Source organism: Pan paniscus, chromosome 8, assembly GCF_029289425.2.
Source record: "Pan paniscus chromosome 8, NHGRI_mPanPan1-v2.0_pri, whole genome shotgun sequence".
NCBI lineage: Eukaryota > Metazoa > Chordata > Mammalia > Primates > Hominidae > Pan > Pan paniscus.
Window position 1 is genome coordinate 45788139 of NC_073257.2, and position 288358 is coordinate 46076496.

At 41.2% G+C, this 288358-nt stretch overlaps 1 protein-coding gene across 12 annotated transcripts; it reads right to left on the reverse strand.

Annotated features, from left to right (window-relative positions):
- Window positions 1-31647: 31647 nt before the first annotated feature.
- NRP1 (neuropilin 1) lies at window positions 31648-189620 on the reverse strand. Of its 12 annotated transcripts, none has more exons than XM_063607319.1 (18): window positions 188945-189620; window positions 188253-188785; window positions 184646-184820; window positions 124505-124686; window positions 117502-117729; window positions 110196-110351; window positions 107908-108074; window positions 80004-80159; window positions 75573-75717; window positions 67246-67577; window positions 61430-61574; window positions 57050-57154; window positions 51824-51883; window positions 46465-46602; window positions 40362-40633; window positions 39773-39869; window positions 36854-36904; window positions 31648-34516 (listed from the first exon to the last, which is right to left on the reverse strand). In XM_063607319.1, exons 2-18 carry the CDS (start codon window positions 188323-188325, stop codon window positions 34227-34229), a joined length of 2772 nt encoding a protein of 923 aa, XP_063463389.1. In that variant the 5' UTR covers window positions 188326-188785; window positions 188945-189620; the 3' UTR covers window positions 31648-34226. The 12 variants fall into 12 exon arrangements, with proteins under 12 accessions (XP_063463389.1, XP_063463390.1, XP_063463388.1 ...); XM_063607320.1 differs by having other exon boundaries at window positions 40362-40636; window positions 57071-57154; window positions 188935-189598; XM_063607318.1 differs by having other exon boundaries at window positions 188935-189598.
- Between the last annotated feature and the right edge of the window lie 98738 nt (window positions 189621-288358).

Sequence of the window (288358 nt, forward strand, 5' to 3'; positions counted from 1 at the left end):
TCCCCATGAATTTGCAATTTGGGCAGGGCTTGGTGGAGACTGCTTGCTTCTCTTCCACTTGGTGTCTCCCAGGATTGCTCAAAGGCAGGGGTGGAGGTATTGGACAACTCACCAGCCCCTCCCCTTCACCTCAAAGGCTGGTGTCTCTGTGTACGTCAACTGTGGCCGTAGCCAGGACACCCACACTTGGACTTTTCATGTGGCTGCTGGGCTGCCTCACACCTTGGTGGCTGGGTTCCAAGAGTGTCCCAACAGGCCTGGATGGAAGCTGTATCACCTTTTGTGACTTGGCCTGATAAGCCTCACAAGCTTACCCAGATTGAAAGGGAGAGAACATAGAGACCATGGCTTATTACAGGAGTGCAACGTCATATTATGAAACAATATGAAGTGGGAGTTACTGGTGTGGTCGACTACAGGGAATCTGCCACAATTCCTTTGGTGAGAACTAGTCATATGAGGCCACCCAGATGCAAGATGAGTTAGACCGTATAGCCGTAGCTGGGCAGCCACTTCAGAGTGGCAATGATGGCAGGAAAGCCTATTTTGGTTGTAGCGAGTGACCTCTGACTCATGCAATAAGGAGCTTTTTCACTTCATGAATGGGTCCATTGTAATGCTCACTGGTCAAATGGAGACATCTGCAAAGACACTTTGTAGGGTGCTGGCAGAGATACCAGCACCACGCTGTGAGCTCTTGAGTCTCTGTTTGAAGGGAAAGTGTGACCACATGGTTCCCAGACAGTGTTCTGATGTTCCGACACTCTCCACTTTTAACACATCCCAATGGAAGTGGACCAGGCCAGGCCGACCTTAGGCTCAGCTTGACAGCCGCAGAAATGTAGCAAGGCAGACAGACACTCTGTCATGGGCTCTGTCCTCACCAGCCATTTTCTTGTCCTCTGATCCTCTCATTTATAGAGCTTCTCTGACTTCCTGTGGCAGTAAAACATTTCAGTGATAAAAGTAACACTCTAGAACATTCATTCATCCATTTAGTTAACAAATTTAATGAGCACTTACTATGTGCCAGGCACAGTGCTGGGCACTAGAGAGACACTGCGAATTCGACCAGAAGGACAGTGTTACCATGCCGCAGGTGCTGTGCCTGGTTTCACCTGCAGTTCAGCGTGGGGTATGCTGTAATGCATAAAGACAAGGTGGCTAGGCAGCAGACAGTCTAGTGACTTCCACAGTATACTGGCGGTGCAGCAATTAACCTAATTAAACTGCCTAACTGGTAAACTCATGCTCCTTGTGTCAGATGGATAAATCATCAACGATGAAAGATGAAATGATGGAGATATTCTTCATACACTTATCTGGGGGCAATTAATTATAACAGTCTGGAATGGCATTTGTGCCTTGCAATACGGAGGCAGCTGAAGAAATTATGTATGTACTGCTGCAACTAATTTGCATTTAATTGTAATCGGCATTCATTTAGGGTCCTGGCAGCTGAGCTGCACACTGTGTCACCCAGACACTTCAGCAGATCACAAAGTTACCCTATGAGTGTTTCAGGGATGCCGACTGCATTTGTAACAAGTGGCATTTCGGCATACAAGAATCGTCTTTCTTCAAAAAAGAGACGAACCATGAAAGAAATGTCAAAATTGGGAATGGAGAAAATTGCTGGGTGCTTTTGGAAAATACTTCTCCCCACCTACCCTTGAAAAAAAATCCCAGACCCTCTTTTATCCTTCCTTTCAGCTGTAGCAGTAGAACGAAAGCATGTTTTTCTAAATTGGCAGGGAATGAGTGGTATTTGAACAAAGGACACATCAAATGTGGGACAACTTCATAGGAAGAGCTTAACAGAAAGAATAAAGAAAACAGAAGCCCAAACCCTTGATGGTTTTGATGCCTGTCAAGGGAGAAGACTTCATTGGCCATTTTGGCCATGATGAATCCTTGTTTTTCAGGAAGTTGGAAGCCACCCTATAGGACGTGCCTCATTTAAGTGTATAAGTTGGGGCCATAGAAATAAAAGACTAAAAAATTATTCATACACAGGGCTTCTGTGTTCAACTGTATGCTGTCCCTTTTGAAGGACTTATCTTGGATGGTTCTAGGCTTACCTTGACTTTCATTTCTCAAAGCATTGTTTGGAATTCCTCCATAGACATGAAGGCTTTTTTTTTTTTTTTTTTTTAAGTATTTTAGCTCTAAAATAATTTAGAACCACATCTGAGGAATAGGATAGATATGCAAGCTGAATCTAATATAGGTGTGTGATCGTTTGGATGTTTGTCCCCTCCAAACCTTGTGTTGGAATGAGATCTCCAGAGTTGGAGGTGGGGCCTGGTGGGAGGTGTCTTTGTTGTGGGGGCAGATCCCTCATGAATGGCCTGGTGCCTTCCCCGAACTAATGAGTGAGTCCTGGCTCTGTTAGTTCACTCGAGAGCTGGTTGTTTAAAAGATCCTGGCATCTCCTCCCCTCTCTCTTACTTCCTTTCTTCCCATGTGACATGCCTGCTCCCCCTTCACCTTCTGCCATGAGTAAAAGCTTCTTGAGGCCTCACCAGAAGCTGAGCAGATGCTGGTGCCATGCTTATACAGCCTGCAGAACCGTGAGCCAAATAAACCTCTTTTCCTTATAAACTGCCCAATCTCAGGTATTCTTTTATAGCAATGCGAAATGGACCAACACTGTGTATATGTTTCCCATATGTGTGTGTTCGTAATAATAAGAGACGTGCCACAATGAGATGAATTATATCATTAATGTCAATAAGTTTATGTGGATTTTAAGTTGGCTCGGAAGGCATTTATTGAAGAGTGCTACCCAACTTGTTGAAAAGATATTGCCATTGCCGGACGTTGCTTGTGACCTAACAATTCCCTTGTTTTATTTGGCCATGGAATCCTTTCTTTATATATTTTGATTAACACCCTTGTAAACACAATTCCTCAAAACATCATTTGGGAAATGCTGAACCACAGCAATCACAAAGAAAAGAATTAAAAGCAGGGACTTAAGCAGATATTGTACACCCATGTTTATAGCTACATTATACACAATAGTCAAAAGTTAGAAACAACTCAAATGTTCATTGATGAATGAATGAATAAATAGAAGATGGTATATACATGCAGTGGAATATTTTTCAGTCTTACAAAGGAATGAAATTCTGATACATGTTGCAACATGGGTGAACCTCAAAAACATGCTTATCTAAATATACCAGACACAAAAGGATAAATACCATGTGATTCCACTTATATGAGGTAACTACAGTAGTCAAATTCATAGAGACAGAAAGTAGAATGGTGATTTACAGGCACTGGGGCGAGGGAGGAATGGAAAATTGTTTAATGGGTAGAGTTTTCATATTGGATGAAAAAGTTATGGAACTGGCTTGTGAAGTGGTTGTACAACATTGTGAATGTACTTAATGCCATTAAATCGTGCACTTAAAAAATGTTTAAAGCGGCAAAGTTTGTGTGATATGTGTTTTTCCATAATTTAAAAAAAGAAAAGAAAAAGGAATAATTAGAGAATACGAATGAAGCTATGGAGATTAAAACTAGCATGGTGGCTCACTCCTGTAATCCCAGCACTTTGGGAGGCCAAGGCAGGCAGATCACTTGAGATCAAGAGTTTGAGACCAGCCTGGCCAACATGGTGAAACCCCGTCTTACTAAAAATGCAAAAAAATTAGCTGGGTGTGGTGGTGTGTACCTGTAATCCAAGCTACTTGGGAGGCTGAGGCAAGAGAATCCCTTGAACCCAGGAGATGGAGGTTGCAGTGAGCCAAGATTGCGTCACTCTACTCCAGCATGGGCGACAGAGTGAGACTCTGTCATAGACAAGCAAACAAACAAAAAACCCAAAACTAGAATATCTCCTCTTACAGCATTTTATTACAAAGGTTAGAAGAGGGAAATGGATTTTTTTAAAAAAACAGAAATGGAAAATAGAAAACGAAAAACTGGAAAATCAGAAGTTGAATGAGGAAATCCAAGATCTGATGGACAGGAATTCCAGAAACAGGAAATAAGAAAATAGAGTGCACAGAATTATTAAAAGATTAATACAAGAAAACTTCCCAGAGCTGATGGACATAAGTTTCTAGATTGAAATAGCCCATAATATGCTGAGAACATATCAAAGACTGAAAATACGCCTACATAGAGACATAGCATCATGGAACCTGTGGTCATGGAATGACCTAAAAGATTCCAGAAATCAGCCTTAAAAGAAGGATTAGGAAAAAGAATAGTACTGGATTTTCCAACAGCAACACCATGAGCCACAAGGCAATGGACCAAAGCCTTCCATATGCAAAGGGAAAATGATTTCCAACCTAAAATTATTATTATTATTATTTTTGAGATGGAGTTTCACTCTTGTTGCCCAGGTTGGAGAGCAATGGTGTGATCTCGGCTCACCACAACCTCCACCTCCTGGGTTCAAGCGATTCTTCTGCCTAGCCTCCCGAGTAGCTGGAATTACAGGCACGTGATACCACGCCTGGGACTGATTTTGTATTTTTAATAGAGACAGGGTTTCTCCATGTTGGTCAGTCTGGTCTCGAACTCGTGACCTCAGGTGATCTGCCCACCTGGGCCTCCCAAAGTGCTGGGATTATAGGCGTGAGCCACCGTGCCTGGCCCCAGCCTAAAATTCTATGCTTAGCTGAAAGATTGATAAGAAAATTCTGGTCATCCTGTTGCAGTTGGCACTAAATTCATGTAAGATTATTTGTTCTTTAAGGCTCTGTTCTGCAGGCCAGTCAATGTGAGGATGTTTGCTATCGAACACTTTTTCAAAGCATTTTTAGTTCATCTGTTCTTTCGTTCAGCCCTTAGAGAGGTCATGTAGTAGCAGAGAAGGAATTCAGAGAACTGGCTCAACTTCCTTTTGCCATCGTTTTATTTTTGAGCCTGTGTGTTCTAGATCCTGTGACTTCTTGTTTCTTGGTTTAATCTGTCATTTGGCAAGATCATATCCTCCAACAGCTGTAGAGATATGGAAAATATGAGTACCTACACATCAGCAAATGTCTTTAGTCTATAATTAAATTTGACAGTACATTAAGAAACATAGGATCCCAAAGCAGAGGAGCCCAAGAATGACAGCGATGCCTGTCTTGTTCTTTATTGGCCAGTTTGCCCCATGCGGGCATCCCAGGGCCTGTAGGCTTTGAGCAAGCGAGATCCTTGAACATCACTGAAGTCTGGGAGGGATGGGAGAAGCAGACCCTCCAAGGGATCTGGTCATGTGGGGCCAGGGCATGGGATCTATAGTTCTTCATGCTTCAGCTCCCACCACGGCAGGTGCCAGGAGAGAAGCTGAGTCCACTGGAGAGGAAGCAATGCCTAGGGTACTAGGCTGTGCGCTGAGCTCTCCGCTGAGAGCCTCGGGGGTGGAGAGTGGATGGGAGAGAGGGCACAACAAAAACTGGGGTGGTGCAATCAAGTTTATTACACTTCCCCCTCCCAACCAAACCCATCCTCTGAGAAGTAACTCTGTTCAACAGCTTAGCTTGGAAATATTAACATCTCTGATTGTTGGTCAGGAAGCATGATGCCATTTTTATCTTTTTCATCTAAACAAAGTCAAACAAAACCTCTCTCTCTTCAGGGCAAACAACCTTGACAGATGGGTTTCCTGGGCAACTCTAGGCACCTTGAGTATTTTCTTCAGTGCGGTTACCTCTGTACCTGACACTCAGTCAATGTTGCTTGAGTGGACAAGTGAATGACTGTCCAGCATCAATACATTCCTGTTGATTTGTTAGATGAGGAGACCATAAGGAAAAAAAAAAGTCACATCATGTGGATCAGTTGTTCTCAAACTTGAGCATGCACAAGCATTGCGTGGGGAAGATTGTGAAAACTGCAGGCCTTGGTCTCCAGTGTTAAAGTTTCCAATTCCGTCGATCTGGGGCGGAGAGGAGAATTTGCATTTTTAAAAACAAACATCTCAGGTGAGTCTGGTGCAGGTGGTGTGGAGACCACATTAAGAGAAGCAATGCTGAAAGTGCTGGTCATTTGTGGCATGTTGCCTTAGGGATGTGAATGGTAGAAAAAGACCATGTTTTATGTTTACTCCCAGCAAGGGCCACACCTACAGGACACAGCTGCAGATACCATATTTGCCTTCCTATCCACATGACATTGGAGAGAACTTGCTACTGAAAAAGGAACTTGACCATTATTGCAACAAATGACCTGTAAATACACAGTGTGAGCTATCCACACAGTGTGGGCTGAGATGTGCGGAAGTCCTATATCACTCCCAAATATCTCTCATCCTATGGCATTTCATCCCACAGGAATTTATTAGGTACTTACTTTGTGCCAGGCACTGTGTTCAGTTCTGGAGACAACAGGTGTTTCAGAAATAGAAGTCTTGAGCCAGGCAGCATGGTGCACACCTCTAGTTCCAGCTACTTGGGAAGCTAAGCCTGGAGGATCACTTGAGCCCAGGAGTTCGAGGCCAGCCTGGGCAACATAATGAGATCCTGTCTCTAAAAAATAAAAAATAAGAAAAAGATATAAAGGTTTTTGAAATCCTTTATCATATTTGTACTTTCTTTGGGCAAGAATGCAACCACGTTCCCTGTGAATCCAGTAGCAAGACCAGTGAGCATGAAGTCAGCAATGGTGAATGGATGAAGGGTAGTAGAAGGTGTGAACCAGAAAAAACTGCTTTTGTTAACCAACCTCAGTGAAACTGTGTGGAGAACCCATGTTTTCTAAGATCCCACACTCTGAGAAAGTTTGCTGTTTGGTTTGCTTTGATGGGAAAGGGCAGCCCGTTCTTGTGGAGGGGCCGAGCCTCATGGGTCACTTTGACATAGGGAAGCAGCCTCGGTTTCCAAACCAGACGATAAGAAGTTTGAACACAACATTCCACAGTTATCTTAACTTTGCTGTTTCCAAGGAAACAGGACCCTGAGTCCAAGTCTTAGACCTGCTGGTTATCAGACTATGATGTTCCCAATAGAATCTAAAAAGAAAAAAAAAGTTTGTGATGGGACGTGGCCAAGGCCACATAAATTTACAGCGTGCCTCCCAGGCCATCCCACAGCTGCAGAGGGATGGGCAACCTCTGTCCTTTTGAGCAATTATTGCTTTCCTACCTAATGGCGACTTCTTTCCCAGTGACTCCCTCAGCCCCACTTCACTCTTCTTCCTCCTGAATAATGATTGCTGCATACCTAGTTTCTAAACGCCTGTTCTTCATGGCAGCGTCCAATATAGAGCTTTCCATCTTCCCTAGCCCCTCTTAAAAATCATTCTGCACAAGCCCAAAACCCATAACAAGCCCCCCTGCAACCCCATCTTAATGAGATGCTCCACAATTCCCGTGGTGTTCCATCAACCTTGTCGTAGCTGGTTAACAAACCTATTTTTTTTTTTTTTGGCCACAAGTATGTTCTTAGTAATCCTTATTTGATGGACTTTATCAAAGGGTAGAGGTTGGCAAAGATGGGATTCTTCTCCTTCAAGAGGTACATGTTTTGCAACCAGATTTCTGAGAAGACTTAATAGTAACAAGCCCCGAGTTGCAGTGTTTGCCAGCCTTTGTGGTGTAACTACTCAACATTCTGGTCAATTTCAAGCTACCAGCATGATGCCATTTTGAACACAGAGTTGGGAAGAGATGCACTCAATCAGCTTTTGGGGGTCTTCACAAGTTGGCTTCAGCAAACCACTGTCCCCACCTTACCCATCTTTCTCAAACAAGAACTTTTTTTTCTCGTGGAGTTTTCCAGATTTGTTTCTCCACAGAGTAGCTTATGATCTTGTATCCCCCTGAACTTGAGCAAGGAATCTGGTGCTAAGCTGATGTATAAGCAGGTTCTGAGGAATGTCATGACAAATAGACATCACCAACACAGATCCTGCATGTAAAAATTGACGAATGGGAAACAGCCCAGAGATTCAGAGACTAGTAAACACCCATTCATATAGTTACCGTTGGTTGCTTCTTGGAAGGTAGCTTCACAGCTAGGACTGAAGCCTCATGGTTTCATCTTAGAGAAGAGATACACACCCTCTTAGGTATCAACATGAGCTCATCTTGCTTTGGCCCAGGCTTAATGAAAGCCTTGAGAAAGACCTGGCTTTTTTTTTTTTTAATCATACAAAGAAAATTATCTTTGTGGAATATCTGTGAAGTAATTATAGATAATGGTCCACGATCTGATGGCTACAAGTTCAGCCACCTGGCTGAGAAACGAATTCCCTATCTGCTACTCCAAGACCTCATTATGTGCTCACGCTGGCAAATTGGTAACGAAAAGACTTAAAAAGTTTCTGAGAGCAAAGCAGCTCCTTTCTTAGCCTGACTGGCCTACAGAGCAGGGCCCTTGGGAGCAGAGAACTAAATTCAATGCAAATTTCAAACAAGATTACCAGTGGCTTCTCATCCTCCTGGAAGTTTGAGAATGTATAGACTGTACAAAGCCAACAGACAAAGATGGAAACACTGTAACTGACGGGAGGAAAAAAGAAAATGGTTTAAGCTAGGCTAAGAAGGCTGGTATTATTTTTCTAAAGAGGCATAAGCTCCTTTGACAAGAATACAAAGGAAATGGATCTTACTTTCAGTTCAGCACTTTACTCAGCAAAGTCGTGTAGTATCTTTCTTGTGCTGGAGAAATCAGAATGAAACTCTGTGTCTACTGAGAGAGATGGGTATGGGAGGCAGTTACTTGCTTCTTTGCTGTCACATCCAGTCCTTGGCCATTCTCTGAAATCTGCATTTCCCAGATAGCCTTAGCAACAGGCATTGGTCTCTGTTTAAGGCCGTGGGGACACTGGCTTGAGATTGGAGGATGGGTATTGGGTAGATGGTGGGAGAATCATCCCCATCTCTCTTTGCTTCAGGTGGTGTTCCAGTGATCCTAGTTCCACTGGACCAGATCTAGCCAGGGAGCCTTGACTGCTGGGCTCTGGTAACAGCTTATGCTTTACCTTTGTTCTTTTAGCCCTGTGACTGCTAGCAGCTTCCTAGTGTAACTAAAATCTGAGATGCCCCCTTACGTCTTCTTTGGTTTATTCACTCTCTCAACACCTTTGTAACTGGCTTATTGCATTAAATTCCTCCTGTTGAACTACCTGGAAAGGGCTTTATTTTATTGACCATAGCCTGACAAATACAGAAAACAAATAAATAATTTAATTATAATATGATGCTGCTATAAATAGCGCCTGTACAAGGCCCTCTGGAGACACAGATGGTGGCTGTCTCTCTCTCTCTCACTTGCGGGGACAAAGAAGAATCTCATTGAATGGAAAATTTGAGCTGCAGCTCCAAGAATGAGTAGAAAATCCCAAGGGAATGGGGAGGGAGTATTCCAGGCATTTGCCAGAAGTATGGCAACGTGACAAAATACGAAGTTTTAGAGGAATGGCAAATACTCACCAACCATTGAATAATGGGTCAAACACAAAACAAGCAGACTACTCAGAGCTTAGATATTCAGATTTCAGTTTTTATGCCTGTCGGCATCACTAATGCCACAGAAGCCTCAAATTCCCCTGGACTTGGAGAATGGAAGGGATCACCTGAAAATCGCTGGAAAACTTAGGACTCTGTCCTCCTTCTCTACCAATGCAAAGGGCTATTTGCCTTACTAGCAATCTCTGGGGAAACTTTAAACAATGTATTTACATATGGTACTTATTTAAAATCTTTAAACTGCAAGACACTATTGTTGGAAATCAGATTGTCATCTTCTGAAAGATTCACTTTTTACTTGCCTCTCTTCTGCGAGTGAAGGGTCGGGAAGAGACTTCTGAAGTCACTGATGAACAAAATAAACCAGGGCTTGGAAAGGGCCCAGAGAACATCTGTTTAGTCTTTTTCTTTTGGTAGTGACAAAAATGGTGTCTAAGACTTAATCATCACCCCTTCCTAAAATACACACATATGGGAAGCAATGGTGGTCTTTCTGCTCTGGGGGCGGTTCACAGCTTTCAGTTTGGAGCTGAAGACTGCCACCACACACACCATTCTCATTAAAGCAGAATGACTTGCTTGCCTTCAAGGATGTTATTTCCATTTCTATGCTTTAGTGCATCTTTCTGTAGTAGCAGAGAATGGTGTATTTTCAAAGATGCTCCCTGTTCATGTATCACTTAATGCTCTCACAAGACCGTGATCAGCTGGCACAAATGGAAAGAGTTCAGTTACTTGCCCAGAAATCTCCAATAGACACTCATCAAGACCAGGGATCGCACCCAGGTCTCTATTTTTGGCAGGCACATTTTCTGCCACTCCATAGCCCTTTTTGGGATAGCCACTTTTGTTGCAAATTCATACCCTGTGAGAGCTCCAGGGCCAACACTCCATTAAAAACACAAGAGCTGCCAGGTTGGCCCTGTGACATTTCTCTCTCTCTCTCTCTCTCTCTCTGTCTCTCTCTCTCATCTACTTTTTGGAGACAATGTTTAAGGAGAGATGTTCAACCTAAGACAATGCCTCCAGGACTTTGCTTTCTCACCACCAACTACCTGACCCCAGAGAGAAATGCCCTTCTGACCCCTACTGGTTATGATGGGGCATACACCGAGTGCAGAGAATTCTTTCCAAGCTGATTTCAGAATATTCTCCAAAACACTCTCCAACAATGATTGGACAAGAAGGTTAAACTAGAGAACGTTGACTCAGTCCTGATTAAACAGGCTGAAAAGACAGAAACAAATAATCACCATGTATGTAGCAATAATGGAGCAACAAAGTAAATATGAAGGCAGAGGCTTGCTATCAATATTTAACTAGAGGATTAATATACAGAGAATGCACTTCCGAGAATACCAAGGTGACCAGGGAGGCAGAAATGACTCAATTATGATACACTGTCACAGTCAGGGAAGAAGAAAGGGTTGTCTGCATTGTTTAACTTAGTGTTATAAACGCACAACTGAGGCAATCACGGTGATTAACATGGAGATGATGATGAGTGATAATGCCAGACTCATTAGCATGAAGCATTTGTTGATAGAAACGGATAGGGAACAAGTTGTAAATTCTGGCCAAGAATTCCTCCCTAAGAGATTCCTGTACATCGCACATCGCAGTCTTGCATATCGAGACTGTTCTAAGGCTTTTTTTTTTTTTTTGGTCCTTTATTTGCTCAATGAGACCAAATGTCTCAAGAATCACTTCTTTACATCTTGGGGTAAAGTTTCTAACCATAATGTGCCCTGATATTCATTTGTACAAACAAATATGTTTCTTAGTCTATTGCTATTCAACCATTTCTTAGAATGGGGACATTATCAAAGTTTTGAATATGCAAATTTTTCCATGAGTAAGTAAATTTGGGGAATTCTGGATTAAAGTGTACTTTAGCATATCAAAATGGCTTTAGTGTGGTGAGATACACTGATATTCTTCAAGAGGGATGTAGTTGTACATGGCATTTCCCATAAACATTAGTCTATACCATTGTCTCTATAGAAATATCTTAAATAACCAAGATTCCTTAGGAGGCTCTTGAGGAACGGCTTTTCTTTCCTGATTCTTTTCTTCAATCAGTCCAGTCCATTGCTGGGTTTCCTCTACACCATCTTGCCCACACTTCCTTCATGTATGGAGTGAGATGGTCACCAGCTGGTTTTCTGAAAATCTTCATACGAGAGGAGGTGAAAATGCTCTGTAGTATCATCCAGAGACCCTACCCTCGAGTGTGCTAGGAAGGACCATATACTCCTGAGTCTTCTCTGACAGCAATGATCCCCACCAATGTCTTGTTCTCTTTCCTATTAGAACAGCATGCAGACACATTGGCACCAAATACATAAAAGTCATTGCTCCTCAACAGGAAATGACACATTTTCAGTCCCACTGGGATTGCATCATATTCCGATACTATTTCTTGAAGAGCTAATGCTATGTGAACCTCTAAGATTACGGGACCTTATATGTTCCCATCTCCATTTCCATGATTTAATATTGCAAGATTCCGGCATTTTCCTTCTTCTCCCCTCTGAAATCCTATTCTTCCCTCCACTCTGTGTCTCACTAACAACTCCTCCTGGAGCTGCACAGAAATAGAGACCATTAGTCTTTGAGACAAGGCTGAGTACAAAAAAGAGTTGAAACAAGTGGCAGTGAATTTCAGGAGTCAGGTTTCTCTGCAAGGAGCCAGGTTTCATTCCTGCCTTGGCCATTATGTGTTTATTTGGGTGAACTTGGTCAGGTGGTTACCACCTTTGTTTTTTCTCTGTCAAAAAGGGATCATGGCACCCAAGCAGCACATTAAAATGAGCAAAAGCCACAAAAATGTAAGGCCACAAAATGGTGAAAAATGACTGCCACAGACATTCATCATTTTTTAAAATTTTATTTCAAGGTTACTGCACTGATTCTTTCTCTGATAGTGAAAAACCTGGTACGGGTCAATTTTTTTATAATAAACTTCAGGGGATGGTACATATTCAAGTGGAAATGAATGGACGGCATGGCTGCGAGTCAGTTAGTCAAGCTGTATATATTCAGATTGAAATGGGCAACTGTCTAATTGCACTTACGGAGAGAGGGGGCACCAAGGCACCTTTACCTCTTTCTTGCGTCTTGGTAAGTGTTTGCTTGACCTTGGCTTAGGAAGGAGCCTGTCCTGCCGTAGGACAGTAAGAATTAGCTCAAAACGATTCTTCCAAGGAAGAGCCACAGAGAAGAGATCAATGAAGAATATTAAAGATCTGTAATCTTGCTTTGCCTTAAATAAGCCTATGGGTTTGGCTTAGGACAAGACTAAAAAAAAAAAAAAAAGAAGCTGATCCCACTACTGGGTATCTACCCAGAGGAAAAGAAGTCATTAATGCCCATCAATCAATGAGTGGATACAGAAAATGTGGTAGATAGATAGATATAGATATATAAACAGATATACCATAGAATACTACTCAGCCGTAAAGAGGAATGAAATGATGGCATTTGCAGCAACTGGATGGGATTGGAGACTATTATTCTAAGTGAGGGAACTCAGGAATGGAAAACCAAGCATAGTATGTTCTCACTCATAAGTGAGAGCTAAGCTATGAGGACGCAAAGGCATAAGAATGATACAATGGACTGGCCGGGCGCGGTGGCTCACGCCTGTAATCCCAGCACTTTGGGAGGCCGAGGCGCGTGGATCACGAGGTCAGGAGATGGAGACCATCCTGGCTAACACGGTGAAACCCCGTCTCTACTAAAAATACAAAAAATTAGCCAGACGCGGTGGCGGGCGCCTGTAGTCCCAGCTACTCGGAAGGCTGAGGCAGGAGAATGGTGTGAACCCGGGAGGCAGAGCTTGCAGTGAGCAGAGATTGCGCCACTGCACTCCAGCCTGGGCGAAAGAGTGAGACTCCGCCTCAAAAAAAAAAAAAAAAAAAAAAAAAAAAAAAAAAAAAAAAGAATGATACAATGGACTTTGGGGACTCGGGGGAGAGGGTGGGAGGGGAGTGAGGGGTAAAAGACTACACATTGGGTACAGTGTACACTGCTCAGGTGAGGGGTGCACCAAAATGAGAAATCACCACTAAAGAACTTACGCATGTAACCAAACACCTGTTCCCCCCAAAACCAATAGAAATTAAAGAAACAAACAAGCAAATAAATGAATACATAAAAATACTCATTTAGAAAAAAGGTGAATTGCTGGGTACCAAAAAATGGGAGGAGTTTTTAGTTTGGGGCCTGGAATGTCAGAAAAAGAGAGAGTAAGAGTCCCTGGTATAGCTGGTTAGGGGAGGCAGAGAGCATGAACCTGGAGACATACTGCCAATTCCTCAATCCTGCCTCCGCCACATGCTGGCTGGGCCATCTCCTTCATATTCCTTAACCTCCTTGTGCCGCCGTTTCATACTTTGCAAGTGGTGATAATGATGATTATATCTAGCCAGTGGGCTTGTTGTAAGGATGAAATAATACATGCATGTGAAGTGCTTAAAATAGTACCAGGCACATGGCAAGGTCTTAAATAGCAATTATATTATCAATACTAAATAAATATCCTGCCTGCTCTCGGACTCCAGGGGTTGGAGTGGGAAGGAGTGAAGGGTGGAAAATGCAAGAAAGAAGAGAAAATGTTCTAAGCACCTTAGCAGAGGAGTAGCTTGGAGTGTCTTGTGGTGCCGGGGCTTTCTTGAGAAGCCCATGGAGGTGTCCCCCATGTTGGAAATAGCTGCATAAGGTGAGGGGATGGATCATGCAGTTCTGCTTTCAGTTATTTGATAATGATGTGGCTTTTAATAACTCCTCTGTCAACTCCCTACTGCCCTATTCCACAACACACCCATTTTTACTTAAAGACTTTAAGTAAAACTCTGCTTTAAACAATGACCTGTGTGCATGGCTACTTAGGGGGATTAAACAAAAGGTGTTGTGTTCTTTATCCGGGCGGTGTTGCCTGTTTAGTTGTGATGGGGTAAGAAGAGATGAGGTACTGGATGTGAGGCTCCAGAGAGATGGAGAATTCAGAGGAAGCAACATCACAAAGAGAGGCATCCCAGAGAAACTCAGGAGAGACTTGGGCATGGAGGATGCAGAGAATTTCACTGTATGTGTGTTGGGGGCTCTTCGAACTTCTAATGAGAGCCTCAAGGAGGGGAGATTCTTCAAAAGTGGGGATTTGGCTGACACCGGTTCTAGCTTCTTCCTGGGAACTGCGTTCCTAGTTCTTAGCCCAGCTGTGAGGCTAGGTCTTCTCACTGGCGGCTGTCATACTTCATGGACATTCCTGCCTCTTAGTCAACTTGCTCCTTTAAAGTTGACTGCTGCTCCTGACTGTTCTCGGACCCCAGTCTCTTGGCCCATCTGCTACCAGCACTACACCTGTCTGTCAGTTCCACCCGGAAATGCCTCCGTGCTTGACCTGTTTCTCCACATCAACCTCCCCTGGAGCTCGAGACCCACATTCCCTACATTCTCACTGCCTGCCCTGCTCTCACAGCTCAGCAGGAGACAGATGCAAACAGTTACTTAAACCAGCATATCATTAATATCTTAATCAGTACAGTGTGGCAAAAGAACAGGGCCTCTTTTTTTTTTTTTTTTTTTTGAGGTGGAGTCTCCTCGCTCTGTCGCCCAGGCTGGAGAGCAGTGGTGTGATCTCAACTTACTGCAGCCTCCACCTCCTGGGTTCAAGAGATTCTCCTGCCTCAGCCTCCTGAGTAGCTGGGATTACAGGCACTCACTACCACGCTCAGTTAATTTTTGAATGTTTAGTAGAGATGGGGTTTCACCATGTTGGCCAGGCTGGTCTTGAGCTCCTGACCTCAAGTGATCCATCTGCCTTGGCCTCCCAAAGTGCTGGGATTACAGGCATGAGCCACTGCACCCAGCCTCAAGAACAGGGCCTTTTAAAGAGAGTAACAGGGGACCAAGTTTAAGTTGAGGGGTCAGTGAAGACCGCTAACAGGAAAGGATATTTAAATTGGACAATTAATAAGGGACAACTGGGTGAATGGGACACACGGGAGAGCTAACTAAGAAAGGAAAGCATAGGCAGTGCTTTTGACATTTTTAAGGCATTGAAATATCAGTGTATCTGGACCTCAGCAAGCACGGTGTAAAACGGCATGAGGTGAAATGAAACAGATAGGGAGCCCTGTTATTATTTATTAATGTAGGTATACTGTAGTATCTGTAAGTCCTCAGATCATGCAGAACTTATAGACCACAGGTTTCAGTTACCTATGGCTGTGTAACAAACTATCCCCAAACTTAGTGGATTAACACAAGAATGATGTATTATTTCTAGCAGTTGAATAGGTTGGCTGCACCCAAGGGCTAGTTCTGCTCCATGTAGGGTAGCTGACATCACTCATGTGGCTTCCTTTATCTGAGATCTCCCTTGGGGCTATAAGGTTCAAGCTGGTCTCTTCTCTTCTAGGGTCCCTGGCTGCATGACCTCTCACTGTCCATTCATCTTGCTGGAGCTTCTTTTTTTTTTTGAGGCAGAATCTCACTCTGTTGCCCAGGCTGGAGGGCAGTGGTGCGATCTCAGCTCACTGCAACCTCTGCCTCCCAGATTCAAGTGATTCTCTTGCCTCAGCCTCCTAAGTAACTGGGATTACAGGGGTGCGCCATCACACTTGACACATTTTTGTATTTTTAGTGGAGATAGGGTTTCACTATGTTGGCCAGGCTGCTCTTGAACTCCTGAGCTCAAGTGATCCACCTGCCTTGGCCTTCCAAAGTGCTAGGATTACAGGTGTGAACCACCACGCCTGGCCTTGCTGGAGCTTCTTTACAGCATGGTGACTGCTGTCCAGAGGACAGTGCCCATGTGTAAAATGCTTATTAAGCAGTCACTTAGTGTCAGTTGGCCAAGCCCAGAGTCAATGTTTAAAGAGAACACACAGGGCACAGAGACCAGGAGGTGTGGCTCACTGGGGACCACTAGACCAGGGTATGGTGACCAGGTTTTATTCTAAAAGCAATGGGAAATCTGAATATTTTAAAGCAGAGGGATGATGATTCAATTCACATTTTGAAAAGTAAAAAGTGAAATGAAAGAATATTTTATTGCTATCCCACATTCAGTATGCCTAAAATTGCCCTCGTTTACTTTTTCCCCAAATTAGCTTTTCTGTTTTAAAAATTTTTTTAGAGACGGAGTCTCACTATGTTGGCCAGGTTAACCTCGAACTCCTGGCCTCAAGTGATCCTCCCACCTCAGCCTCCTGAGTGGCTGGAATTACAGAAGTGAGCCACTGCACCCAGTTTGCTACTGCTTTTGTTGCTCTTTTTAGAATGGCTGATGCTGCTATACTTCTGGCCAACCAAACTGAGAAGTAAGCATCTTCTTGAAGTCTTCTTGCCTCCATTGTCTTTTAATGTCTTCATGTTTTACCTCCATGTGTACTCCCTGGAGCTCAGAATAACAGCCTCAAGTGATTGTAAGACAGACAAATTGGCTGTTGTGCGTTAGGAGGTGGACTTTACCTTGTGATTTCGTAACAAGAATACTTTGCACTTGCAGATCTCCCTGCATCTACTCTTTCATTTCTCATGGTCACCAATCAGAGTTTCCAAACTTTTTCCTAATAGACATCCTTGTCTTTTTCTCCTAACTCTACATGCACCCCTATCAGACTACTACCAATGTAATCTTTCTAATCAACCCAAGTAATTCCTCTGCCAACATCTCCACTGTATCTCCATTGGAATAGATGACAGTACTTTTTAGGCAAGAAGGAGGTGTTCATGATAGGCTAATTCAATTCTGCCTTTATTTGAGGGAGGTTTTAGGACCTGCAGAAGTTATATGACTGCTCCAATGTTGCACCTGTAGCAGAGTCAGAATTTGTACCTAGTTTTTTTTTTTTTTTGAGACAGGGTCTTGCTCTGTTGCCCAGGCTTGAGTGCAGTGGCACCATCATAGCTCACTGCAGCCGTGAACTCCTCCTGAGTAGCTGGGACCATAGACACACACCATCACACCTGGCTAATCTTTTTACATTTTTGTGAGACAAGGTCTCACTATGTTCCCCAGGCTGGTCTTGAACTCTTGGCCTCAAGAGATCCTTCTTCTTTGGCATCCTAAATCATTGAGACTACAGGTGTGAGCCACTGTGCATGACTGGAACCCAGCTCTTCTGACTTCAAGTCTAGACTTTTTTTTTTTTTTTTTGAGACGGAGTGTCACTCTATCTCCCAGGCTGGAGGGCAATGGCGCAGTCTTGGCTCACCGCAACCTCCGCCTCCTGGGTTCAAGAGATTCTCCTGCCTCAGCCTCCTGAGTAGCTGGGATTACAGGCATGTGCCACCACGACCAGCAAATTTTTGTATTTTTAGTAGAGACAGGGTTTCACTATGTTGGCCAGGCTGGTCTCGAACTCCTGACCTCAGGTGACCTGCCTGCCTTGGCTTCCCAAAGCACTGGGATTACAGGCATGACCTGCTGCACCCAGCCACATCTAGAATTTTTTAAGAAAGAAATTATTGTGTAACTTTCTGAGTGTTTTAGACATTTTGTCAATTTAGTTTTCACAACCAGTTTTTGGTTCCCATGGTATTGTCTTCATTTTTATCAATGCATTAACCAAAACTCAGCAAAATTAAGTAACTTGAAAAAAATTGCATGAAGAATGAACAATTAAATTGGTTATTTACACAAAGTGCTGCTAAGTTTCAAAGCCCATGTTATAGCTTCTTCTTCCTGTCACTCATCTTTCCCACACAAATCTACAAATCACTTGAGGGCCTAATCTAGATCTCACATCCCTTTTTATATCACGTAATACATTGTGCAGACAGGTACTTAATGAATATATTTAGGGAAATGGAAGAATAATAGAAGGAAAAAAAGAAAGAAGGAAAGAAGGAAGAAAGAAAGGAGAGAAGGGAGGATTTAGATAAATACCAAGGCCTCCGGAGGCCAAAGCCATTGTCCTTTCCGCTCTAACAAATGATATCTTGAATATTATTGATCAGAACAAATGCAAAGAATGGGCCCACAGTAAACTATCTTGATATATTTCTGGTTTCCATCCTCCTTTTGTATGAGGAAATACGAATATGAATATACTGATTAAGAATAGTGTGGGTTGGCTTGCAAGTTAGCATAAGTTATGAGAGTTAATGAAAAGTTTAATAAAGATGTTTATCTCCACTGCTCAAATAGAAGTGAATGGACTTAGAAATAAGGTTTGTACAATGCAGATCATTCAAGAGCCCCGTGACTAACTAGATGTGAGAAGTGGCTGAATTGACTGAAGTGTCACTATACAAATATTAACATTTTGCATTGTTTTACTTCATTTAGAGATCATTTAATTCAGAAGGGAAATGGAATAGCTTGTCTTTCATGATCTATAGCACTCTAGTTCATTTAAATAATAGATCATTGTGTTTGGAGCTTTTTTTCACTTACAGTTTCCGTTCAGCTTCCTGCCAAGATTGGGTTAGAGAGGCTTAATGGTAATGCGTGACATGTGCTTTGTGGAGTGTGTTCCCTGGAGCTCAGAGTAACAGCCTCAAGTGACTGTAACACAGCCTGAAAAATTGGCTGTTGTGCATTAGGAGGTGCACTTTACCTTGCAATTTCGTAACAAGAATACTTTGCATTTGCAGATGTCAATTTGTGGATCCGTGTTTTTAAAATGTTTGCTGCATCTTCCTGTACCCCAGGGACCGAGGAATGGCTCTGGAGACAAGCAGACAAGTTCCACATTGATGCATCACTGTGCTCGGGCTGTGCCACCACCAAGGAGGGCTTCTGCTGACTTCAAAGGGAACTCAGAGCATGATGGGAAAATTGGACCTAATAAGAATATTTCTTTTTGAAAACTCCTTTTCTAAGGTGCTTCACTGAAAAGTGCTTTGCCTGTTACATATTCCCTTAAGCCAAAATGCATGTAAATGCAGGAGCTTACAAGCAGGGGTTACAGAGTAGAATGACTTCCTGGGGTACCATCGTCAGGTGATGGTACAAATAATGCCACTATCAAGATGAACTTGAAAGCCCAAAATGCTGCCAGGGATTTGACAACGGTGCTGAGATCATGGAGTGAGGTTGACTGAGTGGTGCCTTCTTTCGACTTGCAAGAGAACCTAAAGGGTCAGCCAGCCAGAGGCTGTCAGGTATATACCAAGAGAGAGTAAGTGTGACATTTCTGGACCCTCAATAGAGAAAGATAGGCTTGAGCCTGACTTACTGATGCAAATATTTATTTTCTAGAGTGAGTTGCTTTGAGGGTAGTTTCTAAAACAGAGATGTTATTGAGGCTCTTAGCATTTGGGTGTTTTTTTTTTTGTTTTTCTTTTTCCTTTTTTTGAGATGGGGTTTTGTTCTGTTACTCAGGCTGGAGTGCAGTGGTGAGATCATAGCTTATTGCAGCCTGGAATTCCTGGGCTCAAGCCATCCTCCTGCCTCGACCTCCCAAGTAGCTGGGACTATGGGTGTGTGCCACCACACCCAGCTAATTTTCGTATTTTTTGTAGAGAATCAGTTTTGCCATGTTGCCCAGACTAGTCTTGCAATCCTAGGCTCAAGTGACTCTCTCGCCTCAGCTTCCCAAAGTGCTGGGATTACAGATGGGAGCCTCTGCAACTGGTTCTGGCTAATTAAAAAACTTTTTGCAGAGATAGGGTCTCACCATGTTGCCCTGGCTAGTCTCAAGCTCCTATCCTCAAGTGCTCCTCACATTTGGGTTTGTTTATGAGCAGTTGTTGCTTTCTTGTGACAGACACAGATCCATAGTGTTGGTCAGCCAAATATAACCATCTAGACCCCACTTCCTGGTGCCTTATACTCTCTAGAGTGTGCAATTTTCCAATCACTCACCCCTCATTCATTCCTCAACTCACCGAGCCTCTACTTTCGGCCAGGTCATTCCGACATTTGCCTCGCCGTGTAATCTGATTGTGGATTGACAACTTATTGGTTAAAACAAAACTCATCTTCCTAGTGGGACCTGTTTCAGGAGTGAGTAAACAGGCAATTTGTTTTTGGTTTTCATGTCTCCTTTCCCTTTGTGGAGTCTCCTTCTTTTCTTGATACTTTCTCCAGGTACCCAGGTTTCCTTAACTCCAGAGTTGATTTCTGGCTGGGATAACATATCACAGCCTGCTCCTGGGCTCCTCCCTTTCCGGTGTGTCTTCCTGGCATGATATTTCGTCCTCTAATAGCCACACTCTCTTTCAGTGGTAATGAGTGGGACAAGGATAATGAGATAAACCTGTTCCTGCCAATGATTTGCTCAGCAAATGCAGTTCCTTCTTTGTAATGCAAATGCCTTAACAGGATAGCTGACACATGGAAATGAAACGCAGGAAAGTGATTTTAGTTATTTTTAAAATAAAGTTGATTTATTTAGAAAGTAATAAATATAATTTTCAATTTTGTTTTAAAATTCTCTTATTTTTCCACTCCCAGGGCATGAGGAGTTTTAGGCAGATGGGGAGGCGTACATCAGTGGAGCTCACTCCTGTTCTTAGGTGCTGCCATGGGGACGTACGGAACCCAGAGACCTTCCTTCCATTTTCATTCTCAGTGAATTTCAGTCCCGTCGTTCTTTGCCTCCCAAACCATTCTTCTCTCCTCACTTGCTGTGAGATACTTAACATTAATTTTTCAGTGGATTTATGTTTTTACAAAGTTGACTTCAGCTGCTTGTCATCTAGCAAAAATGCTGGAGGCAAGGAATTACAAAGCTGGCTGCCCGCTTAAAATGAGGGGAAAAGGAAAAATATATAATAAAGCAGGCACACAATACTCTTCAATAAATTGCATTGGCACTTCTGTTTTTTTTTTTATCAGTCTGATACCAGTTTCTTTCTTATGTTACTGTTAATTTTTAAAAGTACAGAAAAAGACAGGTAAAAATCAACATTCATCAACATTCCTACTATTAAAGCAGTAATTTAAAGGTATAATTTATATTGATAAATGGATGAGTGGATGGATAGTTATTTACTCATTTATTTTTTGAGACAGAGTCTCGCTCTGTCACCCAGGCTGGAGTGCAGTGGCACAACCTTGTCTCACTGCAACCTCCGCCTCCTGGGTTCAAGCCATTCTCCTGCCTCAGCCTCTTGAGTAGCTGGGATTACAGGGGCTCGCCACCTCACCCAGCTAATTTTTTGCATTTTTATTAGAGACAGGGTTTCACTGTATTGGCCAGGCTGGTCTTGAACTCCTGACCTTGTGATCTGCCCGCCTCGGTCTCCCAAAGTGCTGGGATTACAGGCATGAGCTACCACGCCTGGCTGGATAGTTTCATTTACATAAATGGGATTTTATTATAGATATCTTTTTTTAATTTTTTTGAGACAGGATGTCACTCTGTCACCCAGGCTGCAATGCAGTGATGCGATCGCGGCTCCCTGCAGCCTGGAACTCCTGGGCTTAGGTGATTCTCCCACCTCAGCCTCCTGGGTAGTCAGGACTACAGGCACATGCCACCATGCCTAGCTATTTTCTTTTTTGTATGTTTTATAGAGTTGGGGGCTTTGCCATGTTGCCCAGGCTGGTCTCGAACTCCTGGGCTCAAGCAACCTGCCTGCCTCACCTCCCAAAGTGAAGGGATTACAGGCAAGCACCACCGTGCCTGGCTTATAGATGCAATTTTAATGAAAATTATCCAATTTAATTTTACTGAAAGTTCATAGCAAAACACTAAATTAAAATGAAAGAAATGTTGAACTGAAAAAATGTTTCTTTACTGTTAGTAATATTACTTACTAAAAGACCACTTCATGCTCAGGAAAGGAATTAGGATAAATTTTCAGACCTTAGAGTTATTAGAAAAACAAACAATTATTTCACTTTAAGATAATATAGACTGAATTCTTGCTCTTAAAGAAGAGGGCATTGGAAAGAGAATGCCAGCAATCTCACCTCCCTTGGCCTCATTCTTCTCACATCCTGACCAATACATGTTTATTTGACATACGCTAGTATTTTTACATTATTCAGATTTATAGCATTCACATTCTGTAGTGTAAATTTGATTCTCACATAGATAGCTTAGTAGTCATCCTTTTGCCCCTTTCTGCATCCTCAGCCTTCCTTGTTTTCAATTTATATCTGGATCGTCTGAATTTGACAATAGCTCTTTCAGTAGCATCTAAAGAATTCTGTACTCCTTGACATTTTAAAAAAAGAATGTCTGCCTATTACCTTTATTGTTGAATAACATCCTAGATTAGCAGAGTTTTCTTGGTATCATACTTTCTTTTCTTTGGAATTTTGTAGATTTTACTCCACTGTTTTGGATGGAGTCTTGTATGTTACTCTAGGCAAGACTGAGGATGGACTGATTTTTTTCCCCTTCTTTCTTAGTAATTTGTTTTTATTGCTTGGATGTCTGAAACATTCTTTGGTTCAATGTTCTTAGAGCTTAATAGCCTAACTGGCATATAGCTCAGAGCTGAATGCTCTATGTCACATTTTACTGAAACATAATATTCTTTTCAATCAGCAGGTTAACTATCACCTTTATTTCAAGACAATTTACTTGTGTCACAACTCTTAATATATTGTCTCTCCTCAGGTAAGTTCTTTAACTTAGGGACACAAAGTATCTTTATGTTAGATTGCTTTTTTTCCCTTCCCTTTGTAATAGTGTTAATCAAATTGCTGTAATATATTTTTATCTGAAATTATCATAATTATCTCAAAATCCCTCCTCTTAAGTCAGTAATTCTATTTTAAGCAGTATTTTGATTGTTATTTATTAAATCTATAATAATGCTATTTTTTATTTTTTTGAGACAGATTTTTACTCTTGTTGCCCAGGCTAGAGTGCAATGGCATGATCTCAGCTCACTGCAACCTCCGCCTCCTGGGTTCAAGCGATTCTCTTGCCTCAGCCTCCCAAGTAGCTGGGATTACAGGTGTGCACCACCATGCCAGGCTAATTTTTTTATTTTTTATTTTTTTTAAATTTTTGGTAGAGATGGGGTTTCACCATGTTGGCCAGGCTGGTCTTGAACTCCTGACCTCAGGTGATCTAACTGCCTCGGCTTCCCAAAGTGCTGGGATTACAGGCATGAGCCACTGCGCCCGACCTAATAATGCTATTTTGGTCCTCATATTTGTCTTGTTTGCGAGCCCTATTTTTGTCATATCCTGTTATTATCTGATTATAAGTTTTTGTTTATTATATTCATGTTCTATATGTAGCATCAAGCAATTATCAGTAAATTCCTGTTTCTTGATTTATGTTTTCTACTAGATTGTGCTATTTGTTTTCTTCATGATATTTTTGTGTTTGCTGTTATTTGTTTGCCTGGTGCCAAGATGCTTTTTTAATAATCTTATTTACTCTTAAATAACTCTGCCTGGACTTTCTCTTTGCTCTGATTGGGAGTGGGTAATTCTCGACTCTCATCCCACCATATCTGACTTATTGTGTGAGAACACAAGAAAGGAAGGAGACAAGATCATCGTGGTTGGTGCTCAGTCTTTGTTAGACTATCTGGGCTCAGTTTTCTCTTCTAAGATTTTGTTAAGTGTCCCAAATTTGATATCTAATCAGTTCTTAGATGTGATACTGGTTTAGCTACAAAGGACAAAACAATGATTTAAATGACAGAGAAGTTTATATTTCTCCTCTGTAACTGAACATAAAACAGCCCAGGTTGGCAGCACAGATGTGGTACCAGGCAGTTCTGTGGTGTCAGGAATCTCAAATGCCTCTACCTGGTTGTCTGTTAAACTTTCTATACATTACAATGACGCTCAGCTCCTACTGACATATCCACAGTTATTCAGTGCAGAAGGAAAAAGGGGAAGGAAAGGGCATGATCTCACTTTTTAGAGACAGGAATGGGAGTTCAAGCATCATTTCTCCCACATGATTTGTTAAAACATAATCACATGGCCACATAGCACCTAGGGGGTTGGGAAATGTTGTCTTTGTTCTAGGCAGCCATTTGTGCAGGTGAAAGTTTAGGATGTATATATATATATACACATCCTATATGTGTGTGTATATATATACATCCTATATGTGTGTGTGTATATATACATCCTATATGTGTGTGTATACACATATATGTGTGTATATATACACATATATGTGTATATATACACACATATATGTGTATATATACACACATATATGTGTATATATACACATATATGTGTGTATATATACACATATATGTGTATATATATATACATATAATTTTATTTGTTTGTTTGTTTGTAGAGACAAGGTCTCACTCTGTCGCCCAGGCTGGAGTGCAGTGGTGTGATCATAGCTCCTTGCAGCCTTGAACTCCTCGCCCAACCTTGAGCTCTCACCTTGGCTTCCTAAAGTGCTGGGATTTACAGGCATGAGCCACCGTGCCCGGCCATGGGATACAATTATTAAAGGAAGAAATCAGTGAACCAGACAGCTCTGCATCACCATGTTACCCTTCACCTAATGGTGGGGTGTAGCTCATTCTCAGGGTGAGGAAACCCCTGGGCTTCAGAGGGCTTCCCTAATTCAGAGAGAGCTTTATGGTGTCCGCCTCCCCCCAGGTCCCACCAGTTTTTCCCAGTGGTCTTCCAGCTCTCCTCAGTCAGGAAAGGAAAAGGATGAGGGCATCCTTTCAGTCAGAGTAACTCAAGATTTGGTGCTGACTGTCAGTGAGGACTCGGGATTTCTTTGATCCAGCTGTACGTGTCCCTCAGAGGGACAGAATCAGGTGGGAAGCCAGGCCGTGTGGCACTTCCCTGCCGGCTCAAGAGTTTTGTGTTTCTTGGATTTCAGGCTTGAAAGTACATTGAAATTGATTGTAGCCATTACCTGTTTCAATTGCTTTAGGTGATAATTTTTGCTGGGTTTTGCTATTTTAGTCTCATTTTCATAGTTAGTAGAGGAAAATTTTGTGATGCAGGGCTTTTTTTCCCCCAATTTCTGTTTTTCAATATTTTCTCTTTTACCATTTGTAACCTGTCTTTAAGCATTCTCTATCTCCCTGTCTGTTTAATTTTCCTATTATTATTATTATTGAGATGGAGTCTCGCTCTGTCTCAGCTCACTGCAAACTCAGCCTCCCAGGTTCAAGCAATTCTTCTGCCTCAGCCTCCCGAGTAGCTGGGAGCAGAGGTGCACACCACCACACCTGGCTATTTTTTTTTAAATAAAGACAGGGTCTCACCATGTTGCCTAGGCTGGTCTCTAACTCCTAGACTCAAGCAATCCGCCCACCCGGGCCTCCCAAAGTGCTGGGATTACAGGCGTAAGCCACTGCACTCAGATCTGTCTGCTTAATTTTCTTCCTTGCTTGTATAGGATATAGTTTTAGTTTACTATTTGAGCTACTAACTCAAAAGTTTCATAGTCTATCTTACTCGTTTTCTGCCTGTATTTTTTCGTTTCCATTCTGCTATTGTACTTATTTATTTTTTAAGCTTCATTACACTTTTATTATGTTTAAAGTATTGTTTTTATATATAAAATAAAATCTAGGGAATAGGGAAAGTAGTAGTGTATGCTTAATCTGTCTTTGAATGAGAGGCGGGCTCAGAGCTAGGTGTTTGGAGACCTTTCAGTAATCCTGAAATAATGCCACTCAGGAAGCTGTCTGCCTCCCTAACTGATCCTGCAGGTGGCCTGGTTGTGTTTCTAAAACCTATCCTTAATGCTGGCATCTCACAGAGCTAACCTTTTATGCCATGTTCAACACAATATCCAAAAGGTTGGTCTTCGCCCAGTTGCTGGGAGAGGAGCTGCGATGAAGCCATGAGTGATTTTGCACTCAATAAGTTTTGTGTGGTGAGGATGGGTAGAGATAAGAAAAGAAGAAATTTAGGCAGGAGGACTGCTTGTCTCTGTAGAAGAGATAAGTAGTGGAGGAGGTGTCATCCTGGTATAGAGTAATTCAAGAACAAGCAGGGTGTGAAAGAAATTTCTTTTAAGAAAACAAAACAAAACAAAACAAAAACCAAAAACATGGAGACTGTAATCCTCCAAGATCTTGCTGAAAAAGAAGGATCTCCAGGTAGGTTAAACCTGCACCCAACTTTAAAAGTCTCCTGATGTCTCATTTCTTTCTTTCTTTTTTTTTCCCCCTTAAGACAGCGTTTTGCTCTGTCACCAGGTTGGAGTGCTGTAGCGTAATCATGGCTCACGCAGCCTTGAACTCCTGGACTCAAGTGATCCTCCCACCTCAGTCTTCCAATTAGCTAAGACTACAGGTACACACTACCACACCTGGCTAACTTAAAAAAATTTTTTGTAGAGTGGCGTCTTGCTATATTACCTAGGCTGGTTTCAAACCATGGTTCCAGTATTCAACAAATACTGATTTAACATCTCTCATGTACCAGGTACTGTTTATTCCATGTGTTGTAGATAGTGCACTAAACTAAATGGATGACAATCAGTGCACTCATGGAATCTGTATTTTAATACTGTAGATAGATAATAAAATAAGTCAGTAAAGTATATATTGTACTAACAGGTGATAAATTCTAGGGAAAGAAATAAAATAGGTAGTGGAGATAGGAAGTCTTGTGGATGGGAATATTCACAAATATTGTGGATATTGGGTTCCACATATTGTTTGACTTCCTTCCTTAGGTTTTGGCCCAAATATAAACACAAATCCTTCCCCTCTCATTTGGAAAGCTGAGATGCATGGCGACTTTAAAATCACTGCATATTACTGAAGTTACTGAATACTAAATGACTAAATATGAAGGGAAACTCAAGTGGAAATACACGAGCACACATGAGAAATGTAAACATTGGTTCCCAGGACTCAGAGCCTGTCTCATTTCACATGGTGCCTCCTAAGAGCCTTTTTCTTTGAACCCAAAGGGCTTAAGTAATTCTAAAGGCTCTTAGTGCCGATTCCTCACTTCCTGTCTCCTGATCTGCTTCCACATGGAGGATGCCCCTCACAGTCCCACACTCAGGAGGCTCATCTTTGACATGAGCCATCTCATCTCATTTGACATCTTGTTTGACTGCTCCATCTAAATTATGGTTGGTTTCCAGTCGGAGGAGAACCTCACTTCCCTACATGACAAGCATAGCGAATTATCTCATCTACCCTTCTATGGCAGAAGTGTGGCTTTGCCCTTGAAAGTTGTGGCAGAGGCTGGGCACAGTGGGTCATACCTCCGATCCCAGCACTTTGGGAGGCCAAGGAGGGGGGATTGCTTAAGCCCTGGAGTTTGAGACCAAGCTGGGCAACATAGCAAGACCCTGTCTCATTAAAAAAAAAAAAAGAAAGCTGTGGCAGAGATGCCAACAGCTCACTGAATATACAAGTGCTCCGCCTCTTTTCTCAGAGCCCTTGAAATGTGGTAGGGTCTGTGTCAACTCCAGGCTAAAGCCTCTAAGACAGTAAGCATCTTTCTAGTTCTCTCTTGCACAGAGACTAGAAGTCACATGTTCTGGTTAGTATGGCAGCAAGAGGTAACCAGCCTGGATCCTTGAATCGCTTCATGGAACAGAGCTGCCCTGCAGAGCCACCAGACCCATAGTAGAAATTGTGTGAGCAACAAATACACCTTTATAGATTAATCCACTAATATTTGGGAGTTTATTTCTTACCTTATAGCCTAACCTAACTTGACTAATACCAGGCCTAATAGTAAAGTGAGATCGTAGTTTAACACACTGCAAAGCATTTCTGTAGCAACTGAAAGACCATGTCTTTACACTGAGAAAGCAGCATAGGGTAGCTATTAGGATTGTAAGCTTCGTGTTAGACAGACCTGGGTTTGAATCTTGCAAATGCACCTTACCAACTAGCTGTGTGACATTAGTTACTTTTCTTAGCCTCTCTGAACCTATTTTTATATGCCCAAATCACAAGGTAGCCTGAAGGATTAATTGAGGTATCTAGCAAATTCTGGTACAAAGCAAACCTTTAGGAAATTGTAGTGGTTATGATATTAAGGAGTTAAGAAATTTATGCAGAGTGGATTTGACAATGTGCTTCCTGAGTAGTTGGAACATAAATATCTACTGTAGTGACTCTGCGTGTTAGGGTACAAAGGAGAGATCACACTGTTGCCACTGCATGGACCTCTCCAGCCACCTAAACTTTCTAATGTGTTGGTAAAATTAAATAGAAGGGATAATTTGTTATTTGCATAACAGAAAGAGTATTTCTTCTTACAAGTGAAGAGAATTTGGGTGACTTAAATATAAATAAAATTAAAAGTTGACCCAACAGAAATCATGTTTAAGACTCTAAAAATGAGTTTCTTATAGTTGGAGGGCTTGAATTCCAGCAGAATTGCAAAAGATCAGAGCATAATAATTGAGTCTGCTTTGAATATATCACGTATCCAAAGTCAAGGAACAATTTAATCAACATTGAAAAATTTCAGAAGTTGGACAAAATTAGAGCAATGATAATCCTGATAGGTGATGGAATGGCTCCCTGGCAGGATGACATCAAGATCATGAGCACTGCCAACATCATCTATCTGAAAAAATGATAACGGGGCCTTAAGAAAAGGGTGTGGAATTGGCTTATGTCAGAAATGATGGGGCAGAGATGCCCAGATCACTGAAAGGAGCATTATGAGGAACAGAGACCTGCTCCTCATCCGGGTCAGTCATTGTCTTGTCCAAGCTGCACAAAGGCAAGACTCAGAAGCCCCTTCCAGGACAGTGAGTCCATTTCCAGTCCAACATTCTGCCAGAGCAAGCGACTTTCCAAATCCATTTACAGGGCAGTGATAAAATTAGATTATTGGCTATGAATATTATACACTTGTGAACGCCCGCATCATTACAGGACAATTCCATTTAGATGTGGAGATGAGACAATTTTTCTGCATAGAAAAACCCTCTCTTGGGAGCCACTATTGACCACAAAGCTCTATTATCTGATACTTTCTTTAATAAGAAAGATTAAATAGAGTTCCATCTAGTTTTACCATTCAGGAATTTAATATCTTTGGAAGGTATTAAGCTGTGTGTGCTATGTAAGGCAACGTGTTTTGAATAGAAGGAATTGGATATTCACATATTGGTGTGCATTCCCCTTTCTCCACTGACTGCACTGTGATAAGGAAAAGAGCACTTGCTATGCTTCTGCCACACTTTTAAAGTTTTTAACCCAGCAAATTACCACATCAGCAGGCTCTCTTCTCTATCAGAAAAGCCCACTTTTAGGCCCCCCACAAGTAATCAGGCAGAATGACCACAAAGCGCACTTCTGGGTTAAGTGAGATTTTAAATTTACCATTGTTATTCCAGGCTGCATTGTATTTAGACGCTTCTGAAAAGTGCTTTGTGTTCAGACACCACCATCTGAAGCAATGCAAACTTTTGCACACCTGGCTCAGGTGGCAGCAGACCACGTGGGGACTTCTTAAATCCGAATGTGATGACAGGTGGTCTGGGGATCTTATTAAAATGACTCAGCAGGTCTGGGGCACAGCCCCAGACTCTGCATTTCTAACAGGATTCCAGTGATGCTGCTGCTATTGCTGCCTCTTGGGACACATTTTGGGCAGCCGGGCCCCATGTGAACCTCTCCCAAGTTAATGCAGAACTATGGAATGGTGGGTGGAATGGAGGAGAGATGAGACCAGATACATCCTGGACTCATCACTCAACCTCTCTGAACTTTGGATTCCTCATTTATAAAGTGGAATGAATAATTACAAAACTTAACTTACTTACCTTTCACAGAGCTGCTGTGAAAACAGCTAGTGTTTCAACAAATAGCAGTGCAATGCTATCACCATAGAAATCCCTATACTCTTTCTCTCCTAAAATGATAGGATCAGCTCCTAGGACCTTTCTTGCATGCGTATGATAATGTGATGTTCTCCTCTGAATCATCTTTCAATGTTTCTTTGGAACATTGCGGGGAAAAAGTCAGTTCTCATCGTTGTCTTCCATGCTTCTTGCTGCTAAGTTCTACTCAACGTGATAGTCCCTTCATCTAGGTTTCTCAATCCCCAAGTTGGAATTCTGCTTAAGATCCCTTAGTGGATATAGATTAGGGAAAGAGAGCTAATTCTTGGCAAAACTGTTTTTTAATGCAACACAAACTGTTATAATTACCATTGGGAAGCAGGAACATTATGGAATGCCGATTTGATTTGCATAAAAATACAGTGCAGTTCAGCCCAAGTGGCAATTAATAAGTTATCAGGGAAGACAGGAGACACAACAATAAATCATTTTTATGTTTTAAGTTAAATGTTTCAGTCCTGAATCTGGGAAGTATTATACAGCGATTTAGCTTCTTAAACCTAGTACGAAAAGCCTAGCTTACTCTCTAACTAGGGAAAAGAGTGAACAGCATTCATGTTGAAGTTCTTCTCAAACAATGAAACAGAGATAGTATTAGTGCATGGCCCTTAGCATTTTTCCGAAAGTATGTGTGGATTCATTCTAATAGACCCCTTGGAAGTCATCATATTTTTCTGGAAACATCCGTGAATTTAGGTAAAATGTAACTTTAGTAAAGTGATTCTCTATCTCTGACTCTTTTCTGTGAGTAGAGAGACCTAAAAACCCATGCATTAGGGAAAATTTTCTATTCTTGGTTAATCTTGGAAAATGCAAAAAGGCATAAGTGTCCAGAGAAAAGCAGGAAGTGGAGGAAATATTGATTAATGGAGCCTGGCTGTCCAAAGCAGCCCACTCCTCAGGGAGTTCCTGTGCTTCCAGGAATACGTTTTCCTAGTCAGAGGACGGTAGTAGAGAAAGACTTATTGGTCTGTGAGTAATAGAAATTAAGCTAGGCCAGTTTTGTGGTAAAAAGGGCCCCTTTGACTTGACACTTCTGTTGTCTTTGTTATTGTTATTATTTTTCCTATTATTCTGGTCCTAGATGGAATAAAACTTTCCTAAGAATTACCAAACAGCCAGTTGTAATGTCATACCCAACTTTTCCCATTACCTAAATGCAGCATGGGTGCATGAATAAATACTGTCAGGTTCATTACTATTTTCTGCAAGAACAAAACTTACCAAGTTATGAGTGAATACGATAAAAGAAACTTTACCAAATGAAATATAGAACATTTGACACACAATTTAGGATCATTTCCATTCCTAACATCAAATTCTGTATTCCTTATCATGACAGGGTCCAATGTGAGTTGAGATTCTACTTTCAGAAAATGTCTTCTTAATCTTCTCTCCTTATCAGGATATTTTAAAAAAGAGAATTTTTAAAAATCTTGAAATTTATTGGATAGTGGCATGTCACCAACTTCTTTAACTAGAACAGTGCTAATATAATAAAAGCCATCAGGTGTGGGATATTTTATGAAAATGTTTAATTCAACTGTTTCTTTGGAATGTAGTAGTCATAGTTTGGAATTTAAGTTACAGTTCAGTTCTATGTGGTTTTTATGCTACTCAGTGTCTGAGAATACAAATGTCATTTAAAGTTAAGGCTTCGCTGTTCATTTTGAAACAACAATTTACAAGTGTCATATTGTCATAGAAAATAATAATTTCTGTAAAAAAAATCTGCACAAAATCTTATGATGGTACAAAACATGAAGCAATAATATACCAGTAAAATGAAAACATTTTACTACAGAAAGTTTTATAGATTTCCATAAAGAAAAAATATGTTATTTTACACCTTTAAAAATTACAAAACAATCTAAAACAATATAAACTGAACATTTTGTAACACTGCCTTTACAAATTAATAACTTTATAAACATATAATTTTTAAATATATTTATCAGTGCAAGATACTTTAAATTTTAAAGTTGCAGTATCATTTTTCCTTGGCTGAGGACAACTTTAAGTCTGTTGCCTTTAAAAACAACAAACGAGTGTTTCTTAGTGCCTTCCTTCTGGTAGGATTATATCAACTAAATGAATGTCTCTGGGGACAAAAAACTATTCTTCTTTCATGGTGATCAATACTTTCCTGGAAACAAAAGGCATTCTCAATCCAATTTAACTAAGATGAATGGACTGTCTCATCTATGATGCAAATGTGACTCCCAACAAATGTCTTTGAGTGAGACGTCTAGCAATGTGGGAAGGAAGATCTAAAAAATCTCATGTCCAACATGGCATGATAAAAATCCACCAAAACCAACCAAAGCTTCTTTGGGTTAATTCATAGGCTGCCTGGTAAGATATTTGCTTCCCTGTGCTGTTAGAGGCTTAGATGTTGCCAGCCCTAAGGCAGGCTTATTCTTTGTGAGCCGCTGGAAGTTTCTAGAAGCATTCATTTAAGTCTATTTTTTCAAGGTTGCTGTCATGAATTTTTAAAACATTTGTTTTGACTTTATGTGTTTTTCCCCCTCTTATCTTAAAATACTTGACCCCCAGGCATCAGGATTTATAGTTTCATTCTTAAATTAACTGTTCTTCCTTCCACTTCCCTTGTGTGACTCAGTAGCAAAATAAGAAAGTTCTCTTGGGTCATTTTTGCATATTTGGATAGAAAAATCTCATGCTTTTGGATTTGGAAGATTTTATCCAGTTCTTCCTTTGGGTCTCACTTGAAAGCCAATTTGTATTATTTCTTTCCTCAACTTATCACTATTTCTACTAAATGCCAACATTTCTATCAAAGGTCATTTTGAATAGAATAGATAAGGAAAAAAGATACTGTCACTTTAACCAGTTAACAAGAAAACCAAAGTTAGACTTTGGAGGGCAAAGTTAGGAATTTCCCTTATTTATTTATTTTTAAACATAAAGTCTAGTAAAATCGTTTGCCATTCCCAGCAGGTTAAAGCTGCAAGTTTCTTTCCTGGACAATGGCAAATCCTCCAATTCTAAGAGAGAAAAAAGACAGAGAGATAGGAGAGAGAAAGAGAAGAGAGTTTACATTTGAAAATACATTCCATATGAAAGAACAATAAGAGAGAATATTGCAGCTTTATACAAAAGGGTCAAGAAACACGAAATTGAACTACAGAAAAAGCAGAACAATTAAGCCACGTTGCCAAATCTTCAGAGCCCTTGCCTGCCCGGAGGGGCTGACGTCTCACACGAAAATAAACTTTCTTCTTAGTCAGTGGGCCACCAGGGTTTGATTAAAGAGTAGGGCTTTCACCAGCAAGAAACAGAGTGGGTCGTTAATGTAACACAATGAACCAGTACAAACAAAAAGGCACTTGAGAGGACATAGACTAGCCAGTGCCAAGGATTTGTGTTTTTGTTGTCACGGTTGTCAGCAGTATACCCAGTGGCCAGCCGTGTTCAGGGATGGCACCGTTTTCTGTATGGAGTTCACAAGCACGAGGTTTAGTACAACACCGGAAAAACAGCAAGAAAACTGGACAGTATTGCTTCGTAAACAGAGCTGACACACTATACCAGTACTGAGGCTACAGTACTTTAAAAAGAAAACAGCCTAATCCTTCTTTGCCTATGCACGACGCGGGCAATTATACACAAGTACAACTTCAGGAGTCCACTGAAATGCGGTGATTCTAGTATATTCTGGGCACTGGGTTTCAGGTAGCATGTCCATCCAAAGGGCCACACGGAATACGCTTGGTGCCAGCATCTTGGATTTCGCTCAGTTTCCAAAAAGAATCCATAAAGGGGAGAGGAGAGAGAGAGAGAGAGAGGGGCAGGAGGGGTCGAAATGAATGATTATGTCAATCATACTTGGTCTCAACACCAGCATCTGATTATTCAAATGAAACCAACAGGAAAAAAGCTGACTGCACATGAGTCCGATGGTGAACACAGCTCCTTGTCCATGTCTGTCGGCCATACTCACTGAAGCTCCTGAGAAAAGCCTGGCTCAGTGGTCATCAACACACTTCCCAGCCTGTAGAGTGAAAGATCAACAGCTCCCCAGCTCACTCCCGTCCTTCCACTTCCATCCTTTGTCTTTTCATCTCTGTCTGCCTTCATGCCTCCGAATAAGTACTCTGTGTATTCAGTTTGTCTTTTTTCAACTTCACACCATCCACAAGTTCAAAGTTATAGTTCTCCAGGGCAGACAAGTTTCTTTCTGACATCCCATTATGCCAGCAGGCACAGTACAGCACGACCCCACAGACAGCCCCCAGGAGGACCCCCAGGGCGCTCATGGCTATGATGGTGATGAGGATGGGGTCTAAGGTCTTCAACACATTGCCTGGCTTTCTGGAGATGTTCTTGTCACCTTCTCCTTCACCTTCGTATCCTGGCGTGCTCCCTATGGAAAAAAACAATATTGTCTCCGTGAGCACCGCCAACAGACCAGATGAAAGCAGACAGAAAAATAGAAAGGAACGAAACAGGAGCAAATCACACACCCCAGTTTTGCCTGTCATATCTGACTCATTGTTGGGAACAGAAGTGTGGGAGGTGGTAGAGGGGAGTGGGCGCTGGGGCTTCTGACAGACTGCTTAGCACGTGGAAACAACCCATTCTGGATCAACTGGGAGGTTCCATGCTCATCTAATTCAGATTTCATGCAGCCCCATCTGTCCTAGATTGTAATCTGTGTTTACAGTCCTTGGCTAGATAGGTGATCATTAAGTTTTGCAAAATGCTTAGTCACACATTAGTCTAGCAAGGGGATTTTACCATTCCCAGTGCATGTACCTAACCCCAAAACAGGCACGAGAAAAACCTTCATGGCTGCCCTTCTACGTGGTGCTGTTTCCAGGATCTGGCATGGTTTATGCATGTGTTTGTTCTCCCATATGGAAAATCGTCAAGTCAAACGAATTTTGCCCAAAGTCTACAGTAGTTTCAGTAAAGAAGGAGTGATTTTTTAGAACAAGAGAATGCTTGCTGCTGACATGTAAACAGAGTGTGGCTCAAATCGAGAAACCATGTCTGTCATGCCAAATAGAAGACATTTACTAATAATCAGCATCTTTGCAGCCCTGGTAGTTTAACTGGAGACAGTTGCACTGCTCTGCAGCTCAGTCACTGGAGACTTGTTTTCTTTAGAGTGGAACAGGAGAAATTGTTAACATGGGAGCTTTGAGCCTAATTACCTGGTACTAGAAACGGGATGAAAATGTTAACGCACAATATGCCTGGGGTTTACTTAATGGTGTTCTGATCAACAAAGATTCCAATCAAAGAAAACTAAAAATATGAGATGCAAATCCCTAACCAAGAGAAAACAAGCCTTGGGGCATATTAATACTCTCTCCCTTGATGAAATATTGTTTTGAAACAACCTCTAATAAAGTTTACATCTCTGTGTGGACTTGGTAATGTGTTCATATTACTAACAGCAAGGTGCAATATTTATTTGTCTCTATGAAGTCCACGGCTGGCCATAGAGTAGGAGCCCATTTCTAAGGGCAACAGATGCTGACATGCATTGATGATAAGGGTGCAGCACCATCCACACAGCAGCTGTGAGTGATGGTGGAGCAAGTGTCCAACAGCCCACAATGCTGGCTGGGAGATCTGGAAACTTCTGGGAATAGACTAATACCAGGCAAGGCCTAACTCTGATCAAAGGTCTTGCATTTGATCACAAAGCAGCGTTCAGCAAAAACACACATTTATAGTTCATCAGGCTAAAGTGTGAGGCTACCACCTAATTAGCTATGCTACTTAAGTTTCAGTCTCACTATCTGTAAAATGGGGACAAATACAACCCCTAGAGCTGCTGTGAGGATTAAATAAGATAAGGTATGTAGGACGGGTGCCGTGGCTCACGCCTGTAATCCCAGCACTTTAGGAGGCTGAGGCCAGGGAATTGCTTAAGCTAAGGAATTCAAGACCAGCCTGGGCAACATGGTGAAACTCCACCTTACAAAAGACAAAAATTAAGTTGGGTGTGGTGGTGTGGGCCTGTAGTCTGCTCAGAAGGTTGAGGCAGGAAAATCGCTTGAACCTGGCAGGTGGAGGCTGCAGTGAGCTGAGATCACGCCACTGCACTCCAAGCCTGGGTGACAGAGACAGACTCTGTCTCAAGAAAAAAAGAAAAGAAAAAGATCAGGTAAGTAAAGTGCTCAGAACATACTAACTCTTCAATAAATCCTTCTTATCATCATCATCATCATCATCATCACAAAACCAAGGTTCCAGTAGAGGAAGATGGGAAAAGATGAATCAAACACAATGGATTATCTCAGAAATTGGGTTCTGGTCTCTTAAAGATCCTAGCTGGATATCAACAAACAGAAGAATTTGGGTTGGTTTCAAATAACTGTGTATGGAAATAGTCTTCACTAATTTTCTGTCTTTGTAGTGATAAACTGAGTGTGTTTGAGCTGATTATCCTTTATGTTCCACCTCTAGACTGGGCAGGGAAGGGCCAGGGTGAGCACACTTCCCAGGCTCAACCAGGTGTACAAGCAGGACCCGTCACCGAGGCTCCCCAAGTCTTATGGGCAGCTCGGAAGTGGGTACTCTGTGAGCACAATCCGATCCACAGCACCAACCCAGGGCCATGGGCATAGATGTTTTTTATTTGAACTTTTTGACATACCAGTGTATTAGAGTTCCACAAAGTTTCTTCATAAACACAATGAAAGCCATAGTAAAATTTTTTTAAAATTGGTCAGCAAGACAAATTTACCTGTTTCATCAATTTTAATTTCTGGGTTCTTTTTATCCAGGTCTGCTGGTTCTGACAAGTCAAACAAAATTGAAAGAGATATTTGAACTGCCATCAAAATATAACGCACCAAACTACACAAACCTTTAGGTACATGCACACACACACACACACACACACACACACACATGTCTACTGGGCTCCTTTTGGATTTTTTAGTTCAATCAGAAATCACCAAACAGATCAATAAAGAGGCAATGTTAAATGACCGGGAAATTGGTAATGTGACATCACAACACTGCCTTTAAGGTGCCATATCTAAATCCAGGTAGCACCGCTGCTAGCAGAATCTGTTGTTTTAGGAGACAAGGGTGGGCTGGGTATGCTGGCTCGTGCCTATAATTCCGGCACTTTGAGAGGGCAAGGCAGGAGAACCACATTAGGCTAGGAGTTTAGGACCAGCCTGGGCAACATAGTGAGATCCCATCTCTACAAAAATAAAAAATTAGCTTTCCAGCTGCTTAGGAGGCTGAGGCGGAAGGAGAGCTTGTGCCCAGGAGACGGAGTTTACAGTGAGCCATGATGGTGCCACTGCACTCCACCCTGGGTGACGGAAGCAAGAGCCTGTCTCAAAAAAGCAAAAACAACAACAACAAATTGAAAAAAAAAAAAAAAGAAGAGAAGGGGGAAGAGACATGGTTTTGGCATCTGAAATGTGGAAAAAAATCTGGTGAATATAGGTTCTACTGAAGTAGATTCGTACATATGGTGACCATCCTATAGTTTGTAGATAACTGCTTCCTAAATTTAGTGTGCGTTAGTTTGGCTTCTCTAATAGTATGCCAACTCTTTGAGGCAAGAGACTGTGCCCTGTGTATTACAAAAATAGATAAATACATAAAATAGCTATTGAAGAAGTAGAGTTCCAGTATTCCTGTGGTACTAAGTACAGAGCAGGAATTTTTGAGTGCTTTGTCCACTGCTGTATTCCAGCATTTACAACACATCATAGGTGCTTTAATAGATATTTGTTCTATGTATGAATGAATGAAAGATTAATAAATAGTTGATAATCTCATAGCATCCACACCCAGATGTTCAAGGATGCATATTTGATGAATCATTGTACAATTGTCTTACACATATTTTTATTGGTAGCAGCATAAACAAATAAAGTGGTTTAAATGGAGCCGTAGCTGTGAATTTCCCACTACAATGTCTGGCAGCAACTACAGCTAAATGGACAAATCACAAGAAAAGAAAAAGTCCCATAGAATTGTCTCAACTATGTGCTTTCTTTTCTTTTCTCCCTTCCTTCCTTCCTTCCTTTTTCTTTTTTTTTGAAATGGGGTCTTGCTCTGTGGCCTAGGCTGGAGTGCAATGATACGACCTTGGCTCACTGCAACTTCCGCCTCCTGGGTTCAAGCAATTCTCCTGCCTCAGCCTTCTGAGTAGCTGGGATTACTACAGCTGTGTGCCACCACGCCCAGCTAATTTTTGTATTTTTTAGTAGAGATGGGGTTTTGCCATGTTGGCCAGGCTGGTCCTAAACTCCTGATCTCAAATGATCCTCCTGCCTCGGCCTCCCAAAGTGCTGGGATGACAGACGTGAGCCACTGCACCCGGCTCAGCCATGTACTTTCACTGGAGCATCCGCATGCTGCTTTGCATATGGTATGTGGTCAGTTAGAACTTGTTGAACCGAATTGAATTTCGTTAGAACTTGTTGAACTGAATTTAATTTCGTTTCTTTGTTTTAGTCTGTGGAGTTTGTTCTCACATCCCAAAACATCACCATCATCACTCTCACTTTGGAATGGAGAAGTGAAGAAATCACAGACACTGTGTTACTACATGAAATACACATTTTTACAGCAGTGTAGATATGGATGTGGGTAATTTGTAAAGGAGTTGCAACTAAACTATTAAGCCTTATCATTCTTGTGAAGATTTGCTAAGTAGTGCAGCACTAAGCAGATTCCCTTTAATAGTATGAAGAAGCAAGCTTTTATTCATTGCTCCTTTCTTTTTGCCCAATTTCTTCAATGGATCCTATCAAATTATTGCTGCTTTAGGGATTATATATATTCAATATATTATATAATAAAAGCTTTGTAAGTTGCTGAAATGACCAAAACCCCCATTACAGCCAACAGACCTCCTTTGTCTTAAATTTGCCCAATAGGCTTATCCCATTTTGTTATAATTAACATCCTATTATATAATGATGTATAACAAAAGTTTCAATGTAGCAAATGGAGCTGAAGACTAATTACTGTGCTATTACACTGCCATTAGTAATGCTATTTGTAATTATATATCAAGAACTAGGGAATATGAATTGGTTTTCTATGTCTTACATCCACCTAGTACAAGACCCATAAAGACCAATTCTGAAATACTAGGCCAAGTCTCTGAATCTCATTGAAGTCCTTTAAGTCATTTCAGATATTTTAAAAGTCAGAAACATCTACTTGTGATAAAGCAAAGAATTATGGCTTCTATGGTTCATTAACAATGTATTCTTAATTAAACTTATTCTGATCAAAGTTTTCAGAGGCCTGCTGTTTTGTTTATACACCCAGATATTTGAAATTATCCAGATGTCTGACTTTCCACTGTTCATCAAAATGTTTCGGTATGGCATCTATAGCTTGTAAGCTGGGTCTTCTTAGCTATCATCTTTGGATTCTGCATTATTTGTGGAGTTTTATAGGTATCAAGCAGCCATTATGAAGGACCTAGGGTAGGTGACGGGGCAGACACAGGTAAATTGGGCTGATTGTATGCCCTGTTGCACCAGAATACGCATTTCCTATGATGTGCTGAGAGGCCACACCGAAATTCTAGGTAGAAATGAGCAAAACAAAGACCATGATATTGGCAAGAGTCTTGCCCTGGGCAAGTACTCCATTGGTTTCTACAGCAGCTCATACTTACTTGCACAATCTTCTTGTGAAATGTGGTTATTAATACTAATGTCATCCACAGCAATCCCACCAAGGTTTCCTTTTCCAATTTCGCCCTCGAAAATCACCTAACAAAATAAGATCATTTTCACAGTATTGAAATGCTCATCTCACATGGCAGTGTTTACAAATGCTTGTTCAGCTCCAGCTACGGCACATAAATTAAATTCATCAGATTCAGCGTAACACAGACTTCACTCATCAATCCACATTAGCTGCCTGGTGATGGTATGCACCTTCTCCTTACACTCTCTTCTTATAATACAAACTTTAAAACGGGAGAAAGCAGCAAACAAAAGGAATGATACATTGTGAAAGCCCAGAAATAGATGACACGGAAGCCCTTTGTGTTCCTTCTCAGCAAATTGGTTCTATTCCTGCAATCTAGGAGACTGTGAAATCTGCTATTAAGGTGGTTATCATTGCAGCAATATCTCAGGGTTGGGAAACACTGGAAATAATTTCGGAATAATTCCCATGTCTCATTTGCACAGCCTCCAACATATCATCTCAGCATTCCTGCAGCCACTGCCCTCCCCAGCCTTGGGAAGAGGTCATACCTGATAAAGTTTCAGAGACTTGTGGAGCAAGACACGCCCTTCCTTCCAGTGGTCACCTTGGTGTCCAATGGCCATCCAGACCAGCTGATCGTACTCTTCTGGCTTCTGGTAGCGCAGTTTGACCCTGAGTGTGCCGACGTGGGACCCAGACATGTGATACCAGAAGGTCATGCAGTGGGCAGAGTTCTGGGAATAAACCACAGGGCTCACCAGGCGAGCCACTTTGCCCTTCTGATTTTCGTCAGCTTGGGAATAGATGAAGTTGCCATCTCCTGCTGTGACAAAGAACTGTGTTAGGGAGAGTGGCCAGGATTACCACACTTTTATCTCTCTTCTTTCAAGTCTCACTAATCAAAAGCTTCCTGCGCTGAGCACCAAGAACCCAAATACGTAGTGGAAAGGGATAAGTGTGCACACTTGGGGACCTCATGGGCACCTAAGGCCCTGCTCTCAGCTCTTGCAAAATGGACATTTGATTAGGGGAAGGCTGAGTGGCACTAATTAGGATACTACTTATAATGGAATGCATTTTCATATGGACACATGCTATGCCTCAAGCTGGCATTTGCACCATCACAAGCAAACTGAAAGCAAAGTCTGCATAGACTGGACTGAAAACTCCTGGCTCTTCTTAGAGAAACCTTATTTATTTATTTATTTATTTATTTATTTATTTATTTATTTATTTATTTATTATGTTAGACACTCCTGTTGCCCAGGTTGGGATGCAGTGGTGTGATCATAGCTCAATGCAGCCTCAAACTCCTTGGTTCAAGTGATCATCCTGCCTCAGCATTCTGAGTAGCTATGACTACGGGCCCATGCCACCATGCTCAGCTAGTTCTTAAAAAGATTAATTTTTTTTTTTAAGTAGAGATAGAATCTTGCTATGTTGCCCAGGCTAGTCTCAAACTCCTGGCCTCAAGCAATCCTCCCACCTTGGCCTCCCAAAATGCTGGGATTACAGGCATGATCCACCATGCTGGGCCCAAGAAACCCTGTTTTTATGCAACTTTAAGATCACACTGCAGCACCCATGTGAACACATGCATTAAATGAAATCATTGAGATGTATTTTTATTTATCATTTGAGCAGCAGGACTTCTGATTAATGAAATTTCTGTCACTATGACTGCTTGATAATCATAAACCTGTAGTTTTTCCTAATAATGTAGTAATCTTTTTTTTTACACTTTTCAAGTTCAGATTATTTTTCCCGTAGTTTGTTTTCATGGTTTTTGAATTCCTTAAACACACCTGAGAGCTTGAATCTCTACTGTGAGCCCTGCCTCTATTTGATGTGGGCTTCTGGCTCAAGGAGAGGCAAGGTTGCCTTGTTGAGGTTCATTAGAACGTGCCATTTTGGCAACTTAGACACTTGCTGAACTGCGAGGACTTTCTCTTGGCTTCGCTTTTAATGACCCCCACTGGGAACATTTCCTCCTGCCACCACCTGGTCTAAACACACAGCTCATGTTTCACTGTTGGCTCTGCAAATAGAAATCATCTTCTCTAACACCTCACCTGATTAAGTGTGAATCTGCTGCTCGGGCCTCAGTGGGCAGCAAGAGGTTGTGTTTGTTGCCCAAGAGACTTGTGTGTTTGCAAGGTGCTTTCTCACTGTGCACACGTGGGCACATACTCCTTTCTGCTTGCCTGTGTCAACAGTGTCCAGGTGGATGTGGACGTGTTCATGGGCAGCTTCCTTTCCTTACCTGGCTGCTTATGTGAGAGCCCACCCTTCTTCAAGCCAACGGGTGGAATCATAAAGGAAGGGTGTTCACAAATGGCAGCTCTAGCAGTAGGTTTGATACTGCAGGATGAATGTCCCTCTCGCTCTCTGACCTTGCAGGTGTCCTCTGTGACTGAGCTGATCCATTCACACTTAGGATTTGTTTTGCCCACTAATTTATCAAGATGTGATTACTTGTCTGTGGGAAGGTGCCATTTCACTGTGATGAATCCACCACGATGGGAAAAAAATACAGCCATCGTGCCTCTGTCCCCTCGATCTTACGGAAAAAAGACTGAAATTGGCAATGCTGCTGCCATGTCTTAATCCCACTTATTGAGCTCATTGCTCAAAGTTTATTGAGGCTAGTCAGAGAATGGGTGTTAGAAAGAAGGAGAGAAATGGACGTAGGTAGAGGGATGCTCTCCCATTGGACATCCTCACTCAACTGCACCATAATCACTTCCCATCCACAACTAGACAGTAAGTTCCTCAAGCACAGAGACCCCCTCCTTCATACCTGTATTTCCAGTGCCCAACACAGCATCTGCCATGTAACAGGGCTTCTCAAATGATGCCTGTTCAGTGCACTAGGAGAGATGCCAGATTTCAAGAATCCTCTGCCTGAGGAAGTTCTTATGGTCCCTGCCTTCTCACGCTGTGGTCTTTAAATATGCTCGTGTGGCCGGGCGCGGTGGTCCACGCCTGTAATCCCAGCACTTTGGGAAGCCGAGGTGGCTGAATCACCTGAGGTCAGGAGTCCGAGACCAGCCTGGCCAACATGACAAAAACATGTCTCTACCAAAAATACAAAAATTAGCCAGGCTTGGTGGCGTGCATCTGTAGTAGCTCCTACGTAGCTGTAGTCCTAAGTAGTTGGGACTACAGCTACTTAGGAGGCTGAGACAGGAGAATCGCTTGAACCTGGGAGGTGAAGGATGCAGTGAGCCAAGATCACACCACTGCACTCCAACCTAGGCAACAGAGACCCTGTCTTAAATAAATAAATATATAAATTAAAACTGCTCGTGGTGCTCCTCTGCTTAGAATTCTTCAGAGGCTGCTCACTGCCTGCAGCCTATCCACACTTCTTCACAAAGAGGGAGCGCTGGCAGCCCCTCCAATGGACCTTTTATCCACCCCCATCCTGTTTTCCTCCTGGTCACTGCATCACCAACTTAAGGTATAGTATAAAGAACCAGCAGTGTCCTGCCAAACACACACACACACACACACACACACACTCACAATAAACATCCGATCCACAAACTTCTGCTCTACTCAGTGAAAATGGAAGGAATCCAATTTCATCAATTTCCTTGTCAATCTCATTAGGCAAGGAGGTAGTTCCCAAAGTCATGCACACTCTGCTTCTATCTAACTGCTTCCCATACAAAAACCTGGGCAAAGCACACCAAACATGAGCCAGTAAAATAAGCCTAGCTCAGCCGGTGTCTGAGATAGGGCTGCTTTCCTTGACCCCTCTTCCGTCATCTTTTACATGGTCCATTGTCACTGGCCTCTGCCATTGGAAGCCCTCACTGAACTGCACTGTGGTCGCTTCCCAACCATGATCAGACTGCGAGTTCCTCAAGCGTAGGGACCTCTTCCTTTACACGTGTATTTCCAGTGCCCAAGTCAGCATCTGCCCTGTAACAGAGCTTCTCAAATACCACTTGTTCAGTGAACCAGGGAGAGATGCCAGACTTCAGGAATCCTCTGAAAGGAGGTACCTAGTTCCATTCTTAGAGGTCAAATGCAGAAAACCAAGCAAATGGGATGCTTTTCGATAAGCAGCAGGATATTTTACCTAGCTAGTGTTCATTTTCTTTTTAAACAACCCAATGTCTGGCTTGCAAAGTTTCACCAAATAATATTATAAAAAAAGCACCATCTACTCTCTAATGTCAGTCTATGCGCGGGAGCTTCGTGAAGGGCTCTTTTCATCTGGATCTTTTTCCTGTTAACAAGTAGTTCCTGCCTTTCAGATGTCGGGCTCACCCATCTCTCTACACAAATGATTGTGTTTCTAGAACTGCAGGGGCTCTTTCTAGTCGGAGCTGACCTGGCACAACTGCCAAGTAAATCTGGGTGGCTGAGAGAACAAAAGAGTCAAACCCTTTTGAAGGAATCGCACTTCTCAGCTGTTAATCTACGACAAGCTCTCCTTCTCTGATACTCTAACACATAAAGCACTGATATTTTCCCTTTCAAGGGTTTTATCACAGTTCTGGGTCAGGAACTCTGTCTTCATTTTCTCAATTAGCACTTTACTTCTGCAAGCCTTTTAGCTTTTGTCTCTGGCTAACATAGCTTTTAACCTCCTTTGAATGTCAGATCCTACTGAGCCATTTTGCTTCACTTTGCATCAATTTTTCCACCATTACTGCCTTCATTTTGGCTAATTGCATTTAGTTAATTTGATGCCATTTATATGTACAGTGCCATTTACAGTCAAAGTATTTTAAGTTTTCTAAAACTGCCTGTCTTAAGATTCAATTGAAAGTGTCTCAGATTTGAAGGAGTCCAATTTTATCCAATTTCCTTGTCATTCTCATTAGGCAAGGAGGTGGCCGTGGTGGAAGGAGGCCTATTCAACCTATTTAATGGTTATATTCACTGGGAGAAAAGTGAACCACAAAATGGGAAAGGCATGAAGTACCCTTGGCCCAGCCATCAGTCTACTGACTCACTCACCCAAAGAGCCAAGATGGGGAGAACTTAATGAGATTTCCTAGCATCAGCAAATGTCCCACTGGGGTACCTTTTGGGAAGCCACTACTTGAGCAAGCAGTGCTCTGTAAGTATTTCTGAGTGGGTGCAGAAGTTCATGGATTGGCCGTTTGTTGTGAGTGTGTATTTGTGTGTTTGTGTGTGTGTGTGTGTGTGTGCGCGCGTGTGTGTTGGGCCAGACATGGCTGGTTATTTATTTCTTTATTTTTAATTTTTATTTTGTTCTCTTTAGAGACAGGTTCTAATTCTGTCACCCAGGCTGGAGTGCAATGGTGTGATTATAGGTCACTGCAGCCTTGAACTCCTAGGCTCAAAGGATGCTAAAACAGACTCTGAGTAGCTGGGACTACAAGCGTGCGCCCTTATGCCTGGCTGATTTTAAAAAAATTTTTACTTTGTAGTGTCAGTATCTTGCTATGTTGCCCAGGCTGGTCTCTAACTCTCTAACTCAACTGATTCTCCTGTTCTGGCCTCCCAAAGTGCTGGGATTACAGGCGTGAGCCACCACGTCCAGCCTGCTGGTCCTTTATACTGTACTTCAAGTTGGGCAGTGAAATGACTAGGTGGGTAGCAGGAAGGGGGCAGATAATAGAGTTCACTGGAGAAGCTGCCAGCTTTTTCTGTCCCCCAACCCATTCTTCCCCCACCAATTAATCTTAGGAAGAAAGTAAGGCAGGAGGTGGTAGGAGGGTTGTGATCTAGGGCATGGTGAGGTTTCTACCTGCTCAAAGGAAATACACTACACTTTCAATCTTTCCCCAGTGAATAAGAATCCCACACCATCTTGCCACACCTCCCCTTCAAGGGTCGGGAGAGAGCAAGCATTGTGAATTGTTTCTTTAGTTGTAAAATAAACGAGGGGACATAATATATGCTTGGACTTGTTTGAAAATAATTCAGAGTCAGGGATGACAGACATAAATTAAGTTTCCTATGATCTGATAATTGTTGAAGCAGGGTCGTGCACATAGAGAATTCATTCTACTATTTCTTTTCCATTTGCGAATATGTTTGAAATTGCCCAAAATAAGAAGTTCAGAAAAAGTATAAGATGAGGCTAGTTGCGGTGCCTCACACCTATAATCCCAGCACTTTGGGAAGCTGAGGTGGGTGGATCACAAGGTCAGGAGTTCGAGACCAGCCTGGCCAACATGGTGAAATCCCGTCTCTACTAAAAATACAAAAAATTAGCTGGGTGTGGTGGTGTATGCCTGTAATCGCAGGTACTTGGGAGGCTGAGGCAGGAGAATCGTGTGAAGCCAGGAGGCGGAGGTTGCAGTGAGTGGAGCTAGTGCCATTGCATTCCAGCCCGGGCAACAGTGTGAGACTCCATTTCAAAAAAAAAAAAAAAAAAAAAAAGGATAAGATGAATGCTAATTCATACATCCTTGCCCAATTTGCTGTTTTCAAGGAGGCCAATCAGTGGCCAACTTCAAGGGGCATTACTATGATTTGCCCTATGCTTCTTGCTACTAGGGAAAGAGACATTGTTAATTCTAGAAAATAATAGCACGTGTGAATGCCTGTAGTAATTCCTACCCCACTAAATTCACAGACATTAGAAACCCTCCCAGTAACACAGCCTCGGAATCAAAGAGAATCTGCAAAGCCATGCAGCCGAAGTGAACTCTGTGATACCTGTGTGATCCTGAATGGGTCCCGTCTTGCTGGTCAACACACTCCACTTGAGCTGCACGTGATTGTCATGTTCCCAGTGGCAGAAGGTCTTGTGAGAGCCCCAGCCAAATTCACAGTTAAAACCATATGTTGGAAACTCTTCAGTGGGTGGGAAGTAAAAATAAGAGACAAGCAAAGAAAGGCAAATTTGATCATTTAGGGTCACAAAGGCCCTTCGTTCACTCATGGAAAGCACGATTTATACAACTTTATGTCTGTTTGAAAATTCCGGGAAAGCCAGGATTACCAAGAAACCAAAAGATGCATGGAGATGTCAAAATGTTTGCAAAACCACATTTAGTAATTTCTTTAAAAATCCAGCTTTAAAAGGATTATGGACTGCCTGTCAAATTGGGTTTACATAAAATTTCCAGGAAGGCTATTTTCTAAAGCACGTGTATTACATTTGCAGCACTCTCCCCATTTCCACAGTATTTAATATGAAAGTCATTCTGTTCTTGAGGATAAATCATATAAGTTGATACCCACCAATGAAAAGAATCTTAATTAGAGATTGACCCATGAAGCCTCAAAAGTGGAAAGTAACTTGGCGAAATGCCTCACCCAGGAGGTTTTCTCTATTTCCACCTCACCAGTTCATGCTTCAGGTCTTTAATGTCAGGGTTAGAATCTCTTAAGCATTTTAAGATTATTTTTTTTTCTTCCATGCTTTCTATAAGGTCGATTAATTTAAGTATAAATTTCTGCTTTTTTAATTTCTAAATTTACATATAAATTGTTCACCCGGCTTAAAACCTCAATGTAAGGTCATCTAAATCCAAAGCCCATTTCAATAGCCACCCGTTTTTACTTCTCTTTTCTTTTTTTTAATGTTCAAAAGGCTTCCTTAGGAATCTGAAAAGACAGCGTGAATGAATTCACGGGAATGACTTGCCTTGTGTGTGCCCTACAAGGTGCTGTTGGACTATGGTGTTTTTAAAACCCACAGCCTGACATTTTACGCAGCCTCTTTTTGAAAGGAGCTTAACTTTTAAGTATGGGAAAAATGAAATCATTGCTACTTATCCCAAGTATGACTGTTGTTTTGGTAAACATAAGCTAACAATAAAAATAATTCTAAAGATGAAATTCTCGGGCTTCTGCCCCCTCCTTTCGTCCTCCTATAAAGAACGAAGCCCGCAGACGCAGCTGTTTTCTCCAGTGACGAAGGGCCTTTAGGCTTGTCACTGACTTTAGGCAGTCCACGAGGTGGCAGCATTGAAACAAACGGGAAGGCGCCTGGGGCATCTGGACTGTTGAACTTAAAAATAAGCCTCAAAAGAATCCCTATGAACAATAAGGAAAGTCTGGTATTAGATGCTGTATTAGGGTCAGGCCAAGACCTTATCTCATTTTGAGCTTCTCTTTAACTTGCTTGTGTTTATTAACAAAGTATCTCGCCTTCTGCTCTGAGCCTTGTCTCCATGGCCCCTCCCCCAATGGCAGGAGGAATTTTAATGGGAAGATTTACTGAATAGATAAGAATGATTTACTTTGCATTTTTAGCTTATAAGGAACCCTTTTCTAGAGCTAATGTCAAATTTTGGAAGGAATCCACCATAAAAACTGTCCAAATGGAGCAGTTTGGATTCTCCCAATGATAATGTGACCTCCCAAAGGGTAGACAGAGCCAGTTTGGGAAAGTAAACTAGTAAGCTATGTGATGTGTAAAATGTGAGTACTTTCATTTAGTGCAAACAGGCTATATTTCACAGCTGTAGTGTCATCGGAGAGATATATTTCATGTCTAGTCTATCATAGCCATGAAATAGGACTTCTTAAGGCATGGGAAACCCTCTCCAAAATTTACCACTCTTTTCTGCAGCAAGATTGAATTATGTAGATGAAGTACAGTCAACTGAACGGTGACTGAATGATTGAGCAACCTTGGATGCCAACGCCCATGACCCTGAAATGTACTGTTGCATAATCTCATGTTAGAAAATGTTAATATTGGAACATGTTAATGTGTGTGTGGTTTTGATTTTTCTCCTTAAATGTACTTTATAAAACATGCACATTCAGGATAAAGAAAGCCACCCCAGCACACACAGTTCTGCCTATATTTACTTTGTTAATACATTACATTTATTGTTTATAGAACAGAAAATGACATCATCCATTCTTTTGGCTCTTCATATTCTGATGATACCATAAAATGTAGGAACTTGGATATTTTTGAAATGACCAGGACATGGAACCGCTTTGCCTGAAAAAATGTTTCAGGCACTTCTCGCTTCAGAGAATGACAGTCTGCCTTTACCTTCCAATGTCCTTCCCCATCCTGTACATTTAACCAGGTGAACCGCTCTAAGTTTTTGTATTTTACTGCTCTTTTATCTTCTTGTCTTGATCATGTAACTTGTGGCAATTTGGTTATTTAAAGGATATGTTTTTAGATCAGTGCCTTTTGTTGGGGAGGGTTATGGAGTGAGAGGTTCAATGTGGAAACTTCCAGCCTGGCTAGAAAGACAAACACACAAACCACCCATAAACATTTATAGAAAGGGAAAAGAAAGAGAGAAGGACAGAGGAAAGGAGAAAGGGAGAGAGAAAAGAAGAGAAAAAAGCAAATTAATGAATGAAACAAACATATAGGACTACTGACGTTTACGTTTTCAAAATATTACCCAAGCCCTGGTGGGGCACACAACTCTCATTAAATTCAGTGGGGGTAATCCAGCTAAATCCCTTCTTGACTCTTAAAAATAGCGGGAAACAATATTCTGAACTTAAAACAAATTTACAGCCTCTGAGAGCAAGTACCAGCTGTGCTTGCCCAACCCATCTTGCCTGAAGTTGGATCATTAGCACCATATGTATGCATAAGGATTTAATTTTTATATCTGGTATTCCAAACTTCTATAGAGCAGTTTAACTCACTTGTTCATAGACTAGTCTTTCAGTCTAAACAAGCAGAGGTGCTCAGGCCCATACAATCATAGGTGATGAATATACTCCGAACTGCTGCAGGAATGCTGGAGGAGCCTCAGAGGGTTAGAGCTCTCGCCAGAGAGAGCTAGATTAAAAATGTAAGGATCCCATCACTTGCTGGCAGAGCATTAACCAGCTTTTATTACATAAAAGTATATGAATATTATATGCCCATGGAGTTTATTATATTGATGAGAATCAGCAAGATGAAATAGTAAGACTCTGAGTTGAGTCTATAATAGCAAAATGGAATTATGATGAAGGTTTTGAGGTCTCATTGACTGCTGCTTGTGATGATGCTTGAAGAATCTGGAGCCTGCAGAACAGTGTGGATCAAAGTATCAGGTGACTCAGGCCACTGGGTCAACTCTTCAGAGTTAGACCTGACCCCTGGCTTGAAGCATGCTCAAGTCCCCATGCAATATTCTGGGCATTGACTTAGCCAGAAGGTGACTATCAACAGAAGTCCTTCCAGGAAGGTCAGACAGTCCATTACCCACAAACAGAGCACTTAGAGTCCAGATTCATGACTCAGACAATGGAGAAACAGGAAAGCAAGTCAATTTGAAAAGAACTCTGCACTGACTGTGAAATGCAAACTGGACCAGACCACCCCTGATCAGTAGACCCGCGTGGTTTGAACTGAACTTTTTCAGATGGTGATAGCAACGGGTCCTACTGTTTGCAATTTGCATACCTGCCCTCTGACCACAGTAGACTCTGTGACAGGACCGACTGGCCCCTCTGAGAAGCCATCCCTTGAGTGACCTTGAGATTGTGCACAAATCAAATGTGTTAACAAAACCGCTCCTGCTCTGACAATATTGACCTTCAACATTCAGGGAAGATTACCTAGATTTGGAATCTGATAGAACTTTCCATTTTCTACACAGCTGTTCACTTTTATTTTTTTTAACGATCCCTACCCCCTTTCATAGTCAAGGAGAAGAGAGATGAGATGAAACAAATTAGCTGGCGACTTCATAGTGGCTTTAATTACCTCTCTGGTAAGAGAAGAAACTGCAACAACAGCTAAAATGTTTGTTATATGATCAGAACTTCATTTATTCACCTCACCCCTCTTCCCTATCCCAGAAAGGACATAGAGAACCAACTGGTGGTCACTACCCTTCATCCACAGAAAATCTTCCTGAGGGCTGAGAACTTTCAGGAAAGGTACAAAGAAAAGGAAAGGCACGGCTTTTTTCATGAGATACCTTCAGCTATGGGAGGTACCTGCGCAGTCTTTGAAAGCCACATTTTACAACTTAAGATGTGTGTAGGACCACACCATTTTCTAAATTTAGGCAGTGACTCTTCTGTTTCATCTCTTGGTTTTGTAGAGGGTGTCTGGGCTATGTGGTAGCAGGAATTTTGTCAACCTGAACATGCTACAGGGCAGCTGGGGGTTAAGTTTGACCAAAGAGAAGTTTGTTTTGCAGTTTAATCAGGTCAACAGTGACAGCGTCCTTTAAGGAAGCATACTAATTAGGGCGGCCCTTTCTACTTTCTGCCTAGCTGGGTAGTGTCATACCATAGAGGAAACATTGATATACACCACACGCCCCATTAATAAATGACTGCAGAAGCCAAGACTGAGTGAGCTTCAATAGAGGAAATGGGAGAAAGCTGGAAAACTGACCTGTTCACCTTACTCTAATGATTAACTTTAAAGTATTTAAAACCTCTGATTGCTTATACTGACTGTTTCCCTTCATGTACGTCTGCCGGGAAGAATTTCACAGGATACTAACAAAACACAAAGGCCAGCGAGAGGAAGGCCACCGTTTAACCGTGACTGGCCCCTGATCGACAGCAAACCGAGGGCTTTAAAAGTCGTTACGCTTTTCTATTAATAAAAGGATGAGGAGGTGCTGTTCCCAAGGGTGTGCTTCTCTCTGTGCACAATTATAAACTCTGGTTTCCTGAACCCCGTTTTGTGGCACGCCCACTGGAAACGCTGTTGTAAAACTGCCAACTCCATGGCAGGCAAAACTGACAAACTTTGCCTGTCTGGGTTTTGCAGGATTGCGATGAAAATAAATAGTCGGGCTGTGCTGCCTGTGAGATTTCCTTCTCCTGTAGTTTGCAAACACAATCCATGTCCTAGATGTGCTGCGTTTAAACAAAGTATGTTACTCCGTTCCTTCAGTGGAGAGCTGGGATTGTCACCATTTGGCAATTACTGATGGAGAAGGAAATCTCACTCCCTGCTGCATATACATGTGGATGAAAGGAAAGCAATATTTATGGCTCATGCTTGGAGACCAGATGCTGTGTGGCATCTCTCCTTCTAGGACTTTCAGAGAAACTGAAAGCGAGGAGCGCAGCCGCAGAGAGAAGAGAGGTACATGGAATCTGTCACATTTCGTATTTTATTTGATACCTGATTGTATGGTGCTGTCTATGACCGTGGGCTTTTCTGTGGCCAGCACAGTGGTGCCACCTGAAAAACAAAAACAGGAACATGCAAAAATAAGAAAACAGTAGAGAATATGCAGGAGAAAAATGTATGCTTACAAATGTCTATCAGAGGCAAATATTTTCCATAGAAAAATCCTTTTAATTTCAATGATAGCAATTGTTTCCCTTCAATTTTGCTCACCACAATATCAAATTCAAATAAACCATTATTTTTTTTTTACCTAACGCATTTCTTTTAAAAATTTATAAATAAAATAATTGTCTAAATTAACAAATGGAAGTTGTATATATTTATGGCATACAACGTGATGTTTTGGTACACTTAGTGGAATGGCTAAATCAAGCTAATTCACATATGCATTACTTCATAAACCTATTTTAGGCTTTTTTTTTTTTTTGGTGAGAACACTTAAAATCTAATCTCTTAGCAATTTTCTTTTTTTTAAATTTTTAAATTTTTTTTTTTTTTTTGAGATGGAGTCTCACTCTGTTGCCCAGGCTGGAATGCAGTGGCACAATCTCGGCTCACTACAACCTCCGCCTCCCAGGTTCAAGCGATTCTCCTGCCTCAGCCTCCTGAGTAGCTGGGATTACAGGCGTGCACTACCATGCCCAGGTAATTTTTGTATTTTTAGTAGAGACAGGGTTTCACCATATTGGCCAGGCTGGTCTCAAACTCCTGACCCCAAGTGATCCATCCACCTCAGCCTCCCAAAGTGCTAGGATTACAGGTATGAGCCACTGTGCCCAGCCTGCAATTTTCAAGTAGACAACGTATCCTAACACCTTTCTTTACAAAGCATCCAGAAGGCACCCAGAAATTGGGACTTCACTCCACGGGCACTCACTGATTCCCAGACGACGCATGGCACACAATTGCAACAGTGAAAAGCAAAGGCCTCTGAAAAAGCAAAGCCACCTTCTCGGTGACTTGGGTATTAAACTTGACCTCAACCTCTAAGCTTCAAATCGTTTTCCAAGGTTTCAGGTGTGTGCCTTTAGGGAAGTTGCAAGGCTAGTCCCCACAATCTATTTTAAAAACTAGAAAACTGAGGGTTTAAAGTAAGATGCTATGGGTTCCTCCTCTGTTTGGCTACTGGAGCTGTTTACTTTTCTCAAGGACAAATACCCTGCCCTGTATGTGGTTTGGAGAAGCTACAGGAAGCAGCAGGAAAAGGGGAACAGGAGAAATATTTCATAGTCCCAAGGAATTGGAAGACTGAACAAATAACACCCTGAGTGCTGTGAGCTTCCAATTAGTGCAGACCTACTGCATCTCACTGGTCAGGGGACAGGCTGTAACCTTATCTATTAAGACTTAGCTTTACCCTCTCTTCCACCTCTTTACTCACCCATTTCCCACTGTTCATCATTATACTTCTGTTTTAAAGTAGTGTTCTTAAACTTGCCCAACCATAAGAATCACCAGAATGCTTGTTGAAATTGCAGTCTCCCATCCACCTGTCCTCTCCAGACCTAAATGAGAATTGGAATCTCTAGGCGTGAGGCTTTGAAATCTGTATTTTTTTGAGACAGAGTCTTGCTGTCACCCAGGCTGGAGTGCAGTGGCGCCATCATGGCTCACTGTGGCCTCAAACTTCTGGGCTCAAGGGATCCTTCCACTTCAGCCTCCTGAGTAGCCAGGACTACAGGTGTGCGCCACCATGCCTGGCTGTTTTATATTTATATTTATATATATATATATATATACTTTTTTTTTTTTGGCGGAGACAGGGATCTCACTGTCTGGCCCAGGCTGGTCTCAAACTTCTGACCTCAAGTGATCTTCTCGCTTTGGCCTCCCAAAGTGCTGGTGTTACAGGTGTGAGCCACCATGCCCAGCCAAAATCTGTATTTTTGAAAGCTTTTCAGATGAGTCTTTTAACCCACTGAGTTTGGGAAACAGTGGTTTGCTGTTATTACGTAGGTGGTTGAGAAAGCTGTTTTTCCTTATGTCTATCCACGATGCAGATTATGGTTGGAAGTAACCTGTTATCTCCAGATACAGTATTGAACCAATTCAGGGTAAGGGAATGGGGTGGGCCCATGCCTACCATGGAAAGTTCTGGAGGTGGTTACAGGGTGCCATAATTGTGCACTTCCCAATAATATCATTCAATAAAGATTTGTGACGATCTTTATTTGGGACAGGCCTATCTGGCAGCTCCCACAGATCAGAAATCATGTTACATATCCATAGCATGAATCAGAGGGCCATAAAATCATGCTGTTGGAATGGTCTTAAGATTTCTAGGCTAATCAACTGCAGCACCAAGTCATGGTACCTCAGTTCTCCCAGCAAATATGCTGGATGAGTGGTCACATGTGTGCATGGCCTCAGTAAGGCAGGCACTAGGAAGAAGGAATTATATGTATTATGGGTTAAGAAGGTGAATCTATAATGGCAGAATTGGAGGGAGGCCAGAATACATTAGCGTTCTGTTCCCAGTGGTCTTATAGGAGAAAGATTCAAGGTGAAAATTCGCTTTTTAAAACCGATATGCATTATCAGTTTTGCTATAGTTTGGGAGGCAAATTCCACGGTTGGGTACACACAGCTCCAACGTAAAATTTGGCTGCCTGGTGCCTTTGAGGCCAAGTGTATTATCTAATGACTTCAAAGGCATTTGCAAATGAGTAATTTCAGGGAAGCATTTTCACCTTGGCTAGCAGGTCTGGGAGAGCACATTCTACTCATTTCCATGCATTTGGTACAGTACACCTGGAATTTGGTGTGGTTTGTAAGTAACGAGCATTTCATTACAATATTTCTCCCCTCTAGATACAAGTAGGTCACCCCAGGAGAAGAAATTAAATCCACACCACCTGTGCTAAGGAACAGACAACCCCTAAAGACAGCATTGATCCCAATTTCCATGTTCTACCTATCAGGGTTAAAGCAATAACGCTCTTGGTTTGATTTCATCACACTAAACGTCCACGTTTGTAGTCCTGACAGCAAAGCCTGTGCCAGAATTAGCAAAAAGGATGCAAAATTGCTTGTGAGCATAGGAGATGTGTAGTTTCCATATAAAAAGGTGTCTGGGTTAGGTGAGGTTTTTGCCCCTTGCAAACAATGGCATGTGAGCACATCCATTTTCAGAAAAGAATAGCAAATGGTTTTGTAAAGTAAAATATGTTTTAAAAAGAAAAAGACTGCCTTCTTGCAATAATGAATATGAAGCAGGAGAATGTCTTCCAAAATGGCTTCTTGTTGATGGAGGTGTGGGGCAGGCCTTATCAACATCCTCAGCGGTTCTTAATATATGAGAGTATTTATAGAATTATTGAGACAAACGTGCTGATCTGGGAATAACTCTTTTTTTCACCATGCTAATATGTAAAAAGAAAAAATCAGAATGAACTTTCTTCTATCTACCAAAGAAATAATTTAAACACTGTAGGTAAAGCAAAACCTTATAGTTTTGAAAGGTTGTCAGTGTTTCCACTATAAATGACCCATTTTCTGTGGTTTGTAACTCGCTGCCATACACAATTTGCTCCAGGCTAACATACTCACCCTATTTCATTCAAAGGCTTCAGTTTCAATTGATTCAGTCATGAACTAATGCAAAAATGAGAAGGCTGGTTGTTCTGATATGAGGAGTAAATCTGAGGCTTTGTTTCTAATCAATATTAACTGACCACTTTAGGGTTTATGAAGAAAAGAACCCCTTCCACAAGAGGGCAATTGAAAGGGCACACTGGGATCCTGCAATCATTCCTTTTTTATGAGAAATTTCACTATGGATGTGTGACGTGGTCTGTAAAAAGCCTGAGGTTTGTGGCAGAGTGTTTACAGGCAACCCCGGGAAGCTTCCAGAGGACTTGGTTCATGGAATAGTACTCTGTTTTTTATATCAGTGGTTGAGTTTTCAACTTGAACTTGACATGTTACACAGAAAATGTCTCTGCATTAATTAATCTAAGTTTTGTGGCTTGTGGCTGCTTGTATACAAGATTTGCATTCAAAAGCTCATAGCAATGTGACATTTATTGGCCTTATGAATGTAAATGATTATCCTGGGAATTTGGAGAGAGACAGCTTTAGGAGGTGGGATTTAAATGTAAACTCAGTTCACAGTACTAAATTTCTGGGATAGATTTTCAATTTTTTTTTCTTTCTTTTACTCTTTATTCCATCTTAGAGTGCGGAGCCCTCTCACTCCTTCAGAGGAGAGCTTTTGAAATAATTGGAAATGTACTCTAGGACATTTCCTTCCAGATTTTGTACGAATGCATTAGCCAATAACATGGCTTTATTATGAAGTTACATGGTAACGCCTTCAGTTTTGCCCATGGAAATTAATTATGTGGGCTCTCCGAGTCCCTTCTGGGTAAAAATGCAGACCTGCATTCAAAAGCTCATGTTTAATCTCAAATGAGAGTCAGATGCTATTGAAACTGCATTTTGACCCAGGGAGCAGTAAAAGTCCCACGATACCTTTTGCAACCACAGGGTGAAAACCCTAGTGCCTTGGCCAATTTCCAAATGGTATAATCCCATTTCTCCACTTGCCTAATATTTCCTCTGCCATTCCAAGTGGAAGAGAAGGTCACTTCCTAGCTTTTAGGGTTTTAGGAGATTAGAGAGTAATACTCTCTAGATTAATTAGTGAGACATTTGGCACACAACATCTCTGATGTATTTGCTGGTCGGTGGTGATGTGAAATAGCAGCTAATTCTGCCTTTGTAAATGTTAATGTACAATGATTTACCAAATCCCAACTTAAAAGCCGCACTTCAAATATAAGCCTAACTTTATCCATTTGTTGGATAAAGGATCCACTCAAAAAAACTTGTCCTCATTAGAAAATGAAAATAAACATTCTGAGGTGTGTGGTTACGTAGGGGCGGTGCACGTGTTATAGGGGGAGGGGGGTCTGAAAATAAGGATCGGTTTAGTACATTTAGCCATGGAGAAATTCTTAATCAATTAAGATAATCCTAGCCTTTGGCTCTGGAAATGGCTCAAATTATTGTTACAAATGGTTGTGGCTATTAAGAACAACTCATCTATCCAGATGACATGAGGAAATGAAGATGCACGTGTTCTGGCAAGGCAGCTTCTACTCCTGGGCAGCTCTCTGCCACGCGGAGTTACAAGCACACACACAGGCGTTAGCTGGTCCCAACTACGACATGAACTGAAATGGTACAGCAATGGGATGAAGATGGTTTCTGCACCTGTGAGCTGGAAGTCATCACCTGTTCCACTGTGGCAGTTGGCCTGGTCGTCATCACATTCATCCACCAAGTTCCCATTGGGAGTGGTCGGTCCAGCTGTAGGGGCTGAAACAAGATCCAAGGATTATTATCTCACACCTTGGAAATGTATTCTCAAGCCTCTGGCTGTTGGATCTGCTAACGCTTACGCAGAAAACTTTAATCTGTGGTAAGAAGACCAGGGGCGTGGTTTGCCTCTCTTTCAGGAGCTAGATATACTTGGATTCTGCAGAATGTATAATAGCAGAGGCTGCTTTGTTTTGGTATTTGATTCATATCTGCTGAGTAGAGTTGGCTGCCTTAGCATTTTATACATTGTTATCTACATAAACATCCTTCTTCTGAAAAGCTCTTGAATTCTCACTGGTTATTTATTCAGGACCCTGGAGTTGAGAACTTTGAAGATAGAGATTTTGCTTGAAATGTTTTCCCTTTCATTTTCAAGGTGTTAGAGCACTCACTTGTCATAAATTCTTTTATATTCTTAGTATTGACTATATTTGCTAAGTTTATAATTCTTCCCCAAAGGGAGTCAACATTCACATTTAGTGCAATAGTGTTTTTAAAAAAAAAAACAAAAAAACACAAAAAACAGTGATTCCATTTCTCTTTAAGTAGCTTCTCAAACTGTGAGCCCTCTCTCCAGGGCAGGTGTGTGAGAGAAGTTATCTCAGATATCCCGGGGTCATTTTACATAAACTCTCATAGGACTGCATTCCACTGTTCACAGGTATTCCCATATCGTTGAATCTGCAGTTGAAAGGTATCCAATATTAATCAAAGACTGCTTCTGAAGTCCTTTAAATTTCGTTCAGATATTTTTTTTAGCCTGTTACTCATTTTTGCAATCTGTTTAATATTTTACAGTTTTTGGCATTACGTTTCACTTTACAAGACTTGAGATAATGGATAGTTCTCGTGATGGCTGAGAACCATACAAGATGTTGGTGGCTGGGGCCTGTTCTCTTCTCGCCAGTAGGAATGTGTCAGTAACTGCTGCTTTCTTAGTAAAAATTTGACACTGAATGGTGCTGAAACACCAAGCAGAGTTACGGCACATGGAGAAACAGAGCCAAGTTTCAACTTCTTCAACGGCCCAAAGATACACACCAGTAATAACTAAGAAGTCACCAAGTGCAAATAACATACATGCCATTCAGGCCTGCAATCCAGACTTTTTTGTAAAACACATACACCCGAATTCTGGCCTCTATTTATTGCTCTTGCTGAATCAGTAGTATCTCCTCTGGCAAGCCAGATAGTTGTCTTTCTTCCCTAAACTCTCCTTGCTCCAGATAATGTGCTACCTTTAAGTATTTAAAACTCTATTCATTTTGCTGATTTTTCTGCATTCATCAAGCTGTTTCTAAAGGGGAGTTCCGCATTGTAAATGGCCCGAGGTAGTCCCTAGATTCACTAGATTCAATGGAAAAAAAAGGAGGAAGCAAATGATATGTATGTTCCAGTTTTACTATTTGAAAATATATTATCTTCTATGGTTCTTTATTTCTTTTTTCTTTTTTTGAGATGGAGTTTCACTCTTGTCACCCAGGCTGGAGTACAATGGCGTGATCTCAGCTCACTGCAACCTCCGCCTCCCTGATTCAAGAGATTCTCCTGCCTTAGCCTCATGAGTAGCTGGGATTACAGGCACCCACCACCACACCCAGCTAATTTTTGTATTTTTAGTAGAGACAGGGTTTCACCATGTTGGCCAGGCTGGTCTCAAACTCCTGAGCTCAAGTGATCTGCCTTGGCCTCCCAAAGTGCTGGGATTACAGGCATGAGCCACCACACCCGGCCTGTGGTTGTTTATTTCTTAAATGTAAGTGCTAGCACAAAATAGGACAGACACTCCTGGGAGGCTGGAGTGGACTGCATCTTTCTCCTGCATTCCCTTAGGTGTCTCCCCTAGAACAAGGCACACAGTAGATACTTAATAAGGGCCTGTTAACTGATTGAAGGGAGAAGAAAAGCATTCCTTTTCACCAATCATATCAAAAAGCTTTGACATTACTTTCCCCAGATGTTTGTTTCACATACGGCCCAGGGCAATGTCCTCACTTTTGTGAGTGCTTGGAAACATCTGTAGGCAAATCCCTTCACCAATCATTTCTACCTCACTACAGAGATGACACTAGAGAGTGGAAACTCTAACTTCCCAATGAGTCCTCATTGCCTGCTGCCTAGACAAGGCCGATTTATCAAGACAGGGGAATTGCAATAGAGAAAGAGTTTAATTCGTGCAGAGACAACTGTATGGGAGATGGGGGTTCTATTATTACTTGGGGTTTAGGTTTTGAAGGGTAATTTGGTGAGCAGGGGTTGAAAAGTGGCAGGTGCTCATGGGTCAGGTCTGAGGTGAAATCACAGGGAGTCGAAGGTGTCCTCTTGTGCTGAGTCAATTTCTGGTGAGGGACACAAGACAGGATGAGCCAGTTTATTGATCTGGGTAGTGCCAGCTGATCCATCAAGTACAGGGTCTGCAAAATATCTGAAGCACTGATCTTAGGTTTTACAACAGTGACATTATTCCCAGAAGCAATTTGGGGAGGTTCAGAGTCTTGCAGCCTCCAGCTGCATGACCCCTAAACCATAATTTCATTTTTTTCCCCCTAAACCATAATTTCCAATTTTGTGGCTAATTTGTTAGTCTTGCAAAGGCAATCTAGTCCCCAGGCAGGAAGGGGGTTTGTTTTGGGAAAGAGCTGTCATTGTCTTTGTTTCAAAGTTAAACTATAAGTTCCTCCTAAAGTTAGTTTGGCCTATGCCCAGGAATGAACAAGGACAGCTTGGAGGTTAGAAGCAAGATGGAGTCAGTTAGGTCAGATCTCTTTCACTGTCATCATGTTCTCATTACAATTTTTGCAAGTGTGCTTTCAAAACTGCCACCAGGCTGTCTTTTCAACTCTCCATGCACTCCACCTCCTAAATCAGCATCGCCTTCCAGAATCCAGGCTACAGATTCGCATCCAGGGAGCAGACTCCTTTTCCAGATGACCACATTTCTCCATGAATTGAACGAATGCATCTGCAGTGAGTGGAGTCTGCCCATCTCTTCTTTTTCTTGGCATGCTTTGCCAAAGCCCTGGCACATGGACATTCTTGGTCTGTGTTGATAGTGCCTGGATAATTTAGGGGTCTGGGGCATGACTACAGATATGGAAACAACCACACGGTGAAGAGTAGGAGAAAATGACCTGCTTTTAAATAAACACATTGAAAAGTAGCTATGAATTATTCAGGGGTATGGTGATTGATAGCTCAAGATTCTGTCATTCATAAGAAAAGTTTTATGTATTTAATGTGCTCAGGAATGTAATTATATTTGGTAGCTCAAGACACAAATAATTTTAAAATTGCAGGAAGGTGACATTAAAAAGCATTCTTCAAAACAACTGTGAGCATATATGCTCGGTTGATTACCATCTGGATGCCTACAATAGTCATTCTTGAAGCTAGGCTGGAGCAAGACCTCTATGGGGATAGAAAAACTGGTGTAGGTTACTCAGTTATGCCCAAATCTAAGGCAGATGGGGATTCTAGTGCATAAATATATTAAACGGTACAATAACCAACTCAAAACATTCATTTCATTCATCATATGTTCAAAGAGAGTGCAGCCATGGGGTCAGTGCGTGGACTGAATTTGTACTTGATATGACCGTCATATAATAATCTAAGTGTAGGCAGTAATGTCAGTCTACTTTCAGACACGTTGTCTCATGTAAAGTTCTGTTTCTCTGCAGCAGCCTAAGATATTCATCCAGAATAATGTCTTGATGTCTTAGTCTGTCAAACGCTGCTTTCTGTTTCTATGTGCTGGTAATCAACACTGCGGACCGAAACTGGATCAGACACAGACCTCTAAATAATATTTAAAAGGCAAAAGTGGTTGCCAGGGGTTGAGGGAAGTTGTCTACTTTCTGGGTAAGGGGTTTTACTTTGGAGTGATGGAAATATTTTGGAACTAGAAAGAGGGTAGTTGGTACAACTGAAATGTAAATGTGCTAAATGTCACTGAGTTGTTCCCCTTCAAGAGGTGAAATTTATGTTCTATGAATTTCAACTCTATAAATTATCTTTTTTTTAAGTAAAGAGAGACAATCTCATATAATCCGAGGAGAGTCATGCAAACAACCCAAGACAAAAGTAGGACTGTGAAGGTGCTGCCTTGTGACCTGTGTCAGAGCTTTGAGTCTCACTGACGGGCAGGCACCGAGATAAGGGGCCTCCCAAGGGAAAAGGGTAGGCAATTTGCAAAGGCACCATCAGGGGCATAAATGCATGGAAGAAGAAATTTAAAAACGGATGAGAAGTAACTCTGGAGATCATAATTACCTTCCACTTCACAGCCCAGCAGCTCCATTCTGAGCCCCAGTCCGCCATGAGTGGCTCTCTCGGGGTAGATCCTGATGAATCGTGTGGAGAGAGCTGGAAAAGTCCGCAGCTCAGGTGTATCATAGTTGTTGTTGCCCTCAAAAGACTGTGAAGCATGAAAAACACAGGGCATTAAGGAAAAAAAAAAAACAGAGCTCCCTTTTAGCAACTGTTTCTTCCCTCCTTCAGGACTCTGAATAGGGCAGAGAAATTGGCTTCATTTTACCACTTTGTGGTACATCTCTTTCATAAACGAGAAAGGAAAAAAACAATTAAAGCTTCTCTAAGAAGTGACAGATGGCATTTATTTATTTATTCATTATTATTATTTTTTGAGATGGGGTCTCACTCTGTCGCCCAGGGTGGAGTGCAATGATGTGATTGCACCTCACTTCAGTCTTACCCTCCCTGGGCTCAGTGATCCTCCCACCTCAGCCTCCTGAGTAGCTTGGACTACAGGCACCCGCCACCATGCCTAGCTAACTTTTGTATTTTTTGCAGAGTTGGGGTTTCACCATGTTGCCCAGGCTGGTCTCGAACTTAGGGTCTCAAGTGATCTGCTTGTCTCGGCCTCCCAAAGTGCTGGGATTACAGGCATGCGCCACCACGCCAAGCTAATTTTTTGTGGAGACAGGGTCTCATGATGTTGCCCAGGCTGGTCTCAAGCACCTGGCTGCAAATGATCCTCCTGCCTTGGCCTCTCCAAGTGCTGGGATTACAGGTGTGAGCCATTGCACCTGGCATGAGTTGGCACCTCTTTTGAAGTGTATTCCTAGCTTGAAGTCCCTGTGACAGTTTTCAGGAGCTTGGCCACCCACTGCCAGTGCTGCTGCTGGCTTTGTTTCCTTTTCACATGCACGGGAAGATCAAAATCCTTGGTGGAATTCTGAGAAGATGGAGCAATGACTAGGCCAGTTTTCCTTTTCAAGAAATGGATGAGCCTCCTTATATCCTCTTCTCCAGCATCATTCTTAATCCCATTCCAAATGGGAGAAGGCGGAGGGGGAGGAGGAAAAGAAAATTGTCTCATCATAAGGAATGTCCTTTTAAATATCAAACATTGCATGATGTTTGATAGAGTAAGGCATTGTTCTAACTGCTTAAAATCTATTAACTCATTTAATCCTCAGAACAACTCATTTTGTCATCTTCCTATAATATTGAAAAACCGTAAAAGTTCCTCAATTGTTTATATAGAACCTAATCTATGATTCCTAACACACCTTTCCACTGAAAAAAATCTCTAAGGTGAAAAAGAAAACTGATAAAATGGTCCATTTTAGAGCAGCCTTTTTTTTTTTTTTTTTTTTTTTTGAGACAGAGCCTTGCTCTGTCACCCAGGCTGGAGTGCAGTGGCATGATCTTGACTCACTGCAACCTGTGCCTCTCGGGCTCAAGTGATTCTCCTGTCTCAGCCTCCTGAGTAGCTGGGATTGCAGGTGCACACCAATATGTCCGGCTAATTTTTGTATTTTTAGTAGAGATGGGGTTTCACCATGTTGGCCAGGCTGGTCTTGAACTCCTGACCTGAAGTGATCTGCCTGCCTTGGCCTCCCAAAGTGCTGGGATTATAGGTGTGAACCCCCATGCCTGGCCACGTATTTTTTAACTATTCAGAGATTTTAAAAACATGTTACATTTAATTTTACAAATGAAGGTAAATTCTCCATGAGGTAAATTCTGTATTATGGTCCTTTTACAGACAAGGAAACTGAGGCACAGAGTAGTCAAATCACTTGCCCATGGCCATACACACAGCAAGTGGCAGGGCCAGGACTCAAACCTAGCTGGCCTTAACTGGCGCCCTTAACCACACCACGATGCTGCCTCTGCCCTTACAAACCATCTAGTCCAGTCTCCTCATTTATTTATTTATTTTTTTAGAGATGGAGTCTTGCTCTGTCACCCAGGCTGGAGTGCAGTGGTGCGATCTCAGCTCACTGCAACCTCCACCTCCTAGGTTCAAGCGATTCTCTTGCCTCAGCCTCCAGACTAGCTGGGACTGCAGGTGCCCACCAACATGCCTGGCTGATTTTTGTATTTTCAGTAGAAACGGGGTTTCACCATGTTGGCCAGGCTGGTCTCAAACTCCTGACCTCAGGTGATATGCCCGCCTCGGCCTCCTGAAGTGCTGGGATTATAGGCGTGAGCCTTCGAGACAGCCCAGTCTCCTGATTTTAATAGGTGAAAACACCACGGTCCAAAAAACATCTATGCCCAAGGCCACACATTTAGTTTCATTAATTTGTCTTTAATATGATGCAAATTGGGCTAGTAGACCTGGTAGATCAGATGGAGTGGCTGGCCGGCCCCAGGCCATGCCAGTCAGGAGTGGGAGCCATGCCCAGTAGCTGTGTCAAGACATCATAAACCAGCCTAATATGTGCTTGTTCGGTGGTGGAAATGTCATAACAAAACAGTGGAAGCATGTCAGTGAAGACAGATTGGGTAGGTTGCAACAGAATCAGCAGGTTTCTGAGTTCTAGAAGTAAATTAATTGGCCTTTTCCAACTCAGAAAAGCCTCTAGGAGTTTAAAAATGCATTGCTAATACAGGCCTGCCTCTTCCAATTAAAATTTCTTTTTTTTTTTTATCAAGAGTAAATTCACTATCGGGGTTCTGCACTTTTATAGAACTGCAATTGCTGCCAGTAATTGAGACTCTGACACATATTATTGTTAGGCCCAATTAAGTTATTGTCAGTAAGATGCTAATTATAATGAAAATACCATTACTACATATGCAAGTTCTGTCTATGTTAACATACCTCCAAAGATCACAGGAGAAAAGCATTTATATCTATGGAATCCCGGGCTCATCTCTTCATTTTAACTTGAGCAAAGAATTAACACAATGTAAATACATTATAAAAGCTGTCAGTGCAGAGCTGGGAAGAATATTAGCAGTGAAAACCCATATGGAACTAGGCTAACTGATATAATAAACTTACTTATGAATTCTTTGTGTTCTGTTGCTAATTATATTTTAGAAGATGAGGACTTTGAGTGTTTGGACCTTCTCTCTGTTGCTAAAAAGTCTAGTTAATTCAAAGATTCTGATATAGCTTGCCCATTACCCACTATTTTTGGGTTAGAGAGTGAGGAAAGGGCATTGAAAATTTAAATCCATCCAAGTGCTGTGGATTTCACAAAACAGAGTGCTCATTTTACTTTTACATAAAAGGTACTTGGCATCTTAAGAGGTAGCCTTCACTTGTAAAATTAAATATAGCATGTTTTTAAAATCTTGATATAATTAAAAACCATGTGCCGCTCTAAAATGGAAGATTTTTACCCATTTCTTTTTTCGTCTTAGAGATTTTATTTCACTGGAAGGGTGTGTTAAGGAATCATAGATTAGGCTGTATATAAACAACGAAGAAGCTTTTACGGTTTTCAGTATCATAGGAAGATGATAATGATGGATAGAACCATATTTTAGAAATAAACCCTAACACGTTCATCCAATCTTGAATTGAGTATTTTGTGAAAGTTGAAAGATGTATATTGGCTTCTCATGGAATTCAGTGCTGGATTTACTACGGAAGAGTGATAGCTTTAGATCTGGTTGCAGACGCATGAATTATATAGAGACGGGGAAGCATGTGATGCATCCTATCAAAAGCATATGGTGACTTGTTTTCTTTCTCTCTCAGAGCCCTAGTGTTGAAGAACATGTCACACCAGCACACGCCGCCGTCGCCAGCAGCAGGAAGTTGTTGATTTGCAGCATATTCACACTTTCTGATGCAGTCAGAGCTCACTGCTTCTCAGAACAGATCCACTCAGAAGGAACTCCAGTTTCTGATGTTTATTTTACTTTTTCTTCCCCCCAAACAAGGCACAAAAGGGGAAAATGAACGGGACACAAGAAAAAAGGTAGCTGCACAGAGAGATAAATATAACACTGAAAATATTTTAGAAACCACAAGTTAAGGAAGGGAGAGATGGGAGAGAGATTCAGATATTTCTGATGGCACCCAGCCCTGTCAGTGGCCCGCTGCTCTAGTGGTAGCCAGTGGCCTGTCGGGGACACGGAGGTTTCCTTGGAGCCTTCACATCTGGAGGGAGTGGGAGCTGGCAGCACAGCCTGGCTTCTTTGCTGCCTGCAATGCCTCTGGCTTGAGTCACTATATTAAGCCATATTCCCACACTTGCTTAGAGTGGGAGTGAGGGTAATATTCCCTTCAATAAGCTAAAATCTGTTTTTCACAAGAGGAGTAGGTCCTGGCCAAAGCAGGGATGGAAAGGCTAAGACCAAAAGGCCAATTGTATTGGTGTGAGAAATATCATCGCTGAATATAATTCCCACACTGAACACAGAACTTAAACTGCTAATTGTCTGTAGGTTGGTCCGTATTTGAATCCTAAACCAGCTTCTGGGCCACCCAGCACACTCCAGGGTATCCTTTCCAAGTTGCTGTTGCATGTTCGCAAATAAATTTAGCCATCACTCTAAGTAAAACATAATGACTGAGGTTGATTTGTTGGTTGAAAAAAATTATACCACGGGTTTTGGTGGATGTTGGAATGGAATGTTTTTGTGTTGAGGTTTCCTTTTCTTTTCACTGGATTATCAAGAGCCTACTGCATCTTAAAAGGTTTCAATGCATAAAGAAATATACTTAAGCATTATTCACAATAGCTAAAGGTGACAGCAATTCAAGTGTCCATCAGTGGCTGAATGGATAAACAAAGTGTGGTATAAACACACAATGAATATTATCCAGCCTTACGAAGGATGGAAATTCTGACACAATGCTGTAACACCGATGGCCCTTGAAAACATTATCCTAAGTGACATAAGCCAATCACAAAAAGACAAATACAGTATGAGGTCCCTAAAATGGTTGAATTCACACAGACAGAAAGTGGAGGTGGTCACCAGAGGCTGGGGGCAAGGGGACTGGGAGTTGTTGCTTAATGGGTGTAGAGTTTCAGTTTTGCAAGATGAGAAAGTTCTAGAGATTGGTTGCACAATATACACTTACTTAACACTGTTGAACGGCACACTAAAAAGGTTAAGATGGGAAATTGTATATTATATGTATTTTATCACAATTAAATTTTTTTTTTTTTTTGAGACGGAATCTCACTCTGTTGCCCAGGCTAGAGAGCAGTGGTGCAGTCTCAGCTCACTGCAACCTCTGCCTCCCGGGTTTAAGCAATTCTCCTGCTTCAGCCTCCAGAATAGCTAGGACTACAGGCACACGCTGCCACACCCTGTTAATTTTTTGTATTTTGGTAGAGATGGGGTTTCACCGTGCTGTCCTGGCTGGTCTCGAACTCCTGAGCTCAGACAATCCGCCCGACTCGGCATCCCAAAGTGCTGGGATTACAGGCGTGAGCCACTGAGCCTGGCCCACAATAAAAATTTATAAAAGAAACAAAGCACTTAAACTAGAGGTAGGTTTGAGATGGGGGAAGGGCAGACCCAAATGGCCGAGTGGTATCTGCAAGGGGTTCTGAGCGCTGGCTGGATGGCTGCTGTCAGCCATGGGCTTCCCCGTCTCCTGTCTGCATGTTGAGCTGTCTGTCCATCCCTACAGCCAGGGAATGGGACCAGCAATGCAATTCTTTTGCATGTTATCTCAGACATCACTTTCCATGCCATATTCCTGTCTTCCTAGAATCAAGGGTCTTACTGATCCCATCACACACCTCCTCTAATGTCATGGCTGGAAGGAAATAAGAAGCCCTTCCTCGGGAGAATGCCAGAGGCCCTTGATTGAAGTCAAGGACATAACGGATGACCTCCTCCCAGTCCCCAGCCCTCACCTTCGCCTTGCGTTTGCTGTCGTCCATGATCATCTTCCAGTCCGAGCCGTTGTTGCTGTACCCGATCTTGAACTTCCTCATGAACACCTTGTTCTCTCGGTGCTTCCCACCCTGAATGATGATGCCCCTCACGATCTTCTCCTCCCCCAGGTCTATTTGGAGCCACTCATTGACGTAGGAATGAGGTGCGGGTGGCAGTGCCCAGCCAGAGCGACTGGTTACCAGGCGGATGTTTTCGGGCATCCAGTTTCTGTCCCCTTGGTTGGATGATGTGATCTGGGAGTCAGAAATAAGTCCAGACACCATACCCAACATTCCAGAGCAAGGATAATCTGGGAGGTGAAATGAAACAGATAATGTAAAATGATTTCCTGGGCGACTCCATGCTAAGAAATAAAATACAACATATGGAATAAAGACATGATTTTGTACCCAATCATACACAATTTTCAGTCTCTGGAGTATTTTACAGTAAATCTTTCCTCCCTCAAACCTTCCTCCTGCTCTGTCAGAATTCCCGTCTCTAAACTCACATCCCAGTAAGGCAAATCTTCAATAAGAACATACATTTCCCCCGCTTTGACATCTTCTAAGTTTAACATTCATATTTCAGTCTCTTTGGTATCCAGAATTCATCCCTGGATCAAGTACTGGCCCTGCTTAAGAGAAGTTCATAGTTTATGATGGATTGGAGATATGCATAGAAGTCAATCCGATAGCAGGAAAGTTGCTAAAACAAAGGTAAAGAGACAGTGATGCAGAGGTAAAGAGAACGAATGCATACTCAGCCTGCAGAGGTAATAGAGGACCTCCCAGGGGAGGTGGCATTTGAATTGAGTGTGGAAGAGTAGTGACCATGATCCCCCACAACTGTTCTCCCCACCCCTATTTCTAATTGCATTGGGGACGTTCCACATGAATGTCTCATTGTCATCTCAAATGTACCACAAGCAGACTAAGACAGTCCTTTCCCCTGGATACTGCATCCTTTCACTGAACCCTGTCTTTTAATTGGTGGCATCACCAATCATCCACTTCCTGCCTAGTCATCTCGTCATTTCCGTTTTGCTGCCAAATCCTGTTGTTTTTATTAAGCACAAGAAAGCAACAGAACTCTTGTTGCTACCTTCCTTTCTTCTGGATTTATCCTGATCCGAGCGCTCTGGCCAGGGTGCTACATCAGCTCTTGGTTGGCCTCCCAGACCCCACTTTGAATCTCCACTACACCACCTGCTATTTAAATTTTCAGAAAATGTTGTTTTAAGCATGTCATTCTCATCCTCAAAAATCTCCACTGCTAAGTGAAAGAAGCCCAACAAAAAAAGGACAAATATGATCTGATTCCATGGATATGAGTAGCCTATCACTAGATCAGTCAGATTCGTAGAGACAGAAAGCAAAATGCTGGTTGCCAGGGCTTGGGGTAAATGGAGATTGGGAGAGTTAGTGTTTCATGGGTGCAGAGTTTCAGTCTGAGACAATTATAAAATTCTGGAAATAGTGGTGATGCTTGCACAGCAATGTGACTGAACTTAATGCGACAGAATTGTACACTTAAAAATGTACAATGATACAATTAAAATGGTTAAAAGTGGTTGAAAATTGTTAAAGCGGTAAATTTTATGTTATGTATATTTTACCCCGACAATAGAAAAGAGATATCTTTTGAAAATGTACCATGGTTTTCCATTATTGATAGGAAGATATCAAAACTCGATCTGGCATTCAAGACCCTCATTTTGACTTCATCCCATTTGCCTAATTTGATTTTCTATTGCTGACAATACATCTCAGTTAAGCAATTCTCTTCTCATACAGTCTAGATGTCATCCTCATCGTTGCCTTTGCGCAAAACCCAGCTTAAGACTCATGAAGAGAACTTTTCAAGCTACTCCAGCTTTTATTCTGAGCTCTCCCATCTCAGAAATATGATGTAAGTAGCACAGAGCTCAGCATTCCACTGCTCTCTAAGGCTTTAAGATTGTTAGCCATGTACCTACAGCTAGATTATAAGATCTTCAAAGGCAATGAACAGCATCATAGACCTTTTTATGTCTTCTAAAGCAGCCCAAGGAGCTTTTGAGCACAAGGAGAGTATCAGTTGTTGATGAATTCAACGGTGGCTTAATGACAAAATGTCCAACACTTCAATTATTTTCCTTTAGAAACTGTACATCCTAATCAAGAACATGCGCAAGAACGATAACCTATTTTTCTTTGAAGCAACTCAATTCTGAGTAATATAATAAAAATTTAGCCTAAAAATATAACTACCCCTAAGTGAGAGGCAAACATCTAATGCAATTAAACTAAGTCCACATTATCAGCTGAACCTTAAGAATTCATTACTCAGATACTTTCCACATGAGTTCTATGGTCCAGATCATGTCGTTTCTTTACTCAGACATTCAGTGCCTTCTTGTCTAGAAATTACACACGTTATTTTCAATCAGGCATGCAGGCCTGCCATATCATGTCCTTGCAAGGCCTCTCCCCATTCACTCCTTTAACCAGTGCCAATTGACATGAAGAACTTCCTTACTTCTGGGAGTTTGGGAGCTTTCTTTCTATTCCCTCCACAGGGAATTCCCTGTCATGTTACCCTTTTCCATTATCTGAACTGCTTAAAATCCTGACCTGTTTTCAAATGCCACATCGTTTACTCAGTTTTTCTATTCTCTGCAACTGGATACAGTTTTCCATTTCTGGGCCTCTTCACACCACTTTATCTGCATTTCCCTTCTTTCTTTCTTTCTTTTTTTTTTTTTTTTTTGAGAAGGAGTCTCGCTCTGTCTCCCAGGCTGGAGTGCAGTGGGGCGATCTCGGCTCACTGCAAGCTCCACCTCCCGGGTTCACGCCATTCTCCTGCCTCAGCCTCCCGAGTAGCTAGGCCTCCAGGCGCCTGCCACCACGCCCGGCTTATTTTTTGTATTTTTAGTAGAGAGGGGTTTCACAGTGTTAGCCAGGATGGTCTCGATCTCCTGACCTTGTGATGCCTGCCTCGGCCTCCCAAAGTGCTGGGATTACAGGTGTGAGCCACGGCGCCTGGCCCCCCTACACCCCGGCCTTTTTAAAAATTTTTATTTATAGAGACAGGGTCTCACTCTGTCACCCAGGCTGGAGTGGAGTGGTGTGATCATGGCTCACTGCAGCTTTGAACTCTTGGCCTCAAGCAATCCTCCTGCCTCAGTCTCCTGAGTAGCTAGGACTACATGTGGATGCTACCATGATTGGCAATTTTTTTTTTTTTTTTTGGTCTCTCTATGTTGCCCAGGCTGCTCTCAAACTACTGGGGCCAAGAGATCTTACCACTTTGGCCTCCCAAAGTGCTGGGGTCACAGGCTTGAGCCACCATACCCAGCCCTCAAATGCTGATGAGCACATTTAGTTCTTTGGAATGCTGCTTTCTGCCTCCCCAGATTTTAACTTCTTTGAGGACACGAACTAAGTCATATTTTTCTGTTTTATATGACTCTTCATGCCCTGTTTTATACATAGTATTTGCTCAACAAATATTTGTTGAATGAATCAACTTAATACAATGAAAGGCAGCTGTCATTTTCTCAAGTGCCCTTTCCTGTAACTTAACCACAGTATTTGCTCCAGGCTGGGATCTGGAAACCAAGAATATACTCAGTCGGGATTAAAAAAAGATTTACAAAAACAATTTTACTAAGGGACTATGAAACTGTAGTGTTAAAAATAGAGTGCCATTTTTTGGACACGGTGTTCATACCTGCCTGATTCCAAACAAGCTTTTAGAAAGGCAACGTTTAGCTGGTAATGGGGACCAGATGTTACCATTTGGAGGAAAACATAATTAACTTGAATACTGTAAGGAGAGCAGAACCGTCACCAGATTAATGCCCTTTTTCTAATGCAGACTCGGCTGGGGCACAGTTTCTGTGTTCACAGACTTAGTGATGCCCTGTCCCCATTTAGCCAACATATCCATGGTGCAAAGTGAGACTGTTATTCCTTCCACATAGCTGCCTCATTAAAAAAAAAAAAATGAAAAGGCAACTTGATTTACCTTTGACTGAAAACTATGTGACTCACTTTTAACAATAATTTGCAGAAAAATTACATTAACAATTAATTCAAGGTTTGAATGAGATGCTAGCGTTTAACTCTGTCCCTTCGTAGCAGGCTGGTACAGGTCAGCCCGGTACAGGTCAAACCCTTTGGAAATAGTGTTGCCAGATTTAGCAAACAAACAACAAAACAAGAAACAAGATGCCCAGTGAAATTAGAATTCAGAGAAATAATGAATAATTTTTTAGTATACGTATGTCTCAAATATTGCATGGGACATACTTATTCTGAAAAATTATGTCTTGTTTGTCTGCATCAAATTTAACTGGACATTTTGTATTTCACTTGGCAGCCTTGTTTGGAAAGCTTAAGACCACTTCAGGGTGGAAGGGAGAAATGAGTTTTGTAATGGAGGATTGAGGTGGTTATTTTCAGTGATATTATTTTACAGTAAATCTCTGTACTCAGCTTTAATGGAAAAACTGAGGTATACTGGTAAATCAAATATCCAGTTAACCAATTTCCAACGAATGAGAAAGTAATAACTGCATTCGATGGGAGACCCTGAATGAGCATAATTTAATCTTTCCTTGATGACTCAGAAAGTACCTCTGGATATTATGGTGTCTGAGATCATCATTGTGAATTCTGATTGACTTAGCAGCACATGGATATGTGTTGAAGCGCTGGGTAACAGACTTCTGGTTAATAACAGAAGATAGCAGAGTTCAGAGTGTGTTAAGCAGCCATCGTCCAACGTGATTTCCATCTCTGCCAAAATGATGAAGCCTACTTTGTCAAAATAATGAAAATGCCCTTCATCAATCACCTATAAAGCAGAATGGTTTGTTCCAATCTTATTTTCTTTATATCTCTATATGGTGACAAACTCTGAATTTTCCAGGATTACTATATTTCTTTTTTCTTTTTTTTTTTTTTTTTGAGATGGAATCTTGCTCTGCTGCCCAGGCTGGAGTGCAGTGGCCAGTGGCACAATCTCGGCTCACTGCAAGCTCTGCCTCCTGGGTTCACGCCATTCTCCTGCCTCAGCCTTCCGAGTAGCTGGGACTGCAAGTGCATGCCACCACACCTGGCTAATTTTTTGTATTTTTAGTAGAGATGGGGTTTCACTGTGTTAGCCAGGATGGTCTCAATATCCTGACCTCGTGATCCGCCTGCCTCGGCCTCCCAAAGTGCTGGGATTACAGGAGTGAGCCACTGCGCCCAGTCCAGGATTACTATATTTCTAAAAAATAATTTCTGAATCAAAAAATTAGGGTAAAACTTGGGGCTTTAGTGGCTTTGGAAGCCAAGTGATGTGTTCAAGCAGTAACTTTTCATTAGGTAGGCTTAAACAAAATCCAGATTGAATTGTGACTACTGAACAGGGTGAAAATTTGAGGTCCAGCCGCTTGTTTCTCAGAAGGCGTGCATAAAACTGCACTTCCTTCATTCAAAAGTAACCACCAAGCATTTGTTATGTTCCAGGCGTACAGGACACAACAGAAAATGAGGCAAACAGGTCCCCTGCTCTCCTGGACCATCTAGTCCAGCAGGAATACTGTAGTCCTCCTTTCATTAATCTCTACTCAAGGGGACCTTTGATTTTCATTTCAAGAAAATGAAAATTATCTGCTTCTGATAATCAAGAAGAAAAACTTGAAATTACTGTCTTATTAGAGGCTCTGCTTGCTGGGGCATATGCTAGGTTCAATACATTGAGTGCCATGTACTATTTTAGTCTAACGGGTACCATTTAGTGAGCACTTAGTTTAAGCCAGGGGTGTTCCAAATTTTCTTTCATTTACTCCTCATTATAGTTGCATTAAGGTGATCCTCACAGACCAGAAAAAGGAGATCAGAGTGAGTCTCAATGTCTTATCCATGGTCCGTCATGCACACATTAAGTGGACAGTCCACAGTCAAGCCTGGATATGTCTGCCTGCCTTCTGTCCATGTGACTATCGTAACGTGTTAGCCTCTCCAAAAACCTGCTTGTGGCAATTATTTGGAGACTAGAGACATTTTACTAGAGAGAAAATATTTAAAAGTATAGTGGAGACCATGATTAAGAGGCTAGCGCTAGGAACTGAAAGGATGCACCTTATATGAAAAATAGCTACTTAATTATGTATGAAAATATTAGGATATGCTATTTTAGACATCTAAGTTTACATAACTAGATCATTTAACTGTTTTTAAAAATTGAACAAATTATTTACCTTCTTTGCTCACATTCCTAGCATCACCTCTCAGGGAAATCCTTGTGAAAATTAAAAAGGACAGTTTAGGTATAAAAAAAATTGTATTCAACTAAAAGGATGTGACATAAATCTCTAAGAGCCTGGAAATTCAGAATTTTGACTAACATGTTTGGAGTCTTTATGAAGTTTACCTCATTTTTTTAAATACAATGACATCAGATAAGGTTGAAGAAATGGGCCAGAAATTTCCACCCAAACCTCAAATGGCCTTGTTTCTACAAATTTATGAATAACAGCACAAATTTGTAATGCTCTGAAAATGACCTAGAACTTTCTGTCATCTAACTGCTGATCAAAAATAAAGCCAAGGTTATATCTAACTTTTCAATGTCCTTTCTTCTTTCAAACCCCTCTCCACCCAATTCCTGCCTCTAAGGCCTTGAACTTTCTAAATCTTAGGTCCTAAAATAATAAACAAGTCTGTCTGTGGGATGGAAATAAATAAATTTTTCATTAAAAAATCAGATGTTGGTTTTTACTTTCCAAGCTGAACTCTACTATAAACAAATGTAGTTTTTCCTGTTCATTAGCTCTTCTCAAAATTGCTTGTAATTTCATGGAATATTGCCAAAGTGATTTTTTTTCCTTCCAAAGTCAGTATCATTCTCCTCTAAAAATAGTTAAAGAGGATAAACAGAAAAATGGAATAAAAAATTAAATACCCTAAATACATATATAACATAATATTAAAGGTAGTTCAAAGACTTTTAGACATTGCTTGCTTTTAATTACTTTTTAGTGAGTGGGTCAACTGATTCTGTCTTTGAACTTCCAAGCTTACTATAAAGATCACATTGTACTGGTTTTTTGTTGGTGGTGGTTGTTTCAATGAAAGTTTGGCAATGTATTTACTAAAATGGAAAGGAATTCTAATATGACTGCTATATACTGCAGAATATAACATAGTCATGCAAGAAAATAAATGGACAGGCTGGGCGCGGTGGCTCACGCCTGTAATCCCAGCACTTTGGGGAGGCTGAGGCATGTGGATCACCTGAGGTCAGGAGTTCAAGACCAGCCTGGCCAACATGGTGAAAACCCATCTCTACTAAAAATACAAAAATTAGCCAGGTGTGGTGGTGCACTCCTGTAGTAGTACCAGCTACTCAGGAGGCTGAAGCAGGAGAATCGCTGGAACCTGGGAGGTGGAGGTTGCCATGAGCCGAGATCATGTCACTGCACTCCAACCTGGGTGACAGAGCAAGGCTCGGTCTCAAAAAAAAAAGAAAAAAAAGAAAAACAAATAAAAAGATAAAGCTGGCCAGGGGCAGTAGCTCACACCTGTAATCCCAGTACTTTGGGAGGCCGAGGTGGGAGGATAGCTTGAGCCCAGGAGTTTGAGACCAGCCCAAGCAACATAGGGGTTACAATTAGTTGTCTACACTGGTGCCCTCATGTTGTCCCACATGTATTCAAGAGGCTGAAGTAGGAGGATCACTTGAACCTGGAAGGTTGAGGGTGCAGTGAGCTATGATCATGCCACTGCACTGCAGCCGGAGTGACAGAGCAAGACCCTGTCTCAAAATAAAGAAACAAAGAAATAAATAAAACTGCTGGAGAATCTTTCATGCAACAGTTACTTATTGTAAATCTACTAAGTAGTAGTCAGCATCCAGGAAGCAGAGATGAACGGCATGATACTTGCCTTCATGGAGCTTACAGTCTAGTGGAAAAGGTACCAGTAAACAAGCACCTACCACATGCCAGGCTGTGCTACGTGCTTATATCCATTATCTATTAATAATGCATCATCACAACTAGGCTGTATGGCATAAATTATTATGACTATTTCCCAGGTGAGATAACTAAGGCTTTAAAAGGTAAGTATATTGACCAAAAAATCTGCTAGTGTGTAGTAAGGCAGGATTTGAACTCGGATTTGTCTAAATCCAAAGTAGATGCTTTTAATTGTCAAATAAAAATGATTGCATTTACAAACTTATTCACCCTGTATTTAAAGGTTTGCATAAATCAAAACAAGACAATCTTCGACTTAGAAGATTCAGTCTTCAATCTTCCACAGCTTACCTGTTATCTTGCAACCATATACTTCAAATCTCATAGATATGCCAGTTTCCCAAGTTGCAGGCTTGATTCGGACAAATCGAGTTATCAGTGGTTTGGGGAATACTGCAACCACAACATCTGTGGGGTTGGTGTTTCCCTGAAAGAGCTGTATGGGGGAAAGAAGTGCCTTTCTTTAGCAGAGGTTTTGGATTTAAATCCATAAATGTGTTTTCACAAATGGTTGTAAAAATTATTTACAATTTCAGTGTTGTCGATCAAGGATGAGATGGCGTTAATAACTCGCCATGTTAATTTTTTCAATTAGCAATCAGAACGATGTCTAATATAGAATACTGTCCTAATCATCGATTCAATTTTCTGAGAGGCTAGAGTCTTTAAAAGCACTATTATATGGATAATATTGATTAAAGAATGCATGCTATTATCTAAAAAGTGTGAAACTATTAACTTTACCAGAGGACCAAAATAATACTGTAGACGTGTCATGGGAACTCTCACTGTTTGACTTTCCCAAGAATCCCCAGAAGGGATGCTTTTTAAGTAAACTATAGGGCCTGGCTTTTTGAAATTCTAGGTCGTGTTTGCAGCTACAGTACTAGCTCAAATAGCGTTCTCCCCTTTGACTTCATTCCTTGATGGAAGATCTTGTCCCTCACACTAATGCGTGACTTTAATCCTTTTTTGATTATTGGTAAAATTATGTTTTAGCGGTCAAAGTCAAAACTGAGTTATAAACTATTTTTAACTAAAAATGAGTTTTTCCAGGGCTTGTGCTTCAAGATTTATTGATTGATTGATTGATTGATTGATTGATTGATTTAAGATGGAGTCTCGCTCTGTCAGCCAGGCTGGAGTGCAGTGGTGCGATCTCGGCTCACTGCGGCCTCCGCCTCCCGGGTTCAAGCAATTCTCCTGCCTCAGCCTCCTGAGTAGCTAGGATTACAGGTGCCCACAGCCACAGCCAGCTAATTTTTGTATTTTTGGTAGAGATGGGGTTTCACCATGTTGGTTGGCCAGGCTGGTGTTGAATTCCTTACTTCAAGTCATCCACCTGCCTCCGTCTCCCAAAGTGCTGGGATTCTGCTTTTAGTTTTAAATTGAGTCATTTTATTCTAAGAAAGATGAGGCATGTGACTGCAAATGTAATGCATGCCAGGCATGAATGGATGTTTCCCACAAGGACTTGTGGGGGCCACTCTGCCTGGGTGGGGGGCTGCAGCAGCGTTCTCCAGTAAGATCTCTGAGGACTAGAGAGTTTACCATTACAGAATACTCTGCCTCCCCTTTCCTGGATTTTAATTCTGCCTTGGGTTGGGAACAGCCCTTGGGACGGTGACGTTTCTCAGTCCCGTGCCTCGTGCATTCAGCACTATGCTTCTCAGCACAGCTGGGTCAGACACCTCCTTTTAGGCTGCATAACTGGAGCATCATGGGGCTCACTCGAGGCATGCTGCTTCCTCCCCATCTTTCCAGGTGAGGACATGAAGGAGGTCTATGGTTTCCCAAGTCCTGCTCTTCCACCTGGGAGAAAGGGCTTGTGAAAGTCGGGCTTGTGTTTTCACTTTATTGAATTTAAGTGGCCTGCACAACTAAAGATGGTCAAATGCTTTACAGAGTTGGTTGTAGCTGGGTGTGGTGGCTCATGCCAGTAATTCCAAAACTTTAGGAGGCCAAGGCAGGAGGATTGCTTGAGGCCAGGAGTTTGAGACCAGCCTGGGCAACATAGTGAGACTCCATCTCTCCATAAAAAAAAAAAAAAAAAAATTAGCCACGCATGGTGGTGGTGCATGTCTGTGGTCTCAGCTACTTGGGAGGTTTAGCTGGGAGGATGGCTTGAGCCCAGGAATTTAAGGCTGCAGTGAGTTATGATTGCACCACTGCACTCCAGCATGGGTGACAGAGCAAGACCCGGTCTCTATTTTTGTTTAAATAAGTCAGTTTTTAGCCTGATCTCTCTCTTGAGACTATCTGATATCCTAATTTATCCCAGCCTGTGATGGCCTTTTGATTTCTGCCCTAAATCAGCATCTCTCCCTGGAAATCAATCTGTGTGGGAGCATTTTTGTGTGACAAAGAGTAACGGGCAGCTACCAGGGAAGGAGGGCCGCCAATGATGGTGCTCTCCTTATGGGGGCAATGAGTGCTTGTCCGAGGGAGACCAGAAGTCTGGCAGGAGAGTTGTGTGCCCTGGTGCAGGCAGAGGGGAGGTGCATTTTCCTCCCACTGAGGGAGTTTTCTGTTTGCTGAAAATCATGTTTTATACACATTCTCTCCAACATGAAGAGGGTTGCTGGAGTTTTTGGTGGTCGAAAGCTGCACTCCTGGAGCAAAGTGGGAATGAAGGTAGAGGGGTTCAGCCCCTAAAGTACAGAGAAAGGTGGGGTGGGCAACAATCATGAGGCTCTAGGTGGATGTTCTAATTTCATTTAGATTTCATTAGATTCTGATTTCATTAGATTCAGCTAAAGTGCTCAGAACAGATGCCAAGCTCTCTGCCGACTCCTTCCTTATTCCTTCTGCCTCTCCCCCTGAAGCCCTTCTGTGTGCCGGGGGTTCCCAGGGCAACCTGGGTGCACTGTCAAACACCCCTGGAATCTGTGGGTGCTCTCCGACAGCCCCCCTCTTCTGGGCCATGCAAACAACCAGTGGACAACAGTTGAAGAAAACATGTTGGTGAAATAGCCCGTATGGTTTATTTTTCCTTAACAGAAAATGGTCATGTTGCTATTTTCTTTCATCCCTCTTATCTGCATGCATTCCAGTATAAAGATAATGAAATACCAGTTAAGTTTATCACTTAACATTATCTTAGACCTTTCACCTCATGGTTCCATTTTGTTCTTTTTTTTTTTTTCTTCAACCTTTAAGTTTCAGGGTACCTGTGCAGGATGTACAGGTTTGTTACACAGGTAACTGTGTGCCAAGGTGGTTTACTGCACAGATCATCCCATCACCTTGGTATTAAGCCCAGCATCCATTAGCTATTTTTCCTGATGCTCTCCGTCCTCCCACATACCCCGATACGGACAAGTCCCAGTGTGTGTTGTTCCCTGCAATGCATCCATGTGTTCTCATCATTCAGCTCCCAGTTATAAGTAAGAACATGTGTTGTTTGGTTTTCTGCTCCTGAAGTAGCGCTTATTTTAAAAAGAAATGGCCTGACAGTCTAAGGTCAGCTCTCCCGGCTCTCTCTGGGTTCTTTGGCTGGTAGGTGCCTCATTAGAGTTAGTGATTTTTTATTTCCTTGAACCTAAAGTATGTCTTCGGAAATTTATTCCCAAACAAGAATCAGTCATGAAACTTGGGGTCAAAATTTACTCACTTCATCTCCATGAGCGTTGACTAGGAAGGTTCTTGTACCCCAGACAAACTGGTTCCATGTCCTCCAGGACTAGACAATGGCCTTGAACTTGCCTGCCCATAGCATTTTCCTCCTACAGAACAGCTGTCTATCTGTAGCTGCTTCCATCTTGCCTGCCCTGTCCGAGAGTGGGGGTTTCACTGCTAATCAAAGGGAATTAATAGATTTTCTCACTTCACACCCAGGGGGCTTTTCTCAGTTCCAGATCCACAAGGAGAAAATCAAGTACGTGAATGCTCAAAAGAGAGACAAGGACAGGTTAATTGGCCTCTTCCCAAGCCCATCATTGCAAGCTACCTGGATCTTTGCTCCTATCCTCATCAATTTCCTGTGTTTTGCTCAGCCTCCAGGGCAAGCTTTTAATTTCTGGGAGATGGTGAGTATGAATTCTCCGAAATCTTTTGATTAGAAAATCAGAGCAAGTGTAACTTCAAATAAACAGGCAGGCTGAGAAAAACATCTCTGTTCCAAATGAGCTAGGGCAGAGCGCCGAGGGACACGGTATGGTCTGTGCTGCCTCCTTGGTTGAAAGCAGTATGGAGGTAATGTGTTATTTGTGTGATCTGAGGGAACACAATGAAATACCTTTGGTTCCACGCGTTCTTACAAGAAGCAGTCAAATGCACTTGTAAATTAGTTTGTGAGCCACAGTAGATAGATGAAAAGATGTTTTCTAAAACTAGCTGATTACAGACAGAAAGAATCTATGAAAGGATGAAGAAATCGAGGGGGGAAAAACAACAAAACCCCAAATTCCTAAGGTTCTAAGAGGACAGTGTTTATCCCACGCAGAATCTGTGTCCCCATGGGGGGCTTACAGCAATTCTTGAGTCTGACACTTAATTTGGCCTGTATTTACTTTTTTTGGAAACATTCACATAATTTCCTCCCGGCTTCTGGATCTGGGAACATGAGACCCCTTGGTTAGATTTAAACCTCTAATTGCACTTTTCATTTCAAATCAATTCAAAAATAAACCAGGCCAGACAGAAAGCTACCAAACAAACAAGTAAAAATTGATCATCCATTTAAAAGACCAAATTGGTTGCCACGGTGGCAGCCTAACTTACAACAGGTTTGTTTCCTTCTTTTATGGTGATCCAGTCTTCCCCGTTGGAGCTAACGTCGATCTTGTAAGTCTTGACATAATATTTCTTCTTGGTTTCTTTTGAAATGGCGCCCTGTGTCCCGACAGCCGTGACGAAGCGCAGAAGGCCCAAGTCTACCTGCAAGACAAGTACAAGCGTGGTCAGTGCACCATCCCTGCAGCACGGTAACCCAAAGCATCTTTTCCGGTGGGCTCCACGTTGTGGCTTTCATCCACCTGGGATCAACAGGGCCTAATTCCATCGGGTGTCCACAGTCCCTGACTCCTCTCTTCCATTCCTTCTAAAAAAAGGCAAAGGCATGATCAATGTAAACCAAAAATAAAATTCTAAGTCCCCTGACCATCTAAATGGACACCTTGTCCCAGCAAGGGCATTCCAAAGCTAACCTGAAAAACTAGTTCAGGCTATGATAGGACAGTGTGGGGGTCAGACAAGCCTCATTATTATACCCTCATCTCTGTTGGAATTAATGATAGAACAGCTCTTTAAGTCTGATAAGAAACATCTACAACATATTCTCTCTGAAGCCTGCTACCTGGTCTTTACCTGTACGTTATCTTAACCCAGACATTCCTAAGTCTTTAGACAGTAACTTAACTCTTTCAACCAATTGCCAATCAGAAAATCTTTGAATCCACCTATGACTTGGGAGCTCCTGTTTTCAGATGTCCCACCTTTCTGGACCAAACCAATGTACATCTTCTATGTATCTGATTGATGTCTCATGTCTCCCTAAAATATATAAAACCAAGCTGTACCCAGACCACCTTGGGTTTATGTCCTCAGGACCTCCTGAGGTTCTGTGTCACAAGCCACTGCTCACTCATATTTGTCTCAGAATAAATCTCTTCAAATATTTTATAGAGTTTGACTTTTTTTGTCAACAAAAGACAGCATGGCCTTAAGTTGGTTCCCATTGTTAGGAAGGCCAGGAAAAGACCTTTCTCACTGTTGCAACCAGGATTGCTTGATCCCTGGTGCAAAAGAGAAAACTGGATTCAATATCATACTTTCCAAACTGCACATTCATATATGTCATCTTGCAAAGAGAGAATCAAGACAAACAAGATAAACTCACACAATGGATAATGGAGAGGCCTGGACTTGAATTCCTGTCTAACATAATCCCATTTCCCCTCTGTCTTTGGCATCCTACCTCCTTCCGCATTAAATGCAGACTGAAACGATACTGACTTGAAAGCTCTAAGGGTGTTGTGGTTTGGGAGAGGGGCCATAGATTTATAACTTGGGATGGAGTAAAGAGGAAGAGGGTAAAGATTTCTGTTTCAGCTTTAGATTTCTTCCCTCCCCACATCTTCCTGTGGCCTCTCTCCTTGCAGCTCAGTTTGAGAGGCAGGTGGATTCCAAGTCATCAGGTGGGGGAGACTGATGTCTCTAGGAAACAACTGCTTGGGCTTGCAACCTTCTCCTGGTAAGTTTCCAGTGGAAAAACTCCTCAACACGACAGGCTTGCCTTCATCTCTCACTAGCCTGTCTCATATCCTGAGGGGTGGGGCTCTTGGAAGGCATCAGAGTAGTGATGACCAGAGGGTGACTGAAATCTCGAGGGTCTGTGATTTCATCCCAGCGCCCTGTGATGTGAGTGGGAAGGAATGGATTTAAGCAGCAAGCACTCGGTGTTCCAGTCCAGACTCTGCCATCATCTTTAGGCTTCTGGGCCCTCATTTGTAAAATGAAGGAGTGGGATTAGATAACTTGGAAGACTCTTTTCCACTCTGACCTCCTATAATTCCTTCTTTCATATGTGTTAGATGTTTCCAGTAGAGTAGGCTTTGTTTTCTTTAACTCTCCTTATTACCAGCATTAATAACTAAGAATAATCTTGAAAGAAAACTCATTACTAGTTTGTATATAATAGTGATATTTTCAATTTATTTTAATAAATTTGATTATTCCTATAAAATTATTTGCTCCATCAATTGTATGCCCAGCTTTATACACAAGCTTAAAAAAAAAGTCCACAAATATATGGCAAATATTTTTTTAAAGGACACAGAAAATAGTTACACATTACAACTACTAGCATTGACAAGCCCGGCATAGTGGCACATGCCTGTAATCCCAGCTACTCGGGAGGCTGAGGCAGTAGAATCTCCTGAACCCGGGAGGCAGACACTGCAGTGAGCTGAGATCTCGCCACCGCACTCCAGCCTGGGTGACAGAGAGAAACTCTGACTCGAAAAATAAAATAAAAATAAAATAAAACAAAACAAATAAAAAAACCCAACCCCCTCCCAACTTTTGAACTTTGCTTTCCAGTTGCCATATTACAACTCAATTTTCAGAATATAATATTTCAATTAATTCTCCAGTGCCCATGGGCCACGAACACTTAAAGAATTTCCATTTTATGCACAGCCTGCCTCATGGAGGCGTATTGTCTTTCATGAATTGCTTTTTTCCTGAAGGAGCTTGGAGTAGTTAAATCAACATGCTGTCTACATCCAGGAAAAACAGCACATAGAAGCCAATTTGAAGTTATAGAAAGCAGTAGTGGTAGATTTCATCTGGAAAGAATGGGGCTATCATTCAACGCAAAATAATCTTTATTTCATTTCCCTAGTTTTAAAGATATAAACTCTAGGCTCTGTGTGCTTTCACCAGATTTAAGAGAAAAAGGAACAAGAATTTAATAGAATTTAATATTTTAGAATAATAACAATAGATTTTATAATTTTAATTTAACGAATAAGTATTTTACCAACATATTCTTATCAAGTGCCTATACTTGTTTACCAAAATTTGCATTTGTTTTTCAAAAGTGAACCATGGTACTTTGATGAATGTTTTAAACTTCCTATCTCCCTCATGTACACATTTCAAAAAGGGGAGGTGATTGATGGTTGTCAGATTTAGCAAATAAAAGTACAAAACATCAGTTAAATTTGAATGTCAGGCAAAACCAAATTTTTTTTTAGTATAAGTGTGTTCCATACAACATTTGGGCTGTAGTTACACTAACAACTGATTCATTGCTTACATAAAATTCAAATTTAAATGGATTTTCTGCATCTATGTTATCTGACAACCCTAAATCTCACTGTATTCCAGACAAATAGGTGATTTTAAGTTGCTGCAGAAACTCTCTGATTTCACAATGCCGCAATCTAAAAGTTAATGGGGGACTCTAAAAATGGTTGCTCTGAACAATGTTAACTGTTTTCAAATGCTCTCAGATCACTTAGTGCTTTTCTGACTGTCCATTAAAGTCATGCCCAATGCCACAGCTACTTTCAAGCTGAAGGGTCCTTAAAATCTTGAAGTCCGAGGAAGCATGAAGCAGAGCTATTTAAATAAACTCTTCCTGTCAAACTTACAGATGGCTCTTTAGTTTGGAAATGATTAAATTCCCAAGAGTGTGTATTCAGCTTGGACTGATTTGAAATAACCCTAGAACTTCATTCCCTGGTTGTCCTTTTTCTATTTTTTAAATTTTGGTTTTTGGAGTAAGATTTAATTACTAAGTAGGAAAGAAGTTAACTGGTGATCAAACAGAAGATTCCTAGGTATTAGGAACAGCTGACATCAGAGGAAGGAGCAATTGACTGGAATTAACTAGTATCCAACACAGGAAGATACAAAGGCACCCAAAGCATATGCATGAATCACTCATTAAAAAAGAAAGATGTTTTTTTTTTTTTCTCAACAGCAATGAAATGCATTGGCAACCTCCTCTTGTAATTGCATAGTTTCCTGCTGTGCTTTAAAACTCTGCAGATTCTCTTATTTACCACACAGGGATACTTGAAATTTCATTTCATTTTTCTCCCTAAGATTATTGCCAGTGGGTTTAGTAAGGATGGATGACAACCTCACAAAGTGATTAGGATTGGGGCTTGAACCACTGCAATTAAAACCAGATAGTACCCAGAACTCTTAACGACATACAGCCTCTCCAGCACTGTGCAACCCTCACTGCTAAGACCAGGGAAGTTCTTTCCACGAGTCCTTTCTCTTAATGCCTTAGGGGAATTCTCTAACAAGGATCTGCCCTCCACTCTCAAGTGCCTGAGAGAGTTTGAGGGGAGACAGATAAAGTCCTGCTCAATAAGCATCACTGCTCACACTGCTGGTGTCTGTGTCAGGAGACCTAGAAAGACTTCATGCCTTGGTGTTCATATCTGAAGAGTTCTGGAAGACACCACCCCCAAAATTTGCCACTTTGGCATGAAGATTATTTTGAGTTGAAGGCAATCGAGAATCAACAGATGCAAGAAGAATTATATGCCCTCCCCTTCTCTGCCTAAAAGCAGGAGATACATTTCCTTTTGGGAAGGGGGCATAAATTTTCCCCCTCTACTCTACCACAATGAAGACAGCAACATTTATCAGTGGAGACTGAGATAAAATTTGCATAAACACATCTTACTAAAATAACTCCTATTTTCCATTAGTTTCCCATATATGTGTGTGTGTGTGTGTGTATGTATCTCCTAGTCACTTTCCTACAGCTTATCCACCCTAGAAGCCCAAACCCTCTTTCTTTTCTCAAGTCACTTATCCACAACTTATCACCCATTGTTAAAATGGTGTATAAGCATCTGAATCTATTTCTTTGGTTTTTCGTTTCTTTTCTGTAAGGCTTCTGTGCATGTAAAATTTAAAATATTAATGCCTTTTTTTCCTGTTAATCTGTCTTTTGTCAGTTTAATTTGCAGGCCCCAGTTGCAACACCTTAAAGAGTAGATGAAAAGTTTTCTCCTTCCCTTACAAGCCTTTCTCACTGGTGTAGATGTCTCTGCTAGTCATGACATTGGCTTCAATCTACCTTTTTAGCCTCCTGCTACATGTCTCTCTTTCCAACTGTATCACCCAGCCATATTATAATATTTGTTGCTTGTAACAGAATATAAGCCTTTTCTGGCTTCATGTCTTGACATACAAAGTTCCTTTGCCCTAAAACAACCTCTGTCTGTTTTTTGACTGGCAATGACTTTTTCCTCTTTTTGGCCTAGTAGGCTAAATCCCTTTATAGCTCATGTCCCCATCACTGAATTCATCATTCTGTTTTTGCTGTACCTCCTTCTAGATTGTTGTGTGGATTTCCTTTGAAAAGCATGTTTTTCCCTGCAGAAAAGTAATAAATGCCTACTGAAAATTCATAAAATGCAGTAAAGATGACAGAAGAAAATTAAGTCTCCCTAAGACCGTCATTAGGAAATAATTACCAATCATAGCCTTGCAGAGTTTCTTTTCCCATGCAAAGTACATGTGAATATTTGTATGCATGTTTTTACTTTGAAAAATAAGGTCATATTACCTCTATGCCTGATAACTGGCTTTATAATGGAGTTTTATAGATGTTCTAGTGCCACTACTATTTTTTCTACATCATAATTTTTAGTGGCTGTGAATATTTAGGTATTGGATCTTACTCAATTGGATTAACATTATCAGCGGGCATTTAATACTGCTTATCTGCTAAGTTCTATATTAAGTTGTTAGGATATAAAGAGCAGTAAGAGTGTGCAAAACGCAAACCCATGATTACCGTACAGACAGGTATCATGCAGCATCAAGGAAAAGGTAAACAATTTAACAGAGAACTGGAGGTGGGGGGAGCTGATTTCTATGCTCAAGATGGCTATGGGGGATAAACAGTAGGAGCTTGTGAGTGGACACAAAGGAAAAGACTGTTCCAGGGACGAGGAGAAGCAGGAATTGCAGAGATAAGCAGGAAAAAATAAATGAATGAAATCATGGACACTAAACAACCTATTATGTTTCCCTCACCACTATTGACATTATTTGTCAAAAAAAAATGTATTGCTCTCTAAAGAATATGAGCTCTGGTTGTTTTGAAGTTGAAATGATCAGTAGTCATAAAACCCACTCCAAATCAAACACTACCCATCGTCTTGGTGGCTTAGCTTTTTGAATCATGCTAAGTTCTCATCAACGTCACATGCTAATAGGCAAGACTGGTGACCCAAGACAAGCAGCTGGAAAGACAAAGACACAACCCAGAGTACTTCTACACAATGCCACCCCTCTATGTTTTGGAGGGTTCATCGTCCTAAACAATACTTCCTTTCTTTCCATAAAAATTCAGACACACAATAACCATAATTAAGTAACCTGCTTTCCCTCAACCCAATCAGCTCTGCTCTAATCACCATTTTCTTATTTTGAAAGAATATCATTATTTCACAGCTGCTTTATTTTTAATTAGAAGATGGATGTGATTTCACATCTGAGTTGGATATACTTCTGTTTAACATTAAGGGTGATGGTGAGGGGGTGTGATGATGGCGGTGGGCAGGGATGGAATGGAACATCAAATGCATTCACTGAAATTGTTGAACGTTTCCCTCTGTGTGTGTGACAAACATAAACATCTGGTATTTATCGATGGCATGTAGGCTATTTTACAGAACTTTATCAAACTCCTTTTGAGTTCTAGTGGCCGCTTTCTTTTTCTTTTCCTTTTTTTTTTTTTTTTTTTTTTTTGAGACAGAGTCTCAGTCTGTCCCCTGGCTAGAGTGCAATGGCGAGATCTCAGCTAACTGCAACCTCCACCTCCCAGGTTCAAGCAATTCTCCTGCCTCAGCCTTCAGAGTAGTTGGGATTGTAGGCCCCCGCTCTCACGCCCAGCTAATTTTTGTATTTTTTTTAGTAGAGATGGGGTTTCACCATGTTGGCCAGGCTGGTCTTGAACTCCTGACCTCAAGTGATCTGCCCGCCTTGGCCTCCCAAAATGCTGGGATTACAGGCATGAGCCACCGTGCCCAGCTGGTGACCACTTTCTAAGTTATAATACATAGCGCCGTTGGCACTATAATGATTAGAAATGTGACCCAACACAATACCCTGTTTCCAATATGGATATGAAATTCTAACACTGGTGGTGGAAAGTCTACCCACAACTTACTTTCACACTGTGCTCCACTCACAATGAGAAGATCTTGTTAGCAGATACAGAAGAGGAAACCCCAAGCCTTTCCTTCTGGGTGGGGAAAATTGTGTGAGTAGAGGAAAACAGTTTTCCTCACCACTTCTAGGGGTGAAGGGGCGATGTTCGCAGTTCCTGGTGGCGAACTCCCACCTCCCCACGGCACTGGGTTCTACCATGCTCCCAACTTACTCTTTGTTGTAAGATATCTACAGGAACCATCCACATGCACCATATGGCCATGGTATTGTCTTAATAATGACAGGAAACACATTCCCCAGACAAAGAGAAGCAAGGAGAAGCACACATTTTACCAGGAATCACTTGAGGACAAAGCAGCAAGTGTAGTAAATCATGTAGCAAATCTTTGCAAACTGCTGGTTAAACACCAGCACGCAGCCTTCCAGCCATGAAATGAATATCACTGCTTTCTATAATAATACATAACCAACCAATATTGGTAATGTCATAACGTGGAAAGCCTCATTTCTAAAATGAAAATCTGTCTTACTCAATAAAATACTGCCCATTGAGCTAGCATTGGCAAGGGAGCGTTTACCAGCTTTTAACACTCCCAAGGCAGGTCAATACAAGGGCCTGAAAAAATAGAGGACAAAGAGCTGAGGTCTGATTAAAAACAGGAAAATATTTTTTGAGGGGGAGACTGTCGGATTTTCTTTGGGGCATCTCTGATGACTCAAAGAGCTGTTTAATTCATCACTTGACACTACAAGCTAAAGAAAATATTTTTAAGCAATTGTCTCATTTCCTTAGATAAAACCCATGTTTTTTGACAGCCTGGGCCTGTGAACATCAGTGCTATTCTAGGCTCTGTGGGCTTAACTCACAGTACCTGACCATTGTGCTCATTAACTTAGGATCCTGGACTTCTTACCGTTATGAATCTGAATGCAGTCGCTTTAGAGTTAGTGACATAGCTCCCTATCTCTTTCTGTGTTGTGTCCCTATGGTGGTATTACCTAGAAAAAATGCTGATGGCTAAGGCTAAAATTACCATTAATAACCGGAAATTCATAGTGAAACCTCTACGTGTTAGGCATTTTATGAAGGATTAAATTTATATACAGTGTCTCTTTCAATTCTCACAACAATCATACAAGGGACATTTTATGGACAAAGAAACAGAGGAACAAAGTGATATGTACCTTTCTCAGAGTCACATAACTTACCAGTGTTTGACCCAGGACTTATACCCCAGATAAGACTGGTGGCCCGTGTATGAGCTGCTACACCTATGCTATTCCCCAATTCATATTTTATAACCATAATGATTAGAAAGATAGTTTATAATTTCTCAGTAATAATAATTAAATCCAATAGCTTTTCTTTTTGGAGATTCATTATTTTATATAATTGTAAGGAATATGAAATGATTTCTGATTGTGTTGACTATTAGTTTAAAGTTAGCACTGGCCACTGAAATGCAAAACTTTGCAAATAATTTATTCATGCTGTCGAAAAACAAAATGGTAGCAATGAAACATTTTGAGCAAAGGATAACAATTGAACACTTTAAAATTCAGGTAAAGAATAAAAATACCCAAGTAGAAGAACAGTGCAAGGCAGGAAAAATCTCACGAATTTTCTTTTAGTCTTAATTGCCTGAATTAATGCCTTTTTCCATAGTTAAATTAAAGGAGAGCATTTTCCTGGGTGGAAACAAATAAAACCTTTGCTCATAGTAAAACAGTCCCAAGTGAACGAACAGATGAATTTTCCTACCAGAAGACTTGATCCAGCCAGTTAGAATAACATGAGATAAGGCTGCAACAGCACAGGGGCAGTGGAAGGGCTGGCTTCCCTGACTGCCACTGCAGTCACAGCAAAAGAACAACAAGAAAATGAGTAAGAAAAATGAAGGCCCCACACAAGGGCTGACCTCCATCTTTTTTGGCAGATGAAAGGAGATAGTGGTTACATGGGCTCTGTCACGTCTGGATTTATAACACATTCTCCCACTCTCATGTGAATTTTTCTTTTTGCATGAATCAGGAGCAACTAATTAAAAAAGAAATATTTAATTCTGACATGTTCTTTGAACTGGAGTCCCATCTGGTTCTGTTTGAATAGTAAAATCTGCTGTAGTTGTTAAAACTGGCAAGTAGCATTGTCCAAAAGAAACAAAAGGGACTCGATGCAGCAGGTTAACACTCCAGCATTTCAGCTAGAGACTTTTCCAGAATCCAGCTACCCAAATCACTTCAATCTGGAAACCATAAAGATCAAATGTGAAGGTGAAGAATGCCATTTTCAGGTGGAGTCACTACCATTGCTCTACATTTTCTTAGTGTGATGGAAACAGCATCAGGCTCTGAAAGGCCTTTGTTTGAGAGCAATGCATGGAACTGTGGCAAGCCACCAGAAAACGCTCAGCTTATTTTATGAAACACATTTAAGACAATACGAGAAGACAGTCTTCATGCATTGGACGCAAAACCTGAGGGCTTTTTTCCTTTTCTGTATTATCTAGAGCAGATACAATTGTATTCACCAAAACCAGACAAATATTCCATTTACATTCCTCTCTTACTTGATAAACCCGTAAAAATCTGGACACCAGGACACACTACATTCTGATAACAAAGAGGGAGAAAATGAAATGGTGCTGGGGTTTCTATACACTCTGAAATACAAGTAATCAACATCTAATGCAATTTGAAACTCTTATGTAGAGTCAAAGAGAGTGGCTGATTACATCTCTATGCTTTAGAAAAGATTGTTTTACATTTTTAAGACATACGCCGACCTGTGAAATCTTTTCTCCTTTAAAATAAAGTATTTTCCTTCAATTGCATGTTAACTTGCTGATGAATACCTGGGAAACCTTTAACAGCTTGGTCAAAAAGATGACATTTTAATGTCCCCTCCTCCCCTTCCTACAAAGAGACTTAGGAGTTCTTTCCAGGCAGTAAAAGATTCAGGGACTTAATACTTTTAATTAACATTTTTTGAATGCTTATTTGTAAGTTACATTTAATTTAAAACCTGAGCCTAGTCCTTTGATTTGGAAAGAGGACACGCTGTCAGAACAGACCAAATGTAATCCCTAGGAATTTGGCTAAGATTTTAACTTAAAAACTGTCTGATAGAAATTGCCTAACCGAAATTTCTTAATGGAGAAAAAATAAGTATGCTACACTTTTAAAACAATGGTAATCAGTCTCAAATATGTATACATGGGATGAAAATCTTCCGGTCAAGAACCTCATAGGAGAATCAGCGCATGTGCTCTTGCTAGATGGGTTTACTTAATAAAGAGTTAGCGAGCACGTACTACATAGAGGGCATGGGTGGGTATTGTGCTCTTCTAATATAACTCTTGATTCCATCTGATTGTTTATGTGTAATATCCATGAAAGCTAGGAAAGTATTCGTCTAGTAGAAGACCGAGAGGGTAGGAATTGCATGGGTTAGGTAGGCAAGAGAAACGTTTGGGTGCAGTGCTGCTGATCTGGTTGACTGCAAGGGTACAGCTCTAGATACCCTGTAAGATTAAATAGAGTGTGTATACAGGTCACCCGTTCCTAATATTTGTCAGCCCTAAAACAAAGAGGGTAACAGTAATAGAAGAATGAGTTAACGGCTGGTTTGGATTTCAGCCACTTTAAGACATGGTAGCAGAATTGGTGATCTCTGCACATAATTCAGTAGGACTGTATTGTGTTGATAAAGTATTGCTGACGATTATTGTTTTTGTTACTATTAAAAACTTCTCTGGGGCAACCATTATGTGTCAGGTATTGTACTAAGTGCTAACTTCCTGTACCTCATCTTCCATTTTCTCAACTGTCCCGCAGACAGGTTTTATAGATAATGAAGCTGAGACATAGCGCAATTAAGACCTTTTTTTCTTCTTTTTTTCACACTCCTGGTCTTTCTGAGCAATTATTACCTCTGCTTGGAGCCTAGCAACTGATAAACTATGGAGCCCAGAGTGTCTGCTCACACAGCTGCATCCCAAAGCCCAATCATGGAGCTTCACACATCATAGCCACTCAAACTAAAAGTGTGAAATTACACGAAACTGAAGAATGCCAAGTATCCAGATAAAAGCATTTCGTTCATTAAATCCAACACACATTTACTGTATGCCAGGATCTGGAAGCACACAAGCCTATGTGGAGGTAATGATGTTATGAGACTGAAAGTAAAAAGTGTCAGCCTAGTGATAAGTGGGGCATTACGGGATTCAGAAGAAGGGAAAATTACTTGTGGAAGGGTCTAGAAAGGGCCTGATGGAAAACAGGTCATTTGAACCATTCAAAGTGGACCTCATAGGATAGGGGGTTGGACTTTGGCTGGGGAAGCAGAAGCGGCCAGCATTGATGAACTAACGGCAGAAGAAACACGCGCACGCGCACACACACACACACACACACACACACACACACACAAATCCCACCCAACTGCTTACATTTGAAAATATTTGCTATAATGAATATTTTCCTTCTTCTTCTTCTTTTTTTTTTTTTTTGAGATGGAGTTTGGCTCTGTTGCCCAGGCTGGAGTGCAGTGGTGGATCTCAGCTCACTGCAACCTCCACCTCTTGAGTTCAAGTGATTATAGTTGCTGGGACTACAGGGGTGTGTCACCATGCCCAGCTAATTTTTGTATTTTTAATGGAGATGGGGTTGTGTCCTGTTGGCCAGGCAGGTCTCCTGACCTCAAGTGATCTGCCCACCTTGGCCTCCCCGCTGGGATTACAAGCGTGAGCCACCATGCCCGGCCCGATGAATATTTTCCTTCTATCTGGTATCTCATGGCAAAATTCCTTTGGAGAGCAAAGATAAGTGTCCTCCCCCACTGCATACACACACACTCACACATACACAAATGCACACAAACACTTTTGCATGGGCCTTTATGTAGTCCAGGAGTCTAGGCTGTGAAGTGTTTGGCTAGTGACAGAAGGACAATGAAATCTTCTTTGTAGGTAAACTTGAAGTTCATGATCATGCACCACACTGCTGAGGTAATTCTGCTAAAATGTGTGGCTTCACTGCCTCTGGGAGTCCAAGCGTTCCTGGGAATGAGACAAAACCTCAATCTGCATGAGTCAGCGAGACTTCTCTCTTGAGTCTAGCAGCACACGCTGCAGCTCCTATCCTCTGTGGATGTCTACATTTAAAATAAAACCTGTCAATGAAATGACACAGAAACTGTGGATGCTTTCTTTAAAGATTCACGCTTCTGTTGAAATCACACTGTTCTCGCCTCAAACATTTAAGGAGAAGTTCATGAGTTCAGAGCATGATCTTCTAATGATGAGCAGTTGTGTTTCTAATATCCAGTCCAGTGTGGAGAGAACTTCATGGGTGGTGATTATTCATTCATAACACAAATAAGTGCTAGGTGCTTGGGTGAAAGGGAGTGAAGGTGATAAGATTCCTGCCCTCTAGACAGTGAGGGAAAGAGTCAAGTAAATAGTAAATCATAATACGGAGTGAACAGATTGCATTAAAATGAATCAATGCATTCTGGTACAACAGAGAGAAAACTGGGGTGATGCAGGCAGCATATGGTGGAAAAAAGCACAGACCCCAGAAGTAGCTTTGTAGCTTTGACCTGCAGGAGTGACCTGGATAATGTTAAGCAAGTTACTTAGTCCATTCAAGTCTTAGTTTCCTCTACTCTCAAACAGAAATGCGAATGCTTACCTCATTTAGTCATTCTGCATGGCTACTATGAAGATCACGATGATGCATATGTACACATATTAACCATGAGAATGTGACCTAATATTTTTTTACTTAGTCTTTTGGGTAATTGGAGTGGGTGCCTCTGTGTGTGTGTGTGTGTGTATGTGTGCGCATAGATTTGCCAGTAGTACCTAGATTATAATTCCTTTGAAGGAGAGAGAGAGTCTCCTTCACTTTAGGCCAGGCACGGTGGCTCATGCCTATAATCCCCGCACTTTGGGAGGCTGAAGCAGGTGGATCACTTGAGCTCAGGAGTTTAAGATCAGCCTGGGCAACCTGGTGAGACCCTGTCTCCACAAAATATAAGAAAATTAGCCAGGTGTAGTGGCATGCTCCTGTAGTCCAGCTACTTGGGAGGCTGAGGAGATGATCACTTGAGCCCAGGAGGTCGATGCTGCAGTGAGCTGCAATCGTGCCACTGCACTCCAGCCTGGGCAACAGAGGAAGACCCTGTCTCAAAAAAAAAAATGGGGGTCTTCTTCACTTCAGATTCACCTATTTTCACATATTCTTAACAGATGCTCAATAAATGTTTGTTGACTTTAAATTCGATGTTATGTAAGTCTGGCATTGCCGGCAAGATCTGAAACTCGTTTCCTCCAAACCGCCTGTCATTGAAGTCAATGTTAAGGTGTTTGAGCAACTGACTTATACCCTTAAGCTAGGAATGTGACTACTCTTATCTTAGCATTTCTAACTGCAAATATTATAATGAATCATAAACTTTCTAGTCCTTTGAAAAGTCCACCACTTAAAACTAGAGTCTGCTAACTGATGAATTTCACTGGCTAGGTCCACACTGTGTGAAGTATTCCTTTTTATTTATTTCTCAAATGACCTCTACCTAACTTAATAGTGGTTCTCTTCCTGGAGTTACCCCCAAAGGCATCAGGGATTAATGATGCCTGATTACCAAATTAATTACCAAATTAATATTTGGTAATATTTAGTAAATTTTTCACTATATCTATTATGCTCTCAAATACCTCACTCAAACCTCGTCTCAACCTTCTTATTTTAGAGCTAAGGTTATTTGCAAGCATGACGTCCACAGGATGTTTACATATCAGATGTTTACCTACCTGGTATCTCAGACTTCTCCCATACCCTTCCTGTACTTTTGAAAATACAACAACATCAGAATTTGACTGCATCACTAGAGTGACCGCATCAAAATGGTTTTACCAAATTAACATATGATCTTTTATAAGTTGTTGGAATTGGAGCTTTCTGTGGATAGGAAATGAATGTAGACTTCAGGCCTTTTGCAATCTGTGTGTTTCTTTGTCTCATGGTCTCTGAGAAGCAGCCTCACAAAAAAAAAGCCTCATGGAAGAAGTCTTGGAGGTGGCTGTGCAGTGAGGCAAGGATGTCTGACACCTTTCCAAGGTGAAGTTATTCACACACACACAGACACACACACACACCTCTCCAGGTTTTCAGCAGTTTAAAGAAATTTTCATGCCTAAAAGACTGGGAAAGTATTAAATAGCATGTACAGGTAAGGTGTATTTTTCTTTTAAAACCTGTTATTCTATGCTACCCATAAAGTTTTATCTGCACGATTGGGTGATTTCTAAGTGGCTCAAGATAAACACACACTTTTACTCAAACAGCATCTGTCTATTCCAGCACAAACAAATGCCTTGCTGATTATTGGTTTTGCAGTTAATCATGGCTTTAATTTTTCTACCTTCCCCTTTAAGCTTGGTTTCAAAAACAAACACAAGGATGAATTTCTGGAAACTAAAGACTTGCAGATGAGGGTGATGGTCTAAATCAGTCTCTTGGCCTATAAAGTTTGACAGCATCTTTTTACACCAATTTTCCATGTATTTCCCAGTGATCTAGGTGGGCCTCTCCTGGTAATGAGAGTTTCCTGTGCTGATGGAGAACTTGGAAGTGCAGGTGTCCAAAAAGCTCTCCTTGGCATTAAAAATCCTGCAAGGAGCTGATGGGATTACTGAGATTAAAGTCGGCTGCCAGCCTAAGGTTATAACGAATGCTACCCTGGAGACAAGAACGAAGAGAAAGAACAGGCTGCCTAGGTACAGCTGGTTGTCAGAAATTGTGGGTAAACAGTTAGTCTCTGAAGGAATGCCAGTCATTCCTGAGAACAGATGAAATGAAATTCTCAATTTAATATTTGGTCAACTGCATTTCCCTGTTGGAAGCTTATCATTCAGCCAGGAACTGTATATGCTGATTTGTTTTTGAAGCTCACATTAAGGGGATGGGGAAAGCCTTGCAAAAATGAATTTTCAAAGAATGACTCTCCAAGAAAATCTTGTGTAATTAGAATTCACAGCAGATGTTTGGAACTGAGCAAAGGCCAGCCTAGGGCAGGAGAAAGGCAGTCAAAATAGAAACGCCATGTGTGGAGGTAGAAAATGAAAATGAGGTAGGAAAAAGTGTTACCCAGTTATCTGTGGTTTCTGTGCTCCTCTTGGGAGAAAGGGGCAAGGCATAGCATTATTCTGTGCTCTGAAGACATGTGCTCCCTTTGCCATCCAAATGCAGTCAGTGGACGGAACTCAAATTCTTTTCATGTTCCAGAAAAAAAAATCTATCGATACTAATTTCATGCATTTCAGCCAGGGTCACACAATGAAAAAATGCATCTGTACAACAACTTTAAACCATAGGAGGACAAACACAGATGTCACACTAACTACATCGTGTTATTCCTCTCCTAGCACTGCCTGAAGTCCTTAACATAGTGGCAGCTGTGGCTCACATCTATTCACTGGAACCGTTCTTAAAACACGGTTGGATACCTCTATTTCAACCACACACTTGGAGGTGACAAGAGGTGAAATGCCTTTTTGGTGAACATGACTGTGCTGTTGTATGTGTGTGGTGGTGGTGGTGGTGGTGTGTGTGGGGTGCATCTTTGACAGAAAAAATAGGGCTAAGGCACATGTTTGGAAAGGCTAAAAAAAAAAAAGACATTCCCTTCATACAATCTTAGAGGTTTTCAGAGCAATGGAAATCCTCTCACGTTGCCATTATAGACTTAGATGCAAAGTTAAGGATTAAAACATATCACTTTGAATGATTTTAATACATTCCAGTATTGAAAAAGAAATGAATTGATTCTTAATCTGTTTGAATTATTTTTGATACAAAGATTTTAATTCAGATGAATTTTATATGAGAAACATAAATATTCAAAATCTAGACACTTTAAAGAAAGATAAGTAGATAAATAGATGTTTGTATTAAACCCTTCTGGAAGAACAGCGACATTCTTCCACTAAGGAAACTGGATTACTGTATTACAGAAGTTGACAGTCAGAGCTGAATTTCAGCATATAGAGGTTAAATCCAAAATCACCTCTTCCTGCCTCCTTTTACTCCCCCCAGAAGACACAGGGCTGTCCAGATGAAGGTCATGTAAGATGCTCAATAAATGAATTCATCTATTTACAAGTGGTTGATTTTAGAGGAAATATCATGTTAAATGAACAAAAGTATTGTCTGATTTTTCTTTATGTGGTAAACGATTGTTAAATAAATGAATTCTTGCCATTTTATATTGGAGCTTTCCAAATAAATAACAGCATCCTTATAAATATATACAATATTTAGAAACTACATTAAAACTAAAGAAGTAATATAAGGTATGTGCTATAAAATGTTGCTGATTGAGACTGGCAATGATTAGTTTTGATTTTTAAAGGTATGTTTAAATAACCAGGCTAGTAAAATTCTGCATGTTACACCCCATTTTTTAAGGTGGAAAACTTCAAAAAATTCTTTTCTCTTCTCCCCCTAAACTCTGTGTACCTCCAGAAATACCAAAAAATTTTTCTTCAGTATTTCACATTTCATATGATTTTCTAACTTCTTTTCATTATCATGAGTATTTCCCACTGGAAATGTGTATTTCATTTCCAGATCCTCAAACTTAAGGCTCTGTGAAATTTCTTGCACCTGTAGCCATTCGCCTTTGGGTCTACCTGGGTCTTGGTCTTTTATTCTGAGACGGGATCTACCTGCATCAGCTTTAGCCCTAGGTAAACACACCAAGGCTAGACAGATAAGACAAGTATAATGAGTTTCTTCATACAGCTGGATCCCTGCTGCTGCCTTTTCTTTTCTTCTTTCCGGGTTAGTATTATGGCCTACAAACTACTCAGAATGGAACATGGTATTTGTCTTCTTAAGGAAGGAAAAAAATAGCAGATTTTGGCAAGACTTTAAGGTGTGAACAGTCTGTAATGGTGGGTAAGCCCATGCCTTACAGATATTTCCTTCAAAGACTGGAGGGACATGAAAGATGAACCCTTTGGGCTTCATCTTATCTCCCCCTGTGGGCTGCACTTTCTTACAAGATAGCACAAAAGCACCAAGGAAAAAGGCCCCGCAAGTGAGGTTTCTATGTGAAATCCCCAGAGAAGCTTCCCGATGAAGCCAACCTGAACGATTATTTGATCTAAGAAAAAAAATCTTGTTAATTAAAAAAATTTGCTATGTGCTGCCTCACATAATTATCAATAGTGTTTAAGACAAATTCCAGCTATACTCCATATATTTATATTTTCATCTTAGGCAAGCTCAGGGCACCAGTTGATTGAGTAAATTTATTTTTAATAGAATCACAGAATTTTAAATGCTTGAAACAACCCAAGCACCTGTCTGGTCCGATCACCCATCCCCTGGAGAATTTCACTGATAGCCTTCTCAGGCTGGGTAAAAGAATAAAGGAGCTGATTTATTTATTTTTCTAGATCCAAAATATGTAGTTAGAAGTTTAAAGCATTGGAATTGTAGGAAGAAGAAAACTTTGGTAGAATTGAGACATCTCATTCTCCTGAAAGAAGGCAATTAGAATAATGCCATAAGTGCATTTTTCACCCCTTGGGGTAAACAGAGCTGGGAAAAAAGTGCCCAAGTCACATGCACAAGTGCATATGTCATCATCCTCAATCCTAACATGTGCAATTAGTCTCAAACACTTACTCTGTTCAATAGTTGGAAATATAAAAGCATAATGTATTTTATTACTATTGGGATTTATAGAGCATTTTTAAATTTAATCTACTTTCCTCTCTTTATTTGAATCCAGAATTGAATGAGATTAGATGGCTAAGGGAAGGAGGGAGGGAAGGAGAAGGAGAGTGGAGAAGGAGGGTACAGGTTTGTGTGTGTGTGTGTGTATGTGTGTGTGCATGCATGCTTGTGTCTGTCTATGTTTCAGATCAGCATCCAAAATTGCTATTCTGACGTGGATCAAAATTGCCATTTTGATGTGGTGCTTTTAAATGGTGCATAAAATGAGAACGATACAAGGGTACAAAATCCTCATCCACACCAGGGCTTTGGAATTTACAGGGTTCAGCTCTCTCTCACCTTCGGAGAAGGTGGCTGTGGATGTGCTAGAGGAGTTTTAAAGTGTGGGTTCTGCCAGTTCTGAAGAACACATATTTTTTTGCTCTGGTGCTTTCAAATTACGATATGAAAGTATTTAAAGCTTAGGAGTTGGTGTGTTACCTCACACGCGACATAAATGTAGCCATTGCTCCTAAATGTGAACATTAATGCACTCTGTAAAAGGTGCAATTATTACCGCTGGGACAGAAATCAACAAACTCCACCAAAGGAATTTCTTAAAACTGCTATCATAAAATCTGTGCATGTTATGGATTTCATTAACATTTTACTCCCTGAGGATTCCCAATTGTATAATAACAGAAGTTCTTTAAATTTTAAATACCACAGACAGGAACAGCCTTTCACCCAAAACAGATGTGAAACCATCAACTTTGCCTCCTTATTGGTCCACAGATATGAAACTGGTTGGTAATTGATAGCTTTTAATGTGTTGCTATTTAGGTTACAGAAGTGGAAACTTAATATTATCTTTCCCATGAAAAGATAAGTTATTAACCAATAGACAGCCTTTTCAACCACAATTCTTTACTCTTGATTATATTTGAATTAAAAAAAATAACCCAAGAACTCTCTGATTTTCATACCACATAAAAACAAAACTAGGTAGGCAAAGGTCAGTGACATACAACGTTCATGTGTCAAAGAGCTAATTTCAGTCTTATTTTGCCTAAATCTTGTCAATGATAATTTGCAATTTTATCCTGTGCTTCCTTTTCCTAATCCCATCCTTATTAGTGCATTTTGAGACCCAATTGTACAGGCTTCTAAAATAACATCTGTATTTATTTAGCTAAAAACAGTTCACTTTTAAAAGCTAAAAATAGGGAAGCCTAAGATAAATAAGCAGGAAGGTTTATGAAGCTATTTTCCTGCATAAGGCAAACAAACACATCTGTATTTTTGGAAAACAAAAGAACTACGGTTCTGTTCAAATAATATCTACAAGCAGTCAAGAAGTGATAAAAGCCAGCCAAACAACAATGAATTTTTTTCTTTCAAAAGGCTGATTATATGAAAAAAAGGACTTGATTAGAATTTTAGGATCTTTTACGCCAGCGGTTTTCAAGTGGGGGTGATTGTTCCCTAAGTAGGATATCTAGCAATGTCTGGAGACAGTATTTGGGTTTTATGACTTACGTGTGTATGTATGCTATGTGCTTCTAGTGAGCAGAGGCCTGGGACACTGTTCAACATCCTATCTTGCACAGGTCAATCCCTCCAAAAGAAAAAGATTATGCAAATCAAAATGTCAGTATTGCTCAGACCAAGAAACCCTGCTCTAGATGTACTCCAACCATGTAAGTTAAAGCTTCTGCAGTGATTGTTCAATTTCATAGGCGTCATTTGCCAGTCAGCAAATAAGTAGGGATAGGCTGGGGTTTAAACATGCTTGCTTGGTCTTCAGGACACCAGCCTCAACAGAGACTCAAATCCATTTTCATCTTGTTACAATGGAGTAGGAGCAGGGATGCTAAGATTCTAGTCCAGGTTCTGTCATTAACTTCCTCTGTGGTCTTTCAAATCACTTAACCTCTGAATTTATGCAAAATAAGGGATTTAGACAAAAGGATGCCTGTATCCCTTTTAGTCTTAAACTTAAAGTTGAGATATCCCTGAAAGAAAAATAATTCTTCTCTAGACCATGAGTGTTTGTTTCAAATAGACACTGGCATCAAACAGTAAGAAACCAAAACTGTAAGTAAGATGGAAAGTTGATGCTACACAGGTAATTTATTTGTAAGCGTAATTTTACCTGAACAGTGGTGGTTCTCGAAGAATTGTCTTTTTGGTGATGCTTCATCATCAAATTCTAAGAGGCTTTTTCAAATATCATACATTTTCTTTAAGGTGTGTTGACATGAAATTAGTATAATCATTGCACTGATTTTTTAAGCTGAATTAATTAGTCAACTTGACCAAAATGGTTAAAATCATATTGGTAATTTCTTTTTTTTTTTTTGGTAATTTCTACAAAACAAAACAATCAGTTAAAAATATCCAAATAATCATCTCTAATGTGTGCACCTGTTTTCCCCAAATCATACCCTCCTTAAAAAAAAAAAAAACACCTTAGAATTTAATCCATCTCTACCTACATATTCCCTTCAAATGACTTCCTGTGATGTGAAAAGCCATGGTCCCAGGACAACATTAGGAAAAGTTCCTCAGGACACTGTAGATTATGGAACAGACTTCCTGGGTGGAAACTCAGTCATAGGTAACAGACCTCTGCTTCATTAATGGGTAGTATGTAAAGCATTTATTTTATGGAGGAAATAGAAGTCAATGCAGAATCAGGGTAAGCACCAAAAGCTCACCTTGGGGAATTTTTTTTAAAGCAAATTGTCTTCCTTCCAGATGAATGTTTTGGTTGAAACAGCATATTAGTATTAGTTGCAATAAACACACACACACACACACACACACACACACACACACACAGAGCACACCTGGGGAATCCACATCCATTTGAACAGCTGTATTTTCCCTAGTTTTGCCAACACTGTATTTTACATGCATCATTCCACATTTGGGTAACCCAGTGAGCTATTTTTGTCAGTTCTCTACTTACAGATTTATAAAGTATCATTTTAATGTAATTTTGGCAATTTACTAATGATCTGAATGAGTTAATACACCCCCTAAAGTGTCTGGTTTATAGGCACAGAGTGTTTACAATCAGGATAACCTGGTCCTATCTATGCTCTGGATCAGTCAATTTAGCAGATGGAACCAATTCTGAATACAACACTATGGACAAAACCTGTGAGAAACCAGCAATTTGGTGAAAAAAATCAAAAATGATTTCACAGGCGATACCTGTTCCACGCTCAACCCATTAATACTGGAGAATAAAAAGATCTGTCCAGAAAGTTTAAGAGAAAAGAAAATTGTATATGAAACTTGTTAAAACAAATGACATTCTCAATGTGGGGAGATTCTAACTTTAAAGATAAAACAAGGGTTTCAAGTAACAAATTCTTCAAATTGAATATGTCAGCACTCACTCATCCCACCTGAAATGTGATAAATATATATCATACTACCATTTTTCAGAGGAAACATTTCCAAGGGCTCATAAGTTATTTCACTCCATTTGGTCTTAAAGGAAGTCCAGGCAGGCCCTTCACAGCTCCTGAAATCAGGTCTACGCCATTGTGTTATTTTTCATGTCCATTCTCAGCAAGTTGTAACAGGCAATTCAAGTTTTGAATCATGACAGAGCCATTTTGGAAGTTGCCAGAAGCAACAACTCACCACTCTGGATGGGATGTTGGTGAAGTGTATGGATGGGAAACCTTGGAGGACTCAAGGAAGGACCCTGGGGCCGAGGGTGGCAAACCTGACTGTGTCTGACAGCCTCGTCTGTGGCCCATTAGGCCTGATGCCAGGATTAGTTATGTCTCTCTGAATAGCTGGCATGAGAGTATCTCTCCAGCATACCTCAGTCGCAAGAGCATGCAGTGAAAAACATAATCAGAGTGGCCAGAGAGCTTTGCAAGCCTCACCTGCACCCTGGCTGGGTGTCACATCCAGAGGCAAGTGGCAATGCACGCGCTGGCCACGGTTTGACTTCTCCTTCTGTGCCTGCTGTCTTGCTTCCTGAGTCTGAGGAAGGATATCCACGTCCATTGTGTAAGACCGTGATTTCTCACAAGTTATATCTTTCTCCAGAGTCAGGACTTTGGTGAACCATTTAACCCCACTGGGCCTCAGTTTTCTCATGTGAAGATGGGGGTAAAAATCTCTGGTCAACTGACCTCACTTTGTAAGACTAAAATAGGACGTATATAAAAAGTGCTTTTGGCCAGGCATGGTGGCTCATGTCTGTAATCCCAGCACTTTGGGAGGCCGAGGCAAGCAGATCACTTGAGGCCATGAGTTCAAGACCAGCCTGGCCAACATGGGATGACACGCCATCTCTACTAAAAATACAAAAATTACCTGGGCATGGTGGCACACGCCTGTAATCCCAGCTACTCAGGAGGCTGAGGCAGGAGAATCGCTTGAACCCAGGAGGTGGAGGTTGCAGCGAGCCAAGATCGCGCCACTGCACTCCAGCCTGGGCAACAGAGTGAGACTCCATCTCAAAAAAAAAGTGCTTTTATAAGGGAAGAGCGCTATGGAAACATAAGATTTCGTTGTTAGAGTATGTGTCACAATTAATTTAAAAATCTTTCAAGCAACCCTAAAGGCCACTTAGATTGGACCAGTTTCTCATGTTGAACTTAGAAGAAGGGCATTTACTTTCTTTTGACACTATTGTCTCAAAGGACTAAACATGACTGTGTGTGTTTCAATTCCATTCAGCCCATCTCCCTACCACACTAAGGGCTTTCATTAATGGTATCTGCTTTCAAAGTTCCTTCAGAGAGAAAATGGGGAAGACGTTAATATTATTTGAGAAATACACATAAGGCAAAAGGAAAACATGAAAACAAGCTTCTTCAGCAGGTTGGCTCCAGTCCTTCTCTTCTGGAACTTTCCTTCTTCTCATACCTGAGAATTAATATCTGCACTAGAAAATGGAGTGGAGAAAGAAGAGGCTCTTGCCTCAAGGGTTTGCTGATGTGGTCTTATAGGTACAGACTTCCTTTAGGTTTCCTTCTGTGTGACTAATCCACAAGAGGACTGATTTACCAACCCAAACAGGATGTGGTTTAGAAGTCAACCATTCTCTGCTTCTCCAGAATAAGTGAAGGCATAAATACTCTAGTACCACAATTTTTTTCCACAAGAGAAAAAGTCCCCAAATTTGGAGAAGAGTAGTTTCAGCCCGAGTTGGTTTGTCAAGTAATTTAATTTCAAAAGTCACTAGAGGGTGTGGTAATCCTGGTGTTATTTTTGTTTCTTTGAACAACAAAGTTCATATCCCACCCAGGTATTATGTCTCTTGGTTGTTTTTTTTTTTTTTTTTTGTCTCCTGGCATTTTAATCAGAGAAAAGTCACAGTTATTTTGAGGAAAGCACTCCCAAGAGCTTTAATTAAAGCTGGAAGGATAAATCTGTTTACAGTGTGGTGAACACTATCATTAATAAAACATTGAAATAATTAACGAATTAAATTCTGCTTTGCGTGTCAATGGCTACGTTGAGGATCTTTGAGAATGTCTCCCTAGAAGATGCAGTACACTGTGTACTTAGTTTGCGGAAATGAAAAGGAAAAACTGAAACTGCATTTCTCTGAGATTCATAGATCACAGACTGAGAGAGCCTGAATGGAGTGAAGGCTACATTATTTTTATTTTATAGGAAAAGAAACTCAGTTTCAATGAGCTTAATGGCCTGGGTTCTAATGATGTGCTTGAAGAGGAAGATTTTGATCGCACCACTGATACACGGAGTCTGTATTTTGCATGCTAGAATGATTAACCAGAAACAAAGAAAGGAAAAAGGTAAAATTAATAATAAGATCAGCAGCTCTGGGACACAGAATAAAGAATGGAATAATCTGGAAAAAAAGGCAGGGCAGGCAAATTTCATAGTGTGATTAACTCTGCCATTGACAATGAGGAAATTTTAGCAGCTCAGGATATGAAGTGGCTTTTTGAGCAGGATATGGCTGTGTGCAAACCTTCACATTGGGACTTCCTTCACGCTCCTTCTCACTAACAGGCTCCTTGACTTGTTTTTAAGCTTTCTGGCAGACAACGGATCTCACAGGAAGCTCCAATGTGGACGTTCATATCGACAGTTAATGATGCATTGTTTTTTTTTTAATGCCACTCAGTAATTTCCTAGGGAAAACAATGGGAACCGAAGCTTGTTCCTGTCTTGATGGAAAGTCAGCTTCCAATATAGCCTTATTAATTTAACACATGCAAGTATTTGTGTACTTGTTGTTGCTACAGCAACTTGTTTTGTGAGGGCATATTTCATGCAAAATGTGAAAAAGCTGAAAAAGAAAACAAATGTCATCTGCATACTTATGTGCATATAAATAGAAATGTATGTGTGCTAAGGTTCTTGTGATTAGAGGTACATGCCTCTTGCCCTCAGTATAAATTATGCTGTACTTGTTGGTTAATTTACAAAACATCTGTCTAATGAAAACAACAAGCCAACCACTTCCAAGGAGTTTCAGAAAAGCTGGAAACACATGAAATTATTCATAATTAGGTGATCGGTGGATGATAACAGCACCCACCCTGTACACAGACACAAGAAGCATGTAAATGAGCCTGCTGAGCTCGGAAGGCGAAAAACGGTAATTTTACCTCAAGGTGAACCTGAAGCTAAGCTTTTGACTTTCACCTTTCAGAGGGATGGAGCAGCAAAGTCCCTGCATTGTAGGCTTAGAAATAGGAAGCACCCAACCCATCTCAATGTGATTCAGCAGGGAGGTGATGGACATTTCATAAAATACGCTTGAAAGTATATGAATGGGAATAAATGGTTAAAATCCTGCATACTGTAATATAAACAAGTGGGTGTTAGAGTCTGATAGACCTTGTTTCCAAGCCTGGTCACTAACTGTGACCTTGAGTGTTTACTCATTTATCTGAACTTCAGCAATCTCGTTTTTAAAATGGGGATGATTATACCTCCTTCCCAGGATTGCAGTGAGGATCAGATAAAAAATATTCAAGTACTTAGGACAGATCGGGCCACATTCTTTGGACTCGATAAAGGATTAGTGTCGTATGAGTAGGACAATTATCATTTAAGCTCTCCTCCCTCTAGCCAGGTGGGGCCACAGCTTCCTGTTGCCCCTCAGAAGTTAAGTGTGGCTCTGTGATATGCTTTGGCAGTGAAGGTGGGTGGAAGTGATCCAGCAGGGAGACCCAAGAACCATCATGATGAGCTGCAGTCTTCCTCCCTCTGTGATATGGTCAGGCTTTGTGTCCCCACCCAAATCTCATCTTGATTTGTAATCCCCAGCATTGAGGGAGGGGCCTGGTGGGAGGTGATTTGATCATGGGGGCGGTTTTCCCCGTGCTCTTCTCACGATAGTGGGTGAGTTCTTATGAGATCTGATGGTTTTATAAGATGGTTTGGAAGTTCCTCCTTCACTCGCCTCTTTCACCTGCCACCATGTAAGACGTGCCTGCTTCCCCTTCTGCCATGATCTTAACTTTCCTGCTTCCCCTCTGCCATGATTCTAAGTTTCCTCCCCAGTCATGCAGAACTGAGTCAATTAAACCTCTTTCCTTTATAAATTAACACAGTCTTGGGTAGTTCTTTATAGCGGTGTGAGAACAGACTAATACACTCTGCCTTGGGGCAGGCAACATTTCAGAGGACGCTGTCCCCCAAGTCTGGGTCCTGGCGTGAGAAGATACAGAGCAGACCCAGCTGGCCCAGCCATAGAACATGGCATAAGCAAGAAGAAAACCCTCTAGTTTTTGAGGTTTGAGTTACCTTGCTTCTCCTGATCATGTTTTCTCATTGGCAAAAAGAGATGGATGATTTGAGATTTTTTTTTCTTCTGGGGCAATCTCAGATTGTGTCTAACTCCAAAGAATGATGTAAATCTGTTCTGTTCACAAATGCTTTGTGAGAGGCCATGTAGTCTCAGTGTTTTTACTGACAAGAGAATTGCCTTGCACAGAAGAATTGCTACAGTTGCAGTTTCAGAGCTCCTGGAATACCACCATTTCTACCTTAGTGAGAGCTCCCCACATTACCAAGAATGGGACTACATTACTGATACGGGAGTGCTGGGAAGGCAAGAGCGCGGTCCCTTTAAATGGTACAGAAGGGGGAAGGGAAGTGCAGGGTAGAGAAAGGAGAGTCCCTGGCTAGGGCTCCACCCCCACGGACCAAAGTGAAGACAGGTACTCCTGCTTTCCCGCCTAAATGTTGCATTTTCCAAGACCACCATGGCCCACCACGCCCCCATCCTGGGCCTTTAATAACCCGAGACCCCAGCGGGCAGATATACAAGCGGCTGGATATCGTGAGGAACACATTGGGGGAAGAAGGCACAAGTGGCTGATCGTCGAGAGCCCACCGGTAGAAGAGCACACCAACAGGTACCGGCACAACGACGTGGAGTTTGACCGGAGCTGTTGGAGAAGAGTCCAGGAGAAAACCATCTCCCTTCCGGCTCCCCCATCAATAAAACCTTGCACTCATTCTCCAAGACCACGTGTGATCCGAATCTTCCCGTACACCAAGGCAAGAAACCCTGGGATACAGAAATCCCTCTGTCCTTGTGATAAGGAAGGGGGTCTAATTGAGCTGGTGAACACAAGCCGCCTATAGACGGCAAACCAAAAGAGCACCTGTAACACGCGCCCACTGGGGCTGCGGCTGTAAACATTCAGCCTTAGACACTGCCGTGGGGTGGAAGCCCCACTGCCTGCCCATCTGTATGCTCCCCTAGAAGTTTCAGCAGCGGGGCACTGAAGAAGCGAGCCACACCCCTATCGCAAGCCCTGTGAGAGACACAAGGAGACCTTTCCTGTTTCATTACCATGCAAACATGCTTAGTGCTGCAAAATGTAAGCTTCCCCCGAGAGGCACATCTGTCAATCATACTGAACTGCCTGTTGGTTTGGGGATGTGGGAAAACAAGTTACCAAGAACTATTTTGACACTGGCAAATTCATTTCATTTCTGACTTAATCTAGAGATGGATTCAGCAATCCCAAGGTAGACGTCTCATCTTTTCTCACTCTCTACATATTTCTCAGTGTTGGAGGTTAGCGTGAGTTCAGTCTCCTGTAATAGGCCATTTCACTTTAAGTGTATGTTAAACTAATATTGACCTTTCCAAAGTAAAACAAAATCTGCTATTTGTGCTCAAAAGACTGAAGCAGCAATAGATGTGGAAAGTAGAGGATTAATCATCTTGTGGTTTTTTTTTTTTTTTTCTTGCTTAGAAACTCTCTCTGGGAATTAGTCATTTTATATCTAGCAATAAACGTAAGACAGGATCTGACTATTCTCCTGAAAAGGAAGCCTGGATCCTTCAGCAAATAATCTTTTGTATAATTTGCCCACAGTTTAACCCACAGATCCAGCTATGGATGTTTCATTTAACAGTGAGTGAAAAACTCAGGACTGTCAGCATCAGGCCTTTGGGTGGGAATACCCAGATATCAAGGTTGGGCAAGTGGGCATTAGGAGTGGTGCCGGCGATGAGAGGGGATAGATTAGACGGCTGGAAAATGGGGTCAGCGGTGGGGATGTGGGGCAGACGAGGTGTCTGTGGGGATATGTGAGTGACAGCAGGAAGGGAATGCCAGAACAAAGCGAGGAAAGCAGAGGTAGCATCACTAATGAAGACACGAATATGTACATTTCATGCCTAAACATGGATATCTCGTCAATGGAGAGTGCCTTCAACCAAACCCCCTTCTTGGATGTGTGCTATATAGACCTACATGGAAAAACACACTCCAACCTTTCCTTCCCTTCTCCTACCCTGAACAAACAGAAAACTATTCTTGGAAACAATTATTTCATACACGTCTATAAACAGGATTCATATATTTCATCCAGGAAATAAAAACATGTCAAAATAGGAAGCCCATTAACAGACAGTGTGTAGTTGGGAAAAATCAGATCTTGGAGCTGTTATCAAAGTGAGACACCTGTAGTCACATTCTCGGAAGAGTAGTATATAAGTATCTGAGAAGATAAATGCGTTTTCAGGGATGTCATCTTGGGCCTGCTCTTCTCTGATCGTGTAGCGATAGGCTCATTTTGCAGTGATTTATACCTGATGGCCGTAACCTATCTTCTCTTGCAGTGATTTATACCTGATGGCTGTGAACCTATCTTCTCATTGGAGGCCATTTGGCACAGTGCCACTTTCTTTCAACAACCTCTCTAGATGGTCAAAAACTTATTCAATCCTAGATAGGCTTGATCTTATGCTGCATACCTGTATCCACTCTCGGTAGGAATCTTCTCCGGGAGTCCACCCATTCTCAGGGTAGTTCAGGCGGGAGCGCTCTGCAGACCAGTTGGTGCTATACTGGGAAGAAGCTGTGATCTGGTCAGAATGAACTTCTCCTGATTCCATGCCCAGAGCTTCCATACATTTGAAATCTGAAGGGAAAAACAGGGCCCACAGTCATCAAAATATAGGGGATTTAAGATGCATTTTTCTTTTTTAACTTGATACACCAAAGAGTTCTTTCATTCAAAATTCTTTAAAAAGATGGTAGTAAGGGACTTATTGGAATATAGCACTGATACTTGGATTTTCATGGCAATATTTAAAAATATTATGAAGATCATACAGTGATTAATAATTTTCCCAAGTGGACCTAGGTTGACAAAAAGACTATTTGAAATTTACCAGGAAATGATGAAAATTCTGATTTATTTTCACAGTTGAGTGTGTGTGTTTATAACTATCTATGACTCTACCTGTCATATGGGTACACACAAAAAGTTGCATTTAAAATAAAATTTTTGTATTAAATTATTTCTTTTAATATCAAAGAGAACTGAAAAAAGACTCTATGTCTAGTTACAATTCATACTCAATGGATGGTAGAACTTAACTCCCTGTCTTTCAGATTCTACTATTGGCACCCAGACCACCTCTTCCTGACTTCCATTGTTCTTATGCCCCACCTCTGGCCTGCATGACTATTAACATAATTAGTTTATCAAAACACAATTATGCATTGGGGGTAAACTGCACTGTCACACGGCCCCAAAGCACCACAGTTTTAGAGCATAAAATCATAATGCTCACAACAGTGAGCATAAGAATGATTGCTTTGTTTAAAGAAGCACATTAGGTGGACATGTCCCTGGAGGGAGGGGCCTTCAGCAGGGACATGGTGTTTCAAGGCCAGTGAAACATCAAAATCTATGTTCTCTTAGGCCTAACATCCTCAGTTTGATGATACTGGGAATATGAGCTTTCAGTTTTAGGAAAATGTTTATCCAAAGTACACAAGTGAAAAAAAGCTTTAGAGATTAAAGGGAAGATTCTCAACCATCCAGAAAATCTCAACTAACCAAAATTCCCCACTTTCTGAATTTTCTATCAATAACAGATAAGGTTTTAGGGCATACAAGGTTTTCTTGCAATGGCTTCATATTTTTAAGCTTAGGTTTGTTATTTGTAATATAACAATTATTTACAGGCACAAAAATACATAAATCAATTACATAAAATACAAATAAGATTTTGAAATTTCACTGGCCTCTTTATTTTCCAGTGAGATCTGGTGTAGAAGATATGAGCATATCTGTAGGATACCTCTCCAAACACCCCCTGTCCTCTCCCTATGCTACTTTACAGCCTGGCAGCTAGAGCTGATAATTGCACAAACAATTTTTTCTTTGTTCTTTTTTGTTGTTGCTCTTGAGACTGGGTCTCACTCTGTCAACCAGGCTGGAGTGCAGTGGCATGATTATAGCTCACTGCAGCCTTAAACTTTGAGGCTCAAGCAATCTTCCCATAGCTTCCCAAGTAACTGGGACTACAGGCACAATCCACCATGCCCAGCTAACTTTTCAATTTTTAGTAGAGTCAGGTTCGCATTATATTGCCAAGGCTGGGCTCCAACTCCTGGCCTCAAGCAATCCTCCTGCCTCGCCCTCCCAAAGCACTGGGATTACAGAGTGAGCCACCAGTCCTGGCCTTATTCTTTGTTCTTTCAGATTTTTTTTCTTGGGGCTTTAAAAGAGCTAGAGACCACAAAAACTTTGAGGAAGGGTTGAGTTAGCTGAGTTTTTTAATAGAATACAAAAAACATACTGGCTTCCCCCAGCATCTTCCACAACCAAACCACTGTGCATTACCCATACTTCGTGACTGCTCTGTCGGTGAACTACTTTAGATTTGTTCATATCATCTGGGATAGATGCCTGTCCTCTTAGGATGCTCAGCCTTGTATGCATTTGAGGGTGCCAGGTAGATGCTCTAGTCACATTTCATTGTTTCAAGGCACTATTTTGCCATTTCCTACTTTCTCCCATAATTTCAGAGGCTCCCAAGCAGGCTTCTCACCCACAATTTTATGAAGAAAGCACACCAAACAGTTCTTCCTATTGATACTCATAAAAAAACATTTAAAAGAGAAAAACAGACACCTGGCACCCCAGTTCACAAAACATTTCTTTAGTGCTTCATGTGGCCACAGGTGTGTGAGCAGGAATAACATTGAGTATTTACCACAGGGCTTTGCAAAATGAATAAACACTGACCTTCTGAGACACTGCTCTGCAAGACACTGTAGTTTGCTGAGAAACCTTCTTTTGCTATTGCGCTGTCGGTGTAAAAAACCATGGAGAGAATGCCCGATGAGGATCGGATTCGACCTGGTGTTTTCTGTCCACAGTAACGCCCAATGTGAGGGCCAACTGGAAAGGGAGGAATACAGACGATGTCAAAATGTCTTTTCTCCTGCAGCAGATGCAAGAATTACCATTTACAAAGATGGGCCCCAGTAGAACCCAGAAGTGTTTTTCCCAAAGCAAGGCTTCCCTAAGTTAATTGGTTTGCTGTGAACATATTGGATTGCGTTTGCGGAGAAGATTTTAAAGTGTACTCAGAAGGGCAGTAACAGGCATAACCGCATTCCCCAGTGAGCAGAATTGTTTTCAGGAACAGAATCAAAATGCTTGCTTCAGTTGCAAAGAATGAGATTTAGGCTATTGAAGTGGCACCTTGGTACCCATTGGCAGGGCAAATCTGTATACACAGCTCAGAGCCAAAAGATTCCTGCTAAGCTCTGGTCACTGAGGTTTCTGAGTTACCTGTCCTCACCTCTCTTGCCCTAGGGGGAGATTCTGGGGATGCTGATGTCCAGGGAACCCTCTGGTCTGATCAGTCCCAGGGGTCTGATCCACGATTGACCTGCAATTGGCTTCCTCACGCTATCTTTTAGCCCTGGATTCTTATTATGATAAACATCACAGGCTTGGACAAAGGACAATGGATTATGTCCTACTCAGGGCTTTATGTGAAGACAAATCATTGTAACCATGTAAAAAGTTGGAGACTACATATACCAATAATTTCTACATAATGGCAACTTATAATCTAAATGAAATAAAAATGCATCTATCTGACTTCTGTCCTAGTTTCTTCTCTCCTAAATCTGAGAGGTGACTTGTTTCCAGTGGCCAAGACATCACCAAAAGCAACCATTTGATTGTGCACACCAGGAAAAAAAGTGGACTTGAGGAGGCGAATGATTGGGAACACCCACTAATTTATGTTAAAGTCAAATTGTTTGATGGCTGGGTGCGGTGGCTCACTCTTGTAATCCCAGCAATTTGGGAAGCTGAGGTGGGTGGATCACTTGAGGTCAGGAGTTTGAGACCAGCCTGGCCAACATGGTGAAACCCCGTTTCTACTAAAACTACAAAGATTAGCCAGGCGTGGTGGGCAGTGCCTGTAATCCCAGCTACTGGGGAGGCTGAGGCAAGACCCAGGAGGTGGTGGTTGCAGTGAGCCAGGATCGCACCACTGCACTCCAGCCTGGATGACGGAGCGAGACTCTGTCTCAGAAAAACACACAAAAAAACAATTTGCTGTTTGACTTAAACTGGCCACACCTTTGTTGAAGTGCTTTAAGCAAAACCTGGCAATGAGTAAACTGGAAATTGCCTTGGGAAGAGTGCAGAACCCCCGTGGATGGCGAATCTTTCCATTTCCCTGTCCTGATCATCGACAAGCCACACATAAAAAAGTCCCTTTTTTTTCTCTAGGTTTTTTCATTGCACATATGGCAAAAACATACCAGATGGTTTGGGTTTAGAAGGACAATATGGTGTGGACTGTTTTCCCCTCCAAGAAATCCATGGTTCTGTGCGTTTCAACTAAGAATGATTGCTTTGTTTAAAGAAGCACATTAGGTAGACATGTCCCTGGAGGGAGGGGCCTTCAACAGGGACGTGGTGTTTCAAGGCCAGTGTGTGCAGTTTGGATGCAGGATGTGCCTGATGAAGGCCAGGAGAGACTTCAAGTGTGGTTGCCAAAGTGAACCCCACAAGAACTGGTCTCCCTGAAGCCCAAGTACCAGCTGTGTTCCTAGTAGGCAGCAAATCGGAGCCACTGTTTCGTGGATTGCACAGATCCTTGGCTGACAGGTTTTCAGCTCTTGGCCAATTCTCTTTAAAAAAGAAAAAAGAAAAAACCCCAAACACAAACAAAATAAAATAACTAAAGTAAACCAAAATGGTTCACCTATTTGAGTTAGCGCAACAATGGGTTGCTTTGAATAATACCTGATAATTTTTCGATGTGTTGAAAATAATGGAGTTGACTGAATTCAGAGTTTTCTCTCTATTGCAACCCCTCACTCTCCCTCCAGGCACCACACAGTTTGTGTGCATAGACTGCTTTATCATGAAGAAAATGAGGAGGATGACCCAGTGCGGAGGACTGATACAGATTATCTACAGGGCATCACGCTGTCACGGACAATAGCTTTGCATTATGGAAGCAAATTTTGTTATATTCGACTTCTCAGTTGGCAGAAGAAAGCATCTCAGAAGATGAAACTCTTGCTGTTTTTTGTCTCTCTTCAGCTTTATTCCTGGCTTCTGATTCTTCTACAGGTAGTGGTTCTTTGTTATTTAATAGATTTTCTTCATTCTGGATGTGGCCCTAGTAGTAATGCAACACTTTTTTTTTCTTATCTCTGGAGCACGAAGTTGTCCATAACATACACATGAAAATACCTTGCTAGAACCATACACTTAAGTCTTTGCTTTCCTAAAAAGGAATCTCATTTCTGATCTGCAATATTAAAAAAAAGGCTTAGAGTCCATTCAGACTTCCTCACTACTTTTTCCCTCATTTAAATTCCATTAGTGTGGCTTCATGATGTTTTTTCTTTAGTTTGTGGGCAAATGTTTACAGCCCTAATCCTTGGGGTCGTTCTCTGATCGCCACAGCCGCTGACCTCCCCCAAAATACAAGCTCTCAAGCAAAGCTGTGATTGCCCTGTGGAAGCTCAGGCGGCTGATTCTCCCTGCCACTATCACCCAATTCCTTTGGGGAGGGCGGAAGGGGAATCTCTTTGAAAGAGAAAACAGAAGAGAACTTGTCTGATGCAGACTTGCAATTTAGAGAGTCTCCATGACTCACTGGTTTATAATGTTTAAGACATGCTGGGTAAATCTGCCTTCTGTCCCTAGAACATTGCCCCCGGACAACAGCGTGCCACTCTCTTTAGGAGCCCTCAAGATACGAGAGTGAAAGGCTTTTTCGACTATAATACAAAGAAGTATTGAATTTTCCTGAACAACAGCGAGACCTTAGCCTAGCAAGCTAATGCAATATTGATCTGAGCGAGAGTGGATGAAGTACTCTTATCCGTCTCGTGTGTGTGCTCATTTGTGTATTTACATGAACACAGCTATTGGATTTCCTATTTCTGTTATTGTGGACCCAAGCGCCGAGGAGATGAATGAAAATGGTCACAAAAACAGAAGTATAATTCAAAAATAGAATTATTGCAGAATTTCAGCAAGCAACATGTGCCAAGCTTCAGGGAGAGGAGAGCTATAATGATCATATCGTATCAGATGTGAAAGGAATATAGTATTTGTGCTGTTTAAAGATATGCCTACAACGGGCAATGGTGATCCCACATCCTTTGCATTTTCCCATTAATCTCTCCAATAATTGTAACCTTATCTCAGAATCAGATGATTTGGCTTTTTGCCACTTTTTATGTGAAAAAATAAAAGTGCTGATCTACTATAAAGAGGTACTTAAAATTTTTTTTTTCTTTTTTAGAGATGGGTGTCTCACTCTGTTGCCCAGGCTGCAGTGCGGTGGCACAATCATAGCTCACTGTAACCTAGAACTCTTGGGCCCAAGTGATCCTCCCACTTCAGTCTCCTGAAGGGCTGGGACTCTAGGCTCATGCCACTACCACCAGCTAATTAAAAAAATTTTTTTTGTAGAGACAGGGTCTCATCTCTCGATGTTGCCCAAGATGGTCTTGAACTCCTGGCCTCAAGCAGTCCCTCCCACCTAGGCCTCCCAAAGTGATGAGATTACAAGTGTAAGCCACCACACCTGGCCTAAAGGTATCCTTTTAAAATGAAGTATTTTGAATAATAAACGAAAAAGGGATTCATTTCAAACGTACAAAACAGGCCATCTATATTTTTCTGAAATTAATGCACTTTTTGGTGTAGAATACCTGGAATACCAAAAATACATTTTGTAGATTTTCCCCAGAAAAAATCTGGCATTTTATATCTATCTCTTCTAAATTAATCTTTAGAAGATTAATTAAATGTAAAAGTAAATAAAAAACAAGCAGAACTCAATCTAGCTTTTATGAAATGTATTCCTGAAATGGTTGATAATTTTTGGAACGTAGGTAAAATTGCAGTTCCAGCCCCTTTTGCCAGCTGAGGCAGAGAGCTGACGTCATCAGCACCGATGTGACGTGAGCTAAGCGTTCACTTCAGGCCCCATCATCCAGCACCAACACTTCCAGCATGTACCTGGGCAATGATGCTGCACTTTTGGTCTTAGCCCATATGTAAACCTCCACCAATTTTATCAGAGTTGCTACTTGTGAATCCATACAGCTTCAAACACAGTGATAGATGGAGATGTGTGATTCACAACATGCATGCCTTGAATTTTGAGTTCTGGAGTAAACTGCTTTTCTTCAGAGTCAATTTGAATCAATGGGTAGCTTTCAATTACCTAGTCATTTAATTCAGTGTTTATGATAAAATGCAACATAAAATCACTTGATGGTTAAAAGCCTTCCACGCCTTCTGGTTGTTGTTTTTGGAAAGGATATCAAAGACTAAAAGCAATTTTGTTGGCAGAGGAACTGTGTATGTTGAACTACTATGACACAAATGTTTCTAGTGCCATTGACCAAAAAAAAAAAAAAAAAAAATCCAGGAAGATGCAGTTTTATTTTGCCTAAAAAAGAAAACTGTTATGCAGGTGCAGGCTGAATGAGGCCAGGTAAATATTAACAAATATACAAACGCATCTTCATATTCCAAAGCCAGTTTTCTCTGGGAACAAGTGAAAGGCACCATAGTTTAAAACATGCGTAAATTGCAAGGCTGATAACTCTTATTGTTAATTGTTCCTCGATTCAACTCAGTGATTTTCTAGAGCCAGAAAATTACTACTTTGAAAAACCCTTGACACTAATAACAATGTGCCTTCTTTCTGAAAGTCTTCTAAATAAGTTAGTTGATTGGACCTCTTCTTCAGATGTCAATTTAAATGAAAGTTCTAGAAAGGAAAGCTGCAAATTTGGGTTGTGAACAAATAAATCCATTGTAAAATGTTCCAACTATTGTTACAATATTATTATAATACTGTTTTCCTAATTATCAGATTGAATACTTGGAAATCAATCAGAACTCTGTTTGGGCAAATCTCATTATTTAATAAAGGAGTTTTGATAAGATTATCATAACCCTGTTTATATGGTAAAAGAGCAAAGAAGATATTAAACTAATGTTAACTCACCCATTTATTCCAATGGCAATATAAGGCTTCTCTAAACCTGGTTTTTTTCTAATGCTGTTTACTACTGAGGAACATAGCTAAATTGAATCACACTAATAATAATGTCATTTCAAAGACTAAGGCAATCTCCTTTACATTTTACTTATTCATTTTTTTAAAACAGATTCTTGCTCTGTTCCCAGGCTGGAGTGCAGTGGCCATGATCTCGGCTCACTGCAACCTCTGCCTCCCAGGTTCAAGTGATTCTCCTGTCTCAGCCTCCTGAGTAGCTGAATTACAGGCCTGCACCACCACGCCCAGCTAATTTTTGTATTTTTTGTAGAGACAGGGTTTCACTCTGTTGGCCAGTCTGGTCTCGAACTCATGACCTCAGGTGATCCACCTGCCTTGGCCTACCAAAGTGTTGGGATTACAGGTATGAGCCACAGCACCTGGTCTACATTTTACTTATTCTTCATGTACAATGTATTTAAATATTCTTTTGAGAATAGTATCTCACTCTGTTTTACAGATAGTTATACATCTCCTAACTCCATGATGATGAAGAACTTCCAAGCCATCCTCTCTGATCTGTGTAGTGTGTGTTCTCTAGAGAAATCTTAATATTAAACCAGACTAAACACAAGACAACCAATGCACCTGTAACAAATTATTGGATATTATCCCCCTCTGTTCAGAATTTCACTGTGTATTTTTGCCATTCACTAATTCACAAGAGTGGAATGGAAAACTTTCATTTAGATGTCCATATGGCTATTTCCTCCACCTCCTTCAAATCTTCGCTCAAATGTCATTTTCTTTAATAAGGTCTAACCTCAGCCAGGCACGAAGGCTCATGCCCGTAATCCCAGCACTTTGGGAGGCTGAGGCAGGAGGATCTCTTGAGGTCAGGAGTTTGAGACCAGCCTGGCCAACATGGTGAAAACCCGTCTCTACCAAAAATGCAAAAATTAGCTGAGTGTGGTGGTGTGCACCTGTAATCCCAGCTACTCGGGAGGCTGAGGCAGGAGAATTGCTTGAACCTGGGAGGCGGAGGTTGCAGTGAGCCGAGATTGCTCCACTGAACTCCAGCCTGGGTGACAAGAGCAAATCTCTGTCTCAAAAAAAAAAACAAAGTCTAACCTCACTACCCTATTTAAAATTTCAGCCTATACCTCCCCACTCCCAACTTCTCATCCCTTGACTCTGCTGTACTTTTTCTTGCTTTCATTTGGGGAGATTTGTTTATAGCACTTCTCACCTTCTAACATTTCATGCACATAATTCATTTATTTGTAACGTGCATTGTTTATTGTTTCCTTCTACCTGGCAGAAGAGAAACTCCAAAGGGCAGCATCTTTCATTGTTTTGCTTACCCTGTGGCTAGGATGGTGCCTGGTACATGACAGATGCTCAGGAAATATTTTTAGGTATATGAATGCATAGGTCAATGACTATAAATGATGTATTGAGGTGACTCAAATTCCCTAAGATGAAAAATCTGTAGAGAATGTACAGGGAACCTGTCTAAATTAGGAATGCCCAAACATTCTCGTTCCTTTTCCAAATTTTTGTTTTGTAGCATAACAGATGCATAGTTTAGCCTTAAAATTTTATTAAGTACTCAACCTCTCAGGTCCTTGGTCTCCGCATTTATAAAATGAGTGGTTTGATGTAATGGAATTACTAAGAGCCCATCCTCTTACAATCTGTGAATTAATGATGAGTAGCCAGGTCAGTGGATGAGCAAAATAGTTTAGAGAGAAAAACTATGTGTTTGTCTCAATTATATCACAAAAATAGCTAAAAGAACCTTTTGTAATCTTTCATGGCCTCAGCTTCTTATCTATAAAATGAAGGAATTGGACTAGATAATTACTAAGGTCTTCTTGAGCTCAAATATTTCATCACTGCTCTGAATATAGAGAGTTTTGCTTTGTTTTCCAGTGTCCTTTTGAGGTTTTTTTTAATGATTCATGTATCATGAGACTTGTAAAAGAATCCTGGTGCCCTTCCTCCAGAACCTTCCCTTTTTGGGGTGCTTCTTGTCATTCTTACCATCAGGGAATCCATCCCAGATTTCTAGCCGGTCGTAGCGACAGAACATCCCCCCTGGAGGATTTGAGTCAGGCTCCAGGTCAAAGCTTTCAAATTCCAGGATAATCTCTGACATCTTTGGCGCAAAGACAATATAAGTGCATTCAAGGCTGTTGGGATATTTTTCAGGGAATCCGGGGGACTTTATCACTCCACTAGGTGTTGTGTAGTTCTGGGAACATTCAGGACCTATGAGTAGAAGAGAAAAAGGAGTAAAGTGAAAATCCCACTTAAACAACTTCCCCAAGAAATAACCTGGGTAAAGACAGAACATCTTTCTAATAAAAGCCCGCCAGTATAACCACTGTTCTAATCATGTATTAGTCAGCCTTTTCATATTAGTAAAATGGGTATGGAAAGTCAAGTTCAGATTTATTGTGTTAACCTTAGCTTTCCATTTGTATGGAGCAATTTAAAGACTTCTGCTGTTGCAGGGAAAAATATGACAAATATAAAATCATGTGGGAACAATGAATGAGTAAGCTGCAGAAATCTCAACAGAGCCCTAGAGAAATAATTATGGCCCCTTCAAGCTTAAACCTTTAAATCTTGAGGCTGACAGCCCTTTATTGGTGAAATAGAACATTTATAAAGGCAAGGGAGAGAATTCAGTGGAGGCAGTTTGGGTTTCAGATTCCTACACCAGTGACTCAGTAACTCTGCCAGATGTGACCTATGCCTCTTTGACAAACGAAATGTGAAAGGTAATTCGTACATGTACCAAGGGTGAGTGACTCATTCTGAGTGGTGTTGACACAGGTGGGCCGGTAAAGTGTGGCTGTTAGTGAGGGCACGATAAACTGTGATTACAGGCCATGATGCCGGAAGTCACCTGATATCAATGCTGACATCCTAACCTTCCCCGAAGTATCAGACACAGTATAGTACGCCATTCTAAAATTGCATGTTAATAGATGTGTGTGTGTGTAATGCATATATTTATAATGTGTAATTTTAATGACTGTTCAGTACCACCAGGACTTTACAAATTATGGTGATTTGTCATTGAAATTGGTCAAGAGCATCCATGCATATAGTGCAGGTTGACCTTATGCCTGTATGAATGACTCCAATTTCAATTCATGGTAACGAGCATAGGGTGGTATTCGCTACACAATTCAAAAACTGCCCTTCTTGGCCGGGTGTGCACAATGGCTCATGCCTGTAATGCCAGCACTTTGGGAGGCTGAGGTGGGCGGATCACCTGAGGTCAGGAGTTCGAGACCAGCCTGGCCAACATAGGGAAACCCCAGTCTCTACTAAAAATAGAAAAATTAGCTGGGCATGGTCGTGGGCACCTGTAATCCCAGCTACCCAAGAGGCTGAGACAGGAGAATTGCTTGAACCCGGGAGGCAGAGGTTGCAGTGAGCCGAGATCACACCACTGCACTCCAGCCTGGGTGACAGAGCCAGCCAGACTCCGCCTCAAAAAACAAACAAACAAACAACAACCAAAAAAACCCAAAACTGCCTTCTCTACCAACATGAGCACATCAGCTCAGTCCCTGAATACCACCTGCTGCTATGATCTTCAAATAGCTACACTTAAGACACTTGTGAATCAGAGAAGTCTTTATCCTTTTGAATTTCAGGATCAAATCTGGGGGTGTTCAGTTCGACAACTCTTTTCCTGCATCATTTTCTCACAGTGGCTTGAAGGCAGACGTGATGGGGCCCCGGCAATGACATGCAAGGATTCAATTCTAAATAAGGTGCTTTGTTGAGATTGTTCTTAACTAAACATTCTCCCAAAGTGCCAGGCAACTAGAGGCGACTTATTAGACATCAATAGAGATTAAAGTTAACTAACTAGCAGGTCTCTAGTTTTAGTGATTCAGGTCAGGAGGCTGAATACCAACAGAGTGCATCTGGCAACCTGTTGAGAAAACAAATCAATCCTTTCCTCCTCATGCACATATCGGCTATCCATGGATCCATGGCATTGCAGATGCAGAAGAATTCTTAGATGGGCCCAGTAAACCTGGTTTGAAATACCTCTCAAACCTTCTTGGACGTGGCTCACCCTTCACCATGAGAGCTGAAAATGCTTATCTATTTGATTCTGGTTCAAAAGTTGGTAACGTGGCAATTTGCCAGGTCAGTTCCAGGTAGAGATTATGACATGTGCTGTATGGTTTATAATCTTAGTTTCTAAATTACTCTGGTGGCTTCTGAGATGACAGCGACTATGCTAATTTGAGTCATTTATCCACAAAGAAAAAATATATATATACATACATGATATTGGGGACCCTTTAGGATTTTATATCCACAGTGTAGAAACAGTTACCCTGGAGACCTCCAAACTCTTCCCTGGGGAAAAAACCGCTTTGGCTACATTCTTGTAAGCCATGGTTTATTAGTATCTGCCTGAAACAGCAAGGTTTCATGCCGATACTAATATTTTCTCCTTCTTAAAAAGATAACATGTTTCAGTTCAGATTAAGATTTATTGAGAAAAAAATGACAGGAATTAAGGTCATACTTTCAAAAGCAAGTGAATTTTGGTGCTTTCACTTTGCCCTTGTCATGCTATGGAAGTGATCCCAGGTTTTCTTGTGTATTTCGACAAAACATGGGGACATTCCATGGGGCGATGGACAAGAACTGGATGGAGCCCCAGGAGACCTGAATCCCAGTCCTGAGATTCACTCACCCACTGTGTAAACTTGGGTGGCCTCTCAACCTTTCTGGTTCTCAAATTCTGCGCATGACAAATGGGAGTTGGACTTTAGAATTTGAAAACTAAAATCTCTTCCAATTTAAAGATTCTGTAACTTCATATTTTGTCCACTATACACCAAAATTCGTTTTAATATTTTCCTTATTCACTGTTGTTTCAGTTTACCATAGTTGAAGAAGCACTTTCTCCCAAAAGGACAATGGCAGAAAAGGGGTTAAGAAAGTCCCTGGTGAATACACGTGATAGTGTTTGGATCTGTGTCCCCACCAAATCTCACGTCGAATTGTAATCCCCAGCGGTGGAGGTGGGGTCTGGTGGGAGGTGATTGAATCATGGGGGTGGATTTCTCATGAAGAGTTTAGCACCATCCCCTCCTGGCCTTGTCTTTGCAATAGTAAGTGAGTTCTCATGAGAACTGGTTGTTTAAAAACGTGTACCATCCTGGCTAACATGGTGAAACCCCGTCTCCACTAAAAATACAAAAAATTAGCCGGGCATAGTGGCGGGCGCCTGTAGTCCCAGCTACTTGGGAGGCTGAGGCAGGAGAATGGCGTGAACCCGGGAGGCAGAGATTGCAGTGAGCCAAGATCGTGCCACTGCACTCCAGCCTGAGCAACAGAGTGAGACTCTGTCTCAAAACAAAAAACAAAAAACAAAAAAACGTGTAGCACCTCCCCTCCCCTCTCTCTTGCTCCTGCTCTGGCCATTGTGACATGTGCTTCCCCTTTGCCTCCTGCCATGATTGTCAGTTTCCTGAGGCCTCCCCAGAAGCTGAGCAGGTGTGAACATCAGCTTCCTATACAGCCTGAAGAACTGTGAGCCAATTAAACCTCTTTTCTTTATAAATTACCCAGTCTCAGGTATTTCTTTACAGCAGTTTGAGAACACAGGAGATGAGAATACAACACAGGAGATGAGCAGGAGTGAGGCCAACAGCCCTGGGTGCCTAGGAGTAAGTGGCACTCACACAGGCATTTGGAGTTAGTGAACATGAGCTCTCCTCTTTACTTGTAAGAACAGGAGTAACTTGTATAGCTGTAAGGAATGCCACCATTTAGTTGCCAAGGACAATAAGGATGGAGAATAATAACAGTCAAGATACTCTTTTTGGAATTATTATTAAATGGACGAACTCTCAATCACATAACATATATCAAGTGACCAAGTCTGCTCTCAGTCAATGGCACCCACCCCCGTCCCCCGTCCCCCTTGCACTGAGACCCATAGGAAACAGCAGCAGCTTCTTCCAGCATCTGGGCCTGAAGACCAAGGGAAGCACGGGAACAGAGATCAGTGCGGAGGCTTGGGTTTCCTAGAGAAATCTCTTTAGGCGATTGGAAATAAATGTAGGGCTGGTGGCCCAAAGTTTCAGCATCTGGGAAGAGACATGTAGAAGGAAAAGAGGGGCTCTTAGGAGGAGAATTAGGGCGGTCCAACATTGCTCCAGGACGGCAGGAAGAAGCAGAGCTGCCCTTGTTGACTGTCAGGCAAAGATGACCCTGGAGCAATGCAACCCGGGGGCTCTGGAATGGCCTAAATGTCTCTTAGAACTGTGACCTCACACCGGAAACCTCAAGGCCATTCTGGTTGCATTAAACTATGATTAGTGTAATTCATGTGTTTTCAGGAAACTTGAAATTGCTGCATCCTGAAAGAAGTGCTGTATCTTCAAAAGAATAATGATCCATGAATTCTATAATATCATTAAACGGCTTTTGAGGAAAAAACATTCATGACCTGTGCTTTTGTGTGTGTGTGTGTGTGTGTGTATACATATATATATGTTTTCATAAATGAATTATATTAATGATTTTTATGCAGTTGATGCTAAGTTTTGAGCAGGACCTCAGTCTTGCCCAGTGGGGTGACAGAGACCCAGTGTGGACATTTTGAGGACAGTGGCTTCCTGCCTGTTTGAGAAGCTGTGAGCAGGATAGAGTCACATGGGAGGGCCACAACTGGGCCTATTTGGTTAATGGCAGTGACATGGAAAAGAAGCTGAGAGTCTTTGAGACCTTTGGATGAAAATTAAAAAGCAGTGGATGCCGTATTGGATGTGGGAAGTCAAGAAGCCAAAGAACAAAAGAAGACTTCAAGTCTGAAGAATGGGCTTGGAGAGCAGGACAGGAAGCTTTGCTACATCTGAGACTAACAGATACGTAGGGAGCTGAGTTCCTTTGGAAGGAACACAAAGAATTCTTCATGAGTTAGTGACAAATCTCTCTTTTCTCCTTCAACTGTCTTCAGATCTCTAAGAAAACTGAAAATAAAAGGCTATTCCTAGCCCCTTTTCTGACACCTTTGTCTTTGATAGTGCCACATACAGGTAAGCAAGCAGGTGTACATATGTGTGTGTACATATACAGACACGTATAATATGACTTCTATAACAAGTCAAACAGTTTTCATCACTAAAATATGTACATCCATCATCTGTTTATGCTGATGTCATATGTATACTATTATCTATACGAAAGGTGTTCTAAGTACTTATGTGCTTAGATGAATTTCTGAAAGTTCTCTCCATCTATTCCCTATTTATGTGGTGTCAGAGCCAAATATCTTTGAAATGTAAAGAAGTTGTCGCAACGTTTCCTGGATCCCCAACAACTCCCCTTTACATTTTTCTCAGTTATCATGAACCCAGAAGACCGAAGGCTTTTGAAATTGATGTAGTTAGTTTTTTTCTATCGAAACAAGCTTTTTCTTCTGTATTCCAAGACAATACATTCAAATCTTGATCCTCTTTCCCTGGATTGGTTTTCTATATATTAATGCCAACTTAAAAATGTAAATAATAGGAAGGCTGAATTTCACACACAAAAGGAATTTATAGGCAGTTGCTAAAAACAGTGGCAACCAGATAAAGTTACATGTTTGTTAATTTGTTTATTACTTTTAAATTATTTTTAAATTTATATTTAGAGACAGGGTCTTGCTCTGTCACCCAGACTGGAGTGCAGTGGCATGATCAAGGCTCAACTGCAGCCTCCAACTCCTGGGCTCAGGCAATCCTCCCACCTCAACCTCCCAAGTAGCTGGAACTGATCACATGCATGCACCACCATGGCTGGCTAATGCATTTTTAATGAAAGAAATCAAACTTCAAGGATAGATCAAACTTATTTTTGAAGAAGACAGATAAGAATAAATGCTTTTTAAAAAGCTAATGGAGTGTATACCTTATAACTGAGGTCCCCAACCCTGGGACTGCAGACTGGTACCAGTTTGTGGTCTGTTAGGAACTTAGCCACACAGCAGGAGGGGAGTGGCAGGTGAGCAAAGTGTTGTCTGTATTTACAGCCACTCCCCATCACTGGCACTACCACCTGAACTCCTTTTCCTGTCAGATCAGCAGCAGCACTAGATTCTCATAGGAGCGCAAACCCTATTGTGAACTGTGTGTGCAAAAAATCCAGGTTGCGCACTCCCTATACGAGAATCTAATGCCTGAGGATCTGTCACTGTCTCCTATCACCTGTATATGGGACCGTCTGGTTGCAGAAAAACAAGCTAAGGGCTCCCACTGATTCTACCTTATGGTGAGTTGTATAATTATTTCATTATATATTACAAAGTAATGATGATAGGAATAAAGTGCACAATAAATGTAATGCACTTGAATTATTCTGAAACCATCCCCCAAACCCTGTCAGTAGAAAAATTTTCTTCCATGAAGCTGGTCCCTGGTGCCAAAAAGGTTGGAGACTGCTGCCTTATAACACTGGCCAACACTTCAGATGGGTACAATTTTGACTGCTGAAATACATTTTTTTTTCAATTTTAGATACACTTCCTCCACACAATGGGTAATTTACCTTTATTTAAAGTACTTCCCAACATTTTTATAATGAGGATATATGTTTTACAAAAGGATAAAAGCATTACTCCTGTCTTCCTTTTCACTTTGTCTTTCGTGAAACCAAACAATGTTAAATAAATTTTTTTTTTTTTTTTTTTTTTGAGACAGAGTCTCGCTCTGTTGCCCAGGCCAGAGTGCAATGGCCTGCACTCAGCTCACTGCAACCTCCACCTCCCAGGTTCAAGTGATTCTCCCGCCTTAGCCTGGAGATTACTGGCATATGCCATCATGCCTGGCTAATTTTTGTATTTTTAGTGGAGACTGGGTTTCACCATGTTGGCCAGGCTGGTCTTGAACTCCTGAGCTCAACTGATCCACCTGCCTCGGCCTCCCAAAGTGCTGGGATTACAGGGGTGAGCCACCACACTCGGTCTAAATGATCTTAGTCATCCTTGTTCTACCGTAAGCTGTTCACTCACCTCTCTTGAAAATTTCATAACGTATGGAAAATCCTGCACCATGTGTTTCGTAGTCAGAGACAAATTTGATAAATAGAAATGGCCCTGAAGACACAACAGGAGGAGGGGCTATCTTTCCACAGAACTTTCCCCTAAAATGTCCATTTTCATTTTCTCCATCGAAGACTTCCACGTAGTCATACCTAATACACAAACATGGAAGAAAACATTAGGTTGGTGAGAAATGCCCTTTTAATTTCAATAATTTAGACACCAGCATCATCCAGCATAGTGTGCCAGGAAAAAAAAAAAGTTCTCCGCATTCATCACTGCATTAAATGGAGGGAAAAAAAAGTCTAGCAAAACGAAATAATTAAAATGGACTACATCATGTCTGTATACATCTGGCAACACACAACTATTAAGAATAATGGTGTCCATTATACTTGCAGACAATGTCAGTTAAAGTAACCAATTAAAAAGAAAAAGAAAAATCTCATGAACACAATCCTCTATTATTAAATTGTGTTCCTTTGTCTATGGTGGTGGGGTGTCAATACATAATGCTATGCATTCTTTTCAAACTGTGAAGTTCTTTTATGAATTCAAAATGTCTCCTTGGCTGGAGCTTTCTATGAACAATACTTTGATTTCTGTGAGCGACCCTCTAAACATATGGCCACAGAATAATAAACAGATTCTTTACTATTTAACTGCATTCCACCAAACTCCAGACTTCTTTGAAAATAGTCTCTCAGTAGCCACATCCAATAGTTAAAACACAGATTATCTTCCCCCAAATGACACTTGGATTCTAGAGCATAATTTCTCCCAAGAAAAAGTTTAGTTAAAAATGGAAAATAACTTTGTTTATACCCACTAGTCTGAATATTTAAAGGAATATCATTGTTTGAGTCTTTAAAGAAATCTCGTTGTTTGAGAAAGAAACGCTTGATACCACAAAAGTGATGAGATTTAAAATTCAGGCTTAATAATGACACTAAGGATACAAATCGTAAGGAAAGTGACAATAAAATATTACTAAAAAGTTAACACAAAGATAAGAGATAGTTGGATCTTATTTATCTTTAAAATGTACAAAGCCATCACCAATACACTAGTGTCCCCTAGGAAAATAAGAAAGCTTTTGTCTATTTGGTGTTATGTATTTCTTAGGAGCTTGCTCTTTCTTCTCTTTTTATTTACCAAGTCACCTAGGAGCAAGAGAATCTGATTCATCTTCCATTTTTCTTCTTGAAATGACATGAAAACATTACAAGGCATTCATTTCCAACCTTTGTTTTATTTCTGTGCTTAACTTGGTTCAAAAGTCCTGGGATATATTAATTTCAGGAATGGCTAAAATATGGCAGTAACATAAACTGTATCTGGCAATTTAAAAGAGATCAAAGTGGGGGAAATCTTCTTGATGCCCAATGTCATCTTTAACAATCTCTTCTCAAACTGCCCGGGACGCATGACTTATGTTTACATAAAGTCTCAGGAGACAACTGCAACGATGATATCACTAGTTAAAGTGGACAGCTTAAGGCTCTCTAAATTAAAAATGACATTACCTCATCAGTTAAAACTGTGTGCCAGCTTTGTGTATATCAAGAAGAAAATAAAGCTGACATTGATGGAACTAAGCATTAACATATGTGAATTATTGTATTAACTGCATTTCCTCTGCCACATATGATGCTTCCAGTAGTAGATACTTGGCCTGCTAACACCACCGTCCCTTTGCAAAACTGTGGAAATACACAGAGGTATTGTTCATTTCTCCATACTTTGGGAAATGCTTTGCATGTTAAAAGAAGACAAAAGTGAAGGAGGAGGAGGAGAAAGAGGAGGAGGAGGGGAGGGAAGGAGGAAAAGGAGGAGGAGCAGGAGGAGGAAGAAAGCATTATGTTTAAAATCCTAGCTAGCCTTTATAATCAATGGGACGTAGCTGGAAAGAACACCATCTCTGTATTCATTAAAGCCCCACAAGCTAGCATTTATGGAGTAATTCCTTTTATCTCTACTGCTTCATTGACAAGGCAGGTTTGCATGTTTCGCCCCACTCTTTCTTATAATTTAACTGTGATTTGAACTGTTGACTGTGTTTGGCCTGGTGACGGTGCATCCAGCTCTGCAATATAGGCTTTTTACTTGAATCCTGACATGGTCTGAATACTAAGTGGCCAAATTCTAGCTCATGTTGCCTTCCAAGCACAAATAAGAGAGGTGGGTGAGGCATTCTGAAAAACTAAGGCATTTCTGTTGAGGATACGTTCCTCTCAGGTAGCAGAGAACTCAGCTAATATAGTGCCGGTGGATTGCAGCAGGGAAAGAAGCTGGTATTTTAATTCACATATCCTCCAATAGTAAATACTAGGCGCTCCTCTTGGCAAAAGTAGAAGCTATTTTTAAAAGTATGTGTGGGGTGGTGAGTGGGGGGTAGGGGGGTGGGATTAGAATCCCTTCCCAGCAAGAAATAAGTCATTGCACAGTTAAGTGCCAATTTTAGGAAATTGAATTATTCAGGAATACTATAGTTACATTTGTAGACTGGAAGGCTGCTATCGTTTTAGCACTTCCCTTCAAAGTACTATCCAACAGGGCCCCAAATAGTATCGCAAATAGCAGCTCTTGTAAATATTCAGGAGGGTGTACTGCGCACAAGTTGCAGAGGGGAGTATTGCCAAAGAAGCTAAGGAAGCAGCTTGAGTCTCCCTCTGGAGTTGATACCAGCTCCACTCGCTAAGTTTCGCACTGGCAAGCGTGCTGCCAGGAATGCAGCTGGTGTGCCAGCATCCCTCCCTAGAGACTAAACGTGTCACCACTGCAACGCACCCAGCCTGCATTGGCCTGAGGCCCAGGATCCTGAGTTTGCAAATTTCGATCCCGAAGCCGGCTGCACATTGCTCTGTTACTGTTGCCAGTGTGGCAAACACGGCGTTGCTCGGGATGTCAAGATCCCCAGTCACGACAGCACAGCAGCCCAGCCCGGCAAAGGTGAGAATGAAGGCACCTGTTTGGCTCTCATTCACTCCCTGTGTTCCAGCCGCTGGATGAGAGCTGGGAATTACGTCCGAGGAATTTAATTCATAAAAGCTAGAGGAGGGGTCAGAGAGTTGACCCCTCTGTCTGTCTGGGTCCCTGCTCTGGAAAAAGAAAGCTCCAGTTCACAAGGAGGCTATGAATGGGTCCAAAGGGCACCACCGTTCTATGCAGGGTCTTTTTCTCTCTGCTCACATACAGACGGGGCTCGCATCTGGGGAAGGTCCCTCCCCAGACCTCACCCTCCCCACTTACCACCCTCGGAATGTAAACATGATGTGGATTTTTTAAATATTCAGAAGAGGACCAACCCCTCCCTCCTCATTTAGGCATCTTCCCATTATTTTTCTTAAATTTTCTACCTTACACCTTCCCCATTCTACAGTAACAGTGGTAAAGTGGGTAAACATTTATTGCCAAGGAACTCAAAGATAAATCTCTGCCTAAACCCTTTTGCAATTAAAAGGTACTTTGCCACAGTTTCAACGTTAGGGTGTAATCCACCAGGTGGTTGTCTTCATGAGTGTCCCTGGCTTTAGAATCCACGCTCCTCAAGCTAAAAGCCTATTGGCTCCATTATTTCCCCAGACTCCTCATCCTATCTGCGTAGATGCAGGTGGTGAAACATTTTGAGTCCTAACAGTAATCACAGGTTAGGTTTCCCAGAAGAGTGCTCAAAGAATAAAGATTTCTTTCTAAGAATTCTTAAAAGCATTACCTAGAGATTATTTTTTTTTCTTTGGGAAAGTTTGAATTATGGGTTTAGGAAAATGGCCAAGTAAGGGGAAAGTGATGGGAAGGTGAGAAATGTATTCAGTCACTGAACAGCGGTTTCTGAGGCTTTATAGGTATGTGGTGCTGAACAGATGAATAGTGACTCTGCCTAAGTCAGGTTTTCTCTGGTGAGTACAAGTGACCCCTGACTCTCTACAGTGGAGATGGTTAATGGAAAGGAAGCTAATCCTCCACAGGGTGTTGTCTGACACCGAGAGCTACTGCACCAACCCCCCAGGCTTCCGGACATTCTCACATTATTAGGGAGGGGGATTTGAGGTGGTGGTGTCTTTTTAATCTCCTTCCAAGAGGACCTACCCCACTGGCATAGTACATTAATAATGGAGAAATATGATGCCTGACATCATAAGCTGGAGTGAGAAATGATGTTGGCGAACACAATTTTCACCAGCAAAAATGTGTTTCTGTGGCTCTTTGGTTTATTTTGCACAAGGCATTAATAGCTATTCAAACTGAACAACCTGTAAACGATCGCTGTGCTGCCGTCCAAGAATTAACTTACGTATCCCCCAAAAGAGAACAGATTTTTCTTCCAGAGTATTAGAAACAGGATTTGGAAATAAAAATATACAATGGTGGAGCTAGGAGGAGGCAATTAGTCTGCATCTATGTTTCTGAGTGTTTTTACACTAGAGTCGTCCCCTAATGGTTCTGGCTTGCAATGTTCTAATCATGATGTATGAAAAGTCTTAAAAGAGTCATAGCCTCTTATTTAACAAAAGCATTTTTTAGAAATCTGTTCTAAGCGAACAACCCAAAATAATGTCAAATACCATGGAATATTATTCAACCACTAAAAAGTGTGTTCAGCTCATGCCTGTAATCCCAGCACTTCAGAAGTCTGAGGCGGGTGGATCACGAGGTCAGGAGATTGAGACCATCCTGGCTAACATGGTAAAACCCCATCTCTACTAAAAATACAAAAAATTAGCCAGGCATGGTGGCATGCGCTTGTAGTGCCAGCTACTCGGGAGGCTGAGGCAGGAGAATCACTTGAACCTGGGAGGTGGAGGCTGCAGTGAGCCGAGATGGCGCCACTGCACACTAGCCTGGGCAACAGAGCGAGACTTTGTCTCAAACAAACAAACAAACAAACAAAAACAACACCAACAACAACAAAAAAACCGTGTTCAGGCCAGGCGTGGAGGCTCACACCTGTAATTCCAGTGCTTTGGGAGGCTAAGGCAAAAGGATTGCCTGAGGCCAGGAGTTTGAGACGAGCCTGAGCAACAAAGCAAGAACCCCCAACACCTTCTCTACAATTGTTTTTTTTTTTAATTAGCAAGGTATGGTGGCTCATGGCTATAGTCCCACCTACTTGGGAGGCTGAGGTGGGAGGATCACTTGAGCCCAGGAGTCTGAGACTGCAGTGAGCTGTGATTGTGTTACTGCACTTCAGCCTGGTCAACAGGGCAAGACTCTGTCTCTAAAATTAAAAACAAAACAAAACAAAAAAAACTCAACAAAAGTTTCTTAAATAACATGAAAAATGCTTATGATATAATCAGTGAAAAATCAGAATATAAAACACTATATACAGTGTATTCTCAACTCTTATTCATATGCAGAAAAACTCTAGATGGAACTAACTAGGCCAAGCCATTAATTGGTTATCTCTGGGTAGTGACATTATGTTCCTTATTCATTTCTGTATTTTTCAAAATTTTTACAATGGACAAGTAGTCCTTTATAATCAGGTAAAAGTTATTTTGAAAAGCACTAACTACCTATATATAAATAAACAAATCAATACCTGTTTGCCTTATTTTCCATTTGTTGATAAAACAACAACAACAACAACACTATCTTGGAAGTGAATTAAAGACTGGCTTTGCTTTTTTTTTCTTCCCCCCCCACTGGATCAATGAGATGCTCTGTGTGATATTTATTTTTAGGACCAGAAAGTTAAAGTGAATTGGATTTGATCTATTTTCTGAAAGGCTGGCAAGAATTCTTGACATTGCACAGGAATTCCCATGTCAGCATGTTCTCACATGTATGATCTAATTTAGTCTTTACAATGATCCCAGGAAGGCAGGTAGCAAGTGATATCCTATAAAGAGCCCTGAGCTAGGGGAGCACAGCATAGGAGACCCAGGAATGAGATACTTTTTATGTTTTTAATATTGCCTACTTTGGGGCAAGCTTGATTCTGATATCTGCACTTGTTACTCCCTTTCATATTTTTTGTGGGGGGATGGGTGTGTCCTTACTTTAGGATTAGCCATTAACTATCGGTGATTCATTTTTCCACTGGTTATTGTTGCTAGACAATCATCTCATCAACTAATACCTCACTGATTTTTCTGTGTGCTTAGAGCATCTTGGTGTGGACAAAGATTTATTGAAAGGACTACAAGAAATAAGAGAAAATAAGCCCTGGATCAAAGACATATGTCCCATAATTCAAGACCAGCTTGGACCACAAAGCAAGAACCCCTAACCCCCTCTCTACAAAATTTTTTTAAAAACATTAGCAGGGTATGGTGGCTTGTGCTGTTGGGACACTGAGGTGGGAGGATCACTTAAGCCCAGGAGTTTGAGGCTGCAGTGAGCTATGATTGTGCCACTGCACTCCAGCCTGGGTAACAGATCAAGACCCTGTCTCTAAAATTAAAAAAAAAAAGAAAAAAAATTGCTCAATAAAAGTTTTTAAGTAACAGGAAAAATGCTTATGATATAATCAGTGAAAAATGCTTATGATATAATCAGTGCATGTGTGAGTGTATGTGACAGAGAGAGACAGACGCAGACAGCCGTCTTGGTGTCTGGTGAGTCCCACTGAATGGGCTTCCTGCCAGAGCTGTCCTGGTCCTCCTGCTCGGGGACCTCATGACTACTGGAAACAAAGCCCAGCCTGCAAGACTGAGATGAAACAAGGTTGGCTCCTGGAGGGGGCTGCATGGTAGCTCTAATTTTGTTTCCTTTCTCACACCAGCACTGTGGGCCTGATCACAGGCAGCCCCAAGGAAGGCCTGACCACCACCAGCGCTACCACCAGCGCTGCCACCAGCCTGAGTGGCAATGCCCAGCTTCCAAGGAGCTATGGGGCCTGAGACTCAGGGCGTTGCCAGAGAATCCCTAGACCTTTCTATAAGAAACAGAGAGGCTGGGCCACAACCTGGCTGCTGTCCTCCCAGCTCCTAGCATGTGGTCAAATGCCAAATTTCTATGAAAGTCATTCTAAATGTGTATAAAATACAAAATTGCATGCTATGGAATATTAAATAAAGAATAATAATAAAGAATATTGCTTTATTATATTGTCCTAGTTTCCTTTGAAGTTTGTTTTTAAGTTTATAAAGTATTCTTTCTTTTTTAAAAATAACATATTTTTCCTATATATATTTTCACACATATTTATTTATTCACTCATTCATTCATTCATTCATTTATGTATCTGTCTTCCAATTTGCTCTCTGTGTATTATAAGCAGGATTGTGGGACATATGTCTTTGATCCAGGGCTTATTTTTACTTTTTATGACACTTCCTAAAACTCAGTTTTTCTTACTTCTTGTAGTCCTTTCAATACACCCCACAAATCTAACTTCTAAACCATAGCATTACTACTTCTATACTTTGCGATGTGTTTATGCATATTTGCATCAAGTAATACGTTGCCGACACTGTCAGGGTGTAAGGTGACTTTTTTTTTCTGTTGGGGCAAGCACTTACGACTTATTAGTAATCCCATTCATTTGGGTAGGAGAGTGATTATTTGGTAGCCTTTCCATTTCCCCACCATTGAACTCCTTCGCCAATCTTATCACCCAAACTCAGATTCCATCTATTACTACATGGGAGGACTCAAGGTTTTTGCTGTCTCTATAGCTCCAAAATAAGCACAAGTTCCAAATTTCAGGGATTATCTCCTGGACTGCTTGGACACAAGCCATAGAGCTGGGAAGAACGTGGTGCTAAGGAGACCAGAGCAGCAATGTGACATCCATCAGTGGCTGCTGGATGTACTTAAGCTAAACCCTCTCTCCTGCAACCAACTTCACTGACTGTAAATGGGACACCAAGTCCTCACCTCTCTTGCAGAAAAAAAAATAAAAATGTTTTCAGAAACATTTGTCTTTTCTTATGTCGTTGTCTTCCTCAAAATCCCACATAGTGTTACCCTTGAGCTTGTCTAAAGGCTTCCCGGACATTCTCCTGCAAGAAATTCTAATCGCATATAGTCCACCTAACATCTTACTCTGATTCAGTTTAGGAAAGGTTTCCATATATATCATACTGAGATGACCAGTTCTCGAATAATCAAAGTACAGTAGAGCTCACAAAGCTAATCTCACACATTAAAAATGTAACCTTTAAGCTTTTGTAATGTCTCAGGGGTCATAATAAAGACTATCAATAATTTTATTGTCACTAAGAAAACTGATGATTAATTGATGAGATAGGTAATCAGGTCAGGTACGAGAGTTTATAGTCCCAGGAAACAAGGTATTATGAAAGTGAAGAAAAAACAAAATATCAAAGAAAAAATTTGTAAGAAACATTAAAAGAGATCCAAAATGGCTTTCACTGTAGTAATGCAAAGGAATAATAATTGATTGTGCATGGGAATATGAGAGCTGTCATGGGTGATGGTTAGTCAAGGCCGACTTGGAAGGAGAGAAACCAAGGCAATGTATGTCTAGCAGATAGTGTACTACTGGTTTCCTATTGCAAAGTAACAAATTATCACCAACTTAGGGACTTGAAACAACACACAGTTCTTAGCTCACAGGTCTACAGGTCAGAAGTCTGGGATGACCTTGCTGGATTCTCTGCTCAGGGCATCACGGGGCAGAAATCGAGGTGTTGGCTGGGCTGCAGTCTCATCCGAAGCTGGGGATCCTCCCAGAAGCTCACACCACTGGCAGAGTTCAGGTTCTTGCAGCTGCAGGGCTGAAGCCTCTGCCCTCTTTCTGGCTGCCAGCTGGGGGTGCTCCCAGATCCTCTCCATCTTCAGAGCCAGCAATTGATAATCTCCCTAGCATCACATTCTTCCCACATTTCCACAGGCTTCTGGAAAAGCTCAGTCCCTTCACCAGATGAAGTCATCTCACCCAGGATAATCTCCCTTTCTTGAGGTTGACTCATGATTTGGTACCTTAATTAAATCTGCCAAAGCCTTTTGCAGCAACTCCTAGATTCGTGTTTGATTGAATAACTGGGAGACAGTGTGTGGATATGAGGGGCTGCGGATCTTGGGGACCCTCTTGGAATTCTGCCTACCACTAAGACCACGCTCTGCTAGGACACGTGGAGATTGAAAGCTGTGATAGGTACTGAAGGGAGGAGGGATCATCTGCTCCATCTTCTGATACAGCAAAGGGCAGTCGGGTCCAGGGTAAAGCCAAGGGCAGGACTGGGAAGCAAGTGATGGCGGAGGCTATTTCAATGTCCTCTCATCATAGTGACTGTTGGTTTGGGAGCTCTGAGCCTATAGGCATTGTTCACAATGAATAGGAAAGCAGGATAATGGATTGAGCCACACTCTCCTGATTGAAGCAAAACCAGAAACTCCAAGATTGCCCAACACACGTCTAGAGACAGAAAAGTGATAACAGCTTAACTCAAAAATAAATGTATCTAAGAATTCAAGACATATGGTGTTAAATATTGATCAAAATATATAATGTTAATGGAAAAATATTTGGAATCTAAATTTCTTGTTTCTGAGGAGTTTCATTTCATAATTAAGATTTATTGTCCAGGAAGATTTTGTTTTTTAAAAAACCACCCTTCACATGGGAAAATATTTCTCTGATTTAGCTCAGATTACAAAACCCAAGGATTCATTTTAAACGGAAGGGAAGGAACGCCTCCCTTAAAACAACTGTGTTCCAGAAGTGATGGAATCTTCTAGTGTCAGACTTGCAAAGTTCAGTATTTGTAGAAAATTCACATGCCTTTAATTACAATAAACTCAATTCCCATGTAAAACTGTGCCATCTGGAAGATATTAACATCATTTATAACTTGTTCACCTCCCTATTTCATAGAAAATTTTTACTCCTTGCCAACTTTCCACTGTTCTTCAGGGAAAAAAAAATACAATTACTTTCATGGATTGTCTCTAGAAGAGTTTATATAGCAAGTCCAGCCATCAAGAAGTGATAAAGGAGGCATTTTGTACATATTTACTTCCTTCTTATTGCTTTAAGTCCTTATATCCTTACTTTGAAGGTTTTTTCCCTATAAAGAATATTCTCCAACAGGTGCTGTGGCTCACACCTGTAATCCCAGCACTTTGGGATGTCGAGGTGGGCAGACTGCTTGAGTTCAGGAGTTTGAGACCAGCCTGAGCAATGTGGTGAAAGCCCGTCTCTACCAAAAATACAAAAATTAGTTGGGCATGGTGGCACACGCCTGTAGTCCTAGCTACTTGGGGGGCTGAGGCAGGAGGATCACTTGAACCTGGGAGGTTGAACCGAGATGGCACCACTGAACTTCAGCCTGGGTGACAAAGTGAGACCTTGTCTCAAAAGAAAAAAAAAAAAAGACAAGAAAAGAAAAAGAAATAAAGAATATTCTCCTCTCTCTGCTCCACTCCCTGCAGCCTTCCAAATTTTTTTTTTTTTTTTTGAGACCAAGTCTCACTTTGTCGCCCAGGCTGGAGTGCAGTGGCACAATCTTGGCTTACTGCAACCTCTGCCTACAAGGTTCAAGCGATTCTCCTGCCTCAGCCTCCCAAGTAGCTGGGATTACAGGCATGCACCACCACACCCAGCTAATTTTTGTACTTTTAGTAGAGACAGGGCTTCACCACATTGGCCAGGCTGGTCTTGCACTCTTGGCTTCAAGCAATCCACCCATCTCGGCCTCCCAAAGTGCTGAGATTACAGGTGTGAGCCACCATTCTCGGCCTCCAAAGTAATTTTTTTAAGTGAACTGACTCTTTTTTTTTTTTTATCACAGTCATGCAGAGAGAAGGTTGAGGCCATAAGAAATGGATTCTGTTCTTTGTTCCCAGGCTCAGGAGCCACTCCTGCACCTTTGATCCAAAAGGCGGCTCCTCCATTAAGAAGGATCACCATCTTTGACACCTCACAAAGTGTCACAGGGGACAATGAGGAAAGGAGGTGACATCTACCTGACATCTGGCAGTGAAGTCAGCCAAAACTGGATGACTGTGATCTCAGTCAATCTGTCCTCACACTGCCACTGACTTGTGCCCTGGATAGGTCACTAACTGACTTCTGTGAGTCTCAGTGGCTCATATGTAAAATGGAAAAAATGATGATTACCTTGCAGAATCCCAGGGAGAAATAAATGAAATCATACATGTCATGACGCTTGTAGGTGTTCGATGGTCGCTTTCCAAGTGAGGTTGGGATATGAAGAGAAGGAGAGAGACAAATACATAGAGAACCAAATGGAGAAGAGCTTTGTTTTCCACAGTGTATACTACTGGGTCAAAACAGGCTATAGTGTAGGTAGTCCAGGAAATTTAGCTATTGTTATCTCCCAGGGGACTCTGTATCACTTAGAAGATAACCAACTCTCAGAATATGACCATAGCCTGATATTCTGAAAAATACTGTTTGGAATGACAGTCAGTTTTGCTCTAGCATTGCTCTCAAAGCTCAATCAATTAAAACCATTGTCAGTAATGGAGTTAAATAAAGCAATTTATATACACCATAGTATGTTTTTTTTTTTAAATCATGAAATCCGTTAAGTGTTTCCATTGATGTACCCAACCGATTTAATGAAGTGCAGTTGGATTAGTGCTATTAGCGTGCAGCACTGAATTTGCTCAAAAAGCCCCCTTAATTGGTATGGTGGAGGCACTAGGGTGCAATTTCCAGTTCTGGAAAGGCAGTGCGTCTGGCTTACTGCATCACAAAATCATGATCCTCAAATTTTCTTTTTAATTCTTTGGAAACAAGAAATGAAGCAATAATTCTGTTTTATATTATAGGACCTAATGTGCTAATTTAAAGATATTTTTAAAATCCTCCTGATTAATTAGTAATTATTCAGTGGGGATCTAGGTAGTTTGCTAATCAAAGCTACAGGAATTAAAGTTGGCAAATTCTTATTTTTTAAAGTTTTTTCACCCCCCAGTAACTACCATAGAACATTTTCAGCATCAACTAAGGGAGATTATTTATTCTGGAGCAGGGAAGTCCTTTACCTTAAAATGACCGTCATCTTTTCCTAAAAAAAGCAAAAAATAGTTGAAGAAAAATGGGTCTACTGACACCTGTTAAATGATTCTTCCTTTTAGTGGCACTAACATTAAAAGAAAGGTTGAGCTGAACTTTTTTTTTTTTTTTGAAGGCAGAGTCTTGCTCTGTCACCCAGGGTGGAGTGCAGTGGCACGATCTTGGCTCACTGCAACCTCTGTCTCTTGGGTTAAAGCAATTCTCCTGCCTCAGCCTCCTGAGTAGCTGGGACCACAGGTGGCCACCACCACACCCAGCTGAGTTTTGTATTTTTAGCAGAGACAGGGTTTCACTATGTTGGCCAGGCTGATCTTGAACTCCTGACCTCATGATCCACCTGTCTCAGCCTCCCAAAGTGCTGGGATTACAGGCGTGAGCCACTGCACCTGAACTTGAAGAAGATGGGCAGTGGGCACTAACCTAAGTAAAAATTGCACAATTTTGTTCAACAGACCCTTCCAGTTTCCTTGAAGTACAAACTGCTAAGATAACCGCAACCAAGAAATATGAATCTTTTAGAGATGTACCTAATAATATTTATGATGCTAGAATGAAATGTACATGAGAAAAACAGATCATGTATTAGAGAGTTTCCTTTTCTGTAATCTCTAGTGTTTATTGAAAGCAGCATACTGTTTGCTATAAATCATTTTTAGATTCTGATACATTCATGCTTAGAGTATTTGTCCGTTTTCCTTTTTTCATTTTTTGAAATTCTATTAAGTCAGAAGGTGGGTGTATCAGCTCCATACTACTGAACTTCTAGTAGTCTTACTATTCTGCCAAATATCCTCTATATGCCCAAAATCAATCTGTAATGCAGTGAATAATTTATATAATGAGAAATATATCTCTGGATGTACAATAATACTTCAGATATCAACTAGAGCTTTTTTGTATCTGACAACATGTGAAAATAAAAGATTCAGAGAATCATTGTTTATTGTCTAGCCAGTAGTTTACATGATTTTGTTTCTTTTCACTGATTTGCCTTACAGACTAATGAATTGGTGTACAGCAAACCTTTAACTATCTCTATATTAGGAACAAACTCATGGAGAGAAGAAAGGATTGTAATGATCTAGGTAACCTCATGATTTATATGGACCTTAAGGAGTAATTGTGTGTTTAGAAGAAAGGAAAGCAATGGCCATAAACGTTACCTAAGAGCAGGAGCACCATCTCAGCTAAGTTTAACCATATGACCACACAAAGGTGCAGCTTGCTGAAATGGGCTCTGTGGTTGAACACGTTTTAAACTAAACAAGGGGAACATACAACCCCCATCCTACCATCTAAAGTGCTCCTCAATCCCAAGATAACCTTATGGCAATCCTAACAGGAAAAAATGGAATAGGGTCAAGTTCACTAAAGTAAAACGTGGCATAAAGCAAACATGTCCAAATGTACTCTTCTCTTAACACAATAGAAGCTAGAGAAAGGTATAAAAAATTCCCCCTGATAATACTTAAGGCTCAGCTGTGACAACAAGACAGGTAGGCAAAGGGAGAGAGAATGTTGTTCTTTACCTTCTTTGACAGATTATTATTCCAGCAAAAAGGGGATTTGTTTTTACTAAAAACCAGAATATGTAAAATAACTTAGCTTTTTATTATATTTAAGCAGCTTAATGTCTTTGAATACATTTAATGTAGACAGCTGCAGTTGACTGCCCTTTATGCATAAAATTTATTAAGAGGATTGATAGTGTAGATAAAGTCACAGGAAGAGATAGGAACAAGCTTACTTTTCAGCATTTTAGTTCTTGAATTATTTGGGGGCATATAAGTGCTCATTTAAAAATGTACAATAAAACAGGCCTTTTGGAAATCCTTCCAGTTGAAACTTATTAAAAACATTACAGATTCCTGAAATTGTCATGTTTAAAAATACCCCATATTTCAGATATTTCATTAATTCTTTTTTTTTCCCTTTATGGCAAATTCCCTAGATCATATTATTGTTTTCATCACTTTCTAATCTATTGTGTTTACTCCCTTTTTCTTATTAGTCTTATAAAATGCTTCAAGAGAAATTTTTTTTGATAGTAATTAGGGAAATGCTGCAAATAATGTTCTTTTCATGAATATTCACAATTTATATCAGTAAATTAAAGGCTCTGAGAGTTATGAAACCCTGAATTAACTTGGTTAAACCCAACATACACCAATCTCATTGATCACATGACCCTTTTATGACATAATACCTGTGGAATCAGTGCCGTCACGAAGGGCTTGCTATGTGCTATTTTGAAAAGTCATTTACTTTGCACAAGCACAGATCAGAAGCAATAAAAAAATTCAGGGAGAGAATCAACTTTGTAGATGAAAACATACATTTGAGAAGACAGAGATAAATTTGGCAATCTAGCTCTTTCTCCTATTCTGCCTTCAACGTTAAGGATTTAATTTGACTCAGTGCTTTGAAAGACTGTTTTAGCAACTGTTTCTGGCTAAACAAGTACAGTGCTGATACCTAAGACTGTGCCTATGCTTGGTAAAAAGAGCTCAACCAAGGCTGACAAATGCACTTAGCTTGTTTTCCTCTAGTTTGTCTCCCTGAGAGCAGGAATCAAGAATGCCCTGGTTTTACTACTTAGAGTTAAGGTGACCGCCATGAATAGAACTAAGCAATATTTTACAGTGGGAAGATATAATAGACCAAGGTTGCATTTTATAGATGGAAAAACTGGAGCCCAGAACACTCAATGGAGTGGAACAATATTTCAGATCTAGTTATAATAGAAGAATTAGAACTTACCACAATATTCTGATGAAAGACAAATCATGACATCTCATTTTCTAGGTGATGATGAGAAATTTTTTTGTGATCATTAGGATCCACTTCTAATTTAAGATTCCTACCACAGGATTTCTCATCCTTGCTCAAAACCCTACAGGAAGGGGGCTGGGTGCAGTGTTGTAATCCCAGCACTTTGGGAGCTGAGGTGAGAGGATCACCTGAGGTCAGGAGTTTGAGACCAGACTGGCCAACATGGTGAAACCGCGTATCTACTAAAAATACAAAATTAGCCAGCCATGGTGGTGCATGCCTGAAATCCCAGCTACTCTACTCTGGAGGCTGAGGCAGGAGAACTGCTTGAACCTGGGAGGCTGAGGCTGCAGTGAGCCAAGATTGAGCCACTGCACTCCAGCCTGGGTGAGGGAGCGAGACTCCATCTCAAAAACAAAACAAAACAAAACAAAACAAAACAAACAACAACAACAAAGAAAACCTACAAGAAGGGGAAATCCCGAATCCAGACAGGAAGCTCATCCCATCTTTGACCCCCGGGTGAGTATTCCAAGTCTTCCTTACTTTGCCTCCAATCTGTTCCGTCAACTATTGTTTCTTCAGTATTTAATGTCATTCCCACCCATTGATCCTAAGACTGCATTTAATTCCTCTTCTGCATGACAGCCTTACAGTTATCTGCACCGTGATTTCGCTTCCCCATGATGAGTTTCTAATTTTATGGTATTATGAGAAGACAAAAATTTAAAGAACTCATTTATTAGACTGACACCTAAGAAACAGGCCCAAACACAGATAAGCAAAGAAACGGCTTCCCTAATTGCATAAAGGTTGTTGAGATGTTATTATTTTAGCAAGACAGGGATGGCAAGTATGCATGTAAGTATTTCACAGGCTCTGCAAAACGTGTGGGAAGCCTGTGTCACAGAGGGAAGGATGGAAGACTAGACTTCCCCTCTGTGTTCTTATCCCTTGAATGCCTTGCTTTTCACTCCATTCCTACATCCTCCTCCTACATCTGCCCTTCCTGCTAATCTGGGACCATGCAATCTAGAGGTAGAGTCTTGTGATGAGAATGAAGATAATCCCATCATTCTTTGGAGCAAGGATCCAGGAAATGGAGAGAGGTCCAGGGCAGAATGAAGGGCTGATCCAGGTCTCCCATAGATGGCCCCAAGCACCAGAGAGCCAAAGAAATGCCTGGATGACCATTTAACACAAGCATTTTCCACATCTATTTTGAGGGTTGGCTTTCTGATGCCACAGAACAAACTTAACTTATTCTGCTGACTTTTCTTTTACAAACTGGGCATGCCAGCCAAGAACTCCAAATTCTGGACAGAGAACATGACTATTTTTATAGCTGTTTAATTGCTATGCTGAATTTTCTCTCCCCCCTCCCACCCATGCAACTAGGCAATTTCATGCCAAATCTTATAGTCCATTTAACATTTTTGCGTGTGTGTAATATAATAAGATTATTGCTGCACTGTAAAAATGTCATTGATTCAGGGGACCTTTCTTAATGACTGAGATTGCAATAATCCCCCTTCCCAGACATAGGCAAAATACCCATTTTCACTAACTAAACACACACATAACTTTCATAAATTTTAAATTTAAAATAGGCTTTTGTAAATTTCAAAGTCAAATGGTCTTTATATCAATTACTTACTAAGGAATTCCTTCCTAATTATTCACCAACGAACATACACTCAAAAACACAGGTTAACAGCTCAAATACTACTGGAGCAGAAGTAACATTGAATTTGGCAGTCATTAAAAATAATAACTTCAACTTGATGTCTTTCTAAGTTTTCTTCTTTAAATACAATGTCTTCAAAAATACTTTCTCATTAATGTGTGACAGGCACATTAAACACAGGCTGTGCAAATATTTGAACAGTAATAATATTGATTTCTTCCATGGCAATTTTCCATACAAATGGTAGAAGACTACTAGCAAAAGCTCTGATTTCTACTCTCATGATGCTTTGCAATTAAACAGGAAAGGATTCTTAGCATGTACGACATACATAATTTTTGGTGGAAAAAGTAGTAATAGCTTATATTTACATAGCCCATTTTTCTGAAAAGCTGAAAGAGGTTTTATGCTTGTCATTATTTTAGAAGCTTGGAGAGAAAGAATGAACAGGTGGTGTCCTGTTACACATGAGAATATCTTTACTGCAGCTATATCCCCATCACTATTGAGACGGCTAGTTGACTTGATAAGACCATGGGTCTCACAGGCAATTCTTTAGCCTGACTAGTGAGTCTGCTGAATTAACTCCTGCATTCTTCACCCAGAGGCCCATAGAGGTGTCTGGAGTGGAAGGAATGGCATAGACAGAGTCAATGCCTCATCCTTGGGTCCGGACCTTGCTGCCTGTGACTAGGATATCAATCAATAGCATGGGTGCTGTGCAGAAGGTAAGAGAAATGGAAGCTGTGTCTGCTGAAGATCATTTGAGGACATTTCCATAGCGGCTTGTCTGCCATGGTCTCTCGAGCATGCTTAGCCCATTCACAACGTCAGAGCTGTCTCAAGATAGAGTGTGAGCCCGAGCTTTTCTGGGTTGCAAACAACACGGTGCCTTTCCTTCTAACCCTAACCCAAACTTGGTAAAGAATGGTATCTAAATTTGGTTAAAGTGAACTTTGATGACAGTCCTAAAAAATAAAATATATATCCTAGTAGATAAATGTCAGGGTAAAATGAAAATTAGAACGGTTGATTTGGAGGTCAAATGTATGTCCAGGTATTGGCCACATGGTTTTCATTTTTAAAGCTCAAACAGAAAGAGGCATGCCTTGGCTAATCCTGTGGGTATGTTTCTGCCCCAAGTCCCTACCAGTTACTATTCTTGGGATAGTGTTAGTTCTTTTTTCATTTCTTAGACATGGAGTCTCACTGTGTTGCCTTGGCTGGAGTGCAGTGGCTATTCATAGGCACAATCCCACTACTGATCACCATGGGAGTTTTGAGCTGCTTTGTTTCCAACCTGGGCTGGTTCACCCCTCGTTAGGCAAGCTGTTGGTCCCCTGTTCCAAGAAGGTCACCATTATCGATGCTGAACTTAATGTGGACATCTCATCAGCACAGTGCACTACAGCCCAGAACGCCTAGGCTCAAGTGATCCTCTCACCTCAGCCTCCTGAGTAGCTGGGACTACAGGCACACCACCTCACCTGGCATGTTAGTTCTTTTGAAGGACAAAGGCAAGAGCCTGATGTCGCTTATCTAAAGATAACTAGAGAATTTTTCTGGCATCCCTTTCTAGATGTTTCTTTTTTCTTATTGCTGCTGATTCAAATCTCACTCTTTCAAAGCCCACCCAAGGTTCATTTATTCTGTGAAGCTTTTCTTTTACTCAGTAACCTGTAAATGTTCCTCTCCTTGAATGTATAAAACCCTTAATTAGGGAGTAGGAGCCAAGGAATAAAAGTTTGCCAAATGTTGCACTACAACTGTTTTTAAGGGGGTCTTGTGTGCCTTATTTACTTCCCTGATAAAATATATACTTTTAGGTAGGAAATATCTTCCTACTTACCCTAAATTTTTCTGAGAATCAAAAACAGTATTGTTTCCCTGGGATTAAGTTCATGCTACTGAGAAAATGAACCTGCAAGAGAAACTAGAACAACCACCGCATAGCCCAGGTAGTCAAACTATTTTATATTCATACTTTTAACAACACTTAAACAGAATCTTCTAAATCGTTTAGGAACTAGCTCTGGAAGAGAACACCTTATACTTTCAGACATTTTATTCTACAAATCACATAAATCACTTCTGGGAAAACTCAAAGCATGGCGGGGTGTACTGCTTTTGTTCCAATTACATTAAACCTTATAAAAATAGCCATAATGACAACAACATCTCTTCAGAAGGGCATGCCAAATACTTAGGGGGCTTAGTCTCACCAAGACCTTCTGGGATTTCGTTACCTAACGCCTATTAGTGATAATAGGTATTACGTCTATAAATCCCTAGGTGCTTATATCAATCTTATCTGTTTTAGTTTCCACAGGTGGAGTGATAACTCTAATGAGGTCCACGTCATCATGACTCCTGTTTAGAGAAATAAAATGTTTAGATCTCAACTTTCCTGCCATTCCCTAGTGGTGTTATAAATAAGGGTGACATTGACGCATTTCAAATTGTTCCTCGAAGAGCGGCAATTCATTATCTTTTAAAGAAATTTGCTCCACATCAAGTCTCAATCCAACTGACATTAGCGTGTGTTAGATACACATACGAGTGGTAAGTTTTGCCTAATGAAGCTGTTAATTATTCTCCTGGCTATGTTCACTCCTTACTTTACCACTCTCCTCTATTTCCTTCAATTAGGCACCAAGCATCAAAAGGTTTGCTACGTTTTATCGTTATCACTAATCTGAGTGCACGACACACAATTCATTCTCTTTTCTTTAGTGCCTGAAAATAAAAATCCGCTACCTTTTGTACGGAAGGTCAGTATCTGCGGAGGCCAGCATTTTAGACAGACTACTTGTTCCTTCATTTGAATTTCAAATTCTTATCTATAAATGCTTTTCACCCCCACTTTAAATCCAGGGGCTGAGGAGCATTGTGCGCCCTGCTTTAATAATCTTGGTCTCTTGCATAGCTTGGATATGTAAATTACAGGTTTTGTTCCTTTATTTCTCCCTTTTAGTATCTAACTTCCATTGAAATGGAATATAAGTCCTGCAGCCACTTTGCAACCTGAGGATGTATAGAACGCCTATATGCGATACGTCTATATGTGCATATATTTGTGTATGCTTGAGCATAAATATAAAATATTACAATCTTATCTGTCTACAGAAGATTAATTTACAAAATAAAAAGTTTCCAAATCTGCGCTAGTTTAGTTTGTCCTTCAAAGGACAAAATGCTGTCCTTTGAAGCTCATTTTGTGTGTCTTTGTTACCAAGAGGTTTTTTTTTTTAATTCATAGGGGCCACCAAGGCACGAGGGGATGACGGACCCTGGTTAATCCAAACCACAGGACAGACAAAAGATTAATTCCAGTCGCCAGATGATTAACTCTGGTCATTGGGTCACAACCTTGCCTGTCAGTAACTTACTCCTAAACTCCTTCAGGAAAATAAGGAAACTTGAACACGCCACTTTTAAAGTCAAACTCAGTGCCATTATGAAAGACCCTGTATTCTGTGCAAGGTTTCTTGGAGGAATCTGATTTCCAGCTTTTGTTCAATTAGTTTCGTATCAGTCAATCCTTGTTTTAAAACATGTCATAAGTCTCTGTGGTTTGTGCACGCTTCAATTACCTCTGATTATTACATCAAGATTCACAAACGAGATACCAGAGTCACTCCTATTTACTGGGAAATGCTATTGAAGCAAACTGAAATTCAATTTCAGAAAAGATTGCAATAACCCGTCAAAACATCCAAGGAGAGAGGAATTTGGGCCTCAAGGTGCGTGGGGCCATTGTTAAATGCAAGACGGCATCTCACCTAATAATTTAAACATGGTCTCGTGGCCTGACATTTTTAATGCTTCCTTGATCTCTTTCTTCTAGCCCTGCGTGTTCTTTGCCACTGTAGGGGGCAGTGCATAGCGGGTTATGGATTAAATACCAAGTCTTATTCTGCCAATAGCACTTTTAGGAGGGGAAAAATCATTGGGTGCTTTTATAAATAGTCACGCCGTAGGTGTCCACAGAAAGCAACCTTTATTCAGGGCTTTTAAAAGCTGCCTGCTTTTTAGATACAAACCAATCCATAAAACTACCAAGTTCAAATTGTCAGCTATTATCTGGGCAGTAAGTTTCAGGCACTTCTGCAGGCCGATTTGACGGTTTTTGTCAGCGCAAATTAGGATCCTAGGTTTAACTAACGCAATCTGGCTCTAAAAATTAATTTAACTTGCCCAATCCCCACAATACACAGCCCGGAGTTCACATTTATTTTGTGACTCATTGCATTTGAATTAAACTAGAGGGCTAAGAATTTTATGCCTGAAGCAGCTCTGACTCTGAAGAACAGAAACAAACACATATTTCTCCCATCATTTGCTGCTTCAGGGCAAGAAAAAGAAAGCCACTGTAATTTGGAGACAAGACTTTTCCAGACAACTATGAACAACAGCAACCACAGACCAGTACTAAACAGAAATGTGTTGTGGAAACCTGGACTTCAGTAAGAAATTAGTAGGAGCATATCAAACAGATGCAAATATACAATTTTTGATAGATATGGTGTTGGCATGAATTCTAGATGTAAACTCAAAGGGATTGGAAACTTGTTTGTAAATGAACATTTAAAACACAGATTGCAAAGTGTTTTTTGGAAGCAGAGAATCAATTAAATGAAGGAAAATTTAGAAGAGTCATAGACCTGAAAATAAACTAGAAAATTGTCTGTTTCAATATATCCTTATTTTCAAATATGGAAGCTAAGGATCTAAGAGATTGGGTTGGCCAAGATCACAGTTAGGTTTTTTTGTCTGTTTTGTTTTGTTTTTCATTTTGTTTTTTGAGGCAGGGCCTCAATCTGTCACCCAGGCTGGAGTGCAGTGGTGCAATCTCGGCTCACTGTAGCCTCGACATCCTGGGCTCAGGTGATCCTCCCATCTTAGCCTTCAGAGTAGCTACGACTACAGGTGCATGCCACCACATGTGGCTAATATTTTGTAGAGACAGGGTTTTGCCATGTTGTCCATACTGGTTTTGAACTCTCTGGCTCAAGTGATCCACCCACCTCAGCCTCTCAAAGTGCTGGGATTACAGGCATGAGTCACGGTGCCCAGCCCACAGATTTAGTTGTGAAGTCAGAAAACCCATGTCTTCTGACTCCTATCTTACACTTTTCCATAAACTTCTCAAACAGATTTTCCCACTTGTATCGGTTAAGAATGCAAATCCTCTCTGCTAATTTACTTCTTTCCCAATTGTTCTTGGAAAGCAAAATTCTACAATATCAAACTCTTGATTGTAGGCCCTCTTATCTTTCCAGCATATTTTTTTACATAAACAAAGTGGTTTTTAAAATCTTCATTCAAAAAAATATATATGCATTTTGAAGTGTTCTGATGGTCTTGGTTCATGTTTAATTCCAAATACAAGTAGAGAGGAAAGTAAGTTGTCTATGTATAGACCACATGCTGACCTTGACACTGAAGCCCAGCAGATGAAAGAAGGCATCTGAGAATTTTGGTGGCAATCTTAACGTAGGGCTTGAAAGGCCCTGAAGAGTTCATTTGTCCAACCTAATCCAGTTCCAGCAGATAAGCAGATTTGTATCTGTCCTGTTTGTAAAGCCTGCCAACGACGGTGGCTCATGCCTGTAATCCCAGCACTTTGGGAGGCCGAGGTGGGTGGGTTACCTGAGGTCAGAAGTTCGAGACCAGCCTGGCCAACATGGTGAAACCCTGTCTCTACTAAAAATACAAAAATTAGCTGGGTGTGGTGGCACACACCTGTAATCTCACCTACTCAGGGCTGAGCCTGGAGAATTGCCTGAACTCGGGAGGCAGAGGTTGCAGTGAGCCGAGATCGTGCCATTGCACTCTGGCCTGGGCAACAGAGTGAGACTCCATCTCAAAAAAAAAAAAGTCCGCCAATGAAAGTAATTCCACAGCTTCCCTATGAACTCATTTCTGTAGTCCATAACCCCTACCTTCAAGAAAATTTTAGAAGACAGGCTTCCGATTTGTCTAGGTTCAGTTTGAGATCATGAATACTAAAATAATAAAATCTACTTTTATCTGGAATACTTAAATTCCTTATTTTTTCAGATGAGGTAAGAAACATTTATAAAATATTAACTTGAACACAATGGTCCAGACAGGAGCTTTTTTCCCAGGCTTTTCCTTCCCTGGAATATTTTTGGCCTCACAAACTTTAACTTCTTTAGTACATATCTTGGCAGCCAGTGCAGAGGAAAACAGAAACAGGGGCCTCCTTAGAATTTTACAACCTGTTTGGACTGTTGCATCTTTATAATGGGGATGGCAGCTCTCTTTTCATGAATTCAATCACATACAATTAATTTCATTGTGCCAGAAACAAGGAAAACTGTCACGGACCGGAATTACAGAGGAGAATTTGGAGGGCATCTTCTCTGACCCCTAAATGCTACCGATAAGGAAACAGAGCCCCCCGTAAGTTATGTGGGCTGCTAAAGGTCACACGACCAACCGTCCACAGCAAAGTCAGCACTGGGTTCTGGATTCTCTGCTTTTTCTATTAAAACACACTCACTCAGCATTCAGCAAAGAGGGGAGAGAAAACAGAAAACATGTTCGTTATTTTTGAAGGAAGAATGCCTGCCATCTGCTAAAAACGTGCTCGCATGCACGCACACACACACGTGCTCAAAACCCAATAAAATTCTTTAAAACATAGCTGATTTGCATAAGAAAGATGTGGCACTATTACCACACGATGGATTTGATCAATTTCTGAATATCCATGTGAATGAATGGATTTCACTCATCCATACTCAACGTGAATTCTTTTGTCTGTCACAGTCATAGCACGGATAATGTGCTTTCTTCAGAATTAACCTCAGGACAACCCAAAGAGGTCGCAAATACCAACTAAAATACACTCTTGATTTTACATTACTATTGAACAATGCTGGTGTGTGAGCAAATGGATCTAAGTAGAATCTGTGGGCTTTGCAACCTCGAGTCAAAATCAGTGTGATTCCTTCCAAATAACATGCTGATCGCTTAGTAATTTTCAAGTGCATGTGCAGTTTTATGTCATGGTGGGGGTCCTACATATCTCAAACGCTTCAGTGAGTGTGGGATTTGGGGATGAGTTCTTAGAATGTGAGAATATAGCCAGAGTGTGACCTGGCATTTAGCTTCCTGCAAATGTGCATCACTGTTCTTCATGGAGTTGATGTCTTTGCAGAGTAATGCTTTATCAGAATCTATGTCCTGGCCAGGCACAGTGGCTCACGCCTGTAATCCCAGCACTTTGGGAGGCCGAAGAGGGTGGATCTCCTGAGGTCGGGAGTTCGAGACCAGCCTGACCAACATGGAGAAACCTCATCTCTACTAAAAATACAAAATTAGCCGGTCATTGGTGGCACACGCCTGTAATCCCAGCCACTCAGGAGGCTGAGGCAGGAGAATCACTCGAACCCGGGAGGCAGAGATTGTGGTGAGTTGACATCCGCCACTGCAGTTCAGCCTGGACAACAAGAGTGAAACTCCGTCTCAAAAAAAAAAAAAAAAAAAATCTATGTCCTAATAACTGTGCTAAGAGAGCCAAGGGGACCAGAAGAGTAAGTATCTCAAAGTTAATGAGGAAGATAAGAAGGAAAATGCCATTTTTGTGAAACCCTGAAGGGTTCACCAGGCGTTAAGGGAACCTGGGACAGAACTTCACCTCTCTGGGCCTTCGTTTCCTCATCTGCAACCTAAGGGGATTACCCTAGAAGATCTCTAAGGCCCTTTCGATTAACAACAAACACATCATGATTCAAAAACAGTTATGCTGTGTTTGGGTTTCATCATAGCCCAGGGTCTCTGACTTGTCCTGATGCCACCTATATACTACATCAACTTTGGGCAATGGGTCTCAAGCAAAGCATTCTTCAAGTGCCCCACAGTTATCAAAGAATTTAAAAATCTTAGATTTTCATTTTTGTGATTATCTTCTAAAAATGGCAGTTATACCCATTGTGGAGCACCTAGACAGGTACCATATAAGGAGTACTGCCATGTCTTTTTGTAGCAACACATATGTTTGTGTTGATGATTGAATGACTGCCAAGTGCGGTGATAGGAAAGCATGAATCCCTATATAGCCAAGGTTTTCCAGTTGTTCAAAAATAAAACAGTGGTGGGAGAGGTGAGCCATCACTTGGGAACACAGGAGTAACATGGATCTGAACTCGAAAGACCCCGCATCCTGGCCTTTGGCAGCATGTTCAAGTCTGTGGACAATTGATAAGCAACAGTTCATTCGTGGTCAGTCTAGACATAAATAGGCAGTGAAGAACTTTCCATTAGAAGATTTTCTTCCCAGACCAGGTGCAGTGGCTCACGCCTGTAATCTCAGCATTTTGGGAGGCTGAGGTGGGAGGACTGCTTGAGTACAGGAGTTCCAGACCAGCCTGGGCAAAAGAGCCAGATCCTGTCTCTACAAAACAATTTTTAAGTTAGTCAGGCATGGTGGTGCACACCTGTAGTCCCAGCTACTTGGGAGGCTGAGGTGTGAGGATCACTTGAGCCCAGGAGGTTGAGGCTGCAGTGAGCCATGATCATGTCACTGCACTCAGTGTGGGCAATAAAGTGAAACCCAGTCTCAAAAAAACTAAAGATTTTTCTCCCTATATTATATTTTGGGGGTACACCATTAGATCATTTGGCCTGTTAGTAGATAAAACAAATTAAAAGATAAAAAGCAAATACATAAAAATAAACAGCAAAGGCAATAATGATGGCTAAAAGGGCTGCCTATTATGCTAAAACTCAAGGAAATTAAGTTAATAACAAGCAAAGCCTAAAGTGCAAGTACGTTCTACTAGTATATTATCCGATAACAGGAATTTTGCTTCTACAAAATGCCATCAGTCATCACACCAAATTAATGTTGTCATCTGAGTGTTTGGGTTTTGTAGTTATGTTGGGATTAGTGTGTAAAGTTGCTTGGACTCATTTGTTGTATGGGAATACTAAGGGTGAAAAAATGTGTGAGTGAATTTTTTGTATGTATATAATAAGTAAGATTAGAATAAAAGAGTGATCTTCAACACCAAAGATCCTTGGAAATGTTTCCCTTTAAAAGAGGGTCATACATTCCTTAAGTTGGAGAAATACTGTGTTTTCTTTCAGCTCCATCCTCGGGCCTTTCAGTGAGGACAGGAACCCACGGCCAGACAGGAAGGCCTGTTTGAAGCCAGTTTGCCTCCCTAGTAAGTTTGTTCTGGAGCCTTCTGGTCTCCTTTTCTTTTAGTTACTTTAAGTGGTTTTAGGAAAAAGTACTCTTTTCATCTTAATCCTGCTCCTTACACCCAAGCCAGCCCAGAGCCATCCGGAATCCTCAGAACAGACCTATTCTTTGAAGAGAAGAAGGACAAGATGTTTTTGGACCCTTGCAGGAGGTCTGGATACAGACAGGGCACTGGGGAGGGTTGATCCCCAGCAGTAACTGCTCAGCTGGAGGCATGAGGGGTCCCTTCTGACCTCCAAGCTTCAGAGGGGATGGGAAAAGGTAATTTGGCAGCTTTGTGTTCCAAGGCTTCACCCCTAGATTGGTTTAGGCAAGAGTCAGTGAGTCCCTGGGAAGGCACTGGGCCAGCAGAGCCCAGACATCAAGGCTAGCATTTCAGTCTTAATAATCCAATTTAGGCTGGGCGTGGTTGCTCATGCCTGTAATCCCAGCAATTTGGGAGGCTGAGGCAGATGGATCATCTGAGGCCAGGAGTTCAAGACCAGTATGGCCAACATGGCAAAACCCCGCCTCTACTAAAAATACAAAAATTAGCCGAGCATGGTGGTGCATGCCTGTAGTCCCAGCTACTTGAGAGGCTTAAGCAGGAGAATCACTTGAACCCAGGAGGCGGAGTTTGCAGTCAGCCAAGATCGTGCCAAAAGAAAAAAAAAAGAATAAAAAACCAATTTAAACAAAGAAAAACCTTTCATTGAGCTCTTTAAATATCCTAAGAATTGATTATAAATCACAAATTGGAAGCCAACACAAGCTGTAATGCAAAGCAAGCACTGAACATCTCTCTACCTGATGCCACTTAAGTTACGGTAAATTTAGTCAAGGCTGTGGGTTGGGGTTGTGTGCCTTATTGCAGGAAGCAGCACACTTCTGAGGGATAAATATTGCATTTGGAACCTATGAGTTGGTAGTTTTTCTCCAAGGATGTTCTTAAAAGCCATTTGCAATGAATTTGTCAGTTTCTTTAGATTTGGATGGAATATAACGATTCTGGAACATTACTGGGGCCTCTGAAAATTGTATTTCCTACCTTATATCTTACGTGGCTAAAGTACATGGCTGGGAGCGGTGGCTCACGCCTCTCATCCCAGCAATTTGGGAGGCCAAGGTGGGTGGATCACCTGAAGTCAGGAGCCCAAGACCAGCCTGGCCAACATGGTGAAACCCTGTCTCTACTAAAAATACAAAAATTAGCTGGGTTTGGTGGCATGTGCCTGTAGTCCCAGTCTACTTGGAAGGCTGAGGCAGGAGAATTGCTTGAACCCAGGAGGCAGAGGTTGCAGTGAGCTGAGACTGTGCCACTGCACTCCAGTCTGGGAGACAGAGCGAGACTTTGTCTCAAAAAAAAAAAAAAAAAAAAAAAAAGTACATCTTGTTCCAAGAAACCTACTTTTCCTTCAAACACTTTGAGGTTTAAAGGCAGGATTTACTACCCTCTGTCCTGACGGCAGAGGGAGAAGGAGGAGAGGAAGGAACAGAGGCTGTAACCCCTTGATGATTTTCTGGGATCCTACAGTTAGATGGGGGTATGGTCTCCTGCCCTATGAAAACCAGATTCTAGGATGCTATTCTAAGAAAAAAAAAATCCCCTGGAATCATATTATCTTCTGAAAACTAGTGCCACATTTTCCTGTTGATACTATACTCATCAACTTCAGTTCACAGTCAAAATTCAGTTATCCTGTTAATCTTGCTCATTTTGGCAGGCACGAAAATACACATGTTTGTATGGAGCCAAGCAAGTTTTTGAGATCTTGGGATCCTCTGGAAATATTTTTTCAGTTGTTGAAAAGGAACTTGCAAGAAAGCATATATTTTCAACACTCGTCCCAGGAACAGTGTGTGAAAGTGACATTAAACTTATTTCTACACTGGGTGACTAGTGACTCCCTGCTGGGTAATCAGGTAGATCTCTGTCATCTCTGCTTCACTGGGGTTTACTGCCAGGGCGGAGAGAGTCTCATCTCATGGATCGGAAGAATGGGCTGTACACACAGACAGCTCCCACCCTCCTGTTCTGGCGCTGGGCTATTCTTCACGGCCACTTTTTACACTGAGAAACACCTCATGAATTTTCAGCCTGGAAGACGATGGGCCCATTTAATGTTCTAACCATATAGAGTGCCTGAATTCCCAAGATCTCCAACTGCTTTTCACTTACTACCCTGGAAAGAACCCCAGTAGCATCCGTTATGAAGACAAGAACTCCGCAAATCTCCTCCTTGCTGGCTGGGGAGCAGGAGGTCTCATAATTCTGTATCTGGCCAGGCATCGTCCTTGGCTGCATGTTGGTTTTGGCATCAGAGGCAGCTGCCTCTAAGCCCTTGTTCTGCCATTTCAAGTTATGTATTCTTAGGCAGATCTTTTCATCTTTTTATACTTAGTTTCCTCCTTTGTAAGATGAGAAAGATAATATCTTGCACTGTACTTGTGGCGATTAAAGATTATATTTACACGCATACCACCAGGCACACCATAGACACCACACGAATTCTAGCTGTCATATTCCAGGCCTAGGCTAGAATGTTGTCAGAATAAAAGTTTCATATTCTTCCCACTAATCAAAATACTCTCACCACCACCACTACTGCTATTACTACTTCTACCTACTATGCATTGAGCACTTATTTGTGCTGGGAACTTCACTAGGTACTTTGCTGCATAAGCTTGGTTTGTTTTATACTTTAAGGACCCCACAAGGTAGGCACTATTTTTAGCCCCACTTGGTCACTGAGATAAATGAGGCATGATGAGGTTACATTGCTCAAGGTCACAGAGGAAGTGTCTAACCCTGGCTCTGTCTGACCCAAAGTTACTGATCTGAAAACGATGCTACACCTTTTCTAGAAAATGAGCCAAACCTGCACCCCACCCTACAAAGCAGTCCCTGCCCCCCTGACCCCGCCTCAATCCTTAGAACTACCTATCTTCTTTGTATTCATAGCTCTTCCAAGCAGGAGTCCATCAGCACTGCAGGCTGAGCACAACATACCAGCTTTTGGGTCAGACACCAGCTGCTGAAACAGGCCCTTCAATCTGTTGTACTCCCCAGAATTGCCTCTGATCCTTGACTGACAACCATCCCAGGATTTCAGATCAAGATGTCTGAGGCAGGCCCACTACTAGGTATTTTTTGAAAAAATTTGTTACAGGCGACAGGGCGTGGTGGCTCACATCTGTAATGCCAGCACTTTGAGAGGCTGAGGTGGGAGGATTGCTTGCGGCCAGGAGGTCAAGACCAGCCTGGGCAACATAGTGAGACCCCAGTCTCTACAAACAAATAAAATTTAAAAATCGGCTGGTTTTAGTGGCACGCACTTGTGGTCCCAGCTACTGAAGAGTCTGAAGCAGGAGGCTCCCTTGAGCCCAGGAGTTTGAGGCTGCAGTGAGCTATGATTGCATCACTGCTCTCCAGCCTGAATGACGGAGAGAGACCCCGTCTCTAAAAAAAATAAACCAATTGCTACAGGTAATTGATTCTGATGACGATGCTTGCTTGAGAATCCTGGAGAGATCCTCGCTGCCTTGATAGAAGCTGGGGACTTTAGGGGGACCCTGAACTCCATCTGAACTCTTGGTTATTGACTGCTCTCTACTTCTCTAAAGAGACGGCTGTAAAAAAGTGACTTAGAAAGACACTCGAAAAAGTTCACACTCTGAACTGCCTGCTAACTCCCATTTCCTACCAAATCAAGATGAACACTTTGCTTGACTTTCACAATGTGTAGCATCTTCACAGTCCCCTGTATTCCTGTACAACCTGCTCCTTCTCTTTTCTTTGCTATCACGGGGACACCCTGTGTACATTTAGGCCTAGAGTTTTCTTCTAACCTTGGTGTCAAAGTGTTTCCAATCACCAAATAATGTCCTTTGTTCACACGAGCTTTCAAGGGGACAAGAAAGTTCCTTCTCTCCTATTTTCATTGGTCTTCTAACAGCAATAAAATTTCTACACACTTCAAGAGTGTCCACCTGGAAGGAGAAACATAGTGAAGGATGCAAATGTCCATCAACAAAGTGCATCTGTGTCAGAAAGAACTCAGGTACAAATCTGTCACTGCATCAGGTGGGAGCTCTAAGGCTCCACTTTGGACAGCGGCCAGGAGAGGATTTCCAAAGAGTTCGAGTTCCTCCCGCCCGGCCTGGACAGAATCAGGCAGGATTATCTGGCAGGAGGATGCTGCAGTGGTTCCTGAGTGTGTGCACATCTCAACCCCCAATGCTGGTGGGAAAGGAAAATAAATCTTGGGGCGCCCAAATCACTAAGCTAAAGGGAAAGGTGAAGCTGGGAACTGCTCAGGGCAAACCTGCCTCCCATTGTATTCAAAGTCACCCCTCTGCTCACAGAGATAAATGCTTATTTGATTGCCTCCTTTGGAGAGGCTAGTCAGAAACTCAAAAGAATGCAACCATTTGTCTCTTATCTACCTTTGACCTGGAAGCCCCTCCCCTGCTTTGAGTTGTCCCGCCTTTACTTCGAGTTGTCCTGCCCTTTCCAGACTGAACCAATGTTCATCTTACATATGTTGATTGATGTCTCATGTCTCCCTAAAATGTATTAAAGCAAGCTGTGCCCTGACCACCTTGGGCACGTGTCATCAGGACCTGTGTCATGGGCATGCATCCTCAACATTGGCGAAATAAACTTTCTAAATTAACTGAGACCTGTCTCAGATTTTGGGGGTTCATACCGGCTGCACCCCTTTCCATGGGGTTGCTGCCCCATTCTCTCCTCCATGGGAGCCGAACAAAGTCCAAATCAGGACGTTGCCACACAAAACAACACAAATGTTGTATTATTCAAATAGGAGAGAGGCTCGGTGCTGTCCTCATTTGGGTTATGCCTGCAGTCCAGAGGAGCAGGGTTTGGTGCATGGGGAGAACTGAATGTCGAGGGCTTGACAGCCTGTTCGCTTGGCTCCTCTGTCCTGAGATTACATTCAGGATTTTCTCTTTGGCCTGAAGTTAGGGAGGTAGGTGGAACAAGGGTGACCTTTGGAGTGGAATTTTCATAAAATAAATAAACTGGATGACAGCGTATAAAAGTTACAAACCTCTTTAGAATGCCATATGTGAGCAACTTGTAAACAGTCCATAAATATCACCTGCAGGGTGGAAGTCAAGGAGGCTGATGCAGAATTCTGTAGGAACACATTTTCTGCAACACGGAACCATCTGGTAACGACAATTTATTCTCTGGTTGGCATAGGAGTACAATGATAAAACATGTTACTACTGACTTCTGTCTGGAAACAGACGATCACGGTTCACTGTGTTGTGTGGACATGGGGCCAGTGCGCGTGACTCTCAGCCACTCATATGCCCTGTGGTGGTGTCAGGAGAGGAATTAAAAAATTAAAGGGGTGTTTTTTGGGCATCCCTACTCCACAAGCAGGATTTCAACAGCAAACAACACCAAGAAAAAAAAGTTTTTGGAGAAAAATTGTTCCTTTCATAATAATGCCACTTTTTGAGCGATTCGTTTTTTAAAAAGTTCACAAACATCTGTGTCATTCTTGGGGAATAAGTGTAGAAAGAACATATGGATAGCAACTTTACCCTTTATAAACATTGATTATTTTCAATATCCCAATAATTAGTTCTAGAATAATGAATTCTGCAAAGGATAACAAGGTCTTTCCTAGGTTCTATTTCACATAGAGAATTTATAAAAAGAAAGAAAAAGAGAGCAAGAGACAGAGAGAGAGAGAAAGGAGTTTTGATTTTCCTCCAAATAGACTACTTAGTACAAAGTCTCTGTATAATAAAAAAAAATTTCCAATTTCTCCAAAGTGAAGAATAATGTAACAACGGAAACACAACTGAAGGAGATGGGCTAATGGCTTTATTATAACAAACACACATACAAACTAGACGCATTTTAATGTCATTATCCCCTACCCCACCCAACACCAACCTTCTAACTGTGCTTTTAATCAAGAATTCCTTCTTATGTTGTTACTTCCTGCCCTTCTGGGTTCCTATGATATGCAGTTTCCATCCTGGTCTCATCCTGTTTGGCCCCTTTGCGTAAAAGCTAAGGATGGCTGGCCCACAGCCTACCAGGACTTTCAAAGCCCCAGAAGTCTGTAAACAGGAAAGATTTCCTCTGAGGTTGTGGGCTCCTCCTTGATCAAAAGATGGCTATTGGATAAGAACTTCCCCTAAATTGCCAGCCACTCTTATTTTCCAGATGAGATCCTCTGTTGGAGGGCACATTACTAGGTATCTATGGCAGAGGTGACAGGCAATTTGCCAGGACTCCATGAAGTTGCAGGAGAAGTAAGTTGCAGCTGCTCTGCTGTTAATGAGGAGGTAGGGCTTGGAGAAACACAAAGATTCCTCTGAGCAATGGCCCTGGCAGGGGTCCCCTCCTGGTTAGCAGCCAGGGAGGGTGAGCGAAGCAAACATCAGTTCAGAATATGAAAGAGGGACAGAAGGACTGCATGAAGAGCCCCAGCAACCTTGAGGGTCTCAGAGGTTGGAAATAAGAATAATGACTTCCACCAAAAAAGATTAGTTTTATCCCCATGGTTGGTAAGTGGCCTGTTTTTGAGAAATGGGAGGATAGTCAATGACTTCCTAGTTGGAGACATCATTCCATGTAAAAGGACTGCTTAGGTCTGTTTTTAGGGTCAACTTTAGAGTCACAGCTCATAATTTCAAAGTTGGGTACATCTTTGTCCAAGGCAGCGAATCTTTCCCCCGTGATTTCATTATGAGCTAACCAGTTCAGGCAAAAAGCTGTCCCTCAAGAGTCACTCAAGAATTTTGCATTTATTTCTAGTTAATCACACCTGTCTCTGAACCTTGCCATGGAAGAGTGAAGTGAGGGAGAGAACAAAGCTTTTCCTCTACCTTCTTTCTAAACTGGGTGAGTAGATCAAAGTGTACCAAAACAAACAAACAAACGTTTTCAAAAGACCTTCTTTCCTGAATGCATCTTATCTTGGAACACATCCTTCTTTGTTAATTACCTGACAAGAAGAAAGGATGCTTTGAATTCTTATCGTAGATTTCTCTGCACCACTCAGAGGGCACTTAATAAATTATCTTCTTCCATTTACTATCTCATTATTTGGATAAACTTCATCTTTTGAAATAGATTATAAACTTTTCAATCCCAGGGGATTATAGCGTAGTTCTTCGCCCCTTCCTTCCATACTTTTTAGGTACGAGCATCGGTAAACAGTTTCGTATTTAAACTCTACTTTATTTCATTTCTAATTGACAAATGACCTGGGCCTTACTTCATTGTAATAAGGAAACAAAATGATGAAGCCAGAACTTGCAGATGGCTGTTCTGTCTGTTTCAGTGTCTCGAAGTCAGAGGTTGGTGGTTAATGATAAGAAAGTAAATGTTAAATGTGCTTTTGCACATTTAGCAAACAGACTGAGAACCAACTTAGAAAACATTTTATTTACACTTTAGTTATAGCATTCACCTTCTTAAGATATAACATATCTGTTTGCAAGTCCTGACTCCCCACTTGACCGTGACCCTTCAAGGACAATAAACAAGTCATTGTCCATCTTTCTATACCCGTGTAGTACTCACTATGATACTGGCATATGATATACACTGATATAAGCTCGAGTGTTTTCTCTGATTAACATCAAATAATATTGTCATGACAATGAGAAATAAGAAATGTAGGTTCTGATTTTTTCCCAAATCTTGAGAATCTGTTTTTCCTTCAAGCTATAAATTGGGGATTCAACCAAATCACATGAAGCAGCAAGTATTTCCTGTGTGGCACTTAGCTGTTCTGGGAAATAACTCAATGTCATTTGGTTAACACACACACCCAGGCCAAATAGTTGAAAATAACGGAAAGACATCATGGTAATTAGGTTAGGAGTTGACCCAAGACATGTTCTCATTAAAATTCTTTCTATTTCTGGTCTCCATTCCGTCTTCTTTCACTGATTGACTTTTCTTTCTTTGAATGAAATTCCCTCCCCCAGATGGACTATTTCACCACAGCAAAAAATTGAGAAAGCTAAGAAGACAATGGGGAAGAAAACCAATACTACCAAAAGGAAACCTCGGAGAGTTTTGCTTTCTGTGAGTTCTCTGTCAGTCAACCCTGTCCTGTTCTATAAGACCCTTCTCATAGACCCCTCTTTCAAGGGTTTTCAAAAAGGAAAGCCTATTTATTTACTTATTACCAATTATGACCTCACTGGTCTTCCCACTCTTTAGCACTAGGGCACCAGAACCCCAGTGTATGATGATGGTCCCCTAGCAGCCATTCCAATGACATTATTCAACTCAAACAGAGCTTTGCAATAAGCTGTGTCTTTCCTTATGTTCTCTGGGGGATGAAATGAGAATGACCCCATCTAAACAAAAGGCCACATGGTTGGCATTCAACAGTCGACTCCTCCCCATTTATTTGTGGATCCAATTCAGTCTAGGTCTGAGGCTTTACAGAAATGCATGGCACTCCTCACAGATGGCATCTGGCCACCCCTTGAAAGCTTCTGGTGGAAGGGGAGCTCGCTGCTTTTCGAGGCAGTCTGTCACACGAGTAGAAATAGCGTAGAAACCCATATGTCTTGAGTCTAAGCAATGACATTCAAAAAGCAGAAGCATCCATGCAACCAGATTGACTTAAAGTAATGTAAACAGTCCAATCGATTCTTTGAAATTGAAGAATGACTTGCTGTAGAGCATTGTGCTCCATGATGGTGTGTTCTGCCAGGCTAGGCATGAGCACTTTGTGGTAGTACAATAAACTACTCCACAGCACATGGGGAGGAGAATGTGAATCAATGATTTAGTGTGATCTCATTGGTAACTCAGTGCTGAAGATCTGCTATCATATATTTAGGTGAATAACTATTCCAATGTGCTGGATGGCACTTTACAAACATATATAATCTACAAAAATGATTTAAAAAATTTTTGTGCACCTTTCAAGTCAAAATAGCTCAAGATATAATGTGGACATCCTAGGAAAATAATTGATGCATGTTGGAAACCTTTTCATGGTATATTAGGGCTATAATTTCTACCCATTGGTCCCTGTTCTGCCCTTAAGGATGACACAGTATAAGTTATAAACCCCTGAAGGTCTAGCTGCAAAATGGGTGCATGCACTCCCAAACACCAAATTGTGATTATGCATTACCTGGAAAAGTAAGAAGTAGGGAAAGCAATATGGCTGAAGACAAGTGTGTTCAGTGAGGGGATCGTTGTCTCGGGAATCCTGGGAACCAAGTTCTCACTGTGGACCCACTCACTGGGCAAGTCACTTCCTGCCTAAACTCCACTTTCTCTACCCATCAACTAGAGAGGTCAGATTCTCCGTTAGCTGCCAAACAGTACATGGGTAAAATTCTATAGGTTTAAAAAATCATATACCATGACTAAAAGTCTATGATAACGGGAACACAATTTTGGGATCTCTTTGTAAAAAAAAAAAAAAAATCTGTTCTTTTTTTCTTTTTTCTTTGAGATAGAGTCTCACTGTGTTGCCCAGGCTGGAGTGCAATGGCATGATCTCAGCTCACTGCAACTTCCGCCTCCTGGGTTCAAGAGATTCTTCTGCCTCAGCCTCCCGAGTAGCTGGGACTACAGGCACATGCCACCACGCCCGGCTAATTTTTGTATTTTTAGTAGAGATGGGGTTTCACCATGTTGGCCAGGCTGGTCTCGAACTCCTGACCTCGTGATCTGCCTGCCTCAGCCTCCCAAAGTGCTGGGATTACAGGCGTGCCACCGTGCCAGGCCAGTAAAAAATATTTCTAACCAAAATTTTCACTCCAGCTGTCATACATGTAGGGAAGTGATTGTTTATATTAATTTGCAAAGGCTAAATCCATTTTCCCCCCAACTCTTTGTGACTTGCTTGGGCTAGCCTGCAAAAACACTTCTGTTCATGGCAGAGAGCTGTCTGCATCCAGCTGACATTGTTTCTCTAGCTTAAATAAAAGAGGCAGGACAATGAGTGTTAAACCACTGCCGGACTCTGATGCAGTGTTTACGAAGGCAGCTGCTTTTGCATTCTGCGGGTCAGAAGGGTGTGTGTGTGTGTATGTGTGTGTGTGTGTGTGCACGCTCCTGCATCTATGTAAGATCTGAGAATCACTGAAAGCAGCTTCCTTCATCTTCTATTTTGACATAAAGATTCTGAATTCAAAGCACCTTCAGAAGCAACAAGAGATTAAGACAGGCCAGGCAACGACTTAATATGGTAAAACATATCTTATCCCTGTGGTCAGTTTACAATTTCCTTGACAGATAACTGCGAATTAAGACATATTATTTCAGAAATTATGGTTGGTTTATTTCCTTTGTTATTTACACTTTTGTTAAAGGTAGTCAATGATGTCTTTTAGCTGCTCAATAAAGGGTCACCTAAGGAAAAGCAACTGTATGCCTAACATCTGGGAAAAATATTCCCAATTGGGTAGGTTTCATGAGAACAAAGTTATTTCTCAGATGACTCTTTCCTTGCAGCTTCAAGCTTTGTTTTCCTAGGAATTGTGTAGAAATGCTGGAATTAATGAGTGATAGAGACTTTGATTGAATCAATATTGTGTGAAATTAACTTGCAAACATGGTTGTGATTACTTTTGTGGGAGTTGGACTGAATTTCTCAAGAAAGTACACAAAGAAAAGACTCAGGGCAGAGCTACAGCTGCCTGACAGAGGCAAACAGAAGCCTAACTTTATGGACTTTTCCATACTCTGCATATGTTGAAATGACAGGCTGATTCATAGCTTCCTTGCTTAGTTTCCAAATCGCTTTGCAACAAAAGCAGATTTACTCCCTTCCCAAGACTATAACTAGGATTCATGATCCCACAGGCTCAAATCTTCATAAAGGGAATTTTGCAAAGCATGCCTCCCAATTCTTGACAGTCACAATTCAAATATTTTCACAAAACAACAGGACTCTCAATTAAAACAGAGGTCAGCAAACTATGGTCTGTAGATCAAACCTGTCTGACTGCTTGTTTTTGTAAATAAAGTTTTATTGGAACACAACCATGCTCATTCATTTGCCTATTGTCTATGGCTACTTTCACAGTATGACGGACGAGCTGAACAGTTGAGATTGAGGCTGTCTTGCATGCAAAGCCTAAAATATTTCCTATCTGGCCGTTTTCAGAAAGTGTGCCAATTCCTGATTTAAAATATCAATCTGTGCCATAAAAAAAGAATCAATTTCTTTGAAAATATAGATATAGTTTTAAAGCAAACCTCCCCAACCTCCCCTACCTCCATGAATTATCTTCTAAAGCAAATTGGAGTATATATCAAGAGTCTTAATACTGTTTTTATTCTTTAGTTCAGCAACCACACTTCTAGAAATCTCTTCTAAAGAAATCCCTAAGCATACATCAAGATTTATGCATACAGATGTTCATTCCATCATAATTTATAATTATTTATAATCTTGAAAAATTGAAAATGTCCTAAATATTCTAGGCCATTTAGATAAAAATTATTTTAGAAAGATGTGATTTACCAAATGCTTGTTTTTAAAAATATTTAAAGAATTACCATTTGACCCAGTAATCTCATTACTGGGTATATACCCAAAGGAATATAAATCATTCTACCATAAAGACACATGCACACATATGTTCTTTATAGCACTATTAGCGATAGCAAATACATGGAATCAATCTACAAGCCCATCAATGGCAGACTGAATAAAGAAAATGTGGTGCATGTACACCACGGAATACTACGCAGCCCTAAAAAAGAATGAGATCATGTCCTTTTCAGGAACATGGACGCAGCTGGAGGCCATCATCCTAAATGAACTAGTGCATGAACAGAAAATAAAATAGTGCATGTTCTCATTTATAAGTGGGAGCTAAACATTGAATACATATGGGCGCAAAGAACAACAGATAGCAGGGTCTACTTGAGGATGGAGGGTGGGAGGAGGGAAAGGATCAAAAAACTACCTATTGTGTACTGTGCTTATTACCCGAGTGACAAAATAATCTGTACACTAAACCCTTGTGACATGCAATTTACCAATATAACAAACCTGTACACGTACAGGTTTATATATATGAAACAAAAGTTTTATATATACACATATATATGTATATAATATATATATTTAAGAGCCTAATATAATGCTTTACATGTAATTTCAAGAGAAAATGGTAGGATAAAAGCTGTCTATAGAGAATAATCTCATTATTCTTTTTTTTTCAGATGGAGTCTCACTCTGTCGCCCACGCTGGAGTTTAGTGGCGTGATCTCGGCTCACTGCAGCCTCTGCCTCCCGGGTTCAAGTGAGTCTCCTGCCTCAGCCTCTGGAGTAGCTGGGATTATGGGCATGCATCACTATGTCCGGCTAATTTTTTTGTACTTTTAGTAGAGATGGGGTGTCACTATGTTGGCCTGGCTGGTCTTGAACTCCTGACCTCAAATGATCTCCCTGACTTGGCCTCCCAAAGTGCTGGGATTACAGGTGTGAGCCACCACGCCTCGCCTCAATTTTTTTAAAAAATGCATATTTCTAAATGCAAAGAAAATAAGCAGAAAGAATATATGCCAAAAATATATATTTTAAAATTCATTTCAGATAATTTTGTGCTCAAGAAAAATAAATATACATGCCTTTTTGTTTAATTTATGAAAATGTTAGTCCCAAATAAAGTTCTTCTTAATTTATAGAAATGTTAGCCCCAAATAAAGTTAGTACCCATTTAAAAATGAGTATTAACCCATTTCCAAAACAGTCCACTTTTTAATGTAATAAAAATTAAATATTTTCTAAAATATTATTTTTATGAATCACATTATCTTTTCATAGATGGAGCAGAGATGGCAGTTTTGGGGCACTTGTGCTGCCACTTTTTCCTCTTGCCCACACTGAACACTGCAACCTATTAAGCCATTTCTTTCTAAGAAGTTTCTCAAATGTACTACAGATGGCCACTACTAATCAGTCAGAAGTATTAAGTGATATCAAACATATTTGCCCTCTGTGAGAGGGCTACATAAGTTTTCCAAGTTAATTCCGCCCTTCCTCTTAAGACTACATGGTGAAATACATTTTTATCACCGTAGATCTTGATCATCTTGCTTCGAATGTCTTAGAATGTTCTGCGTGTATTTCTTTCAAATCCAAAGAAATGCGCGGTGTCTCTTCATATGCATTCAATGCTGAATGTCTGTGTTAGGATGTACTGCCCCAAGGGCTGGGTGAAGCTGCTGCCTCAAGCGTCCTGGTGAGCCTAGTTACTGTATCGCCCATGTCCACAATTTCCTGTATTTCTTTCTAGCACCTGACACTGTGAACAATGCTTCCGTTTTTGAAATGCTCACATCAGCGGCTTTCTGTAGCAAGACACTGCTGTAACTGGTACCTCTCTCATAACGCCTTCCCATGTCCTTGGAACACCCTCTAACCTTAATCCATCCCATCAAGGGGGCTTTTTCTCGAGACATTTATTTCTTTTCTTTTTCTCCTTGCCCTTCTACGAAAAGTCAATTTCTACAGCTTTAGCCAACAAGTGATTCCCACATTTCTATGTCCAGCTTTGCCCAGTTTCCCGTTTCTCAAGTTCTTTTTTGCACATCTCTACCTGCAATGTTTAAAAGCCTCTCAAAATGTTCGAAATGGGACCTACTCTCTTGCTGTATTTGCCTTTTTTTTTTTTTTTTTGAGACGGAGTCTCGCTCTGTCGCCCAGGCTGGAGTGCAGTGGCGCGATCTCCGCTCACTGCAACCTCCGCCTCCCGGGTTCACGCCATTCTCCTGCCTCAGCCTCCTGAGTATCTGGGACTACAGGCGCCCGCCACCACGCCCGGCTAATTTTTTTTTGTATTTTTAGTAGAGACGGGGTTTCACCGTGTTAACCAGGATGGTCTTGATCTCCTGACCTCGTGATCTGTCCGCCTCGGCCTCCGAAAGTGCTGGGATTACAGGCGTGAGCCACTGCGCCCGGCCTTTTTTTTTTTTTTTTTTTTCGAGACAGAGTCTTGCTCTGTCGCCCAGGCTAGTGTGCAATGGCACCATCTCGGCTCACTGCAACCTCCGCCTCCCAGGTTCAAGCGATTCTCCTGCCTCAGCCTCCCGAGTAGCTGGGATTACAGGTGTGCACCACCACGCCTAGCTAATTTTTGCATTTTTAGTAGAGACGGGGTTTTACCATGATGGCCAGGCTGATTTTGAACTCCTGACCTCAAGTGATTCACTCGACTTGGCCTCCCAAAGTGCTAGGATTACAGGAGTGAGCCACCGCGCCCAGCTGCTTTATTTACTCTTAGTGTTACTAGTACCACTGTTCTTTCGGACCCAAAGATGGAAACATTTGTATCGTCATTAACATCCTGGCCTCCATCTCCTCTCAAATTCTATCACTGGTGGAGTCCTTTCCATGTTTCCTTCAGGATGTACCTTTCTTTCTAATTTTACTGCCGCCAGTCACCTTCAGAGAGTGGCTGGGGTTCTTTCGTGGGAAGAAATAAGCGTGAAATGGAAAGACAAAGCATTCTACTAATGTATGTAGTTTTTAACATTTATTGGATAATTATTATTTTTAGACCCCGGCTTGGGATGTGGGGAAGAAAAGACGACCTACAGTTTCTATTTATTGTTTCTGTTCAATTTGTGCCACTTGAAGAGTCAGTAAAATGACGCCAAGACCATAAACCAATTCCAAAAAGTCAGAGCTGACTTGGTTCAGTCCCCTTTGAAGAGATAAGGCCTGTCATTCCGGAGTATGAGGCACAGCAGGCTGGTGAGTGTAAAGGGGTTGATTGGGACCTAGAATTATAGGCAAAGAAGACAAACATCTAAGTTAGAGCTAGCAGAGGGTGTCTAACATGGAGAATACGCATATGCTAGTCAAGTGTCCAGGGTTGGGGGATTGAGTGACCTTGGGAAACAACAGTATTCCAGCTGATGGCTGAATCTCAGAGGGTCTAGGACCCCAGCAGAGGGTTACAAGTAGAGAGCACCAGCAACCAGGAACAAACCTGATCCTCAGCCAACAATTGCCTCTGCCAGATGTTTTTTATATGCGTCTTGTTTAGAGCATGATCTAGGTCCCAGGTGGGCCTGCCTTGGAGGCTGCAGATGAAGATAATGAGGTTCTGCAAGCTGGAAAGGCATGGAGGCCACTCGGAGAATAGCCCCTGAGTAGCAGGTCTCTTCTACTTGTCAGTGTCTTTCTAGAGAATAAATATCACAAGGGCAGAGAATGATGCCTGTTTTGTTCACTGATCTATCACTGTCTCTATCACTATTGCTATCAGCTGTCACAGTGATCGGCACATACTGGTTGGTCAATAAATATTTATTGAATGAATGAATGAATGTGGTAGTAAGCAACAAATGAAGTTTTCAGAAGAAGAATTCTGGTGTCCCAAGAAACAATGCTTGGGAAAGTGCCTGAATCTCCCTCAATTTCTGAGTTTGTAAGTTCTGAATTTATTACCACGTATATATATTTTTAAGCACATGTTGTGATGAATGTTTAACCATGACCTCATGTTCAACATCAATCTCAGGACTTGTATAATATTCCACATATAAACCAAACCCTAAAACAACATTGATAAGAAACAGGAACAGTTTAAGTCGCAAGGCCAGTCTCAGGAAAGGTGTAATGACAAAAATAATGTGAGTTGACAGTTCAAATCCTTTTTTTTTCATACCAGTGTTTAGAAATACTAGACATTTTCCAATGAATGCTGGGATTAGCTGAATAACTTTAGAAGTTAGTCCTCTGTTGAGCACTTGCTTTAACAAAAATATGGCTCAGGAGGACCAAATGGAGGAGAAAAGTGCAATTAATATATTCACTCATTTTAGGTCCTGTTTAGATTTGCATCTTGAAGGAATTGCATTTATTATTTTAATTATTTTTTAAATCAAGTTTCCTGTCTGTAATAGAATCATTAATAGGGCTCTTTAGTCTTTATTGGTGACAAACACATCTATGTTTAAATTGCTCAGAATTTTCTAGTCAGATGTGCTAAGGACACATTCAGAAAGAAAACAAGTTTAAAACACATCTGTGTCCTTGTTTAGCCTTTGAAAAGCTACTTTATCATTATACATTTTGGGCATTTCCTTTAAAAATGGGTCTGGTACAAGTAAACCATTTCCCAAGGATGTGTGAATTAACCAGTGGTTACAAAGAGCTTCGAAATGATGGACTATCAGTGCTAAGTCAAATTATGAAATTGCACCTTTGCAAAAATGCTATTGTAGGAATAAATGAATCTGAACGTGGTATTTACAGTGTGATTTGCTTCTAAAATAGAATATTTCTAATGGGCCTCTGCAGGCAACAACAAAGTGCCATCTTATCTCCTGTTGATAGACCACAATTTCAGAAAATTATTTTTACAATGGCATCTGAATAAGCTCCTTAATTCGAGACTGTTTTCCAAATAGATACATAGCTTATTACTTTGCTTACGCTGCCTTTGAGACACAAAGAGTGAGGTGGGATTCATTAACAAAATCGCTGTTGTCATTCCTTTGTGTTTTTTTTTTCAAAGTAATTTCTCTTCTTTACAAGCTAATGTTAATGAGCTATGTTGAATAAAAAGATCAGGTAAAAGCTACTTTTGTGTTAGTGATCAAATCCGAGTTTGGGTTAATACTCAGGTTATCAATTGTACTTAATGCACACCTCAAACTTGGTTTGCGGCTCCTGTAGTTTGAAGACCAAACCAATCACTCATGTATGGAATTTCTACTGACTGTGAATGTTATATTCAACAACAGCAGAACAATACGTGTGTATTTCAGAAGACCACATTCTCAGTTCTTCTAAATAACTGATTAGATAAAATGCATCTGTTCATGGGTAAGACTAAGGTCTAGGTGAAAAAGTAGGCAATTCCTTAGAATAAATTTTGCCAAAACAAGGTCTAAAACGTCTGATACCACTTAGGGGTTGAAAACTGACATAAAACATGTGTCTCAGTGAAATATGAGTAGGAAGGAAGAGAAGGCTGTGTTGCAAAAGTCAAGGAGGGTCTGGGCTGGGCTGGAACAGCAGCTTGGATCTAGGGAAGAAGAAAGCAAAAAGTAGGGAGGGTCTTGCAAAGACCAAAGAAAGCCCCAGGGATCAGGACCAGCCTCAGCTGTCAGAAAAGACATCTCTGATTATTACACATTGTAGGCCTGTATCAAAATATCTCATGTACCCCAGTAATGTATACATCTGCTACATACCCAAAAATTAAAAGTTAAAAAAAAAGACATCTTTGTAATATGCTCTATGGCAGGAAGATTTTTTCTGGAGAATTAGAATCCTGTTACTTTAGAGACAAAAGTGCTTAAAGAGAAGAGCTTCATTCCTCTCATTTCACAGATGAAGAGACAAAGGCCCAGAAAGTCTCAATACTTGAGCTCACAGCTAATTAGAGCTCAAGTGATTCCTAGAACTCAGGATCACAATGAGTACCTGCGGGCATCACACATGAAGACCGCACCGTTAACTGAGCAAATTTCTTGAGAGAGCTACGGACATGGTCCACACAGGACGGGCACCAAGGAGACAAAGCTGAGGGCACAATCAAGAGAAGCTTCTGCCTCTGCCCCAGACAGTCTTTTGTCTTTCATCCCATGGAAATGGAAATGCAAACGTTTATTAGCTTATTACGTAAGTTCCTTCCTTCCTTCCTTCCCTCCCTCCTTTCTCTCTTTCCCTCCCTCCCTCCTTTCGTTTTCCTTCCTTCCTTCTTTCTCTCTCTTTCTCTCTCTCTTTCTTTCTTTCTATTCCTCCCTCCCTCCCTCCCTCCTCTCTCTCTCTCTATTTTCAGAGGTAGACTGTTGCACTGTGGCCCAGGCTAGAGTGCAGTGGTGTGATCATGGCTCACTGCAGCCTTGAACTCCTGGGGTTACCGTGATCCTTCCTCCACAGCCTCCCGAGTAACTAAGACTACGGGCGCATGGCACCATGCTTGGCTAATTTTTTAAAAGTTTTTATAGAGACGGTATTGCCCAGGCTGTTCTCAAACTCCTGGCCTCACGCCATCCTCCCATCTTGGTCTCCCAAAGTATTGGGATTACAGGCATGAGCCACTGTGTCCAGCGTCATGTAAATCATTCTTTTCTATGGTTGCAGACAAACTAGAGAGGTGAGAAGGAGGGAGTGCTTTCTGTTTGTTTCTAAAATAGACAGATAACAGAAACATTTGGAAATATTGCGGAAAACTAAGTGTAAGAGAGTAACATTGAAGAGCTAGTAAGAAAGATAAAACCAGCTGTGGAGGCTGGGTTTGCCTGTTGTAGGTGTCATCATACATCTACTACTTTGCCTCTTCCTCTTGGGCTGGCATGAACACATTGTGCCACACGCCTTAAGAAACACTTAGGAAACACTGGTATGGAGGGAGAGGGGAGAGCCCAGGCAGCAGTGGAATCCTCTCATTGCCCCCTCCAGAAACAAGCAGGCCTGGGCTAGTTCCTCCAAGTAGCATCTTTGTCTAGGACAGGAGGCTTGGTATTTTTCTGGTGGTATGGACTGACATATTTACACCATTCTTCAAGGAATGCATCCCATGTTAACTTCTCTAACGAAGAAATTCACTTTCTGCCTCTTCCCTGGCAAGCCTGCTGTGAAGTTAACATGTGCATTTACTGGGGTTGCCAGCTGGAACGGAAGCAGGCTCTAAATTATTTGTGTTTAATTTATGTAAAGGTGGTTTGGACCTAAGCCCAGATGTGAATATACAATAGACCAAGTTTACAGAATTGTGACACAAAGTCCCAAGAGTTGTGGGGATGTCAGAAAACACTCAGCAACCAGGACGTATGCCTACAACATTAATACATTTTATGTGTTCAACTCCAAAACAGATTATGGAGACGACTGTAAGACAGAAAGAAAAACTTTCAGCCAAGCACTATCTCTGCAGATTTTTTGAGATGTAGCTAGAGCTACTCAAATGTAAAAATTCAAGCTTTTAGAAATAGAGGTTTTTAGGGGGAATATGTAAGTCTGACTCACCACCCAGGAAAATGAAGGGTTTACCATGTAAATGAGAAGAATAAGTGAGCATTTTACAGTATGATTAAGTTAAGCCTTTGTCCAGAGAGCTGACTTGGTCTTCCTGTGCTAGAGGAACACACTGGAGAAGTCTAATTGGATGTCCATTGGCTAACTGGAGAAGACTCATTGGTTGTCCATTGGCCAATTGGAGAAGACTCACTGGATGTCCATTGGCCAATTCAATTTGGCAAATACAGCACCTACTATATGCAAAACACTAAACTCGGCTCTGAGCAGTAGAAAAACAATACTAGTCTCTGTAACTACTGTATGATCTTGGGAGAATAGTGGAATAATATTAATGATTACAACACAATACAGAATAGCATAAGGAACATGAATGAAGTATAAAAACGGTTCTGAGAAGTGTCAGAGGACGGAGAAAGAAAGACCGCATTTACTTGGTGGCTGGTTATCAAAAATGGCTTCATGAAGGAAGCATCATTTCAGGTAGAACTAGGATGATAAGTAACATTTTGACATGGAGTCTCAGGTGTGTAAAGGGCATTTACCCCCACCACACCTGTGAAGGAAACATCCTATGCACAGGCATGGGGCTGGGAAAAGGAGGAGTGAGCTTCAAGAACTAGAAAGTGACCATTTTTGGCTAGAATAGATAAGGGAGCCACAGGGGATAAGGCCAGAGAGAAGGCCTTATCTGGCCTTATCTCCTTATTTGGCCTCCTGTGGCTCCCCTACTTATTCTAGTTAAAAATGGTTACTTCCTTAGGGAAAGCCAAGAAGCACAGACCAAGGCAGGGAGGAAATGGGGAACTCTAAATGCTTGTGAGCAGAGGGCAAGAAGGAGGAAAACCTCTTCTGGAGGCTGATGCAATCGCTCCAGGGATAGGTTAAACAGTGTTTGCATTTGGCAAATAGCTGCAGAAATGTAACAGAAGAGATAGGAGAGACATCGTAGATAGATAATTGAGAGGCCTTTAAACTGACTAGATTTGGGGGACAAATAGGAATCAGGAGACATTCCAGAGTTTCAAATTTGGGTAAGTAGGAAATGAAGGAATCAGTAAAACCGAGACAAGGCAGAAGAGAAGTCATTTGCATAGGAAGATGCAAAGTTTGTTTTTGTTTTTAATTTTAGGAAATGGTCAGTTCTCCAGGTGGTCAACATCCTCCAGAAAGAATCTGTAAGTTTGAGGCCAACGCTCACGTCAGATCCAGGAAGCTAGGTATTATCTGAGCCTAGTGGCTAAGATCAAAAAGGTTATTCAGAGAGGAAAAATTCAGGGCAAAGGCAAAACCTTGGCCAATGCCTACATTTCAGTGTTGGAGGAGAAATAGAGGCAAAAAAGAGAAGAGGTCAGAGAAGTGGGGAGAAAACCAAGATGGCACAGCACCATGAGATGCAGGAGAGAAGAAGGCCCCAACACTGGGGAGTTGCCAATTATGTATAAGGTTGCACAAAAGTTGGAGAAATTAGGGCCAAGAAATTGCCAATGTTTTGAAGCATTAGAAGAGCCATTGGAGTATTTGATTTGAGCAAACATTTTCAGTCCACTGGAGGGAATGTTATGCTGAAGTTATGCTGTCATGCTGAAGACAGCTAAGTAAGAAAGTGGAATTCTGAACTGCAGTCACCGCTTTCAATACCTTGACAGTAATAAGAAAGAGAGAGAGAGAAAGAGTGAGACAGAGTGTGAGAGACAGAGATATATGAAATGTTTGCTTGCAAGGTAACAAGGTCCAAGAAGGATTTTGCTACTCACAAAGAGGTAGATCCTACAGAATCCATTTGACCCATAGAGGCCCATAACAGTCCCACAAAAAAGAAAGCCAATCCCTTCTATTGGGTCTCCCAGCCACATCTGTAGCCATTTGAAATGAAGAAGCGTTGAGAGTGCTTTTGAAGAGTTGCAGATATAATGTGTATCACATAAGGCCATTCATGAGGGTGAGGTGGGGATAAGGAGCTAGAATAGTAACCTCTTCTCCGCCATGATCCCAAGCTCTTTCCTGCAAACATGCTCTTTGGTGTTGCCACTAAGAACCAACTCCCCTCCCTACTACTGGAAAATCTGTCACAACCAGAAATGAGGGAAGGAGATGGCAAGGTCAAAGGACAGGGGATACTAGAAATAGAGGGGAAATGATGTGAATGGACCATCAGTTTAAAAACATTTATTTCCCAGCTGCCTTTCGCTATGGATTTATGCTACAAAATCCATATCATTTTCTCTTTCTTGGAAAGGAACATAATGACACTATTTTGTTGAATGGATTGTCAAGGACTGGCAACCCTGTGTAATAACCACAAAGCTATTGGCTTCAATACTGCTATTTATGTATGGGTTGGCTTATGGTCTGAATGCACTAAACATATTTACAATTCCTCAAGCACACATGACAGAATAATTTTTTTAAGTCATTGATGCTATTATCATCAAGTTCGTGACACTGAAATAGCATCTTCTATGAGGTTTTCCAGAAACTCCATCCATCTAGATCTTCAGAAGGCTGCCATTATAACAAACTTAACTGGTCAACTTACTAGAACACTCAGAAATTCTTATTGGCTGAATGCACACTAAGCATAGATACTATCTCTGTTGTGTGTATGTGCAGTGCCTTTGTGCTTTTGAAATATTTATAAGTGTCTCCTCCTAAGGATGCAGACGTTACTGTTTACAGTCTGAACTTATTTAAGGAACAAAACCTGCGGATGCACTTCCTGTTATAGTAATACCTAGGTCTTATTATTTATAAATATGTATGTGTCTCTTGTATTCATAAGACACTTCCATCTACATTAGCTCATCAACACTGTGTTGCTGAGATAGGTAGAGGAAGGAAAGCACTTTTGTTTCGGAATTAAAGCTGTGTCTAGGTGGCATTACTCAGGCAGACTCTGATGTAGGCAACCTGGTCACTGTCACATCTTCCTGGGCTGTACTGGTTAACACTGTCAAATCCACGATGTTAATGGTGCCATAATGAGCCATTCACATATCGGGACCCAGCCCATATGACCCATCTCCTGTCTCACAGACAAGAATGAATGGCAGAGTTGCAATTATAACGCACATCCCTAATTCACCAGAACTCTTTTTCACAGGGAGCTGCTAACAGGATCCCCTGACAATCCAAAATCCCCAGCTTGCGTGAATGAACTAACACACACATCAGTTTGCTAGAACAGCTGAAGAGGGAAATGGTGATGTCTGGAAGGACTCAACCTATGTATTCTAATAGTTACTCAGTAGTGTCCCCAGACACGAGCAAAGAAATTGGCATGGGGAGAAACGGGAAGAAGAATGCAAAGCTGTTTCCTAAGGAAAAAAGAAACGACAATTCCAATCAGTAGTAAACACACAAACAAACAAAATCCCTCACTGTTTCCTTAGCTTAGTGCCAGTCGTCACTGAAAAATAAAATTATGGGCTACCCTTTGTATTAGGTTGGCGCAAAAGTTATCGTGGTTTTGGTGGCCAAAACCACAATAACTTTTGCGCCAACCTAATAGCATTGAGGAAGGTGCTAGCACAGCTTTGGTAATATAAGGAACTCTAATAGAGCCAGGGCTGAAATATGTTCCAAACATCAGCGTCAGGCTTGGCAGCCTGTTCCCAGTGTAACTGATCATGGAAGAGGGTGACAGGTGAAGCCAACTGGATGGACTTCCGGGGTCGAGTGGGGACTTAGAGAACTTTTCTTTTCTTTCTTTTTTTTTTTTTTTTTTTTTGAGACGGAGTCTCGCTCTGTCGCCCAGGCTGGAGTGCAGTGGCATGATATCAGCTCACTGCAAGCTCTGCTTCCCGGGTTCACACCATTCTCCTGCCCCAGCCTGCCCAGTAGCTGGGACTACAGGCGCCCGCCACCATGCCAGGCTAATTTTTTTGTATTTTTAGTAGAGACGGGGGTTTCACTGTGTTAGTCAGGATGGTCTTTATCTCCTGACCTCGTGATCCGCGCGCCTCAGCCTCCCAAAGTGCTAGGATTACAGGTGTGAGTCACCACGCCCAGAGGACTTAGACACCTTTTCTACAAGAGGTTTGTAAAATGCACCAATCAGTGCTCTGTAAAAATGCACCAATCAGCGCTCTGTAGCTAGCTAGAGGTTTGTAAAATGGACCAATGAACAGGACATGGGTGGGGACAAACAAGGGAATAAAAACTGGCCCCCTAATCTCTGCTCAGGTCCCCTTCCAGGCTGTGGAAGCTTTGTTCTTTCCCTCCTCACAATAAATGTTGCTGCTGCTCACTCTTTGCAGCAGTGCCATCTTTTTTTTTTCTTTCTTTCTTTTTTTTTTGAGACAGTGTCTCCTTCTGTTGCCCAGGCTGGAGTGCATTGGCACGATCTCTGCTTATTGCAAGCTCTGCCTCCCGGGTTCATGCCACTCTCCTGGCTCAGCCTCCCAAGTAGCTGGGACTACAGGTGCCAGCCACCATGCCTGGCTAATTTTTTGTATTTTTAGTGGAGACGGGGTTTCACCATGTTAGCCAGGATGGTCTCGATCTCCTGACCTCGTGATTCACCTGCCTCCGCCTCCCAAAGTGCTGGGATTACAGGCCTGAGCCACCGCGCCCGGCCTGGGTCGGTGCCATCTTTAAGAGCTGTAACTCTCACTGCGAAAGTCCGCAGTTCCGTTCTTGGTCAGCTAGACCGCGAACCCACCGGAAGGAATAAATTCCGGACACAAGGGGGCGCGCGGGGCATGCGTAAAAGCCTGCTCTGGGGCCGGGCGTGGTGGCTCACGCCTGTAATCCCAGCACTTTGGGAGGCCGAGATGGGCGGATCACCTGAGGTCAGAAGTTTGAGACCAGCCTGACCAACATGGGGAAACCCCATCTCTACTAAAATACAAAAAATTAGCTGGGCGTGGTGGCGTGTGCCTGTAGTCCCAGCTACTCGGGAGGCTGAGGCAGGAAAATCGCCGGAACCCAGGAGGCTGAGGTTGCAGTGAGCCGACGTTGCGCCACTGCACTCCAGCCTGGCGATGGAGCAATACTCTGTCTTTAAAAAAAAAAAAAAAAGCCTGCACCGGGACCCAGTCTCTCTCCAGACAATCCGTAGCCCTTAACTGTGCTGCTGGGAACCAGAGGCCCCAAAATTCAAAATCAGGTGCCTCTGATTAAGCTAGAGGGAGTGAGGAGGAGCGGATGTGGCCAGATTCTCTGAATGTGGACATGCAGCCACCCACTCCAACACCCAGGGAGTGGCTGTCTTAAGTGCTTTCTGAAAGGTTGTCATCCAGACAAACCACCCACTTCAGCAGTTATTGAAATTGCCCCTTTCACTCTCTCTTTGCTGAATTTTTGCTGATCTCTTCTCCATATGACCTACTGTGGGTCACAGACGCTTCTCAAGGACACATTGCGGTTTTTCACCTCAACTCTTCATATACCTCATTTTGAGTTCAATACAAGTGTCAGCTGTTTAAACTAGTGTTTACATGTGCAAAGCATTCTGTGGGACAGCGAAAGGTAGAAATGTAAGTAAGACATGGTTTTTGTCTTGCTGGAGTCTGCCACCCAAACGGGAGATGAACACCTGTACAGTTAGAATGAGGACTCTACGGAGATGGGTGCTGGAAGGCAAAATAGAGTGCTGCAGTCAGACTGTCACATTAACTGGAATTTGTCAATTTGACTGGCTGCCATCTTTCCAAAAGAGTTGATCTAGAAATTTACATTTTATTTATTTATTTTTGAGACAGAGTCTCGCTGTGATGTCCCGGCTAGAGTGCAATGGCCTGATCTTGGCTCACTGCGATTTCCGCTTCCCGGGTTCAAGCGATTCTCCTGCCTCAGCCTTCTGAGTAGCTGGGATTACAGGTGCGTGCCACCACATCTGGCTAATTTTTGCATTTTTAGTAGAGACCGGGTTTCACCGTATTGGCCAGGCTGGTCTCGAACTCCTGACCTCACTGATCTGCTTGCCTTGGCCTCGCAAAATGCTGGGATTATAGGTGAGCCACCGCGCCTGGCTAGAAATTTACATTTTATTTTATTTTTACCATCTTTTCTGTGACCAAATGTGTTAACAAACAAATGCCGACTTTTTCACTTTATTGGAGAATAAAAAGGACAGACAACTATGAACTGAGATTTTTTTTAAAAGATAAAACAGTGATCTTAGTTAGCCAGGGGTTACCACATCTAAAACAGCCTAATCTCTTATCAGACCAAGTCAGCCTTAGCTCCTCCAGGTTTGTAGAGACTTGTGTCTGTTTTTTAATCTTTAAGTCAAGAGTGTGTTCCTTTTTTCTTTAAATGTAAGAATGTATGCCTTTAAATATTTTGAAGTGATCTATGTAAGATTATGATTTTGACCCCGTCTTAATTCTTTCCATGCCACTTCCTGGGTTGCTTGTATCTTGCATAGTAGCTGCCCTGCTGGTAGCGTCCAACAGTTAAGAGAGTCAGACAAGGACTTGGAATCGTGACTATATTGACTGGCCTTTGCTATCTTCGGCTATTCTGGAGAAATATGAGAACTTGAATTGAGAGACGGTTAGCATCCTCTTTCAGCCCGGAACTGGAAGCTCTCTCCGTGACATGGCAGTCTATCATAGAAGCAGCAGGCCATCACCTCCAACCTGGCTGGCTGCTTGTACAAAGTATCCACCCAGATAAAACGAAATACACTGGAGCATCTGTTTCTTCTCAGAAAACTCTTCCATTTCTCCTAGGAACCCAGTGCCTGAGCAAACAGTCTCCCTTTAACCCTTACAGAGCCACCGTGGCAAATGCAAGGATCGAAACTGTATGAATGAGGGCGCTGTGGGAGAAGAACACTTCCCTGCTATTTACCTGAGATTAAGTAGATGACCAGCGCTTGGAAGGGAATGTGGCCTTCTTACCTCTGGGCCTGAGAACAAGCACTGGACACAGTGGTATCTAATATGCCCTTTTACCAATTGAACAGATCAAACCCATGTGTGGCCTGGTTGTCAGGCTTTAAATAAACATTGTATTTATATGCACTTTGTGCTTTTAAACTCTATCAACAAAAAGCACTAGAATTTAGATATTTACTCCCCAGGATTTCCATTCCTAAGTTAAGGCAAGTTTTTATTTATTTATTTGTTTTTTTTTAAATTGAAGGATAGAGTCTTGCTCTATTGCCGAAGCTGGAGTGCAGTGGCAAGATTATAGTTCACTGTCACCTCAAACTCCAAACTCCTGGCCTAAGCGATCCTCCTGCCTTGGCCCCCAAAAGCACTGGGATTACAGGTGTGCGCCACCACAGTTCACTAATTTTTTATTTTTTGTAGAGAGAGGGTCTTGCTATGTTGCTCTGGCTAGCCTTGAACTCCTGGCCTCAAGCAATCCTCTCACCTCCGTCTCCCAAAGTGCTGGGATTACAGACCTGAGCCACTACTCTGGCCAAGTTTCAATTGAGTGGAAAACCACCAATTGGTTGAAAGTTTCTATGCACAGTTTTCACAAGTGCTTATTTAATCTGAACTTAAAGTTCAAAAATTAAGTCCTTCCTCAGAATTAGTTGGTTTATACTTAAACTTTCTTGAGAACTTGTTAATAAAAGAGTTGCTTGAAGAAAAAATAAGCTGGTAAAGTTTCATGAGAATTTCCTCATTCAAAAGGCACATCCATGTGTGACTTTGATCACAAAGACAGAAAGATTTGTGACGCAGCAACTGTTTATTTCGGTTCTGTTCATATGACTTTTCCCAGGTTCAGGGATCTCAGCTGTCAAATGAGGATGAGAGAAAAGTGAGTGCTCATCCCCACAGTGGGCACATATTGAAGACTCAACAGCAAGAGCCCGGCATAGGTTGGACCCATATGGTGGCTCACGCCTGTAATCTCATTACTTTGGGAAGCTGAGACAGAGAATGGCTTACCTCAGGAGTTCGAGACCAGCCTGGGCAACATAGTGAGAAGCCCCCCTATCCTTCTATGTTTTAAATAAATAAATAAATATGTTTTTCAAAAAGAAACCAGTCATAATTATTCCTTCCCAAACACTCTATGATTATTTAAGTTAAAGAAGAAAAAAACAACATGTTGACCAAAGAAGATCTAGCAATAAAGACCTGGGCTTGATGAGGAGGAAGACCATGTTATAAGGCAAAAGTTCTCCATGAACTTGAACTCTATAAAGGAATTGAGTAGACGGAAGCCAAAATATTGTTTGTTTGTTTTTTCTTCCTCTGCTCTTCTGCAGAACTTAGTAGAGCTCTGAATGAATGTGCTTCACCTCCTAAGCTATCTGTGAATTGTTTTAACCATAAGTCACTACTAACTGCCCTAGATACCAGATACAGGCCAATCAGCCAGAGAAGAGCAGGAGAACCCTCCTCTCAAGGTGCAACGAACTGCCAAGCCACTGACTCTTACGATCAGGATGGATGACAAACACCCAGGCAAGAGGCATTTGGAACCTGATCCAAACGAATTTTTGTTTCTTGTTGTTCTTTAGGCTTAATGATCAGTCTAGATGAATACTACCACTGCAATTAGTTACGTTTATTTTTTAGCTTCCTTTACACACACATATGTGTTTGTGTGTGCGCTTCTGCGGAGCCATGTCAGCAGGCATGCAAGTATCAAGTTTTATGCTGGAAAGAAAGGAGCTGAGAATATGCATGCCGGCTGAAGGCATATGTCTCACTTGGATCAGTTAAGTGCCTGCTCCCTAAAGTGAAATCTCGTTGGAAATGCCATGCACATGTTGATTCAGTCTGATAAGATTTCAACCAACCTTCTCCTTTAGCTCGCAAAAGTTGCTTCCTTTAAATTACAGAAATGCCTAACACAAAACAACCTCGTAATACTCAAAATTCATTATGATCAAATGTGATTGCTTATACTAAGGAATAAAAAAGAAAATTAATTTTATTAAACACACGAGGCTCTGTTCAAATTAAATTTGGTGCTAATGGGGAAAAAAATCAAAAGGAAGAAAGCAGATAATTATCTGCCTGAGTAATAACCAAGGATGCTGCAAGTGGTAGTAACAACTTTGGCCAGCAGTTCTTCTGAGGAGGGTTCATTCTTCCACCAATAGTTTTTTAATTGAATTGAGCTTAGCGGTGGTGCCTCTCACATTGAGAAGTCACCAGAGATCAAAACCAGAAATAAAAAGATGAAGAAAAATACGGCAAAGGAGAATGTTTCTGAATTTGCTTGCACATAAAATCTGCATAATAAAGCAGGCTCCAGATTGAAAACTTTGAAACAAAGACAAGATATTTCCATCAGTAGCCACTGAAAAAAATTAGAAAATGCATCAGTAGGATTCTGCTTTTTGATTAGAAATAGTACCTATTTTTTCTATATCCACTCCAAAGACTTTCACTGTCTATGTTCAAGGATAGTACCCACAGGCTTCTTTTTTTTGAGACGGAGTTTTGCTCCTGTTGCCCAGGCTGGAGTGCAATGGTGCGGATCTTGGCTCACTGCAACCTCCGCTTCCCAGGTTCAAGCCATTCTCTTGCCTCAGCCTCCCGAGTAGCTGGGACTACAGGCGTGCACCACCTTGCCTGGCTAATTTTTGTATTTTTAGTAGAGATGGGGTTTCACCATGTTGGCCAGGCTGGTTTCAGTTGAACTCCTGACTTCAAGTGATGCCTGCCTCTGGCTCCCAATGTTTGGGAGTGAGCCACCGTGCCTGGCCTGTACATACAGACTTCTAAGACTCTAGTTGAGTTTTACCTGATTTTGAAATGTATAAAAATGAAGTCACAGAAGTTAGGACAGCAGTTGCCCTTGAGGGCAAAGGTTGGTGACTAAAACAGACATCAGAGGGCTTCTAGGAAGCTGGAAATGTTGGCCTCTAGATTGGTTTTGTGGATGTATCCACCTTGCAAAATTTTATCAAATCTTATACTTGGGTTGTGTATTTTTCTAAATATATATTATACTTTACTAAAGGTATATATTCTTCTCTATTTCATATGGAAAATAGAGATGTATTTTGGCTTAAAAAACTCAGTTTCCCATAAAACAAGGATTTTGTTTTAGTCTAAGTGATGCTCTAAAATACAAGACTAGAGTGAGGTACTTCCCTTGGATACAAAAAGCCAAAAACTCAGTGATTAAGATAAATAGTATTTTAATGTAACATTTTTTAAAAATCCAAATTAATCCTAAACAATCCATGCTAGTAATAATAAAGAAAGATTAAAACAGAAAATATTACTCATATTACTCAGGAAAACAGAAAATGGAACTTACACTCCAAAAAATGCCAATAAGTGTAAATGTGCAGGAATAAATGTAAATGTGCGGGAATAATCAGATTTGAGAAACCAAGGGCAGATTATTTTTCATTCCATAAGTTTATATTCTCTGAAAATAAAGGACATTAGCACTGTTTCAAAGTTTTTAATAATTTAGGTAATTTAAAAAGTAGCATTAAAGAAACAATATGTGAATTATCCCAACAAAATTCTGAAACGAATATCATCTCTATTTGCTTATAATTTCACTATGATTAAACTTCTTACGAAGTTACAAGTATGCGATCTTCCTTTGAATGCACTGAGTTAGGAAAAACATGCCTATTGTTGGTTACACATAGGAGAGATTACAAATCTAAATCATAGATGAAAAAAGCAACTGTGCCATGATATGACACAGCACTGTCAAATCAGACTGAAGTCGGTAAGTAAGATTTTCTTCTTGTCAGTAGGAAAAGCACTACTGGGTTTGAGTCCCCCAATGCTACCACCTTTTTAGACTTTTGTTAGAGCTTTGCATTCATTTCCTTAATGTTTTTAACCCAATGTCTGTGAAATTTTTATTGCTCCCTGGATGGTGACATCTGATCTGAATGTAACCACACACCTCTTTGCTCAGCAGTATTTGTCACAAACCATTATAAATTATCATGCTGATTGTGTGCATTGCTGGGAAACTGGAGAAGTTTCATAAATTCTAACTACCGTATCAATGACATTCTTGTTTATTATACAGATATAAACTTTTATGAGATTCAAGATGTCTGCCTTACCACTGCAGAAAACTTTAGTGGAGTAAGATCTAACTAGTTCAATGTACATACTGAAAACCATTTTCAATGTGCAATGAACATGTGTTTCCGAAAACTCTCCACTGGTCACTTCTTTATTTCTTTTCTATTTTTAATTATGTTTTGACACTTCACAAGTGTGCAGGATTTTGCTGGCAAAAAAGAAATCAACATTCCTTCCTCTTCCTCAACACCTTCTTCGGTCAGAGCATTCTCTAGAATCCTCTCAATCTAATAATAAAATCATGCATATATCTAGCTGGAAATCCTAGTTCTGTGTTAGCCCTGCAGACAGATGCTCCACTGGTCTGTTGATCGACTGATTTACACCACATCTTGTTCAATAAAAGAATTAAGGGGTTATAGTATTATGGTTCTGATGCTTATTTGTAATGGAACCTCATTCAGTGCTGGCATAGACACAGAATGTTGCATGTTAAAACTATGGAGGCACAACTTACACATTTAATTTTCCTAACGAAATATCCACCTTTGACAGCCACGCCACTGCAAAAACTTAACCATTTTGCAAAGTATGGTCCAGAATTAACTCATGAACTGGGTCAGTCTTGGTGCTATTCACATGAGAAGTTGTGACTGTATACTGTATTGTTAAGATTATGAAATGATGTTTTTTACCTAATTATACATAAAACAATAAAAATCTAAATAAAAAAATTTTTTTTCTACCAGGACTATGTAGCTGGTCTAATGACTTAACCATCCCTATACTCTACAAAAGAAAACTGTTTACTTGGGTTTCAAAGATGTTTCACAATAAGCAAATGTGCTAAGGCATCGATTTCTTAAGCTTTCTCAGGGTGAAAGTTGACAATACAAATACTAACCATTTCAAGAGAAAATGCAGGGTGTATCATGTGCAAATCATCTCATTACTGGGTCAATAGATTTAGTTTGACGTATGTTTAGTTTCATATTTCCAAATGTTCTAAAAATCACCAACTTGTTAAAGATATCATAATAATGATAACATTTTGAGGGTCACTTTTACCTTTTAAAAGGGCTTTCCTATCTACTACTATCTACTATCTATTTCCTATCTGCTTCCTATCTACTACTAGTGATAAGAAAGTGATAGGATAGTGATAGGATCAAGTGATCCTACTAGTAACCCTATGACGTCAGCATGGCAAATGTTTTTTACTGCCAACAGACATATAATGAAGCTGGAACAAGGAAAAATATTAAATGTCTTAAATAAGATGAATAGTTTGTTCTTAACAAGAGTGATAACTAAAAGCTCACAAGCTTTCAGAATGTGGTTTTAACTGTGCCTAGTTTTGTGCCACCTCTAATCCACTTTTGTAAATAGCCTGATATAAAGTACAAAAAAACCCTAATAACAAAACTATGTTTGTAGGAATCTAATCTAAACTTTGAAGTCTATGAATTTGTTCTTCAAATAATTTCTGGTGTTCCCAGCTTTTTTTTTTCCCCTAGGGCATTCCAATCCCCTGTAAAATTTAAATCTGTGGATTCTTCTGAAAGCCTTCACAAAAGGAGGTAAGTATTTTGCCACATTTGTAAACTCTCAAATGCACCCTTCAACACTGAGCACTAGTCATTCATATGAATCAGCTTAGAAAGATAGTGAAAGGAATGCCTTATGCTGGTCTTCCTATGTCTTTCTGGAGTTTCTCATTGATAAAAAGATCACAATGCAACACTTCAAAACACAGCAGGAAGATATTTTCCATGGATCTAATCTCCATTGACTTCATCAGGCTAAATATAACAGCCTTTCAACTTTGGCCAGGAGATGGCACCTTCACAGAGAGCAAAGCCTCAGTTGGGACAATTAAGAAATCACCTTACTCTGTAGCATTAAAAAAACAAACAAAGTCACCATTATTAAGATTGTTATGTAACATCTTCTTGGCCATGTCAGTTTCTCAAATACTTTGCTGATATCACTAAAACTGTCATTTTCTGTGAATTACAATCATCTTTTAATGTACTTTTTAAAAAGAAAACTAACCAAAAAGGTGCTCCTTTAATCCCATTATACCCCACCTGACACCATGATATGACAAATCATTATTTAAGGTTTACTGTGAGCTAGACACCATTGTAAGCTAGGCACTATTGTAATACTGTGAGATGCTGTTGTAATAATTAGTCTACGCTGATTATTTGGAAACTGATCATCAGCCTATGGATTTATGCTAATTCTCTAGGCACCAAAATGTTGAATGAACCAGATGACCTTATTTCCCCGACCATGAAAAGCTAGTTTACTACACCAACTCAACAGGTTGTTGAGCGCTTTCTACAGGTAGGAAGATTTTTATATTACTCTGTTCTTTCCCAGAAGAAATATATGTGCAAATAGAATTGTAAGCCCTTTACATATATTAAGTGATTCAACTGGCTTCCCTTCTTAAATTTCTACTCCAGTTGTGTGCTGGATCTGGCGCCCACCAGCTCATAAGAACCAACTGTGCACATTTCTTTGCTAGTCTGGGCACAGTGACATCACATGGGTAGTTTGAAATTGGCTATGATGAGAGTATTTACACCACAGAAATTGGCATGTGCTACATACAAATCAGGACTTGACTCGTCTTCTCCAAAGAGCCAGCTGTTAAACATTTACCACCACACCACTGCCAATAACTAGTGATTATTCTGAATTCTTTAAGTATTATATTACAAGTATTGATGGTCATGATTTCCAGATTAGAAATTAGTAAACGTCAGTTTATTGAATTCTAACAGCACTTTATTTTTTGGAATAATGTTATTACTTGAGTATGTTTTACCAGAGTTTCTCCTATAGCAGTTTAAACATGGTCAAAAAGCAAATACTAATAACTACTACTACTACTAATGAAGTAAATCAAATATAAAAGAAAACAAGTCTCCAGATTGTCTAGGTGATTGACACTGTAAAAACCACCATAAAGAATATTAGCAAAAATAAATAAATCAATACAATGAACTCTTTGTTTCCAAGCAGTCACTGGAACACTATTAATGGTAACTTCCATACACAATTAAAAAGTCAATATAATGCCCTGAGGCACTTCTGAATCACAAAGCAAAGATAAATTGGAATTGGTGTAATTTTGTTGCACTGTAGTATACACTGATTATTTGGAAACTGATCATCAGCCTGTGGATTTATGCTAATTCTCTAGATACCAAAATGTTGAATGAACCAAATGACCTCATCTCTCTGACCATGAAAAGCTAGTTTACTAAACCAACTCAACAGGTTGTCGAGCACTTCCTACAGGTAGGAAGATTTTGATATTACTCTGTTCTTTCCCAAAAGAAATGTGTGTTCAAATAGACTGTCTTTAACAATGAATATACTTGCAAAATAATATTTAGGTCCAGCGGTAGCAGTAGTCTATAGATATCATATACGGTTACACCAAACTGACCCACTTTAAAACTTGTGAAAACCTCTCAGTCCCTGAGAAACACTTTAGAATTGAGATTTAAATCGATTATTTTTCTTTGATAAAACTATTTATATATGTACAAACTTAAAAGATGGATATTCAGGTTCAAGTCTCTGGAGACTACACCACTTTCAGTGGGTCAGAATGGGATAACGTGGACAAGACAGAGACAGGGGGTCTGTTGGGTGTTAAGAGAGACGAGCAAACATGTATCTGAGTGGACTGCTACGTGCAAGGTAAAAACATACTTTCGATACTGTGGAAAGCAATATTCACATACCAGTTCTTTCACATAAAGTGAGGAAATATAATTTCGACTGTCTCTATAGTGAGAATGTCTTCATAATAACGAAATTGGGCATAAGTTGATGTTTAGAAACTTAACAATAGAAAGAGATAGCAAGACTAAGCAGGTGGATGAAACACTGATGTGTATTTGAGTTCCCATTGTATTCATCACGTCTTAACAATTATTTTCTAGCATTTTCCATAAAAGTATTTTAATCAGTAATCCACCATTTACAAAACCCCTCATCTGGCTTATCCTGTAGGCCTTATTTTATTCAATTTGCTTTTTCCATGTCAAACTTAGTAAGATGAATGCAGTTCTTAAATCATAAGATGTGCCACAGTTCAATATATCTCAAATAGTGAGATCTCCAATCACACTATCTGTGGATGCGATGTATATTAGTGATCCACTGTATTTCGTAAAAATACAAGTGAGATTTTTGAGTTTCTAGTTCTTCCCCTCTCCAGGAAAAAAAAAAAAAGAAAGAAAAAAGAAACATACATACTGTATACATTTCTTAACAAGAGTTCCCAAACCAAAAGTGCTAACAGGAAGGAGTATAAGAGATTACACATTTAACTATAATCTTCCTGGTTTGGGGAACTCAGAAATCACTTAACGTACTTCAATTTCCATACCATTGACATATAATCTGGCTGAGATTGGAATCTCTCCTGGATCCATTTATAATCTACATTGTACACACTGACTTCCCCCCCGTAGACAGGCGTGACCACTAGATGGTGCTGTGGTGCCCTGTTCAAAAACATTCCCACTTACTTGCAGTCTCTGTCCTCCAAATCGAAGTGAGGGTTGAAGTTGATCATAATTCTCTGGTATGGGTCCGGAGCCTGAATCAGCCATTCGCATTTTTCACTTGGGTGATAAGAATGAGGATAACCAGGAGATGTAAGGTACCCGGGGCTTTCAATTTTTATAGTATCGCCACATTTATCTGCAATGAAAGTAAGATTTTAGCAGATCTTTCCTGACAACCTGTTAGGTAATGTAGCTTTATATGTAAATTACTGGTTATTAAACATTCCTTAACTTTTTAAGGGGAACTCTAAAAGGTCCCCGTAAGTCCTTCGTGTGGCTCTGAGTGCAACACTCCAGGAAAAAACACTCTTTGATCTCAGGAAGGTTGACTCAGGCAGAAAGCCAACTGAGATCTGAGAGGACTCTTCCCCCCAGCCCCGAAGTTTCTTCCTAAGGAAAAGTCTTCTAGCATTAAAAACATTAAATCCCCTCAATTGATGTTAACATGGTCCCCTGGGAGCTTCTGCTAGACTTAATTATCCCCCAAGAAGTGTAATCACATTAAGTAGCAAGTTCTAAGTGGAAAGTGACTGAAAGATGCTGTTCGACCCCTTGTGTTGTTTTTTGATGATAAGCCTGGTCTATGTCATTGATCAGTGGGGATTGTCTTTGATTGGCTTAAAGCCAAACCTTTTGTTGTTGTTGTTTTATCTGCCCATAAATCTAAGTGATTTTGAGTTATCTCTGCTCTTGAGATCCAAATCAACAGAGAACAAAGTATATTTGGTGAAGCAGAAATAATTCTGCTTTACTTCTCCAAGTAAAGTTGTTCAAGCTTGGAGATCAGATCAAAGCAACGGGGCAGAAGGAAAAGTAAATAGCCACATGGCATTAATTCTAATTACCTAAATGTTGGGTGAAAAATAACCCACCACACAGGTCTGGGTATCACATATGGTAACCCACATTCTCACATTCTGGGAAAGGTGAGCTAAGTAGTTTTGAGCCTTCATTTCAAAAATGCTCAAGTGAAGCCAAATAAACCAAGTAAACCAGTCTCTGGGCTGCCTATATTGTTCAGCATAGATTCTCATTGTCACATTTTATGATGGATTTCATACTGGAGCACCTCAGCCTGAAATGCTGCCACATTTATTGATGCTTAATTTTGAGCAATAAAAATTCGGTGCATAAACTATATAAGAGAAACGGTATGAAAACAGTGAAATATATAAGCCTATCAATCACAAATTTTCAGTAATGGTAGAAGTAGATTTTAACACTGCATCTAATAGATTCCCTGTGGAAAGAGAATGGCATTCTTTGCTCTCAGCATGAATTTATAAATCTACAGAATTTTATTACAGGAAAACCAGGTCAAATGGAAATGAAAGATGAAGTGCACATCAAAAATGCATAAAGCTACATGCATTACAGAAATCATTTCCCATAAATTAAAAAAAGAAGACAATATAAGTTATATTGTTTTTCTCAATCGCTAGGTGCTTCTGACTTTGTTCCTTAGACTGGGGGTAGTCTTATGCTGGTTTCCTTTGCACTGGCTTGTAAAAGTGTAAGCTTTGCCAGGAAGAAATGATGTTGCAACTGGAGTTCAAAATCTCAGCTAACGATCATGTTGGACTCTGTTATGTGATTCTGCTGAGACTCTTGCATTATTTTGAATGTGCAGAAAACTTGGAAAGTGACCTCGTCTCATTAAGTTTCCTCTAGCTCTGGACAAACATCATGGTAGTGTCTGGCATCTGTTACAGGAGTGAAATAAAACAGCACTGGTTCTAGTCACTCGACAGAGTCACTTCAGAAGACATTTAGGTGGCCTTGGTACCACACCAGAGCTCTTTAATCTGTGACTTCTGAGAAAGTGACAGTGTAATAAGATAATGTGGACTGCTAGACTCCCTGGCTCTGTTCAATCTCTCTAGCAGTTGATTAAGAAAGAGCAGTTTCTAATGACTCTGGACCATTAGTCCTAAATAAGGTTAATGAATTAATTTAGCAGACACTGGTTACTCAGAGGAGGTGGACATGGCTTTGAGAGGTCTGCTGAGTTACAGAGGCATTTTCTGGCTCTGGTCACTTCAAGCATAGCGACATGGCTTTTGCTGGTAAAGCTCACCAACTAAAGCCAGATTTTCAGCATTCCCCAGATTTCTGCTAAGAAAACTAAGAAGTGTGTGTGTGTGTGTGTGTGTGTGTGTACTGCATATATATTTGTGTAGTTCACAACCTAAAGTCTGATAGCTCTTTGCATTGAGCTTCAAATCTATCTTGTGAACACCCCCACTATGGATTTAGTCTCAAGAGTTGTGGAGGACAGGGTTACTATAATTTCTAGTCCAACCATTTGAGCTCTTTCAGTTGGACGAGAATGCTATTTCATTCCCTGCCAGAGTATAGAAAGATGCTACCAGCTCAGGTTCATTAATAAATTGAATTCTACATTCATAATTTTTTGTGTCTTGCTTTCCTGCCAGATTATAGAAAAACGCCATCAACTTGGGCTCATTAATAAGTTGAACTCCATGTTCATAATTTTTTTTTGCATGTGTTTTCTTTAAGCATCTCTTAAGAATACTGCTTGGTAGCTGCTGAGGGAAATCCATTGCTAAAATCACAAAACCTTGAAAAAGCATATTAGAGAGATTAACTTCCATCATAAAGATGTGATTTAAATTCCTGTTGGTATGAGGCCCTCCACTTGCGGTCTCTTATTAAAACAATATACCACAGTAAGTAGTGGATGTTCTTTTCTTCTAATTACTGTGATTGAAATCTAAGCCAGACAAAAGTAAATATTTGATCATTAGTTAATAACAATTGCTGACGACTTACTGTAAAGATAATTGCATACCCTTGCCTGCACTTACTTTACAGTGTGAACTCAAACATGCCTACAACCAGATCCCATTTTAAAACACATTATTTAGGTTACATGGTACTGTTTAGACCCCAGTATAGTTTTTCATTTACTTAACAGTGAGTGGTTTTAAAAGCTAAGTGGAAGCTGCAACTAGCTTAGGGATTTTCAGATATCCTGGTGCCTTACACTGTATATGTCAGATTCCTGTATTGATACTATGTAACTTTCAGTCATACTCCAGACAGATTACGGAAGGTGTACAAAGGCGGGGGAGGGAGTTTCATCAACCCACAAACCGATATCTCTGGCCGTCACCCACCAGAGGGAACGGCTTAGGGGCGCAGCAAAGGAACCAGGAAGTAAGATCTCCTGGTAAAGTGTTCATTAACTTTCAACAGCCATCAGATTTTTGAAAGGGAATCTCTTCTAATTGCCTTTGGGAGGAAACATTATTAAGATAATTGGCAAGCTGATCTGGGAAGGTAGGCAGCTCTGTCTTGTAACAGAGGTAAGGAAAAGCCCCACAGCCCAACGATCAACGTCAGGAGGGAGCCCAAAGACCTGAAATCCTCCTGCTCTAAACCGCCTGATCTCATTTCTTCTTCTCTCCTCCCAGATAAAAGTTTCCTTCGCCCGGGAGTCAGTTGTTCCCGGCTGATCCCGGGAAGCCCCGCCTGAGCCCCGGTCTGGGGCGGGCAGCTGGGAGCCGGGGCGCCGCTGTCACCCGCGCCTCTGCCTGTCACTTACCGTTGCGAAAAGCGCCGGCCGGGGCGAGGACGAGGGCGAGCACGGCGCAGAGGAGCGGCAGCCCACTCTCCATTCTCCCTTCTCCGGGTCCGCAGGCAGACGCGGGAGAACGAGGACGTGGGGGGAAATGCAGCAAAGAGGGGAATCTAAGCGATCCGAAGAGCCCCAACTCCGCCTAGAGCTGTACAATCCTCAGCCCGTCTTGGAGAAAAGAAAGCAGCGAGGCAATGCCTGGATCCGAGAGGAACGCTTCTCTTTTTGTGTCTCAAGTCGCCTGCATCCTGTCATTTAGCTCCGGCTTCCTCTCCCTTTTCCCACACTTGTTCCTCTTCCAGGAGCCACTGCCCGGGCCATGTCTCAAAAAAAAAAAAAAAAAAAGGCCGGGGCGGGGGGGCTGTGGGTGGGAGGGGGAGGAGGGAGGTAGGGCAACACACACCAAAGCCAATTTCCAGGAAGAAAAAAAAAAAAAAATCCGGCTTGTTTCTGGACCCGTTGGAGCCGCGGAGCTGGCGCCCAGGGAGAGGTCCGGGTGTCTGCGGGAAGGAGAGGAACGAGCAATGAAAAGATGAGCGGGAGACAGAGGAGTTTCACCAACTGCACCCCCGCCTCCCCTCCTGCGGCCTCCCCCCACTCCGGAGCCCTTCCCTCGCTTCCTCCCGCCCCTCTCCCCGCTTGGGCTCGCCTGTAATTGCCTGACAGGAGACTGGGAGGAACAACTTTCCCTCCGAGTGCTCTCCCCGTCCGTCTGTCTGTCTTTTCCAGAGACCCTGCAGGGATCTCCGCGGGAAGGAAGGCGCTGGGAGTCTGCGCCCCGGGAGCGTGGGTGCGGGCGTCGGAGGAAGGGGCGCGGAGGTCAGTGCCAGCCGCGGGGTCTGGCCAGCCCACCACGCGTGCTCGCTCTGCACCCCTAGAGGGAGAGCTGGGCAGCTCCTGTAGGCGCAGATCCCGCCGCCGCGCAGTGCGGAGCGCCCGGGAGGTGGCGGCTGCTTCTCGCAACTTCAAATCCCGGGGCCCGCGCCCTCGGCGGCGAGGAACGCAGGGTCACCCCCTGCCACTCCTCATCGCGCCATCCTGAGACCTGTGGCGGGGAGCAGCGGGGCACCCCTGGACGCCCCTGCCCAGAGCTGGAGGGCGAGGAGGGGAAAGCCGGGCTGGAGTGGGAGCCGCACCGCGAAGCCGGGCGAGGGGCAGCAGTGTCGCTGTGGTGTGAAGCGAAACAGACCACCTGGGCGGGCGAGGCCGGGCTGCAGCCCCACGCGGCCTCCCTGGCCCGCATCGGGGCGCGCGGCTGGGTGCCGATCGCTCCCGGGTGCCCTCTGCGCGCTGCGGAGGCTTCATTGTTTCCCGAGATTTGGTGCCCGTTCCTCTGGGGCAGAGGGAACACCGGATGGTGGGAGGTGCTGTGCCTTCCAAGCAGGGGGGCAATCGCCGCCCGACCCCGCCCAACCTTGTCTGGGAGCCCAGGTGCTAGGGAGGGGTGTGGAAATCAGGGGTCGGGCGGCCCCCGTTTCTCTGTGCATCCCGAGGGAGGGAAAGAGTGGCGGGGGAGGGGTGCTCTTCGCTGCGCCCTCTCAGTGTCCGCTCCCGGCCACAGGCAACGTGCACGCCGGCCCTGGAGCTCCTGCCACCCCCACTTCCCACAGCGGCTCGTGCCCCCAGCCCGCTGGATGCCCCCCAGGCCCATCCCCGAGGGTTTTCCGAGAAGTGCTGCAGGAAGCGTTTGTAGATGTGAAAAGCAAGGACATTTCTGGGAACAAACAGGTTGCGGTCGCCGATCAGGCCCCGGAGAAGGGTCAGTGCCCACGGGGCACCTCCCAGGGAGTTTGTGGGTAAGGTGAAAAGGTCACACGCCTCCTGGGGATTGGCGTCTACACACACAGCCAAAGTACAGCCTGATTCCTACCTGGCACAAATAGCTGGCCAAAGGGAGGTAGGAATGCTGGCAAGGAGACTCTGGTCAAAGGTTTTGGCGGAAGAAAAAGGGGCGGGCAGGGAGAAAGCCCAAGGCGCGCGGGCCCCAGGCCAGGACTGCGCGCTCGCGACTCGGGCTGGGAGCAGTGACGTGCGACCCTCGGGGTGCAGGCCGTTCCCGGGCCAGTGGGAGGTGCACCCACGGAGCCCGCACTCGCCACTCTCTTGCCCCGGGTCAAGCCTGTCTTCTCCTCCCCACGCGCCTCGGGATTCCCGGTCGCCAAGTTGGAGACTCGGCCCCCCCGAGCGCCTCTTTCCTCTGCCAGTTTCCTCCTTCTTCTCAGCTGTCGGACCCCTGGGAGGCGCGGGGTGGGAAGTGGGCACCGAAGGGCTGGGAGTTAAATGCCTAAGTTGAGCGGAAGGAGCACTGTCGGAGCCATGGGCAGCCCTCGCCCGGGCAGGCGGGCAGGCGGGAGGCGAGGCGGGGGCGCCGACCGCGCCCAGCGCAGACCCCGGGGGAGTGAGAGCCGCAGAGGCAGCCCGGGCTCTCGGCTACTACCCGCGCGCGTCGCCGCCTCCCCAGGTGCAGCCCCGCCAGTCGCAGCCCCCGGCTGCGCCGGGCGAGCGGCATCATCAGATTTAGGGTGACCCGGAGCGACCTCGGTCCAGGCTCGGAGGGAGAGGCGCCTCTCAGGACCTGGCAGGTTGACAGGGAAGGGGAACCGGGAGGGAGCGGCGGCCGGGGCGGCCTGGAGTCTCCGAGGCCCGCCTGCGTCCTGGGGGGACCCGACCTCCGCGGTCGCTCCGGGGCGCCCGTTTGGATAGCTCTGAGCCTCGGCGGGGTGAGCGAGGGGGCACACGCGGGAGACTTGAGCCGTGTTGTTTTTAGAAAACTGCCGCCAATCTCTCTTCCCCTTTCCCTGCTGAGTGTGCATTTCCCAGCCTAGACCCGCCAGGCCAGCAAATAAAGCCACCGGATCGTGCACTCCGGAGCGACTGCCCCCACCCCGACCTTGTCTCCACCGCTCCCTCCTGCCTTTCCCGAAGGGAATGGCTCCTCCGGCGCCTCAACGCACAGAAAACGCCTGCCTCCAGCTGAGCGCTTTTGCCAGCTTTCTCCAACCAGTGAATAAGGGATGCACTATGGACTCAGAAGGAAATGTCATATTTAAGTTCTGCCTCTGATTTCCCTGCTCTTAGCTGATCTGAGGTTTTTCTAGACTCCTTAGTTTCCACTCACAGTGCTGGGTAATGGAGCCCTACCGCACTGATTGAGAATTGCCGGCCAGTGGGTTGGTACAGAGCAAATTGTCCTTGCTAACAACCTTTTTCCTTTGCTGTTGGATTCCACTAAGTGGTGAGAGGGGTCAGTTTTAGATTTTTGCAATTCCCCAGCGTGGAGACAGGCCGGCTCTATACGAGAATAAGTGATAGACAGAGGAAGAATTTGGCAGTGTTCCCGGGTTGATTTTATTTTGGTCTCTTGAACACATTATTCTTCCTGATAGAACAAATCCCTGGACTTGGTAGGACCCAGTTCCAGGGAAGGGAAGAGTCCTCTACCGCACCCCCAGAACGCCCTGCAGAGGCTGTGAGTGGGCAAAGCCCAGTTTCCTGGACTCCCACTTAGGAGGTGCTGCAGAAATAAGGCCTTCAGCTGGGGCTCCCTGAGTCGGATTGGAACCGTGGCCCATCAGTAAGAGTAGACTGGATGGTAACTGCTCGATTCCTTTCATCAAGCTCTCATCCCTTTGTCAGAAATAGATGAAATCGATTGCTCCCAGAAGGCCATTTGAGCCACTAACTCCCTCAAAGTACTTCAGATTCATGCAATATGGAGATTCGGGTTGGTAGTTCAAAACTGCATCACATCTAGTCAAGTTTTTTGAAAACATCAAACCCATAAATTTCAGAAAAGCAATACAACACCATATTTTTAGTAGGAGCTAACCTAGTTTTGAAATGTATGAATAGATGAAGTGAAACTGGAAAAACATTAAAAGTTGGAATTTTAATTAACTAGTGTTTAAAATAAGCCTATTAGTGGTTATTCTGTCAAGTGACTGTGTCATGCAAGAGGTGTCATCTGGGCCTCATTTTTGGCCATCTCCTTGATTTGTACTGACAGAGAAGGAAGGAAATAAACAAATGAATCTTCACTTTCTGATTCTACCTTTTTAGCCTTTTAAAAGTTACCTTGAAAAATCCTCAAATATTGGAGAAACGACTACCAACTAAAACATTAACACAAAGTTACAATGTGAAGTTTTTGTGATACAGTATATTTACTAACCAACAAGATGAAGAAAGATAATGCTAAATTTTGAATCACACTAGATTCAAAACATTTGCTAGAGTAGAGGTTACAGCCATATTTGAAAACTGTATTATTTTTCTGAGATAATAATATTAAATGATTTTGCCTTCATTGGATTACTTTTAAATTGGGAAAATTAAAATAATTATAACCAACAGAAACACTCTTCAAATCAATAGAGACATCATTAGAGAGAACGTATTCAAAATTTGAAAGGACTGTTTTAAATAGGGCAATCTTTAAAATATAATTTGAACAACCAAAATAGAAAACTGGCTGCCTCTTAATATTTAATCATAGTTTTATGTAAATAGCTAAAATTTTAAATCAATAAAAAATAATTTTAAAAATATCAAACAATGGCCACAACAGTTAAGAATTGTTGAATTTATTCTCAAAGGATGTAATTTCATTTTGCATTTTTATTAGATGACTCTGGCAGTTGCCTGTAGAATGGGTTATGGGTGGAGCAAGGGAAGAAATGAAGAGACCAGTTTTGAAGTAACCGTAGTAGAATCTAAAGGAGAATTTCAACAAGGATCTGGCGGTGGAGATTGGAAAAGGATGCTTTCCAGATGTATTGAGAAAGTCTAACTGGACAGATGGTGGTGGATAAGCCAATGAAGGAGAGGGTGTTACCAAAGATTCAGGCCCTCATCACTGATGGGTGCAATTGCCTTCATGTAAGCAAAGGGACACTAGCAAAAGGCTAATTTGGAAGGAAGATCATGAATTTGATTGGGGTTAGGTACAGTTTCTGGTGTCTTTGAGGCAATCAAATGAGTTAGGAATTCAGAGGAGATGTTTGGATTGGAGATTTTAAGTTTGTGAGTCACTGACATGTAGATGATGGCAATCAAAGTGGAAGGAATGGATAAAATTGCTGAGGAAATTTCAGGAGACCCAGGATAGGAAGTTAAGGACCCTTTAAAGCCTGGGTTGTCACAATGAGCTAACAAAATACCTTGAGAATGAGCAGCTGGGTGGTAGGCGGAAAACCGGGAGAGCCTATTGTCATAAAAGTCAAGGAGAGGGGGAATTTCTAAAAGGAAGCTCTGGACAAGAGTGGAACACCATCAAGAGTTCCACTCGGATGAGGACTGGAATGCAATTGGGCTTAGTGGTATCATGGTTACTGAGAATTGACTCTTCCAAGAGTCATTCAGTGGAGCGATGGAGGAACAGGACTAGAGGTCAGATTGCAATGGGCTGAAGAGTCAATAGAAGGTAAAGAAAGAGAGAGAACACGTAAAGATAAAATTCTCTCTGGAAGTTTCTACTAAAGGGGAGGAGACAGACAATAGCTCTGGAAGGAGGAGATGTGGAGGGAGGTTGACTTTTTATTTTATTTTATGTTTGCTTTTAAGATAGGGTACTTGTGAACATTTTTGAATGCCAATGGATAGAATCCAGTATTGGGGGATATGTGGAGATTAAACTACTGAAAAGATAATCCGGGTGTTAATTGCCTGGGAAGGCAGGAAGGGATAAAATCTACAGCCCAGATGGACAGATTTACCGTAAGTTGGAAGAGGGACAGCTCCTCTGTTATAGCAGTGGGGAAAGAGGAGCTGATAGGTGTGATTACAAGAAGGTTTGTCGTTTCAGTGGGTGGGTGTGGGGGGCAATTTCTCTCTACTCTGGTTTTCTCTGTGAAGTAAGTCGTACCTTTGAGTGAGAATGACAGTGGAGGAGAGGAGCCGAAAGTGCCTGGAGAGCAGAAAAAAATTGACGGGGACGACTATGCTGACCAGAGAAGCTGTTGTTATCATTGTTATTGTTTTGATAATTTCATAAGTTAAAAATTTGAGCTGGGAGCACATTTTCTATGGAAGGCATTCTCCTAGAAAAATTGGCTAGTTTTTCATGAAACTCAAAAAAATCTGCTTAACTCACAAGGAAGTAGTAATATAATATGAATGGTATTCTTTCAGCTTCAGTGACTCAAAGTAGGTGTTCTATAAATGTTCTTTTTTAAAAAGAAAATTTTCCAACCATTATTTACAGCACATTAAGGAATGTGTCTATTGATGGGTAGGAAAAGTTTCCCCCCAGCCAAATAATTCTTTGTAATAATGTCTTCACTTCCTCCCTGCCCTTTGTGCTTTATCCTCCTAGAGATAGCCAAAGAAGAATTTAAAGTTATCATTTGTATCCTGTACCAGACCTCCACAGACTGGCTTATTTGGATAATTCAAGTGAAATACAACCAAGATGTTTCTTTAGTTTTGCGAAGTCTAGACTCAACATCAATGTTGCACACATTTTTCAGATATACATGTGATGTTTTTTGAATTGTTATACAATTTCCTGCCTTGATATTTCAGTCAAATGTATTGGGTAGGTTATCAGAGGGCGTTGTTTTCAAAAAAAGCCTTTTTCCTTCAATTTATTTTGTTAAAGCATCAGACTGCCAAAGAATCTTAACTTCTATGTAAGGGGTGATACATTAATACCTTTTTGGTTGATTTTCAGCTACAGAATGCACTGCCTTGATGGACTTGCTTTAATCCACACTAAAGCTTATATGACATGAGGAAGTCATGCAGAACAGAACAGGCCTTTCTGGAACTTTTATATTTTAAGAAGTCTTCAGCCTGTTAGTACAACAGGTTACCTTTTGGCAGGCACATTTTCCTCCTGCTCGAATGCTATAAACACCCCAGCAGGGACGATAAATAGCAATGTAGACAGCAAGGGAAAATATTTGCTAAAAGATACTCCTGCACTTTCTCTTTTTGATGTTTCCCTTGTAAGTTTTAGTTGCAGAAACTGGAAAAAATAGAAATGTAAAAGTTGAAACAGCAAAATTATAAAGTGACAGGTGATACAACAAAACATATCAGTTTGTACTCAAAATGTAAAGCAATAAAGCAAGCACACATTGAGACTCTCTAATTAGTATAATTTGCATTCACAAAGTTCAAAGTGAAACTTGGGTATTACCATTCTCTTGCTTCTCTCCCTAACAAGCCACAGGTAGCGGAAATGAGGCACATTGAGAGTTCAAATTTGGCAAAACTCTGCAGCAATTCTGTGACGGAATAAAACATGGGAAATGGATGTTTTGAAATTGAGACTGTATCTTAAAGAAAGTGAAAGTAAAACTTTATAATAAAATAAGGCTAAATCATACACAATTAGTGTATCCTTTTGAAAATTAGTTTGTGTTTTATAAGGTCAAATGGCTTCTTTAAATTCATACTGTGCTATTGTGTCTAGCCTGGCATGTTTCTTTACTGTAGTTCTTTTTCTGAATTTTTAAACCCCTTTGTGATTTCACAGAGTTAGTAATTATGTTGGGATGTTGGGGCGTGGACTGGATGTAGCTAAACATACTCAGATTTGACTCACATTCAAATGTACTCAAACATTCAAATTTAAAGTTGTCTGCCAAAGCAAACTTCTGTCTCATTGATTTTTAAAATTCTCTGGACCTTGGTTTGAGAATGTGTGCTTTGGGTTTCAAAACAGTTATCTGTCTTAGATAGATCAACTCTGACATCTACAAATTTGACACTAGTTCTGATTATGTCAAGTGCATATCTTTTATTATGTAGATAAAAGACAACAACTTGCATGTCACATAAAAGAGGAAGTATCTCTTCAGGTCCCGGGTACATGAGTGAGTGGTGATCCTGGTTTTTCAGTTGCATATCAAGAAACACAACCTGGATGAGCTTAATGAAAAAAGAGATTAGTGGTCATAACAGGGAAACTTTGGAGTGAACTTGGCTTCAGGCATAGCTGGAACCAACGGTTCAGTGGATGCCAATCAGCAGGGTGTCTTCTGTGTTTTCATCTGAGCTGGCTTCTTTCTCAAGCAAGAACTCCCCAGGCAGTGTCAAAGATAGTAATGACAGCTCCGTAGTTAAGGGGCCCTTCAAGGTCATGATCATTGAGAAAGTGTTCAGGCAGAGGGTGCTTTCTCCCTCAGAGTATGTAATTATCATTAATAAAATTCTGATTCACTCCAGTTGGATGATGTGCCCATCCCTGGGCCAGTTAGTTGTCAAGGGAGACGGGTTACTCTTAAGCCCACCCTGGCTGTGGGCATGAGAACACATGGTAGACAGAATGCAGACAGGCCATCTCCAAGAGGAAAAGGGAGTCTCTGGATTCTGTGATACAAATAAAGGGAAAAGGACGCCAGGCAGTCAGCGGAAACAGGTGCCCACCACTCGGCAGCCCATTCTCTTGGTTATAGTTAGTTGTTTTCAAGTGATAGTACAGTTGACTCTTGAACAATATGGGGGCTAGGGGTCCCGACCCCTCCCCTGCACAGTTGAAAATTCACATATAATTTTTGACTCCCCTAAAACTTAGCTAGTAATAGCCCACTGTTGGTCAGAAGCCTTCCCAATAACATAGTCAACTAACACATATCATGTACATGTATTATATGCTGTGTTCTTACAATGAAGTAAGCTAGAGAAAAGAAAACGTTATTAAGAAAATCAGAAGGAGAAGAAAGTACGTCTACTATTCGTGAAGTGGAAGTGGATTATTGTAAAGGTCTTCATCCTCATCATCTGCATAAGGAGTAGATTGAGGAAGGAGGAGGAAGAGGAGGGGTTGGTCTTGCTGTCTCAGGAGTGGCAGAGGCAGAAGAAAATCTGTAAAGAAGTGAACTTGCAGAGTTCTAACCTGTGTTGTTCAAGGGTCAGCTGTACATGTTCTTAGTTTTTGTTTTGGTTGGTGTTAGTGTCGTGTTTGTTTTATTTTGCTTTGCTTTCAGTTTTTTATTTGAATATCCAGCTGTGGCAGACAGCATGAATCTATAGATTTTACTTCAAAATCTGAGGCCAGTACTTTATGCAGGGTCAGCTGTCAGTAAAATTATAAAGCAGGAAGAGCTTTTGTTTGTTTTTTGAGACAGAGTCTCAGTCTGTCGCCCAAGCTGGAGTGGAGTGGTGCAATCTCAAGTCACTGCAACCTCCACCTCCCGAGTTCAAGTGATTCTCATGCCTCAGCCTCCCGAGTAGCTGGGATTACAGGTTCCCACCACCATGCCCAGCTAATTTTTGTATTTTTAGTAGAGATGGGGGTCTCACCATGTTGGCCAGGCTGGTTTCGAACTCCTGACCTCAAGTGACCCGCCTGCCTCAGCCTCCCAGAGTGCTAGGATTACAGGCGTGAACCGCTGTATCCGGCCAAGAGGAGTTCATTTTTAACTCCATCTCCTTTTGGGTGTATGTCCCTAATTTAATTCGCTCTTCCCTGTCCTCTCACAAGGATTTCCAAAGAAATAGAGCAGTGGCAGAACACAATACTTAACTCATAGAATGGTGAGATTGCAGGCACCACTGTTAGCCAAGTGAGGAAGGTTTTTGGAGGCAAGGAACCTTCCAAAATATCTTCATAAGGATGCAAGGAACCTATGCATACTTGGAGTTGGAGTGTACTGCTGTGTTCAGACATTTAAAGCTGCCTTTGTAAAGGAAATGAGATTATATTTACTCTGGGGAGATTGCCATGAAGACAGTGCTTGAGAAGCACTTTTAAAATATGAAGTTTTCCTCAACAAATGCAACATTTTTAAGGGGCTACGACTGGTGGACTACAGGTGTGAAAAGTGTGCAGTATAACAGCAATAGCATCATAAATGGAAAAGCTTGGAACAGACTGTTCTTCTGCAGAGCATATCTTGTGTGGTGTGTTTTTTTCGAGGTATGTTAAGAGTCTTGGAACAAAAGAATTACTTGACTATATTGAGAGGTATCTGGAACAGGCCCACACACGTCTGTGGTGCCAGTTGATTCTTTTACAAAATGTTACCTTTAAAAAAAATTTTTAAATACACACTTAAATGGGGATGGGAGCACTGTCAGGGAGAGTCTCACCTATGAAAGCAAAAAGCACAGCTTAATTTCAGAGCACTGCACTGGGAGTCCAGTCTCCGCTCTCCACAACTCTCAGAGCAATTCTGAACACAGCACTTTGTCATATTTTCCACTAATTTGTTCCCAAGGTCTCTCTCTGGAGAGCGGCTACAAACTCAACCCCTGCCCTGAAGGGGCTGTGGAGGAAGTGGGCAAGGCTGTCTACAGTGTGACTTTCTTGGGATACTTCTTCATCCTGGGGGAAGGCCTAATGTCTAAGTGACCACCTGTGAGCAGGTGTTTCTCTCACAGGGATCCGTTTCTACGAGCAGACACCCTTGTGGCTCTTGTTTGATCTGTGTTCGGTTTATTCCTACCAAGATAGCTACTCTCTAGGAAAGCCTGGATCGGTTTCCTCTCTAGGAGACCCCAGAAGGAGGTTGGGTTCAGGTATGTCAGGCAGGGGAGACACAAAGGAGGCAACTCAACAAAGCACATGAAAGAGCAGAGGATGTGTATTACTCACAGGTCCCAGAGAGGAGGGGAGCAGGACTCATAGGGCCAGCTGAAAGTGGGGAACTGTCTGAGACACACACATGCAACCAGGGAGTGGGGAGCAAGAGAGAGAGTTGTAGGGGGGACCTGTGAGCCAAAGCCCTTACTAGGGTCTAGGGCATTGCCCAAGTAGGATTCCCATGGGAAGTGCTAATCGGTGGGTGAGCTCCGTGGACACTGCGACTGAGAGGGGGTCACTGCAGCATATCTGTGTGTTCTATGTTGGTGGGGGAGTTGTTGGGGGAGTCAGTGGGGCCAGTCAAGTAGGTTGTATCCAGCTCTCCCTTAGGGAGGTGGTCACCAGCAAGTGATTGTCAACCACCTTGAGTTACTGGGAGGAAGCAGAGAGCAGAAGACTATGTCAAAGATGACTAAGCCCTGCTCCCCATATGAGAAAGTCAAGCCTAGATTCAGGACCGATGCCAGAGCAACATAAAACTATAGAACTCACTACATGCTTCATGCAGCTCGGTTTGCAGTGTTTCCATCTGTAAGAGACAAGCATTGAATTAAGTGATCTATCAGGACCTTATCAGTTGCCAAATTGAATCATTCTACTGTTTTTTTCAGCAGCTTTGATAAAACATTAGTGCAGGCTTGTCATTACCCAATACTACCGGAGGCCTTGAAAGTGTGGAGTGCTGTACTAGGATGGCACATGACGTGACTTATGCTGACATTGACTCCTTTGCACAGCCGATATTTGAAATGCTCTTGGTATATTTTCTTTCTGAATTGTTTGTGTTCCTAACATGGGCCATGAATCTCTGAAGTGGACATGGATACCATGTCCTATGTCTATCTGTACATATTGTCAGCTTGCAATAAGAAATATGATAATAAAATGAAGTTCTATCAGAGGAGTGGCAGGGGATGACCAAATCACAAAGAAAACAAAGCAAGGAAACAGCACAATGCAAACACAGACACCCCTCACCAAAACTCTTCTCTGCCTGATTGCTCTAAAACACAAGGCAAGTCAATATTCCTGTTCAGCTGAGAACAAGAGTGTTTACTTCATGGAAGATCTTTGAGAGTTAGCTAAATTAAAAATTTAAGGAAAAAGGCTTATCAAGAAAATATGAGTCAAAATGTGGCTGTTCCTTTTTATGTTTCTCCGATTTCGTGCTATTTTGCTACTGGAAATTTTCTGCCTCTCTGGATACTCTTGCAAATGGGAACCGATACGCCTAGCCTGGGTTCCTGCTCCATCATTCCCCCAGTTCTAGGAGCAGGAGTGGAGCACCACTGGTGCTAGGTCAAGTGGAAGACAAATGATGCCACATTTTTGCTGTGGATTTTCTTTTATGTCGTCTCTAGCTTCTGGACCAGCGGTATATTATTTTTCAGAGTCTTTTTCAGATCAATTCTGAGCTTAATTGCTGACTTGCTTGTGAGGTTGGAAGCTCTACCTACAGTGTACCATGCTTTTGATAGAGAAGGTTTCTGGGCAGTTTTTGGTTTTTCATAGAGGTATTGGATAGGCTCATACTGATTAAGCTGTGGCTCCAGCAAACATGCTCAATATTATGAAGTCCAGGAGGTAGGTTTTGTTGCTAACATAAAAATATTCTTCAGCTCCACGCTGGCCCAAGGCAGGAGGGGGAAGTTGGAGAGGAACTTCTTCATCCATCAAACAAAGCGTACATTTATTGCCGTTTTGACAACCACATCCCTTAGTAAAAGATGTACTTGAAAAACAATATGAAAAATATAAAGTTTCATAAAGGCTCCCAAACATTCTTCCTTTCCCCCTGAGGCTATAATGACTATCCTGGTTTTAAAATCCCTTTTCTTATTCCTTCTGAGTTTTCCCATTTCGTGCTCCCTGGGAGCATCTCTGTAAAATAAGCCTGTGGAAAATGGGTAATGAGGAAATCGTTGCCTTAATTGAAGGTCGCATCTACAAAGGTCCAGGTAGGTGCACTTTGGCTGATGGAAAAATCCCCCAGAGTGACATCCTGCTGCCCTGAAATAGAGGCTCGGTTGTCATTTGTTAGAACAACGGTGGCGCCTGGTTGGCATCTCGAGTGTTGTCTTTGTTAATCTCACAACCAGGTGATTTCCATTACTGACGACACCCCACATGGGAAGGGGGCAAGGAAGGGCCCCCAAGGACTCCCATAATTAAGCACAAACACTTTTACAGTATTAAGTCAAAGCCGAATGCCTCCCAAATTCTCTTGGTGTTGAGTTCGTGTGCCCTACACAATGGTGACCTTTAATATGTCCCTTTCAGATCCAGCTAGATTAGTCCTGTGCTGTGGCCTTGATATTTTTTGTTTTGTTTTCTAGTGCTTTTCCTTTAAAAGAAGAACTATGAGAGTGATTTTTTTTTATCTGTTTGCTTACTTTTCTTTTCTTTTTTTGGCTTATTGTCAACATGTTGTGTTGACACACTTTTTAGCCTAAAACAGAGAGAGGACCTTCTAAATACAAAAGATAGGATGCTTTCAATAACTCGATTCCCTAAAGCACTGGAGAATTCTGCGATCTGTTAGACTTCAATGTAAGCATTTTATAGAGGTTCCCATGACAGGATTATTAGTCGGCAGTTTCACTTAAAGGTCTTTTTTATTTTTTTGGCCAGTAGACTTTCTCCTTCTATAGCTGCAACTGTATTAAATATACATCCCCAATAATTTAGCTCCTCTTCTTTCTCTGGTGGAATATTTTCAGTTATGTAATTTCAGCTCCTGCTGCTTATTTGGGGTGATTATTATTATATGTGGTCCCTAGCCTAGGAATGAATTCTGCTGTAGATACCAGTTTTTAAATTAGTTAGAATTCTGCCTGGTTCCCCACAGGAAAAATGTCATAAAAGATGGGCCACAAGACAGTCCACCAAGCCATTTTAAACTCCCACATAGCTGAACTTTCATCATTGGCAGCTCTGAGTTGTGAGGTCTCTTGTGACACTGGCCCTGGTTATTTTTAAGAGGGGCAAGAAAGGTAAATCAAGAGGGTAGTGATAGAAGCAGGCTAGAAAAAGCCAGGCTTTGGCAGCTGGGCTGCTCTCACGGGATTACGAGGGGCCATATTCTAAGTAGCAGGAATTGAAAGTGGTGAATGGATTCAGGTCCTGACCATGCATGAGGCTCCTGGCAGGAGGTGCCGTAAGAACTGAGCACATCAATTTGAAGGAGAGGCTCACAGAGAGTTGGGTGTCCTTCATGGGACAAGGATGGCGTTGAGGGGTAAAGGTGGACAGCGATTGCTTCTTATTTGTACACAGCTTATTTGGGAGTTGGAGCTCGTCTTATTAATGAAGGTAAAATTATGACTCGAAAACCAACCATATTTCACTACTAGAGTATCATTATTTGAGGCTTTCAAAGTCTCCATGTGCTTGCACCTTATTGATCTTGTCACCAGTTCTCCTAAATTCCAATCTGGATGCATAAGAAATATCAAATTGCCAAGGTGGGCGGATCACAAGGTCAGGAGATTGAGACCATCCTGGCTGATATGGTGAAACCCCATGTCTACTGAAAATACAAAAAATTAGCCAGGCGTGGTGGTGCACACATGTAGTCCCAGCTACTTGGGAGGCTGAGGCAGGGGAATTGCTTGAACCTGGGAGGCGGAGATTACAGTAAGCCGAGATCGCACCACTGCACTCCAGCCTGGCAATAGAGCAAGACTCCGTCTCGAAAAAAAGAAAGAAATATCAAAGTGGTTTTGGTATAAAGAGCTAGCCTTCCCGTTGGCCTCAAGGATACGTTAGAGATAATGGCAAGCTGTCTAAATATTTCCAGACTGCAACATTCAAAGATAAGGCAAGAGGACCTATCTTAAAGATTTTACAAAATAATTGCAACAAGTGCATGCATCTGTTGTTTCTCAAATCATGTTTTAATGTTTTAGCTATTAGGTGAAAATGGCTATGTACAATGTGCTATTTTTAAATTGTCAAGAGTAGATTTGGAAGGTTATTATCAATATCCTATACTTTTCCTTTCGTGACTCAATAATAATTTTTGCACTTTCATTTAGCCTTAAAAAATAGAACAATAATGCGTCCAAGTATAAGGTCAATTGCAAAGTGACCCCTGTAGTTTTTGCTTCAAAACTATTATATTGTGCTATTTATAATATCAAATTGCCACTGTCTAGAGGCAAAATGATCATTTCAAAATCTTTGTAACAATCTAGAGAAATATTTACAAATATTAGCCACAATTCTAGTGTAATTTTTCTGATGTGTTTCTATTGCTGACAATTGTTTTGTAAAATCTTGATGGTTGGTCCTCTTGTCTTTGAATGTCGTAAGTCTGGAACTATTTAGACTGCTTGCTGTTATTGCTGATATATCCTTGAGACCGTCAGAAAACCTAGCTCTTTTTCCCAACACCAATTTGATATTTCTTATATATGCAGGTTGGAATTTAGAAGAGCTGGGTGACATGATCAATAAGTGATTTTGAGAATTGCTCAGAACTTCATTTTATCTTTTTTTTTTTCTCAAACAACCTTTAAAATCAGAAACTCTGGCATAGCACTCTCCAACTGTGCCACAGAAGGACATAAGGATGTTGGTGCTTTTTCCTGTCTATTTTTGTCCCCTACCAAATCACAGCCCTGGAAGGGAGCTTTAGAAGTCACAAATCTGTTCTGTTGCCTTCATGCTCAGTATCACAGAAGAGGGATAATCAACCCTGTTCTAAAAGGCTAGCCAGTGGAAAGGATTTCAAAATCAGCCAACAAGTATTTTTGCTTACTGTCTACATGGAACAGTATGGAAAAAAGAATATGGAAAACTATTAGACATTATTCATACCCCCAAGAATCTTGCACTTCATTTGGAAAGAATAGATACCTATACGTACACAAAAACCACCATCAAAGCTTCTGAATTTGGAACAGGTCTTGAAGATCTAACTTTCTGACTGTTGTAAATATGCACTCTTGACATCCTGCCATTTGATCCTATCAGTTCATCACTGGGAAATTTTAATTGCAAATAAATTCTATCCACTTCTAAATTCTAAAGGCTTTAATGCATGACAGGTCTATAGAAGTTAAATGACCGTAGAAATTGTCAGCCTGGATAGAAATTTTGGCTTTACCAATCATTAATAGTGTGGCCTCAGGCAAGTTACTTAATGTTTTTGCCTTTCAATTTCATATTCATAAAGTGGGGGAAAATACTAGTATCTTCCTCATAGGGTTGGGAGAGTTAGGTGTTGAATTTTCAGAATAGCCCCTGAGAGAGGGTAAGTCCACATCACGTTAAATGGTATTTGTACAACCGTCATACAAATATTTGACTCAACTTTTAATGTTCTGTTTTCCCTGCTCCATCTACCCACTTTTTTTTTAAAAGGTAAAACCTCTTCATCTGTGTGATTAATGATAGAACTATTCCACTACGGTCACAGAATATGATTTATAACTGACTCGGTCCTCCTTGTTGGTTTTTAATGCCACCCTTACTACAAATATGGTATGAATAGTAAAAAAAGTGGGCCAATTATTATGTTCTAAATAGTATACTACTAACACTGCATCCCAAGCTTGCAAAAATGTTTCAGGAAAATTTTTCAGGTTTCAGGAGGCCACCTGAGTTAGACAGTGGAGGCCTTAAGTCTATTTTACTGATTGTGTTTTTCAGAAGCTTGAGTTTGTTCTGGACTTTAGCTTCCAATTGTGTGAAATGCTTGAATTGACCCAAGACTATGTTACCGTCATTCTGTCCTGTGTGTTGTTCTTTCTCAAATCCATGGATATTGGTGAAGTCCTAGTGTTTCATATTAATTTCTTTGGCAGATATTCAGTTTAATTCTTTGCTGGGAGAGTGTGCATGGGTGTGCATGTGTGTGCATGCATGCACATGTGTACACGTGTGTACAGTATCATGCTTTTGTTCCGCTCTGTTTTAGAGATTCCCATCTCTTTAGCTATGCACTTACTGCAGCATATTGGATCAAAGGATTTTGGAGTTTGAGAACCTGAAAAGTTAACTTACTGATGAAAAAACTGGGGCCCAGAGACGTTTCCAGAGGTCATATGGTCATTTAGGAGTCCAGCTTGGGTCTAATGGCCTCTGGCCTGATAAACGCCAAACAAAAACTATGGAAGGTGGAGAAAGGCAAAGTAGACTTTAGTAAGAAAAGGATTTGGGGTGAGCATTCAAGGATGTCTAGAAATGACATAGCAAGTTTTCTACTAGGTTGGTCCAAAAGTAATTGCGGTTTTCGCCAATTACTTTTAATGCCGAAAACCACAATTACTTGCACCAGCCTAATATTTGCTTATATTTGTAGAGGGAATTATATGAAGTATCAACAAACTATAAGAGGCATAAATGTGTAAAATATGTTTGATGACAGTGAGTAGACAAGAGAAAGAAGATTCACGTAAGAGAGTAATAGACTATTACACTTTATCCTGTAAGCAATGGGGTGTAATCTAGGGCTTTTTGAGGAGGAAAATAGCATGTTTGGTAGAGTTTCAGGAAAATATATCTTTTGTCATTAAATGAGATTTATTGTCTTATAAAATGAGTAGATACAAGAAGACTAAACGGGGCTACTGAAATCATCTAAAATGAGAAAGACTAGTATTCTCTTTAGGATTTTTTCTTTTTTTCTATTTGGGGCCATTACATAATAAGACAGGAAGAAAAAAAGAGTCAGAAAAGCATCTCACCTTGTTTTTTAAATTGCTATAAAAAGATTTGTTAAACTCCTAAGTATGTTTTGGGTTTCTTTCTGCTTGAAGTACAGCTGATGTTTTCTGGATTTCTCTGTTGTCTTCCCAGACGCTCTTTTTCCTTGTTCTTTTTCCCTCTGTATGACTGGCATCACTCCTTTCCTTTTTTAATACACTGTGTTATACACTGTGATCTCCACAATTCCACCCTTAGCCCACTTTCTTTCACCCTCCATATTTTCCTGGTTGAATGTGGCCACATCCTGGGCTTAAGTGCTTACTGGTACCCTGAGTTTCCTTGAATCCATCATGATCACTCTACTGAACTTCAGATCTATACTTTCATCTGGATGGGCCACAGTCCATTCAAATCTAAAGGGTCCCAATTAATCTCACCTGAAGCCTCCATCTCTTTCCCCTAAGGTTCCTTCTTCTTGGACACTTTATCTTGGTTATGATTTCCATCAAAACTATACCAAGGCTGAGAACACGGAGGCCCACGTAGATTTCCCCCTCCTCACCTCCCACCTCCAACCCACATTATTGTACCAGTGTCTAAATAATCCAATGTACTGGACCACCTTTTGTGGCTTCTGCTTGTGTAGAGGATAAAATTCACACTCATGGTGGGATAAATATATTCCTTAATAACCTGGTCTGATATTCCTCCTGGAGTCTTACTGTGCCAGCCTACCCTGGCCACACTCTTGCTTTAGGAACTCTCACATTTATCCTTCTAAGTTGCTTACACACCAACCTCCTCATTTTTCAAAGCCCAGCTGAAATATCTTCTCTTCTGTGAAGACTTCCTAGATCCCCTGGCCAGGATTTGTCCCCTATCCTCTCTCTGCTCCCCAGCATTTTGTTAATTCTCCTTCTCAGTTGGCATTTTGGTTATTGATGTAGCTTCTGCTTCCTTTATGGGACTGTAGAATACTCTAGAAGAAGAGCTTTATCTTATTCATCTTTGTATCCTAGGGCCTAGCAAGTGGCCATATAAAATTTGTTCAGCTGAATAAAGAAATAATTTAAAAAAAAGAAATAATGAAAAGGTTCACATGGGGGTGTGTTTTCTTTCTGATGTTATCATCCTAATTATTAGAAGACATGGAGGGTCTGGGAGGAGAACTGATTTCTAATGAACATCCATTTGGTGCCATATCCTACTCAATGTGGTTTCTAAATTCTCTCATTTGATCTTTGCAGGGACTTTATAAGATTAGTATTATTATCCCCACTTGTATATGAGTAAAATTAAGTTCAGATAGTTTGAGGCACAGGCAGAGTCTAATTTATAAATTCCAGGTCTTGGAAGTCAATGAAAACTAGAATGAGGACTCAAATTTACTTGATGTTACCCTAAAGCCATAGACATATTTAATGACACCGAAGTACATGAAGTGGTTTGACTTCTATGGAAAAAAGCTGTATAAATATGATAATGCCATTTTATCATTCAAAAACCCTTCAAGAGCATTGTTTTTGCAAACCAACTAACTACATTCCAACTTTTCAGCCTGGCACTTAAGAGCCTTGATATTCGTTTCTGTTCTTCAATCCCATTGCTTCTACCTTGATGCTCTGTCCAGTTGGACTGAACTCTCTGGATATCTGCAGATTTCTACCTTTCTACCTTTGCTCACTCTCTTTCTCCCACCTGGAATGCACTTTGTCAGGGATATACTTGCAATATTAATTAGCTTACTTAGCCTTATCATAATCAAATACATGGTTCTCTTAAGCTTTTGGAAAAATTAAATTCTAAGTGGACCACCATTGCAAACTCCATGGCTCTCTGGTGGTTCAGGAATCTCAGGCTAGAAAAAATTCTCTTAAGGCAAAAAATATTCATATTGGTAAATTTTTTAAAAAAAATTTCAGTATAGTACCTTTCATTAATTCCTTGGAAACAATGCTAAAACTTAAGAACAGAGAAAGTTTGTTGTTGTTTTGCTTTTTTTTAAATAAAAGAATCTAGCCTAAGACACCATTCTAAACAAATGTGTCAGACTCATCAACCTGCTAATCAAAACTTTCACTCAACTAATTCTTTCACTTACCTCCTGCCCACTGCAGTTATCTACAGCCCTGGCTTTGGCAAAATATCAGGATTGCCCTATTCATCTGCCTATTGGATTTGGTCCAGAATTAGTCACAACTTTGTTTAATTCTCCAGTCTTCAGTCAATCTCTGGTCCAGCATGTATAGGACAGTAATTACACAGTCACACAATGCAGCATAATGTATACTTCTCAGCACATTCAACTCTGTGTTTTTTAGGGTAGGGGGTGGGAGAGAGTATCTCTAAAGATGACTAAAGCACAGCTGTTGGGTGGATCCTCCCTACAAATGTAAACCGAAGGATTGGGGCTGACCTCAGAGCGACTCCCGAGCCGTCACTCTCTGGGATAATTTCCTCCATCCCTCCCGATCCTCCCAGAAGCGAGTCTACTTTTGTTCACATATTTTTATAGAAGGTTAAGTCTTTCATGGGTTGTGTATAAAAGTTGAAACTGGGTTTTGATTCCCTGAGATGAGCAATGGTAAACATGTGTGGCATTCGGAGAAATAGCACCTTAGAATTACACCTGTTGTTTGTGCGGTGTGGCTCTCTTCCTATGGAAATGTGTGAACTCTCCTAGGAGAAAGAAGAGAAATATTTAAAAAATCAAATGCCTCAGGGCACAGAGGGTTGTTGTGCTCACAATCTCTTATCTGCAATCTTAAAATTCAAATAGAACTGAAAAATTCAAATAGAACTGACATCTGCATTTATTTATTTATTGGCCACTCATTTGGAGACCAAACCTGACCAGATCTAAACTTCCTTGGCAAGATGACTTGACCTTACTTATTGCAAGCCTGTGAATAGTCTTTCCTTATCCCAGTTAGTGTGAAAATCCATGGTGTTGCTACAGAAATATTCATGTCTTTGATTAGAGGATGCTGCCTTGAATCTCACAGGGGTTATGTAACATAGGGCATGCATATCCTATTTTTTTGTGACATTGGAAAATTTCTGAATGGTGAAAGTGCCTGGTCAAAGGGATTTTGAATAACTGATTATGACCTATAATGCAAGAGAAACAAAAATCCAGCAAAATCAAAATCAGAATCTTGGTTTTCAACATCCCTCTGTCTTTATACCCTATCATATGCCTCCAATCATATACTCTAGTATGCCACAGCAGCAATTCTTGTACGTTATCAAGATCTCAAATCTAAAGATCTTGATTGTCCACACTTTCTTCCCTCCTTATTCTCCACCCATCATTACAATCGCTTCTTTCATTTTCTTACCCCTCTTATTCTTCATTGCACACTCCTGGCATATCTCCATCCCTGTTTCCACCAATGATCTGTCTATCCTGTGCTGTCACCGAAGCAGCTGAACATTGTTAGGGGGAAGAATCACATAATTGTGCTGACTGGTCTCATTTAAATTCATAACCACAACTGAACTGGACACTGTTGTTGTGCAGCCCTACTTTATTTCCCGGGTTGTTGCATGCTTATGTGACAATGTCACACCTTCTTATGACCTTTTCAAACGTCTCTATTGACTGTTCTATCTTGCCCCGCTTTTTCAACTCATACGTCATTGAAAAAATGTAAGCAGAAAGTGAAAATGAATTAACTACTCTTTCTTTCACCAAATCAACCAACTTAATTGCATCTGTACCCATATAGTATTCCTTCTCTCCTATTTTGATAGACAAAATATCCCTGGTCCTAGCTAAGCCAGCCCCTCCACTTTTGGCACCTCCTCTGCCTTTCTCAAGAACTTCAGTCCTACATTTATTCTTTCTCTCTCTCTCTTTCCTTCCCACATCATCAGTTTATTCACTGACTCCTTTTTATCTGCACCCAATAAGCAGTAGTGGCCAGGTGCAGTGAGTCATACCTGTAATTTCAGCACTTTGGAAGGCTGAGGCAGGAGGATTCCCGGAGGCCTGGAGTTTGCGACCAGCCTGGGCAACATAGTGAGACCTCATCTTTAAAAACAAAATAAAACAACGTTAGCTGGGCATAGTGGTGCATACCTGTAGTCTCAGCTACACAGAAGGCTGAGGAGAAAGGATTTCTTGAGCCCAGGAGTTCAAGGCTGCCGTGAGCTGTGATGGTTCCACTGCACTCCAGCCTGGGTGACAGAGTGAGACCCTGTCTCTAAAACAAACAAACATGCTGTAGTATTCTCTGTATCCCCTCCAGCTCTTGTGCTCTTCTCTGGTTTTTATCACGATACAACTTAGGACATAAGTTAGCATCACTCCCTCCACTTTCTCTCCTTACCCAGTTCCATCAGGTGATCACTGCCATCTTTTCACTGATGTTAGTCTTGTTAAGGTCCCCAGAGACCTGCAGGTGGCCATTGGCAGTGGTCACTTCTCTGGCCTCATCCAAGCCTTTCATTGGTCCCACATTTGACCTCTGTCTTTTAGAACCATTTTCTTCTCTTGGCTTCTGTGACAACACAATCTCCTGATTTTTTTTTTCCTGACCTTCTTCTCACATCATTTGCTGCCTGTCCAACCTCTATTAGTTGGGGTATCCCAAAGCTCAGTGCTATACCCCTTTCTACTCCTTATTTCACTAGGTGATCTTATTCATTTCCATGGCTTTTTAAGTAAGGTTCCAAAAGTACACCCCCAGCCTTGGGCTTGAGCTCGGGATTCATATATCTAATTGCCAGTGTGGATTCATCTATCTAATTGCCAGTGTAACTCTCCACTTGAAAGACTAGTAGGCACTTCAAACTTAGCACACCAAACACAGAACTCTTGACACTCACCACCTAAACTGTTCCCCCTCTAGTACCCTCCATCTTGGTGAGCACAGCCATCAAGTCACTCAAGGCAGAATCTAACTCCCTCCTTCCCTTAGCTGCCACATATAATCCAGCAACAGATCTCACCATTGCCACGTGTAAAATACACCCTGAGTTTATTCCTTTCTCTCTGTTTTCCTAGTTTAAGCCACCAGTATCTCCCACCTGAACTGTTATGGTACCTTCATGCACGTCTTCTTCTGTACTCTCTTGATTTTTTATAATTGACTCTACATAACAACAAATACTGTATTTAATCTTGCACATGTATTTCTATGTCCCATTTAACTTAGGATAATTTTGGACTCTTTATGTTGGCTCACAGGGCTCTCATGATCCAAACCCCATCTCCCCATCTCCCTTTTCTGCCCTCCTTGGCATCCTCTCTCCCACTACCTCCCAGCCATGCTGCCTTCTTCCTCTTCTTTATACCAGCCAAGCGCATTGCCACTTCAGGGCTTTGGAACTTCCTCTTACCTCCCCCCTCAGAGATCTCTACAAGACTCATTCCCCTTTGGCACTCAAGTTTCAAATTAAGTCACCCCTGCAGTCACTCTCTGTCACATCCCTCTGTGTGACAGCAATTAGAGTTCTTGTTGGCACTTCTCCCTCAGTGCTCACTCAGTTAGTCAACAAGTTTTGTTTTTTCTCCATTCCTCTCTTTTCCTACTGCCAACACCCTAATAGAAGCCACCTTCCTCACTTGTCTGGACTGTAGTAGTAGTAGCCCCTCAGCCATCTCCCCACATTTGTACTTATTCCTTTCTAACCTGACACTTGGTAACACAGCTGCCTTACTTAGATGACTGCTGTGACTTCTCATTGCTCTTAAGGTGAATTTTTATTTTTATTTTTATTTTCTGAGACGGAGTCTCACTCTGTCGCCAGGCTGGAGTGCAGTGGTGTGACCTTGGCTCACTGCAGCCTCCTGCTCCTGGGATCAAGTGATTCTTCTGCTTCAGCCTCCCGAGTAGCTGGCTCTACAGGCGTGTGCCACCAAGCCCAGCTAATTTTTGTATTTTTAGTAGAGACAGGTTTCACCATGGTAGCCAGGATGGTCTCGATTTCTTGACCTCGTGATCCACCCGCCTTGGCCTCCCAAAGTGCTGGGATTACAGGCGTGGGCCACTGCACCTGGCCGAGGGTTAATTTTTGAATCCTTAACAGGAGTCTAATTCTCTGAATGGGCTGGCTCTGACTTTTCTCTTTAGCTGCACCAGAATATATAAGCATTCGTTCGGTTCCTTAAATGATTCACAGCCCATTTCAACTAAGCACGTGCTTTTTCCTTGACTGGTAATACCACTTTACCTGCTCCCTTTTGTCTTCTTAACTCATGCCCATCCTTCAAGTCTCAGCTAAGGAATCATTTTCTCAAGAAAACCCATCCTGACCACCTCAAAACATCTGGATTTTCCCCTTCTGCCACATAACATCATAGCATCCTGTACTGCTCATTCACAGTACATATCAGGATGGTATTTAATTCATTCATCTTTAATGCCATCTTCCTCGCTAGAATGTTTCATCAGCTATAATGTCATGGTAAATGGCGCTGGGGCCAGATTGCCCAGGTTCTAAACCCTAATTCCTTTTTCTTACATAGCTGTATGACCTTATTTAGGCTTTCTTGATGTAAAATTAAGGTAATTATGGTACCCACCATGTAGATTTGTTTTGAGGTTTAAATGAGTTAATAAACATAAAGCATCTAATATAGTGCCTGGCAGATAATAAACACTCAATAAATCATCATGATTGTCATTACTCTTATGAGCTCTGGGATTGCATCTGTCTCATTCATCATGGCACATCCAATAAGTATTTGTTGAATACATAAATAATATTTTTCATGAGCCAATTAAAGTTAGAAGTAATATTATTAAATGCCTAGATGTACGCTAGGCTAGGGGATATCAAAATTAATAAAACATCATTTTCACAATCAAGGAGTTTTTAACTCAGTGAATAAGAGTGAGATACATAAATGGGGTCTCCTCAAATGGTGTAGTTACACATCTTTGTGCCCTGGGCATTTTCCTAGGAGCCTGATACGGTTTGGCTGTGTCCCCACCCAAATCTCATCTTGAATTGTAGCTCCCATAATTTCCACGTGTTGTGGGAGGGACCTGGTGGGATATAATTGAATCATCGGGGCAGTTTCCTCCATACTGTTCTCATGGTAGAGAATAAGTCTCACGAGATCTGATGGTTTTATAAGGGGAAACCCCTTTCACTTGGTTCTCATTCTGTCTTCCCTGTCGTCATGTAAGATGTGAGGGTTTTTTTTTTTTTTTTTTTTTGACAGAGTCTCACTCTGTCACCCAGGCTGAAGTGCAGTGGCACAATCTTGGCTCACTGCTTCCCAGTTCAAGTGATTCTCGTGCCTCAGCCTCCCGAGTAGCTGGGATTGTAGGTGCGCACCATCACATCTGGCTAATTTTTTTTTTGTATTTTTAGTAGAGCCAGGGTTTCACCATGTTGCCCAGGCTGGTCTTGAACTCCTGAGCTCAGGCAATCCGCCTGCCTCAGGCTCCCAAAGTGCTGGGATTACAGGCATGAGCCACCATGCCCAGCAATGTGACTTTTTCTTCCTTGCCTTCTGCCATGATTGTGAGGCCTCCCAAGCCACATGGAACTGTGAGTCCATTAAACCTCTTTTTCTTTATAAATTACCCAGACTTTGGTATGTCTCTATGAGCAGCGAGAAAATGGACTAATACAGAGCCTACCCCATAGCTTGTGCACAATGTGTACACACCAAACCTTGTCCTGCATAGCTGTCTCCTAGAGGAAAGAAGGGGCACTCTAGAGAGAACAGAAAACAGCCTGAGGAAGTGGCAATGAATTTTGCCTTGAAGGGCCGGTAGGATTTCAGCAGGTACAATTCAGGAAATGGAGAGGTAGGAGGCATTCCAGGAAGGACACAAGTAAAGGCAAGAAGCCAGGAAAATGAATGGAGAGCATGAACCGTCTGATGGTGGAGGAGTGGTTCTCAAAGCATGGTCATGGGCCCAGCAGCATCAGCATCTGGCCTGATGATTGTTAGAGATGAAAATCTTTGGACCCCTGACCAGATTTACTGAATCATAAAATCCTAGTAATCTGTGTCTTAACAATCCTCTGGTTGATTCTGTTGCTCACCGAAGTTTGAGAACCACTGGGCTAGGGCACTGTGTTCTCACTTGGGACCCACGAACCTCCAGAGAGTTGCAGAGGGATTCATGTGGTGACAATGACAGAGCAAGTCAAGAGTCAACCCCCCCACCACCGCCCCTCACCCAATAGGCAAGGGCAATCGTGTGTGGGGTCAGAGTCAGTGATGTTGTGACTTGGTGGAATATCACTGGTTTCAACCTTCATAGAATTTTGGTGGCTTTTTGTTGTTGTTTTGTTATTGCTGTTGTTGTGGTTTGGTTTGGTTTTTTGAGACAGGGTTTCACTCTGTCACTCAGGTTGGAGTGCAGTGGCTTGATCGTGGCTCACTGCAGCCATGGGCCTCTGGGCTCAAGCAATCCTCCCACCTCAGCTTTCTCTATAGCTGGGACTACAGGTGAGAGCCACCATGCCTGGCTAACTTTCTTCCTTATTCTATAGAGGTGGGATCTCACCATGTTAGCCAGGCTGGTCTCAGACTCCTGGAGTTTTTAATTGATTTTTTTTTTCAGCTACATATTGGGACTGAAAAGGTGGAATTTTTAAAAACACAATGTAAGGAAAACTAGTGTTAGAATATAAGCTGTTGAGAAGCAAATGACGGTAATATTTCTGCAAATTTAGCTCAAGATAATTTTCACAAGTCAGATCCACAAGTCAGATGGCAAAATTCTTATAAAGCTTATCAAGATGTCTCAAATGCTTAAAAAATAAACAGAAAAAAGAGAAAAATATAGTAATAATCGTATCTAGTTTGGCTTTCGTCTAATAAAAATGTGTTATTTGGAAAGTGCTTGTAAATAGCCTAAAAATTTCTTTCATATCATCTTAGGACTTAACAATTATAAAAATGAGCCAATTGATTTTTACATTACAAAATGCAGACATTCTAAATATCAGCTACTACAGTAGTCATATCTTGATGATGTAACATGTAATTAAATTTTAATCTACATTTTTAATATACAATAGTATATTAAATCACATACAGTGTCATTTAAAAATTTATAACTCAACCATCCTTTTTTCTTACATAATTAAAGTAAATCAAACAGTATGTGTCATATAATAAATGGGAAAAAGCTATGATTTTTAACACACGGAACAGATATTATAGAAATTTTTATTAAATGAATTTTGTAATATGGTCTTAAATAATGCACTGATCTAAAGAAATTTAAAACCCTTTTCAACTTAAAATTACTTTGTTTCATACCATGGAAAATTTTAAAGGAAATTGTTGGCGAATTATTATGAAAAGGGTTCATGAGTCACAGAGAGAGGAAAATGCTGGACTAGTGCACTGGGTACCTGGATCTGGGTAATGGGGGAGTGTATCAGTCTGTTTTCACGCTGCTGATAAAGACATACCTGCGACTGGGTAATTTATAAGGAAAAAGAGGTTTAATGGACTCACAGTTCCACATGGCTGGGGAGGCCTCACAATCGTGGCAGAAGGTGAAAGGCATGTCTTGTATGGTGGCAGACAAGAGAAGAGAGCTTGTGCAGGGGAACTCCCCTTTATAAAACCATCAGATCTCTTGAGACTTATTCACTATCACGAGAACAGCATGGGAAAGACCTGCCCCCATGATTCAATTATCTTCTACCAGGTCCCTCCCACAGCATGTGGGAATTATGGAGCTACAGTTCAAGATGAGATTTGGGTGGGGACACAGCCAAACCATATCAGGAGGTAGAGGTCAAGGAGAGGTACTGCAGAAAGGTGAGGAAGAAACCAGTCCAAGAGATCTCCAGGTTGTTGGAAGTTTTGAAACCCTAGGCATAGGTAAGGCTTACTTTTGAAAGAGGGATCATTTCCTCTGAGCTAAAGGGGAACGGGTACAACTTTGAAATGTTTTTTAAAATACTGTACGTGCCAGAAGTCAGAATGCTCATGAAGTTCTCAAAGTCCCTATCTAGAAAATTCTGGAACAATTGCTCTATTCAATGAAAGTTGCCTGTGTTCTGGATGACATCACCTCAAGTCTCCTCTGGTACGTTGTTCCACCAGTTATTGCACCTCTCCTATATCTTCCATCTTTCCTTTTCCATTCACCTTTCATTAGCAAATGGATGAACACACATTTTAAACCCGTATTAAAATGGGTTTGCTCAGGCAACCGTAACAAAATATCATAGGCTGGGTGGCTGAAATAACATACATTTATTTTCTCTCCATTCTGAGGACTAGAAGGCTAAGATTAAGGGTTTGTGTCTAGCAAGGCCTCACTTGCTGTCTTGTGGACTGAAGCCTTCTTGCTGAGTCCTCACATGGCCTCACATGTGAGGGTCCAGATGAGAGAGATAGCCAATGTCCTTTCCTCTTGTTATAAGGATATGTTAGGGCCCCACCCTTAAGACCTCATTTAATCTTCTTTTTTTTTTTTTGAGTCGGAGTCTCTCTCTCGCCCAGGCTGGAGTGCAGTGGCACAATCTCGGCTCACTGCAACCTCCACCTTCCAGGTTCAAGCAATTCTCCTGCCTCAACCTCCTTAGTAGCTGGGATTGTGGGTGTGCATCACCATACCTGGCTAATTTTTGTGTTTTTAGTAGAGATGGTGTTTCATCATATTGGCCAGGCTGGTCTGGACCTCCTGACCGTAGGTGATCTGCTTGCCTTGGCCTCCCAAAGTGCTGGGATAACAGGTGTGAGCCACTGGGCCCGGCATCATTTAACCTTAATTATCTCCCTAAAGGCCCTGTCTCCAAATAAAGTCACATCATGGGTTAGAGCATCAACATGTGAATTTGAGGGGTACACAATTCAATCCATAACAAACTCTTTAATCTGTGTATGTTTCCACTTTTTGTTTTTTTCCATATTCACCCCATGGCCACATATTAATGCATGTGTCTTAGTCAGCTTGTGTTGATACAATAAATTCCATAGGCTGGGTAGCTTAAACAACAAATACTTTTTTTTCACAGTTCTAGAGGCTGGAACTGTGAGATCAGGGTGGCAGCATGGTTGGGGTTCTTGTTGAAGACCCTCTTCCTGGTTTGCAGACTGCCATCTTCTCATTGTATACTTTACCTGGTAGAGGGAGAAGAGAGAGAAAAGCAAGCTCTTTCTTATCTCTTCTTATAAGGTCACTAATCCCATCATGAAGCCTCCACCCTGTGACCTAATTACCTCCCAAATGCCCCATCTCCAAGTACCATCATATAGATAAGTACATATAGATGAGACTGACATTATTATTGAGAGTAAATTACATATTAAATACACCCAGCTTTTAGCCATTAAATAATGTTGTGTTTGTTTGATCATTTGTAGATGAATCCCATTCTGTTTTCCACCTTTATTACTTTTCTTGTGTCATCACAAGACTGGAAGGGCAGACAGTCCAAATCTTCATATCGACCCCATGGAGACTTGCTCAATGTATGAATAGAAAGGGGACCATCAGTTAGACTGTCAGTCTCCAAGCTTCCTCTCTATCTTGTGGACTCAGATGTCAAATAATATAACTTTCATATTAGGCAAATGCAAATATACTAGGTTGTATTTATCTGTATGTATTTTGATGACTGACACACTTTGGTATCGGTCAGCACACAGAAAGGAAAATGTACAAGATTGTACTCCTGGAAAGAAACAACTTTTAGGGTTTTCAAAGATTCCCATACAAAAAACTTTAAAGACAAAATGCAACACTTAATTGAAAATTCAGATTTGTGAAAAAGAAACAAAGATATAGATATATTCGTATTATATTTTTATTATATATTCTAGATGATATATTAATATTTGATATGGTTTGGATCTGTGTCCCTACCAAATCTCATGTTGAATTGTAATCCCCAATTTTGGAGGTGGGTCCTGGTGGGGGGTGATTGGATCATGGGGCTGGTTAATTATGAATGGGTCAGCACCATCCCCTCAGTGCTCTTCTCATGATAATGAGTGAGTTTTCATGTGACCTGGTTGTTTAAATGTGTGTAGCATCTCCCTTTTCTCTAGGCTTCCTGCTCCAGCCACGTAAGACATGCCTGCTTCCCCTTCACCATCCGCCATGATTGTAAGCTTCCTGAGGCCTCCCCAAAAGCAGAAGCCGCTATGCTTCTTGCACACTCTGCAGAACCATGAGCTAATTAAACCTCTTTTCTTTATGAATTACCCCATCTCAGGTATTTCTTTACAGTGGTGTGAGAATGGACTAATACAATATTATAAACAGTATCTGTTTGAATGTTTTCATATTCTTTTTCATATCAAATATTGAGTATACTATTTTAAAATATTTTCACTTTTCACAAAAGCTAAATTAGCCTGATTACATTTAGGCAGGGCTTTTTGATTTTTACTTATATGTGTCTTTCTTGTTTGAATTATTTTAATAAGAAGATACATGGCTTTCAGAAAGAAAGAGAGAAGAGAGAAGAAAGAAGAGAAGAAAAGAAAACTGGCAGTGCCGGTGTATCTGCATATTTTCTATTTTGTCTTGACAACGTATGCAGATTATAGAACTTCTTAAAAGGTCATCTGATAAAGTGAAATAAGTGACTTCGAAAAAATAATCCTAAGGGAAAATTGTTTTGAACAATTAAATTGTAATAAAAATAATTTAAACCACTTTGCAATTAGTCTTCTTATGAACATCTACAACTCCAAAATGATTTTGACAAAAATGAATCTTGGCAACCAATTAATGCTCAGTCTCATCTAATTTATTTGATTTTCTTGAGAGCAGAGAAAGCTGAAGAAGATTTCTAGAAATGATAACAATTTAAGACATTCACACACAATCGTATTTTTTGAAAAGCGTCTTATGTGAATTTTTATTACAAATAAAAATATTACACCTTTTGTTGTCATCTGAATACACTGCAATAACTTTGAAGTTGTCTGAATTGTTATATTCAAAGCAAATCTGCATGGTGAAGCTTATTATTTTCATTTATTAAAAAAGAATATAACAAACTATTTTCAGTAATTGTTACTAACTTTATTTAGATATCACCATCTGCATTTTAGGATTATCTGTACAATAACAATCGCATAGTTACATTAAATGCAAGAACCCCTCTTTTGCTTATCATTTTTAAGAGTAAAGCAATAGAGATGAAGTTGCAACAGTATTGGCTATTAGTGATATTTGCCAAGCCAAGTTTCTCTCTCTCTCTTTCTCTGTCTCTCTGTATGTAGTGACTGTAAAGCTAACCATCAGATTTCAAGTGTAGATTATGGAGTGTCTTATTATGTGGAAATAGGCTTCTGTGAGCTCATACAAGTATGTGTGATGGTTAGGTTCACTATGAAATACCTTACAGATAAAATCTCTTTTATAATCTTTACTATACATTCATTTATGATTCATCAAAGACAACACAAATAATTTAAAACTAAGTGTATGCCCTTGTTATTTGTTTCATGGAACTCATTTGACAAAGATGACTAGATCGATTAAGAAAGGATAGACACACAGAACTTAATTGCTAAGATCAAAGTATAATTTTAGCAAATCAACAATTGCCACTTATTTCTTCAATGGTACCTATGATCAAGAGGTTAATAATAGAGGTTTATGGATAGGACTGTTTCCCTGTAGAAGGCAGAATACCAAATACCCCAAACTGCACTGCCCGTGTCTTTCAAGTGCCTATGATTACAAACTAAAATAAAAACATATACAATGCAAAGAAACGAAAAGCCCTATGGCTACATTTGGACAATACAGAAAACAATGGAAAGATTTGTATCTCCCTTTTTCCTCCCCTGTCTCCTCACCTCAGTTTTTTTTTCTTTTTAGTAGAGAGAGGAAAGAAAAGAAAAAGTGGCAGAATCCAAAAAGAGGGAAGGAGCAAGAAGAGGAAAGAGAAATAAGAGGAATTGGGCAAGGTGAAAATAGACAAAAGGGTTATTTTAGTTGGCATTTCACTTGTTCTTCCAATAAAAGGCATATCCCATGTTATTTTGCTCATTGCCTTTGTCTGTCTGCTCTCTCTGCTCACTCTTTTGGGCCCATCAGGCCACCACTCATGTCTGCCTGCTGGGGGCTTGTGTAGAATAGAGCCCTGGCAGAGAAGGGCTTGACAATCTTTTACATAAAGCCTGAGTAAAGATCCTTCAGATATGTGTGATCTTCAGGAAGCCATTAGTTTCTTTGAGCCTCTGTTTTCTCTTTTCTAAAATAAGAAAACTGCTGATGTTACAAAGTGCTTTGGAGGAACAACAAAAACAACAGCACACATATCCACACGTGCACACATACATACCCGGAACTCACCTCCTGCTCCTTCCTTTAAGCCTATGCACGCATGGCTTTATCTAATCTATAAAATGATAATAATAACCTTGAAAACCAAAATTATATATGTTTTTTATTGTGCAAGTGTAAACAGGCAGTCTGTAGAAAAAATACATTTAAACAATATACCACTCTCAAAATAAACACTAATGGTTTTGGTATATTCTTAGAGTTTTTCTTCAATGAATATACATACATATATTTTTATCCCAAAACACAGTTGTATATGTCATTCTGCAACTTGCTTTTTAAATGTGACAGTGCAATTCAGACATCTTTTTATATCAATACATATAGATTAATCTTGCTATTTTTAATAGTTGCATACTTATATGCCTATAATTTATTTTAACTCATCCTCTTTGTGGACATTTACATAATTTTCCTTTTTTTGGCTAATTCAAGTAATACTCAGTGAATGTCTTTGCATATAGATTGTGTTAATGTTTCCGTAGGATAAGTTCTTAAAGTAGAATGTTTGTGTGAAAGGTATGCTCCATTTGAAATTTTGATGGATAACACCATATTGCCCTCCTAAAAAGATTACATCTTATTTGCAATATTTTTCATTTCAGTTTTCCAAGCTAGAAACTTCTGGGTCATCACCAAGCCTCTCCCTTTCATTTTCTAGCTTCCTTCCAAATTGTCACCATATCCTGTGATCATACTGCAGAAAGGATCTCCTCATTTCATCCCCGCATCTTCAACCTTCCAGCCAGTTTCTCTTTGCTCATGTCTTATAGAAGAAACTTCCAAAAGTTATCCACAATCCATTGTCCTTGTCATCCTGGGCACTTGAGAGAGGACATGGTTTTCTAAGGCTCCCTGGTATCTACCTGGCCATGCCAATGGAAAGATAAATAAAATGGCACATGCCCCTTGCAGGCTTGGCCCCTAGGAACCTGCCATTCACATTCTTCCTGCCATTTCATCTTCTACTGGCTGAATGTTGCCAGTTACAAGGCCCTGTGGGAGGTGGAACTGCACATGGCAGAGCCTGGGTCTCTGAGTGAACATACCAGAGGACAGCTACCCCACAGTCCTGAGTGACTGCCCAGAGCAATGCCTCTTGTGTTGAGCTATGACATGGTTGGGTCTATTTGTTACAACAGTTAGACTTCAGTAGCAGAAGCAGAGAGGCCCCATCATTTTTTACTCACAGTATGAGAGCAGCCTTCTTGTTGGCCTCTCTAACTCCTGCTCCTTCCCCTTTCAGAAGATCTGCTGCCAGAATAATCCCACTTTGAACCACAGTGACCTGTAACTCCTTCCTTTAAAGTCTTCAGGAACTCATTCCCTATAGATTCAGATCCAGACTCTTTGGCCTGGAATGGGAGATCCTTTATAACATGTCCACAGCCTTCCATGGGGTATTGGGGGCAGAGTCCTCATCTATCTTGTCCTCTGTGCTAGACAATCCAACATACAGTAGTGAAACCATCCCCCTTCCTTCTCCACTGATTAAAACTATAAAGTGTATAAGCTGTAGAGTTAATCAGGGGAGAAGGAAGGGGGAGAAATAAAAATAAGCCAAGCTTGAAGCACACTCTGCATTAGTCATGAGGTCAGCCTGCTTCCTCATAGTGGTTTGCTGCCTGTTGCCTCAGAATCATGTAGACCCTGTTACAAGATACAAGTTCCCCTTTACTGATCTACAGATAACTTGAACATTACAAAGAATTTTTTTCCCTTTGAGATATTCTCTCAGGTCCTGCATACCAATAAAACTACTAGTGACTCAGCTGGTCTGAAGAACCCCACAGGAGGTGATTCACCAAAGAATACAGTTTCCACATCCTGATGATTTCATCCCCCTTACCCTGAAAAATGAACAACCCCAATTTTCCAGCCCCTCACCCTCCATGTCTCCCTTAAAAACTCCAGCCCAGAATTCCTAGGGGAGATGGTTTTGAAGGGGCTCCTCCCATCTCCTCACTCTGCTGCCTTGTGATCATTGAACTCTTTCTCTGCTGCAAGTCCTGCTGTCTCATTGTATTGGTCTCTTACTGCACAGTGGGCATATGAACTTGCTGCTTCTGTAACAGTAGCATTCAATAAATACTTGCAGAATAAATCAATTCATGTTGTTTGCTTTAGAGACAAATATAATGCAACATCAAGGAGGCAGTTTTATAAAAACAATTTGCTTTGTAGGGTTATTAATTTACACTTAGCAATTGCTAAAAATATTGATTTCATGGCTCACCCCTTGAGATAGGGTAAAACAGCATGTTTTTGATATTGCTGATTTAGGTCCATAACATTCTAAGCCTAAAAGGGCCTTAGAGCTCATCTAGTACAATTTTCTCATTTTGCAGATAAAAACACTGCATTCCAGACAGCTGAAGAGACTCCAGGCTATGAAACCAGTGGGACACAGTCCCAAGCAGGCCAGCACCCAGTTCATAGGTCTGTCTGCCTTCTGTGACACCAGGCTGTCCCTAAGGCTAATGGCCCTAGACAACTTGATCTCTGCAGTCTAATGTCTGCTTATATTCAACTGGCTTTGTGGCTCCATTTAAGGTTTTATTTTTTGGTGCCTCGTTTGTCAATTTGGTTTCCCAGTCTTGGTCTGACTGGGAAAAAGCAGAGCCAGTGTACCATGCAGGGGACGGGATGTTAGATCTGGCCTCTTGCTCTGCATTCCTCTGTCACCCATAGAATTTATTGAGCTTCCTCATGTACAGGTCCTTCTTCATTCATCAGGGCCAGAGGCTGCTGGTGAGCAGGGAGGCATTTTTTCTAACATGGTGGGAGGAATGGCAGTTTTATAACTATAATTATACCCTCCAGAAAATAACTGTTACTTAAAAGGTGTATCGTTCTTTGTACATGGATCTGAAGGCTCAGCGATGGGTACATTTAAAAATCAATAAAGTAGTCAGCCAAACATTCAGCTCATGCATCACAAGCTCACAGGGATTCAGATTTACCAGAAAGATGGGGTAGGCACTGTAGTGGTTTGGGCCATGGGCACCTACTGTGTAAAGGAACAGAAACATTGTAAGACATTTCAAATTGCCCTGCACTTGTTCAGGTTAGGTTCATCTTGTCAGATACCTTTCCTATTCTCTCTGGTACTTCTCCATCACTTAGGATGAATGGTGAACAGTTTTCCGGCAAAGTGCTTGTTGCACTTTGGTGTTAACCAGATATTGACAGCCACACACTTTGAAGTGACTTCTCCTACAGGAGTCACTGATGGACAGCAGAGTGTAGTGCAAATATCAGGACTGAGGTTGGGAGGTTTAAATTACAGGTTTCAAATGATTTTGGGAGGAAAACTTCCATTTTCAAACAGGGTGAATTATGAGAAACAACCTGAAATGCCACCTTTATGCCTCTTCTTATAACCTAAAAATACAGAATGGTCCTGAGAAAGTTTGCTTTGGCTAAGTAGCATATCTGTCTGTAAACTATGAAATTGCTCATTCATTCATCCATACAGTCATTCAGTTGATACATATTTATTAAGAGTATCCTCAACACCATTGAATATATACTCAATGAGTTGTTCTATGTGGTGGAATTAACAATAATGACAAACCAAGCCCCTTTACTCATGGAGTTTACATTTCAATGGAATAAGAATAATAATATAACAATAAGAAAACATAATAAGCCATGAGAGCTGCATTGGTTATATTTTAGTTTGTTGAAAAAAACCCCTCAAACTAAGTATCTTAAAGCAACAGTTGTTCATGATTTCCCACTATTTTGTGGGCAAGAGGGTGGGTCATTTGCTGCCCTCACCTGGACTCACACTTGTGGCTCCTTTGAACTGGAAGGTCAGCTGGTGGCTGGGCTTGGCTGGGCTTGGCTGGGCTTGGCTGGGCGCACTGGGTGGCCAGGCCCTTCTGACCACATGATGTTTTGTCTCTGGGTGGTCTTAGGGTTCCATGGGAACAAGTACCAAAGAGCAAGTGCTTATTGAGTTTCTGTGTGTGTCATGTTTGCTAATGCCCCACAGGCCAGAGAAAGTCACAAAGCTAGGGGCATGGATATGAGAATGCATGATTCATTACCGACCAGTAGAGAAACAATCTAACACATTGGTAATAAGAGGCAGGAAGAAAACTAAAGAATGAGGGAATCAACGGAGAGTGATGGGGCAGTTATTTTAGATAAGAAGATCAAGATGACTCTCTTTGAGGAGAGAACATTGAAACAGAGACCTGTGAAGTAGGGTAGGGGGTCAAGTGGAGGTACCAAGAGAGTGTTCCAGCCAGAGGGTTAGCATGTGCAAATGCCCTGAGTGGGAACAACAGGGAGCCAGTGTGGCTGGAGGGCAGTAAGCCAAGGGACAATGTTATCATAGTGGTGGAACCTTGTAGGCTCTTGCAGACCACGGTAAGGACTTCACAAGGTGTTCTAAGATGGAAGGAAACCTGCACATGCTCGTTGTAGAAAAGGGAAGAATTTGATTTATGTTTTAAAAGGATCACTCTGGCTTCTGTGTAGAGAATAAACCTTATAAGAGCAAAAGTGGAAGCAGGAAAAGAAGTTAGGAGAAAAGAGAGAGTGAGGTGGCTTGGAATGCAATTATAACAGCGCAGATGGTGAGAAAGAGACAAACTCAGCATATGTTTTGAAATCAGGGCTCACGGTACTTAAAATGGATTGAATGTGGGTTATGAGAGAAAGGCATGAAGGATGCCTTCTAGGTTATTGTCTGACCACCTTGGTGAGTGGTGTTTCTATTATGAGAGAGATCGCATTGGCTGGGTCAGGGTGGAATGCAACATAGAAGATAGCGGACATATTTAGAAAATGAAATCAATGACATTGCCTCACAAAATTCTAAAGCTGAAAATCCAGCAACTGACATAATCCCATCATTTTATAGACAAAGAAATTGGGATCTGGGAAAATGAAGGAATTTCTTTTTTTAAAAAACACTTTCTGTAATCCCAGCACTTTGGGAGGCTGAGGTGGGCAGATCATGAGGTCAGGAGATCGAGACCATCCTGGCTAATACGGTGAAACCGCGTCTCTACTAAAATTACAAAAAATTAGCCAGGCGCAGTGATGGGCGCCTGTAGTCTCAGCCACTCGGGAGGCTGAGGCAGGAGAATGGCATGAACCTGGGAGGCGGAGCTTGCAGTGAGCTGAGATAGCACTATTGCACTCCAGTCTGGGCAACAGAGCGAGACTCCATCTCAAAAAAAAAAAAAAAAAAAAAAGACTTTTATTAGGCCATTTTTGCATTGCTTTAAAGGAATACTGGGACTGGATAATTTATAAGAAAACAGGCTTAATTGACTCATGGTTCTGCAGACTGTACAGGAAGCATGGTGCCAGCATCTGCTTCTGGGGAGGCCTCAAGAAACTTTTATTCATGGCAGAAGGCGAAGTGGTAGCAGGCAGTTCACATGGTGAAAGCAGGGGCGAGAGAGGCGGGGTGGGGGGAGGTACTGCACTTTATTAGTTTCATCCAACAGGTGAAATTAGTTTGCTGATAAATGTCAAATGCTTTAAGATTTAGGAGAAAGTTATTTAGATACTCTGACTCTAATTTTTTTGCGGAGGGAGGATCACATTTGATAAACACTCAAGAGAATAAGATAGAGGGATGAGGCACCGGCAGAAGGGTTTTGTATTAGTCCGTTCTCACCCTGTTTTGAATAAATACCTGAGACTGGGTAGTTTATAAAGAAAAGAGTTTAATTTACTCACAGTTCCACATAGCTGGAGAGCCTCAGGGAACTTACAATTACGGTGAAGGCACCCCTTCACAGGGCGGGAATAGAGAGAAAATGAGTGCCAGCAGGAGAAATGCCAGATGCTTATAAAACCATCAGATCTTGTGAGACTTGCTCATTATCACGAAAACAGCATGGGGGAAACTGCCCTCATGATTCAGTTACCTCCACCTGGTCCCACCCATGACATTTGGGAATTATGGGAGCTACAATTCAAGACGACATTTGGGAATTATGGGAACTACAATTCAAGATGAGATTTGGGTGGGAACACAGTCAAGCCATTTTAGGTTTGGTGGAGTTGCTTCTTTGAAAATACAGTTGCAGGGACCTGTCTTAGTCCTTTTGTGTTGTTATAAAGGAATACCTAAGGCTGCATAATTTATAAAGAATAGAGGTTTATTTTGCTAACCGTTCTACAAGCTGTGTAAGAAGCATGGAGCCAGCATGTGCATCTGGTAAGGGTTTCAGGCTGCTTCCACTCATGGCGGAAGGGGAAGGGGAACCAGCATGTGAACTGGTTGTTAAAAAGAGCAGGGCACCTCCCTCCCCTCTCTTGTTTCTTCTGTTGCCCATATGATCTGCACATGCTGGCACCCCTTAGCCTTGGCCATGAATAGATCTACCCCAGGGTCCAAACACCTCCCAGCAGGCCCTACCTCCAACACTGGGGATCATATTTCAACTTGAGACTTGGCTAAGTCATACAAACCATATCCAAATCATAGAAGGACCATAGCTAGTTTGGATAGATTTTACCATCAAGAGATCTACCCAGACAAATGAAAGATCTGTGAGCATTTGTTGAATGAATCTTCAACAAAGTTTAGGCATTTTGAATATTTAGGTTTCCTTGTTGAAGCTTGAAAATATTCATGCCTTTTGCATTTGACAAAAATTAAGTTACATTCTCTGAAGTCTGTTGAAGTAAATTTTTGTAGTCCTGTCATTCATTTCCCACTTTATTGAGTACACCGCTGGTATTTTTGGTTGTTGTTTTTAAGCTTTCTTTATTTTCCAATCCAAATTGATGTGTATCAGGCTGGTATTTTTAATGTTAATGGGTACTCAAAATTTAGTGTTCAGAGAGGTAGAGAAGGCAAAAGAAATAGGCTGAAAATTATCTTAAATCAAAGAGCCAGGCTAAAAGGAGGCTATGTTAAGGGGGCAGGAGGTATGGTTACTACGAATTTAAATAGGATTCCCCTTGTATGAAATTAGCAGTTCTTCATTACTCAGCACATCCTTCCCCACCTATTTCCTTCATCATACTTATCATCCAGAGATTGCTAAAGACAGAAACATATTATGATGACCTTTATTAGGTGTTTACTATATTCTAGGTTTGTAGCTAAGTGCTTTATAAGCATTACCTCATTATTATTTTGTCCCTAGAGTCAACGCTTATCTGACTCTAATTTTCCTAGAAGATAGGGCCCTGGTTTTTTGATATATTCACTATACGACCTTCAGCAAGTCATTAAGTTCCTTATGCCTCAGGTTTATGATTTATAAAATGCAGGATGGATTTTTGTGTATACTACCCTTCAAATTTTATTTCTCTTTAAAAGTTATGACTTAAAAATAATTCCATGTTTGGCTTTATCTAAGGAGATGAGGGCATCAATGGAAAAGGACTTTGAAAAATGAAAAAATGAACAGGTCCTTCTAGAAGTTCGAGTTTTTGAGAAAAAAATTGCGGGAATGAGAAGTCTTCCTTTCCCTAACTCTTTTTACTGCTGATTTTATTTATTTATTTATTTTTGAGATGGAGTTTCACTGTTTTGCCCAGCCAGGAATGAAGTGGCACAATCTCGGCTTACTGGAACCTCTGCCCCCCCAGGTTCAAGAGATTCTCTTGCCTGAGACTCCCGAGTAGCTGGGATTATAGACACCTGCCACCATGCCTGGCTAACTTTTGTATTTCTAGTAGAGATGGAGTTTTGCCATGTTGGCCAGGCTGGTCTCAAACTCCTTACCTCAGGTGATCCACCCGCCTCAGCCTCCCAAAGTGCTGGAATTACAGGCATGAGCCACCATACCTGGCCTCGTTTTACTGCTTTGAATGGCAAGATTCCCTTATGTGTTTCCTAGTTCAAATTATTTTGTTGTAGTTGTCAAAATTACTTTGTCCTGTTTTTGGAGGCAAGCATATAGTTTTATTTACCAATTAGTTTTAGAAATGTGAGTAGCATAGCTTCTCACATAGGCAGACATTGTCAAGGATGATGTGGGAGGAATATTGAAGGATAAGTAGTCCTTAGTCTCTGTGTTAGCCCGTTTTCTGTAGCTTATAACAGAATACCTGAAACTCGGTAATTTACAAGAAAAGGAAGGTATTTCTTACAGTTATGGAGGCCGAGAGTCCAAGGTCGAGGAGCTGCACCTGGTGAGAGCCTTCTTCATGGTAGGGTCCACGTCAGCTCAAGGTATAGCATGGCAAGGGAGCTAAGCGTGTTGATGGGCTAGCTCAGGTCTCTCTTCCTCTTCCTATAAAGCCACCAGTTCCCCTCCCATGATAACCGTGAATCCACGACTGGATTAATCCATTCAAGAGGGAAGAGCCCTCATGATCCAATCATCTCTTGAAGGCCCCACCTCTCAATACTGACACATTGGGGATTAAGTTTCAACACGAGTTTTGGAGGAGACAAACATCCAAACCCTAGTAGCTTCCAGTACAGAATTGCCAATACCTTGGGTACTTCCAAGTAGAGAATTCCCCGGAAAATCTATTCCTTGGTTTTGGAGATTACTCTCCAAGTTCTCCCCAACTTGAGTTTCCATGGGTCTGTGAGATTCTTTTTTCAAGTAATTCAAGGGTTTTCAGGTAGATACTGTCATAGATTCTGTTTCAAATCTGCCAATTCTACTGAACACAAAAAAAGTTTTTTTTTAAATCCAGATTTTTTTTTTTTTTTTTTTTTTTGAGACAGAGTCTTGCTCTGTCGCTCAGGCTGGAATGTAGTGGCACGATCTCAGCTCACTGCAACCACTGTCTCCCGTGTTCAAGCAATTCTGCCTCAGCCTCCCAAGTAGCTGGGATTACAGGCACACACCACCATGCCTGGCTAATTTTTGTATCTTAATGGAAACGAGGTTTCACCATGTTGGCCGGGATGGTCTTGATTTCCTGACCTCATGATCTGCCCGCCTCAGCCTCCCAAAGTGCTGGGATTACAGGCTGATCCAGATTTTTAAAAGGTTTACTTGAGTCTTAGTTTCATATTATGAACAGACAATCTCTAAGACTGAAGTTTAAAAGTTGCACTGAAGTACAGACTTCAAGTCCAAGTTTACAATTTCAGTTTCTCACTTACCTCATTTCTGATGTGCTTGTTATTTTATCTATATTCTGCAGAGTGAAAAAGTGCAGAATGACAGTCATTAAGGTCTAAATTGGTTGTTGCTAAGGGTCTAAATTACTGTTGATGATGATGTAGCCCTTCTGGTGGCCTAGCTTTGCTGCTTTTGGTGCTGAGAGGTAGGGCGAGGGTCATGGGACTTGAAGTGGGAGGCAGGAGGGGGTGTGCGGGGTGTGCAGGGTGTGCATCCTGCAGTTTCTGCTTCTGACATTCAATCTTCCACCTTTGAAACTCTTTTTTGGGCCAGGGGTCACCACTTACTATAGGTAGAAGGCAGTCCCAATTCCTCCTTAACAGGCTGGGCGCAGTGACTCACAGCACTTTGAGAGGCTGAGGTGGGCAGATCACTTGAGGTCAGGAGTTCAAGACCAGCCTGTCCTACATGGTGAAACCCTATGTCTACTAAAAATACAAAAAGTAGCTGGGTGTGGTGGTGCACACCTATAGTCGCAGCTGCTTGGAAGGCTGAGCCAGGAGAATCACTTGAACCTGAGAGGCAAACACTGCAGTGAGCTAAGATGGTACCACTGCACTCCAGCCTGGGTGATAGAGCAAGACTCCATCTCAAAAAATAAATAAATAAATAAATAAATAAATAACAAAAAGGAAAAAGAAACATTTAAGTATCCAGTGTAGATAAGTATCCAGCTTTGTGTAGATAGAGAGGCCATTCTCACAGATTTCTTTGGGTCTGCATTATCTTCCCAAACCACAACCGGTTTTTGGCCCAGAAATTCAAATTTGCTGCCTGAAGTCTGTTTTTCTTCTATGTTGAGCTTGTCACTGAAAAGTCAGTTGTCAATCTTAACATAATCCCCTTTCTACAAATTCCAACTATTTGGTTCTTTTGTCTCTCTAATTATTTTATTCAAAACTATCTATTCTTGTTTTGGGGGACAGGAGATTTCCCTTCTTATTAAAAACCACTTAGTTATCAGTGATTATAAGATCAGCAATTCCTTGAGGACAAGGATTATGGGTTATTCATCATTGTATGTTCACTCATGCTTAAATACTGGACTTTTTTTTTTTATAAGCAAGCTACATACAACTAAAATGGGGCAAGGGAATTCAACATGTAATCCATGTTTACCAAAACGAGATTTCCTGAGATTTCCAGCATAGCAAATGTATGTTTCTGTACTTTTCTTCCTTTTCTTCAAGTAACTGCAACCAACTTTCTAGGCTATGTACCTGTTAATGTCAGAAATTGTTCTCTGTCTCTCTCTCTCTGTCTTCCATGTTGCCAAGTGTTGCGGACAGCAATATAAATTCCTTAAATGAATGAATGCGATTTTTCAAGCCCAGTTAGTTTATTTTTCCGAAGAACCAAGTTCTAGTGAATTAAACTTTTATGATCTAGCAAATCCGTCACACAAACCAGTTGGGAAAACACCTATAATTTATGCTTCACAGACCTTCTGTCTACATTCTAAAATTTTATTTGCAGTGCCTACACTGATTTGAATAAATTGAAAACCAAGGTTTTTTTTTCTTTTCTTTTTTCAAATAAAACAAACGAGGGTTGAACAGTTTTGTAGATTTTGAATTGTAATAATTTTATTTCTTTCTTCATTCCCTGTTTCTCCTATGAAATTAAAATGCAAGATTTAAAATGTGTTGAATTGTTAAGTATATTTTGTATTTATTTTAGACTAAATCAGAGTAATTAATAGAAATTCTAAATGGAAATCACCTAATGATATTGGGTTCAAATTTTGTTGAAGTTTATTTAATTTTTATTAATAATTTATCAAATATAGCTGGCTTTTGTGAATTATATTAAAACGTATCTTTCTGTGAAGTGTTGAGGCCAAGAATGAAACCTTAGATGGAAGACCCAGATTTACTGGAAGTAGACCAGAAATTGTAATCAAAGGTTTTGGACTTTCTGCTCCGGGTTTAAATTCTAGTCCCAGCAGTTTTTGGAAGCAAGGTTAATGAATCTCTGGGCACCTATGAGAAGGCATGTTTTGAAGGCCTTCCCCAAAGCCTGCCCTCTCTAAGTCTCTGGCGTTCTTTTCTTTGAATGGATGTACTTAGGAGTCCACAGGGAGCTATGGACACAGAGGAGAGAAGAAAAATAAAATTAAAAAAAAAAAAAGCTAATTTCTTGGTCATGATTGTTTAAAAAGAACTTGCAAAAGAAAAGAAACAGAAGGGTCAAAAAGATGAATACAGGTTGAGTATCCCTTATCCAAAATCTTGGGACCAGAAGTGTTTCAGTCTTGGATTTTTAGGGATTTTGGAATATTTGGATATATGTAGCACCCAAAATTTGAAAATTTGAAATAAAAAATGCTCCAATAAGCATCTCCTTTAAGTAGCATGTCTATGCTCAAAAAGTTTTGAATTTAGAAGCATTGTGGATTTCAGAGTTTTGGATTTGGGATGCTCAACCTGGAAAAGGTAACTCCTGCTCCCTTCCACCCCTCATGGAGAAATTTCTTAAAACAGAACAAGCTCTCATGCTCCATTTCCATCACAGTACACATTGTGAGGACATGAAACATAATGTTTTCAGTGTTTGGTTATATGAGAATCAAATAGCTTCCTGGGGAAGAAAATACTGAATTTTACACAACCCATATGCCACTAATGGGATCAGATGGCAATATAGTAACATGCAGCCCAGTTCTTCATGCTTCATCCAAAAACCATGCCACGGATTTGGGGTTTGGACACTGAATTTGTCACTGTCTGCATGATCTTAGATAAGTTACTTTATCTCAGTAGTGTAGGTGGCATCATCGGCCCACCATCACGACTGATGGCCCCTGAGCTGACAATAAAAAACAAGTGTACATCTTTAAAACCAGAAAGTAGTCAGTAAATATGTGGATGTGTGTTGTGAGTGGGTCTTATCTGTACCATGAGAGGTGTTAGTCTGAGATCTCTAAAAAGGGAGTGCCTAGAAACCAAGCATGGAAATGTGTCAAACCATCACCAAGAGTGAAAGATGATCAGGAACCAGAGAAATAGCCCCAGAATAGAGCTTACCCACACCAGGAGCAGTAACCCCTGGCTACCAGTAAATCCCACTGCTTGGTCTTTGCTCCTCTCTGACATATTTTATTGCAGCCCAAGCTCATGGACAGGCTCTCATGCCATCACCCTCAACATCAACTGTGTTTCAGGGTTGTTCTGAGAATCAAACAGGATTTACCCTAAGCTCTTCAGGGATGTCAGTCAAGGTTAGCATGATGCAGGACCTATAAGTTTACTTTAAAAGTATTTCTCAAGAGTCATCTTCTATCAAAGGCAGTCTTTTCCAAGTCAGCTTGAGGCCACACAGTATTTTGAAAACATCGTGGACTTTGGAGTAAAAACAAATGTCTGCAATTCGTTGTGTTCTGTTACTACGGATTGGCCTGATTTGAGATACTTATTTAACTTCTTTGAGCCTCTGTTTCCTCATCTTTCATGAAACTAAGATACTGTCTCTAAATGGTGTCACAAAGTAGTAACATAATAATTAACAGCTGAATATGAATAATGCCATTATGCCTTTCTGGTAAGACTCACTGTAGGTAAACACTTTGACCTATGTTATTTTATTTGATCTTTATAGAAACATGGGAGGGTAGTGATGTGCCTACTTTTTTGAATGGCCTGCTAGGTAATTTGTGCCACCCTGAAAGCCAGCCTAAAGGACAGGTAGTGCAAAAGAAGCAAGAGGGTGTTCAGTTTCCTGCATGAACAGAGTCAGCAACTGACATCTGAGAGCCTTTGGGGCTATTTCATCCTGGGGTTTCAAGCTCAGCTTCAAAGGGACTGGAGAATGAGGCACAGATGAGAAGATGGGGATCCTATCTCCTCCCCAACTTCAATTGCAGCAGCTACATTTCTATGTGTTATTGATTGAATTTCCATGTAAGATTCCAATGGAAGAAAGTTGTAGTCAAGCACTTTAATTTTGCAAATGGCAAAACTGAAGCCGATATTGTGGTTGTGACTTATCCCAAAGTAATATACACATAAACCTCTATGGATGAGGAAAAAGACAGAGGGAAACTAAAAATTCAAAAGAACAAATTTGACTCACAGATTTGCTGACTCATAGTTATGATAGTTATTTCCTCTACCCACGCTTTCTTGACTGATTGAATAAGTTGCAGTTTTTGTCCTCAATTAACTCATCGGAACATGACATTATTTTAAACTATTGAACCACCTTCTTCATTAAATAGTATTTTTTGAGAGTTTACTATATATGTCACTGTCCAGGTACAATGAAAAATACCATAAAGATAAAACATTCTACACTCGATATGGATAGAATTCAGATTGCATAGATGACTCAGTCTTATGAGAAGGTGGTATATAATGACAATGACAAATAAGTGTGACCATCTTTTTTTTTTTTTTTTTTGAAAGGATCTCACTCTGTTACCTAGGCTGGAGTGCAGTGGTGCGATCTCCACTCACTGCAGCCTTGACCTCCTGGGCTCAAGTGATCCTCCTACCTCAATCTCCTGAGTAACTGCTACCACAGTTATGCACCACCACGCCCGGCTTTTTTTTTTTTTAAATTGTTAGCAGAGACAGGATCTTGCTGTGTTGCTCAGGCTGGTCTCCAACTCCTGTCCTCAAGGAATCCTCCACGCCTTATGCTAGGATTACAGGCATGAGCCACTGTGCCCAGCCAGTGTGACCATCTTGAAAGGAGAAATTACACAAAACTCAGGGTGCTCTAGGGAAGTTTATTCAGAAGTTGAGGTTTTAGCTGGTCCCTGAAGAATGAAGAATATTAAAATAGGAGACAAGAAGACACGAGATTCCAAATGTAGAATATCTTCATAGACTTGGAAATCTCAAGGCTCCTATTGAGAAGATGAAAACAAAATTGGTATATCTAGAGCTAAAGATTTATGAAAGGAAGTTGGTAAGGCCTGAAATCACTAAGCATTGAACAGTGGATCATCAGGTGACAGCTGAGGCCGCTCCTCATATTACAGAAGCAGGAAACGTGTTCCAGGAGCCAGCTCCATCGTCTAACCCTATGGTATGGGGCTGTCCTTCCCCATCCTATGCCATCTCTCTGCCCCCACTGGATCAAATTCACAGATAACAAGATTTAACACATCATTTCTTAAACTCCTACTTTGTCACCACCACCTCTACTCAATTCCCAATAAATTGGAATATACATAACACAGGAAGCAGGAAACAATAGAAAGGCTTTGAGCAGGGCACAGTGTCTTTCAAAGATGGATTTAGTGAATATATTTGAACTGGAAGGATCTATAGGTAAATGTAGGCAAGGGGTCTGTGAAGGAATCCATTTATTTATTTTATTTAGTATTATTTTTTTGAGATGGAGTCTCACTCTGTCACCCAGGCTGGAGTGCAGTGTCGCAATCCAGGCTCACCGCAACCTCCACCTCCCGGGTTCAAGTGATTCTCCGGCCGCAGCCTCCCGAGTAGCTGGGATTACAGGTGCCCACCACCACACCCAGCTAATTTTTGTATTTTTTAGTAGAGACAGGGTTTCACCATGTTGGCCGGGCTGGTCTTGGACTCCTGACCTCAAGTGATCCGCCTGGAAAGAATCCATTTATATGAACATTTCTTGTGTTCCTATGTGATGTGTGCTCTATATATTATTACCAATTTAATTTTAAGACAACCCAATTAGGTTGATAATAATATCCCAATTTTATAAACAGGCAAACTAAGGCACGATGAGATTTAAGTAACTTTCCCAGTCTCAATTCACTAGCAAGTAAGAGCTGGGGTATAAAACTAAACCTTTATAATGTTAAAGTACATCCCCTTCTTTATTCTTTATTTTTAAGTCAAAAGCAGATGGTTGAGTTAATTATTTTCCTCAGTTCAAGACACATTATCATCTTTGATGTGTGCAGGGCCCCTTTGGAAGTTTTATTTATTTATTTTTATCCTTTTAAAAAAATTCCTATACCCTGTTTTCATTCCTCTCTTTTCACAGCCAAAAAATTCAGTGTGTTTGATGTGTATTTGTTATTTTATATGTGTTCTTGAAAAATGAGTATTATTATTTTGTGTGCATATATTGTTAATTTATGTAAGTGATATTAATTATGTATCTTCCTCCCTTACTTTTTTTTCACGAAGGACTATTTTTTTAAAGACTCATACATATTTCTATGGATGCTTCTAATTCATTGCTTCTAACTCCAACTTCTGCCCTTTCAATTACATACAATTAATTCCCTAAAGCAAGGGGCAGACTCGGGAGACATCACTCATAAATATTAATTAATCAATTAACATATTAAAAGCAATTCAGTCAACAAAACATTTGTTGAGCACTTACTACCAGACACTGTGTTTAATGTTAAGAATACTGAAAGGAGTAAAGTTTAAAACCTAAACTTAGGGGACTGTCAGTCCAGTAGGAGACACTATCATGGAAATAAATAATTACAGTTTAGTGATTTATGTGCAGTCATGGGTACGACCTCAAGAAAGAGGGACAGCACAGACAGAGTGTGATTGTTTTCATTGGGGGCACTGGGTGAAATGAGCGAAACGTGGAATAAAAAGAATGACCCTTTCTGAATTTCAAAGAATGTGTAGGAGGAACGTTCTGAGTGGATGGGTGGGGAAAGGGTGTTCTGGGAAACAGCACTTTGGACAAGAATTGTTGCATTCCCTGTCTTCCCTGGGGCCCCCTAAAGTCCATGTCCACCCACAGGCTCTTAAAACAGCAGCCATGTTTACTCTCCTACTTCCTGAGCTGATAGTCTTGAGGAGGGCCTCTGGTCCCTGCTACACAGCCATCCCTGATCAGTGCTCCAGCAGCCATGCGCATGGGTAGTCTTGGTTAAACAGGTGAGTTGGTCCTGTCTACTGTTTCCCTGGAGAATTTGAACCAAAAGATCCAGGCATGTCGCCATAGCAGTGGTGACCGGAAGTGGAGCTGGGAGATCTTGATGCCTGGTGGTCATCTGCATGCTAATGAATAAACAAAGCGTGGGCTTCCAAGCAAAGCGAGAGAAGAAAGCCTCCCCTGGGTAAGGAGAAATGCCATCTTGCTTTCTGACACTTTTCTCAGCTCTACTCTTGCAAGCTGGATTTTGCTTCCCGTCTTGAGGTCCATGAAGTTTATCTGATAATCAATATCCCTTATTGTCAACTATTTTGTGTTTCAATTGCTTATTACCCAATGATGTTGAATAAAGCATGTATTCCAAGGCATAAAGACCCGAGAGACTGTGATCTGTTGACAGAGCTATAATCCCCTTGTTATTGACAGGTATGAAATAGGTGGGTGGGGTTGGAGGAAAAGCTGAAGGAAGAACCAAAAAGACTTAGTGACTGATTAGAAATGGCACACAGGGATAACCAAATCTGAAGTTGCAAGCTTGGAAGCCCCGGAATAATGGTGGTAATATTGATATAAAGCTAGGGAAATGAATGAATAGAGAATAATTCAATTTTTAAATACATGAGAAGTCTTTGGGAAACATGTGAACATCAAATGGTAAATTAAGGAAAGATGAGCTTAGATGCCTGCACTAACCTTAGAGAGGAAAAGGAAGAGGACTCAGTGAAGGGGAGTTAGGAATGAGACCAAGAGTGGTCAAAGATGGGAGTTACAGAAAAATATAAAAAAGTAGCTATTGATAATAGTAAAAAACACAGTCGAGTCCATGAAAATGAGGATTATAGAAAAAAATCAATGCTCAACAGCCCTATAAATCCTTTCATTTCAGAAGTTTTCAGTGCCTTTAATATGCTTCCCCATATCTGTCTATGATCACATGGATATTATCTTGGGTAGTAAATTCCTGGTCTATGGGAATTTGCTCTGTTAAAATTTGCTTTATTTAATACTCAATACAATGCCATGTGTACTTACCAAATATGTTTTTATTAATAGGACGAAGAAGGTTCTCGTGCTAAAGTTCTCTTGACTGCTAAAATTAGAAAGTGTCAATTTTGACCTCTGTGGCTGTGGGGAGGAACATCTGAAGCCTCAATGTTCAGATATGACATATAATGAAGCCTGTTCTCTATGCATCCTTCAAGTGGTCCCAGCTAATTTGGATGGGGAATTTTGAGGGAATTTAAATTTGGGGATTTCCCATGTGAAGCATCACTTTGCAATCATGTGCTTAGCTAAAAATTCTCCTTTTCGAGGATCGCTCATGCTAGTGACGCGTTGTTAGTTTGGAGAGAGAATAAAGGACAAGTGTTGCCTTCCTTCCTGTGCCACAGACTTAACCAACTAATTAAATCCACTTTGCTTTCTGGGCTTATGGTGACTTTGTGTAATTCAGACTGGAATCTTGTCACATCCAGAAGATCTGTCGTTGTCCAGGTTACCATGGCAGCTAATTTTTTTTTTCTTTTTGTAGAATTATCCCCAGCCCTTGGCTTCAGTTAACCACATAAGCAGGTGTATTATTAGCTTAATGAAGGGACCCTTTCTGCAGGCTTCTTCCCATGCTGTCAGGTAGCTGTCCAACTCGCATGTTGTTGCTGTGTTTAGTATCTTATTCTCAGCATCCATCTGGAGCTCTTTTACAAAGCCGGTAGGTTGCGTGCCAGAGAACATCTTGCTGCCTCGGAAGAAAATTCATCTCCTTTTTTTTTCTTAAATGTGACCCATGACATCACATTGTCCTCCCCAGCCCATCCTGAGCTCTGCACTGAGGGGTGGCTTTGTTGCCATCCTAGGCATGCATAGCTATTGTCTGTGCAATGCTTCATTTTGCAAGTCTGTAGCTATAATGCAACATACTCTGGGATCAGTTTCAAACTCTAACGATTAACACATGTTTATTCATTCCAAATGGAGCCACGGCTGCAGTCCCTGCTGCACACATGTTATTGGGGATTTTTTTAATTGTTGTTATTATTTTTCCTCTCTAGGTTGATTCTTCACGTGGATCAGAAGCAACCAGCAATGAACTCCTGAAATCTTTGTTTACTGCCTTTGAGGAACCTTTGTACCCTTGCCATTTCTCCATGAGGTGTGTCCCCAGATCACTTTCTGGATGGCAGGCAATGGCCGCTAGAAGTTCAGTTTTGTGCCCTGCTTTAAGTGTCACTCTGTATGCATGCTCCCACAGTGTAATGACAGCCAAGTAGTGACAAATGTAGCCTTACAGACTCAAGGCAATAGTGCACACCAGAAAAACACAGATGGGGAAAAAAGCAATTTTTGATTGAATCTAAAATATGGCAGGTAAACATTTAATGACACAAAGGCAGACATTCACAAAGAGGTTAAGAAATTAGGACATATTTTTTGTAAGTGAAAAAAAGTCAAACATAGGGTTGTCATTATCAGCTACTGCAGCTGGTGCTCACACATCCTTGGGAGGAGTCCCAGAGTGGCATGGTCAGGCTCCTGGGCAGAGATGGTAAACTACTGACCCATTACCCTCAGAATGACAGTGATGTCAGCTCTACTCAGTGACCCAGGGAGACAGCAGCATTAACCAGTATGCAAAAAATATAGATGAAATTTGGAGCAAATTGATTTACTGAGGGATTACTTTTGGTTAAATGATTTTCCCTCCTTTCTGAACCCTATCCATCCCAAGCCGAATTCTCTGAGCTAAATTGAAGTTTCTGCAAATGCATCCTGGCAGTGGAGGTTAAAGAGTCACTGTGAAATTTATTTCATCCCTGAATTTACAGCTTTGTTAGGCAAAACTATATAAAAACCATAAAATGAAAGAGGCTAAAAATAAAAATGGAAAAACCAATAACAAACAAGCAATTCCAGGCAACTCTTTTTCCTCTGCTCAAGATGAAATGAAGAAAGTGAGCATGGTATGTAATAACTAATGGTAATTTTCCCAGCCTTAATAGTCTACAAATGATCACAGATAAGGGATATGTACATATCCTAATTTATTCCCCTGACCTAAACATTGCTCTCCTAACAGTCACCTCTTCTGAACCTGCTGCTCTCTCTAATACGACAATCACTTGTAAATCTTGAAAGACAGTTAAGCAGTGATTGTAATTTTTTATACATAGTACCTAACACATTAGGAATGCAGAGTAAATGCCAAGCTATAATCATTTAAATGTCCTTCTTTATTTATTTCATTTCTCATGTTCTGTGTTTGAATGAAGACTCATGGAAACCCTTGTTTTCGCATTTAATCACGCAGTGCCAGGTGGCCCCAGCCCCAGGCTCAAGACAACCATTAGCAGGTTTTTCTGCTAGGGTGGATTCATCCTCTATATACATTTCTGATTGTCTATAAATAGCATCACTTGTAAGGATTGTTGAAATAATTTGTTGCTATAATTATAGTGACATTTCTAGCATGTTATAATCATATAAAACTGCCAAAATAGGAGGATGCTATTTTGGACTTTTTTTTTTTCCAGTTTAGTTTGTGTTTCATGGAATGGAAGAAAAGATGAGGAATGCCTCTGGTTTAGAGAAGGAGCCACATTATAACAGAAGAGAACAATGACACACAAAAATCAGGAGTACTTCCTTCAGAAGAAAGGCAGCTGGAGCCTTTGAAATTGACATAGTTTTAGTCAAAAAGAAGAAAAGAAAGCTCTCCGAAATATACAATTCCATACATGCAAGAGAAGTGAAGACATGTGATGATATTTTTCCAGCCGAAGGCCTTAGCCAAACCAAAGTCATTTTAATTTTTCATAGGCTTTTACATTTTTGATGACAACATCTTGGTTGAGGAGTCACAAATGTCTGAAAAAGAAGTCGCTAGGATGGTTGCACTGTGAAAATCTTTGAGAAAGTCAGTACGTTTTGAATTGACATTGTATCTCCACTGTTTTCAAATGTTCAGCCAATGCCAATTAAACAAAATAAAGATGTATGTTGTATTAGTTCATTTTTATGCTGCTGATAAAGACATACCCAAGACTGGGTAATTTATAAGGAAAAAGAGGTTTAATGGACTCACAGTTCCACGTGGCTAGAAAGGCCTCACAATCATGGTGGAAGGCAAAATGCACGTTTACGTGGCAGCAGGCAAGAGAGAGAAATGAGAGCCAAGTGAAAGGGGTTTCCCTTTATAAAACTATCGGATTTCATGAGACTTATTCACCATTGTGAAAACAGTATGGGGGAAACCACCCCCATGATTCAATTTTCTCCCACTGGGTCCCTCCCACAACACGTGGGAATTATGGGAGCTACAATTCAAGATGAGATTTGGGTGAGGACACAGCCAAACCATATCATATGTATTGATAAAATGCTGTTAGCTAGTGAACAATCACATACTTTGAGGACTGTACCACAGTTGTGGATGTTTTCAAACTAAAATGGCATACTGTATCTACATAAGTTATGTTGACGGACAAAATTAGAAAATGTCAATGTTTATTTTAGATGCAATTTCTCTTTTTTCTTAGTGCCCAGTGCTGGGACCTACTCATTTGACCTGCCTGATGACACTAAACAGCAAAGTGGGAATTGGCTTTCTTGGCATTAATCAAGGTTATAATTTTATATGTATTTGTAGGATCTTTCCCCCACATCTGTACACTCCAAGAAGGTGCAGATCCTGTCTGGTTGGAACTCAGTCATATTTTCAGCAAGGTGACAAGTCATAGGTCATTTTGAGGTGAACGAATGAATGGTAGAACAGGAAGACTTCCAAATAATCCTTGCTCTGAAATTTACAAGTTTTATAAGCTCAGGCCAGCATTTCCCTTCTTGGAGCCTCAGATTCATTCTTTACAAAATGGCTGATTTGGCTTGGAGGCTCTCCAAGGTCCATCTTAAGTTCCAGAAGCCTTCAATTCCATAAATGAATATACAGTAGATGCCCTAGGGCTCTACCACCGCCTCTCTTCTGAAAACTGTTTGCACAACCCGCATCTCCGTCTCACTGCAGCACAACATTCCCTGGAGATAGGCACAACCGGCATCTCCATCTCACTGCAGCACAACATTCCCTGGAGATAGTCATCTAGGCCAGAGTTAGACCCCAGATCCTAGCTGGATGGAGCACCTGCTTTTTTCCAGGTATTTGGTGCTAGGCCTGAGGACCTGCCATTTGGAATCTGCTTACAGCTGCTCTGTGACCTGCGGATTTGGGAACTGTGGGAGTGACTGCCTCCTGCCCAGTGTGGAGGGCTGGGCAGAGACAGCCAGAAGGCAGAGAGAGAGAAATAAAGCCATCTCCAAACCAGAGCGGACAGAGCAAGTGGAGACTTCTGGCAGTTCCCATCCCTTGCTGAAAGCTGAGGGTTTCCTGACTTTGGGTTCCATAAGGGAGCTTGTATACTCATAGTGAATTTCCTTTTTGCCCTGTTTTTGGATGAAAAATAGCTCTAATTAGCTTTGTGTTTTGTATCCAGAAACCCAACTAATAACATACATCCATTCTTTTCAGTAGTTAAACCTAGTTTAACTGGTGATTCTGGTGAAGTCTCCTAGAATTTTCAAAGCTTCATTCATAGAAGCCTAAACCCAGTATTTGTTGTGAACAGCATTATCAGCGCCTGTGAGGCAGTCTCTCTCTGGGGTGAACTGCAATTTAGGCAGTCTTTTGTGTTTCTACACAGCAGGAACCTTACAAAACTGGAGAGGCAAGAGTCTTTGACCTAGGATGAGTCCATAGACCATTTCTTTGCCCCATTTTTAAACAGATTGGTCTTGCCTCCTGTTGTTGATCTTTGAGTCCTCCCCTGCACACCTGCCTGGGACGCCCAGCTCTTCCTCCTCACCTCCGCAGACTTCCAGAGCCTGGACAGAAGTCACTTCCCTGACAGATATCAGCACAAATCTCTGTTTACCCTTGGTCTCCTCTGAACTGCCCTGTCTTCTTGTCACGCACATCCTGACTTCGTATTTCCTTTCCTGATCTCATTGAGAAATGAGAAATCGGGTTATGGGTTACCTAATTCCATTAGCCTCATTATTCCTTAGGCATCTCAGTCCCGGAGAGCTAATGCCATGTCATAGAAGGAGTCGGAAGACTCGGAGTCCACCAGTAACTCTGTGATCTTGAACAAAACCCATTCTCTCTTGATTTGTAAAATGAGACCTAAATTGCATAATTTGTGGGATACTTCCATCTTCACTCTAGGGTCTATTTCAAATAAAATCCCCTCCCCACTCTCAGTTCTCATCTCAATTTCTTTCTTTTTTTATTTTTATTTTATTTTATTTTTAGACGGAGTTTCACTCTTGTTGCCCAGGCTGGAGCGCAGTGGTGCGATCTCAGCTCACTGCAACCTCCGCCTCCCTGGTTTAAGTGATTCTCCTGCCTCAGCCTTCTGAGCAGCTGGGATTACAAGTGCCCGCCACCACACCCAGCTAATTTTTGTATTTTTAGTAGAGACGGGGTTTCGCCATGTTGGCCAGGGTTCTCTCGAACTCCTGACCTCAGGTGATCCTCCCGTCTCGGCCTCCCAAAGTGCTGGGATTACAGGCGTAATCCACTGTGCCCAGCCTCATCTCAATTTCTAGGTTCCTACCACTCCCTTTCTTGGCATGAAGGGGTGGGGGTCTTGTTTGCAGGTGGAACTTTTCCACTGCGGGTCTCTTGGTTTTATTGTAGATGTTTTAAAGTCTCAACTAAGGTTCCTGACAGGCAGAGGGAAGATGGGACGGGATGGGGGAACAGTGCTCTTCAAACTGGAGGGGCCTGGAGGGCTCAGGCCACTCAATATGTGCGTTAGTATATATTTTCCCACATTCTTGTTCCTGTCTCTTTCCTTGTTAGGCAACACCACCCTGGTCTTTTTTTTTTCTTGCCTTATCTTTGTTAAGCTTTCCACATTCCTACTCCATCAGCATGCTTTTGGCTGACAAACTTGAAGCTTTCCCCTTTTGCTTGCTTTGCAGCTATCATCTAATCTTGCAAGAGATGAGAATTCTTGACATGTTTTTGTTAACTTCTTTTGTTGCCACTATGAGCTCCACCTAATTCTGAGACTGACATCCCCCAAGCAGCAGGCAGTGAGGAGAGGCTCTGGGGTGGCTGGCCTGGCCTTGCCACTCTGAGGCCAGTATTAAAACACTGAGTGGTTGGTTTCATTCCCTACATTACCAACTTTTTCTTTTTTCTTTTATTTCTTTTTCTTTCTTTTCTTTTTTTTTTTTTTGAGACGGAGTCTTGCTCTGTCACCCAGGCTGGAGTGCAGTGGCGTGATCTTGGCTCACTGCAAGCTCCGCCTCCCGAGTTCACACCATTCTCCTGCCTCAGCCTCCTGAGTAACTGGGACTACAGGTGCCCGCCACCATGCCTGGCTAATTTTTTTTTTTTTTTTTTGTATTTTTAGTAGAGATGGGGTTTCACTGTGTTAGCCAGGATGGTCTCGATCTCCTGACCTCGTGATCCGCCCACCTCGGCCTCACAAAGTGCTGGGATTACAGTCGTGAGCCACCACACCTGGCTGTCTTTTATTTATTTTTCTAATCTAAATTTTAAATTATTTAAAATAGGATCTCTCTCTGTCACCCAGGGTGGAGTGCAGTGGCATGATCATAGCTCACTACAGTCTCTATCTCTTAGGCTTAAGTGATCCTCTCGCCTCAGCCTCCCGAGTAGCTGGGACTACAGGCATGTGCTACCGCACTCAGCTGATTTTATTTAGTTTTGTAGAGATGGGTCTCACTACATTGCCCAGGCTGGTCTCGAGCTCCTGGCCTCAAGCAAGTCTCCTGCCTGGCCCTCCCAAAGTGCTGGAAATCCGGGAATGAACCATCATGCTCAGCTTTGCTGTCTTAATGAGAGCCAATTTAGCCACTCTGGCTGAAACCCTTCTCTTCATATGACAGCCCAGCCATCAAACATCAGTTGGATCCAATAGTTGAGTATGTGGGCTTCTTCAGTTTCCTAGGCATGGCTGGGTGACCTGAGAAAGAGAAGTGCCCACTCAACTGTCCACCAATTTGGAATTCTATCATTCATAACTAGCATTTATATTACAGCAGATTTTGAGCGATAAGGGTGATCACACAATTGCAAAACATGCTTTCTGTATATTTATGACCAGGGTTTTTTCATGCCTCTCTCACTGACTTCCACCCCTGGTCCTTGTCAAGCTTCTAAGAGTTTCTCAGTGCCTTTTCCCCCAGAGCTTAGATCATATCCAAGGAAAGATTGAAAATAAAGTAATTCACTAAGTGGAAAAGAGGAGATTTTTTTATGACTATCAGTTTGCAAAAACAAAATTAAAGATAATACAGGTTCATGCAATGTCACGGATAATGACAACAATCCAGATAACAGCCAAGAAAAGGCAACTTTATTGCTTTCTTGCAAACAAGCCAAGAACAATAGTTCATCAAGTTTCCACTATATTCATAATGGAGCATTTTATGATCTTCTAAGGAGAAGTTTGATGAAATGCAAGACTGTGCTTTAGATAAAAATGTCAATTTTCGTTAAAATCTTTAAGTTTATTTGTCACACTTTCTTTCTAAATTCCAAACTAATTTCTTTGGGGCTCATGTCTCTATTAATTTGCTTGTTTCTTTTGTAACATAAAAGCTGTGACATTTAGATTTAAAATGACCATTGTTTCTGCACTGGATGTTCTTGGCCTGTTATTTCCTTCATAATTTTTACTACGGCTTTTGAGGATTCACTCACTTAGTCTTGGCAGTTACTGAATCTTCTTGTCCTTTGCAGCTATAGAGATGCCTCAAGTTGGCAAGAAAGAAAAGGAAGTCTTTGTGCCGTTGAATACCAAATCTAGTCTCTATTACAGTGCCGAAGGGGTGCTGTTTGGAATGACATTGGAAACAGCCAAAGAACATCTCCAAGACCTTCTGACGTTGATGGAGAGAACCTCCCACTGAATCCTTGGTGGCCAGGCAGGCAGGGCAGCTCATTCTGAATGAGTAGAAATCTCATTTATAATGTTCAACCTAGGTAATATGTTTTAGAAGACAACTTAAGTCAGAGGGAAAGCCTGTTATGGCCAAAGCCTGAATATTTGTCCAGTCGGCTGTTAATCCAGTCAGCTTTGATGGAAGAATTGGTAATAAGAAAATTGTCCTTTTTGACTTGTTGGGCTGGAGTCAGAGAGAGGGGGACACCCACATGGCCAGAAAGCTGAGATGTCATAGCTAGATAGTCCTCGCAAATGCCACTTTACCAAACAGCCTTCCATTATGATTGTCTGCAAATGAAAGTTAACACTGCTACACCTGGCAAGGAAATTCTTTGCAGAGCCATGGGTGTAGTTACCACACTGCACTGCAGCAGTTTGGGAGAAGATGCTGAATTAGGGTGAACCTCCAGTAGCCTCTTCTGGGCTTCTTCATGGAAAGGAAGTGAGAGAGCTTCCTGAAGCAGGAGATGGGACAGGTGCCAGGCAACAGAAGAAAATCAGGCCCTGCACAATGGATCACGCCTGTAATCCTACGGCTTTTGGAGGCTGAGGCAGGAGGATTGCTTGAGCTCAGGAGTTTGGGACCCCATCTATACAAAAAAAACATTGGCCAGGTGTGGGGTGACATGCATCTGTAGTCCCAGCTACTCAGGAGGCTGAGGCAGGAGGATCACTTGAGCCCAGGAGTTCGAGATTGCATCACTGCACTCCAGCCTGGGTGACACAGCCAGACTCTGTCTCAAAATAAATAAAGAAAAGTCAAAAAAAAAAAAAAATCAGTGATTTGGCCCTACCAGGCCAGGATGCAGGAACACTGGCTGGGAACCCAAGAGGCAGTGGGAAAAGCAATGTTAGGGTTCCAAGCCCTTGTGGAGTGAGTGCTCTGCTCCACTGCTGGTCTGAGCCAACCCCCCGTGTTCGTGGCACCTCTACTTTGCGTTCTGAGAGCTTGGGCTTGGCAGTGACCTGGATGAGGCAGAAAAAGGGAGACAGGATAGTGGGACAGGCACAGAATCTGGAGACAGGGCTACTATTTGCTTTCTTTCGAGGGAGGAGCACAAAAGCCAAATATGAAGTCCTTCCTTCCAATCTTCCATTGTCTGAATTGAGCTGACTCACTGCAGAGTAAACTCATGGATAGCCTTGGTTTTTACAGCATGAACAGCTGGGGGCAACTTCACAAGGGTGTGAGACTGGGGAGCTAGAATGGTGCCTCCAGTGTGTGTGAAGACACTGGAGAGTCATATTTACACCGTCACGAGCTCTCCTCCCAGAAAATGATCACATTTATTATCTTGACAATTAAACCTGCATAAATGCATGGGCAAGGTAGGAGAAAAATGGAAAAAATGCACGGTTCATTTCCTTCTCTGGTGCTGTTTACTCTACATGAGATATTATTAAAAGAGAAAGGTGATAAACAGGCAGAAAACTGCCCTGTAACACACACAGGTCAACCAAAAAAGTCTGGTGTGATTTTAATCTCAGCGATTTTTGAAATTTAGTGATGAAGAGAAATGCTGAACCCCCTTTCTGACGTGTTAAATAATGATAATATATGCTTTAAAAACTCATTATAACCATTAACATGAATAACTAGTGATTTCAAATTTGAGTTAAATAGTTACGCTGCTACATTTATGTTCTTTGGGTGTTTGAATATAATTATTTGAGGATTAAATTGAGACACATCGATCGGTCCCAGAAATAAATAACAGGCTTGCTTGCAAAGCCAAAATTGGAATGGAGAAATGAGAATTCTTAGAGAAAATATCTATTGTATGAATGAATGAATAAAAAGGAGATATTCCACACATTAATTATAGGAAGATTTCAGGAAAGGATTTGATTGAAGTTTTTAAGACGATGATGACAGTAATAGATGATTTTAAGAAACATTTTTGATTTTGTTTCTTGTTTTTATGATTTCTAAGACTGGAGAAGGAATTTATTAAAAGGACAAAAATGTACTTTTACTATTTAGTAATCTTCTTGATTTGGACAAAAACTGATGAGAGGCTACCTTTCTTGAAATAAAACCAGTATCTAGGATGCATTTAAACATTATCTCAAGTATCAGTTACTTAGATATTAAATCAAAACAAACCCACTGCAGTATCCTTCCTTCCTAATAGACAAATCCTTAGTAATTTATATTGTATCCAGAGAAAGTGGAATTTATCATCAAAGCTAAGCAAATCAGTAACTCTTTGTTTCGTTACAGAGGTAACCTTGGATTTGGTAGTGTTGAATATATTTAAACCTCAAGATCAGTTGGCTACATATATTTTAGGAAAAAAGAAAATCCTTTCAATTAAAATTTTTTACAGTGTAAATGTGTTTTGAGTGATTTAAGTTGGACCCTGAAGGTTGATTTTAATGTACTTTTTTTATTAAGGATTTCATTGATGTACAAGTTGAGGATACTTTTGGCTGAAAGTGCTATTGAGATGTTAGGAAAATATCAAGCAAGGTGAGCAAAATAGCCAACTTGCAAGCAGTATTCAGAAGGTCTCACCAAAATAAAATCATCAAAGAGAAACTTTGAAATGCAATGTGGAACGGAATGCAGGAGGCATTTTCAAAGGCTTTCTGCCTTTGGACTCACAGACCACCAAAAGATTAGCAAGATTCTGATGTACAGGAATGTTAGGAAGTTTCTGGGCTCACTCATCCCTCAGAGACTTAAAAAGATGACAAAAATTCAAACCGTCAAGCCATTTTGTAATATAAAAAAGAATCCAATCCATCCATGCTTGTAATTTCCATAAATTAGCCTTGTAGACCAGCATGGTGTTTTGTAACATCGTGGAGCAATGCATTATACAGATTAGACAAGGGCTCTGGCCAAGAACAGTTTTAAGGAAAATGACAGATCTTTTGCTGTTTCTCACACACTGAGCTCAGATCTTCTCTGTCTGACTAGAATCACAAAGAGGAAACTGAATATTTTATCCAAAATATTATTATAAAACAGTGCTACAAAGGCCCTTCCCAAGAGACAGATCTTGCAGCAAATATCAGCAAGGCAGGAGGAAGGAGAGGGTCCTCATAGCCTCCTGTCTCTGTCAGTAACAGGCAGTCGGTAGGACTTGGACTCCGAAGGCATGGGCTGGATTTGCAAATTGCATCTTCAAAGGAACAGGGAGATACAATTAGGAAGATCAATGTATGAAAATAGCACCTGAGGCTGCTGGAGTGGAAATGCAAAATTGTGCTGAGGATTCAAGAACCGTTCTGACATGGCTGTTAGAGACGCTGAAATGTGATTTAAAAAAAAAAATTTGCCATTTCTCCACCAGAACCCCCAGCTCTTGCCAAGAAATCACCTCTCTGAGCTTCTATTTCCTCCCTTTGACTCTCCCCTCTTCCTCATCCTCATTCTTACCTCCATGCCTTTGAATACTGTTTGCCTCACCTAGACCATCTATTCCCCATGCCATCGGATGAATTCTAACAATCAACAACTATTCACTATATGCTCTGTGCAAGACATTCTGCTTGACATTTAGAGAATTCAGAGATCTCCAAGACCCAGGCACTTCCCTTAAGATGTTGAAAATCCCCCTAAAAGGATAAAAAACCAAGTGTATAAGAGATAACTAGAAACAGATACATAAAATCTCCAAATGTGCGGGAGTGAGACAGAAATTCAGAAGAGAGACATTATCACCTGGGAAGTCAAGGAGACTTCATAGAGGTGAATTTAACTAAGCCCTGAAGGCAAAGCAGGATTCAGGTAGGTAGAATCAGATAGGGCTGGGGATGTGGGCTGGCATTTCCCACAGGAGCTCGAAGCAGCATAGGTAGGCAGGAAGGATGAAGAAGAGAGATTGGGAGAGATGGCGTTAGAGAGGTTCAGGTGTCTGGAGCAGTGAGCAACTTACTTGCAGGGCTAATGGACTAGCATTTTTACATTTTGCTAGGTTACATAGTAAGTGAAAGGGAGTTGCTAGAATGAAGGGGTGTTTTAGGAATAATTTACAGGACCCAGTGCAAAATGAAAAACAGGGCCCCTTCTTCAAAAAGGAGGGAAAAAATTTCCATTAAGTTCCTAAAATAGAAAGTGAATATCTTTTTTCTTCTGTAGTCACTCTCCACCTATCACTTTGTTGTTGGTTTTGTTTTCCCTATTTAATGTCAATTTCCTTGGGCACAAGACGCTTGCAGGAAAAGTGCAGTCTCCCATGGGTACCTGGGGACCCCACCCTGCCCTAGTCCAGTGTGCTTTGTCCTGGCCGACCATGGGGAAGTTGAGCCAGGCATCTTCCCTCCCCAAGGTGTGCTGCTGCAACCCATGGCAGATGAGTGACCTCAAGAGTGTTGCACTTGGATGTGCTGGGTACTTGGATTGGGTCAAGTAAAAGGCTTACCCCTGCCAAGTTGCCTGTCCAGGGCTCTGTGATACAGGCAGCCCAGGTCAGGGATGGCAGAAGCCCTGAGACTCCGTAGGGCACGTGTCCTTCCCGAAGCCTATGCCTACCCCCGTTGAGAGAGGAGGGCAGTGGCTATTGCTGCAGAAGCAAGGAAGAGGAGGTCAGTGGAATGCAGAAAACCAAGCACAGGGGTCCAGCAACCCATGAGAGGAGACAGAAAGCTGCAGGGAGGCAGTGTTGCATGTGAGCTGAGGCTCCAAGTCCCAGTGCATGCTCCAGTGTCCCACCAGACTTCAGTCACAAAGCACAAGGTCAAGGTAAAATTGTTCAGGATTCCAAGGCAGTGATCACAAAGCATTAAACCCCAAATGCCTGAGTTTGAGGTCACCTGTGACTGTAGTGGCTGCATGCTGTCAAGCTGGCCTTTGGGGCAGCAGAGAGACCTGGGAAGGGTCAATGCCCTGACATGGGTGTCTGGGTGTGATGCAGGGGTAGCAATGGAGTGGGAAAGAACGGAACCATAAAAGCAAGGAAGGGAAGTCTGTGGACTGGAAAGAAAAATAAAGCAAAGACAATTATTGCATTTGGGACTTGGGTGATACAGAAAAAGACGACACTCTAATATAAAAACGAAACGAAGCAGAAGTCGGTTTATTTCTGTTACAGTTCTAGCTTTGTAGGTAGGATTGGAGGAGGGGCAAATATACGATGTTTCATTTTGGACATAACAACTCTGCGTTGGGAGCAGTTACTTGGAGGAAGTGTCTGATAGGCAGGTGAATACACCCCAGGGAACTTGAGGGAAAGGTAGGGACCAAGACAAAGATGCTGCAGAAATTTGCCCAGAAAGGAGCTTCCAAGAAGTAGATGAGGTCTTTAAGAGAGAAGGGACCAGGAGGGGTAAGCAGAGATCAGAGAATAGGCTCACAGGATACCTGCCTTTAAAGGACAGAGAGAAAGGGGCTCCCAGGGGGAAGAGGAGGATCTGCAGAGAGGAAACTCTTGCATAAGGCTAAGAGAAGAGTGAATCTTAAAAAGGACGTCAATGGAGTCAAATAGCCCAGAAAATCCTGGAGAATGAGGACAAGAAAATAATTCTTATTTATAATTCCCAAAGGTATTGTTTCAGTGGCATAATTAAGTGGCTGACTGTGTGCATGGGAGGGCTGTATGCAAATCATGACTCTGCGCCTGAGTTATCTAGGATGGACAGAGCAGAAGGGCTTTAGAAGCAGGGTCCAGATTCATATCTCAATTTGGATCTTGCTAGTTGCATGGTGTTGGGCAAGCTACCTAATCTTGCTAAATGCCATTTTTCTGGGCTGTGAAATGAGTAGGTAAGTAGGATATTCATATGGGAGCTATCATACCTGGTTAATTTTTTGTAGAGATGGAGTCTTGCTATGTTGCCCAGGCTAGTCTTGAATGCCTGAGCTCAAGTGATCTTCCCACCTCAGCCTCCCAAAGTGCTGGGATTACAGGTATGAGCCACCATGATCAGTCAAATACACATTCTTTTTTTTTTTTTTTGACAGAGTCTTGCTCTGTTGCCAGGCTGGAGTGCAGTGACGTGATCTCAGCTCACTGCAATCTCTGCCTCTGGGGCTCAAGTGATTCTCCTGTGTCAGCCTCCCAAGTAGCTGGGATTACAGGCGCATACCACCACACCGAGCTAATGTTTGTATTTTTAGTAGAGGCGGGGTTTTACCATGTTGGCCAGGATGGTCTCTATCTCCTGACCTCGGAAACACACATTCTTTAAACTAGGCACATGACTGCTCTGCTAAGATGATAATTCCCAGCCTCCCTTGATGATAGATGTGGGCATGTGACAAAGTTCTGGCTTATGGGAGATGAAATAAAGGGATATGGGCAAGTTTCTGTTCTTCCCTTATGTTTCCCCTTCCTGATGGCCAGAACCCACATGGATGGCTGGAACTGATTCAGCAATCTTGGACCAGGCAACAGAAGTGGTGGGTTGAGGCTAATGTAGAAAAAAAACAGAAATTGCCTGAATCTGCTACCTTGTGGGGCTTCCAACCTTGCCTATATTTGGACTATTAAATAGAGAAATACTTTTTTTAAAAATTTAAGTCACTGGCATTTTGGCTCCCTCTATATAACTGCACTTGTATCCTAAGTAATAATATACTTGCACACATTTAAAAATCGGGGTATAATACTTACTTCATACAATTGTAAAAACTGAGCCCTCTCTGATCCATAAAAAACACCAGACCCACTACCTACCTCATTGTAATTACTTAATCAATGTTTTCTGAATACATGAACATTATGACCAGAGGACACGGCTGAGAGAATTGCCAAGGTATGTATGAAAAATAGTAGTGGGAGTTACATTGTCGGCTACGTTGTAGATAGATGTTAAAGGATTTGAATTTTATTCTGCAGGTAGTAGCTCCTGGTGGTTAGTAACATACAGAAATTGAGGACATGCCCATGCATTTTGATACAAATGGAAAATTCAATATTTCTTGAGCTCCTATTTGATGCCAAGCATTGGGAAAACAAAGGTAAATAAACCAGTCTTTGTCCTTAAGCTTCTTGCTCAAAGCAATCATTATATTGTTTAAAAGCTTGGACTCTAGATCCAGAATGTCTGCTTTTGAATCTTGGCTCTACTACTAACTAGTTGGTGACCTTAGCAAATCAATTCACTTCCCTTTGTTTCATTCTCTGTAAAACAGCAATGACAATAACATCAACTTTATAGGGTTGTTATAAGGAATATATGAGCTAATACCTGCAAAATGCATAAAACAATGCCTAATATTAAGTGCTCAGTTTCTGCTAGCTATTATATCAGATAACTATTGCTACATAAGAAACCACCCTAAACTTGGTAGCTTAAAACAACAAACATTTATTTAGTTCACAATTCTTCAGGCTGGCAATTTAGCCTAGGCTTAGCTGTGTGGTTCGTCTGGTCTTGGTTGTGCTCCAGTATATGTCTGCAGTTAGCTACAGGTTGGCTAGGTGGCTCTGCTTTCAGGGTTAGTGGATTTCTACAGTCATAAGCTCTATGGGGTGACAGTGACAACTAAGTCATTTGTCTCTCATACTCTAGCATACTTGTCAACTTTGTTCTCATAGTGGAGGCAGGATTCCAAGAGAAAGTAGAAGTGTGAAAGGTCTCAAGTCCTAAGCATAGAACTGGCATAGCATTACTCCCTCCATATGATATTGGTAAAAGCAATTAGCAAATTCAATCAAATCCAAGGGAAGAGCAACAAAGTCACACTGCAAAGGATGTGGGCACAGGTTCAACAGGTGTAATTAATTTGTCTCAGTCTGTCCTCTGGTCTTAATTATTCACATCCCTTCTACATGCAAAATATGCTCGCACCCTCCCAAGACCCTCAAACTGTCATTCAATCATGGCATCAAACTCCATATCAATTCTGCACATGGTTCCTTGGATGTGATGCGTCTTGATCTGGGGCCTATGAAATATAGAGACAAGTTAGTACTTGTTCAGAAAGACCCAACATATAATGATGATACAAGGCACAGGACAAGTGCAGTAAATACTCCCATTAAAAATGAGGAGGAATAGGAGACACTAGCAGTAACTAGTCCATAGCAATTCTGAAATCCCACTGGGTAAATGTCACCAGATCCCCCAACTGTGGGAGTGGGAAAAAGGGAGTGTTGGTTCCCTAATTAAACCTTGGTTCTGGTCCTTGGAAGTGGTTCTTTGGTCTATTTTTCTACAAATTTCTTCTTCCACCTTCTGGCTTCCTAGTTGTGCCCCCTGAGATGGTTTTCTTTTCTCATCACTCTTCTTGGCTACATTTAAATAAATAGCCCATGTTAGCAGATAAATGGCTGTCTTAACTTACTTATGCCTATTGAAAGTGGGAAGCCCAAAGCCCTTTGTACATTTTGAACAATTTCAGCCCCTTTTAGTCCAAGCTGGCCACATGTTTTTCCTGTACAATTTCCTAAACAATGTAGTGGGTTTCTTACTAATCTGATTATTTTACCCACTTCAATGGGGCAGAAGCCAACACCACAATTGTTTTCTTGACCTGGCTCTCTAGATTTACTTACTGCTACATTGAGACTAGGTTTTTGTGAAATTATGACATTAATATTCTAGAAGTCTTTGGTCCAGACAAGATGCTCTACTTTAATTATTTTAGAGGCCTCAACAAGAGATCATACAGCCACACCCTTGATTTGATCTACGTCTTAGTCTATATTTTACTTTGAGAATCTTCTGCTGGTTGAAGAGACTACAAATGAGTAACTGTTATATTTTCTAATCCAGCAAGTCATTCTATTTACAAATTGGCCAGTTCTTTCTTTATCTCATCTTTCCTTGGTGTTCGTTGTCATATGCAGCAAGAAGCAACCAGCTAACACTTTCAACATTTTGCCTGGAATCTCCTTAGCCAAATGCAAACATTTGTTAGGTATATTTTTATCTTCTTATCTTATATCTCTATCTCTGTATTGAAATATCTATATATCTTGCTGCAGGTGAGAATTATCTTTGAAATAACAGCATTATTGAGAAATAATTCATATACTATAAAATTCACTGTTTAAATTGTACAATTCAGTGGTTGTCCAACCATCACCACTATCTAACTTCAGAAAATTTTTGTTTTTCCAAAAATGAATTCTGTACCCATTGGTAGTCACTCCCCACTACTCCCTTCCTTGGGCCTCTGACAAATATTTATCTAATTTCTATTTCTATTGATTAGCCTATTGTGACCATTTCATATAAATGAAGATTTACAATCTATGGGCTTTTGTGACTAGCTTCTCTCAGTTAGCATAACGTGCAGGGCCAACAGTTTTACAAGTCCTTTTGCCATTATATAAAGCAGGTTGCCATTTTTTTAGCTTTAAAAACAATTTCCTCACCATTTCTCCAGCCTTTGCTGATAATGTGCTTATGGCCTCTCCATCCTCCACCCTCTGACTGGTTCTAAAATCAATGCTGCACATTTTCAATCTTTGTTATGTCAGCATTCCATTTCTGGTACCAATTTCAGGATCAGGATCATTCTTTATTACCAAAATCATGTTGTTTATTAAAAAACAAACTTCAGTGGCATGCAATAATAATCATTTAGTTTTTTTCATGAGCCTACAGGTCAGTTGGGTGGTCCTTCTGGGTGTGATTGGCTCAACTATGTATCTGATGTTAACTTCACATCAGATTGAGTTCTTCTGACCTCTCTTGGGTGTTGACTCACTGTGGGCTTGTCTGTCATGGCCTCACAAGGAGAGCTGGGCTCTCCTTCATGTGGTCTCTTGGCCTCCATAGGCCAGCCTGGCTCCTTCACGTAGTGGCTGCGCAGAGCTCCAAGACAGGAAGTGGAAGCACATGAGGCCTCTCAAGGCCTAGAGTCAGAACCAACATGCTCGCTTCTGCCCTGTGCTATTTGCCAAAGCAAATCACAAGGCCAGCTGAGTATACACAAGCACATGCATGCACACACATACACACACACACACACAGAAAGAGAGATTTATTATAAGAAGTTGACTCACATGACCATGGAGGCTAAGAAGTCCCGTCACCTGCTGTCTGCCAGCTGGAGACTCAGAAGAGCTGGTGGTACAATTCCAGTTCCAGCCTGAAGGCCTGAGAACCAGAAAAGCTGATGGTGTAAATTCCAGTCTAAGTGCAGGAGACCAACGACACAGCTCAAAAACAGTCTGGCAGAAAAAGAGTGAATCCTCCCTTACCCCACTTTTTCTCAGTCCCTTAAATCAATAGTCTACAAGTGTTGTTGTAAAGTTAAAGTTTTTAAACTTTTTATTTTGAAATAATTGTAGTTGTAAGAAATAATACAGAGAGATCCTGTTTACCTTTTATTTGGTTCTGCCTCATGTTAACATCTCATATAACTATACTAAAATATTACAAGTAAGAAATTGATATTGATACACTCTGCATATGTATATATAAATAAATATATACTATATAAATAGATATATTTATAGAAAGAGAAATTGATATTGCTACACTCTGCATATATATTTATATATTATATATTTATATATGCAGTGTATCAATATCAATTTCTTACTTGTGATATATGTATATATAATATATATACACACACAGAAAGAAAGAGAGAGAGAGAGGAGAGAGAGAGAGAGAGAGAGACAGGGTCTCGCTCTGTTGCCAAGGCTAGAGTGCAGTAGTGCAATGTCAGCTTACTGCAGCCTCAACCTCCCAGGCTCAAGCTATCCTCCTGCCTCAGTCTCCCAAGTAGGGACCACAGACATGCACAACCATGCCTGCTAACTTTTGTATTTCTTGGTAGAAATGGGGTTTCACCACATTGCCCAGGATGGTCTCAAACTGCTGAGTTCAAGTGATCCTCCCGTCCTGGCCTCCCAAAGTGCTGGGATTATAGATTCATGCCCATCCCACTCTGCCAATCTTATTCTGATTTCTCCACTTTTACATGCACATATTTATGCATATGTGTATTTAATTCGATGCCATATTTTCTTATGTGTAGACTTGTGTGACCATCACTACAGTCAAGATATAGAACAGGTCCATCACAAGGACACCTTAGGCTACCTTTGATAGCCACAGCCATTTCCCTTCCCTTCCTACTCCCTAGTCCCTGGCAACTAACTACTACATGTTCTTCATTTCTATAATTTGTTTTTTTGGAAACGTCTTATAAATAAAATCATGCAGCTTATAACCTTTTGATATTGGCTCTCCTTTTTTTGAATAACTCCCTCGAAATCCAACCAAGTTGTGTGTATCTGTGGTTTAAAGCTCCTTTTTCTTGCTGAGTGGTAATTCACAGTATAGATGTACCACAGTCTATTTCACCATTCACCCACTCAGAAACATCTGGGCCATTCCCAGGTTTTAGCTGTTAGGAATAAAGCAGCAACAAACATTTATACACAGGTTATTTTGTGGACAGAAGTCTTGATTTCTCTGGAATAAATATCCAGGAGCATAATTGCTGGATCTTGGGATGAGCATGTGTTTAGTTTTATAACAAACCAGCCTACACTTTTCCAGATTGGCTGTGCCATTTTATATTCCCATTGGTAATGTAGGAGGTATCCAGTTTCTCGGCATCCTTGTCAGCATTTGATATTTTTAATTTCTGCCATTCAAATAGGTGTGTAGTGATATCTAATGTGGTTTTAATTTGCATTTCTTTAATGACTAAAGATGTGGGGTGTACTTTTTATGTACTTATTTGCCATTTATATATTCTCTTGAGTGAAGTGCCTGTGTATGTCTTTTGCCCATTTTCTAATTTGGTTGTTATATTCTAGCAGTTTTTCATTCCTAGTCTCTTGTTTATTCATCTTCCTATAAAGTAACCTAAATCTTACCTCGTATTTAAGAGATTTTTCTATGGAAGAGAATGAAAAGTCTTATTAAATCTCCAATACATTTTTAGATAGCGTACTCATACTCTGCGTGATAAATCATTTTATCAGGAAAGCAAATAGAATTGGTCCTGCCCAATAGTTTTTTTCTCAAAGTCACTGATTATTTCCTAGTCTCTTGTGATACCTTACAGGGGCTAAAGAGGAATGATTTGCTTAAGCTGATCTTACACGACCTGTGCTTATGCAAAAAAGTTTAGTGTTAAGCCCCATTAAAGTTTGTTGTTTGTACATCTCTAAAAGAAACAGTTGGCCAAGCACTTAGGTAGCATGGCAGGTAGGGACCACAATAGTATAGTTGTAGAGTTGTCTGTGTTTGATTTGTAACCAGAAAAACCTTCTCACTCAGAAAAAAAAAAAAAGCAGCTTTCAGCTCCTGGTACTGCTGATCTCCTCTGGTGTTTTCTGTTAAACATGTCCTAGATTTGCTAATTGTGTTTTTTATTTAATGAGTTCAAGAGGCAGGCATTTATTGTATCCCTCGCTAATAAACCATAACTGCTGATTCAGCATGTCTACAAAATGTTAAACAACAATACAATCAAGCCTTAGTAATTAGTTAATTTAGGGAAATAGGAAGAATTACTGGACTCTTGCTAGAAATTATACGATAATTTTTTTTCTGCTTTTCCATGCTAACTTATAGTAACCTCCCTTTCTCCCTTTGCACTGGTTTCCTTCCAAGCACAGGATATAACCTATAACCTAAAGAATTGTATAAGGCTTTGCTACTTTTTTTGGGGGGTCATGCTCTGTTGCCCAGGCAGGAGTGCAGTGGTGTGATCTTGGCTCACTGCAACTTCTGCCTCCCTGGTTCAAGCAATCATCCCACCTCAGCCTCCCAAGTAGCTGAGATTACCAGTATGCACCACCACACCTGGCTAATTTTTGTATTTTTAGTAGATACGGGGTTTCTCCATGCTGGCCAGGCTGGTCTTGAACTCCTGACCTCCAGTGATCCACTTGCCTCAGCCTCCCAAAGTGCTGGGATTATAGGTGTGAGCCACCATGCTTTGCCTACTTAATTTTTTAAACAAAAATAATCAAATAAATATACATTGTATACATTGCAAATTATTAACAAGTCTTGTGGAAGAATAAACACATATTTTAAAATGCTATAGTAAAAAATACTCCACAGAGCAATGCATGAAGTGGGTTGCAATAAATACCAAATTCAGAAATCAGCTTGTGTCAAAAGAAATGATTTAAGAGAGCTGACACGCACTGAAATATGGACTAGTCTAGAGAATGCTTGAAGAAGGGAATCAAAGCAATAAATAAATAATCATTTGTATTATTTCACCTTCTTTATAAGTGATTAATTGATTAAAGGGGAGACAGGGTTAAGTAATTCAAGCCCCCAGCGTCAATCAGAGGCTGAATTCTAGCATGTGAGCTACAAGCTGGTATAGAGAGCTCAAAGGATTTTTCTGGGTTGTTTCTCCCAGGTCAGTCATTTCTGGCTTTGGAAGCTCTAGGGTTGCTGGGTCTATGTGGGCATTTGTTCACTAGTGAAGCTGTCCTGGGATGGGTCCAGCACCTGGAGCAGGCTAGTCTCCTAACACCCTGCGCTGAGCACTCATGAACACCATGTGGGATGCATGTGTGAGAAGCCCTCTTGGTGGCATAATGACAGATGCTCTGTTCGAGAGAGGCTAGGTAAAGGCACATCTAGTGCTGAAAAACTCGGGAGTATCTCTCTTTTCATTCAGCATGTATTCATTGAGTGTCTTCCACAGTCTAGCTCTGCACTACATCTGCAATACAGGAATGAAAAATCCCTGCTCGTAAAAACTCACATGGGAGAGAGATTAATAACCATCAACTACAATAGGACACAAGTAAGGCTTATGATGGCAGCAAGTACATGGTATTACTCCAGTGCAGAGGAGGTCTGCTTCATCCCGGTGGTGGTAATGGGGTGAAGGAAGCGCTTCTGAATGCAGTGAATTCTGAGATGGGTTTTGATGGTGAAATAGGAATGTGCTCAGCAGACATAGTGAGGGGGCAGATTATGCCAGACAGGTGCAGGTGCGAGAGAGTGCAAGTGGCTCTTGCAAAGCTAACAGTGGTTTGTGGCAGGGGGCAGGAGGTGAGGGCTGCAGAGGTGGGCCTGAGCCAACTGAAGACGTTATTGACGGGTTGGATGCAGGGCAATGACATAATGAGAAAGGCAGAATGAGGGGGAAACTTTTGCTACATTCCACCATCCACTTGCTTTCCTAGAAGGGAAGATTGGGGAGGCCACTGCGTTGCATTTCAGAGACTGTTTGTAAATGTATGTATGTTTATTTATTTATTTATTTATTTTGGGGGCTTATTAAAAGTATGTGTGTTTATTTATTTATTTATTTAGGGGGCTTGAATTACTTAACCCTGTCTCACCCTATCACCTAGGCTGGAATATAGTGGCACAATCATAGCTCACTGCAGCCTCAAATTCCTGGGCTCAAGCAATCCTCCTGCCTCAGCCTCCTGAGTAGCTGGGACTACAGGCTAATTAGTCATACTCAGCTAATTTCTCTATTTTTTGGAGGGATGGGGTCTCGCTGTGTTGCTCAGGCTGGTCTTAAACCTCCCAAAGTGCTGGGATTACACGTATGAGCCACTATGCCTGGCCTATATATATATATGTGTGTGTGTGTGTGTGTGTGTAATATATATATATATATATATATATTTTTTTTTTTTTACTATCAAATTGCTCCTCCTGAGCCCAGTCCATTTTCTGGGTACAGGGCTACAGACAGACCATCTTTGAAATGCCAGTGGACAGATGTTATCACAGGGCATGTTTCCACCGATGGGTCCATGCCTCGCACCTGGAGCACAGCAGTGAGGTGGGGAAGTTGGAGAATATGAGTGCTGATGTCTTGTCCTCCTTTTCACAGCTGCTGCGAATCCCTCAGATGAATCCTATCCTCATCCATGCATCTGGTTTCTACACTCGGGGTGGGATAGAGTTTGAGATTGGAAAATAACGCAAGAGCTTTACACCATGACTTATGAGTGCTGGCTGAGGTATCTGGGAAGATGTAGCTGGAACAGATGAAGTCTCACAGGTGACACTGCTGTTTCTAAATATTTGAAGGGTTTTATACGTAACAGACAGCATTAGATTTTTTCTGTATGGTTGTAAAGTATGCGTTGTCCAATTGAGGGAAACTAAAGGAAAAACTGGCTTGGTTCACAATAAAAATTATTGTGCCTATCATTCGGTGAGTGACTAATACGTGCTGTCATATTATACTGAGATAATCGAATCCTTTCAACAACTCTGAGAGGTGCATGCTTTTAACCTCGTTGTATAGATGCGCATCCTCAGGTGTCTTTAGGTTTCAAACCTATCTGCCTGACTCTCTCTTTCCATTGCATTCAGGTTCACTTGGGGAAAACTATTCTGTAATATGTTTTCCCCTGATGGAGCTTTCAGAGGTGAAATGGACCGTGTGCTGGGTGGATAATTCTTCCTCCACCTGGAGATCACTGCCATGAATATTGTAAAGGGGAGTCAAACATTGCCTGGGCTGTTGAACCCCTCAGCCTTCAAGGCCCTGTTTAAAGGAGAGCTTCTCAGATCTGCTGTCCTTTTATAAGTGAGCTGGATATTTACACTACATGGCATGTGTATTAGCTTCTTATTGCTGCCGTAACAAATTGCCATAGATCCAGAGGCTTAAGACAGCACAATCTATGCTCTTACAGTTCTGGGAGTCAGAAGTCCACTTTCACTGGGCTAAATCAAGGTGTCTGCAGAGCTGTTTCTTTCTGTAGGCTCTGGGGGAAGAATTTGCCCTTGCCTTTTTCCGTTTCTGGAGGGTACCTGTATTCCTTAGCTTGTGGCGCCTTCACGCATCTTCATAGTGTGTTGCTCCAGTCTCGGCTTCCAGCATCATATCACCTTCTCCTCCTCTGTAGACAGGTCTCCCTTTGCCTGCCTTTTAGAAGGATTCTTGTGATGGCCTTAAGCCCACCCACATAATCCAGGATAATATCTCCATCTCAAGATCCTTGACTTCATCCCATCTGTAAATCCCTTTTGCCATGTAAGGTGACATTGACAGGTCCCAGGAATTAGGACATGGACATCTTTGTGGGACTTTACATTCAGCCTACTATAGCACACAAAGGCTAAAGCATGGATATGTATAGCTAGGATGGCGAGATCTTCCCAGACTTAGGAATATTCACTTAAAGAATGAATTCCAATCTGCATATGTCCTTCAGATACTCAGAACAGATTTCATTCAAATTGTTCTCTAGCATACGCATTACTAGTAAAACAAAGAACAGCTTCACAGATAGAACAAAAAAAGAACGCTAACTTATCTTTTCTCACACAGGATGGTAGCATTTTAAAATTCAGATAAATAGAATATGTGCCCAGCATCAAAGTCTCAGGAGGTAAATGAAATGCTGAAGTACAAAAATAACCAAGAGAAACTAATCACAAATCAGACAAAGACCAAGCACTAGCATTGTTTTGCATTATCCCAAACTGCCAAACTATTGGACTTAGGGGACCTGGGGAAGGGATGCTCATAAAGATAGAGAATTTAATATTAGCTCTGGAAATGGGATTTGCCACATCGCTAATCCAACTGGCAAAAAGTAGCATGTCTCAGAGTCCAAAGCCTGATAATAAAGTATCACCCTGCACTGATGTCAGTTTCCCCCATCCTGTTTTAGGCTGACTTCTCCAGGGAGCTATTTGAGCTCTCAGATTCACCATATAGAAAACTCTGAAAATGGAATGCATGCAATAAGAATTTGTTAACTATCTAAACAGGTATGCATTACCATATTAGACACTAAGCGAGATGCAAAAATAAGTGGAATACAAAATTCTCTGTCTGAAGGGATTTTAAGATAAACAAAAAGCTCCCTGCAACAATCTAAATAATAGTGGCTCAAAATATCATCATGGTCTCTGTGTTCTAAGCTTCCACTCCTGCTTGTCATTTATGCACCCAATTGAACAAAGCCATCCGTAAATAACAGGTATTTGTCACTCAGTTGTTGTACATTAGCTACTATAGGTAAGACTGAAGAAAATAAAAAATGGATTGAGCAGTAGAGCAAAACAAATAAACAAAACATGTATTGAGTTCCTTCTGTGTGCTAAGCCTTGGGTTCCTGCAGATGAATAGAGCAGGGTCCCTGTTTTCAAGACTCTGCAGAACATTCTCTGCAAGATCTACCAAGAGATCTAGCTAGAAAGGACCAAAAACATGGGTGAAACTATCAGATTTTAATTTTTTAAAAGCTAAGCTCTGGGTTCTGAATAGAGCATCTTATAAGTAGACTTTTAACATGGTTGAATTATGTTTCTAGATCTTCATAAATCTCCCCGATTTGAAAATACTCCTTATAAAATGTATCTCCTCTCTGTTCTAAAATTCTATAAAATATAATTGAAAAGCACGAGGGTCTCATTTAAAACTTAAAACTATGTAAGTGCAGAACCAAAAACTATACAATGTTATTCAAATTAATCCTGCAATTAAAATGAACTCTGCCATATTACATGTATAAGTGTGTAATAGCAATAATTATGAATACTTATGAACTAAATCTGAGAGGACTTTTTTGTCACTTTCTGATAGTAACTGACTAAGTGATAAATAAATAAGCAAATAATCAGCATTATCAGGTGATATGGTTTGGCTGTGTCCCCGCCTAAATCTCACCTTGAATTGTAATAATCCCCATGTGTCAAGGGCAGGGCCAGGTGGAGATAATTGAATCATGGGTGTGGTTTCCCCCAGATTGAATCATGGGTGTGGTATCCCCCATATTGTTCTCATCCCTGTAGTGAATAGGTCTCACAAGATCTAATGGTTTCATAAAGGGGAGTTCCCCTGCACACTCTCTTTCTTGCCTGTTGCCATGTAACACATTCCTTTGCTCTTCCTTCATCTTTTGCCATGATTGTAAGGCTTCCTCAGCCATGTGGAACTGTGAGTCCATTAAACCTCTTACCTTTATCAATTACCCAGTCTCAGGTATGTCTTTATTAGCAGCATGAGAACAGACTAATACATTAGGGGCCATCTGATTTTACTAACTCGTTAAGTTGTGCCTCCACCAAATCACAAGTTACTATAATCCCTGGACCTTCTAAATGGTTCAGAAAAAGACTAAGCCATAATGTTCAATTTCCATTTGCAGAGGATCTACAGTGCTTGAGAAGTTCCAAGGAGAACTGAGTGAGTGTGGGCTGGAGCATTGAGAGAACAGAAGGAGGGAGCTGGGCTGAGCCTTAAACGACTCACAAAGGCAAAAGGAGAGTGTTCCAGTACAGGGCACAGCAGAGGAAAAGGTCTGGCAGCAGATGGCAATGACACAGTTGAGCTTCCTAAAAGGACCGAAGGTGGCATTTTGGTGAGTAGCTGGAATGGCAGTTGGACAGTGGTCAGGCAAGTACAGTAGGTAAATTCCAAACATCTAGAAATGAGAGATTACATTTTTTAAAAAATTTATTTATATTTTTGGAGAGGCAGGGTCTTGCTATGTTGCCCCAGTTGGTCTTGAACTCCTGGTCTTGAGTGATCCTCCCACCTCGTTCTCTCAGAGTGCTGACATTACAGGAGTGAGCCACCATGCCCAGCCAAGAGATTAAACATTAAAAGAGGAAATTAAAAGAGTCAAGCTGAAGTTCTAGTAACCATTTCCATGAACCAAAAATTAAAAATACAAAATGGTAAGAAGTGTCAAAGCCATGGATGGGACAGAGTCTAGGTCAGGCAGCAGGCAAGGGCATCTGGAATTAAACTCATATGGGATAAAAGGGAGAAAATAACATTCCAGAGGAGATGGTGACCAGAGACAGTGGTGGAGGGCACCCTCCATGCTCTTAAAAGGATGCTGAAAAAACATTATTGTCAACTGCTGCCTGGAGGCTACAGATTATGGCAACTGGAGATTCATGGAGGTAGGAAAGTAGAAGCACAGTGTGAAGAGTAGGAACTGACCATCCATCCACCAGTGTCATCACTCCATCTGTGATAGCCCCCTTTCCCCAAAGTACCAGAGCTCCAAATGACCATGAGAAGGTCTGTTTCCAAACTTGGAACCCAGGTGCCACAAAGAGGCAGCTGGAAAATTACTGCACCAGGAAGGGCGAGGATATCGAGGAGAGGAAGATTGAGCAAGTGTGGGCTGGAGCATTGAGAGAACAGAAGGAGGGAGTTAGGCTGATCCTTAAAAGACTCACAAAAGCAAAAGGACAGAAAAGAGAGAAAAAAATCCATCAAACAAGAAGAACCAGCAAAACAAAATTCCAAAACACATGGAGAAACCTACTGCTAAGAGAGGCAGCCAACAAAATAAACCATCAGGACAAGACATCACATGAATGAAGTCTGGACAGAGACCTACACTGAGGATGCTGAAAAGAGATAAATGAAAGAATACAGCTGTGAACAGCAATAATGAAGCAAAAGAAGGTAGAAATAAAACTAGAGTGGATAGATATGAGAAAAAAACAAGTGCAAAATTTTAGAATTGAGAAATATAGTAATTGAAATAAAAATGAAATATTCAAAATACAGGATAAACTCTAGACTCAATCCTGTGGGAGAGCATATCAGAGAATGTGAAGTTATCACTAAGAAAATGCTCGGCAAGCAGTGAGAGATAGAAAGATGAAGATGGAGACAGGAGATGAGAGATAGATTAAAAATTTATGTGGTGGTTCACATCTGCAACTTGGGAGGCTGAGGCAGGAGGACTGCTTGAGGCTGGGAATTCGAGACAAGCCTGGGCAACATAGTGAGACAGAAAATATAAAAATTAGCTGGTCATGGTGGTGTGCCTTAGTTCTACCTACTCAGGAGGCTGACATAGAAGGGTCACTTGAGCCCAAGTGTTCAAGGGTGCAGCGAGCTATGATTACACCACTGCACTCTAGCTGGGACAACAGAGCAAGAACCTGTCTTTCTCTCTCTGTCTATCTATCTATCTATCTATCTATCTATCTATCTATCTATCTATCATCTATCTATCTATCTATCTATCTATCTATCTATCTATATGCAAAAGAGCAGTTAAGAGACATGGGAGATAGTTAAAGAGCACCAACATATATCTAATGAGAGCTCTAGGAGAAGAGAGAGGAGGAATGGGCAGGAAAAAGGAGTGACATGAATACTGTACCTAGATGGAATGTGGATTCTGTGTGCCTATAAAAAGAGATAAAAACAAATCCTTATCTATTCACTTCATAGTAAACCTGCAGATATCAAAGATAAAGAGTACATTCAAAATCCTAGAACACAGAAAAGATAGATTATCCAGAACAGAATGGCTGCTAATCAAAAAGCTGAAGGATAGTAATGTGATTTTTTTTTAAACCAGCCAAAGTATAATTCAAGAGTAAAATCAAAATAAAGACATTTAAAAACACATAAAAACTAAGAACCGTAGTAAAACAAATAATGCACTCTGGGGAAGAATAAATACAATGAATAAGATAAAAGCAATTATAAAATGGAATTTGATTAAAGGACAGTAATTTTTTTTTTTTTTTTTTTTTTTTTTTACCATAAAGTGACTCTAAAAAGTACAAAACAGAATTTAAACAAGAACTGTAAAATAAGAAGAAGGGGTCATTCTTCAGTGGGTTTTTAAACCATACTGACTGACACGTTTGTCATGGTCAAGAGGAGGATATAAGTATTGAAAGATAAAATATGTATTTTTTTTAAAAAAATTCAGCGTCGTCACTAAAAGACTACAAGCACAACCTACAATCATCAAAGCCACAGAGAAAGAAAAACATACAAACAGAAATGTGGAAATATTTCTTCAGAAGAAAAGGCAAAGGTGTAAAAAAAGTCAAAAAGGATGGTAAAAATTAGTCCAAATATGTGGCTGATCTTAATAAATGTAGCTAATTCAACTTATCTATTGAGAGAGAGAGATTATTAGATTGGATAGATTTGATAATAGAATACAAATCTAGGTATATATTGCTTAAGAGACCACTTAAAGCTACACAGAAAGATTAAGGATGAAGAGAAGTAAAAAGATAAACCATGAATATATTCACTAAAAGAAACTTCGTTTGGTAATATTATCAGACAAATTAGAATTTAAGCAGAAACACTAATAGAAACAAAAAAAGAACGTTGCATAATACTTAAAAGAGCAAAGGAATCAGAACAATCACACACTTGTATACCTCTGAGAAAGTAGCCTTGAAAGAGAAAACACAAAGACTGATGGAAATAAAACTATACACCTTGGCATTCAGGAAGATTCATCTGCAGCCAGGCGTGGTGATTCATCCCTGTAATCCCAGCACTTTGGGAGGCCAAGGCCAGAATTTTGCTTGAGCTCAGGAGTTCAAGACCAGCCTGCGCAACATAGTGACACCCTGTCTCTACCAAAAATTCTTTTAAATTATCCAAGCTTGGTGTTGCACACCTGTAGTCCCAGCTACTCAGGAGGCTGATGTGAGAGGATCATTTAAGCCAAGGAGTTGGAGGCTTCAGTGAGCCATGATTGCACCACTGTACTCCAATCTGGGTGATGGAGTGAAATCCTGACCCAAAAAAAAAAAAAAAGAAGAAGTAGTTTGCTTTTGGCAGAATGAATAAAATGGAGCTGTGATGTGTCCTTGAGCAAGACAGGATGTGTAAGAGCAGAATTTAGGGAGGGTTAATCTGATGACCTAAGCAATAAAGGCAGGAGTGAGGAAACGCTAGGTACAGAGATTCGCACTGGCAAGATCGGCGTGGTGATTTAAGAGTCGGTTAATAAGACCTTGATCTAGGGTGGCAAGAGACGAAGTGATCAAAGGGGAAGAGGAATCAAAACAACAGACGTGAACTGAATAACTGAATATCAGGGATAAGGAAGAGAGAGTAATCCCAACTGGAGAACGGTGGTACCGTGAGCAGAGAAGGGAATGATGGCTAGAAAGCGAGCTGGCTTTCGGGTTCATTTGACATACTTAGTTTTTGATTTACTGAGTTTTGGGTAACATCCATGAGATGACTGTTCTGAGATGGAATACAGGCAGCTGTTGGTGGGAGGAGAGGCAGAAAGCCAGTCTCTTGGTTGCCATGCTGCCTTCTCCTCATGTCTCTGGGGTGTCCTCTAATGCCCTGAGGAGGTAGATACTCTTTTTTTTAAAGTTCCACGGTACATGTGCAGGATGTGCAGGTTTGTGACATAGGTAAACGTGTGCCATGGTGGTTTGCTGCACCTGTCAACCCATCACCTAGGTATTAAGCCCCTCACGCGTTAGCTATTTCTCTTAATACTCTCCCTCCCCCCACCCTCCCCTGACAGGTCCCAGTGTGTGTTATTCCCCTTCATGTGTTCACACTGCTCAGCTCCCACTTATAAGTGAGAACATGCGGTGTTTGGTTTTCTGTTCCTGCATTAGTGTGCTGAGGATAATGGCTTCCAGCTTCTTCCATGTCTCTGCAAAAGACATGATCTCATCTCTTTTTATGGCTGCATAGTTTCCATGGTGTATATGTACTACATTTTCTTTATCCGGTCTATCATTGATGGGCATTTGGTTTGATTCCATGTCTTTGTTATTGTGAATAGTGATGGAGGCAGACACTCATATTCACCTTCACTTAAAGAACTGGCAATGCTTGGGAGGCGGAGGCAGGCAGATCATCTGAGGTCAGGAGTTCGAGAGCAGCCTGGCCAACATGGTGAAACCCCATGTCTACTAAAAATACAAAAATTAGCTGGACGTGGTGGAGGGTGCCTGTAATCCCAGCTACTTGGGAGGCTAAGGCAGGAGAACTGCTTAAACTCAGGAGGCAGAGGTTTCAGTGAGCGGAGATGGCGCCATTGCACTCTAGCCTGGGCGATAAGGGTGAAACTCCGCCTCAAAAAAGAAAAAAACAATAACTGGCAATGCAAAAATTTGTCAGGAAAGAAACTAGGGGAATTTCCTTAGTACATGGCCAGAAGATTCCAGCATCTGTGAGGGTGAAGGCAGGAAGGTGGTTAGAGCACTGGCCTGCCCATTCTCCTGAAGAAAGATGGTTCTCAGCTCACTGCTACTCTGCTCCCCCATTCTAAAGTAGTATTTATGGGATTTTATTTTTATTTTGTCCTGAATATTTTTGTCACTCATATTTACTACTTTTTAGTTTCTCTGCCCATTTTAGAAGTGAATGGTTCTGGATGGATGAGAAATATCATTCCCTCCAAAGTCCAGATATGATATTGAGGTTTTATACTTCTGCACAAGTTTCTGCACATCTGAGAGGTGCTTGGGCTGAACCTGGATGGCCACTCTCTGCAAGGAAGAGGAAAAGAGAGGGACAGCTCCTACAACAAGTGCAGACAGTCATGGTGGGTTGAGTAAGAGAAGGTTGCAGGAGAGTCACAGAGAGGTAGGGGCTTGTAAAGAATGTCATGAAAGAGTGCGACACCAACAGAATGGGCGTTGCTGCTATTATCAGGATAAGCCAGTAAATGCCAGGAAAAAGATGTACCAGAGACTCCAGGAGGGTAAGTACTGCTTGAAGGAAAAAGGAGAACTAACAAGGATGGGAAAACATTTGATTTCAGAAGTTGAAGTCTCTGGTGTGAGTTGAATTAATCAGTTAATTCCTCTAAGGTTTCAGAGGGAGAAACTGGCTGATGGAGGGAAGAGCAGCTCAGTGAAGGATCAACGAGAAGGAAGAGCGCCCATCACAAGGCAGCTGAAAGCTGATTCATCATTAGGACGAGGTTCAAGGGAGAAGTCAGTGGCTGCCCACACTGGCACATCCGTCATGGGAACTTTCTATGTCAAAACCCTGCCAATGAATCATGAACATTTTAGTTGTGATTCAGATTCCACAGCTGAGAGGGTATAGAGTAAGCTTTAGAAGTGGAAAAGTTTCTGACATATTCTGGATGGTAAGAGGAGGGTTAACTTGGCAGTAATACTGATAAGGAAGCCAAGGAGAAAAGCTGTTAGCATGTTACTGAGTAATTGCATTGACCAGAGGTAATCCAGCTGGATGGACAGGAAGAAGGTTTTGTTGTAAATTACTGAACTGATGGGGGCAGGGGGAGGGTGAAATTGTGAAAGTGTATGACAAAGGAAAGCTGGAATAAATATTTTTTTTTGAAATTATTTTTAGGGAAGGAAGGAGAAATAGCTCCAGATAGGTTGCACAACTGCACACCAACACCATGCACATTTAGGGAAGATTTTATCATGAATTGTCTCACACTCACATGTTTAACATGGTATCCATAGGGAAGTTGTGTTTGTGACTCCATGTGGCAGGGAAGCTGAACTTACTTCTGTTGGCCACGGTCAGAAGAGAACAGGAATGTGAGGAAGGAAGTGGTGACAGGAAAAACAACTCAAAGTGATCTTTCTGAGACATTACCTCCCTTCCTTACCATTTTCAAATTCTAAAAAGTGTACATCCATTAACATTTTAAAAATGCATTGACATACATGCATAACTTCTTGATAGCAAACCTATAACTGGAGACATTTAAATCATGCTAGATATCTGATAAATAACAAAAATACATTTTTAGTTAGTCAGAAAATGATAGTGCACCCGTTTCCAGGAGGCTGTACAAGTCTCTAACAATCCACCCCTGCTTTCAGACAATCTATGAAAATGTGAGTGCCAGAGTTATCTCAGGAGCTACCTCTCTCCTCCAGACAGCAGAGGTAATGTGAACCTCTGTGGTCCAGGCAGGCTCCTGGAAGAGCTGGGTTACCAATCCTGGGATACCCTCTGCAATCGCCCCACAGAGGACAGTGAGTAGAGAACAGGCATTACATTTGCAGATCTTTCTTGAAGCATGAGAGATAGGAAAGAGAGTCAACTGTATAGACACAGAACTGACTAAAATGGAGGTAGGAGGTAGTTTAAAGTACTAGACAAAAGCTGAAGATGTGGCTGGAGAAATATGTGTGGGGGCCAGACGTGGTGGCTCACGCCTGAAATCCCAGCACTTTGGGAGGCTGAGGCAGGCAGATTGCTTGAGGTCAGGAGTTCAAGATCAGCCTGGCCAACATGGTGAAACCCTGTCTCTACTAAAAATACAAAAATTAGCCAGGCATGGTGGTGCACTCCTGTAATCCCAGCTACTCAGGAGGCTGAGGCAGGAGAATTGCTTGAACCCAGGAGGCAGAGGTTGCAATGAGCTGAGATCGTGCCACTACACTCCAGCCTGGGCGACAGAGCGAGACTCCGTCTCAAAAAAAAAAAAAAAAAAGAAAAAGAAAAAGAAAAAAGACATATGTGTGGAAAGTATAGCATCAGCAAACTATATAACAACAAGGAACCTGGCTGGGAATAAAGTAATAATGAATGAATAATATCTAATGTTCAAGGATGACATGAATTATGCTGTACACTTGGGTACCTTACTGTTGAGCATTTCAGTGCTGAAAGGCCTTGGAGTCTTTCAGAACACAAATAATTGCACTTTTGATCTGTGGCAAACACATCTAGATTCTATTGAAACATTGTCTATATGGTTTTGAGACTAGGGGAATGCTAGAAACACCCTTGGTTCAGGAGTGACTCAGAAATCTAGTCCCAGGCCAAGTGCAGTGGCTCACACCTGTAATCTCAGTGCTCTGGGATGCCGAGGCAGGTGGATTGCTTGAGGCCAGGAGTTTGAGGCCAGCCTGTGCAACATGGCGAGACCCTGTCTTTACAAAAAATAAAAAATTAGCCAGGTGTAGTGGCAGGCACCTATAGTCCCAGCTACTCAGGAGACTGAGGTGGGAGGCTTGTTTAAGCCCAGGGGTGCAAGGCTGCAGTGAGCTGTGATCACACCACTGGACTCCAGCCTGGGTGACAGAAAAAACAAAGATACAAATAAACAAATAACCCCATAAAAAGGAGGCAAAAGACATTAACAGACACTTCTTAAAAGAAGACCTACAAACACTAACAAACATGGAAAAATGCTCAACATTACTTACCATCAGAGAAATGCAAATCAAAACCACAATGAGATCCGATCTCACACCAGCCAGAATGGCTATTCTGAAAGATTCAAAAAACAACAGATATTGGTGAGGCTGCAGATCCAAGGGAATGCTTATATATGGCTGGCAGGAATGTAAATTAGTTCAGCCACTGTGGAGAGCAGTTTGAAGATTTCTCAAAGAACTTAAAACAGAACTGCTATTCAACCCAGCAATCCCATTACTGGGTATATATCCACAAGAAAATAAATCATTTGACCAAAAAGACACCTGCACTCATATGCTCACTGCAGCACTACTCAATATCAAAGACATAGAATCAATCTAGGTGCCCATCAACAGTGGATTAGATAAAGAAAATGTGGTGCATATACACCATGGAATACTACACAGTCAGAAAAAAGAATGAAATCATGACCTTTGCAGCAACATTGATGCAGCTGGAGGCCGTTATCCCAAGTAAATTAACTGAGGAACAGAAAACCAAACACTGCATGTTCTCATGTTTAAGTGGGAGATAAAAATTGGGTACTCGTGGACATAAAGATGGAAACAATAGACACTAGGGACTTCTAAAGAAGGGAGAGAGAGAGGTAGACAAAGGTTGAAAAGCCAACTATTGGGTACCATGCTCACTACCTGAGTGACGGAATCATTCATCTTCCAAATCTCAGCATCACAAAATATGCTCATGCAACAAACCTGCACATGTATTCCCTGAATCTAAATAGAAGTTGAAATTATATTTTAAAAAATCTAGTCCCAGCTTTTTTTCTTTCAATGAATCAAAGATTCATGAACCACACCGGATGGACACAAAACCTTAGTTGTCAAAAGGAAGACATATACGGGGGATAAAAGCACACCATAATGCTCTGATATGAAAAGGAGGAGTTGATTTTAGGGACACACGAAGTTCCCTGTGTTCACTTGGCTCCTTTTACAGAAAGAAATCTGTAATGGAGCTCTACTTATAATAACAAATTGATACCAGGGAGATGCCTATTAAAAGAGGGGATGAAGGAAATCTCGTGGAAAAACTAGAAGAAAATAGCAGTGTAAATGTCACCCAAGTAGCCAGTGCATTGAAGGCAATGTTAGAAGCATAAGGAATGTTCCCTTTCTCTGGACATTTGTTTATTTTGTACTTTATGGGTAATGAAATTTCTTGGGCATTTTTGTTTAGTCACAAGCCTTGAAATTCTGCCCTACTGCACACACACACACTAAGGGAGCCATAATACAGGATAAAATGTAAATGTAGTGTCTTTATTAGACTTTTCTGTGCTAAAGGTTTCTTTTGATTTTGGATAACCATAAATGGGGACCCAGAAAACTAGGCCAATTTTGCGTAAGCTCACAGGCAGGTGAAGGCTAATGATGTAAGATTCTAAAATAAGACAAAGCAATACAGAATATGAGCAGTGAAAGCAATTCAAGGAGTTGCAGTTGTGGCTTTCAGAATAACTCAGGGGAGGCCCCAAACTGTACAATATAAAAAAGTAGGTGAGCAGATGGCTTAGTCAGCTCAGCAGTAACAGTGGCACAGAATTGAGTTCCTGAGCAAGTACTTTGGACAATTAGCAACTATCTTTTGTCCGCATGGAGATTACTGAGCTTATGATAGGGCACAGTGCTGGCTAGTAAGAAGCATTTAGTCTAATAACAAGAGAGGTGGCACATATATAAATGCCTGCAGATTCCTGTCATGAGTGGAGGGCCAGAAATGGCTTACGTACTTGAGTCTGAATCAAAAGAAAGTATTTCACGGGAAAAGGCATCTCACTCTCAATCTCCCAAGCCAAATAAGGAGATAGGTTGCTATTACAATTTGTATATAGGAGAAAAAACGGATAGTGGCTAGTTGGATGGATGATGGATAGATGGATAAAGGATGGATGGATGGATGACGGATGAATGGATGGATGGTGGATGGATGGATGGATGATGGATGGATGATCGATGGATGGATGGATGCATGGACAGATGGATGGATACATACATGCATACTTAGGATATATAATAAATTGTATATTTAATAGTCATTAGCATTCTAATATCTATTGGGTGAATGGAAAATTTGTAGAGGAATATGTACCTACATTCTTTGCATTCATCAGCTAAGTTAATTGTCAGCAGACTCCTTGGGAAAAAAAGGAGCACAGCTAAGGTCAGTATAGGATGGAATGTCTAAAGGGGTAGGGGAGATATATCAACCTTAATTGTGTACTTTTGGATAACCGAATAGGGAGATTCTTAGAGAAGAAGATGGAGGGTTCTCAAAAATAGATGATGCATGTGTATAAGTGTTGGTGTCTGTCATCAATTAAACAAAATCCAGAATGTACCAGGTTGAGAATGAAGAAAATGAGAATGAAAAGGAAATGCAATAGAAAAGAAATTAGATCAAATATAGAAGGAATAGTAGATCAAAATTAGGAAAAGGTATTCATTGTCCAAAGCATGTAGATACTAGCACTTGCATAGCATTGGATCCTGTTAGTGTTAAAGAAAGAATCTCATGCTCCCAGAGCTATCTGGTGAACGTCCCCAACTGTACACGTGGAGCTCTGCAGGCCCCACGTCTGCAATAGTACTGTAGACTACATCTCCGTCCACAACCAGCCTCGGCATGTTCCATTTACACCACATGGAGAAATAAAATGTATTTCTAATTGGCTTTCTAATAAGTACTAATTAGTCCAGGCCTTTGTGATCCATAAAGAGATAAAGAGTGAGCTTGCATCCTTCCATCAAAGCGCTGAAGCTGCAGCTGGCAAAACCTCATGCTGCTTTTCCTGCCTATCTTCAGGAAGAAATTGAAATTAGCTCAATGAAAAAATCTCATTTAGATTTTGCTAATATGTGTTAAAATCCAAGAGGTAAAACCGTGCAAGCAACTGTGACAGAGTTCCCAGGAGTGGTCTGAGGGGGACCAGCTTGGGGCAGCATTCGAACAGTCTCTTCCAGGAAGTCACATTTAAAACAAGAGCATTAAATCGTGATGGATGTACAGCATCAGCCATTTTGATGCATCTTTGCATTAAAGGACACGATAATACCTAAGAGTTGGGGAGAAAGTCAATGCACCATATTGATTATTATGAATACAAGAGTTTTAAAGTTAGACAGGGTTTTGTAGTTATAAGATCCAAAATGATCTTCCAGCTGAAGTATTACTGCAAACACCACCAAGACAATATCCAAGACCAAGGGAGAGAATTCAGAAAGCAGGCTGCCGGGCCCACAGTCTTTGTGCTTCAATCAGGCACCAATCCAGCTCCATCAAAGTTAGACAAATTATCCCAAGGTCTCCAAGCACCTTCTCCATTAAGTGAGCACAGAGACACTCAATGGTTTTCAGTGCATGAAAACTCCCTGGGAAAGAGCTGAGGCAGATTTTCTCTTGTTTCTGCTTTTACCTGGGTCTTAGGAAATGTTTCATGTTTTCCCCACAGCAGTTTCCAGAACACAACATTTCCTCAAGGCTACTCTAGGGCTGTCCCACTTCCCATTTCATGTCCAAGGTCATAAAGTATTCTTAATGTAATTGTAACCATGATGTCTTGTGGCCAGGCTTGTCGTGATTCAAAACAAGAAGTGTTTAGAAATCGTTTGCCGTGTAGTAACAAAGTCTAACGCATCTTTCTTTGTTATTTGTAACAAAACTGTTCCGGAAGGGGATGTATAGTGCATAGGATCTGTACAACATAGTGCTCAAGCCTTAAGTTAAAATGCATTAAAATGGGCTGGGCGCGGTGGCTCTCGCCTGTAATCCCAGCACTTTGGGAGGCCGAGGCGGGCAGATCATGAGGTCAGGAGATCGAGACCATCCTGGCTAACATGGTGAAACCCCGTCTCTACTAAAAAAATAGATATATAAAAAATTAGCTTGGTGTGGTGATGGGCGGCTGTAGTCCCAGCTACTCGGGAGCAGAGGTAGGAGAATGGTGTGAACCTGGGAGGTGGAGGTTGCAGTGAGCTGAGATCGTCTCACTGCACTCCAGCCTGAGCGACAAAGCGGGACTCCATCTAAAAAAAAAAAAAAAAAAAAGCATTAAAATGAAATGAATCTTGAAGTTAAAGACACCGTCATAGGAGGTCTGTGAGAGCCAGTTGCTAATAGCAAGGTGGGTATGGAGGATAAAGAGTAGCAGAAGATGAGATAAAAAGGTAGGTTACCCAGATACTGTGATATAAAGCATTTTATATAAAAAGGAGGGTCACACAAATATTGTGAAATGCTGAATTTTATATTGAGAGATGAAAAATCCATCTGGAAATCAAAAAGAGAAAAAAAAAACCCACATGAATGGAATACATCTGAGGGGGTGAAGAGTATGGCAGGGGCTGAGAAAAGAAAATAATTTTGATAGTGAGCTTTTTAGATTCCTAAGAATGAGAAGAGATAAGCAGGAGAGTTAGGAGGAGGAAGCTGGAGTCCTATCCAGATTCAGCAGGAAATTATTTCAGCCTAAACTAGAGACACAGTGGAAGTGAGAAAGAAAGCACTCGGTTTGTAAGATTTCTGTTCAGGAAGTGGAGTGAGGGTCCCGTGGGAATGAGTGTGGCCAGAGGAGGAAATGGAGGAATAATAGATGATTGCAAGCCCCCAGGTTTGGGAGGCGGGGAGGTGTTATTGACAGTCAGGAAGGGAAAGAAGGTGTCTTAAAAAGGAAACAAACAGGGTTCATTTTTAGGTTGGTTATTTGATGTATGAGGAGAAACATTTAAAAGTCAAGACTTGGGGGAGGATGTGTCTAGGAAATCGAGGGCAGAGGGGATTGCTATACCCATGGGATGACTCCGTTTACTCCACAAATGTAGAAGAAATGTCTTCAGGGCCAAATTTCACTGGAGGTGAAAACATGGAGAACATGAGTACGATTACCTGGGAGTTTAGCAGACGGCTGCATCATCCAGATTTTGTTTTCAGTGCCTCTACACCTGTGTACCTTCCAGAGCATTCGGTTGATTCATGAGGCTTGTAGAATCTGCTTTTTATAAATTAAAGGAATAAATCTTTGGTGATTATAGTAAGGAGAGAATGGGGAGGATAAGGAGAGCTCACAGATACAACATAGGACAAAAGTCAGAATTTTCACATGTCAACACGAATGAAACTTTACAAATAACTACAGGGAAGGCAGAATAGAAGGGAGACAAGATTTGGGCAAGGCAAACAGAGGGCTGATTTTGAAAGTACAGAGGAAGTGGTGAAAACAGTGTGACAGAGGAAGAAAGGATGAGAAGAAATAGACAAGCGCTGCAAAGAAAATGGAGGAGGCTGGGAGCAGTGGTTCACACCTATAATCCCAGCACTTAGGGAGGCCGAGGTGGGTGGATCACTTGAGTTCAGGAGTTTGAGACCAGCCTGGCCAACATGGTGAAACCCCGTCTTTACTAAAAATACAAAAATTAGTTGGGCATGGTGGCATGTGCCTGTAGTCCCAGCTACTCGGGAGGCCAAGGCAGGAGAATCGCTTGAATCCAGGAGGCTGAAGTTGTAGTGAGTCAAAATGACACCGCTGCTCTCCAGCCTGGGTGACAGAACGAGACTCAGCCCCCTCTCCCACCCAATAAAAAGAAAGAAAAAGAGAGAGAGAGAAAGAAAGAAGAAAGAAAGAAAGAAAAGAAAGAGAGAGAGAGAAAGAAAGAAGAAAGAGAGAGAGAAAGAGAAAGAAAGAAAGAAAGAAAGAAAGAAAGAAAGAAAGAAAGAAAGAAAGAAAGAAAGAAAGAAAGAAAGAAAATGGGCGAAATGTCTAGAGAATCAGAGGTAAATGTTTGGAGTAAATGACACCCAGATGGCCAGGGCCACCTCTCCTTTTTCTGGAGGAACAAAGGCAACCCCTATCCTATTCTTATCAGCAGCTAAAGGCAGAATCGATGCAAGAAGATTCCACAGGAAGGGAAGTTCCTGATTCTGATTTGTGTACTAGGACTAGAGGTTCATATGAGCAGGGAATTGATAAATAAAATGATCAATAATCTAGAAGTGAACATAATAGACAGCTTCAAGAGGCACAGATGCGCAAGCCTATTGCTGAAGCTGCATCAAACATTTCTGAGATTCAAGAAAATAACCATTTGGGTCTCATGGTGGGGGCCTGGGGATGCTGGAATTTAAATAAATGTCCCAGATACTGATCCAGAGAGAAAAGCAAGATTTGAAGATCATCAAGAGAAACAAATCTGTTTACCTCCATTAACCTCCACCCCCTTTTCTCCGTCACCCTCTTCTCCACATATATACGGGGAAAAAGACTCAAGGGGGTCCCAGCAGGTGGTGATTTCTTGAATAGTGTTCATTTTCTACTTGCATGCTGTGGCCTTATTTTAAATTTGAATTACTTTGTAAGCAGGAAGAAAAATCATTATTTTTAAGTCATTAAGAAAGCCAGATAACTTTGAAAATTAAGCCAAATGAAAGATCGAGCTATCTTAATGCCCAAATATTTCAGCAGCTATTCCTCTCAAAAATCTTTTTTAATGTTGTTCCATAAGAGGTGTGGCATTTTTGCCAGGAGGTAAGGATTTTCAGGGATTATGATTTCAAAATACTAAAAACAACTGCTATTTATTAAAAAAAAATCTTTTTTCCTCCATGACAGGTAGCATAGGTCTGGGATGAAGAAAGTACTCAATAGCTAATTACTGGGTGGAGTGGAATTTTAAATAGAGTTGAATTATAGGGATATATTCTCTGCAGAGAGCAAAGATCTGGCATCTATTCCTAGAAAATCTCATGGAGGCTCTTCTCTTTGGGTGGGAGGTAACGATTCCCTGAAGATCATCTCCTATTTGGGAAGGTCTCTGTGTGTGACCTCTTTGGGCAAATATACCTTCTGGTTTTCTAAGCCACACTTGATTTCAAATATATTATCAAGTCTTCCCACAAACCATAGGAATGTTCCAGCAATTTCAGCATTTCTGACTTCTGAACAGTATGACTCAGCCTGCCCTGAGAACTTGGAAGCGACACTCAAGCCCTCTGTAGATGGTGTGTGTGAAGCTCTGGTTGGGAATGAGGTCGCTGGAGATGCCCATAGCACAGCAGGGCTCTGCGTGGGTCATCTCAACTCGCTCACCTGCTTCCTCTGGACTCAGCATAGGCTTAGCTAGAACCCTGGCAATTGGTAACTGGTGTTTTGCTCAGAGGTGATAAAATACTCCCTTTTTTTGGCAGTGTGCAGGAAAGCTGGGACTGGTGGCTGGTGACCGGCATGCCTGGGCCCATGGCCGACTGCCTTTGAGTGGGTACAGAAATCAGAGGAGTTGGCTCAAAAAGGCAGAAATGAGGAGTGTCTTCCTCTTACTCACATGAATAAAATTCAAAATGGGCAGCGGTCCTCTTACACGTGCATTCTATTTCTTTTACCCTGTGTGTGACAGATCAGGTTCCTTCCTGCTCCAGACAAATGGGGGGACTGTTGTCCCCAAGAAAATGCTCTTGAGGATGCCCACTCCCCACCCACAGATGGCACTGGTCGGCTGGAGGAAGGGGAGGCTGCTCCGGCCTCACTGCCGTAGTTACTTGTCTATACCTGTATGTTTTCTTTCCCTTGTGTCTGTGTGTGTTTTCCTGCTCATTTCCATAAATAAAATGTTCTTTCTCAGCTGTATAGCTGCCTCCCCTGATTAATTCCTGCCATGGCCTCTTTGTAATGGGGTTTCTTCTTTTGCTGAAAACAGCAGGCATCTGCTTTTGGAGTTGAGTTAATGGGGGATGGAAGGGAGTTAGCCAAGTCTCCGTGGGCTCTCTGAGAATCCCCACAACCTCCTTACAAATGGCTTCCATTTTTGGCTGATTTCTCCTGATTTTGTTTATGTCTCACAAAGGTAGAATATTTTACAGGCCACTCAGAATTTCATGCAACAGCCCACACTGGGTTGAATTTTAAGTAATATCTTCCAGGGAACGCGGGGGTGTCCAGTTACCATTTCTGCCATCAGAGCCTGGTTGGTCTTTTGCCATCAGCACAAGAACAAAGTGTCACATTTGCTTTTTTTTTTTTTTCTTCACAAGATGGCTACCCCGATCTCACCATGAGCGTTATTATCTGCTGGTCTTCCTCGAATGCCTACGTACAATAGATTGCATCTATTTAAGTATCCAGATCCTTTTGGAGACAGGGCCTTCTTCTGACACACACAAAAAGGGTTTTCAGATGGCAGATCCGCAGGTAGTAATTTTAATAGCCACTAATGTGAATTAATAATTCTAATAACCTCATTTCAGATGTGTTATCGGGACGCAGGAGAGGGTTGCCATGGAGGCTGTATTTTATTGCTCACAGCTGTGCAAACTCATTTTGGCCGGCAGCATTCCCATGTCTAACCTCTCCTTTCATTGGTTTGCACCATGTCAGGCAGTGTGGATTTAACAAGAACGGCCAAAAAAACTTAAGGAAAAGTTGTGATCTCAAGACTCTAAGTAAATGATGCTGATAAGCAACAATAAGAGAGCCCAGTGCTTTAGAAGAGAATTGTGCAGTTATATATTCATGAGATTAAATCATTGCTTTGGCACATTTATCAAAATCAATGTCCAAATTATAATTTGTCAGCAATTCCAAAGCACGTTCTTTAAGTGCTTTGGGGCATAAACAATATTCCTTAATAAACTACCTTAGGGATTATTGCCCCCTATAAGATTCCCAAAAGTACATTAATTTATAATCTGAGGCCTGTAACTGACAACAGACCAGTAAATGTTTAGCTAAGTGTGCCTCCCACATTCCCTGGTCCTACAATAGTGTTTTACGGATTTTTTTTTCCATTTAATTCTGACAGCATTCCTATAAGGTTGTCATATTGGTGGTTTTAAAACCTGGACACACATTTTTTGATACTCCCTTTGAGAGGTGGAGACTGTATTCTCTCCCGTTTCATCGGGGCAGGTTTGTGACTGCTTTGATCAATAAGGTACAGCATATCAGCCAAGTACAGCATATGTGACACTAAGTGAACACCAGGGTGTCTTAAAAGGCCATGCATCTTCTGTGTTGGTCATTGGGCCATTTGCTCCTAGAACCCTGAATCGTCATGGGAGAGGCTGGATGCCCTGAGGCTGTCATGGTGTGAGGGAGCCTGGGCATCTCTAGATGCTGCGGGTGACAGCGCTAGCTGAGCCAGCCTTCCACTGAATTCAACCCAACCCAGGTTCCAGACACGTGAGAGGTAAAGCCTGCAGGCGATTCCAACACCTTGTATATTTCGTCTCTCCAACTGAGGCCCCAGACACCGTGAAGCAGAGACAAGCCATCCTCTCTATGGCCTGACTGAATTCCTGATCTTCAGAATCCATGAACATAATGAAATGGTTGTTGTCTTATCTCTAGGTTTTGGTGTGGTTTCTTTGTTATGCACCAATAGGTAACGGGAGCACCAAGGACGCTTAGATGTTAAACAGCTTGACCATGTCCCACAGTAAATAGAGGCCTGAGATTTAAAACCGGGTCTGTTAGATGCCAAATCTCAAACTCTTTTTACCGTAAAATTATAAGCACCCTAAGAGAAGTCTATAAATAGTGTTATAAAAACATGAGAAACAAGTATTTTTCTTTCTGTCCATGGTCATTAGTGTGGACTCATCATGGGCTTGCCAATCCTAAACACGGGAAAGCTGTGGAAAACATGCGGTGATCTTTAATTAAAGTCTATTTTTTAAACCCACCCCTGTGTTCCTACCAAATTGTCATGTATCTGATTTGAAAAGTAGCCAACTCATTGACTTTAACTTGCATCTGAACCCATATGGCAATCTGGAACTCAACATGAAACCCCCAAGTTCTGTTCAGCTCTGGTTGCTCCATTTGAAGCCAGTCATGGGAAATGCTTAATAGCTTCTCTTCTTTGTTGCCATTTAAATACTGTCTTCTTTGTTCATTTTTTTTTCTTAAGTTCTACATCTTTACAAGGTTTCTAAACTTTTACAAACCTTGGCCTTTTGGGTCTCAGGACCCAAGAAATGCAGACTTGAAGTTAGACCATACTACCAACCTGTCAGAAAAGTCTCTGGTGAGATCCATTCAGAAGGTTGTTTGTTGTTCAGGCCGGGCACTGTGGCTCATGCCTGTAATCCCAGCACTTTGGGAGGCCAAGGCAGGTGGATCACCTGAGGTTGGGAGTTTGAGACCAGCCTGGCCAACATGGCAAAACCCCATCTCTATTAAAAATACAAAAATTAGCCAGGCGTGGTGGTGGGCGCCTGTAATCCCACCTACTCGGGAGGCTGAGGCAGGAGAATCTCTTGAACCCCGGAGGTGGAGGTTGCAGTGAGCCAAGACTGCACCACTGCACTCCAGCCTGGGCGACAGAGTGAGACTCCATCTCACCAAAAAAAAAAAAAAAAAAAAAGGAGGGGTTGTTATTCAATAAACCCAGACCTCGTTTCCCTTCCCTCATTTCCTTTCTACCCCACATAGGGCTGGAAAAAACAAAAAACAAAAACAAACAAACAAACAAAAAAAACAAGGTAAGGCTAATGTTATATTCAGTTAGAGGTTTCCAAATTTTAGGAAAACAATAAAATGGAGATAATTTAATAAAAACCTCCAACCTCATTTGGAGCTGAACTCTAGGCAACGTATACCTGCACTTTGAAAATTCTTACAGGCAGAGTCAAGATTTTTACATAAACTCCATTTTCCTGGAACAAATTGACTTAACTTTGTGAAGCCTTCCTTATAATGAGAGGTCTCAGTGCAAGGTCACAGGTGACAGGACTGCTTCTGCAATTAGTCACTAAAGCATCTAGAAGCCTTTGGGAATAAGGGATTTTCCTTGCAAAGGAGGCTTATTTATTAACTGTTAATTATAATTTCTCTTGTCAGCTTCTCTGTGGATTTGGTGTCTACAAAGAAGGCTGAGGGGAAAAAATTATAAGGGCTTCTGTGAGAAGCATAAATCAGAAGCCATTTCACAGTGCCCTGCTACCAGTAGCGTTTGGGGCTCTCAGATGGAGTAACAGGCAGATGCATTTGGTCCACCATAGTTGCGTAGCCTCAGGGCTGAGACACCCAGGTGACTGTCACAGTCCTTTAGGGCTGCCACTCACGTTTGGTCCTGTGGACATGGCAAACGAGAGCTTTGCTTTGCCTGATTGCTGTGGTGCACCAGCAAGCTTCCAGGGAGCCCCAAGTTCTCCATTCAACCTTGCATCCCATATATTTCATTTGATATAAGTTCTTATCTCTTGGACTGCCCTGGGTAGGGTCACTGGGGTTGGTGAATCACGTTGGCCTTTCTCCTACATAGTGGTTCCTATGACAACAGCAAGTGATACTTGAAATGTAAGCTACCTGGAGAGACCCAAAGACCACACAATATCATCTGTGTGGATGTGATAAGTTGGCTTCCTTTAGGTGGCAAGGAAAGGTACCTAAATACTTCTTCACTGACCTTTTGTGGTTGTTAGGGTATATAGTTTTTCAGAGAAAGAAAAAATGTCACCACTATTTTAAGAAATACTGAGCATGACATTAGATATGGACGGTTTAATTTTTCTACATGGCTGTCTTCTTCATGGAGTTTGTGGTATAATTCTTTGCAGGTTATAGAAGTACATAATCACTTTTGACAAATAGAGATACGCATATTTCCCCACTAGCAATAAGTGGATTAGATGATATTTCAGATCAAGACAACCCTAATTAAATTACTCCTAACTTTACTGGCCTCTGTGGATTGATCTCTCTTTGACCTTCACAGCCCATCAGAATAAATGAAAAGAAAACATTCTAATATTTTTTCCCATTAAAACTTTTTCATGAACCTTCATATCTGTATACTGCATTATATATATATACATCAACTGAAGCCAATAAATGTTTGCTTGTTCTTTATGTCTTTTTTAAAGCCTGTAACAATATAAATTAGCATTATGTCAAGGAACTACATTATTAGATTACTGCAAAGAAAGATCATTTAAATTACATTTTTAATGTTTCCACATTTATTTTATGAGAAAAAAATATTTTTTAAACAAATATCGTTTCTTAAGACAAGATTGTAAATGTATCCTGATGTCTTTATCTTGTTAACCATACCAGATGAAAGCACTGTCCAACATAATGAACAAAAGACATTTTCTTTAAATGGGCAAAGTATTGGAAATTTTCTTTACAACACCATGCACTACAAATTATCTTCCATAAAGAGGAATCTTTTTTGCTTTTCATGAGGTGTCTTTGTGGTAAACACTGTAAGGGGGCATTTTTGATTGTTTGTTTTTTGCCATTTGTGAAAAGGCAAAGTTTATATTACATATTTTCTATAAAAAGTGTGGATATATTATGCTGTTTGTCTAAAAAATGGTATTTCACTGCATGGCAAGAGTGCCCTCTTTTAAATAAGTACAAAATTCAAAAATTGCAAGTCACAGACTACTAGAACTCACAAAACTTTTTTCTTCTTTTCTCTTTCTTTCTTCTGCCCTTCCTTTTCATTACCTTATACAAGACAGCTTATGATTTTGTTAAAAGTGATGACTTTTCTAGAACATTCAAAATGTCATCCTGTTTGTGACCGTTTTCACAGAAACTCTCCAGGGCTGTCTCTACCATGTAATGCAAGGTACTCCCACCATGGGAATAATATTTTAAAGTTCTCCTCTGGTAGAATATTCATACATTTTTAGCAACTAGAAGCAAGTAGGTCTTATTTAGTTTTACATTATTCACAGTGGTTGGTTATTACAAAGCCTTGCACATAGGAGGTGCTGAATAAATATTTGAATTAACTTGGATGATTGTTCTGACCAATAGGATGGGTGATTTGGTGCTTTTTGATGATAGGAATAGATAAAACACAATTCAAAAATCATGCCTGGTGATTTTGTTGTTTTGCTGAATAAATCTCAGTCAACGTTCATCTACCTGGTTAATCACATGGAGATTAGCCTTTCTGATGCAGATACACAGTCATCTTGATCATCACTTGATGGTACCAGACATTTTGATGGGTTTCCTCATCACCATTAGGTACATCCAGTCTTTTCTGTCTGCTGGAAAGTTCCTTCTGGCTGTATACACACACACATGCACACACACATACACACCACTCAAGGTTTCCTAAGCCTGCCCATTTTCTGTTTTAATTCTTAATTCAAGGACAAAGGATAAAGGTTGATTGAATAAGGAAAGTCATCTTTTGCTTTCTGATTTTTTTTTTTGATTTGGCATTCTTGCATCATGCTAATCTTGAAGAAGTATCAAATCCTCTAAAATAAATTGTGGCAAAGAAACATCTTCTGTCTCTTTGGCTCCTTCCCAGGGAAGTCTCAGAAGTCCTATAATTCCTCACAGTCACAGGGTGGTCTCTGCTGGAAAGGATTGTATTGAACATAGAGTCTGGCAAGCGAGAGGTTAAATAACAATTATTCCAATGTGGGTAAAGTCAGAGTCAACATCATTAAAATTGTTTTTTCCCCCAATACCTTTGTACTCATTCATGAATAAAAGCGAGTTTTATAGCAGAAGTAATTACTCTTTCTTATCCTAATGAAAATCTTAACAAACTAATAAATGTGTAACCCCTTCCTTGGCTCCAAATGTTGTTTTTAGTTACTCTATACTTGTGCCTAGAAGAACCAAAACCAAAATAAATGACTTATCTTTTGTGTTATATACTTCCCCCAAAATTATATCCCAAAGATCATTTAAATACTCATAACATCACTTTTGAAAACAAATTAAGTTCCATAACCTCTTAGCGTTCTTCTATTTTCCTGTCTTATGATGGCCTGCGCAGTTCAATTCTCCTTTTGTTTTTTCTCTTCCTATCCAGGGAACCTGGACTGCCTCCTACAACCTCCTTCTCTTTCCCCTCCAAAAAGCAATTGAAAACATGTTTGTTTGCTGCCCAGAGGGAATTCATCCATTTAACATAAGATTGCACAGGAATTCCCCAAATAGAGAACATTCAACATTTCCTATGATGTCAACAGGAGGCCAAACTCCAGAAAGAGCAGCCGGTTCTTGCCCAATGCCCATCCTTGGGTGGGTTGTGTCTGAGTGCTGTGCAAGCTCCCATCTGGCACATTTCTTCTCACTGAGATATTTCCACTGTTCATTCTCTCATCCGGCCTATTCTCCTATTCACTTGAATAATCAATAGCAGCAACAGCCTAATTACCCACATCATCCTCGCTGTGCTGAAATCATGGGTACGAAGGGTGCAATTGCTTCCTTAGGAATTCATTGCCTTCTTAACAGAACCAACGCAAACTGTCTTACGTCTGGCATCTCTCGAGCAGAGGCTGGGAGCTGATGAAGTAGCCCTGGTCTCACCTCAGTAGCAAATATTACCTGCCCTTCTCCACCTCCCTTCAAACTGCCAACAACACCAGGGCTGGCTTCCTTAAAATGTACCTTTGGGATGCCCACGCCATATGGCAGCTCTGAGAATGTCACCCTATGCTCTAGGGTATTTTTCCCCGTAGCTTACACAAATTGTAAATTATTATCCATAAAATAATGGTAAAGAGAGACAAGGGCAAGGAAAGGATCTGCCGTAAAGCCTCCATTAGCAAATGAGATTGGCTTTCCTATTCATGTGAAAAGTTCAAGGAGGCAATCTTGTTAAACAGCCATTTTGCATAAAGAAATAATATGCCATTATGGACCTTTTCAAATAACTTTGATGTTTTCCAGAACAATTTATTAATACTGTACTTTGGAGAAATAAGAGATGAAGTCTCACTAGAGAATAAAATCAGTGGTTGTTGGGCAGTTGGTCATAGCTCAGCAGGTTTCATAGCTGTCTGAAACACATTTCAGTCCTCTGCTAGAAGTGCTTGATGGCAAAATTTCCCCCCACCTCAACTCCCCTTCCCCATTTTATCTTGGGATTATTTGAATCAGAGAAACAGTCCTGATCTTCACTTCTCTATACAATAAGCAACAGTAGTATAATTGCAATCTGACTTCTTTCTTTTTTCCTCTCCCTCCCTCAATACCCACTGACCTTCCTAAGACTAGGGGGGAAGGAGAGTGATAGGGTTATGACCTAGGTTTATAAGAGGCATGTGAATGATTTACCTATTTGAAGTAAGTTACATGAACAAGACTCATAATGTAGCTCCTTGGCTGGATTCATACCTGCCTAGATTCACCTGTGTGTTGAACTCACACAAACCACTTCATACTAGATACTTGCCTTTATGGAATTTGCACAGTACTGCCTGCTTCTAAGTGTCCCACTCAGTCTTCTGTTCTGTTCTCCTAGGTAGCTTACATGAAAGAAGACGGTATCCAGGCACCTTCAGCTTTTCTGTGTTTTGGGTACTTTCTGAGAAGTGATTACTTATCATCATGTTATTAGGTTGGTGCAAAAGTAATTGCTTTTTTGCCATTGAAAGTAATGTTGGTGCAAAAGTAATTGCTTTTTTGCCATTGAAAGTAATGGCAAAACCGTGATTACTTTTGCACCAACCTAATAATTACTGTATTTATGTGACTGCATTCTGAAGAATACTAGTTTTGCAAGGTGTCAGAGGGATCCGTTGCCAAGCACATTTGAAAAACCCTGGAAAAGAAAGTTAAACAGGTATTTTGGCCATGGAAATGTAATTAGAAAGCTTTTAATATATGCATTCATTTTGTGCAACTTCTCCAGAAATATATAATTTGTTGCATTTCCCAAACTTACTTGACTTTTGTCAAACATGCTTTCTGCATTAAAATTACAGAATTATGGAATTGTGAATTACAGAGGGAGAAGAATTGGTTTTCCTCAGCCTCAAATATCATATATGATCCAAGGTGGTTTGAGAACCAGTCAATAGGATGGGAATGGTATGGTATAACCTCTAGATTCTAGAGATCCTCTCTCTTAGTGGCTTTGTTGAGGCAAGTTGCCATATTGGAGAGGCCCATGTTGCAAGATATGGGGAACGCCTACCTACCTGCCAAGCCAAAAGCCCTCCAGAGACTGAATCCTGCTAACAACTACATAGTGATCCTTCCCTAGTTGAGGCTTCCGATGAAACTGCAAGCCCTGGGCTAGCACCTGAATTGCAGCCTGTGAGAGACAATGAAGCAGAGAACCAGTGAGGCCATGCCTAGATGCCTGACCCACAGAAACTGTGAGATCATAAGAATTTTAAGTCACAAAGTTTTGGAGGAAATTTGTTATATGGCTATAGCTAACCGATACAGATTTTGGTTTCGAGTCTAGAATAATGTGAATCATTGTCTCAGTAGGATTAATTTGGAAAATTATAATTGAAGGTGTAAGTCCTGGGCAGAGTTTTGAGGAAGAAAAACACATTACTCTTCTTGGGATAAGAGACAATATTCCAGTTATGAATAAAAGAATGTACAAGGGCTTATAATGTCAATCATTGTGGAGAATAATACCTGAGAATTTATTAAATGCATGGCCCTATGGGGAATAGAAAAACGAATCATTTTTTCTTGTCCTCAGGGAACTTTCTCCCTAGACAAGAAGGAAAATAAATAATTGAGCATCTATTGTTAAAAGTAGAAGTAAAACAAAGATACAAAGAGCTATCGAAGCCATACTCCCATATATGCAAATGAGTGAGATTAGTCCCAACAGAGTGGAAGTAGAGAACTAAGAAAGTTTCCTTGGAGGAAATGCCAATCGAATTGTCCTTGAGGAGTAGAAAATAAAATCATAGTATTTTAACAACAGGTGGAAAGGGTGAACAAAGTCATCCCTTGGGGAAAGGAGAACATAAGAAAAGGTTCAGATATAAGGAGGTATGGGGTAAATTCGGAGTAAGTACAGCAAGTATGTGTAGGGCATCGAATAGAGCATCTTTCAGAAGAAAACGGAGACCAAAATTGAATATCCAAATGATTTTCTTTTATACTGGGTGGGTTTTTATTTCAACAAGTTATGTTAAGTGAATCATAATGTGGCTACCAGAATGAAAAAATTAGAACCTCAATTTCCATCATTCCGGTTTCAGCTCTAAGCCTGACACAGGCAATGAACAGCTCTTTTAGGTAAACCAGACCACTCTTTTTGCAAATGGCCTCAAGAGGTCCCTGAGTTTAAGCCCATGACTTGAGATAACATGAGATTGAAACCATCCAAGCAAAAGACCATCAAACCCTTAGTCACCTCTAGATAAGATTCCACACAATCCCTTGGAAACTTCTTCTAATGTTTGACAACTTTAACAGTTAGATAGCTTGTCTTGGTTTTGTGTTTCCTAATGCTTAATTACCCACTTTTAAACTGTGAAGATAAATGTAAGTCTTCTCTGGAAAGTTCTGAGTTTCTCTGACTTTTCTTCATAGGTCCTTTGGCTAAGTCATTAATAATTGTCATGTTCTCCTCTGGACCTAGTCCAAATTTTCTATGTCTCTTTAGTAGTAAAGACCCCATCTTGGCAGAGCACATTAATAAAGGGCCTAACATATGACAGGTAGGGTTAAAAAATGACTTGGCTTTCACATTTTATATTCCGCACACGTGACATCATGTGATGTTTACCTCCTAGTGTCAGTACCGTGTCATGGGCCCACATTTGTCCTGTCTGTCATGACTTCCAGGGCTACAGATAAGTCTTGGCTCTAGGAACAGCTCACTAAACTTCTCTTTGAGAGCCTAAAATTTAGGAGATATTACACTACACAGGGGTTGTATTGGAACAAATACCCGATATGATTAGAATTTTAATGTTCGAACACTGAAAAAGAAGCAGCCTTGGCCGGGTGCAGTGGCTCACGCCTGTAATCCCAGCACTTTGGGAGGCTGAGGTGGGTGGATCACAAGGTCAGGAGACCAAGACCATCCTGGCCAACACGGTGAAACCCCATCTCTACTAAAAATACAAAAAAATTAGATAACATGAGATTGAAACCATCCAAGCAAGTGCCAGCTACTCGGGAGGCTGAGACAGGAAAATTGCTTGAACCTGGGAGGCGGAGATTGCAGTGAGCCGAGATCACACCACTGCACTCCAGCCTGGTGACAGAGCAAGACTCTGTCTCAAAAAATAAAAAAAGAAGCAGCCTTAAAGCTGCCTTCTCTTGGTAAGTTA

Bases quoted from the DNA above. Each gene is read 5' to 3' on its own strand.
- NRP1 (XM_063607316.1), bottom strand. From the start codon at position 188,325: ATGGAGAGTGGGCTGCCGCTCCTCTGCGCCGTGCTCGCCCTCGTCCTC. The intron at 117,730-124,504 runs GTGAGTGAACAG...TTCTACTCATAG, and splicing joins TTATGAAATTTTCAAGAGAG to GTCCTGAATGTTCCCAGAAC. The intron at 67,578-75,572 runs GTAAGCTGTGGA...TTCACCTCCCAG, and splicing joins ATATGGTTGCAAGATAACAG to ATTATCCTTGCTCTGGAATG.